The sequence below is a fragment of the Rhinolophus sinicus genome, chromosome 16 (assembly GCF_057876585.1).
Source record: "Rhinolophus sinicus isolate RSI-liver-muscle chromosome 16, RSI-T2T, whole genome shotgun sequence".
NCBI lineage: Eukaryota > Metazoa > Chordata > Mammalia > Chiroptera > Rhinolophidae > Rhinolophus > Rhinolophus sinicus.
In genome coordinates this window covers 24813684-25102041 of record NC_142516.1, presented here as the reverse complement: position 1 = coordinate 25102041, position 288358 = coordinate 24813684, and the positions used below count along the sequence as shown (strand labels likewise).

The 288358-nt window shown below is 39.3% G+C and overlaps 8 protein-coding genes, 1 long non-coding RNA gene, 1 other non-coding gene and 1 pseudogene across 13 annotated transcripts; 5 read left to right on the top strand and 6 right to left on the bottom strand.

Annotated features, from left to right (window-relative positions):
- Nucleotides 1–23692: 23692 nt before the first annotated feature.
- Nucleotides 23693–24727, bottom strand: LOC109448637 (olfactory receptor 13C3). The gene has a single exon (XM_019734165.3). The coding sequence runs from the start codon at nucleotides 24644–24646 to the stop codon at nucleotides 23693–23695; it is 954 nt and encodes a 317-aa protein (XP_019589724.3). The 5' UTR covers nucleotides 24647–24727.
- Nucleotides 24728–39011: 14284 nt separating this feature from the next.
- LOC109448635 (olfactory receptor 13C8) lies at nucleotides 39012–39974 on the top strand. The gene has a single exon (XM_019734161.3). It carries the CDS (start codon nucleotides 39012–39014, stop codon nucleotides 39972–39974), a length of 963 nt encoding a protein of 320 aa, XP_019589720.3.
- A 12809-nt stretch (nucleotides 39975–52783) lies between these two features.
- On the top strand, nucleotides 52784–53722 carry LOC109448624 (olfactory receptor 13C7-like). Its single transcript, XM_019734152.3, has one exon. It carries the CDS (start codon nucleotides 52784–52786, stop codon nucleotides 53720–53722), a length of 939 nt encoding a protein of 312 aa, XP_019589711.3.
- A 5464-nt stretch (nucleotides 53723–59186) lies between these two features.
- LOC109448625 (olfactory receptor 13F1-like) lies at nucleotides 59187–60145 on the bottom strand. Its single transcript, XM_019734153.3, is given in 2 exon segments — nucleotides 59187–60079; nucleotides 60082–60145. Coding segments are annotated over 2 exon segments (957 nt in total).
- Nucleotides 60146–73118: 12973 nt separating this feature from the next.
- On the bottom strand, nucleotides 73119–74322 carry LOC109448636 (olfactory receptor 13C2). Its single transcript, XM_019734164.3, has one exon. It carries the CDS (start codon nucleotides 74092–74094, stop codon nucleotides 73138–73140), a length of 957 nt encoding a protein of 318 aa, XP_019589723.2. The 5' UTR covers nucleotides 74095–74322; the 3' UTR covers nucleotides 73119–73137.
- Nucleotides 74323–83152: 8830 nt separating this feature from the next.
- On the top strand, nucleotides 83153–120734 carry OR13D1 (olfactory receptor family 13 subfamily D member 1). The gene is given in 5 exon segments (XM_019734154.3): nucleotides 83153–83221; nucleotides 83224–83329; nucleotides 119967–120089; nucleotides 120092–120499; nucleotides 120502–120734. Coding segments are annotated over 5 exon segments (939 nt in total).
- On the bottom strand, nucleotides 88858–92188 carry LOC141571237 (olfactory receptor 13C7-like; annotated as a pseudogene).
- Nucleotides 120735–131803: 11069 nt separating the features above from the next.
- On the top strand, nucleotides 131804–141810 carry NIPSNAP3A (nipsnap homolog 3A). Its single transcript, XM_074330785.2, has 6 exons — nucleotides 131804–131998; nucleotides 134236–134446; nucleotides 136193–136351; nucleotides 137863–138012; nucleotides 140781–140867; nucleotides 140962–141810. Exons 1-6 carry the CDS (start codon nucleotides 131939–131941, stop codon nucleotides 141036–141038), a joined length of 744 nt encoding a protein of 247 aa, XP_074186886.2. The 5' UTR covers nucleotides 131804–131938; the 3' UTR covers nucleotides 141039–141810.
- Nucleotides 141811–145049: 3239 nt separating this feature from the next.
- Nucleotides 145050–267308, bottom strand: ABCA1 (ATP binding cassette subfamily A member 1). Of its 4 annotated transcripts, none has more exons than XM_074330781.2 (50): nucleotides 267186–267308; nucleotides 247615–247755; nucleotides 236840–236933; nucleotides 232970–233111; nucleotides 231588–231703; nucleotides 214688–214809; nucleotides 212435–212611; nucleotides 203794–203886; nucleotides 199202–199442; nucleotides 197340–197479; nucleotides 196893–197009; nucleotides 192530–192727; nucleotides 191612–191817; nucleotides 190883–191059; nucleotides 188952–189174; nucleotides 187028–187249; nucleotides 185080–185284; nucleotides 184533–184646; nucleotides 182520–182691; nucleotides 181359–181490; nucleotides 180386–180528; nucleotides 180026–180163; nucleotides 178899–179119; nucleotides 177576–177648; nucleotides 176428–176630; nucleotides 176136–176184; nucleotides 175829–175942; nucleotides 174630–174778; nucleotides 172825–172949; nucleotides 171468–171566; nucleotides 168739–168928; nucleotides 167671–167765; nucleotides 166376–166408; nucleotides 165243–165348; nucleotides 164481–164555; nucleotides 163810–163979; nucleotides 162335–162512; nucleotides 160287–160402; nucleotides 160035–160179; nucleotides 158064–158187; nucleotides 156895–157024; nucleotides 156513–156633; nucleotides 155641–155703; nucleotides 154905–155011; nucleotides 152346–152487; nucleotides 151845–151979; nucleotides 150755–150858; nucleotides 150010–150102; nucleotides 149111–149354; nucleotides 145050–148477 (listed from the first exon to the last, which is right to left on the bottom strand). In XM_074330781.2, exons 2-50 carry the CDS (start codon nucleotides 247678–247680, stop codon nucleotides 148337–148339), a joined length of 6783 nt encoding a protein of 2260 aa, XP_074186882.1. In that variant the 5' UTR covers nucleotides 247681–247755; nucleotides 267186–267308; the 3' UTR covers nucleotides 145050–148336. The 4 variants fall into 4 exon arrangements, with proteins under 4 accessions (XP_074186882.1, XP_019589718.1, XP_019589719.1 ...); XM_019734159.3 differs by lacking the exon at nucleotides 177576–177648 and adding an exon at nucleotides 177470–177548; XM_019734160.3 differs by having other exon boundaries at nucleotides 267007–267296.
- On the top strand, nucleotides 149331–151373 carry LOC141571161 (uncharacterized). Its single transcript, XR_012495870.1, has 3 exons — nucleotides 149331–149471; nucleotides 150684–150763; nucleotides 151237–151373. It is a non-coding gene; the product is annotated as an uncharacterized LOC141571161 (long non-coding RNA).
- LOC141571431 (small nucleolar RNA SNORD67) lies at nucleotides 233749–233850 on the bottom strand. The gene has a single exon (XR_012496174.1). It is a non-coding gene; the product is annotated as a small nucleolar RNA SNORD67 (small nucleolar RNA).
- Nucleotides 267309–288358: the final 21050 nt, after the last annotated feature.

The following is a 288358-nucleotide window of genomic DNA, read 5'->3' as shown; positions in this document are numbered from 1 at the left end:
TAAGGCAATACGTACTTCACCTCGAGTGAGTGGCCCGGCTATTTGCGTATTTTACCGCATATGGCCCTTGGTAAAAAACGTTGAAAACAGTTTGGACACCCCTGAATTCTAAGCTAGAGTCTAGCCAATGCATCCAGAGTTACAAAAACAAATAAATAAAAACCTACCACATCGCATTTCTTATCATTCTGTGGCCTTACAGAACTTTTTCACATGCAAATGCCTTTGTAAAACCTAAGTCCCCTGCCGGCAAATCCCTTTCCCCTATTCAATTCCTCACCTCACAAACACCCATCTATCTCTTAGACTTGGCCCAAATGCTACCTCCTGAGTGGTAAAGCTCTCCCACAAGACCAGGTGATTCATTGCTCTTACCTCTAGTTCCCACAGCAGTTGTTCACATGCAAAACAATATATTTGATCGCAATTATATTTATTTCACTATCTTTTTTATTAGACCTTGAGCTATTTGGAAAATTCAGCCTAAACAGGAAATTTACTAGCCTTTCACAGATACCAGGTAATGGACCCAACTTTTAATTGTATTTGTGAAAAGACTGCCAATGCAGAGGCCGCTGGAACAATTAAGCCACAATCAATCCAGCGAACGATGGCTGAGTTAATTAATAGTTTAAAATTTTTTAGTTAAATGGAGGTCTACTAAGAAATTCTAAATCAATTCAATTACTAGATATCACATTTTATATTCCATTGCCCTAATTGGTGAGATCTATTTCGCTGTAACATCTAGGTTGTTTGTGATGTTGTTTTCTTTACCAGAAATTATTGTACTAGTAAAGGGCAGGATCTTTATTAAAACTCATTTACTAAATCAGAGAAAGAGAGCAGGTAATATCATAAAAAGCACGGATCTTGGAATCAGATAAGCCTAGGTTCAAACCATAAATATAAGTTACTTTATTATTCTGAGCCTCTATTACTTCACCTGTAAAATGGAAATTGTTTCACAGGGCAAAGAGCTATTTAGATAATTAAACAGATGAGAAAGTACCCAGCATATTGGCTAACTATAATAATCACTCACAACTTTGTTACTGCTGTTGTTATAACAAACAGTTGCACCAGTGACAAGTCCTTTCTGTTACAAAACCTAGAAGAGCTGAGGCAGTGAAGACAGGCTGTTAGTTGATTGAGCCCAGCTTTATACAAAGAACCTTAGCAGAAGAATTAACTGGCATGCTAGGGTGTGTATTATGAACACGTTTCTTGAATACTAGAAGAATTTATAAGAAGAGTTTACCTCGTCCAAGCATTTTAAAATTGGTACGTCTGCTTTACAGATAAAAAATCTTCTGAGAAAATTTTGGGTGTTTAAAGGCACACACTAATCAATGGATAGTCATGATTAGAACATGCTGACTTTGAAAGAGCACAGACATCAAAGAAGAGGACAAGCAGTGGCCCTCGCAGGGACTCAGAGCCTGTGGAGCTTCCTGGCCCTGGATTTTTTTTCTTTTTCCTTTTTTTAAACAGTTTTATTGAGGTACAATTGACATACAAGAAACTGCACATACTTAAAATAGACAACTTGATGAGTTCTGACATATAGCCACACCCTTGAAATCATTACCAGAATTAAGGTAATAACTATATCCATCACCTCCAAAAGTTTCCTCCTTTTCAGTCCCAAAATTTGAATTTGTCAGTGTGCCAAGCGTTAACTGGTCTCTTCGGGACAAGTTCATAACAACAAAATTCTCAAGAGATAGATGGTAAGGTAGACACTAACAGACTTGTTAATTTACCATGGAAGAATAAACACTTCCAAAAAACTCAGGGCACTCTTTCCCTGGTATTAGATAGAAGCTACTTCAGTAGTTTGGAAATAGATATGTCATCAGAAGTTTGCTCAGCAAGGAAGAATCAGAGTAAAGGAATCCCTTGTTCTTGAGGAAATTTCAACAAGGACAGAGAAAATCCAAACGTCTCTTCTTGTCCCCCAATCCTGTTCACTTTTCTAGTGGTCAACTCTGTGTCTTTTGGACAAAGTCTATCTTGGGCAAAATTCCTCCTTTTCTAGACTCAAGTAGATAAGATGCCTCTTTTCTTCACAGAAACGTGCACGCTGCAAAAGTTTCAGTGACAATTTTCTCTTGTTATAGCCTGGTCATTTTAGTAAGGCTTGGACATTGTCCATAACGTACATGACACTGTCAGTCATTTATCTTTGACCATACAGTTATGTCAGCAGATGATTAAACTCTTGGATATTGTATGCTGAATCCTATGAGATACCATCCCAGAGGATGACTTTATCTAGCTACAGGCATTGAAGTCACCTTGCCATGGCTCCTATAGAAATGGCAGCACCAATACTCACCAGTCCTACTAAGACACATAAAATGTTTTCATTTTATACTGCAAAAGGACTAGCAACTTTGACCGTGTGATGGGACTTTATAATGAATTCCTCGGTCCTTTCTCAAGGATATTTGGTGCTACCGGCAGTCCTCTCTTCACCTTTGGCACATGATTTATGGAAATATTTAAATGTTTCAGTAAGTTAAACATGTCAGCACATGTCAAAACACTTAAATTATAATGAGTCTATGACCTTAGGACAAACATGTCAATATCAGAAGCACTCCTGCCATAATTAATGTCCTCTATGAATTGAGTCTCTTTGAAATGACTTTTTGCCAAGCACTTAAACAAGTTAACCACTGCACATATTTCCCAATTGAAATATTCCTAGCATTAATTCTCATGGAATTAAAGAATTTTAAGGGCTAGAAATTATTTGATCTTTCTTACAGTGGGAAGAATTGCTTTCCAGTAAGAGCCCACTAAAAGAATCGTTGTCTCTACTAATAGAAAATGATATACAATTAAATTTTGTATCAATGTGGTAAGAAAAATTGTTATTTTTGAATAATAAAGTTCAGAAAGGAAGTTGCATCATAATTCTGGATATCTGGTACACAGTAGAAACTCAAGTAATGCTGAATGAAAACTTTAAACCTGTTATTATGCTGTAAAGTTTGGATTACAAAAGAATTCTTATTGCTTTTGATTTGAGGTTACTTTTTGGACATTTCTCCTTCAATTTCAAATTAATAAATGGTTATTGAACACTGGCTAAGGGAGGAAATACCATGCACTAGTCAGGAGCACTATGTTAGGAAGGCATTATGGTGAACTAATAAGAAGTTAGCATTACAGAGAATTTAAACTTATTCCATGATATACAACTTTTCTGGCTTATTGATTTATAAATGTGTAAATTTTATTTGTTTTGATTTGACAAGTCATACTTCAATTATGTTTGTCAATTTCTAAATTATTCTTAAAAATAAGAAAATCAACAATAAAAACATCTGGACTTGCAGTCTCCTGTGACTTGTGTGAAAATCGTTTGTCAAAAAAATTGTTGGTCCTTCAAAGGGTTGTTAATAGGGCCTCCTATGAAAAACTGTTTTCAATCTGTTCAGTGAACATGTACTTATGTTGTGCTTAATGTTGGGAACACAGTGTGAGGAAAAACAAATGAGTTGCCATCTTCAGTCTGTATGACTCTTTGAAGACTGGGATTATAGCTTATATTAGTATGCAGATCTCCACTTTTGGCTAGATCCTACTACAAAGGTTCCTATTGCTGTTTTTAGGAATATATGTTTTGTCTGACAGTTCTCCACCCAGCTCCTCAGTTGTGATCTCTTACAACAGTGGGTCTCACACTTACTCCATTGACAGAGCACCTGTAAAACATGGTGTTCTCTGAAGACGTATACTTGATCTGGCATAGAAACTAGGAAGAATTTTTATGCAGAAAAATGGCTCCATTGCATGACTCAATTATATAATCAGGAATACATTTGTTTCACAAGCTGTTAAACGAAGAAAATTTGAGAGTTTTGAAAATAAATTTAAGCCAGTAGAGGAAGAGTTAAGTCTTTAAACAGTATTACTTGAGAATGCTGGTGAACTGAAGAATTAATGAGCACATTAGGGTTACTAGAGGACATTCAAGAGTTGCCCTTGGTTGGGGAAGACGACACTGAACATCACAACAAACATACTCAGTAAATATGTTCAAAGATCTATCCAGGAAGTGTTCCCAAATGTTCTGACCACCCTTGTGGGCCTGACCTATAAATACGGCCAGCAGAGGGTCAAAGAGGTTTGAGGATGGAGGCAATGGAGAGAGCGCAAGAACTACCCCCAAGCTGGCATGGTATCTCCATCAACCATTTGCAGAGTTTCCGGCACTTGTCCTGGGTTTTGGCATTGGTCACAGTGGATATTCAGGTCATTCTTCATGCTGCTGTCATGCACATGTTTGTGTCTAGGTTGTTGAAGGAATAATCTTAACTGCATGGGGGCTATTCTCCTGAAGACAGAAACTGAGCCTTATCCAGCTCAGAGTTCTCTGTGCTGAAAACAGACTCTTCACGTGAAAAGTACTCTTTGACTATGGCTGACTTATGACTTGCTAAAGTAGATAGCCTTTTTCCTCAGGGCCAGTTTGGCTGCTATAGGCCACATCATTCCCTAGTGGGCTTCATCTTGGCTAGCAAACGGAGCACAGAATGGTGTTACAAGGAACATCTTGCCTTGCCTATGACATAAGAAGCTAGTGTCCTTCAATACTCATAAAAAAAAGTCTATTTTGCCAAGAGACCTTGGAATAGCTGTTATAGGAAACTTAGTTATAAATAACTTATTGAGGATCTATGTTGTCATGTTTTGCTTAAAACATGAAGTAGGAGTACAAATATTTTGATAATTATAAACTTCCTCCATCCTTTCCTACTTTTATGCCGCTTCTATTTTCTAGTGATTCAGTATTTCTCAGTCATGTACCAGATGTAATCTCAACATCATTGTGTGAAAAAATAATAATGAGGAAGGAAGCAAGGAAGGAAAGAAGGGAGGAAAGAAGGAAGGGAGGGAGGGAGGAAGGAAGGAAAAGAACGAAAGAAAAGACAGTGGGAGGGTAAAAGAAATACAATTATTTTTGCTTTTTAATATAAAGATTTCATAATACATTTTATACATTTCTACACAAGGGCATTTCTACACAAAGGCCATCTCATGAAATTTAGCACACATGCACCCCCAAAAGGAAATCAATCAGAGGATACTTATAATACTCTCTTTGGAAATAGTTTTAAAGCCTTCTGTCAAGAGGTGAATTGTGTTGCCCAAAGAGGATACGTTAAAGTCCTAACACCCTGTACTTCAGAATGTGACCTTATTTGGAAATAGGGCAATTGGAGATGTAATTAGTTAAAATGAGGTCCTACTGGAATAGGGTGGGCCCCTAATCCAGTATGACTGGTGTCTATATAAAAAGGGAAAATTTGGACACAAGAAGAACACCACACAAAAATGTCATCAGAGATTGGGGTGATGCCAAAGAATGCCAAGCCAAGGAAAGCCGAAGATTGCCAGCAAAGCATCGGAAGGAGACAAGAGACCCAGAGCAGATTCTCCCTCGCAGCCCTCAGAAGGAACCCACCCTGCCAACACCTTGATCTTGGATTCATCGTCTCCAGAACTGGGAGGCAATACATTTCTGCTGTATAAGCCTCCCTCTGTGATACTTCATAACAGCAGCCCTGGCAAATTAAAACACCTTTTTGGAAGTCATTGATTGGAAACAGTAGTGTCAGTCTTGTCAAGACAGTCCACTCCCACACTTTCACCCCCACTGAAACCATGCTATGGGATAACCTTGAGTTCTGCCTTGGCTAAAGCTTCAAGAATCACTTAAACACTGAAACCAATGGCGTTTCTTATCTCAGTCTCTTGTGATCACACAAAGGAGAGGCAGCAGTAGCCCTAGAGCCAGAGGTGCTCCGTGTAGAGCTTCCTTATTGTTTATCCTAAGCACTGGCGAGGCAAAAGAGCTATTGACTGATACATGCATGTAAGAAATATTAATGCGTTCAAGGACATGGACAAAGCCTCCTTATTTCTATTCTTCATAGCCTCCAGCTCAGTACTGAGCACATAACTATTACTTAGTGTTTAATCTTTGATAGAAGACACTATCAACTCTCTCCAAGTTTGTGTTTTAAAATATTTTGAATAAAAATATAAGTAAAACATCTTTTTTTCACTACTTTTAAATATCAATAACAAAGGTAGAAAAAAAACAAACCAGTGAATTTCTGTTTTCTTTCTGAGAAAACTTTTCAGTAGGGCTACCTTAAAGACAAGATAGTCTCTGTCGCCACCTATTGAAAGTAGAGGGTTATAACAGTCTACAGCTTAAATGTAAACAATCCTTTTGAAGGAAAAAAAAAAAACTATACTCAGAAAAATACAGAAGTATATAGCGTTCACACATAGAACTGCTTTCTATTTCTACAGAGGGTAGGCCAGTGTAGCCTTTCTTGCTTGTTATTTTGTGCCAGTTTGCAGGACCATGACCTTTGAGATGAACTACTTATTCATTCTGTTCAGCCACTGATAAATTCCAGGCACTGTAATGGTAATCCAAAGTAGTATAAGACACCTTATCCAGAAAATAAGCAATCATGTGATGTAAGGGGCCAGAGGTAAATGCCTGTTTAAATTGATTTATTCTGCTCTTGCTGTGCTACCAGAAATTTTCAAAATCCCACTCACTTGTGGCTATTCTGCTCACTAATAATAGCTTGCCTCTGTCTGTTTGGATACATTAGTGCATCCTTCCATCTTCCTGGACTTTCTAACCCTTTGCCCCTAATGTTCCTGATTCAGGCTGAAAACCATCTTTTGTTTTGATGATTTTTTTGAGGGGGGGCAAACTTCTTTGAATTTTCTCCTCATAAATTTTTCTTAAAAATGATTTTTTTTTAAAAGCAGCTTCTATGCCAGACTTAGAGGACCTCAACAAACCATAAAGTACACTGGGAAGCTGAAGTGACACTATATCGAAATCCTCAGGCCTGAGGTCTCTGTCCACTGGGGATGAGACGATGCCTTCTTTACTCTCTGTTTAGGAAATGCTGTGCACACAGCTGTCAACAACAACCACTACACCTGCCTAAAGCATCTGCTTGGCTGGTGTCCCAATTCAAGGAAGTTGCCAGAAAATTTATCAGGTGGGCATGCTCCCTGTCACCAAGAAACAAAACTCACTGCTACTTGAAAATCAGATCAGTATGGATTTTGGAGAACAGATTACTTCACAGGACACCCACACACACACACACTTTTCCCCACCTCCAGGTACTAGCCTTAATAATACGCCCTGAGTTTGTTCCTGAAGAAGTATAAAAGAGCCAGGGGCCAAGTGACCACATCCTCTGTTACAGTCAGAACTGTGTCTCCCAAAATTCATATGTTGAAGTCCTAACCTCCAGTACTTCAGAATGTGACCATATTTAGGGAGAAGGTTTTTGAAGAGATAATCAAGCTAAAATGAATTTATTCAGGTGGGCCCTAAACCAATGTGACTGGTGTCTTTGTGAGAAGAGGAAACAGACAGAGAGAGAAACGAGACACCAGATAGGTGCATTCAGAGACAGGGCCATGTGAACACACACATAGAAGGCAATCATCTGCAAACCAAGGAGAGAGGCCTCAGGGCAGGTCTCCTCAGGAGAGAAACCAACCCTGCCAACAACTTGCTCTTGGGCGTACAGTCTCCAGCACTGGGAGAAAATTCATCTCTGTTATTTAAACCTCGCAGTCTGGGGTATTTTGTTATGGCAGCCTACCAAACGAATACGTTCTCCTATCTTGGTTCAATACTTTATCTTGGTTCAATACTCTTTCCCCTCTAGGAAATTTGGCTTCACCGAGTCTTCAACTTGAGTAACAGCCCTAGTTCTTAGAAAATGAGGTTGTTTTTCCCTTGATCTTGACTCTTCCTTGGGGAGGTGTAATGATTTTCAGCCAGACTTGTGTTCAGTCAGGAATGAATGATTGTCTTCTTTAGGGCAGATCAGTAAAACATAGAAGAAATTCCCTCAGCCCCACATATTCATCAGATCACTTCCCTCATAACATGCCTAGGCACATAGATCATCCTGAGATTACTGAAAAGGGCCATCCAGGCCCCCCAGTGCCCTTTATCAGTACATCTTTCTTGTTACTGTAAGGAACTTTTAGAACGTGCCAAAATAAGACATTAATCAACTTCAAGGGCATATTATGATCCCAGCTGAGAGCTCATTTTCCTCTTTTACAAGTTTTTTTTCCACATTATGTTCAACATGATGTTCTTGCTAACTCCCTGAATCAAGTTATACTATACAGTGAACACCAGATGACGTTATAGCCCAAGTAATACATAGCTCGGTCTACCTTAAGATCTCATGATTCAAACTCCTCCTATCAATATTCATTGTTAGAGCTTCAATTTCCATCTTATTCTGGATCCCTTCTCCCCAATTTCACCAACGTGATTTTTTTAAACTTCAAGCCATATTCATATTATGTTTCTTCTGGCGAAAAACACCTGCTATATGTAAGCTATAAAGCTTCTAAATTGGCATATTTTATCTCGTGTAACTATCCAGGTTTATCACCTGCTACTCCCTCTTTTAGATTTAATGACCAGATCACACTGATCTACTTATCTTTTCCTGTAAAATGACATTTTACAACTCCAAGTTTAAATACGTGTTATTCTCCTTGCCTGGAAGGTGTTTCTTTCACATAATTATTTGGTTTCCCTTACTAACCTTCCAAATTCAACTCTGGTATCAACTCTTCCAGGAAGTCCTTTGTAACCCATTTCTAGACCACAGCAAATGTTACTTGCTCACTCTCATGTCTCACAAATAATTCTATCCTTATACCAAAGTTTCCTAATTAAACTCAGAAATGCTAAGGGAAAGGTTTATCCATTTATCATCTGATCACCAGCACCTAACACAATAATTGAAAATTGGTGGGTGCTGATTAAATGGATCAAGATCAGAATAGAGCAGAAAAAAGATGGAGTTTCTTTACTTGCTTGCTTGCATATTTTGGGTGGGAGGGAATAGGAGTATTAAAAATGTTTATTTTGCAATACCTGGGTCATCCAAGTAAAAGGAGCCCCTTGATCTAATAGTGTCTATGCCCAAGTGTTAGTGAGGATGCAGAGAAGTTGGAACCCTGTGCACTGTTGGTGAGAATGCAATGGTGCAGCCATTATGGAAAACATTATGGAGAACCCTCCAAAAATTGGAAAAATGGAACTTACCACCATATGATCCAGCTATCCTACTTCTGGGTATATATCTGAAAGCATTCAAAGGAAGATCTCAAAGAGTTATCTTTGCACTCAGGTTTAATAGAGCATTATGCACAACAGCCAAGAGGAGAAAGCAACCCAAATGCCCACCAACAACTGAAAGGATAAAGGAAATGTTGTATATACATATAATGAAATATTGTGCAGCATTAAAAGAGAAGAAAATCCCATCACATGCTACAATATGAACAAACCTCAAGTACATTATGCTATGTGAAATAAGCCAGTCACAAAAGAGGACATATTGTATGATGGCCACTTGTATGAAGTAGTCAAAATCATAGAAACAGATAACAGAAAGTTGGTTGCTAAGGGATAAGGGGAATTACTAGCATATAGTGGGTTTAGAGTTTCAGTTTTATAAGACGAAAAGTTCTAGAGATCTGTTGCACAAGAATATAAATATACATAACACAAATGAACTGTACAGTTAAAAGCAGTTAAGATGGTAAATTTAACCAATTTTGCCACAATTGAAAAATCAAGACTATTTCATTTGCTTCCATTTAGAGACAAGAAAAATAGAGGCTGAATGTGAGAATATGTCCAAGGTGAAACAGCAGGATAGTCAATTAAAAGTGTGAATATTCTTCTGCTAAGATCAGGAGCAAGACAAGAATGTCCACTATTACCCCTTTGGTATAACATTTTATTGAGTGTCTTAGGCAGTGCAATGAGGAAAGAGAAATAACAAGAAGGCATTACAACTGGACAGAAATAAAAATAAGGAAACTGTAGTCACAAACAGATAGTATACGTAAACAACTACAAAAAATCCCAAGGAATCCACAAAATAACTAATAAAATTAATAAGAGAATTTAGCAAGCTATTAGAATGTGTCAGATCACACAAATCAATTACATTTCTATTATGTTCCATTGGTCTATAGGTCTGTTTTTATGCTCTTTTAATCGCTACAGTTTTATAGGGTTTTCTTGTGTTTTGTTTTGTTTGAATTCAGGAAGTGTGATACTTCCAGTTTTGTTCTTTCTCAAGATTGCTTTGGCTATTTGGGGTCTTTTGTGGTTCCATACAACTTTTAGGATTGTTTTTCTATTTCTGCGAAAAATGCCGTTGAAATTTTAATAGGGATTATATTGAATCTGTAGACTGCTTTGGGTGATATGGACAATTTAACACTATTAATTCTTTAAATCCATGAGCATGGAATATCTACTTATTTGTGTCTTTTTCAATTCCTTACATCAATGTCTTGTAATTTTTGTGTATATATCTTTCTCCTCAGTTAAATTTATTCCTAAATATTTTATTATTTTTAATGCTATTGTAAATGGAATTGTTTTAATAATCTCTTTCTAATAGTTTGTTGCTTGTTTATAGAAATGCAACTGGTTTTTTATGTTTATTTTTGTATCCTGTAACTACTGAATTTATTCATTCTAAGAGTTTTCTTTTGGTGGAGTCTTGGGGGTTTTCTATATATAAGAAAATGTTATCTGCAAACTCAGGCAATTTTACTTCTTCCGTTCCAATTTTGATGCCTTTTATTTCTTCTTATCTAATTGCTCTGTCTACAACTACGCAATATCATATTGAATAGAAGTGACAGGAGTTGGCACTCTTGTCATGTTCCTGAGCTTGGAGGAAAAGCTTTCAGCTTTTCACTGCTGCGTATGAAGTTAGCTATGGGCTTGTATACATGGCCTTTATTATACTGAGGTATATTCCTTATAATTTATTGAGAGTTTTTATTATAAAAGGGTGTTGAATTTTGTCAAAACTTTTTTCTGCATCTACTGAGATGACCAGCAGGTGCTGGCCTAGCTCCTGGGGCTGCAGGAGCCAGCCTGACACTGGGGCAGGCCTGGAAGCTGGGCCCACAGGGCCAGGCATCAAGCTTGGGTCCATGGGGGCTGGACTGGCACTGTGGCAGCCAGGAGCTTTGTCCAGGGAGGGGCGAGGAGGCTAAGCCTAGAGATTGGGACCACAAGTGCCAGCATGGTATCTGAAGTCACTAGGGTGGGCCTGGTAGGGTGGGTCTGAGGTGAAGTTGGGTGTTCACCTAATTCTTCTACCCCCATGAGGTTGGTGTCTCTCTATGCACTACACTCACTCTACACTAATGTCAGGATAAATCAAAGTTCTCCCCAAGTCAGATATAGAAATTGGTCGAGGGAGGCCTTAGATAAGGGGCATGGGCACTCTGGTCAGCCCAGGCCTGAATGCAGAAGGAGACAGCAGATGTGGACTTACCAGGAATCATGGTGATGGTGCAGATCCAGCCCCTTTGGGGTCCAGGCCAAGAGAACCTATTGGCTTACACTTCCAGAAAACTGTAATGACCATGTATCATAGGCCACTTAAACTACTTCTCCTGCCACCTGCTCCAAGCTTTCTCCTCATAGACAGAAATTCCCTCACCAATTCAAACCCACCTTGAGTCAATTTTGTCTTGTTGCCTTTGTTCTTCTCCTGGAGGTTTGAACTGGTTATTTTGTACAGTGTAAGATAACAAGAGACATGAAGAAAGGAGCTTGTCTGTCTTGCTCATCCCTCTACACCGAGGGCCTAACAAAGTGGCTGCACATCTTGGGTATTGACTGAATAGGTGAAGGTTTACTTTCTAGGCTCTTAAGCAGTTTCCCTGTGCAGTATTTGTGGATTCATATTCAAGAAAATTTAATATGGCTGAATTATTCATTTGCAGCAGACTCTGAGATTTTAAAAAAAGCATCTTTCAGTCAGTACTAAGAAGATGCCATCCTATATATAGCATTGCAAATTTACGCAATGCAAGTACAGAAGGATCACCTCGTACTCACTTGAATGGACATAGCATGGGGTTAGTCTGGTGAAAAATTTCTTGGGACTTAGAAGCAAAAGTTCTAGGTTAAAGTTCTTTTCTTCTAATATATAGTCTCAGTTTTCTTATCTGTGAAATCGTGATAAAAATACCTGCTTTACTTTATCCCAGGTTTGTTTTGAGAAAAATTCAATAACATATGGAAGCTGCATTATGAATTAAAGGGCATTATACAGATAATACCAATGATAGTAAATCATAGCTATTTTGTAATAATAATAATAATAAATTAGTAGCTGTATTGCCTCATGCTGTTCACATTTTAAATCCATATTTAATAATATTTTGAATTATGGAACAAAAAGTACAGTTTCATAGTATTTAAAACTTAACATTTTTCCTGGTATATTATTTCCACTTCCTAGAAAAACCAGTTACTTTTTTCTTAGTATTTATGTCAACATTTTGAATTAAGGTCAGCCTCAATAAACAATGCCATATTCCACAGATGTGGGAGAATAAATATTTGTTATGCAATAATTGTTATAATTGTTCCCCCAATTCCCAAAGCAATTTAAAGTTGGAATGAGAGATCTGTGAAATGGAGAAACTTCTTGGTGTGTGAGGGACAGTGTCCCACAGACCCAATTAAGAGTGGTATTGGAAATGAACAGCAGTGAACTAAAGCTCAAAAATGAAATGACATTCTCCTACACATGTAACTTTTGGAAACAAGGGCAAATGTTCACCAAACAAACTTTGTGAAATGTGAGCGTTTTTTAGTTTAAAATATATTTACCAAAATAAAATGCTAGAATCTCAAAATGATCTGGATATTATGAATGAAATAAAACAAGCATTTGCTATGAATTAAATGCAGCCTTCTTTTTTCTTATGTCATCTTCATTCTTTTAGAAAGATTAATGTCATGCAGGATGCTATTGCCAAACTTCTTTGAAATGAAAAGAAATGTAAATAAGCAATATAATAAATAAACTTACAGGACAAAAGTAAATTCATATGTTTAAGGCTGAAAAAGTTTAAAAAGTCCAGAATGGATAGTTTGGGGCACGAATTCAGAGAGAGAGAGAGAGAGAGAGAGAGAGAGAGAGAGAGAGAGAGCACATTAGCGAATTAAAGTGTTTCAGAAAGTCTTTTAAACTATATTATAGATATATTATAGATATTAACACAGACTCTGACTGTAATTTTCCAGTAGATGCTACATTCTATAGAGCCATGTTGAAAAGGCAGGCCCATGCCCAAGTAGGAGACTCACTAACCATGGGCTATGGTTACAGCTACTGACCTTGTGTCCCTGTGGACTTGGCTACAGGCCTAATTGGCCTTGATCCCACCACCAACACTACTTGCCAAGGGACCCTTTGGGAGTCATACCTCCCCATTCCCGAGGTGACAGGCTCACTGACCTCAATCCCAGCTGTGGTCTGTGAAGTGCAGTGACCCAGCTCCAGCCGCTCCTAGCCAACAGTCTTGTCTGTCCAGCAGCCAGGCAGGAGATATACTCCTCTGTGCCACAAGGCAAGCCTTCCAACATCTGTCTTATTGAAGATCCTAAATTTACCTTATAATCCGTTCCAGTCTCTTGCACCTTCAGTCTGGGACACACCCTGCCCACCCAGGGGCCCACCCAGAGACATGACAGCCTGAGCCCCTGGATGTAGACCTGCCACCTCAGTTTGACTATGGATCTTTAAGCAACACTGTAGCCCAGTTCCAATTCTTCACAGCCACAGAGAGAAGTACTAATAACCCAGAAACTTAACAAGAGACACACAGGTCTGTGTCTCTGGAGGTAGGTAAGCACTTGACCTTGGTCCAACGACAGATCTTGAAAGGGTACCATAAACTAGCTCCAGCTCCTTATAGCCATGGTCTAAAAATGGTCCTGCCCACCCAGAAACTTGTTCAGAAGTCCCTTCTCCCCACTCCCCCGTGACCTTAGAGAGCTATAGGCATCTATGCTCCTGATTAGGCCCACCATCTGTGGACCCTGAAGCAGATCCTTGTCCTAGTACCAGAAATATCGACCACGGTCCTGGAGGCAGTCTCATTCACCCAGGGACATGAAAGTATATGAAATGTAACTCTCAGTGTTAAAGATAAATCTAAACACAGACGATTGCATAGTGTAATGGTGTCATGGAAATCACTTTTATTACTAGTATATAAAAGACAAAAGTAGTACAAATAACTAATACCACAGAAATTTGTTAATAGAAATGCAACATAGAAGGAAGCAAAACCTGACATCAATTATATGAAGGGGGGAGAAGAGTGTAAAATTATTGTATTTGATTGTGTCATGTTCATCTGAACAGACTAATAACAAGCAAGGAAAGTAAATCAATAATCAAAAACTTCCCCCCAAAAAAGAGTCCAGGACCAGATAGCATCAATGATGAATTCTACCAAACATTTAAAAAAGAAGTAATGCCAGTCCTTCTCAAACTCTTCCAAGAATTGAAGAAGAGGGAACACTTCTAAATTCATTTTAAAATAACAGCATTACCTTGATACCAAAACCAGATAAGGACACTACAAGAAAGGAAAACTGTAGACCAATATTCCTGATGAATATAGATGTAAAAATCCTCAACAAACTACAAAGAAACAAAATTCAACAACATATTAAAAGCATCATACACCGTGATCAAGTAGTATTTATCCCTGAATTGTAAGGATGGTTCAACATGCAAATTAATAAACATGAAATGCCACAGTAACAGAATGAAAATTAAAAACCATACAATCAAATCAAAATGCAGAAAAAGCATTTGACAAAATTCAATATCCTTTCATGATAAAAACTCTTAACAAATTCAGTATAGAATGAATGTGCCTCAACATAACAAAGGCTATATATGACAAGCCCATAGCTAACATTATACTCAACAGTGACAAAGTTGTCCTCTAAGAACAGGAACTAAACAAGGATGGCCACTCACCATTTTTATTCAACATAGTACTATTAATAGAAGTCCTAATAAGAGCAATTAGGCAAGTAAAAAAATAAAAGGTATCCACTGGAAAATAAGTTAAATTATTCTTGTTTGCAGATGACATAGCAAACCCTAAAGACTGCACACACACACACACAAACACACACACACACACATTCACACACACACACACAACGTGTTAGAACTAATAAAATAATTCAGGAAAGTTTCAGGACACCAAATCACTACACAAAAATCAGTTGCATATCTATATACCTAAAACAATCTGAAAGAGAAATTAAGAAAGCAACTTCATTTACAATAGCATTAAAAAAATAGGCTACCGTTGACAGAAGAAACTATTTTTAATAAAAATAAACATCTATTCATAGCAGCACTATTCACAATAGCCAAAAAGTGGAAACAACGTACGTTGTTTGATTAATAAATAAATTGTGATACATACATATAATAGAATATTAGTCAGCCACCAAAAAAAAAAAAAAAATGAAGCACTGATACATGCTACAACATGGACAAACCTCCAAAACATCATGCTAAGTCAAAGAAGCCAAAAGATAACATTATACGAAATCTCCAGAATAAATAAATCCATAGATACAGAATACAGATTGGTGGTTACCAGAGGCTGCAGGTAGGGTGGGAAATGGACAGAAACTGATTAATGAGTTACTTTGTAATTACAGAAATGTTTTGTAATTAGATCGAGATGGTGGTTGTACAACATTGTAAATATACTAAATTCCATTGAACTGTTAACTTTAAAGTAGTTAGTTTTATGTTATGTAAATTTCACCTCAAAAATTATTTTAAAAAATAGTAAAGACAAAACAGCATTAAAAACAATAAAATACTTACAAATAAATTTAACCAAGGAGTTTAAAAATCTGTACACTGGAAATTATAAGACATGGGTGTAAGAAATTTTAAAAGACACAAATAAATGAAAAAATATTCCATGTTCATGGATTGGAAGGATTAATATTGTTAAAATTTCCATACTACCCAAAGAGATCTACAGAGTCAATGTAATCTCTAAAAATGTCAATGGTTTTTCACAGTAATAGGAAAAACAATCCCAAACTGACAGGAACCACAATAGACCCCAAATAGTCAAAGCAATCTTGAGAAAGAAGAGCAAAGGCTGAAGGTAACATTTCCAAACTGTTTTACAAAGCTTTAGTAATCAAAACAGTATTGCACTTGCATTCTGTAAAAAGAGACACATAGACAATGGAACAGAATAAGTAGCCCAGAAATAAACCCAGATGTATATAGTCAACTAATCTTTGACAAGGGCAACAAGAATATTCAATGGGGAAAGTGTAGTCCCTTCAAAAAATGGTGTTGAGAAAACTGGATATTCACATGAAAAATATTAAATTGGATCTTTATCTTACACCACTCACAAAATTTAACTTGAAACGTGTTAAAGATTTATATGTAAGATCTAAAACCACAAAACTCCTAAAAGAAAACTTAGGGACAAATTTCTTTACATTGGTCTTTGCAATGAGTTTTCTTAAAAGACACCAAAAGAGCAAACAACAAAAACAAAAAATAAATAAGTGGAACTACAGCAAGCTAAAAAGCTTCTGAACAGCAAAGGAAACCATAGCAAAATGAAAAGGCAACATGAAAGGGCAAAAGTATTTGCAAACCATATGTCTGATAAAAGGTTAATATCTAAAATATATTTTTTAAAAACCATACAAGTAAGTAAGTAAATAAGTAAATAAGTAAGTAAATAAATAAACAGACAAATAAATAAATGAAATAGGCAAAGGAAAGTAATAGACATTATTCCAAAGAAGACACATAAATGGCCAACAAGTGTATAAAAAGGTACTCAACGTCACTAATCACGAGGGAAATACAAATCAAAACCACAATGAGATGGTTCCTCATACCTGTTGGAATGGCAGTTATCAACAAGACAAATGTTGGCAAGGATGTGGAGTAAAGGGAACCCTTGTACACTGTTGGTAGGAATATAAATTGGTACAACCATTATGATAAACAATAATTATGTTCCTAAAATATTAAAAACAGAATTACCTCATGACACAGCAATCCCACTTCTGGGTATATATAATTAGAAGAAATGAAATCAATATCTCAAAGAGATAGCTTCCCTCTCATGTTCACTGCAGCATTATTCACAATAGGAAAGATATGCAAACAATCTAAATGACTGCTGATGGATGAACGGATTAAAAACTGTAGTATATATCAACACACACACACATACACACTCAATGGAATATTATGCAGCCATAAAAAAGGAAACTAGTGTGAGGGATATAAATGATAAACGTCTAAGTATTACTTTGTCTTGTGCACCTGAAACTAATTAAAAAAAAATTTCTTTTAAAAGGCAAAAAAAAAAAAAAAAGGATACTGTGACACCATGGATGAACCTGGAGGAGATTATGCTAAATGAAATAAGTCAGATATAGAAACACAATGCTGTATGATCTCACTTATATGTAGAATCTTAAAAAAAAATTGAACTGGTAGGACTGGGGAGTAGAATGGCAGCTGGCATAGTTTGGGCAGTGAGGGAAATGGGGACATGTTTGTCATAAGGGTACAAACTTTCAGTTACAAAACGAATTAAGTTCTGAGGATCTAATGGACAGCATGGTGATTATAATTACTAATACTCTATTATATACTCGAAATTTGCTAAGAGGGTAGATCTTAAGTGTCCTCCTCACACACACAGAAAGGTAACAACGTGAGGTGATAGATGCGTAAAATAACTTGACTGCGATAATCACTCCACAGTGTATACATACATTAAATCGTCATGTTGTAGACCACTAAAAAATCACAGTGTACAACCTAAATATACACAATTTTTATCACCATACTTCAATACAGTTGAAAAAATAAAATATTTAAATTCTGAGCAATAAAAATTTACTTAAGAAACAGCAGTATTTCTGCATGCACATAGACACAAACACATACAAACCCACATACACACACACTCACACTACAGACCATATTGTGTGTCATTAAATTTCAAAGGAAAATATGTCAGGGTTGTTTTTATATTATAAGATCCTAGAATTTTAAAACTGGAAAACTCTGTAAACATTTAGTAAGACTTCCCTTCTATAGACGAGTAAACTGGAGTAAAAGGGACGAAATTATATTCCAACGTCACAAAGTCACTGTTAGTATTTAACAGTCTTCCTCACTCACCAGAGGAAGCAGATAATAACAATAATGCTATGGTATGAACTTTTACCCGTTCTCAGACAGTATCTAACGGACTAGGAATACGGCCTTATATGACTAAAAGATAAAGGACTCCCATATGTGGTGGCATGGAACACTTTATGGACTTGAAGAGGGATAATCAAAATAGGGAATATCTATGTCTATCATAAATTTTTCCTCATGAATTCATAAATGGACTAGAAACAACCAATGGGAGGCTTTATTCTCTTTTTTTGGAAGTGGCCTCTTGGGGACATGAGATGAGAGGGCATGGAGGCATTCAAGTAGTAGAACAATGCGTGCAAAAAAATATACATCCCACTGTCTCCCTCGGGAGCTGGAAATGTACCTAACAATTGTTATGCTTGTCAGCAGAAAAGTATGAGACTGAAAGTAGCTGAAGTTACCTACTGCAAGGATCCAGGAGGAGTCATAGCAGGTCAATGGATCACATTAGCCCATTACCTGTTTCTGCGTAAATAACAACGGGTCTTAACTAAGAGAGACACTCATTCTGGATTTGGAGTTGCAAACCTGGCAAATGAAGCAAGTATCTCTACACAATTTAAGGCCTAGAGCAAGAGTATTGTTTTAATTTGGAGTTGGTCATCTAATTAATGAACTCTAAGGAGTTTAGTGAAATTCAATGAGTTACAAAGCATTAGAGATGATATACACATACATTCCCATTCACAAAATGTGGACTAAAAAAAATTGGAATGGACGATTGAAATCCCTACTTACAAAATTGGAGGGTGATAAGAGCTAAAAGGATGGTTTTCAGGACTGAATCAATGTGTGTTAAAACTTAATATGCATGGATTAAAAGAAGATCGCTGCTTGATACACTGTTGAGATATTTGGGAGAAGATACAAAGAAAATGGTGGGAATGATACAGGCACTCATAGAAACTTCTGTATTTCTAAACTTTTTTTCTTTTTTTTTTTTGACTCATCCTGTATTGGTGGGACATGGATTGCAATTATGAGTTCTGGAGAAAGGATCAATTGCTAAAGATGACACCGTGACAATATATCTAAATATTACTATATTACTGCCCACATTTCTAAAAGAAGGATATTACAGATTATTCTTTTTAAAAAAAATGGGATTGATGGTTTCTGCCTCTCTGATCTTGTTAATGAGGCAAGCCTGTATGCTTGTACTTATCCAACCCTACTCTATAAAACAGACTAGATAAAGGGAGAATCATTGACCATATTTAAATTGCTGCTAGCTTTATGAGTCAGTCCTCTCGCTGAACCTAATAGTCCTACCCCAAGAAAGATAATCTAGATAAAAATTAATGAAAAATGGAAAGAAAGGAAAGTGGTTGCTAATATGAAGGGAGTCTATGGGAAGCTCTTTGGCATACTCTGAAGCACATTTGGAGGTTACTACTATCTGTACAATATCATGGGGAAATCAAAATTTCGGATCCAAAATGTGGACTCAAACAGCAGTTAATGGCCACATGTTGAGTATATAAACCAACATTGACTGAAATGTTCCTAGAGACAGTTGCTGAAAATTGGCCTGGGAGGTACAACTGATGTTTTAGAACTCTCTTTTTTGGCCTGAAATTCCTTTCTTCTGTAGGATCATACCCTACACCTTCATAGGAAGGCATTAGCCATACATGATTATAGACTCTGAAGCTTTATATGTTCTTGAAAATATCCAACCCTGGGTACGTGCCGCAATATTAAAGTTTAAAATCTGGCCTCTCTTGAAATTTAGAAAATCATTTAGATTATACACAACCTCCATTATCTCACGGCAGTAGTCTACTGGAATGAGAAATAATGTCTTTCACATGGCTCATGTGTACTTTTTGTGGCTTATAGTCCTCACCAGCAGGGGCCTATTGTGCTGAGTTGGAGAAGGCATCATTCATATCACAGTTTACCTGCCCTGGGGGGCACATCCTCATGGACTACAATGTGAATGTTGGCATTGGGATTTTGGCAACTTATACATAAATAACATATAAATATTAGCTATATATATATATATAGAGAGAGAGAGATAGACAGACAGACAGACAGACAGATAGATAAAATGATGTGATTATGTCCAGGATATACTTCAAAATAATCTGGAGGAAGAAGATATATAATGATGAAAGAAGGTTGACCACGTGTTGATAATTATTTAAGCCGTGTGATTGGCACACGGTGTTTTCATTAAATTACTCTCACTCTTTAGTTAAATATTTGAAAATGAAAGTTTCCAAAAATACGTTTTAAAGTAAAAAATACATGTAATGTGTGTATGGATAGATAAATAGAAATATAAATGTGTGTGTATGTATATATACAAATAAAGCTGTCAATATATTTGGCGAAAATCTTATAGTGGTAATTAGAGTGGGGAATATGACCTTTCTGGGGATAACTTAGCTAGAAATTGAAAATCTTCATATCCCCTGCCCTATTCACTTTACTTTTAAAATTTATCTTGTGAAACTATAGGTGTTATACACAAAAAAAACCCCACAACTTTTAACCTCAAATGTTCATATTATATTAACTAACAAATCAAAATAAAGGCATAATGAATGCATGGCTCCTGGTTCTTAGAAGAAATTAAAATGATATCTTTGGGAGGTGACCAAGTGACAATTTTTTTACACTTTTTGATATTTTTCTAATTAAAGAATATTTATTTATCAATCAGAAAATAATACACCTAACAATCTTTTGGAGAATTTCTGATTTCTAGGGAAGGCAATTTATAATAGAATCTGTTACTTTTCTGATCATTGATTAAGATGAACACAATTGTTTTTATCAAAGCCCTATTTCACGACTTTTACATACCTATGGAGTATTTTAGCAGGTGTAGAGTTCCATTTGATATAAACCTGCATATAGATGCTAACATTCTTGGTAATGTGGGGAGAAAAGAAAAGCTAAGGGGCTAAGGAGTTGGTTAAAACAATATAAATAATATTGTTTACATGCCTAAAACCTTGTTGTCATAGATAAAAAATTAAAGAGAATTAAACAAGGATCAGATACAAATGTCGGACCTCCAGTGAGGAGGGAGGAGAAGCCATCAACATTCAAAAGTGATCACCCACAGGGTCTGGTACACGCCTTTCTGAAGAAAACCAAAAGCAATGTTAATGTGATTGACCCAGAGAGAAGAGAACAGCAGCTGGAGATTTCTGCAGTGAAAACACTCCAATCCTGGTGGGACAGTGGCAGAACACAGCAGAATTTAGTGACGAGATCATTTACATGGACACCTGGGTCAACCCAAAGGAAGTGGATGGGCAAAGAATGAAGTTCTGAGTAAGAGATATGGGGTCATGTTGTGGCTCTAAAATAGATAGGAAAGAGGAAAATTAAATAAGAAAATAAAGTCAAAGCTCAACTATCATAATGGATTAAAAGATTAAGGGAAAGCTGGATGATATGGCCCAAAAATACCCTGTACTCAGCACTTTCTAGACAAAATAAGGGGGGGAAACCTATAATAGATTGTTTTTAATTAAAATTTATTGGGGTGACAATGATTAGTAAAATTACATAGGTTTCAATTGTACAATTCTGTAATACGTCATCTATATATCACATTGTGTGTTCACTACCCAGAGTCAGTTCTCCTTCCATCACCATATATTTGACCCTCTTTCTCCTCTTCTACCATCCCCTCTTCCCTCCTTACCCTCTGGAAACCACTTAGCTATTGTCTGTGTCTGTGAGTTTTCATTTCTTTGTCATGTTCATTTGTTGCTTTCAGGTTCATATCCAACATATCAGTGAAATCATATGGTTCTCAACTTTATCTGTCTGACTTATTTCGCTTAGCATAGTAATCTCAAGATCCATGCATGTTGTCTCAAATGGCACTATTTCTTCTTTTCTTATGGCAGAGTAGTAGTCCATTGTGTATATACACCATATCTCCTTTATCCATTCATCTGTCGAAAGACAATTTTGTTGTTTCCATGCCTTGGCCACCGTAAATAAAGCTGCAATGAACATCGGAGCACATATATCTTTACAGATAAAAGTTTTCAGATTTTTTGGGTAGATACCCAGGAGAGGGATTGCTGGGTCATATGGTAATTCTATTCTTAATTTTTTGAGGAACCTCCACACTGCCTTCCATAGCAGCTGCACCAGTCTGCGTTCCTACCAACAGTGTATGAGGGTTCCTTTTTCTCCACGGCCTCTCCAACACTTATTATTTGTCATGTTGATGATAGCCATTCTGACTGGGGTGAGGTGATATCTCATTGTGGTTTTTATTTGCACTTCTCTCATGATTAGTGATGTTGAGGATCTTTTCATATGTCTATTGGCTATTTGTATGACCTCTTTGAAGAAATGTCTATTCAGGTCAGTTCTTTCATTCTCTAATGAGTTGAAACTCTGCAATAAATCTATTATAGAACAAAATATAATATAATAGACTTATTGAAGAGTTTCAACTCATTAGAGAATAAAAGAACTTATTTCCCCACTCACTCTTTCTGAGCCTATAAGGACATTTCAGGCAGACTTGAAATGTTTCTGAGTTTTTTTGTTTGTTTTTGTTTTTTTGTTTGTTTGGTTTTTGTTTTTCCATAAAATACTTTCCTCCCTCCCACCCTCTTCTAGACTAGCTCCTCTGCTAGTCTGCAGCCTGGAGAGCCCAGCAGGCCTCCACTCATCAAAAGAGTAGCCAGACTTTCTTTGCAGGTACTGCAAACATTAAGAAGCTCCTTTGCAGCACCCCCCTCCCTTGGCTTGGATTGAGAAAAACAACTTTCCCATTCTTCCACAAAGACTGCAGTGAAACACCTCCTACCATTCATTAAGCACTCTCTTGATTATTTCTTCTTCTGGCCTGAACTTCTCTTTATATAGACATGGGCAAGGAGGGTGAGATTTATATTAACATAGTGATTTTTAGGGGAAGATATCTATATCTCAGAATTATTTGCTTAGCGTGAAAGAGGTGCTCAGTGATAACTTTTAGTCCTCAAGTAGGAGTCTTAGCTTTAATTCTGAAATTCTAGGTCACTATGAAGCTGATTCTATGCTCAATGCATTCTGCAAATTATTGACATTTTAACTGACACTAGGACCTGGTTTTATCTATCTCTTTATTATAAGCTAAGGTAACTAAGGCCTACAAAGAAAGTCTATCCAATATCATTAAGGCAGTTGTGGAATTGCAGATTTTGTACTTTTGCCTCTTTCTTCCAAAGCTATGTGTGACTGTTTTATACTACATTTCTGCACAGTACACCAGAAACACTCATTTTAGATATCACCAGGGATGAGATTCTATATAGAATTCATTGTGCTTATGAGATCTGGATCAGGACACATTGGAAGCAGAGTGTATAACAAACTATATTTGTCAGTAATTCTCACTGAGCAGAATTAGGGAAGGGGAAGAATAAAAATATCTCCCCTACCAATGGTGTCCCCAAAAGGTTCCCACTAATTTACCTGTGAGTCCATCTTTGTGTCTGTTTCACAAAGACCTATATTTTCTGAATAGGAAGTATTTACTGAATAGGTTTTCGGTTCAGCAGATACTTCACAGCAGCTTTTACATCCTTATTTCTCAAGCTATAGATTATAGGATTTAGCATGGGGGTCACTACCCCATAAAACAGGGAAATGAGCTTGTCTAAAGTTTGCCACTTGTCTTCCCCAGGCAGTTCTTGAGACTTGGGTTTGGCATACACAAAGAAGATGGTACCATAAAATATGGTCACCACGGTCAGATGTGCTGAGCAAGTGGAAAAGGCCTTGCGTCTCCCTGTGGCTGAGTTCATTCTTAAGATGGTGTAGAGGATGAACATGTAGGAGAAAAAAATGACCAGGATTGGGAGAACCAGGAACGCCATATTTGATATCCCCATAGTGATAATATTGAGGGATATATCAGCACAAGCTAGCTTAAGGACAGCTAATATTTCACATGTGAAGTTATTGATAATATTATTACCACAGAAAGGCAATTGCATGGCAAGAGATGTTTGCACAATCGAGTTGATACCACCAGAGAGCCATGACACACAAGCCATCAGTTCATACACCATCTTGTTCATGATGATGGGGTATCTCAGAGGGTTACAGATAGCCAAATAGCGATCAAAAGCCATCATGCCAAGGAGCAAACACTCTGTTGACCCCATTGCAAACCCAAAGAGCATCTGCACTGCACATCCAGAGAAGGAAATGTTCCTTTTCTTTGAAATTAAGCTTACCATTGTTGAGGGAACAGAGGAGGATGTATAGCAGATATCCAGAAAAGACAGGTTGCCCAGGAAGAAGTACATGGGGGTGTGAAGATGGGAATCAAAGATGCTTGCTATGATCAGAACACCATTGCCAATCAGAATCACTAGATACATAACTAGAATTAGAACAAAGTAAATGATCTCAATCTTTGGGTATCCAGAGAGACCCAGAAGAAGAAATTCTGACACAAGTGTCTGGTTAATTTTATCCATGTCATCTGCTTTCAGGATGTCAAAGGAAGATCTAACATAAAATACATTCACTTCTAAAAATCAAATGTTAAAAATTACCTGAACAATGCATTTTTTATAATATAAAGACTATTTGCTTGAAGCTCTGACATTCAGTTATCTTCAAGAATGTGTATAACTAGAATACAATGAAATTGGGAAAGATGGAAGTACCAATGACCATTGCTAATATGTGAAGATCTACCTATGATCAGACATACAGAAATAACCTTTCCTGAGTTTAGGTTTCTAAACTCCTGATTAATTACCAACTATAAGACTGATTTCTTCCTCTGCCCCAGAGAACAAGCAGCACAGGACAAAATACTAATCAACAATGACTGGAAATTTGATTTGGCAATTAATGATGGTCAAAATTTCACAGCAACTTTGATTTTTTTGGTGCATATTTCTTTCTATGCCTGCATACTTTATATTTGTCAGTTTACTTGTGTATTTTATACACATTTAATGATAATAAATTGAATGACATAAACTGAAATTTAACACCTGCTTAGACACGGTTAGCTGTTGACTCATATTCCATCCCTCTTAGTATCTTTTGTGACTGTTTCTATGATAGACCGTTGCAGATATCAGCTCCATATGAATGTTACAGATCGTCTTCAGAGAACATTAAGTAGTCTCTTCACTTATTTTATTCTGTAGCTTCAGCAGATATCTGGATAATTTACTCATGTAAGTCAACTTAAGAAAATAAGGTTTAAATATTTTATATAAATTGTATATTTGTGTGTATATGCACCACTTTAAGCTTTACAAAACAATCTTTCTTTAGTCCCCATTTTTTTTAAAAAAAGTGAAACTTGCAAATATTAAAGCAGAGCTCGAAGCTCAGATCAGATCCAAATCACAGTTTCATTAATTTTCATATACATATGAATCATCTGGGTATCCTGAAAAAGTTCAGATTCTATTTTCATGTTCAGGGCTGCTCCTGAGATTCTGCATTTCTCATAAGTGCCAGGTGATACTTATGCAACAGGTCTTGAAAGCACTTGCGTAACAAGGCTTTCAACTACACTGAATTGGCAGATTATCCAGATTCTTCTGATCCAAATAGATTTTCTTTTGCCTTATTATGGATTGACACGCCAGGCTAGAAGATGACAAGAACATAATTTTTGTGTTTCACCAAAAGTTCCACAGTCACATCATGTTGTCAAATCTTCTTAATAAAAAAAAAATTACTAAAAGACATTTTTTAAAAGTAGGCTAAACTTGTGCCAGACTATTACAATAGTTTCAGAATGTTACTGACAGCCTACCTTGAATCCAGTAACGTTCTACGCTTAATAAGGATAAATAAAAGAATAATATAAAGTGCCTACCATTGCAAAGCTCAGAATTCAGTTAGGATATAGGAAAAATACACGGGAAAATGTACTATAAATATAACTATAGCATGTAACTAAAACCATTGAAAGTGAAACCTCAGATTGAAGGGTCGGGGGGATTACTGTACTCATCGGAATACATATGACATGGGTTTAGCGTGGTAGAAAACTACCTCAGACTAAAATGAGTCTTTGGTTTGAGATTCTGTGCTTCTAAGTGGAGGTGCAGTCTTCTCATTTTTAAAATAGTGATAAAAATACCTGCTTTACTTTTCTTGCTGGGATATTATATGGAAATAATGACGTACCATAGGAAATTGCTTCAAGGATTAACATACATTATATAAGTAAAATGAAATAATAACAGTTCAGAGCTATATGTTGGTGATAATAAATTAGTACCTGGATTGTATCAGGTTATTCACATTACAAATTCATATTAAATAATAGCTTTAACTATATATTGAAAAGATACACTTTGATGGTATTGAAGATTTACCTTTCTACTGATAAGTTATTTCGACTTCCTAGAAGAACCAGTTACTTTTTTCTCAGTATTTATGTCAACATTCTGAATGAAGGTCAGGTTCAGCAAACAATGCCATATTCCACAGATGTGGAAGAGTAAATATTTGTTATGCAGCAGTTGTTGTAATTGTTCCCCAATTCCCATAGCAATTTAAAGTTGGAATGAGAGATCTGTGCAATGGAGAAACTTCTTGGTATATTAGGGACAGTGTCCCATAGACCCAATTAAGAGTGGTGTTGGAAATAAACTGAAGCTGAACTAAAGCTCAAAAATGAAATGACATTCTCCTACATGTGTAACTTTTGGAGACAGAAACAAACGCTTACAAAATTAATGTTATAAAATGTGAGAGCTTTTTAGTTCAAAATATGTTTATCAAAGTAAATTCAAAGAAAGAAATTGTGAATTCAAATGATACCAAAATGAAATGTGAGAACTAAAAAATGATCTAGATATTATAAATTACACAAACAGATATTTGCTATGAATTAAATGCATTGTATTTAACTTTTTTGCTTACTTTATATTCATTCTTTTAAGTTAATTCATTAAGTAAGTTAATTTTGTGCAGAAAGTCATCACCAACCTTTTTTTGTAATGAAAAATACAGATGACAATAAAATAGATAAATTTATGGAACAAAAGTAAATCTATAAGTTTAAGGTCACAAAAGATTTTTTGTTTTTTTTAACTCCAGAATGGATAGTTTGGGGCATGATTTTAGGTAGATAACATGCTAATGAATTAAAATGTTTTAGGAAAATCTATTAAGCTACATTGTTGATATTAACACTAAGGCTTGGTAAAGTTATCCTTCAGAAATGAAGAAATAAAGGTTTTCCCAAAAAAACAAAAGCTAAGGGAGTTCATCACTAATTGACCTGCCTTACAAGAAATTCTGAAGGGAGTTATTTAAGCTGAAATGAAAGGAGGCTGGTTGATAACATGAAAACATAAAAAAATATACAACACACCGGTAAAAGTAAATATTTGGTCATTCATAAAACTCTAATTGTGTAATACTATGGTGTGTTAACTGTTTAACTATAGTATAAAGATTAAAGGAAAAGAGTATTAAAAATAACTATAGCTACTATAATTTGTTAACAAATACAGAATATAAATAGAGGTAAACTGGTACATTAAAAACATAAAAGGGAAGGAGTAAAAGGGTAGAGATTTTGTATACTATCAAAGTTCAATTGATATCAGCATAAAACTGATATAAATATATATATATTTTATGTAAGCCATATGGTACCATAAAGCAAAAGCCTATAGGAGATTCACAAAAAATAAAGAGAATGAAATCAGAGCATACCATCATGTAAAATCACCAATACACACAGGTAGGCAGCAAAGGAAAAAAAAAAGGAACAGTGGAATTCTAAAACAGTTATGATGCAATTAATAAGATTAGTAAGTCTTTACATATCAATAATTACTCTAAATGTGAATGGATTGAATTCTCCAATTAGAAGGCACATAATGCCTAGATGGATTTTTAAAAAATTATATGCTGCCTACAAGAGACTCACTTTAGCTTTAAAAACACATATACGATGAAAGTTAAGGGATGGAGAAATATGTTCCATGAAAATGTAAGGTAGCTATACTTACATCAGACAAAATAGACCTTAATGCAAAAAGTGTCATGGGAGACAAAGAAGATCATTATATAATCATAAAGTAGTTAACTTATCAAAAAATATAACAATTGTATGCATCCAACATCAGACCACCTAATAATATATTGTGTAAACACTAACAGATCTGAAGGGAGAAATAGATAATAAAACAATAATAGTACAAGACCTCAATACCCCACTTTCACCAATAGATAAATCACCCAGACAAAAAATCAACAAGAAAACATTTTACTTGAATCATACTTTCAATCAAATGGATTGACATATTAGAACATTACACGTTCTTCTCAAGTGCATACGGAACATTCTCCTGGTTAGAGCATACAACAGAGCACTTCAGAGAACTGAAGTCATACCAAGTATCTTTTCTGACCACAGTTGTATAAAACTACAAACCAGCAACAAGAGGAAAATTGGATGATTTACAAAGATGAGGAAACTAAACAACACACTCATGAATAACCAGAGTCAATGAAAAAAAATCAAAAGAGAAATAAAAAATATATCTTGAAACAAATAAAAATGGAAACACAGTGTAACCAAATCTATGTGATGCTGAAAAAAAAGAAACAGTTTTTATAGGTAAGTTTACAGTAATAAATGCATATATTAAGAAAAAAAAAAGAAAGATCTCCAATAACCTAACTTTATATCTCAAGGATCTAAAAAGAACAAACTAAGCCCAAAGTTAGCAGTTGGAAAGAAATAACAAAAATCAAAGTGGAAATCAATACAATAGAGACCAGAATAACAATAGAAAAGATAAACAAAATTATAAAACTCCTATAAGAAAACACAGGAAAAACGTCCCTTGACATGGACTTAGCAACAATTTTTTAGATATAACACCAAAAGCACAAGCAATAGAAGCAAAATGAACAGGTGGTATTACATCAAGCTAAAAAGCTTCTGCATAGCAGAAGAAATACTGAAACATTATTCAGCCATAAGAAAGAAGAAAATCCTGCCATTTGGGACAACATGGATAGACGCCTTGAGGGCATTGTGGTAAGTGAGATATGTCAGAGAGAGAAGAACAAATGCTGTGTATCACTTACATGTGGACAATCTAAAAGGTCCAAACTCATAGAAACAGAGTAGAATGGTGACTACCAGGAGCTGTGGGGTGGGGGAACTGGGGAGTTGTTGATCAAAGGGTACACACTTGCAGTTAGAAGGTGAGTCAGTTCTGGGGATCTAATGCACAGCATTGGCATCATAGTTAACAACACTATATAATATATTTGAAGGTTTTTATGAGACCTGATCTTAAATATTCTCACCACAAAAATACATGATAATTATGTGATGTGATGGAGGCATTAGCTAATGCTAGGATGGTACGTATTCATCTTGTAATATACAATTTGATCAAGTTAATATAATGTTATATGTCAATTATATGTCAGTAAAAAACATTCAGAATAGCACATAAAACACACAGATTCCAAATTTTTTTAGTTGAAGGAACAGAGAAAGAGGTTAGGGAAAGAGGGCTCCAGTTCCACCTCCTTTCAGGAACCTTTATTTGTTCTGTGGTCCTTCAGTGAATAGTACCACTGGAGGCAAAAACTACAAATATTAAAGCAATATATAATTTCATAGTATACAAAATACAGAGAACATTTGAGAAACTAAATGTATACGATAAAATTGTCCATGTGCTCACAAGTACATATTCTGAGTGCCCACCACACTCAAGGCATAGCTTGAGATGATATTGTGATACACAAAAGTAAAATAGAAAGTTTTCTGACGTTAATTTTCAGGCCCTTTAGGGAAACTGGTTGCATATACACAGTATCACAGCCAATGAGTAATATCTTTTTGTTCCTCAACAAAAAGGTTGAGGTTACTCAATCTTTAAAATGAAGATAATAATAGTATATATCTCATATGATTATAGTAAGTTTAAATCAAATACATGTAAAGTACATGAAGAAATGCCTCGTTTTCCCTAATTAATTGGTATTGTCTATTGTTATCTAGCATTAAATGTCAGATACCTGAACAGCATCATTTACAGTGAACTAAAGAAGAAATACGCAGAAGGTGAATGAGAAATTACTAATTTGAAAAAGTGAGCTTGTTTAAAAAATCTTTAACAAAAAAACATTGAGAAAGGAGGATTCCTTTCTGGGATAAAAGATGAGTTTGAATGCAGACCTTTGTTACTAACGTCACAGAAATTGTGTTTGATATAAGGTTCCATTCTGTTCCACATGCTTCAACCTTCATTTGGATGTAGAGGGGAAATGATGCTCAGCTTTAATTTTTTGTTGACATTTAATTGTCAGTTTACGTTGTTTACATTCATCTAACGTAACTTCCCTGCACTCATTGCTGAGTAGGAATGCAGTAACCCTGAAAGCTCATTTCAAGTTCCTACTGGTGAGTGATGGGGCAGTGCTGCAAATAGACTGCAGTAGCTGGAATCATAAAGCTGGATTTGAGATCTTTGTCACCCTCTCCTATACTGGCGGGACAACCTTCAGCAAAACATGTCACCTTTCAGAGTCTCAGGCTCTACATCCGTAGAATAGGAAATTAGTACTAACTCCTAGTAGTAACTGGAGAACATTAGATATTTGAAAATCCTATGCAAATGAGGGCAATTTATGCTATTTGCCATGGGAAGTTTTCACATAATTTCAGAAAAGAAAAAACAATACTTATTAAAGACTTTTTCTGTTTATTTGAGTCTTAAAATCCTCAGATATTGTGGTAATGTAAATGGTGATATACGTTTCTTATCTGAGTTACATTATAACAAGAATATACCAATTATATGATATAATTGGATCTAACTACATTCTCCCTGGAGTTTTGGGAAAATTTTAATCCCCCATGTTTACAGTCCTAACTTTAGTTTGTTGCAAATATTGGACCCCTCCCTGGCTTGCCCCAGAAAGAATTTAAATTGTCTTGTTATGCTAATGGCTGGTCTTCTGGAGAATGTTTCTCAAGCTCAAAATGTAGAGAAATACTTATAACCACAAAGGCCCCAAGAATCTATGGGTCTTCCTACTTTTTGTTTTCTTGAGACTGAACTAGAAACTCTGGGCCTGAGAGCCAGAATATTTACAGAATCATCTATCAGTTTTACCTGAGGAATGAAGTACTGGTAAGTCAAAATTTGAAGAAAAAAATTACAGCACCCCGCTTGTTATCTAAATCTCACTAATATTCCCTCACTTTATACTGCAAATTATTACGTAAAATAGAGAGCATTTCTTGAAGCTGCAGAGCAAAGCAGCTGTTGAGGAAGAAGACTGGTCTCAAATCAGGGACAGGAAACCATTCCTCAGGCTCAGAGGCACATAAATGACATCATATTCTGTCTTCCTCTCTTGTAAATATTGTTTTCTCACATTATGGGTAAGATATCAATTTTATATGCTCTGGGTATATCTAATTTTCTACCCGGTCAAGTTTTCTTCATTTAGTGTCACAAAACTTTGCATTATATTTGACAATATTGCTGGATGATTTTCACAACAAAGCTCTTAGGTAGGAATTGGTGTCATTTAAAGAAGAGAAAAAAAAGGGTTCCAAATCTTTGAGTTTCAAAGCTAGGTACTCTAAAATAAAATTTAGTGCTCGTTTGCCACACCTGCTTCTTCAAAAACATTTACAGTTGACTCTTTCTTCACCATTGTACAAAATTTATTTTAAAGTCTTATATCCATGTAAATAAGGTTTACATACACATCTATATATTTATAATATAAATTACCCATTCATGGAATACAAGAACAAGAAATAAATCAACATTCTCAAATTAGCTAATCATCTGTCAAAATACAAAGTTATTACAATATTATTGACTACATTTCCTATGCTGTATATTACTTGACATATGATAACTAGACTTACCACACTGATCACTTCATAAGTGCATACAAATATTGAATCACGATGATGTACACCTGAAATAGGTTATTCTAATCAACCATACATCAATTTTTAAAAGTTTAAAATAAATAAACAAATAAATAAATTAGCTAATCTCATTAGGGAACTAGAAAAAAGAATGGACAGAATCCTAACTGAGAGCTGCTCCATCATTAGAGAAATGTAATTCGAGTGGTCATAGCTATCTTTGTTTTTCATTTCATGATGTAAAAGATATGGATTGCATTCCTCCAACATATCATTTGGTATTTCATTAAGGACAGGCTATTGAAAAAGACAGTAATCATGTCCTTGTAAAGAAAAAGCAGAGAACTTGCTCTTTGTAAGGTACAAGACAGTTGACTCCTGTGCAGCTCTTAGTTTGTATTTTTCTCTCTTCCTTTTACCCCCAGCAGACAGAAAAAGAACATTAGGTTCCTCAATTTGGTGCTCTTAGAGACATCATTGCAAAACAGATGTGTTATCTCATATCTTCAGTAGCCAAGCAATTTGAATACTATTATTGGACCTATAATCTGCTGAAAAAATAATTTTCTGTCCCAAATGTGTGGAACTGCAATGTAATTATTTGACCATCTTCAGCAGTTGCTATGACCACCGTATTTTTAAAAAGATTTTAAAGATCTTAAAAATACAAAAGAGAAACCCTATCTCCTTTACGGTTATATTCAAAATAATTGTTGAGTTCAAAATAATTAAGACAAAACATACGATTCCTATTTCTAGCTCTGCAAATATGAACCAACATAAACCACCTCTTCCATTCACTCTTTCTCGAAGCTACTTGCACCAGGTTTGCTGTAATCAGTACTTCTTTATCCTACTGATCCTGAGTTCCAGAGTGAGCTTTCACTCTGGAGAGTAAATTGTCTGGAATTTATCTCAGCCCCCTTATTTCTGTCTTGTTTTGATTGCTTCTGACCTGGATTAAACTTGGCTAACAGAAATGTTCCAGAAAAAAAATCTGTACATCTATTCCATCGATTCCGACATTGTGCTACACTCTTTAACTGGTAGCAGAAATTCAGCTCAGTGGATCAAATCTGTGATTGTCATATTCTCGATGTGTCTGTCATTCTGCTTGCATCCCAAGTTTACTTAATTTAGCCTCTCTCCAACTGCCACTAAAACCAACAAGATTAATACAGCACACATTTCCCTGTCTCAGATAACAGTGTTTTGGAAAGAGTGACAGCTTTAAAGCCAGTCAACCCTTGCTTCCTACACACAATTCATCAGGCACAGTGCAGGAGTGGTTCATTTACCTTCTCTCAGCATTGCTTTCCTTGTCTCTAAAATGAAAAGCAGTAGCTTAGGGCAACTTTTAAGCTTCACAATTATAAAATCATATGAAAGGAAAACATTAAGTTGTTTAACAAATACTGAAACGTGTATAAAAAATTACCCTTCGCTCTTGAGAAAAAGAGATTTTATGATGATTTCATTTGCTCACCACCCTCCCCTCACAACCAAGCCTAGTAATATTGCCTACCACACACTAGGCTGTTGCTACATATGTGTTGAATGAACTGATGAACAAGCATTTAGAGGTTACATTTTGCTTGCAAGTGCTTTTACTGTGTTATATCATGGGATTCTCTCGTTAAACCTATGAAATTATAGGTAACTTTGCAGGCAAGGAAATATGGACTCTGAAAAGTAGTGCAGCCCTCATTTGCCTAGCATGTGAAAGATCCAGCACTTGGAGTTGGGTTTCCTAAGAATGTGATGTCAGGCCTCATACACTTTTAATTGCAACTAGTTATGACACAATTAAGAATTAAATGTGTTTTAAGTTCCTGCTCTATACCATAAACCTAGCGTATGTGGTAAAAGTTAAAACCAGACCAATATATAGGTGAGCACACAGTTGCTGAAAGAAGCTAGAAAACTAACATACTGTCACAGAGCTTACGGAGATGTGGCCAAGATTTTTTTCAGGTTATCTACATTAGATTACTATTGTTTATGATGTTCATCCAACATACCCTGGGGCATCGAGAGGAAAACTAAAGACAAAACGAATGTATCGTTTTTCACCCACTGAGCAATACTTTAATAAACTCACTACTTCTAGAAGAGCAGTTTTCTAGCGGGTGGGGGTGGTGAAAGCTCTTCCCAAAAAAGCATAAATAGCAGAAGGGTTAGGCAAGTATGACCCTCAGGGCATCAATCCTTTCACTTATTAACTGGGATGTTTTTCTTTTTCTCTGGGTATCTGTTGAAGTGCCCTTGATACTCAAATGAAAAAGAAAACCTGGAAAACCCAGGCAGCATGAGGTAGCTGTTATTACTTTGGTTAGTTTAATAACTAAAGCAATCAGTTAAGACCTGGCTATGAAGGACCCAACAGAGCTTTGGTCTCACTTCAACTGAAGCTAGATACACTTTAGTTTGCAGACTCTTACAGGACTGAGCTGGGGACCCTGACGAAAAGGGAGAACTGTGTTTTTGCCAGGGGAAATAAAACTTTTTGACACCAATTTGACCTAAAATGAACTATTATGTGTCTAATTCCCAAAGAAGATGAATTTTGAATCAGGTTCTCTACAAGGTACAGGAGGAACAATGTTGCGCTGAAAAACAATGAATGTATACCTATCAAGCACAGGTCAGGGTTCAATGTTGGCGAAGAAAAGTACATGATCTGAACAATGCCTCTACATTAAACTTTTTTCTGTGTTTTGCTCTGGCCAAAATTCCAAATGTTCTTTGTTGCCTGAAGAATATATTCCAATCCTTAATGTTATATTTAATATACCTCACAAACTGGCAAATCTTCTCGTTTTTGGTTCTTTTTGTGACTATTACACACCTCTATATTGTTTTCTTGCCTTTCAGAAGTGTCACTGATGCATTTTGGCCTCATCCTAGTACCTAAGACTATTCTCCCTCGCTCATCAAGGCCAAATTCAATTGACAAGATATGAAATCTTGTCCTAACCTTCTCTCAGATGATCTCCCCTTCCTTGAAGTTTGTCCGTACTTACTCTCCGGGTTGGAATAAAACACTTGTAGTAATTCAGAGGCTTCTCCCAAGGGAAGCTGGCTGGCTTCCTACCAACAGATCTCACCACACAGTGATACCATGTTTGGGTTATTTTCATTCATTCATTCATGCATGCATTCATTCATTCATTCATTCAATTTTACCCTTGGTCTACATTCTGTTCCTTAGCCCCACAACTCAGACTGATTTATTAAAACAATAAGAGTCTCGATCTTGTTCACAGGGGTCCATTGACACTAGCTCACAAATGCTACTGAGAAGCAGTGCCATGCTTTACAATGAGAAACAGAGAGGCCAAAGGAGGAACAGCCGCTTAATTCCTCTGCTCGGTCCATTCTGTGCAAGCGACCTGGATGCCGGCTTCTCATCAGAAAGGGAAAACTGGGTCAAATCAAGGGGGTTACCTAAATGAGTAGGGTATTAGCGGAGTCAGGCGAATAAGAATGCCACATCCATCCATCTCTACATTACGCATAACCTTTCCAATGGAACCACAGAACTTGAAATCTGTTGGATGAGCATGCCTCTCGTTAACCTGGGAGCTTCCTTCTGTTCTCCATTACTGACCAACCACTTTAGGGCTAATTCTTTTTTTCTTTAACTAGATTTAAATCCGTATTTTAAAAATCATCTGGTCTAAATAAGTTCTAGCCCATTTTTTAAGTGTCTTAATTTTTTTCTCCTTCAATGCATTATGTATTATTTTTATGGTGTTAGAAGTCAATTTTCCTTTTTTTCTCACATTTATGGTAGTTCCTTCTATTACACTACATTTCTGATCAGAGCTCCTTCATTTGCATATGTCTTAAGTTACTCTCTCTGATTTTTATGTCCTTGTTTTCATTTAAACTTGGTCTTTAGTTAATCATACTCTCCTATGTTTAATTTACATCCCTTTACACATTTACACTTTATTTTCTACAATCCTTAAAAAGTTTCCTATTATTCTCTCACATTCACTGATTCCACTAACATAATTATGTTGTTATTCCAACTCATAATTATGTGTTTTATTTGTCCCTAAAAATGCACATTCCCTTGTAAAATACATATTTTAACTTTACATATAAATCTTATTGTGCTATAAATCACAACCTTGTTTACTTTTTTCAACACTTTTCCAGGATGTATTTATGTTACCGTATGAACATCTAGTTCATTGGAGTTTCCTCATTGCTGTTATTTCCTCATTGCTTTGGGTTGAGAGTTTTGTTACGGGATAAGAATTTTATAATATGTCAAATTCCCATGTAAACATATGTCTATATCTGAGATCTCTCTTATTTTCCACCAGACTATTTAAATGTCCCTGAAATATTATCATAATGTTTTTATTATTGTGGATTCATAGTGTGTTTCAAATATGGATACTACCCTTACTTTTCTTCATAAATCTAAGTATGCAAGTTGTGTACTTTTACTTTTCCACATAAATTTTAGCTTGAGTACTCATATTCCTCAAAATAGCCAGCTAAAATTTTGAATGTATTTAATTGAATGTATAGACAATTTTGGGGGAGGAGGGAATGGCTGCCTTATATTTTTATCCATTTATTAACATGTTGTACTTCAATTACTCATAGTCTATTATGTCATTTATTATAATTTTGAAATTATTTCTGTAAAGGTCTTATGCATGCTTTGTTAAAACACAAACGGTTCATATTTTTCATTTTTGTTATATTTATTTCTATTACGTTCACTAATCATTTATTGCTAATTAAAGAGGACTACTGAGTTTTCCATTCATCTTAACATCCAGAAGTCTTACTAATTTTTCTTATCAGATCTTATAAATTTTTCAGTCTCTTTTTATTGCTACTTCTGCCATATTCTTGTTTCATTTTTGAACAGGACTACCAAGACTATGTTAAGTAGTAGCTGTAAGAGTGGGCATCCTTATCTTTTTCAAGATGATAATGAGAATGAAAATACTGGCTCTATTAATTATTAGTGAATAGTAACTTCCTATAGGTTTTTGATGCATAGTTTCCTTTCAAAATTAGGAAGTTACCTTTTGTGAACTTCAAATACTTTATATGAAAATTATGAATTGACTTCAACCAAATTTATTTCCTACATCTCTTGAAATAATTATTTTTTATTTTCTTTAATCACATCATGATTAACTTGTGATGTTTACCAAATATTTAAGGAAGGATAATAAAAATAATCCATATGCATACAATAACAGTTCTTACTTCTTTGGATTGTTATGAATAAAAGCATTTACAAATGTATCGGGCATAATCTATCTCTATAGCTATATCTATATCATCTATCTATCTACATATATACATACATATATATACTAATGTTTCATTTGATAAGAAAATTATTTCAAATGCAGATTATTGATATTACTTCCTACTTACTGCATTAGTGGTTTTCAAACTATGCCCCTTGGAATCCTCAAACCAAATTGAAGGAGGAAGAGTGAGTAAGGTATTAAAGGATAATGCTTTTCCTTCCGTGCAGACCTGTTTAACTTCAACCAGAGAAACTCTCTTTTTTGTTTGTTTCATATATTACACTTCTGTGTAAATTTAATTTGCTAAAAAAAATAATGGTTGCATGTCACTGGTTTAATTAAATGTACACATTTTAATAAAAGCACTGTTATTTACAGTTGATCCCTAAGTGATTGTTCTTGCATGCTGTGAAAATAAACAGGTAGATAGAGCCCATAATACACATTACATGTCTCTATTCATAGTAAAATTGACTTTATAAATACGTTTAATTTATCTCTATTAAACAACAAATTTACTTGAACACATGCTTCCTCATCAAATTGCGGCACACGCTGGACTCATATAAATATGTCCCTTCAATGAGGCGACTGTCCTCAATGAGGCTATATGCATATATGGAATGACTACTTATACCATCAGCACACCTTACTAAACTCTAAAAAGAATTTGTCCTGGTGAGACTTTCTGCCTACCCAAAGCTTAACCACACAGGACTGCGTCAGTGTTTTGAGGGGCCCTAGACACTCTTTATGGGCCCTTCCATGAAATGATACTAAAAATTGTATTTTATATCTGCATTGGTAGAAAGGTAAATTTACTATGTATTGAAACTTAAAAATTCATTGTTCTATGCAGATTTTAAAAGCAATCAAGACATTTTCCTAGTTTCCTAACAGTGTGGCAGGCCTACTGTGCTTAGTGGAGGAGGCAGCCTTGCAGGTATGGGTCAAGAATTCAAATACATGTACGATTCTGTCAGGTAATAAAAATGATTGAGATCAACTGAGAATAACATATTATTTGGCAACTAATATTCATCTCCAGTGACAAGCAGATGAGAGAGAAAGGAAAGGGTACTCCAGTAGAATGGCGAACATGCTTCGAATCCAATGGTTCATTTGTAACTGAGCTCAATGATGGAAATGGGCCCAATGTTTTCAAATATTATAATTTATTTGAAGATGAGCTAAAAGTACAGTTGACCTCTCATTTAAATTTTATGTCATATACCTTGCCTTTACAATGTGGACCTTAAATTTAAAACATAGTGCAGGAATCACTGCCAAAACAAGACATCTGTCTGCTGCATCCAGGAGATAGGCCAGGGATTTTGTAGTCAATGAATTAAGAGGCAGAAGTAGTAGAAATGACAATAAGCTGGTCTGGGATCCAACCATGCTATAATCAAATGTGTTTTCTCTTAACCCTGAGAAAAATCAGATTGGGAGTCCTGCTCTAGTGGCCTGGGTTTACAGTAAGAAATTTGACCCAGAGTTATATTGTTGCATTCAAATCCATAACTACAGTCACACTGAATATGATTCTTAAAAGAGGAGCTCTTACAGACATGGTATTAACAAATTTCTGTTCTGTCTTCCACAGAGTGCTGTTGGAGAAAAGGTATATGGAACATGGAAAGGACCAATGGATCCATAGTGACAGAATTTGTCCTAGCTGGGCTTTCTGCCCACCCAAAGCTCCAGATAGTTTTCTTTGCGCTAATTTTATGGGTGTACTTGATGATCCTGCTGGAAAACGGAGTCCTCATCTCAGTAATCATCTATGATTCTCACTTGCACACCCCCATGTATTTCTTCCTCTGTAACCTTTCCTTCCTGGACATTTGCTACACCAGCTCCTCTGTCCCACTAATTCTTGGCGGCTTTCTGACAGTAAGAAAAAGGGTTTCCTTTTCTGGGTGCATGGTGCAAATGTTTCTCTCCTTTGCCATGGGGGTCACAGAATGTGTGCTCCTGGGCATGATGGCACTTGACCGCTACGTGGCCATCTGCTACCCACTGAGATACCCTGCCATCATGAGCAAAGGCGCCTATGTGCCCATGGCCGCTGCATGCTGGGTCTCTGGGCTTGTGGACTCAACAGTACAGACATCTCTGGCAATGCAATTACCATTCTGTGCTAACAACGTCATTAACCATATTGCCTGTGAAATCCTGGCCATCTTAAAACTGGCTTGTGCTGATATCTCAGTCAATGTGATCAGCATGGCAGGTTCAAATCTGATTGTTCTGGTTATTCCATTGCTGGTCATTTCCATTTCTTACATTTTTATCGTAGCCACTATTCTGAGGATCCCTTCCACTGAAGGAAAACATAAGGCCTTCTCCACCTGCTCAGCCCACCTGACAGTGGTGATTCTATTCTATGGAACCATTTTCTTCATGTATGCAAAGCCCAAGTCCAAAAGCTCTGTTGGTGCAGATAAACAAAACATCTTTGAGGTCCTCATCTCCCTCTTCTATGGAGTGGTGACCCCCATGATCAACCCTCTCATTTATAGTCTGCGCAACAAGGATGTAAAGGCTGCTGTGAAGAACATGCTGGGTAGGAAAACCTTCTCTGATGGACTATAAATACTGAGTTACACCTTGTGACTCAATATTCAAAGCTGCTGCAGACACAAAATTCAAATATAGAAAATTACCGTGTGAAAACAAATTCACCATATCATTCAAAACCATATGGTAGAAATATTTTGGTTGCTAATGCGAATATTATTAGTTTTTGTTCTAATGGCAGAAATAAAACATTCTTGTGGTTTTAAAAAATAATATGATGGAAATGCAAAATGTTGACAGTCATTCTTAAACCTTTAGAAAATTATAAATGCGAAAGGTGTACTAATAAGTACTTTATAATCTCTAATAAGTACATATTAGTTAATTATTCAAAGTGATTATTAATCAGCACATAATATATTATATATTCATTTTCAATTTGTTCATTTATTGGCTATTTGTGTCTACCACTCATATTATAAGCTCTCTGAGATTAGGAACTTATCTATTCCCTATAACATCCCACAGACCTAGAATAAAATGTGACATATAATAGATGTTCAATAAACATTTTTTTTAATAAATGAATGAACCACAACACGTATAAAGCTAGAAATGTTTACCTGTCATATTTGAGGTAACAAAGGTTATTCAAAAACAACTTGATCCAATGTAATATGATCTAAATAAACTATATTGGCATTTTGTCCCATAACTCCCTTTATAGTTAAAGTACTACACTTTGTTTTTAATGTGATATGTATTATAATGTAGAAGAACAGGTTTTGTTTACAAGCAACCATAACTTCTCTGGATTTGGGATGTAATGAGACTGAGAGCTAAAAGCGTCCCTTAGTAATGCACCTTATGTGTTAACTTAATAAAATAGAGGTGACATGGTAGCAGAGAATTCCCCTTGGACTTTGAGATTGTAATGAAGACTTCTTTCCTACTCTGCATTGAATCACGCAGCTCCTAAAAAGTAGAACTAGACAGAACTGATAATGGACAAAAAACAGCAATAAGAGGTATAGAAGGCAAAAGAGAAAAAGTAAAGTTGTTCAATGAACTAAAGAGCTACAGGGTATCAGGCATTGGGGGACAGGAAAAAGGATGCCTCAAAACTGACATGGTCCCTATTGTCTGAAGAGGGCAGCCCTGTGAGAAAGCCAGCATAAGGAATGGAAACCGCATTGCCATCAAAGGAACTGAGTCCCATCTAGCCCTTTGAGGAGTCTATGAGAGTGGAAACACAGAACACAAATGTAAAGTAAAAGACTGTAACTATTTATAAATTGTAAAAGTAAGTCGATAATATTTTCTTTTCTTGTTTACATGTAATTATTATTTCTTCATAAAACTAAATAAGACAATTCATGCATAGAACTGAACAGTGCCTAAAACATTCTAAACGTCCAATAAACATTGACTGTTTTATCATTATTAGTGTAGGATGTACTTTAATAGGCCATAAAGCTTAGAGTAGGCAAGATGTTCATCCTTAATTTTATGGAGTAATTTAGATGCTATTGAAATATTGGCTCTCAGTTTCAAACCCAATTTTCTATGCTCTGCTTTGTGAGTTAGGATTCGTACACTGGAAACCACGTTTCTTCTCTGTCAGCTAGCGTCTGTTAAATTCTTCCAAAAGAGTTGTTAGAGAGAGAATGGAAGGCTGGATGAACATAAGGGAGCTCCCTGTTTCCTCTTGTTCCGGTCAACACTATGGTTCTTCGCCATGATAATGGCATCTCCTTAGCTCCTTCCAGTACTGGTTTCAAGTTTTGTTTTGGTTTGTTTGTTTGTTTTTCTCATGTTCTTCATTTCTTCTTCTCTATATCCCAGAACCACCAGAAGCTACCAGTGCTAACTCCTCTGAGGTTTGAATCTGTCTCTCAGGTTTTACTTCTGATAAATGAATAGCCCTGTCAAGTATTTGTCTTGAGGATCTTTTAAAGCAATAAAATATGCAATTCTCTGTCTGAGAAATGCAGTGAATCAGATAGAGGATAAGCAATAGATTTGGTTAGACTCATATTCCTACACAACTGAGTAAGAGAAGTTCGTGGGTAAGACATTTCTTTCTTCTAAAGTTGCTTTCTTGTGTCTAAAATGTAGTTTATGGACGTCTATTTAGTACACGCTAAAATAGTATAATAATACTAATCATATAATCGTATGAAAGGAAAACACTGAGTAGTTAAACTAGCCCCTGAAATATGCATATGTGGGAGGAGAGAAGACTTAGACCTTGAGAGAAAGAAATATAATTCTTTTCTTTCACCAATGCATAGCTAGCACCTACCTAAGTCTGTGCCTGGCACACAGTATGCTCTTTCTATAAATTTTGAATTAATGTATAAATAAATAAATGAATGAAAAACAAAATTCAGAAGAGTACATATAGTTTCCAAAATACCTTATCAAGATCATATTTTTGGATCCTCATGATTACTCTTCAAAGATCTAATATTTCCCTTCCTTAGAGAAGAGAAAACCTAGTTCCAGAAATACAGAAATATCTGAAGTCATAGGCAGGATCTGGGAAGTCTCTGATTTGAACAAAACAATTGACAATCTTAACAACCCAACTATCATGGAACACACTTTCTTCTAAAGTACATAGGGAATATGTACAAAAATAGATATTTTATTAGGTTGAAAGTAAGAATCAACAAATTTCCAAGAAATTACATGAAATAGTCCATATTCTTTGAGTAAATTAAAAGTAATTAATTAAATACTCCATAACCTGAAATAATTAAAACAAACTTCTAAATGACTAATGAGCAGCCAGGATATTCAAAATAGTTAACAACTTCTATGGCAAGTGCTCTAATAAATCACAGTGAATGCCGGCCATAAACAACCAGTGTGTCGATAGTAACGTATGTGGCTAAACTCCAGCTTTGCTTTATAGCTCAGAGAAAAAACTGCAAACAAAAAATTAAAACCTCATAAGGCCAGGCGTGAGCTGGCACCCACTGGTACGGCTATACCGGTTGCTTATAGTCAGTATTCATTGGTTGATAGCTGTGACATCGTCTTTGCAAAGCATATTTTCAAGATCAATCCTGCTAAGAAATGAAACATAATTGAATACTATATATTAAAATTTACTGGATATTGGAAAAGTTTGCATTTAGTTTCTTATAGGAAATTTGGCTTCACAAAGAGGGAAGGAAACAAAAGGCAAAGGAAGTCAAGGATAAGGAACAATAGAATTTGAAGGCAGAGCCAACACTCAGGCATTGGGCTGTATATTCAAGGTTATTTCTTATTAAATCTTCACAATAATCTTGAGAAGTATTATCTCCTTGTTCTCCATTTATAGATAAAGAGACTGACACTCATAGAAGTTAAGATCATGCAGCTTATAAATGGTAAAGCTAGTTTTCAAACCATAGTCTTGACTCTAAAGACATGATTTTCTCTACTGCCCTCTAGTCGGAAGGGAAATATCCTGAGGTCCAGTTGCATCTGAATCAGGAAAAATAATTCAAAGATATTAGAGGGCAAGAAAGTTAAGCTATCCTCAGTGAATTTAACCTCAGAATTTCTCCAAAGCTGTTAACTGGATATATAGGTGTATTCATGAAACTAGGATGACCAACTCCTCAAAAATTATGTCAAAAGCCATGGAGAAGAGCCATGGAGAATGCTTAGACTTTGTCTTGAACCCAGTGTTGTATCATCCTCCTGAGAAACTCATTGATAGCTATGTACTTACAGGTAACAGACGATAATCACCCAAAACCAAGTGTTTTAACCAACCAGAAAACTGCTAACTAAACTTAGGGTCATAGGTTTTCAGTGTGATACACTTTAGGGATAATGAATTTTTAGGTTCATGAATTTTCAGTGTATAAGAGAGGCAGAAAACATGACTAGTTAGAAGATGGATGTAGAGTCACGCTGTTTGGACCGGAGCTCATATCTCCCTTACTAATCTATAGCCTATGAAATAATTCAACTTCTCTGAACCTCAGTTTTCTTATTTATTGAGAGGGTTAAATGTAGCAGCTCATTCACCCACACTTTACAGCACTCCTCTCACTCTACAGAAAGGATCTTAGTTTTGAAAAACTAAGGAGCTAGAGGAATAGGTAGAATTCCACTATAACCAGGTTTGCTTGTGGTGAGAGCACATCAGCAGGTAGATGGCATCTAGCCATTATGTGATGATCCAAAATTTAAACACTAATGATGGATATTAAATTTGATACTGTGGATGGTATGATTTTTTGATGCAGATATTATAGGTATTATCTCTGCAGTAGATGAAGAAGCAGAGCAACCATTACTAATTGCCCTTCACATTTTAGGGAAGAAAAAAGTAGAAACCATTAAAAAGAGAAGCAAGTTGCAAGACATAGAGAGGCATGGCGAGGTATAGTCACCAAGATCACAAAAGGCCTACAAGGGAATATCCTAACTCAAAGAAAGGAAATCCGCGATAAGGACATTGGCGATTATCAGAGATACTAATGTGGAGAAGAGGGACTAGGACCCAGTTGGTGCAGAAATGGCTCCTGTGGGGCAGGAAGGAGAGTCAACAGCGGTGCCCAAAGTTGTCGTAAGCTCAGTAGGGCCCTAAACCGAGATAGAAGAGCAATGATTTTACTGCGCCCAGATAGGAAATTCTTATGACTATCTCTGGACAACATCCATGAGGTTCCCAGAGAAATGGGAAAAGAAAAGCCCTCTTCCCTGATTCAGATGAATTAAAATGAAGCAACCACTTCAGTGACTAATGTTTTCTGTAGCTCAGGCAAGGGAACACAGTAAACATCACTTGTGTTGCAGATACTTTCCATCCTCATAAAACCCTGAATATATACGTGTTTATACAATAAGGAATGTGAAGTCCAAAAAAGTTGTACAAACGGCCCCGGATCACACAGCTAGGAAGTGGCACAACAAAGATTAGACCACAATTAAACAGACCCCGAAATTCATACACTTTCAATCACCCGATCATATATGTCAATTTTTTGACTGGTAAAAGATCTTCCTGTCCATCTCCTTAGCAAATAGACAAAGAACAATTTTCAGCTGTATTTGGCCCCTGATCATATAAAACACAATGGTTCAAAAGAGGCCAATCGGCCGAGGAAGACATTTCTTTTCTACTTGTTGTCTCATAGCCTCATAATCTCCTCTCACGGGAATATAAAACACTGTCTGATATTTACACCAAAGCAGAGAACTACATCTCAGAGGACGTCATTAAAAGTTGACTGACCTACTTCTCTCAGATACCAAGGTACAAATAGGTTACATAGGGATGGGATCCCATGTGCTTGCAACCGTCTAAAGCTTGTTAAAGTAAGCTTGTAACTTTTTAACAACACTCTTCCCTCTACAAGTTTTCTAGAGGGAACCTTGGGTTGTTCCTAGGAGACAGGTGTACAACACAGAGATTAGACATTTATATAACTTATGAAGTATTCACCCCAATAAGTCTAGTACCCATGCAACCATACATAGTTACTACAATATTATTGACTATATTCCCTATGCTGTACTTTACATCCTGGGACTATTTTTATAGCTGTGGATTTTATCACTGTAATCCCTGAGACTATTTTTATAACTGTGAATTTTTATAACTGTGAATTTTTTACCCATAGACCTAAACCCCCTCCATCTGGAAACCATCAAAATGTGCTCTGTATCTATGAATCTGTTTCTATTATGCTTTTTATTTATTTTCTTTTTAGATTCCACATGTACGTGAAATCATATGGTATTTGTCTTTCTCTATCTGACTTTTTTCACTTAGCTTAATACCCTCTAGGTCCATCCCTGTTATCACAAATGACAAGATTTGATTCTTTTTAGGGCTGAAAAATAGTCCATTGTATATAGGTACTACCTCTTTTTTATCCAATTGTTTATCGATGGACACTTAGGTTGCTTCCATATTTTGGCTATTGTAAATAATGCTGCAATGACCATAGAGGGCATTAAGTATAGAACTATCATCTGACCCAGAATTCCCTCTTCTGGGTATCTACTCAAATAATCTGAAAACATCTATCCGTAAAGATATATTTACCCCCATGTTCATTGCAGTATTATTCACAATGGTCAAGACATGGAAACAACCAAAGTGTCCTTCGATAGATGATTGGATAAAGAAGATGTGGTATATATACAATGGAATACTATGCTGCCATGAGAAAAGATGAAATAATGCCTATGTGGTACATATATACAATGGAATATTACTCAGCCATAAGAAAAAATGAAATACACCACATGTGACAACATGAATGGGTCTTGAGATTATCATGCTAAGTGAAATAAGTCAGACAGAAAAAGTCAAAAACCATATTATTTCAGTCATAAGTGGGATATAAAACTGAAAGCAACAAAGGAATAAGACAAACAAATAAAGAAACAAAAACTCATAGACAAAGACAACAGTTTAGTGGTGACCAGAGGGTATGGGGGCATAGGGGATGGGAGAAGAGGGTAAAGGAGTCAAATATATGGTGACAGGAGAACTGACTCTGGGCGGTGAGCACTCAATGTGATATATAGATGATGTATTATAGAATTGTATACTTGAACCTATGTAGTTTTGTTGACCATCATCACCCCAATAAATTCGAATTTAAAAAATTGAAAATCTAAAACAAAGCAATGTTTTATACCAATAGAATAAAATAAACACCTTCTCTGTTTCTAAAAAAAAATACAAAAAATATGCAAATGCTTCAGTAGCAGTGTAAAGTGTTATTTTTGGAAAAATCACTTAACATGGAAAAATGAAATCTCTAAGTTCACGTTCTTTCATCTTACATTCCTAACTCTAGAGATTTCCTTAAGTTATTTCTAGTAAAAGGAAAGAAATTTCACCTGATACATAGATATTGATGGTCATTTTATCAAAATCTCAAAATATTAGAAACAAACTAAAATACCCAATAATATTAAAAGTGTATGCTAGAATTATAGCAGTTCCACTTAATGAATGAAGTATTCTCCAAATATTGAAAAAGAATATTACAAATACTATAAAAATCACACAAAATTGATGTAAAGTGGCAAATACTAATTAAAATTCATCTATACAACAATTATACTGGTATAAATAAAAATGTGTGTGTTTTAAAATTAACAAAACTATGAACATGAAAGATAAAAAGAGTTTAAAGAATTGGAATTACTTATTTAGGATTCAGGGGTATTGATGTAGTATTATTTGTAGAAAAAAAGAAAAACAAGCTTTGTGAAAGACAAATATTGCATGATCTAGATCACTTATATGTGGAATCTACAAAGATTGAATTCCTAGAAACAGAGATTAGATTGGTGGTTGCCAGGGCTGCAGGAAGCAGAAATGGGTGATGGTGGTCAGAGGGTACAAATTTACAGTTATAAAATTAATAAGTCTGGGGACCTAATGTAATCATGGTGACTATAGTTAACAATATGTACTGCATACTAGAAAATTGTTAACATAGATTTTAAATTTCTCAACACACACACACACACACACACATACACACACACACACACAAAAGCAACTATGTGAGATGATGTATGTGTTAACTAACCTTATTTTGGTAATCATTTTGCAATAGGTATATACATCAAATTGTCATATCGTATACCTTAAACTTATAAAATGTTATGTCAATTATACATCAAGAAAGCTGGGGAAGGAAGAAAAATTCTTGGGGAAAGTTTAATATTTCTTAAAACTTTTGGACATATTCTAATTCCAGTCGCAACTTATGTTGAAGCCACCAAATACAGACACATTCAGTGAATACTCCAAGAAACATATGGAAGGTTTCTTAAGATAATTGGCTCTTTGGAATGTTCAGAAGTTAGAGATTTTATCTCTAGGGAATCGTACTTTCTGACTCACAAGCTTAGGGCCTGAAGAAGCTTGTAAAAATAAATTAAATTGACTTCCAAAAGAAGCTGAGTCTCTCTGGAGTAAGTGTCAACCTTAGGACAAATCATGTAAAACTAAAGTTGCATCATTGATTTTATTTTTAATATGTTTTACTTCCTTGACACCCTCTTATGAAGATTCGTGTACAGCCAAATTGCCTGAGTGTGGCTATTCTTTCCCACATTTTTTAAGAAAAGAGGAGCAAACATCTTTAAAACTGGGAATCTTCAGGTGTCATCTGAAAAACGCAAATGGAATTCAAATTCTGGAGAATGTTTTCTATTACTTAATAGAATGGTACAATGTGGATGACTTCAAAATCCAGTCAGGAGGTAAGATAAAAAGACAGGTTTTTATTAAAATTATTTCAAAAGAAAAATAACCTATGAATAAATATAAAAATTTTTGAGTTGAGGTGATCCTTGCTGGTGGGATTTTGAATATATACATATATATGTAAAGGAACAAAATACAAAAGCCCAGACATTATCTCTAAGACCAGAATATTTTTAAATATTTTTAATCCCAAAATAGTCCATAGAAGAGACTAGAGAGGAAGAGAAGCTTGCTTGCAATGTAACAGACCCTTATAAATAATAAGTTAATGATTACTGTATTCAAGTATCCAGTTCACTAAAATCTTAAGTAAAACTTATTTGCAGAAAGAATCCATGGTGATTTATATATTAGTCACACAAAACCTATGCTTCATAAGGGCTTGAGGAAACGGAATTAAAGGTGTTTATGGTGAAAATAGGATTAGAAACAACAAATATGTAATAGAGGGCAGAAGTAACTATAATTGTTAGCCTGAACCCCAGGTGACCAAGGGAAAAGAAGCAATATAAAAACCTTTGAGTTCTCATTTATATAACAAATTAAATTCTACTATCCTAGCTCTGAAAGGGATTTGGGGCATATTTTTCACTTGAATTCATTATTGTGAATAATGTCTTCGTAAGTGGAAGATAATGAGTGTCTTCAATGTTTTCAAAAGAGGCAAATATATTTTATTTGTATATTTATCATATGGATCCTCGAGGATAGTTAATTGCATCATAGTAAATTGTGGTTTTATAAAAATTGTATAAATTAGTAAACATTGTGGTATAGTATAAAAATGGGAACTTGGGGATCAAAAGTAGGGATGTACATCATAGTTCTAGTATTTACCAACTATTAGATGTTGAAATTTGTACTTAACTTTTGAAATTTCATACTAATTTCCTTATGAGTGAAAATTTCATAATAATATTTGGGTTATTTTTGAAGATTAAATGATAAAAATTACATAAAGTGCCTCATACTAGGCCCTCACACGTTGTCAATGACTTCTCTTTGTGAGCTAAGACAATACTTCTTTCCCTGTGGCATATTAATTGAAGATTAGAGTTTATGAAATCTATAAATTGAGAGTTGGCAAATCCATTAATCTCTGCACAGTACCAATGGTCTTAATTGATCTTTTCAGAAGAGCTGAAGAGGATAACAGGATTATTTCCTATAGTAAGAATTTAGAGTACAGATGGCGTGTGTCTTTTATCCAAAAATCTTAGTACTTTGAACATTAGATCTTTAAGTAGCTAAGTCAATAAAACAAATCACAAGGAAAAACTTAGAGAAAATTAGAGGTCCTCCTAGAAAGTTAAAGGGTTTGATTTCTGGTTTGGATAAAAAAGTCACAAACTTTCCTACATCTATTATAACACTAAAACAGGACACAGATGAAGTCCCAGAGCATTGAAGGACAGAGTGGTCATTCATTAGAACAGACCAGGGTTTGGGAGAGAGGAGTTAGAGAGATGGCTTAGGATCCAGGCCAGTTCAGCTTTTTCATCTTCTAGTGGACAATTCTGTTCTAGGAATCAATAGTGTGCAATCTCTTCTGATAAATATGATTAAGTCAAGAACACAAGTTCTTTATCTTGGTGTATCTCCTAAAAGCAATAAACACTGTTACCTGGAGGATTTTGTGTGTAGGGATTATAAACACTCTAGGTTCACCGGAAACCATGGATTGCAGTCATTAACTGGTCAGGTCACAACAGTACAACTCAGGTTCATTGTGTAGTCTCTACACACCTAAAACTGTTTCACCTTTTTTTGTGAGTTAATTTTTCTCACATAATTGGACACCTACTTTACTGTATCTCTCTTTTTTAAATTATATTTTTATGCGTATCTATTTTAGAAATTTGGGTAATTCAGAAATGTAGGGAAAAGTTCTCTCAGAAAGCCATTAGTGCTTTGAATATTTCTTTCCAGTCTTTCTGTTCTTTCTAGGTTATCCTGGTTTAGATTTTGGTTTTGCAAACAATGCTATAACTGTTGTTTTGCTCCTGTTTTCACTAAATTGTTTTAACATAATTTAAACATCATTTTTGTGTTTATACAAATTCATCACAAATGTTGTATTAGTAGGTGCATAATGACCCATCAAATGGGTGTACCATGATTACTTAGCAATTTCCCTAGCATTAGCCAAGAATGAAAAACTGTTTTAAAAATTAATATCCAATAATGACAAAGAACTAGAAAAACTTGAACTATCTAATACACAGCTCTCACGGAAAGTAATTTATTAGAAACTATCAAGAATCTTAAAATTCTTCATCCCCTTGCTCCTGAAATGCATTTTAGGGAAGTAAACTTAAATGGAGGGAAAAAAATCAAGCCCAATGCTATTCAACAGTGTTTGTCAATTGCTTCTTAAAAGCTACACTAGCACAAGAGTAATGAAAATAATTTCCTTTATACTGTCCATTATCCCTTTATTTCCCACTTGAAAAAGCATTAAAGCAGACTGGTGGTTTCTCTTATAAAGGTTTGCAAGTGAATTTTCTTTTTCAGTAACTACCTTGGAGATGTTAGGATACCAAATGCACACCATAATTATTTTCTGCAAGTAATTTCTAAATAGAAATCAATTTTTAGGATACGTTCCTAGAAAAGAAAAGAGGGGACATTTGATGTGATTCACATCTTGCCTGCACAAACTTCAGTACAGGCCCCAAATGACTGATGCTCGTTTAAAGGATCTGTAAGGTAAGGGGGGCGGGGGATGGGAGATGAGGGTAAGGGGGTTCAAATATATGGTGATGGATGGAGAACTGACTCTGGGTGGTGAACACACAATGGGATTTATAGATGATGTAATACAGAATTGTACACCTGAAATCTATGTAATTTTACTAACAATTGTCACCCCAATAAATTTAAAAAATAAATTAAAAAAAAAAAGAATCTATTCCCAGATTCACAGTAGCTTGATATATGCACCTTCAGGCAATAAAATTTCAACATTAATACCAAATACAAGTATATCCTGGTCTGCCCAACTTTTCTATCCTCTTTGTAATGTGTGCCTACAAAGTACGGTGCAGCTTGAATTGGGTAAGAGTCTTCCTTTCCATAGCCAGTAGATGTATAAACATTCTATTATGCTTATTAACATGTCTCACCATTATAAACTGGAATTTTCATAGAAAGTAGCATAACCGGTTGGTAAACTATCCCAGGGAGAAATGGCAAATCCTCTATCAAAAACACAGCCACTGCTTGAAAACACTAAGTAGGAACTCACCCATTGGATCAATTTTTTTTTTTCCCTCGAGGAACATTTTTAAAGCTAGGTGGAATACCTTGAAGATGAAGAGGTGTTTTGAAAATTATATTCTTTGATTTATTCACTATAAAGAATAATGTCATCTACTAATATCTACTCTAAATTTTTTCAGATTAAAGTCACTTTTTCAGATTAAAGTCTGCTGATTTCAAATTCCTGTTTGGGAAAATATTGTCCCTAATTGCAAGGTCAACAAATGGAAGAGGAATGACTTTTATATAGGCAGAAATAAAAGGGAGGCTCTTCTGTACACAATTTGGTTGCTTGTATATCTAAAATCTAAAGAACACAAAATTTATTGCAACACACTTACACAGAAATCTCACTTACAGCTCTCACAAAAGGTTCAGTTTTGCATCGTCTACTATTCAGCTACAATCCTACATTCAATTAAAGCATCGATGGCACCTCCAAAGGTATAAATGGTACAGATGGTCTAAAGGGCCTTACTATTCATGTGAGTTCAGCAGAGCAGCAGCATGTGGGAACATGTTGATACGTGCAGACTTTAGAATCCACTTCAGACACTCTAGTTCAGAATCTTTTACAAAGATTCTCTATGTGATTCATCAGGATACTAAAATTTGAAAGCACTCTACTAGGTAGGTGGTTCTCTTCCTCTGTTGCACATTAAAATCATACGGAGAGCATAATTTAAAGACATGCCTGATTCTCATTCCTTCGACAACTTACATAATTTTGGGAGGGAAATAAGCATGTAGTTAAAAATGGGGAGGGGGAATGTAAACTAAGACAATACAGATTTGAAAAATATGTTTTGAAGTGCATTTCAGTTACTGTGTTTTTACATACATTTTACCTCTATGAACCTCATTTTCCTCAGAGAATGATAGTGATGATAAAATAAGTAATATGAGTGGACATACTTGTAGACCAATAGTATTGTTATTGATTGGCATGGTATAAAATCAAATAAATAGATATTTTAACGGACTAAGTATGCTCTTTCCAAAATAATAATATTCAAAGTGGTGTCTGTGGTTCCACTGAATTGGAAATAACAAATGTTTGTTAAAAATGCAAATAGTTCTTCCCTACCTCAGAACTTGTGCATCACAATCTCAGGGATGGAATACAGAAGTCCATGTTTTTAATTAGCTACCAGTGTAATTCCTACGTGCCTTCAAGCCCCTGCCTTATGAGCTGGAAGAGGAATTCGAAAAGCTAAACTCACGGCTGTTCCCAGCACTCCAACTAAAGCTGACACTCTTGCTGCCCCTCCTGCAATGATCTCTTACTTTATATGTTAATATTGTACAGACTCATTAAATTAACATGCAGGTTTTTTTCTTTTCTGGATTACTCCAGGTATAAAATAATAAAATGGAAAGGACCAATTGGACAGAGATCGAGTTCATTCTGCAGGGACTTTCTGAGTACCCAAGAGCTGAAAAACTCCTTTTTGCGACGTGCTTGTTGATGTACCTGGTGATCCTCGTGGGGAACAGCACCCTGGTGCTCCTAACTCTCGTGGATTCCCGCCTCCAAACACCCATGTACTTCTTCCTGGGTAACCTTGCCTTCCTAGATATTTGGTTCACATCCTCCTTTGTCCCTTCAATGCTGATACACTTCCTATCCAAGAAAAAAACCATCTCCTTCACTAGATGTGTTATTCAGATGTCGGTGTCCTACACAATGGGGTCCACAGAGTGCGTGCTTCTGGCAGTGATGGCCTATGACCGCTATGTGGCTATTTGCAACCCTCTGAGATACCCCATCATCATGAGCAAGGCGCTTTGTATTCAGATGGCTGCTCTCTCCTGGGGATTGGGCGTTCTCAACTCATTGACAGAAACTCTTCTTGCCATCCGGTTGCCCTTCTGTGGAAAAAATGTCATTAATCACTTTGTGTGTGAAATACTGGCCTTTGTCAAGCTGGCTTGCACAGATATTTCCTTGAACGAGGTTGCTATCATGTTAGGTAACGTAATATTTTTGTTTTCTCCATTACTGTTGATTTGTATTTCCTACATCTTCATCCTTTATACTGTACTAAGAATCAGTTCAGCAGAAGGAAGGAAAAAGGCCTTTTCCATCTGCTCAGGTCACATAGCAGTGGTGACTGTGTTTTATGGGACGATCCTTTTCATGTATATGAAGTCAAAGTCCAAAGATAATGTTTCTGACAAACTGATTGCCCTGTTCTATGGAATAGTCACACCCATGCTCAATCCTATCATCTATAGCCTGAGGAATACGGAGGTTCATGGAGCTATGAGAAAACTGGTGACCAGACACTGTTTCTGGAGGAAAGGATGAGTTCATTCATAAAGTCAGCTCGTATAGTGAGGACAAAGGTTTTTTAATACAAATCCAACAAAAGAAAGGTTAGATGTAGAATCACAGAATTTAGGAGTCGGAAAGAAATTTCAAGATGATAACCTAGCTTTATATTTTTATGAAAATGGCATAAAAGTATAGAGTCAACTGGTCTAAGAAATGAGAATAAACTTTTAAAAATAAGAAAAAACTGAAATTAAACTTTTCTAAGAAAATCTAGTACAGGGGTCTATTTGACGATAAAACACGTACTTTTCATTCCCCTTTTTGAGAGAACTAGTTGAGTTGATGTTTTTCTGATTTTTTGTTTATTATTGGGTTTTGTTTTACCCAGGGACTTAATCTGGCCCAGACCTAACTTTTCAGGTACATATCTCCCCTTCTTCTTTCCCTCCCCATCTTTCTCCCACCTCCTTTGCACATGCTGTGCTCCATTCACTACGTAATTATCCAACTATATCATGGTCTTTCATACCTAAGGACAACAGCATGTGCCACTTCACTCCCATCATCACATTTCTCTTTGTATGGTGACATCCTAGCAATCTTATTAAAGACAATACAAGTGTTATATTTTCTGCAAATCCTTTAAAAATTTACCCAAGGTTAGCTTTCCCCTCCTCCATGCTGCTTTGAACTTTATCTCTGTTCTAACAATTTTCCTTTTATACTACAATCATTTGTTAGCTTCTGAAATCTCCCCAATGGCAAAATTCACTGTTCTCTTTATGAAGTCTAATGTCAAATTCATTAAAAACAGTAGGCAGTAATTAACTGTTGAACTGATCAATTAATTAAACATTTAAAAGGAAAGCAAAATATAGTTCAAGGACTTAATATAATGCAGGAGATAAGAAAACTTGAATATATGTATTATTTCATTTACTAAATGAGAAATCCAAAAGCTAATTTTAAATGTATAGAAAAATAGAGCAGATAAAAGATTGAATAAAATATTAAAAGAGGTCATTTGGGCTGGATAAGACAAAAATCAGATTAGTGTATATTATTCTCTAATAAGCAATTGCTGAGAAAAATATATCAATTGTATAAATCCTTCTTAAAGAACACTGACAATTTTACTCTTTTAGAAGCAATAGATATTCGTTTTAAATATATTCCTTTCAAAAAATAATCCCCTTGAAATTGCTAGGGAGTAATAACATGTTGTTGTATTTTTGTATAAAATAGCATATCTCATATTTATATAATATGTAGTTGAGCTTCCTGGTACAGGGTCATAGCCTGAGCTGGAGGAGGACAACATCTATGCTGAAGGGCCACATGGAAAGGTTCTAGTAACCCAACAGTGTTCAGGAGAGCATCTTTGCTTGTTCTGCCCAGCATGATGTTTTGGAGCCTGACGGAGTAAGTGAAATATCAATGTGAAAGGGAGGTCCAGTTCTGGTTGTCAGAACTGAAGCAGAAAGAAGAGGATGCCCACATAGGAGATGTCCCAGCTCTGGTGGCCAGAGCCCAAGCAGGATGAAAGGGGTATACACACAAGATGTGGGGTACGGATCCTAGTACCTGGTTAAGGATCACATCTGCAAAGTAGAGTTACCTAGCAGAAGTTATTAGAAGATAAGTGGGGTTAGGAAAATGTTGACCTGCCAGGGGAAAGAGTAGGGCAGGTGGCCCAGCATGAGTTGTCAGAGCCTGAATGTGTGAGGAAGGCATCCACAAGCTGACTCAGATAATGGGTATCCAAGACGAAGAGAGGCATAGAGGGAATCCCTGAATAAAGACTTAAATGGTGTGAGTAGGGCACACCCAAGGAAGAGAAAATAGTCAAGTGTGTCAGAATCCATCAGTCTGAAGCAGGCATCTTTGAAGAGGGACAGCCTTGCCTAAAGTGTTAGATCTCAATCAACCTAAAAAGAACGTTAGTGTGGGAACACTGGGGTGCTAGAGAATAATGTGAAGCAAAAGAAATGGGAGACCAGTTACACACAGGAGATAAAACAAGTAACAACCAAACATATTAGGTACAATGGAATCCAGGTTTCTCACGGTAGAGAAGGAGTTACAAATGGAAAAAACTAGAATAAACCTTGTGGTGTTGGTTTGGAATTAGAGATAGTCTGACCACCAAATGCATAGTCAACCAGCTTACATCCATATCTTTATAAAGTCATCACCCTTAAGCTTCTCCCCTCATCCAATTAATGGCTGCATTAGAGTTATTTACTTAGACCAATGAAATCATCTTTGATGACTGCTTGTCCATATATGACAGATCCTCAAATCCAACCCTACAACCCTGTAATTCCCATAGTCATCCTGTCTTCATCCCATTGCTTTCTGTCTAAGTATTCATTGCCTCTTCGGGCACTATTGTAATGGTCCTCAAATTCATCTCTCCCATTCTTAATCAATTCTCCATACTGTCACAAAATTGGTCTTTCTAACCTAAGAGTTTAACCTGATTACATCACAAGAGTGCAACAAAAACTTCACTGACTTTCCATTTTCTACAGAATAAAAACCAATGTACAAGGTTCTTGACAATCTGGCCTCATCAAACCATTTCACCTTTTTATCTCTTAAATGAATGCTAATCAATAGCCCTGGAAGGATCTCTCCCTTCCTTTGACTTGAATAACAAAAATTAGCAGCAATTGGTTGCTTGTTTTGAATTTATTTTCCTCATTTGATTGTCACAACAAACTCATGATATAAGTGTTGCTGTATTCATCTTCCAAATGAAGTAAAGCACAGAGAGGTCAAATTCAGTTTTCCAAGGTCACACGGCTAAGAAGTAGAAGAGTGGGAATTCAATCCTGAGTTGTTGGGTTGTAAAGCCCATGATTTTCCGTACCACTACATCACTACTCCTGTTGCAGCAGCTACTAAATTGACAAGTATTGACATTGTAAATTAAAAAGATGATTTTTCCAAAATTTGTATTTCTTTAACAGCAGTATGTAGACCATTACATAGAATAATATACTGTGTGATTTTAATAGAGAATCACGTTTTCATATCTCTTATTGTATTGTGCTAATGAGGGTTCAGTGGAAAGGATAAGGAAGAGGATTTTTTGAATTAATATCCATTCTCATTTGAACATTGCTCTTAACTTTATTCAAAACCTTTTTGTTATGATATACCCCTACTGCTTCTTCAATAAAGAAGTAGTCTGTGTGCTAACATTAACGGTTATTGATTATTTCTTATATGGAATATACCATTAACCTTGACTCGAAATCTCTCCTTTGCATTGTATTTAAAAAGTGATGACTAATGCTAACCCCATCCTGCTACTAGATGTATTAAAATAGCCAATTATGTAACATAAAAAAGACTAGTCACAGGCAATAAAAGACTGAGGAAGCCACGGTGATCTAGTGTGTGTGCAACTGCAGTTGACTCACATAGGGCAGAGCAACCCACAGTCCTCATGCCCATGATCCTATCGAAAGCCCTGAAAGGTTTTCACAAAGCCAAGCTAATAGGTATTTGATGAAGACAGTTTCGGAAAACTACCCACTTAGAGGTAATAAACCCAAGGCCAGATAATAGAAAATGTTAAAAGGGATACACACTTTACTTAGGAAGCCTCCACATAGAAACAGAGGTTTGTAAAGTTTGGATACTTTTTACCTCCTCCTCCATAGATTATACTCACCTTGCCCTTATGTAGGCAGTGAAGGTGCATCTCTGAATGAGGGAAGAATGAGTGAATATGACCAGTTGGATTAAAAGTTTTAAGTCTAATCACTGTGATAGCTGTTACATACATATACGGGTACTCGCCTTTCTATTATCTCCACTCTCTCACGCTTCTATTACTCTTCCAAAGACCATAGATCATTGCCTTCAAGGATTATCATTGGATAATGATTGGTCAATCCATTGATCCCAATCTATCTACTTGTCTTAAAGGTGTCACCCTTTAGACAGACTAGTCAAATCTTTGATATGATTTTCTCCCATGACTAAAGTTAATCCCAGCACATCTGTCTCTTTCTTCTACACCAGTGGGCATGCCTCAACCTGAGTCTAAACCATCACAACAATTCTATTGACTCTGGTGACAACTCCATGATAAAAGCAAATAAGTTTTGTACATTAACTTCACATTTAGTCATCTGGTCTAGAGGGGATCTACAAATACTACAAAAGCTGCTGAGTATACATTTTTTTAATCTCTGGCATATTATGGTTTATATAAGATGTATTCACATATTTCAGTATTTAATACCAATTTAATGAGTGTTGGATATTATAAATTCTATAGTATACATTACATGCCTTTTCATTCTAAGTGCTAATGGGCTCATTTATACCTAAGGATTTAAGAAACCAGGTGTCAGGGAAAATCACAGTAAAAAAGGATACTAATAGTTTCACTGAAATACCCTAAAGCTTTTTTGAATGTACAAAATAATGGCAGCACCCTCAGACCAACAGCATACCCTAAACTCTCTACTTATTTTTTTCCTGACTGGCACTCCTCTATCCCACTTCTATTCAGAATATGTTTGTGCAGACCATTTACATTTGTACATAGACATTTCCATCATGCACATCTAGCTTCATGTACAAACATATCTACACATATAAAACATGGCCACTCATTTACATATGAAATTATTTCCATAAAATGTAGCTATACTGTAAAAGAAGTTGTATGACTTTGCTAATTGTCATAACAAAATACCACAGATTGTGTGGCTTAAACAACAGAAATCTATTTGCTCATTGTTCTAGAGACTAGACGTCCAAGATTAAGGTGTTGGCAGATTTGGTTTCTTCTGAGGTCTCTCTCGTCAGCTTGCAGACGACCACTTTCTCACTATGTCCTTTTCTCTGTGTGTGAGCATCCCTGGTGTACCTACGTGTGTCCAAATTTCCTTCTCTTAAAACAACACAAGTCAGATTATATGAGAGCCCACACTAAATGGTCTCATTTTAACTTACTCACCTCTTCCAAGACCAAAGCTCCCGATATAGACACATTCAGAGGTACTGGGGGTGTGACAGCTTCAACATAAGAGAGAAACAATTCAGCCTAAAACAGAGGTTAATCATAAGTTAGCTTAAAAAAATCTACCGGAGTTATTATATTTGTATATTACATGTATACAATTTTGAATACTCAATACACTAACTTAATGTTTAAAGTTATATTTATACTCTATAACCCAAAACAAAAATTGAAATTCATCATCATGAGATCTATTTGTATAACATTTCAGATATACTTATGTAAAACATATACATATATAATATATATACATGTATTACGTGTGTGTGTGTGTGTATATATATATATATATATATATATATATATATATATATATAATTGTAGAGTTTCAGTGGTGGGTCAAGGAAGACTTAGGAAATCACACATCTCATTTGAAATGTGTATCTTCCCCCATTATCCCAATGTTCTGGTGTATATTGACCACTAAATATCTCTTAATGTTTACCAATATTATTTGCTACTATGGATTGAAAGAGCACAAAGAGCATTCCTACTCAGCAATTTTTTCACAGCTGCTTTCACCTCTTTGTTTCATAAACTACGAATGATAGGATTTAAAATGGGGGTTAATCCAGCATATACCAAAGCTATAAATTTGTCTATTTCCTGTGAACCTGCAGCTGAGGGCTTCAGGTACGTGGAGAGACCTGTGCCAGAGGACAAACCCACCACAGTTAGGTGAGCTGCACACGTTGAAATGGCTTTGCTTCGACCATCCACTGAAGTGATTCTTAGGATGTTGCAGAGAAGGAACACATGAGAGATACAAATGAGAAGCATCAACACCGGAAAAAGAAATATCCTGATTACCAGCATGATTAATTGTACCTTGGAAATGTCTACACAAACCAGTTTCAAGACAGCCAGAATTTCACAAGTGAAATGATCAATGATGCTATTTCCACAGAGAGGCTGATGCAGCACAGACATTGTTTCCACCAGGGTGGTGAGGGAGCCTGTCACCCAGGAGCCTGCTGCAACTTACACACAAACCCTCTTGTTCATGATAATGGGGTACTTCCAGGGATTGCTGATGGCTACATATCGGTCATATGCCATCATTGACAGGAGCACACACTCAGTGGAGCCCATGGCAAGGGAGAAGTGCATTTGAGAGGCACATCCTGGGAATGAGATGGTGTTTTTCCCTGAAACGAAGTTTGCCAGCATTGGAGTGAGAGCAGCAGAAGTGTACCAGATGTCCAGAAAGGAGAGGTTGCTGAGAAAGAAGTACATGGGTGTGTGCAGGCGGGAATCCAGGATGGTGATGGAGATCAGAATAATATTACCCAGCAAGGCGACCAGGTACATCAGCCAGTGCAGCTCAAATATGGGGCTTTCAGCTTTGGGTAGTGAATAAATCCCAGAAAAATAAAATTTGAAATGACTGTCAATTTTGTCTTGACCATTTTATTCCTTATTGTTCATTTCATATAACGAATAAAAGTATACATTGTATATACTGAAAATTTAAACTCTACCAACTTTCAAGGTGTCTTTATTAGTAGTACTTTAAAAGAATCATTATCCTGACAATATCATTAATTATTCATTCATTCATTCATTCAAAATTTAGTGAATACGCTATAAGTCACTGAAGATCTAGAGCTGAATTACATAAAAGTTGCTCTCAGGCAACTCACAATAAAATATAAGACACTTTCAAGTGAGTGAACAATTACAATCAAATGATATAAGTATGCCCCAGGGTACTAGGCAAACATGAAATAATCCTAACTGTATGCTGGGGGTATTGCTCAGTGAGACATTTTGAGAATTAGTTTAATCAAAAAATGCATTGGACCTATTCAAGTTAAGGACTGAGGAGGTTTTCTGGCAAAGAGATATTTTTTATAAAAGCTAAAATGAGAAGAGATATGGTAGTACTTCATAAAGCTGCAAATTATGTACTATAACAGATGGATATGCTTCACACTAAGGAACATAAATAGAAGATAGACAAGAGTCCAATCACTATCACACTACCTGATTTCTGTCCAGTATTTTTGAATATGGAATGATCTTGAACCTGTACTTCCTTAGAAAAAAATCATTTTCAAAGACATGTATTTTATAATGCAAATCAAACTACTTGCAATATATCTCACAATTGATCACCTATGGCAACATGTTTAAAAACCAGTGGCCTACAAGACAGAGTTCAAATGAAATCAATCACAAACACACAAGCCTCACGTTTTCATCATTGCCTGCTTCTCCAATCTCACCTCCCAACACTCCACCTCCACACCTTGGTCTAAAACAACAACCGACTTGTGGTTGCTCATACTTACCATGCCATTTTGTATTTTTCTGGCTTTAATCTACAGTTTATTTACCTGGAGTGTCCTTCCTTCCCACCGGTCTTGTCTTCCTTGAATTTTTTTATCCAGTCATTAAAACTGTATGCTGCTGTTTCAAGTACGTGTCATCCTTTGTACATACTTATGTTACTCAAATGTATCACACTGAACTATCGTTACAGGTGCACAACCACTGGGCAATGAGCTTCTCAAGAGCTTGTTCCTCACAATACTAGCAAAGGAATAACTCCCCTTAAAGATTTTTTAATAACACATTGCTGCCTTGATACATGTTAAAATAAGTACATTTTCACTATAGTTCTCTGTGTCAACATAAAAGTCTGAAGAGTTCTCAGTTTGTCATTTACAGTTGCAATCTTATCTGCAACATTAAAGAACTAGTTGAATTAAGAAACAAAGATGATGAGCTCTTATCTTTACATATCTGATGTTCAGAGAGAGGGGGAAAGACAACGACCACTTGTACTCTTAGAAGAGGTAGAAATGCTTCCCAAACAATCATTCTCTGTACGGAATTAGAACACTGTCCCCAGAATGTGAGATTTGGGCTCTAAATCCAACCATACTACTTACTGGTTGGCAAAATCAGTCAAATCACTTGACCTCTTTGAAAGTGTTTTTTCTAATCCATTCCAGAAGGATGATTATTCCTATCTTGTGCAGGTATCAGAGACCTAGATTAATTTATTTTAAATTCTCCCTCCACCACTCCAGTTACATGGCTTCTCTAATTTCTGACAATCACAAAAGGTTTAAGATTTCACAGTCTCCCTGCTTTCCAGAACCATAATTGCCTGTGTGCTGCTCCAGTGCTGGCCCACATTGACCCAGATTTGAAGAAACAAAAAACGGTACATTTCACAATCTATTAAAACTCAACCCCAATCCATGGTTGAATATAAAACGCTTACTGGTTATTTCCAGAAAAGTGAAAGACATGTCTGGTCTCTAAAGTCCATTTTGGTCAATATACACCACCACTTCCACTGAGGGTTTCTCTATTGATCTTTCCTCAGCCAACACCCAGTCTTCTTGCTCTAGCTCTGGGTCCTGTCTTGCTCTCCCCTTTTTCCTCTCTTCATCACCCTCGTCCTTCCTTTCAGAAACAAACAATGAAATCTTCTTTTCTTGTGCATATTGAGTCCCCACTCATTCCCTGACCATTATCTTCAATCTTTGCCAGTCTCATCTACCCTAAGTCATTTTATTTAGATACTTTCTCTTTCTCTAAAAGGATATCTGATTACCGTGCTAAAATAATCAAATGTTTTTCTACAAGCTCCCTTCTTTATTTCTAAATGTCAGGGCCAGAATAGATTCAGAGAACTTCTAACCCAACCCTCTCCTTTTAAAGTTGACGGATGCTTGGAGGAGTTGAATGAATTGTCTGAGGTAAATGACAAAATGTAGAGTGTAATAACACTAAAAGTTCTATACTATATTCAGGACTCATTTCTTCACTGCAAAATTTGCCTGCCAATTTGTACTTCTTTTTAAAGTAAATATCTCTATTCTGGCTTTTTTGACCTAGCTGAAACCCATTAATCAATTTTGTAAGTCTGAGCATATAGAAAGAGATGCTCCCATTTCCCTCAGCACTTGTGATGAACATCTTTCTTTTTGGTTAATGAGTGTGTCAATGTTTAGAGTTAAAGTTATCTTCAGCACAATCTTTCTTACGAATCTGGTACAGTGCTCTAAAGAGTAAAACATTCTGAATTTTATAATTATAATAATGAAAACTATATATGAAAACTATATTAGAGTCAGTTGTGCAGACGTATTTTATTCAGAAGATTGCAGTGAAAAAGCAGATGGATGTTCTTGATTTGCAAAAAAATCAACCCAAATCTTGCTTAATTCACAAAGTCTCCTATTAAATAAAAATTTCAAAATAATTTCTTGAGAGAAGTCATGACGGGGAGATTTGTTCTGCCAAAATCTCCACCTGTAATCTGTTCCCAAAAAAACTTCCAAAGGGTTATCCCTGGAACCAAGACTACGAAAGTCTCTTGTTGCTATTAGGGACCTTCCAACTCCCTTAACAATTTAATGTTGTGATTCTCAAACATAAAGAAGTGAAGACACTTTCCAGTTCTCAAGGGTGTGAGTCTCCAAGTTACATCAACTAATTGAGGACCAAAAAAAAATTAAGCAAATATTTAAAAAATTATTTTAAGTCATTGGCCTAGTAAAAGACCTACTTTGGGGGCAGCATTTGTGCAAGGAGAACTAGAGGAGACTACTTGCCATTCCATATTCCATCTGTAGATTGCCCCATATTATACAGCAAACATTCCAATTAATAGAACTATAGAAATCCTTTCCACATGGCTTCTGAATTTGTAAAATGACCCATTTATGTTCAGAAATTTCTCCAAATATCATAGTTATCTGAGTAATAAAAAATAAGATATCCTTACTGAGTTTTCAAATGGCCGCAAAGTGAAGAGAGCTCATTGATCAATCAGGTAATTTATTACTATCAAATGCCTCTGAAATAGACTAAGTTCCTAGTACAATGTGTGTGATTTGGTAAAGATTACATAATAACCCTGATGGTTTGGAACATCAGAATGAGTACTGGACTTAAAGTAAAAGAGTTATGGACTGAACCTCAGCTCAACTACTGATTAGCTAACTGATCTTATACAGCTGTGGTATGTTAATTGCATTAATGACCTCAGTTCTTCACTCCTTCCTAGGCCCGCCTCATCTGATTTAAGCCTTAGGCATGTAACTTGACTTGGTCACCATAGCATGAGCAAATATAATGCAAGCAGATATGTAAATCACTTGCACAATTAGGTTAGCCCTCTCTCTTCCATCTCTGCTATTGTCATGAGACTATGTCCAAGTTAGCCAACTGGAGGACGAAATGCACATTAAGCAGAACTGAGTTGCTGCAGTTGCCACAGCTGAGGCCATCCCAGGTGAGCCAACTGTCAGTCAATCTTCAACAAATGAGTGAGTCCAAAAACAAGCCAACTCACAGCTGATATGACATGCAAAAATAATCTAGTTACGATCACCTGGCTTCAACCCAGATAAACTGCATCTCATAGACTTTAATAAATGTTTATTTTGGTATGCCACTGAGGTTTTATAATTGTTCATTATGCTGCAGCACTGTAGTAATATAAGACAAATGTAACAATAGATGTTTTCATTACCAATCCAAGATTGACTCACCTGGGCCTTAATCCTTCTTAAAAGAATCACAATTTTATTCATTTTTCTATCCCATTTTTATCCATAGAATACACTGATTAGTTCAAATCTCCTGTCTTACTTTCTAGAAGCCTTATATTTTTACTTTTTATATTGAAATATACAGTCCATCTGGACTTAATGTTGGTGTATGGTATGAGACAAAGGTCAAGCTTTATTTTTTACTATGCAGATACTATTTGACTCAGCATGATTTATTGATTTATGATTTCCCACTGCTTTGCAGTATCACTTTTGACATAAACTAATTGACCATATTTCTATGGATCTGTTTTGGTCCTCTTGTTCTTTTCTGCTGGTCTATTTTTCTCTTTGTATCAATATTACATTGTATTATTAACTGTAACTCTATAATAAGTCTTGATTTCTGGTTCTTTAAATTTTTTCTTCTTTATAGATGGTTTGGCTGGTATTGGTATTCATATATTTTAGCATAAATTTATCAGTTCTCACAATATACCGGCTGGAATTTTTATTGTGATTGCCTTGAACTAATATGTCAATTTAGAGAGAATTAACGTCTTTAAATGACTGCATTTTTGAATCCATTAGAAAGATATATCTTTCCATTTATTTAAATCTTCTTTAATTCCTCTCAATAATCGTGTATTGGTTTTTCTTATATGAATGTCTTGCACATATTACATTAGATTAATTCACATATATTTTATGTTTTTGATGCTATTGTAAGTTGTGCTTTAAATTCCATTATCTACTTTTTGTTGTTGGTATGTAATGATTTTTCTATATTAAACTTGTTATTGATCAATTTTGCTGAATTCACTTATTAATTCCAATAGTTTGTAGACCATTTGGGTATTCCATGTGCCTATAGTATCATTTGTAAATAATGACATTTTTTTCTTTCTCTCACTTATGTATTTGGCATTAGCTATGGTACTAATTATGAATCCAGTACAATATTGAATATGAGTGATGATAGCACACATTTTTGTCATCTTTTACTTCATTTATTATAGGTAATGAAATATATGAGTTTTTGTCTAACACATTACTCTTTGTTTTCTATTAGTCCCACATATTCTATTTTATCCTTTGTCTCTCTTGCTTTCTTTGGAGCAATTTGCCATTTTCCCTTCATTTAAAAAAATTTTTTTTGCAAGGATGCTAACTTTAGAGATAAAAACCTATATCCCTGACTTATAAGGTTCTAAGACATGTGATATCACATATCGCTTACATATAATATCAATTATCACTTCCTAGAAAATGCTAAACTTTAAATTCCCCTTAACCACTCCTAGTTATTACTAAGTTGTGATTCTACATATAACTTAGAAGCTAAAAACACTACGATTGTTGTTTGTTACACTTGATATTAATTTAAATTGACCGATATGCTCATCCATTATTATTCTTTACTATTTGTTTCTGAAATGATTTTCTTTCCACCTGAATTTCTTTCAAGGCAAGATGGCTAGCGATGAGAGACAGAGAGAAACAGACAGAGAGAGAGAAAAAGGGTGGGGGGGATTTGGGAAGAGGGGTCTGGAAATGTTTTCATTTTGTTTCTACTTTTGAAAGATATTTTCACTGAGGATATAATTATTGGTTGGCAATTATTTTCTTTCAACACTTAAAATACTGTGTATTACATTCTAGTATCCTTTGTTTCTGTTGAGATGTCACATCTAAGATTTGTTGCTGCTTTTTTGAGGAAAAGACTTTGATTTTTCTTTTGATTGGCTGCTTTTTAAATTTATATTTTGTTTGTTTCTGAAATTTTACAATGAGGTTCTTAAATGTGGCTTTCTCTTTAGACATTGTTGATTTCCTTGCTTTTGTAACTTGATGTTTTTCATAAATTTGAAAAAATCATTTATTATTAGCCATTTTTTCTTTTTCCTCATTTCCTCTTTTTCCTCTCCTTGTGGGTGTTCAGTTATATACATGTTAGACTTTTCCAACATGTCCCATATATCTCTCACAGTCCTTTCTGTATTTTCCTTCATTTTTCTTCTCAATGCACTAGTATGGATATTTTGTTCTGACGTATGTTCCAGTTTGCTAAGCCTTTCTTCAACCTTGTTTAATCTGTTGTTAAATCCATTAAAATCTCGTCAGTTCTTAATTCAAGCTGTATTTTTAAGCTTCATAATTTCTACTAGATTTTTTAATGTAATTTCTAATTCTCCAGTAAACTCATCTTGTTATCTATGGTGAGCAACATGTTAACATCAGATATTTTGAAATCTGTGTCTGATAACTTCTATATTTGGATTAACTGAAGGTCTTCAATTTGTCTGTTTTTGTCTCTTGATCCTGTATCTTACAACACCTGGTAATTTTTAAGTTAAATGCCAGATTTTGTTTATGAAAAAAGTGCAAAATCCCTGGTTGATGTTTTATTTATACAAAGAGAATTCACTTTATCCTCATATCGAAACCTAGAATAGGGGTGATTGCCTTATATCAAAGAGAGATTGAGATAATTTAGGGATGAATTTCAGAGCTTGTAAGACTTAGCAAAATCTGGTTCATCTCCTTTTTAAGATTTATCCCTCTAGAGTCTGAACTGAGACCCTGGAGTTTACATAAGGGAATTTTATCTTTCACGAGTCCGAGACCTCAATGCTTAGCTCATAAGTACTTTGGGAGTGCTGAAATTTCATCTAATGTGTTCAGTCCATTTTTGCTCAATTTCCAGTCCTGTTACCCTGAGCAGCCTAAGAATAAGCAAATGCCTCATGTAGAAAAACAATGACAATTGTTGAGATCATGGATCTGTACCCCCCTCGGTTCAGAACTTTGGCCTCCCTTCAATTCGGAATGGATGACTTGGTCCAAAATCCAAGTCTTGTCTTCCCAGACCCATGAGATTGCCAAAATCTATTCTCACTCTCTTTTAGCAGCATCCCTCTGCCCAGTATCTAGCCTGCCAACAGGCAATGAAGAATCAGCAAATGCCCTAAGAGAAAAAAAGAGGAGCACAGAATGTTTGATTCACTTAAATGAGCTTCCCTTCTCTTCAGAATCTTAGCTCCTCATATCCTGACTTATTCGGAAGCAATTTAATTCATTTAAAAAAAATTTATACTATGCAGCTTATCTAGTTTTCTTAGTGATACTATTAGCTACTCTACTCAAATGTCCAATATTGTTAATTTTCTTTTTCAATTTTAAAAAGTATGTCTCTCTGACTAGAGTGTAAGCCCTATTAGGGCAAAAATGTTTGTCTATTATGTTCACCAACATATCATGTGTATCTAGAAGACTGGTAAGGAAATATTAGGCACCAAGAAATATATCTGACTTGAATTGAATATCTTTGGGAACCCAATACATGATCTATTGTATTACATCACTTCCAGCTGTCTGCTCTGCAAGTGTCTAATACTTTAAAGTATATTAGTGTTTGCTCTCTGTGCTGCCCTATTCTGCTTACAATAGACATTCTGGATTAGGAAGAAATTCTTAGTTGTTGCAGGGCTCATCAATATTTACTACTATAGTGAGTATTCTGGAGTTGAGAAAAACAAGCTAAAACAAGAGAATTTTATTTGAAAAATGTACTGTTTTCCAACAGTGGCTACGGACTATTTAAAACTAAGATTTGGATTTCTTAAAAATTAAGATTCCCCCATACCACAAACAAGCAGATTGGAGAAAACATGCAATATTTCTAGATACAAAATATTATAGCAAATGTAAAGTCCATTTTCTTAGTACCTGGTATAAGCAAGCTCCCAGGAATCCTATAACACATATTTTAAATTATTTTAGTGAGACAGAAGAGAAGAAAATGAAAATAAGTAAAAAAAACACCTGGTCACTATCTGATGTCTAATAAATGTAAAGCAAATTATAAATTTCAAAGTAAATTGGGAAAAACATCACTTTAAAAGAGTGTCTTGGTGGATTTGATCTGGCAAAGAGATCTTCTATGGGAGTAGATTCTGAGACAGAATGACTTGTGCCAAGGTGGTTAAGATCCAAGACCTTGCAGAAAAGCTTCACATTTTTAGCACAGATGATGGTCCATCGTCTGGAAGATTTAACGTCCTAAGTGACTATCTTCCTGGGGTCCAGTTAATGAACTCTCACATATCATAGAGCTTGTTTAAAAACTTAAGGTGAAAAAAATGTACCAGAGGATAACGTGCTTTATTTTTAGAGAGGATGAGAAACTGTTCTGATCTACACTAATTGACTCCGTGTTATTAATGATAGGCTGACATCCCTTCTAACTGGATCCAAACATTCAAAACTAAGCACACCTATACTCCTCAATTAGTATGAATCTATTAAATTATTAAACATTCTAACAAAATTCAACATCAGCTAAATGGTTAACAAATTTTATGTTTCAGACCAATAATTTCCATGGATATCAGGCAGGCTACAAGCACAAATCTTTATCTGTCCAGAGTAATGTTCTTTATGACTCATGAGGAAATTGGGCAGAAAAATATTAGCTTACTCGTAGCCTTAGTTGATTTTTCCTCAACATCAATTCTGTATGGAGGGCATGGTTTTCCCAGAGCCTCAGGGTAGCCTTAAAAAGGCAGTTAATAGCCCATTCTTAGAAACTAGAGAAAGTTGTTATCCTTCAGAAGTCAAGATATTTCATGGATGTGATAACTCAAGATCATAGTAAATAAGTACTCATACATTTTGTCCCAGGTTTATACAGATCCCGGAAACTCATTTCCCCAATTTGGTGGAAAGTGGGAAGTGTAGCTTTTAATGCCAGTCTTTTCAGAGTCATGGCAAATACATCTTGACATTTTCAAGCTACCTCAGAATTTATGGAATCATGAATGACACCTCATTTTTGACAATTCCAAGTTATTTAGCTTTTGAAATAATATGAAAGTCTATCATGGCCTTAAAAGGCCATTAGCAAGAAGAATATCAAGGACGTCTTGTAAAGTAATGTCTTTAAGTAATGATATATACAAACAGATAGAACAAAAGAAAATCTAAGTGCAAATGTATGAGCATCAGGCAATTTTACCTTAAGATAACTGTTCAATCCTTATCAATGATATTTATTAGGAAAGTATTTGAAATTGTTCCTATTTGCCTACAGATACTGTTCCATTATATTTTAGTATTTAATGTTAAAGATGATTAATAGGCCAAGGATTACAAGCTCAAAATAGATTTCCCATTATATACTCCTCATCTCATAAGATGCAAAGCCAATAAGAGTAATCTTCTTATGGGAAAGCTAACATGTTCCAGTGGAAAAACACAGAGTTGCTTTATTTTGGACTCTCATTCTTTCACTTGTTATTTAATTATCTCAAATCATTTTAAATGAGTTGGTGGTCATTCCCTCCATAACAAAGAAAAAAAGAACAAATTGTTTATAAACAGATGATGCAGTTTTATTCTAACAAGGAACTAACAGAAATAACCATTTTAGTGAATTATTGCCTGAAAGAAAATCCACAGATTCATATTATGGGTGGTCATTACACAATTTTTCAGTGACAATTTAATATCTAATTTGTAGCATAGTTTCCAAATGTAAAGGATCTCCTAACTTTCCATCTAGTATCTCCAAACTGGATCAAAGACCTACCCACTTAATTTGAAGAGCCCTGGAAGTATCTCATATGTGTTGAATAGTATGTGTGCACTCTGTCCCCCTCAAGACACTGTTGTCACAATGTTATGATCTGCTATTCCTATCACTGCCCTGGAATCTGATGCTCCTGTTGCCTTTAATAGGCCCTACTGTTTAAGGTTATCATAAATTAATCATTCAAACTAGGACACTTGACAATGAAAGGGAGAACTATTACTAATTACACTAGGGCAACTAGTGTTAACTAGACTAGTTCTGAGCAAATAGAGACATATAGTCACCATATCAAGGTGGTTTCCATTAGGGCCATCATGTTTCAAAGCTACACGATCTTCCACATAAAAAAGTAGGCATCACACTCTGTTACCAGCATCCCAAAAGAGTACTGTTTGTGCCCTGGTTGGCACAAACTACTTAAGCTTTGGCCTGTACCTGATCACTTCTACGGAACAGACCTAAGTTCATGGAGTCAGGCTGGGGAAATAAAATCTGGACAGATATCATGCTTCCCAGGGACTCAGGGTAGTAATATATTTAAGATATAATTCTAATCTGAGGCAGAGGCATCTCATTAACATAACAGGAGACCAGAGCTAAGGAGAGAGTTAGATAATAAGGGATCTTCATGAAAGTTTTTGGTGGATGTTAGGAACAGTGAGATCTGATATCTAAGGTTTTCTTTTTTCCTTTCCTTTACTGTCATTCCCTTATATCTTCTTCAAATCTTTAGTTAGTAAATAGAAGTCCAGATCTAGCTATCCTTCAGGGAATGAAGGTAAATCCATGCATGGGATAGAACAAACTGGACAAAGAACTGCATCAACATTGATGACATTGAAGAACAGGCAGAAATGACTAGCAGTGACACCTAAGTAGTGGTCTGAAACCAGAGACGATCAGCTACAACCAGTAATCTCTACAGACTCCCATTCAGTCACCATTCAGGTCTTTTTCTATTTCACTCTGAATGGCACATTGTTCTCTCCTAAGAAAGTCAACTAAAGTTCAAAAATTGCTAGTCTCTCTGTTCCCTAAATATTTTCCAAAGAAGGGCCAATCTGAAATATGGTGGTTCCACTTTCTGGACAGATGTAGAATGACCAGTACTGAACACAACAAGGTCAGAAAACCATGAATCAGTGAAACAGCTCCATTTCCTTTCTTTTTTTTTTTTTTTAATCTAATTTTGAACAAACTAGTTTCTAGCTAGCTTCATTGACCATCATAATGAAATAAAGCAATGCAGAGGAATAACAAAAATAATTTCCAGAAAATAAATTCCCACGAGCTCCATCTTGGGAATAAATATATTTGATGTAAAAGCAGGCTGTGAACCTGGATATAAAACCTCCACTGTTTTGTTAATCAAATCTTTCATGACTTCCTTGGGTACGGTGACAACTTCTGGCACGAGAGAAATTTTGACTCAGTTTATCCAAATCTAACAGCTTTATGTATTGGAGAAACTACATCTTAAAATATTTTATTTGTCATATAGTTTCAAAAAGGATACCATTGCATGAAGTTAGTTAGGACCTTGTTGTTGTTGTTGTTATTAGATATAGGCTCTAGAAAGGATTAAATTGTGGTTCACTCAAATTTCTTGGAGGACAGTCTCAGAAAATAATTATTAACAGAGCTAAAAGACTGATTCAAGGAGACAGAGATAGAAGTAAAATTACAACGAAATAAAGGAGCCATTCAATTACCCTCTTTGTGGTGTGGTATTCTGTATAACGCTCCCTGCTGCCTCATTTCTGAACTGTAAGGGGGAAAATAGATGTCTATTTTAAGTTAAAAATACAAGTTTTAATTTAAAAAGTGTTTCAAAGGATAAAATAAAACCAGGAATATTTAAAAATGTAAATACAAAGTTAACAATTAAATAATGTGGGATTTTAATTAGCACTTAAAAACTAAAGCAACTAAACAGAGATATATAAAACCGAGTAACTTAATACCTCATAGTTTTCTAAATTTCTAAAAGAAGCATAAGATAAACTACATAAAATTTAAAATATATATGGTGATAGAAGGAGAACTGACTCTGGGTGGTGAACACACAATGGGATTTATAGATGATGTATTATAGAATTGTACACTTGAAACCTGTATAATTTTATTAACCAATATCACCCCAACAAATTTAATAAAAATTTTAAAAAGTTAAATAAAATAAAAAATACACTGATTTATATAAAAAATATTTGAGGCTAATATGGTAGCAGGTGAAGAAAAAAGAGGTGTAACATTAAAATAAACATTAAAATCTAACATGAAAATTTGAAATGTGACATTTAGTCAAGAAGAAATAAAATGATAAAGGTATAAACTTTTTAAAAATCTTATGGTTATCACAGCAAAGGAAAGAAATATAAATCCCAGATAAAAATCAAGTGTGAAAAAACATCTAAAAGGCAGATCTAATGACAAGGTAGGTCTAATAAAAAGGTAGGTTAAAAACAAAATTCCTCTTGGATCAACAACATACTTCATGGAAGGAGAGTCAACAAGACAGAAGCAAAGCTCTGCTTTTATCAGTGGATATTTGACACAGAAGTTATTTACATTTAATTTTCAAGCAGCTGTAAAAATCAGTTATTTGATTCAAAGTTCAAAGCAGTTAGATCCCACATATCAGAAGTTCTTTGGAAAGAAGACTACAATAGGTATGTTGAAAGCAGAAAAGAAAAATAATTTAATGCCTCATAGTTAGAGATGAACAAAAAGTTATAAAAATAATAGTATTCTAGAACCAAAAAGTTTAATAGTGTACAGCTACCTAGACAGAGCATTACATATCATGCTTACATATTTGAATAGACTCCAAACATATTAAATTATTTTAGTACTTACAGTATTGAAAATTAACAATTTTAACTGAGTTTTAAAAATCTGAAACTAGGCTTCATTCTGTCTTGTAACAAAAATTAAAAAGTGTGAAATTCGTTTTGGAAATAATTTCATCAAAAAAATTTTAAGGTTTTTGATACAAGTGTACCTTTTTCCTGTCTGGAAATTTCTCTCTCTATTACACTATCCCTTCACTTGCCCTTACAATCAAGCTTGTCAATAACAACAACAACAAACTACAATCATTGACTCTTAAAAAACTGAAGTTTATTTACTTACTTTCATTATACAGTGCACCAAAAAAAGAACATTTTAGAGCTTAAAAGATTTCAGAGATAAATTTAACACAGCAGCAAGTACCTATCTATTTGACTCTTTGGTTTACCTGGCTGATCTCCTCATTATGATTATAAAAAATTACCTGTCCCTTTCCCATTTACTTGTTAAAAACTTTTCTTATAAGTAGGTGTTTTACTGCCTCCTTCACATCCTTGTTTCTGAGACTGTAAATTAATGGATTCACCATGGGAGTCACCACCCCATAAAACATGGATATAAGTTTGTCAGTAGCATCCAAATCATCTGAATGAAATGTCTCTCTAGACTTCGGCTTCATGTACATGAAGAGAATGGTCCCATAGAAGATGATCACCACAGTCAGGTGGGCTGAGCAGGTGGAGAAGGCTTTGCTTCTCCCCTCAGATGTATGGATCTTAAGGATGTTGACAACAATTAACGAGTAAGAGATGACAATCAAGAGCAGGGGCATCAATGTGAACAAAGTCGTGGCCACAAGCATGATGAACTCGTTGCCTGAGATGTCTGCACAGGCCAATTTCATGACAGCCAGAATTTCACAGGAGAAATGATTGATGACATTATTCCTACAGAAAGGCAATTGTACTACAAACACAGTTTGTACGGCAGAGTTGACAACTCCTATGACCCACGACCCAGCTGCCATGGGCACATAGGAATCCTTGCTCATGATGACAGGGTATCTCAGAGGGTAGCAGATGGCCACATAGCGGTCAAAGGCCATCATGCCCAGGAGCACGCACTCTGTTGTCCCCATGGCCAAGCCAAGGAACATCTGTACTGCACAGCCAGAGAAGGAGATGGTCTTTCTTTCTGAGAGGAAGCTCACCAGTGTGGGGGGAATGGAGGTAGTGGTGTAGCAGATATCCAGGAAGGAGAGGTTCCCCAGGAAGAAGTACATGGGCGTGTGCAGGTGGGGGTCCAAGATGCTGATGGAAATAAGGGTGCCATTGCCCAAAAGGATGACCACATACATTATTAAGATTAGCGCAAAAAAGAGTAGCTCAAGCCTTGGGTAACCAGAAAGCCCCTTTAAAACGAATTCCACCAGAATGGTTTGGTTTTCCCAGTCCATACTTTCTCTCTTTTACCTGTAAATATTCAAATAATTTACAAATAATAATTTCTTTACTGTGGTAAGTCCAAGTTCACTGATACGTAAATATTAAAGTTTGCTGTGAACCCAATGAGAAGAAGGAAGAAAGAAAATAGAGAAGAGAGAAAAGGTAAGGTAGTGAAGAAATAAAAAATAACAGGAGAAGTATGAGGGAGAAGCTCTTTCTAGATCAGCAACTTTGTGAGGTTTTATTCATACATTACCTCATTTAAACCATACAGTTATTATCATTTTAAAGATAAGGTCAAATGGAGAAAGAAAAACACCATATGCTCTCTTATACATGGACTCTAAAAACAAAAACAAAAAAACCACTAAACAGGCTCGTAGATACAGAGAACAGATTGGTGGTCATAAAAGGTGGGGGACAAGGGAGGAAGGAGAAATGCGTGAACTATTTTGTTTTGTTAATAAATTGAATAAAAAATTTTTTAAATAAAGATAAGGAATTTTTCTAAGCTAAACTAAGAGAGTTTAACCTAAAGTCATATAATTAATATGTAGCAAAGCCTAAGGTCAAACTCAAGCCTGATTGTCTTCCATAATTATCTGTTGTTGTTGTTGTTTTAATAAAGTGTGAAAAGAATATGGAATTCATCATATCAGAGATTGGGTTAGTTAACTTGTTAAGGCAACCTACCTCCCAGGTCAGGGAAATTCAACAGTAACCCACCGTATACTATTACAATACTGAAAGAAGTGTGTCAACACAATGGGAGAATGGTCAACAATAAATCCACCCAGTGTTTATTGAATGCCTGGTTGCCTAAAAAACGGGTGTAATTCATGTGAAGTCCAATAATCAGAGTATTTTTGTTACAATGTAATGTCCTTTTTTTGGTGACTTATAGAGTAATTTTAAATGTTTTATTTTTTAAGTTATCGTATAGTCAAATTGATTTTGTCTCTTTTAATGTACAGTTCTATGAATTTTAAGGCATGTATAGATTCATGTACACGTAACTATCACCATAATCAGGACACAGAAGTCTTTCTTCACCCTGAAAACTCCCTTATGCTGTCCCTTTATAACCACTTGTTTCATCCTCTCATAAATCCTGGCAAAGACAAATATTTTTTAACCTTCCAGTTTTACATTTTCCAGAATGTCATATACATGGAAATATGTGAGCCATTGTTGTCTGGCTTCTTTCACAAAGCCTCTGAGATTCACCAGGTTGTTATTTCTGAGTAGTATTTCATTGTATGACTGTACTACAGTTTATCTATTCACCTGTTGAAAAACATTTGGGTTGTTTCCAGTTTGGGGCAATTATGAATAGAGCTGCTATAAATATTTATGCACAGATTTTTGTGTGAACATTGTTTACACTTTTCTAGGGTAAATATCCAGGAGTGGCATACTGGATAGTATGAGACATACATATTTAAGTTTATAAGAAACTGCCAAACAGTTTTCCAGTGTGGCTCTGTCACTTTTGCATTCCAACTAGAAATGTATGTGAGTTCTAGGTATTTCCCATCCTCATTGACACTTGGCATTGTCAGCATATATATTTTTTACACATTCTAATAGGTATGCAGCAATAGTTCATCATAATTTTAATTTGCATTTCCCTAATGACTATTGTTTGGTTGGGCTTTTGTTGTTGTTATGGTTGGTGTTGGTTTTTGCCAGTCTTATGTTCTCTTTAATAAAGTGCCATTCATGTCTTTTGCTCATTTCTAATTGGGTTGTTTGTTTTCTTATTGTTGACCTTTGAGAGTTCTTTATATACTCTGGCTATGAATCATTTATAGGATATGTGACACGTATACTGTCTACAACGCTGTGACTTGTCTTTTCATTCTCCCAATGCAAACATCTTTAGTTACCATTTTAATTGGTTTCTGCTTAAGTCCAATTAAAAAAAAGACTACCACCTCGGGTGATTCCCCAGAGAAATATCTACTGCCATCACCCAGAAATCAGAAAGGGTAAGTTTTGCATTCAAAGACCTCAGAAATTGTGCCTCTCCACCTGACCCTCCCCCCACACACACAAATTTCCAGCAAATATCCTTGTTCATGGACACAGAATTCATTTAAAGTGCTCTAATTCATTCACAAAACAAGTAGACACTTAACATGTAGACTATTTCTCCTTATTCAGAAAACTTGGCAAAAATTTTAGGTCCAAACTGAATAACTTAAATGTATTTCAACTAGCTTCTAATTACCTATATATGCCTTTGGCCATTATTAGAGTACTTTTCCTTTCATCCCATTTTGTCCTTATTTCAACCAATTATACCTTTGATACTTTAGGATTCTTTTATACCCTAAAGATACATGCTTCTTTTACTTAGAGTCCTAGAGATTCACCTTCTTGATGCTAGCCACCCAAATTCCAATTCCCTGGTAAATGATAACTGAGAAGCAGTTTCACTCTGTGAGCTCACTTTATCTACTGAAAAAAACATGCAATTTTAATGAAATTGAGATTTTTACTGACATGCAAATGTGCTTTGGAGCTCATATTTATACAGAAAGGTCCCATAAACAATACAAAACCTCTATCGTGAAGTCACAGGATGTTAAAAATATTACAATACAGTAAATACAACTACACTCTCCATAGCCCCAACCACAGAGAGCAGTCGGCAGCTATCAAATTTGGAGGGAAACATGCATTACGATGGTTTTCAGAGTGGACAGGAAGAAGCTCAAAGAACCACCCAACAAGAGGGCGTGGGGCAGATCTGTGCTGCAGAAACAGCTACAAGGGACTCCACTTCCATTGCCCCAGCTTTGCTTCTTCCCAACCCTACCCTGCCTGGGGCCCTGCGCCCCCTAAAAGCCGGAGCTTCAGTCCACACTACTACACTCAGTTCTCACTAAAAGCCTTTTATCAGTGGGTTGGATCAATGACAGGCCTCTCTGGCTTTGGGCAGAACAGATGGACCCACACTCTATGTGGTTTCTATATGGAGTATGCCTGTGTATGGCCAGCAGTGACCTCAGGGCTGGGGTGCCTCATCCATGTCCCCTCTGCTTCCAGGCCATTAACTAGCTATGTGACCTTGGGCAATTTACATAACTTCTCAATATCCTTACCTACAACAGGGGATTTGAAATAGCCTCATTGTTGCGTTCTTGGGAGAATAAATAAAACAATGCTTGTATAGCATCTAGCATACGGTAAGCACTATTTTGGTTTCCTACATGTTTCACTGACTCGTTTGTTTTTCAAGTTCTTTTACATTTCTGCCCCCAGTTTCATGTTCCTACAAGAGTACCTTTAAATTTTTACTATCAGACCTGTATCTGGACTCTTCTTACCCAACCAACGCACTAATTTTCATCACATCCGTGGTATGACATGGATGCATGTTATACTAAACTCTAGTCACTTTGTAATGAAGAGTATTATGCCACTGTTGCAAAGCCCAATGGCATTTAAAACAAGGAACTCAAAGGTTGACATTGTTTTCAAGAAAGGCTAGTTGAATTCATTCATCTAAAAGTTGTGCATGTGTGTGCGTGCGTTGTAAAATATCATGTCTCAAGTTACCATACGAATACATTACTAACAACAACAAACTTAAGTGTTCAAAAAAATCCCCAAAGTACTCTTGCAAACATAACTGTGAAAGTCAGAATTCTTTCTTGTTAGCTAAGAACTCGTGTTTTCCCTTCATTTCCTTTTTTACACAGATCAAAAGAAGTATTCAAGAACAAGTAATAAAGTTTTCCAAACAGCACCCCCAGTGAAAGGCTCCACCAAGGGCTGTCTGCTCATGATTAGCGTTGGACAAACATGTGCTAAACTGAACCACAGAGAAACGAATTAGTGCCGTGAGGTAAATTGTTACAGAATCAAAACTTTGGTGACACCAGCCTACTTAACATTCTGGATCAAGAGTGCAAATCTGCAGCCAATTATACAGCAGCAACCTCATTGGACCAGTGAGAAATGACACCATTAGACGTGTGTAGACACTTGCACTGAACCAAGGGCCAGGAAATTATATTCTAAATGATTCTTTATTCCCAGTAAAATAAATTCTAGACTTAAATATCCATTTTGGGGATATTCAAATTACTCCAGATTTCAAGTTACTCTTTTGGTCATATTTTTCATTTTCTCACTATATCCAAGAAATTCCTCTTAGATGTTTTTATTCCTATTCTCTGTAGACTCTCTATGGTAAGAAATATCCTATCTCTAAAACACATGGCCTATGTTAACTCAGTTCACTGGATTGACATCCCCTTGGATTTGTGTTATTAGTATGTTTTCAGCAATTACCTCTAAGTAGAAGGTCGACTTGCCTCCTAGGTTGCAACACATAGCAGATTGTTTTGCCTTGATCTTCTATTTGCAGCCTTTCGTACAAAATTTTCCATGAGGTTGAATTTCTCAAGGTGTTACTAGAGAGGAGCCATCATGTCACAGGATTTCTTATCTGGAAAACATTGATGGCAAAGGTACTATTTCAAAATTGTTTTAAAACCTTCTATACATTATAACCAAATGTGATTGATTACAAAGGGAGTACATTTTGGTTTTGCTAGTTTAAAAGTAAGAGGAAAATGAATATTTGAGAATATGGTAGATTTCATTTGTCCTTCAAGTCCAGGCAGAAGCACCACCCCATTGTGAAGATCCAGGAAATTCTCCAAAGAATGTTCTCCTGACTCAGGAAGGCCATTTAAGTATTTCTTGCTCTCGGAGACTTATGCAATGTTGTAAGCCATAACTTTAAATTGCTTCAGGGACAAGATGTTTAAAACTTTGGAAAACTTCAAGAATAATCCCCGAAAGACTTAATTATATTAGATGCATTACTGTATTTCAAATTCCCAATCAGAAGTTTTGAGGATGTATCTTATCCCATTCTCAATATATTATTTTACACTGCAGAAATCTTCAATCCAAACATATTCTAATGGCTTTGTCCAGACCTTTGCTCATTCTTCCATGTCTTATTTTTTATTAAATTTATTAGGGTGACAATGGTTAGTAAAATTATATAGGTTTCAAGTGTATAATTCTGGAATACATCATCTATATATCTATCACATTGTGTGTTCACCATCCACAGTCATTTTTCCTTCCATCACCATATATTTGACCCCCTTGACCCTCATCTACCACCCCTCTCCCCCATTTCCCTCTGGTAACCACTAAACTATTGTCTGTGTCTAAGAGTTTTTGTTTCTTTGTTTGTCTAATTCCTTTGTTGCTTTCTTAGATAATATAGTAGAAAGAACTTATTTAGCTACACTAATTATTGGCTATTAAGAATAAGAAAAAAACTTATAAAGTTCTAGACATGGTTATAAGAAATATATATAGTTATAGTTTTTTAATTGATGTTTATTAAATTAATGACTGAAGAGAAAGTGTTCTATTGTATAAAATAATCTAAAAATCATTGCCTTTGACTCTGAAATTCAGAACTACTATGGGGTTATGTGACTATGAATGGCATTTTGAAATTCACAACAAATTTAGAAACTTTGAAACCACAATGAAAACATAGAAGCCATCAAGCTATTTGATTTTCTTATAACTCTACAACCTAATATGTAACTCAACCCCACTCCATACTGTGTGCATCTCCAAAGCATTCACCTAAAAGACACAGACCTATCACCCAAATTAATCGGCATAAAATTATTATCTATATAATGTAAACAACTAGGAGGTAATGATGAATATATATATTCCAGGTCCTCTCAGCCATATTCTGCTTCTATAGACAGTGCTCTCCTTTTCTTGAACTGTTTCAACCAAGTAACAAATGCAATTTGTTCACCACAAAACCACTAACCCTGGTAAAACAGACTTTGACTAAAGGTCTAAAGATAATGGGGGTGGGGGGGACTCATAGCACTGAACAGGAAACAAGGTAAAACTGGGTATTCGACATCACTATTTCTGCAGTTCAGTGACATGATCACAAGGAATTGCTTCCTGGACATCTTAGGTCCTGCCTGGTCTGCCACCATGCAGCTAAGCTTCTTGCCCAAGAACAGAGCTCTTTACCCGTTTCTTCCTTTCTTCTTCCCAAGTCCTCAAAATCCTATGTCCAACATTACTTAAGTGAAACACCTAAATAAATCACTTCAGAACAATGTTTCAAGGAAATGAAATTATTCTTTTACTTTTCTTGACAGAGAAGTTTTAGTTACTATTAATTTGTTTTTTCAATCTATGTCATTAATGCCAGGACATGGGGCATAATTTTGTAAAGCCAAATAAAGCCCTCCACCAAAAATTTGTTTAGAAAGCTATAGTTATTTGTTCTGTTATCACCTAGGATGTAGAAAATATCTTAATGGAGGGTAACTCACTCTCAATGTGTATTCTCCAGACCTAAAGAAATTGCTTAAATTATTTAAATTGAAAATTTCCTTTTTTTTTACTATGAGTTAAACTTTCCAACATAATGAGGTGTCTGTTTCAATTTCTTTCTTTTTTTTAATTATATTTTTTTGTTATTCACATGTATCCATACTTATTTTAGAAACTTGGCTATTTCAGAAAAAAATACCATAGTTAACTTTTGGACATATCTTCCCAACCTCTATTATGCATATGTTTTATTGCTTTAGGTTTTGATTTTGCAAACAATGTTGGACACTAGTTTTTGTTTTTCTTTTACTTAACCATGTTAATGTAAGTATTTTTGCATTAATACAAAATCTTCAAAGATATTCTTTGAGAGTTGTAAAACAGTCTATCAAACAATGCACTGTGATGATTTCATAATTCCCCATCATCAAAATAGACAAGTATGAATAACTGCTTCAGAAGGTAGCATGCAAAGATAGCAAAATTATCGAAAACTCCAAGTCCTATGGGAAATAAATAGCAATTTGTCAAATACTATCCATAATCTTAATTTTTTTCATTTCCTTTACCTAAACAGATTATGAGACTCCATCTTATACAAGTAAACAAAAATGCAGGAAACATTTTAAACACAAAGTGCATTCAACACAGTACTCTCTTGAAGGATGAACGACCTAGAATCTTTCAATTGCTTCTTAAAGGAGTCACTCTAGCATTACAAGAGAGATATAAATAATGGCCTCTACTCAATAAGTGAGATTTTTTAAAGCATTAAAAGTGATGAGTGGCTTCCTAGAGGAATGTTTGCAAGTAAAATCTTTTGGCAGCAATCATTTTGGAGCTGTCAGAGTACCAAATATACTACCCTCGTCTTGGTATAAAGTAACTATTTTCCTAAAATAACTTCCAAACATGAATAAATATTTTGGAAAAGTTAAAAAAGGAGAAATGGTATTTGACCTGATTCATATGGTCCCTAAAACAGCTTCAGTAGAGACTCCAGAATACTGATGGTTGTTCAAAACCTCTATCATGGTTTTATTAGCAAACTAAGAATAGGTTGATTTTGCCCCTGGAGTAAATCAAATTCCAATCTTCAACAATACTGAATAGGAGAGTATCTTGGCCTATATACCTTTTCATGCTCTCTCTGTAAGCTCGCATGGTTTGGCACAGCATGGGTTGAATAAGAGTCCTGTTTTCCATAGCCAATAGGATTATAAATTTGCTTCTCTGCTGACTAAATGGTCTGACCATTGTTTCCTTAGGGAGCAGCATAACTTGTTGGCAAATGACTATCACAAGGCAAATCTGATATCATCTCCACAGCCATTGTTTGAAAATATTGAGTAGTAACTCATCCATTAGATAAACTAATTTATTTATCTAGGGATATATTTTGCAGCTGTGGTGGAACATCATGCGGATGCAGAGCTGTTTTTAGAAGGATTCTGTGATTCATTTACTATAAACAGGAGGGTCACTTGCTAATATGCACTCTTTAATTTTTTTTTTCAAATTAAAGACATAAGCTCCACACTCTTTGGTACACAACTCAGATGCTTTAGCCGACCCAAAATGTCTTCTAAAAACATATTGGCCCTAATTGCAAATCAACAAGTTGAATGACTTTCATATGCACAGCCTATGTGCAATTTGGTTGCTTTTATATCTAAAATCTAAAGAACAAGAAACTGTTTGCAATAAACTACACAGAAGTTTCACCTTCAAGTCTCACCTGGATGTTTAGTTTCACATTGTGTAGTCTCCCAGTACTATTCTACACACAGCTGAAGCACCAATGGTGCTCTCCGAGGTATTGGAAAGAAATGATCTAAGAGGACTGGCCACTCTTGTGTGCTCTGTAGAAAAGCGGAATCATCATCACCCAGTGACAGGTTCATAAATGCAGATCTCAAAACCCACTTCAGCCCCACTCAATCAGAATCTGTATTTTTCAAAGATTCCCCCAAGTGGTTTATATATACACTAAAGTTTGAGAGACATCCCATGAGATCAGTGGGTCTCATCCTTGGTTGTACATTAAAATCATCTGGAGAGCATGATTTTTTTTAAAAAAAAGATGCCTGATTCCCACCATTTAGCCAACTTATATAATGTTTGGATGATAATAAAGTGTAGTTTAAAAATACATGATATTTAAAATCAGGAAAAAACAGATTTTGAATAACAGCTTGCTCACTTACTATGATTTTATATAAATTTCTTTCTGGTTTTCATTTTCCTCAGAGAATTATAGTGATAATAAAATAAGTAATGCGTGTAAACACATTGGTAAACTATAAAACTCTAAACAAATGATATTGTTAGCGACTGTCATAAGTGTAAAACCAAATATATAAATCTTCATTGAAAAAAGTAAAGCACAGTTTGTCTACCAATTTTTAAAGTGGAGTTTGTGGACCAACTGCATCATAAATAACATGCTTGTTAAAAATGCAAGTCACTCTTCTCTGCCTCAGACCTTGTGCATCACAATCTCAGGAAACAGAATACAGAAGCCTGCATTTTTAATAAGTTGCCAGTGTCGCTCAGCTGCTCTATGAGTATGAGCTAGAAAAGGAATTCCACAAGCTAATCCACTAGTTGTTTGACCTCCTACCCCAATTACCCCCTCACTTTATATAATACCACTCATTTAACTTATATGTTGTTTCTTTTTCTGGATTATTCCAGGTATGAGAAAGGAAAATGGAAAGGACCAATGGGACAACTAAGATTGAGTTCATTCTGAGTGATCTTTCTGAGTTCCAAGGAATTAACAACATTTCCTTGTTGTCATGTGCTTAGTGATGTACCTGATAATCCTCCTGGGGAATAATAGCCCCTTGATCATCTTAACCTTCCTAGAATCCCATCTCCACATGCCCTTGAACTCCTTCTTTGGTAGCCTCTCTTTCTTGGATATGTAATACACATCTCTTTTGTCCCCTCTGTGCTGACAAATTTCCTATCAGAAAATAATTCTCATTCACAGGTTGTTCTATATAAATGTTTATCTCTTTATGTAACGGGGTCCATCCACTAAGTATGTGTTCCTGTCAGTGGTAGATGGCTTCTTGACAGCCATCAGCAAATCTCTGAAACCGCCCCTCATAAGACACAATCACCACTGTTATGGGGAACAGGTGGAAAAGTCTTTTTCTTCCTTCAGCTGAATTGCTTTTCAGTACAGCATAGATGATGCAAATCTGGGAAACAGAAATTAGCAGTAATGGACCAAATGAAAATATTACACTGCCTAACATTGTTACACTCTCATTCAAGACAATATCTGTGCAGGCCAGCTTTACTAAGGTAACTATTTCACAAAAACTATTAATGATATTTCTTCAATAAAAGAACACTGGTAATGTGAGTATATTTTGTGACAGTACATTGAAAAAGCTTAACTTCTGTGCGATAGATGCCCATCTAAAGGGGAAAGCCACAGCACGGTGGCTCTCTTCTAAGAATAAGTGCTAGAGCCAAGCAGGACTTGAGGGACAGAACTATGTGGGTGTAGAAGGAAGCCTTAATTCTGAATTCACAGAATCTTTCCATTGGGTCCATCTTATTAGTCCTTCTATGTACATTTATGCGTGGTTAAAATACATCCCCACTGCCCGTGTTAAATAAACACCTAAGCCTTGTTCTGACTCCTGTCATCCTTCCCACATGCCTCACAAAGCAAGTCCATGTCCTCCTTTGAAAATGTTCTGTTGCGGTCTTCCCCAGGGACATCTGTCCCCACTTTCCACTTGGAGAAATATTACGTACCCTTCAAACCCAAGTAGAAATGTTTATGATCTACTCCTGAAAGATGATTTTCTATGATTTTACTGCTTTTAGTTTTATAATAGGTTTTATCACAATGTATAATTGTTTTATTCCAGTTTACCCCATTTCTGCCAGTGGATGGGATAGTACTCAAGAGCAAGACGCAAAGCCTATTCGTCTTTACTGCTCCATTTTAGCAAAACACATTGATTTTTCCATACCTGGGGGTTTGGGTCTTGGAGTGAAAAAATACGTCGGGAACATCACTTTTAAATGTTTTTCTTCTTCTGAAAAATATCATAAGTTCTTCCAAGGGGCACATAAAATCATATTATACCTGGCAGCACAAAGTAACTTTTTCTATTTAGTAGGAGCGAGTCTCACTTTCTCAGCAGAAGCATTTGTGTCTGTGACTTTATTTTCAGGTATTTTGTCTTTTCATTCACCTGAGCATGATAAATGCATCGCTTCACTGGTATATTCTATATTCAGTTCAATCAGACAATTTCCAATAAATCAATCTACTAACCAATAAGCATTTTATTTATTGGACTCCTACAATGGACCTAAAAGCACTTACACAAACTATGGAATAACACTAGGCTATAGAAGGACACAGAAGAAATAAAGGATCTAGTCCTTGCTATCAAGAAACTAATGAATAATTATAAGTTAATATGGCCCATGTTTCTAGTACTCTAATGTTTTCAAACATTTTCACATGAAGGATTTCACTGGCTAGGCACCTCACGTTGACCAAGTTGGGTTTTAATAATTATGAAACTGAATTTCAGAGAATGAGTCAGATTTTAATAATTATGAAACTGAATGTCAGAGGATAGGTGAATTCAGTGATTGTCTAAGGCCATACCATTGGACTCCAAGTCTCTTTACAATGTTCTTTACATTGTCATACATGAATATATTTGTAAGCACAAATGAATACATGTAAAGCAATGTGAATACTGAACAGTTGAGGAGAAAATACTGTAGAGTGCAGGGATTAGTCAGTGACATGAAAACATACATGAAGCACCTTGTAAAGTTTAAACCCAACTTTAGAAAGAAGGAACAGAAACATGAGGAAAGAATAAAGGCAGAAGCTTGCATCCAGAAGTCAAATCGGCTTCTGCACCACATGAAATATTTAAACAATACTATCCTCCAACAACATAGAAGAAAATAGACGATTAGAGGCATTTTTTCTCTCTGACATAAGTGCTGGAAAGATCTTCCACTCATGAAAAAGGACTAGAAGCCCTAGGAAAGATGCAGAGGTGAATATATATAGTCAGTATCCATATATCGGAGCCAATTCTGGTAAAGCCTAGATTTCCTATACCTGTGGAATGTCCCCATTGATGTTACTTTCTGTTTCTTCTCTGTTGCTTCTATTAGTTAACATAAAATTTTAAACCAAAGGATCATGAATGTTATTTGAGAAACTTTATTCCACAACCAGTCAGGAAGGGAATAGAAACTCCAAGGAACTGGGTAGGTCTCGGTACTCTGAAGCCTACAGGAAGGAAGAGAAGATAGGGCTAGTGTCTGGCCAAGGAAGGTAAAACAGTCCTGGGAATTTTATCAACAGGAAATACACCACTTTATCCTCCCTAGTGCCAAAGTGATCTTTCTAAAACGAATCCAAAAGCATCAGTCTCTTTCTTGTAACTCTTACTGGTAGGATTCTATTGCCTACCTTAGTGTTTTAAAATTCTTCCTAGCATCAGACTATTTTTTTCCAAATAAAATATTATGTGGAACCCTGCAGCACATAAAACAGGCAGAAGCAGAGCCAGATAGAGGGTTAGGGGTATCAAAGATCTGACTTCTTAGAATGTGCTCATTTGTGTGGTAGCCCTGATGTACCCCCCTGAGAATAGAGGGTGACGACCTCAAACCTATAGAGATTGGCTGCTTATCTTAGCATCTGAAACCCTCACAATTGGCTCCAAGCTGCCTTCCCAATCTTCTCCCTTGTCACTACATCAACAACACGACCCAAATTCAACCAACTAAACGGGTAGTGCATTCATAGTCATCGTGCAACACACATGCTGTATTCTCTGTCTGAAAATTTCTTCTGCACAAGAATTTTTTCTGCACCACTGGGAGAGTTGTTTTTCCCAGTTCTGCAAAGCAGAAATGGCCCTTTCCATTCCTAGGATTCCCTCTTCCAGGAGAAACGTACATATTCCCCTGTAACAGCACTTAACACACTGTATTGTCTTGTGACCCACTAAGTTAATCATTGTTTTGCCCAGTCTCAGCGTGGTGAGGCTGCAAAGCAAATGGAATCCATCACCAAATGTCTGAAAGAATACTGTACACCTTTACTGAAATTTCCAAAAGACAACGAGGAAGGATCCAGAACACCAGCATCAAATCTTCCCAGTTAGCCAGTTTTTTCCTTTCCTCTATATTTGCAGTATCTATTTCGGTATCTCCCAAATCTATCTTCAAAATCTCTAGAATACACTGCTTTCTTCTTCATTGCATTATCCCCTCTTTCTCACTGTCTTTTTTTATTTCTTTCTTAGAGATGGTCCAAGCCCTTTCACATGATGCTTAGCTTATCCCATTAGTTTGTCCCATTTAAATGAGCCCAATAAAGACCCAACACACTATGAATGCAAACCAAAGATCCAGCTTAGAAGGTAGGGAGAGGAAAAAGCTGTAAGTATTCTTTAATATTTTTGCCCCCAATTTATGTGTCGGTCTGTATTCCACAAGACTGTGTGCTCCTTGATCATGTTTTGGTTTTTGCTTCCATGTTGTTTAGTTTTTTGATGTATCACCAACAGTTATCACAATGCCTGAGATAAAATAGGTTGTCAGTAAAGACTGCTTGATTGCATAATTGAAATAAGGAAAAATGATTGAATGCATGGAAAGCTCATATTCTAAGGAAATTCATGCAACTGCAAAAATACCTAATTTGTGACACTCTAGACCCATTATCCTCATGTTCTCAGAAAACTGTGCAAGCAAGTTCTTTAAAAACTAAGTCTTTTTTCTTTTTGAGTCATTTAAGAGTAAAAAAATGGTTTTCACTCAAAAATACCAGTGCTTTTCCATTGAAACCCAAGATAGATCAAATTTCCCCATCAGATTTTTTTGGTAGATACCTAGGAGAGGGATTGCTGGGTCATATGGCAATTCTATTCGTAATTTTTTGAGGAACCTCCACACTGCCTTCCATAACGGCTGCACCAGTCTGCATTCCCACCAACAGTGTATGAGGGTTCCTTTTTCTCCACAGCCTCTCCAACACTTGTTACTATTTGTCTTGTTGATGATAGCCATTCTGACTGGGGTGAGGTGATATCTCATTGTGGTTTTTATTTGCATTTCTCTGATGATTAGTGATGTTGAGCATTTTTTCATATGTTTATTTGCCGTTTGTATGTCCTCTTTGGAGAAATCTGAAAACATTTATACATAAAGACACATGTGCTCCAATGTTCATTGCAGCTTTGTTTACGGTGGCCAAGACATGGAAACAACCAAAGCATCCTTTGATAGATGAATGGATAAAGAAGCTGTGGTATATATACACAATGGAATACTATTCGGCGGTAAGAAAAGATGATACAGGAACATTTGTGACAACATGGATGGATCTTGAGAGTGTAATGCTAAGCGAAATAAGTAAGACAGAAAAAGCAGAGACCCCTAAGATTTCACTGATATGTGGTATATAAACCAAAAACAACAACAGAACAAGACAAACAAATGAGAAACAGAAACTCATAGACACAGACAATAGTTTAGTGTTACCAGAGGGTAAGGGGGGTGGGGGGTGGGAGATGAGGGTAAGGGGGATCAAATATATGGTGATGGAAGGAGTCCTGACTCTGGGTGGTGAACACACAATGGGATTTATAGATGATGTAATACAGAATTGTACACCTGAAATCTATGTAATTTTACTAACAATTGTCACCCCAATAAATTTAAAAAATAAATTAAAAAAAAAATTCCCCATCAGCTGGAGTGTCTGCACAAATTCTTACATTGCCTCAGATACCTCTGCACAGAAGCCTGCTTGCAGTTTGCAGCCAAAAGGAAATCAGCCCTAGGAAAAATAGCTTCATTTTTCTACTCTTGTCTCTCTATGAAATATACACAGGCCAGGTACCTAACCCCCTAAATTGCTCACCCGTTCCTTCTAAAGGATCAAAGACTAATCTATTATGAATTATTTAATATTGAGTTCATACAGCACTCTGACCTTAGCAAGGCAATTTCTATTGTATCTTCCTAAAAAAAGATATGAGACTATAAAACTGATGCACACAGAGGATAAAAGGTTAAGCTAGTAAAATGGTAGTTCCTTTTACATAAGATTATAGAACTCATCATTCCTGAGTTAAACTAAATTCTGCTATCCATGAGAAGGTGGGTGGTTTGGATGAGAATCCTTTTACCCATAAATTTCTATCCCTTTTCTCCTTAATCCAGTCATGAAGGGAAAAGGTAGGTACTCGATTTATCTCACACTTAAGTACCAGGAACAGAAAAATGGCTTTCAGGAATTAATGGTACCACCAATGCTCATATTTATTTTGGAACCTCCAAGTAAGAACTAGTCCTGTGTTCAGAGTAAATGAATTTAAAAAAAAAAAAAATAGCATTCACATTCCCTCTGAGGAGCATTTCCGACACAGTATAATCTTCACAACTGCCTTCACATCTTTGTTCCTCAAACTATAGATGAGATGATTAAACATAGGGGTCATGGCCTCATAGAAGAGAGAGATGATTTTGTCTGTGACTTGTACTTTGTCTGCACCAGAAGAGTCTTCAGCCTTGGGTTTTACATATATGAACAGGATGGTTCCACAGAATATATACACTGTTAGGTGAGTGGAGCAGGTGGAAAAGACTTGGCACCTTCCCTCTGCCGAAGGAATTCTCAAGATGGTGGAGATAATGAAAACAGAGGAAACAAGAATGCAAAGAAAAATCATACTAGCAAAAACCATGCTAATAACATTTATGGAGATATCAGCAAGGCTAATGTTAAGGCAGCCAAGATTTCACAAGTAAAATGTCTACTGACATTATGCCCACAGAAAGGAAGCTGCACTGCAAGAGAGGTTTGTGACAAGAATTGACACCCCCTGCAATCCAGGAGCCATGGGCACATATGAAGCCTTGCCCAGAATGATGGGGAATCTCGAGGTTACAAGTGGCCATACAGCGGTCTAATGCCAACATGCTTAGGACACACTCTGTGGCTCCCATAGCAAAGGAGAGAGATGTTTGCACTCCACGTCCAGAGAAGAAAATGGTTTCCTTTGAAGTTAAGAGCTGCTGAGAAATAGGGGACTAGAAGAACTGGTGCAGCAAATGCCCAAGAATGATAAGTTACTGAGGAGAAAGTACATGGGGGAGCACTGATGGGAGTCACAGACGCTTACAATAATGATGACTCCATTCCCCAGCAGGATCACCAAGCACATACATAGGACCAGCACACAGTAAATGGCCTCAAGCTCTGGGTAGCCAGAAAGGCCCAGTAGGACAAATTTTGTCACAGAAGACTGATTGCTATTCCCATGTTAATGTTTTCTTTCACCACAAGGAATTCTGCAGCAGCTAGAGTGTATGTGGATCTGTTGAAGCAGTGTTTGCAAGAGTTATTGCATCCTGTGACTAATAGCCAGGGGATGTAAAGTACAGCATAGGGACTATAGCCAATGGTACAGTAATAGCTATGTATGGTGTCAGATGGGTAGTAGACTTGGTGGGATCATCACTTTGTGAGGGGTGCAAATGTCTAATCATGATATTGTTTTACACATGAAATTAATAAGAAAGAAAGAGAGAGAGAGAGAGAGAAAGAGGGAGGGAGGGAGGGAGGGGGGAGGGAGGGAGGGAGGGAGGGAAAGAAGGAAGGAAGGAAGGAAGGAAGGAAGGAAGGAAGGAAGGAAGAAAGAAAGAAAGAAAGAAAGAAAGAAAGAAAGAAAGAAAGAAAGAAAGAAAGAAAGAAAGAAAGAAAGAGAAAGAATGAAAGAAAACTATGAAAAGGGAAAAAAAGAGTTATCTGCTTCCTTAAGTGGCTTCCCTTACGAGGAAAATAGACCTGTAACTGGATACACAGATAGCCTAAGAACATGTTACAACTCTCTAAGCTAAGATCAGTTAGACTTTTAGATACCATGAAGGAGGCTTTAGTTCAAAAAACAAGTCCTTATTTAAAAAAAAAGATTTAGAACACATACAACTGGGTTAGAATTGTGTATCTCACGTTATGAATTTGAAATTATTTTGAAGGCAATGTCACCATAACACTTTAACCAAACAAATCCAAAATTTGTAAAATATTATTGGCCACCAGGGGTTTGATTACATATACCAATTTTTTTCTCCACAATATGTTAGCCTTAACAATAATCATTGTTCTCAATAACTAAAATAAAATGATAGATGTAAATCCTGCTTCAATGATAATTTAACCTCAGTTTTTGAAGACTTTTGTGGCTAGAAGAACAAACTGAAAAGACACATTTTTACAAAAAAGGACTTTTGGTTACTCCTAATTTGCGGAACAATGTATACCTACAATACCCTGAGAATATTAACTATAGGCATTAACAATGCTTGTGAAAGAAAAAAGAAAACGTTTTTAGATAAAATTTTTACTCTTTGTCTTTTTTAGTACAAACTGGGACATCTAGGTAACTATCCTGTCTGATACACATAATGAAAGACAAGTTGATCTCAGAAAAACTCTGGTGTTCATGTCTCGATCTAGTATCAAACCATAAATAAATGTATAAACTAAGAAATTTACATGACAGGGGATTTACTTTTACTTCCAAGTGTGAGAAAATACATACTGTCTTCTCCTTGCACAGAAATCAGCTTCTGCTCTAACAGCTCTTCTGCTGCTCTTCCTCTGACTGCATATTCAAAATACCCATAACAAAGAAGGGTAAGTCGCTCCAAATATTCTTAAGCATTAGCAGTATGTTATAATTATTTGTATCCCCACTTCACTGGAATATAGAGTATTTCTATGTTAAAATGCCAGAAACAGAAGAAGTCTTACTTTTTTTTATGAGTTTGCTTATCTCATAAATTCCATCTCAATAAATTCAATAAGACAACTAAAAGAAGAACAATTTGCTTCTCAGTTGTCATTAATATCAAATAGTTGTCATTGCTATTGTTAAAACAAATTAACCATTGGCAAAATAGAACTGACTTCCAGTAAAGATGAAAGTAGGGACCCTTTACAGTCATTTCACTATGAGAGTTTCCTTTAAAGAACCAGCCAGTGGGGTACCAAAGCAACTTCAAGTCTTTGCTGCTTCGAGAATGCTTCCAATCCCAAAAGCAATTCAAAGTTCGCAATGTGGACTGGATAGAATTTAGAAATGTTCTAGTATTTTTGGGATGACCGTCCCTTAGCAGCATTTAAAACAAAGTTGCTAATATAATTTAACTGAAGTGTAACTCACAAAACAGAAACAATCCTTCTGACTTTACACCCTCTGGGAAGAGAATATTTAAAACTGCTATCAGGTAAAATGGCCAAGAGTTGGAAATGAGAATTGACTATACCTGATAGAGAAGCACGATATTAATAGTAACCGGTGATACTTAGGTCAAAACGATACTTTGTTCTTAATAAATTATCTGCTAATCACCTTTATTTTGATCTCTAAATCCTGGAGTCTCAGAGTGAATAAGCTTCACACTGGTATCCCTGGCCTCTCTAAAAATCCAGAATCATATGCACAGTCACTATGAGTTTGCTCACTCATGCCCTCCGTTCAAATACGTACACAATACCTCAAACTCATCCTGCCTGTCCTTCAGTCACACCCACATTGGCGTGACAGAATACAGGGCGACCGCATCAAAAATGTCCTTGATGTGAGCAACCCACACTTTATTTACAAACAAGAAAGGAAGTTCCGACTTGAAGTGGATAATTATTATGACACTTGTCATGACTATCTTCTGAATCCATATCAAAACTTGAAGAAGTCAATCATTTTACATGGATGTTCCAGCATGCAAACAGTGCCATCATCATGTGTAGTGTTAAAAAGAATGGAAGCAGATTTGATAACAGCATTCTTTTTTGTCAGTGCACATCTTTAAAAAGTTGTTGAGCAAAAGATGCAACATAGTCTTGAACAATGGGGAAGCAACATACGCCATGAAAGATGGTACTATTAGGTTGGTGCACAAGTAATTGCGGTTTAAAAGGTTAAAAGTAATTGCAAAAACCGCAATTACTTGTGCACCAACCTAATACGTGCTTCAACAAATAAAATTTGAAGAGCAGTTCTCCGAGGTGTTGACTGTGTGCAGGTACTTTTTCAGCATACTAGCTCGTAATGGAGATGTTGAGCATGCATTCTCATTAATGAACGTTCTGTGGACAAATGAATTAAATAGTTTTGATGTGACCACAGTAAAAGTTATATTGCAATGCAAAATGGAAGATAGACTGTAACTGCAAGGAGTTTCATAAGCAAATTATGTAAAACAAGATCAGTTATGTAAAGCTTAAATCAGTTCAAAGATAGGTCTCGGTAAGAGGGCTATTTCTTTCTTCCGAACTTTTAAATCCAATTAGTCATTCAAGAAACAACTTCTTATGAAAGTAGTATATAAGTAATATAGTCCTAATTCTGGAGAGAGCACAGGAGCAAAATCTTCTGACTTCTTCCCCAAACATGAAAATGCCATAGAAATAGGACTTGAAATATAACAATCTGAAGAATAGAATCAAACCGGAAGAAATTCAAGGAAACAGAATGCAGCCACTGAGAAGAAATGGATTGAGGGAGTAGTTTTGAGTGTAATTCTTTCTTCTCTACTGCATTGCCATGGGGAAATTACATGTGACCTCATCTAACGCTTACAAACTGAGGTAGATGAGATAATATGAGAGTGGTCCAGAGCTAAGAAGAGGTTAAGCATGAACATCTCACTACAAGGGCACAACTCTCTACAAAACAGCCAACCACGAGAGTGTCCACCTTCTGCCTTCTCTCACTACAAAAGCTGGGATATTTTTATCAATGAAGAAAAGGACTTAGAAAAGAATGGTATCTGAAAAGAGGTGAAGGAAAGTACCCTTACAGTCAAAGTTTCCAGGTGAGGAAACACATTTACTCATACCCACAGTGTAGTACAATGGGTTCTCTGCCTTGGGGAGCCCCAAACCTTGAACTTACCAGAAGTAGCACAAGTCAGGGCCTGGACTTTTGCCTCTCCTTCATAACGTACACACTACTGACCAAAGTACCTCAGGGGAAAATAAATTCCAAAGAGAAGAATAATGTGACAACCATTATAAAAGAAACACAATAAAATGAACAACATGAGATCATCTGAGGCAGAATTCACTGGATAAAGAGAGCAAACATTTTGAACGAGCAAAAAAATCTTTACTGAGATATGAAACAATATCAGTGGCATAAAGCAAAAATAAGCAATTACCAAAAAAAAAAAAAAAAAAAAAAAAAAAAAAGAATGACATGGCAAACTGGGTATGAACATAGAATAGCTGAAATAAGGAACTCAGTAAATGGAATACACGAGGTCAGACAATTAAGTTTGCGAACTCATCCTAGAAAAAGTGCTACATACCTCATTGCTGAATATCACTATGGTCACCTTAGAAGTACTCCCCTTGGGAAGCTCTACACTGACACCAGAACCTAGTCCACCCTTCAAAGCAATTTTAAAACTCTTTTAGTGGAATGGCCATCAGAGCTGTTGTCATATTACCTTTGGTGTCCTGAATGTCATCAAAATGTCTTCCTTTCATATTTCGTTTATCTTTGTGTAAAGAAAGAAGTCACTGGGGGCCAGACCAGGTGAGAAGGGAGGGTGTTCCAATGCAGTTATTTGTTTACTGGCTAAAAACTCCCTCACAGGCAGTGCCCTGTGAGCTGGTGCATTGTCGTGACACAAGAGCCATGTTGACAAAAGTTCAGGTCATCTAACTTTTTCACACAACCTTTTCAGCACTTCCAAATAGTAAACTTGGTTAACTGTTTGTCCAGTTGGTACAAATTCCTAATGAATGATCCCTTTGATATCAAAAAAGGTTAGCAACATTGCTGCAACAAGTTTGCAAACTTAATTGTCACAACTTCGTATATGGCAATGGAAGGAGATGTGACTTTGGGTGGTAAACACACAATACATATACAGATAATATAGAATTGTACGCTTGAAATCCACATCATTTTACTAACCAATGTCACCCCAATAAATTTAATTTAAAAAGTCAACATGGAAAAAATGTCATGGAAAACAATGACAAATTCAGTCTCCTTAAAATTAAAACTTCTATATGACAAAAAAAAAAAAAAATAACAAAGTTTAAGTATTAGACATAAATGGGAGAATTTATCTGTAGTACACAAAAACAAAAAAGGATTAGAGTCCAGAATATTTCTAAAAAATGCACACAATGTGATAAAAAATGGTAAGTTCTACAACATAAAGGAAACTCAATACCAATAAAAATACTAAAAGACAATCAAATCACAAGTAATCAAAAAGTAAATAAATAAATAAATAAATAACATAAATAGACATTGCATACCTCCCAAAAAGTCAAATACCAAATTGTGACAGGAGAAACATAAAATCTAATTAATTGTCACTGGGAGTATGAATTAACGTTTTAAAGAGCAAATTAACAAGATCAGGCGAAGTTGAACCCGGAATTCCATGTACAGGTATGTACTCAAGAAAGGATGAAGAAAAAGCTAGTCTATGCCACCATCTAGTGGTCTCAGAATACAATAGAAAATATGGTTCCTGAAAGTACCTACACAGGGATGTACCAACCACTTATAAACATGTAGAGTTTATATGTGCAGTAACTGCCCTCACTATCCTACTGTACCAGCATTTGGCTTCTCCTATGCTGCTTCCTTCTGCAAATTTGCATGAACCTAACCTTGTGACAAAACCAACTGCAAACATCTTTAGGCCGAGTATGTTCTATGTCTACTCCATATAATTTTCAACACCCTTAAAATATGTGTTGTCACGTGAGACTTAAAGAATGCTTCTCCAAACTAACCAGACAAGATTGGTAATAATTTAAAAATTGATCAATACTAAGTATTGAGAAGAATGTGGTGCAAAAGGAGCCTCATACACTTCTATTAGGGTACAAAGTTGGAACATTAGTAAAATTGAATATATACCCCAAAATCAAACAAAAGAAACCAATGTTTTTTTTAAAAACTGTTAAACTGAAAATAAACATTACAAAACAAATATGAATATTTGTACAGACCATGATACAGAAATTCCTTTCCTACGTATATTCTCTAGCAGTGGTTCTTAATTCCAAAGGACATCTATGTATAAAATTCAAGGGGACTAGTAACTTAGATGGGAAAAAGTACATCTGTATTTTCACTAACCTCCAACTGAACTTTAGTAGTTCCTGGGGTCACACAGTTTTATATATGATTTTACCAAGCTATCAAAGAACAGATAGTCCTCATCTTATGAGTGCTATTTAGCAAAAAACCTGCCCAATCCTTTTATTTTTATTTCATAACCAGATAAAGACAAGAAAAAGAGCTTTTTGGTTTATTTCATTTACAACATATCGTGTTTCCCCGAAAATAAGACCGGGTCTCATATTAATTTTTGCTCCAAAAGACGCATTAGGGCTTATGTTCAGGGGATGTCATCCTGAAAAAATCATGCTAGGGCTTATTATCTGGTTAGGTCTTATTTTTGGGAAAACACGGTAGATGTGGGAATAAATAAAATTTGAAAGAGAATGTTCATATTCTATAAAATACAATGTTCCAATAATGGCAACATTTGGATCAACTCTCCTGTAGATAACAACCATAAACTCTAGGCAAAATAAAATTTTTAAACCGCCTGAAATCAGAATCTCAAAGAGATACCTGAACTCCCAAGTTCACTGCAGCATTTTTCACAACAGCTAAGATGAAGGAACAGCCCTAATACCCATCGATGGATGAATGAATAAAGAAAACAAGGCATATACATACAACAGGATGTTATTCAGCCTTAAAAAGGACAGAAATCCTGCCACTTGCGACAACATGGATAAACCTTGAGGACCACATGCTACGTGAAATAAGCAAGGCACAGGACAAACACTCCACAATTCCACCTACATGGTGAATCTGAAATAGTCAAACTCATGGAAGCGAGAGTAGAATGGTGGTTGCCAGGGTCTGGGGAGAGGAGTAAATAGGGAGTTGTTATTCAATAGGTATAAAGTTTCAGATATTTGATATGAGTAAGTTCTAGAGATCTGGTGTACAACATTGTGCCTACTAAAAAAATTTGTTAACAGGGGTTAGATCTCATGATAAATGCTATTACCACAATAAAACAAAACAGAACAAAAACAAAACCTTTCCTGAAGTGGCCAAATATACAGAAAATGAATGAGGGCAGCCAACATTTGTAAGAAGGAATGGAACTGGGTTTGTCCCCCATTTAGTTTTTAAGATAAGAGAAGGACAAAGTCACCACCACGACAGGGTGACTAAAATTCAGATGGAAAATGTCAATCTTACTGCCTTGTAGTATAGAAACAGAGAACAGAGTTCAGGAAGATCACAGCCGAGTCAGTAGGACTAGATCCATGGCTTCATTCTAATAAAGTCTGACATTGAGGAAAGACACAAACGTGTGTGAGACTGCTGCTTTGATAGTCGTATCCCGCTCACGACAAGACCTGACCAGAGATTTCAATTGCTGCCCACCTCAGAGAAGACAAGTTTAAAATCTGGGTCCTGTCAGATTAGTGCCTGCTAAAACAAAACATCAATACTTGTGACAAATCCCATTTCCCCAAATGGTCACATGTACATATTTACTCCAAAGGCTCTTCCAAAACCTGTTATTGCCCTGATCCAGAGATAGAGTCTTTCACAGCTTTGTAAATCCTCACAACACTGAGTGAACGTACTTGGCATCAAAACGTGGGAAAGGGCCATGCACTTAAAATGTAAATAGAACTGTGTTCTTCCAGCTAAGGTCTTCACAATGCTGGAGAGATGGAAGAACTTAAGTGTGAACGGAGTTAAAACGCTAAGACCTGGAAGTGCACAGCAGGGCCAGGGGCTCAAAAGTTGATTGAAGGTAAGTGGAGTTAGAGGGGACAGTTCGGAAGCAATGGAAGGAGTGTGTTGGACATTTCTTGGAGCTGTGCATCCACACACAGCTTTGGCTATTACTTCCTTATGTCTGCTTCACCCCAAAAGAAAAAATGTACATTACACTCACATTTCATTCTATAAAGTGGGCATTGGGATACCTTCTGACAATGGAAATTGGCTTCTAAACACAGGGAATGTTTGATATAGTCACATTCATTTATTTTAGCTCTTACTTCCCTTGCCTTTGGAGTCAAATTCATAAAGTGCTCTTTGAACCTAAGGTCCATAAGTTTAGTAACTATGTTTTCTTCTATGCAGTTTACTGTGTCAGGTCTTATGCTTAAGTCTTTGATCCATTTTGAATTAATTTTGGTACATGGTGACAGATAGCAGTCCAGTTTCATTCTTTTGCACGTGGCCTTCCAATTCTGTCAGCACCATTTATTGAAGAGGCTGTCTTTTCTCCATTGTATGTTTTTTGCTTCTTTGTCAAAAATTATCTGTCCATATTTATGTGGTTTTATTTCTGGGTTTTCATTTCTATTCCATTGGTCTATGTGTCTGTTTTTCTGCCAATACCATGCTGTTTTGATTATTGTTGCCCTGGTATAAGCTAAAGTGGGGGAGTGTGATACCTCCAGCATTGTTCTTTTTTCTTAGAATTGCTTTGGATAATTGGGGTCTTTTGTGGTTCCAAACAAATCTGATGATTTTTAGTTCTATTTCTTTAAAAAATGCTGTTGGGATTTTGATGGGGATTGCATTAAATTGTATATTGCATTGGGTAATATGGCCATTTTAACTATGTTGATTCTTCTAATCCATGAGCATGGGAAAGTCTTTACCATATGATTTCACTGACATGTGGTATATAAACCAAAAACAACAAAAGAACAAGATAAACAAATGAGAAACAAAAACTCATAGACATGGACAATAGTTCAGTGGTTACCGGAGGGTAAGGGGGAAAAGGGGTGGTAGATGAGGGTAAGGGGGTTCAAATATATAGTGATGGAAGAACTGACTCTGGGTGGTGAACACACAGTGGGATTTATAGATGATGTAATACAGAATTGTGCACCTGTAATCTATGTAACTTTACTAACAATTGTCACCCCAATAAACTTTAATTTAAAAAAATTTTAAAAATAAACAATGAACACAGGGAATGTCTGATCCTGGTCCTCCAAACTAGTCATTACCTCCAAAAAGCAAAAAAAGTGAAAATCTGCTGAGAACCCAGCAAAAAACTGTTATACTTCCATTTCCCATTTTCTATGATGTTTCTTATTTACCATTTATAGATATTCTGAAATACATCACAATTGCCTACTAAAACAATAGGGGAAAATACATACACTATACTGTTAATTATAAAAGCACATAATAAATCAAGAAATGCAGTGTGCTCTCAGGCATGTAAATATAGAATATGAACAGGTATATACAAAAAGTAATATTTATTCTATAATTATGAATAACTTTCATTTCTTCCTTTGGATTTTCTTAAACTTCTCATATTTCCTATAACTGAGTATTATTTGTATAATCAGGCAACTAATACTTCAGAGGAAAACAAAAGATACTGGTTAACAAGTCAGGTAAGATCAGGTCTTTGAGACAGCATGTCTAACATATCAAAAAGTTACTACCTTCTGTATAATTTAAAGATTCAACTTTAAATCACTCCTGGGATTATAGTGTCTTAGGAGAAAACAGAGGCGTGTTTAAAATTGGCCGCCAGATCCACTGTTGGGACCTCTGGAAATATTTAGAGCTCAGAGGTAGGAAAGTACTTATATGACACATTAATTGACTATTGCATAAAACCTTATCAGATGATGTTCTGTTGGGTAGAAAGCTTTATCTTTCCTCTCCCACACGACTACTGATAGTTAGTTGTCTCTGATCATGGGATACTAGACTGTGGGTTCTAGAGCACGGCGATAGCCCTAGGAAGAAAACTAAGAAGTCAACTCATTGAGGAGGAGCAGCAAACTGTCACAAGAAGTTAATGAAACATTAATGAAAAGGAGAATGTTTTCCTTGTTTTGAAAACAATATCCCAATTAGCCATGCTCTCTTTTGTACATAGAGAAGATGGAGATCCTACACTGAATGTAATAGGGAACATTAGGACAAAGTTGAGAAGAGGTATTTGCAGAAAGGAAACAGTGACTTGGAACTGAGAGTTATGAATATTTTATTTTAAAAATGTTGAAAAAGACGATGAAAAGTTAAGGAATTACTGGATGAAGAAAATGCCGTGCATATATATGAATATCATTTTAAATAAGTCACTTTCCCTTATCATAGAAAAGAAAAGAATATCAGCCTAGGGATTCTGATTAAACTAACATGTACTGTACACTCAAACTTTCAGTTATGTTATATTAATCCTCACAAAATGAAGTGTGGGGGGTACTACCGTACTCATTGGAATACATATGACATGGGTTTGCATGGTAGAAAACTACCTCGAACTAAAATGAGTCTCTGGTTTGAGAATCTGTGCTTCTAAACGGAGGTGCAATCTTCTCATTTTTAAAATAGTGATAAAAATACCTGCTTTACTTTACTTGTGGGATAGTGTATCGAAATAATGAGATAGCATATGGAAATTGCTTCAAGGATTAACAGACATTATATAAGTAAATGAAATAATAACAATTCAGAGCTATATGTTGGTGATAATAAATTAGTACCTGGATTGTATCAGATTATTCACATTACAAATTCATATTAAATAATAGCTTTAACTATATATTGAAAAGATACACTTTGATGGTATTGAAGATTTACCTTTCTACTAATAAGTTATTTTGACTTCCTAGAAGAACCACTTACTTTCTTCTTAGTATTTATGTCAGCATTTTGAATGAAGGTCAGGTTCAACAAACAATGCCATATTCCACAGATGTGGAAGAGTAAATATTTGTTATGCAGCAGTTGTAATTGTTCCCCAATTCCCATAGCAATTTAAAGTTGGAATGGAGAGATCCATGCAATGGAGAAACTTCTTGGTATATTAGAGACAGTGTCCCATAGACCCAATTAAGAGTGGTGTTGGAAATAAACCGAAGCTGAACTAAAGCTCAAAAATGAAATGACATTCTCCTACATGTGTAACTTTTGGAGACAGGAGCAAATGTTTACAAAATTAATGTTATAAATGTGAGAGCTTTTTAGTTCAAAATATGTTTATCAAAGTAAATTCAAAGAAAGAAATTATAAATTCAAAAGATACCAAAATAAAATGTGAGAATTGAAAAATGATCTAGATATTATAAGTTACACAAACAGATATTTGTTATGAATTAAATGCATTGTCATTTAACTTTTTTGCTTACTTTATATTCATTCTTTTAGGTAAGTTAAGTTTGTGCAGAATGTCATCACCAATCCTTTTTGTAATGAAAAATACAGATGGCAATAAAGTAAATAAATTTATGGGACAAAGGTAAAACCATAAGTTTAAGGCCACAAAAGGTTTTTGTTTTTTTCTTAAGTCCAGAATGGATAGTTTGGGGCATGATTTCAGATAGGTAGATAACATGCTAATGAATTAAAATGTTTTAGGAAAATCTATTAAGCTACTTTGTTGATATTAACACTAAGGTTTGGTAAAGTTATCCTTCAGAAATGAAGAAATAAAGATTTTCCCAAACAAACAAAAGCTAAGGGAGTTCATCACTACTAGACCTGCCTTACAAGAAATTCTGAAAGGAGTTATTTAAGCTGAAATGAAAGGAGGCTGATTGATAACATGAAAACATAAAAAAATATACAACACACCGGTAAAAGTAAATATTTAGTCATTCATAAAACTCTAATTGTGTAATACTGTGGTGTGTTAACCGTTTAACTATAGTATAAAGGTTAAAGGAAAAGAGTATTAAAAATAACTATAGCTACTATAATTTGTTAACAAATACAAAATATAAATAGAGGTAAACTGGTACATTAAAAACATAAAAGGGAAGGAGTAAAAGGCTAGAGTTTTTGTATACAAAGTTCAATTGATATCAGCATAAAACAGACTGATATATATATATATTTTTTTTTATGTAAGCCATATGGTATCATAAAGGAAAAGCCTATAGTAGATTCACAAAAAATAAAGAGAATGAAATCAGAGCATACCATCATGGAAAATGACCAATATACACAGGTAGGCTGCAAAGGAGAAAAAAGGAACAGTGGAATTCCAAAACAGCTATGACACAATTAATTAGATTAGTAAGTCTTTACATATCAATAATTACTCTAAATATGAATGGATTAAATTCTCCAATTAAAAGGCACAGAATGCCTGGATGGATTTAAAAAAAAATTATATGCTGCCTAAAAGAGACTCACTTTAGCTTTAAAAACACACATACGATGAAAGTGAAGAGATGGAAAAAGATATTCCATGAAAATGTAAGGTAGCTATAGTTACATCAGATAAAATAAACCTTAAAGCAAAAAGTGTCGTGGGAGACAAAAGAAGATCATTATATAATGATAAAGAAGTTAACTTATCAAAAAATATAACAATTGTATGCATCCAACATCAGACCACCTAATAATATATTGTATAAATACTAACAGATCTGAAGGGAGAAATAGATAATAAAACAATAACAGTATGAGACTTCAATACGCCACTTTCACCAATAGACAAATCACCCAGACAGAAAATCAACAAGGAAATATTGCACTTGAATCATACTTTCAACCAAATGGATTGACATATTAAAATATTACATCTAAGAACAGCAGGATACACGTTTTTCTCAAGTGCATACAGAACATTCTCCTGGTTAGAGCATACAACAGAGCACTTCAGAGAACTGAGGTCATACCAAGTATCTTTTCTGACCATAGTTGTATAAAACTACAAACCAGCAACAAGAGGAAAACTGGATAATTTACAAAGATGAGGAATCTAAACAACACACTCACAAACAACCAAAGGGTCAAAGAAAAAAATAAATCAAACAAGAAATAAAAAATATATCTTGAAACAAATGAAAATGGAAACACAATGTAACCAAATCTATGGGATGCTAAAAAACAAAACAGTTTTTAGAGGTAAGTCAACAGTATTAAATACATATATTAAGAAAAAAGAAAGATCTCCAATAACCTAACTTTACATCTCAAGGATCTAGAAAAGAACAAACTAAGCCCAAAGTTAGCAGTTGGAAGGAAATAACAAAAATCAAAGTGGAAATCAATACAATAGAGACCAGAATAACAATAGAAAAGATAAACAAAATTATAAAACTACTATAAGAAAACACAGGAAAAACATTCCTTGACATTGGACTTAGCAACTATTTTTTAGACATAACATCAACAGCACAAGCAATAAAAGCAAAAATGAACAGGTGGGAATACATCAAACTAAAAAGCTTCTGCATTGGGCCAGCCCATTGGTTCAGGCGGTTAGAGCTCCATGCTCCTACTTCCTAAGGCTGCCGGTTCGATTCCCACATGGGCCAGTGGGCTCTCAACCCTCAATTCAACAACTCAATTTCTCGAGTCCCGCAAGGGATGGTGGGCTCTGCCCCCTGCAACTAAGATTGAACACAGCACCTTGAGCTGAGCTGCCACTGAGCTCCGGAATGGCTCAGTTGGTTGGAGCACATCCTCTCAACCACAACGTTGCCAGTTAGATTCCTCGACTCCCGCAAGGGATGGTGGGCTGTGCCCCTGCAACTAGCAACGGCAACTGGACCTGGAGCTGAGCTGCACCCTCCACAACTAAGACTGAAAGGTCAACAACTTGAAGCTGAATGGCACCCTCCACAACTGACATTGAAAGGACAACAACTTGACTTGGAAAAAAGTCCTGGAAGTACACTCTGTTCCCCAATAAAGTCCTGTTCCCCTTCCCCAATAAAACCTTACAGAGAAAAAAAAAAAGCATGTATATAGCAAAAGAAATAATCAACAAAATGTAAAAGTAACCTATGGAGTGGGAAAAAACATATGTAAATTATGTATCAGAGAAGAGGTTAATACTTAAAATATATAAAGAAGTCATACAATTCCACTCCCCCCAAAAAAACATCTAATTTAAAAATGGGAAGAGTGAAATCATATGGTTCTAGATTTTTTTCTGTGTGACTTATTTTGCTTAGCATAATAATCTCAAGATTACTATGTTGTTGCAAAAGGCACTATTTCATCTTTTTTCATGGCAGAGTAGTATTCCATTGTATATATACGACATCTTCTTTGTCCAATCATCTATTGAAGGACACTTTGGTTGTTTCCATGTCATGGCCACTGTAAATAAAGCTGCAATGAACATCAGAGCTCATGTATCTTTATGGATAAATGTTTTCAGATTTTGGGGGTATATACCCAGGAGAGGGATATGAAACAAAAAGCAAAAAACGAACAAGACAAACAAATGAAGAGATAAAAACTGATAGATACAGACAATAGTTTAGTGATTACCAGAGGATAAGGGGGAGGGGGTGGTAGATGAGGGTAAACGGGGTCAAATATATGGTGATGGAAAGAGAACTGATTCTGGGTGGTGAACACATAACGTGATATATAGATGATGTGTTACAGAATTGTACCCTTGAAACCTATGTAATTTTACTAACCATTCTCACCCCAATAAATTTTAATTTAAAAAAAATGGGAAGAGAAACTGAATAGATATTTTCCTAAAGAAGTCATACAAATGGCCAATAGGTACATGAAAAGATGTTCAACATCAATAATCATCAGAAGATGTAAATCAAAACCACAATGACATAGCACCTCACAACTGTTGAATGGCTATCAATAAAAAGAGAGCTACATGTTAGTGAGGATGTGGAGAAAATGGAACTCTTGCATACTGTTAGTAGGAATGCAAATTGCTTCAGCCACCAGGAAAACACTACGGACATTCCTCAAAAAGTTAAGAATAGAATTACCATATGACCCAGCAATCCCTCTTCTGGGTATCTACCCCAAAATTTTGAAACATTTATCCATAAAGATGTATGTACCTCTATGTTCATTGCAGTATTATTCATGGTGGTTAAGACATGGAAACAACCAAAGTGTCCTGCCATAGATGACTGGATAAAGAAGATGTGGTATATATGCATAATGGAATACTACTCAGCCATAAGAAAAGATGAAATTGTGCCATTTGCGAGAACATGGATAGGTCTTGAGATTATCATGCTAAGTAAAATAAGCCAGACAGATAAAGTCATAAACTAAGTGAATCTCTTGGTATCTACCCCAAAATTCTGAAAACTTTTATCTGTAAAGATATACGTGCTCCGGTGTTCATTGCAGCTTTATTTATGGTGGCCAAAACTTGGAAACAAAGTGTCCTGCCATAGATGATTGGATAAAGAAGTTGGGGTATATATACACAATGGAATACTATTCACCCATAAGAAAAGACGAAATAGTGTCATTTGTGACAACATGGATAGATCTTGAGATTATAATATCAATGAAATAAGTCACACAGAAAAAGCTGAGAACCATTTGATTTCACTGATGTGTGGTATATAAAACTGAAAACAGCAAAAGAAGAAAAACAATAATACATGCTCAATAAACATTTTTTGAATAAATGAATGAACCACATCACGTATAAAGCTAGAGATGTAGATCTATCATATTGAGGTAACAAAGGTTATTCAAAAATAAACTTGATCCAATGTAATATCATATAAATAAACTATATTGGCATTTTGTCCCATAACTCCCTTGATAGTTAAAGTACTACACTTTATTTTTAATGTGATATGTATTCTAATGTAGAAGAACAGGTTTTGTTTACAACCTACCATAACTTTTCTGGATTTGGTATGTAATGAGACTGAGAGCTAAAAGCGTCCCTTAGTAATGCACCTTATGTGTTAACTTAATAAAATAGAGGTGACATGGTAGCAGAGAATTCCCCTTGGACTTTGAGATTGTAATGAAGACTTCTTTCCTACTCTGCATTGAATCACGCAGCTCCTAAAAAGTAGAACTAGACAGAACTGATAATTGACAAAAAACAGCAATAAGAGGTATAGAAGGCAAAAGAGAAAAAGTAAAGTTGTTCAATGAACTAAAGAGCTACAGGGTATCAGGCATTGGGGGACAGGAAAAAGGATGCCTCAAAACTGACATGGTCCCTATTGTTTGAAGAGGGCAGCCCTGTGAGAAAGCCAGCATAAGGAATGGAAACCCCATTGCCATCAAAGGAATTGAGTCCCATCTAGCCCTTTGAGGAGTCTATGAGAGTGGAAACACAGAACACAAATGTAAAGTAAAAGACTAACTATTTATAAATTGTAAAAGTAAGCCCATAATATTTTATTTTCTTGTTTACATGTAATTATTATTTCTTCATAAAACTAAATAAGATAATTCATGCATAGAACTGAACAGTGCCTAAAACATTCTAAACGTCCAATAAACATTGACTGTTTTATCATTATTAGTGTAGGGTGTACTTTAATAGGCCATAAAGCTTAGAGTAGGCAAGATGTTCATCCTTAATTTTATGGAGTAATTTAGATGCTATTAAAGTATTGTCTCTCAGTTTCAAACCCAATTTTCTATGCTCTGCTTTGTGAGTTAGGATTCGTACACTGGAAACCACGTTTCTTCTCTGTCAGCTAGCGTCTGTTAAATTCTTCCAAAAGAGTTGTTAGAGAGAGAATGGAAGGCTGGATGAACATAAGGGAGCTCCCTGTTTCCTCTTGTTCCGGTCAACACCATGGTTCTTCACCATGATAATGGCATCTCCTTTGCTCCTTCCAGTACTGGTTTCAAGTTTTGTTTTGATTTGTTTGTTTGTTTTTCTCATGTTCTTCATTTTTTCTTTTCTATAACCCGTAACCACCAGAAGCTACCAGTGCTAACTCCTCTGAGGTTTGAATCTGTCTCTCAGGTTTTACTTCTGATAAATGAATAGCCCTGTCAAGTATTTGTCTTGAGGATCTTTTAAAGCAATAAAATATGCAATTCTCTGCTTGAGAAATGCAGTGAATCAGATAGAGGATAAGCAATAGATTTGGTTAGACTCATATTCCTACACAACTGAGTAAGAGAAGTTCGTGGGTAAGACATTTGTCTTTCTTCTAAAGTTGCTTTCTTGTGTCTAAAATGTAGTTTATGGACGTCTATTTAGTGCACGCTAAAATGGTATAACAATACTAATCATATAATCGTATGAAAGGAAAACACTGAGTAGTTAAACTAGCGCCGGAAATATGCATATGTGGGAGGAGGCAAGACTTAGACCTTGAGAAAAAGAAATATAATTCTTTTCTTTCACCAATGCATAGCTAGCACCTACCTAAGTCTGTGCCTGGCACAGTATGCTCTTTCTATAAATTTTGAATTAATGTATAAGTAAATAAATGAATGAAAAACAAAATTCAGAAGAGTACATGTAGTTTCCAAAATAATTTATCAAGATCATATCTTTGGATCCTCATGATAACTCTTCAAGGATCTAATATTTCCCTACCTTTAGAGAAGAGAAAACCTAGTTCCAGAAATATAGAAATATCTGAAGTCACAGGCAAGATCTGGGAAGTCTCTGATTTGAACAAAACAGTTGACAAGCTTAACAACCCAACTATCATGGAACACACATTCTTCAAAAGTTCATATAGAATATGTACAAAAATAGATATTTTATGAGGCTGAAAGCAAGAATCAACAAATTTCCAAGATATTATATGAAATAGTCCATATTCTTTCAAGTAAATTAAAAGTAATTAATTAAATACTCCATAACCTGAAATAATTAAAACACACTTCTAAATGACTAATGAGCAGCCAGGATATTCAAAATATTTAACAACTTCTATGGCAAGTGCTCTAATAAATCACAGTGAATGCCTGCCATAAACAAACAGTGTGCCCATAGTAACGTATGCGGCTAAACTTCAGCTTTGCTTTATAGCTCAGAGAAAAAACTGCAAACAAAAAATTAAAACCTCATAAGGCCAGGCGTGAGCTGGCACCCACTGGTACAGCTATACCGGTTGCTTATAGTAAGTATTCATTGGTTGATAGCTGTGACATCGTCTTTGCAAAGCATACTTTCAAGATCAACCCTGCTAAGAAATGAAACATAATTGAATACTATATATTAAAATTTATTGGATATTGGAAAAGTTTGCATTTAGTTTCTTATAGGAAATTTTCTTCACAAAGAGAGAAGGAAACAAAAGGCAAAGGAAGTCAAGGATAAGGAACAATAGAATTTGAAGGCAGAGCCAACACTCAGGCTTGGGCTGTATATTCACAGGTTATTTCTTATTAAATCTTCACAATAATCTTGAAAAGTATTATCTCCTTGCTCTCCATTTATAGATGAAGAGACTGACACTCACAGAAATGAAAATCATGCAGGTTCTAAGTGATAAAGCTAGTTTTCAAACCATAGTCTTGACTCTAAAGACATGATTTTCTCTACTGCCCTCTAGTCAGAAGGGAAATATCCTGAGGTCCAGTTGCATCTGAATCAGGAAAATTAATTCAAAGATATTAGAGGGCAAGAAAGTTAAGCTATCCTCAGAATTTAACCTCAGAATTTCTCCAAAGCTGTTAACTGGATATATAGGTGTATTCATGGAACTAGGATGACTAACATCTCAAAAATTATGGCAAAAGCCATGGAGAAGAGTGAATAATGCTTAGACTTTGTCTTGAACCCAGTGTTGTATCATCCTCCTGAGAAACTCATTGATATCCACGTACTTACAGTTAGCAGACGATAATCACCCAAAACCAAGTGTTTTAACCAACCAGAAAACTGCTAACTAAACTTAGGGTCACAGGTTTTCAGTGTGATACAATTTAGAGATAACGAATTTTTAGGTTCATGAATTTTCAGTGTATGAGAGAGGCAGAAAACATGACTAGTTAGGAGACTGGATGTAGAGTCATGCTGTTTGGACCGGAGCTCACATCTACCTTACTAATCTATAGCCTATGAAATAATTCAACTTCTCTGAACCTCAGTTTTCCTATTTATTGAGAGGGTTAAATGTAGCAGCTCATTCACCCACACTTTATAGCACTGCTCTCACTCTACAAAAAGGATCTTAGTTTTGAAAAACTAACGAGCTGGAGGAATAGGTAGCGTTCCACTATAACCAGGTTTGCTTGTGGTGATAGCGCATCAGCAGGTAGATGGCATCTAGCCATTATGTGATGATCCAAAATTTAAACACTAATGATGGATATTAAATTTGATACTATGGATGGTATGATTTTTGATGCAGATATTATAGGTAATATCTCTGCAGTAGATGAAGAAGCAGAGCAACCATTACTAATTGTCCTTCACATTTTAGGGAAGAAAAAAGTAGAAACCACTAAAAAGAGAAGCAAGTTGCAAGACATAGAGAGGCATGGCGAGGCATAGTCACCAAGATCACAAAAGGCCTACAAGGGAATATCTTAACTCAAAGAAAGGAAATCGGCGATAAGGACATTGGCGATTATCAGAGATACTAATGTGGAGAAGAGGGACTAGGACCCAGTTGGTGCAGAAACGGTTCCTGTGGGGCAGGAAGGAGAGTCAACAGTGGTGCCCAAAGTTGTCGTAAGCTCAGTAGGGCTCTAAACCGAGATAGAAGAGCAATGATTTTACTGCGCCCAGATAGGAAATTCTTATGACTATCTCTGGACAACATCCATGAGGTTCCCAGAGAAATGGGAAAAGAAAAGCCCTCTTCCCCGATACGGATGAATTAAAATGAAGCAACCACTTCAGTGACTAATGTTTTCTGTAGCTCAGGCAAAGGAACACAGTAAACATCACTTGTGTTGCAGATACTTTCCATCCTCATAAAACCCTGAACATATACGTGTTTATATAATAAAAGGAATGTGAAGTCCAAAAAAGTTGTACAAACGGCCCTGGATCACACAGCTAGGAAGTGGCACAACGAAGATTAGACCACAATTAAACAGACCCCGAAATTCATACACTTTCAATCACCCAATCATATATGTCAATTTTTTGATTGGTAAAAGATCTTCCTGTCCATCTCCTTAGCAAATAGACAAAGAACAATTTTCGGCTGTATTTGGCCCCTGATCATATAAAACACAATGGTTCAAAAGAGGCCAATCAGCCAAGGAAGACATTTCTTTTCTACTTGTTGTCTCATAGTCTCATAATCTTCTCTCACGGGAATATAAAACACAGTCTGATATTTACACCAAAGCAGAGAACTACATCTCAGAGGACATCATTAAAAGTTGACTGACCTACTTCTCTCGGATACCAAGGTACAAATAGGTTACATAGGGATGGGATCCCATGTGCTTGCAACTGTCTAACGTCAAGCTTGTTAAAGTAAACTTGTAACTTTTTAACAACACTCTTCCCTCTACAAGTTTTCTAGAGGGAACCTTGGATTGTTCCTAGGAGACACAATTCTCCTTAGTTACAACTTAACACGAAAAAAGAGTGTAAGAGATCATCATGTGGAAAATTCTAAAAGTGGAATCATTTTTTCTAGAAAGAGAAAGCAGCCTCTATGCACTTGTCATCACCAAGTCATTCATAAAATATAATTAGAGAGGGTAAAGAAGACGTATTCTAATGGAAATATTAAGTAGAGAGAGAGAGAGGTGATAAACTGATGGGGAAGGGAATAATATAGCATACGCATTTTGTTTAGTCACATAGAATTAAAGAGATTAACCACAGTCCCCACCCCTCCACATTGCTTTAGACCCAGCTTGTTTTACTCAATACATTCATTGTATAGCAGTGAAGATAATTTGAGTTCATGACTCCCAGAAGACATGAATTCACACAGATAGTCCATTTTCATCTTGGGAAATCAATTGAGGGCCCATATAATTAATGTTGTGGTTTTTAAAAAAATCATTACAGTTGTTTGGAAATAGACTGATCTAAATTGAAAGTGGAGAGTTCTTTTTTTCTTCACTGTTCACATAAATCCAGGACAACCATGGGTCAGGACACTATAAAGGAGAATCCCGAGTAGGATTCCTCCCACCTGGACTAAGTTTCAATAAGTTAAGATTTTTTTTCTAACTCTGAATTTACATAATCTATAATGACATTTAAATATGGTACAAGTTAAGTGTTCAGCTCAGGATCAGTAAGATGATAAATGGTAAGTAAAAAAAGAATGATAAATAAATAATCATACTAATTAGCACCCCTTTATAACCGGACAGTTCATCACATCAATTCAGAATCACTGTGGAATAATCATGACCTTCCAAAAGAACCTATTGATTAGGGTTCCTTTGGAGGATACAGACGAACAAATTATGTGTTCACCTGCATGTAGATATGTCAAAATCCATTACAGAAAATTTAATATGTGGATGACCAAGGTTTCTAACAGTAGCTATATGATTACATATCCATGAATGATTCATTGACAGTATGAATATTTGTACCGATTGTAACACAAATGTGAGTAAGTGAACTAGGGTTGATCAAACTACTTTATCTTTTGTTGGGAATTTTATATAATTACTCAAATTTGCAAAATAATTTTAGAGAACTCAAAATTGAAAGTTTCAAATAAATGTGTCATTTTTAACATTACCTACTATTCATCATAACTGAAAATGTATCAGTATCTGTGCCTTCGACATCTGGTAGCATTGGGTACAGGCATCTGTGGTAATCCGGCCGTGCCAACCTACCCAGTCCTGTGTCTCTGTCATACCTTGCTCTTCACCCACACCCAAGACACACAAAGCCCCAGGAAAGTAGGATGCAGTACCTTAGCCCTGGATACAAATGAAACACCCAAAGATGAGCATAGAAAGACAGCCCTGACCCTTGAAAGTATGAGCTCTGCTTCCAAATATTTTCTGCTTTGTTTTATAGGAAACTGTGCTGCATATGAAAGTCAGAATGCAGCATCTTCTCTCGTCTTAAGACAAAGTTTACTGTCCAGAAGATAGACCTTTCAAGATATTAAGTTGTGGCCATTTCTCAGTTTAGTATGAATGAGAAACTGGGCCCTAACAAGAGATCATATTCAAAAATATATTTAACAAGTAAGGCATAGGCAACAACGAATCAGAATAGAAAGCCAGCTGGAATGACATGTTAGACTGTAAGCAGAGTTGTGGTTTGATCTGTATCACATTTTAAAAAGATCCATCATACTGCTGTATGGAGAATATACTGAAGGAAGGCAAGAATGAAAGGTGAGACCAGTAGGAAGTTGTTGCAGAAATGTTATTTTAAGCAGGAGCTCATGTCTTGTCAGACTGTACACTACACATCTTTGAGTGTCCCACAGCTTTTGGGTCTGCCAACATGACTGCTGAGCTAAATTGACTTGAATACATTTACCAAGAAAAACGAGCCTCTTCTAATTTAGATGGAATTATCTTAAATGACTTGCAAGGCTTTGTGTAATCACATTCAATAAGTTATACAATTTTGTCTCATACAAGAATTCAGTATTTTCCCCTACTCATTAAAGAATAGATTCCATTCTTTGGTGGCAGCAATTCATTTTGATACCCCTTCTATTGATTTTTATAACTTCACATTGAAGCAGAATGATTACGTCTGTGTTATTTACCAAAACCAACTAAAAGTGATTATTTATAGCATCAACAGTAGGCAAACTGTACTCAGACTCACTGATTCATAATCAAATATAATAATGTTAACTGTTTTTTATGAAGTGCCATAAGTACTCTTTATGACATAACAACCTTGTCAGTCATCTGTAAACTTGAAAAGCTGTCACATAAAAAGGAGTATATACTTATTTTTGTTGTTCAATAGGAAATGCTGAATAGCATATAGAGAGTGATATATGCAGTTAAATATAAAGAATGTTCTAATGATAAGAACTATCTAAAAATAACCTGTATAGCCTCATGAAATGCTCTAACAATTACTGGGTTTGGGGGCAGAAGTAAGATGAACATCAGCCATACTTAGATGTGTTTCTGTCATCTCATAAGGGTTACAACTAGATTAATTTTATGATTTTCAGCTCTAAGATTCAATAATTTAGAATTTTACCATTTTACTGGTGTGATTATATGAGTATGCACTTAATTATCTTTACCTCCATTATGAAAGTGATTGAAATTATTCCAAAAATAAATAAAATGTAAGCAGTCCCCTGAAAGAATAAGTTTTAATTATTATTGCAGGATTATTTCTGATAGTGAAAAAAATGAAAACAAGGTAAATGCCCATTACTTGAGAATAGGTTAAACGAATCATGAGACATACGCGTAAATATGGTAGACTACTATGTACCACTAAAAACAAGTTTTCCCTGAGTATTTGATGATAAGTGAAAATCTGCTTATGACATAATTTTAAGCATAAGAAAATGTAAATTACAGATAAAGGTAGAAATTTTATGGCTTGTAATATAACGTTTCTCATGTTTTTCTCTAAGTTTGAGTCTATATTTCTGAGCCTGTATATTTTTATCAACTGTGTCCAAGTTTACTCAATGTTGTCAAAGGGCTTGGCCCATATCAGGTGCTCAATAAATACCTGATAAATGAACAGGAGGGGAAACGTGTGACATATTTTTTAAATAATTTTTTACTTGTTAACTACAGCTGCATTTCAATATTATATTAGTTTCAGGTGTACAACACAGAGATTAGACATTTATATAACTTATGAAGTGTTCACCCCAATAAGTCTAGTACCCAACTGCAACCATACATAGTTACTACAATATTATTGACTATATTCCCTATGCTGTACTTTACATCCTGAGACTATTTTTATAACTGTGAATTTTATAACTGCAATCCCTGAGACTATTTTTATAACTGTGAATTTTTATAACTGTGAATTTTTCACCCATTGACCTAAACCCCTTCCATCTGGAAACCATCAAAATGTGCTCTGTATCTATGAATCTGTTTCTATTTTGCTTTTTATTTATTTTCTTTTTTAGATTCCACATGTACGTGAAATCATATGGTATTTGTCTTTCTCTATCTGACTTTTTTCACTTAGCTTAATACCCTCTAGGTCCATCCCTGTTATCACAAATGACAAGATTTGATTCTTTTCATGGCTGAGAAATAGTCCATTGTGCATATGTACTACCTCTTCTTTATCCAATTGTTTATCGATGGACACTTAGGTTGCTTCCATATCTTGGCTATTGTAAATAATGCTGCAGTGACCATAGAGGGCATTAAGTATAGAACTATCATCTGACCCAGAATTTCCTCCTCTGGGTATCTACTCAAAAAATCTGAAAACATTTATCCGCAAAGATATATTTACCCCCATGTTCATTGCAGTATTATTCACGATGGTCAAAACATGGAAACAACCAAAGTGTCCTTCGATAGATGATTGGATAAAGAAGATGTGATACATATATACAATGGAATACTATGCTGCCATGAGAAAAGATGAAATAATGCCTATGTGGTACATATATACAATGGAATATTGTATATATTGAATATTGTATATATTGAATAAACATAAGAAAAGATGAAATATACCATTTGTGACAACATGAATGGATCTTGAGATTATCATGCTAAGTGAAATAAGTCAGAGAGAAAAAGTCTAAAACCATATAATTTCAGTCATAAGTGGGATATAAAACTGAAAGCAACAAAGGAATAAGACAAACAAATAAAGAAACAAAAACTCATAGACAAAGACAACAGTTTAGTGGTGACCAGGGGGTACGGGGGCATAGGGGATGGGAGAAGAGAGTAAAGGAGTCAAATATATGGTGATAAAAGGAGAACTGATACTGGGTGGTGAACACATAATGTGATTTATAGATGGTGTAATACAGATTTGTGCACCTGTAATCTATGTAACTTTACTAACAATTGTCACCCCAATAAACTTTAATTAAAAAATAAAAAAATAAAAAATGAACTCAGGGAATGAAATGAAGGGAATCTCTGATCCTGGTCCTCCAAACTAGTCATTACCTTCAAAAAGCAAAAAAAACTGAAAAGCTGCTGAGACTCCAGCAAAAAACTGTTACACTTCCACTTCCCATTTTCTATGATTTTTCTTATTTACCATTTATAGATATTATGAAAATCATCAAAATTGCCTAATAAAATAATAGGGGAAAATACATACACTATACTGTTAATTATAAAAGCACATAATAAATCAAGAAATGCAGTGTGCTCTCAGGCATGTAAATATAGAATATGAACAGGTATATATAAAAATTAATATTTATTCTATAATTATGAATGACTTTCATTTCTTCCTTTACATTTTCCTAAACTTCTCATATTTCCTATAACTGAGTATTATTTGTATAATCAGGCAACTAATACTTCAGAGGAAAACAAAAGTTACTGTTTAATAAGTCAGGTAAAATCAGGTCTTTGAGACAGCATGTCTAACATATCAAAAAGTTACTACCTTCTGTATAATTTAAAGATTCAACTTTAAATCACTCCTGGATTACAGTGTCTTAGGAAAAAACAGAGGAGTGTTTAAATTGGCCGCCAGATCCACTGTTGGGACCTCTGGAAATATTTAGAGCTCAGAGGTAGGAAAGTACTTACATGGCACATTGATTTACTACTGCATAAAACCTTATCAGATGATGTTCTGTTGGGTAGAAAGCTTTATCTTTCCTCTCCCACACGACTACTGATAGTTGTCTCTGATCATGGGATACTAGACTGTGGGTTCTAGAGCACAGCGAAAGCCCTAGGAAGAAAACTAAGAAGTCAACTCATTGAGGAGGAGCAGCAAAGTGTCACAAGAAGTTAATGAAACACTCATGAAAAGGAGAATGTTTTCCTTATTTTAGAAAACCGATATCCCAATTAGCCATGCTGTCTATTGTACATAGAGAAGATGGAGATCCTACACTGAATGTAATAGGGAACATTAGGACAAAGTTGAGAAGAGGTATTTGCAGAAAGGAAACGGTGACTGGGAACTGGGAGTTATGAATATTTTATTTTAAATGTGTTGAATAAGACAATGAAAAATTAAAGAATTATTGGATGAAGAAAATTCTGTGAATATACATGAATATCATTTTTAAAAAGTCACTTTCCTTTACCATAGAAAAGAAAAGAATATCAGCCTGGGGTTCTGATTAAACTAACATGTATTGTACACCCAAACTTTCAGTTATGTAATATTAATCCTCACAAAAACCCTAGAAACAGGTGTCATTGCCCTGTTTTAAATGACACATCATGCTGAGAGATAGTGTTTTGCTAAGGTTTCTACAGCCAATATGCCAAAACGCCCAGAGTGAAGTTTAGGTACTCCAAGCCAAATGTGTTCCGATAAGATGTAGCACTTCTCTGTCTCAGCAGTTAAGGGGACAAAGGAGTAAGAGAGGACAGGGCCACAGTCTTTCAGAGACACAGAGTTATTGGACTCTAGCAAAGCCCTTAGAGATGGTCAAAGCAAGATGATGACACACTGGGTGAAGCCACTCAGCAGTGAACCTAGCTCATTGAAGCTCCCAGCAACAAAGCATCCTTGGTTTCCACACAGAAATGTGAATGAGAAAACCCGGGGTAATTCTCAAAACCGTGTAAGAAAATGAGAAGAGGCCTTGGTCTAACTAGAGCACCACTGCTCATTATTAGCAACTTTGGGATTCAGAAGGGGTCATTTATTTGGTGAGCATGGGAGAACTAGCACCAGGGATGTCTGATGTCATGAATACATTGTTTCATAAATGGGAGGGGAAGCTAGCTGAAGTAGGAGATAGGATGCAATATTTAGTGCATTTGATTTCCTTCTGAGGGGAGAGAGACACCGCCTATTTCAAGAGGTTCCATAGGTTAAAATCAGGGAGTTGGGTGAGTACATGTGCTTTACAAACTACTACTCTCTACTATTTTTTTTAATTAAAGTTTACTGGGGTGACAATTGTTAGTAAAGTTACATAGATTTCAGGTGTACAATTCTGTATTACATCATCTATAAATCCCATTGTGTGTTCACCACCCAGAGTCAGCTCTCCTTCCATCACCATGTATTTGATTACTCTGTTCTATTAGTAAACATAGGAGAAGGGTGAATGCATCATGATCCAAGTCCTCAAGCACAGTTTGCTTTCTTTCTAGAGGTGATGTCCAAAGATGAGCATCAGTCTAAGGACTGACCTTTTGGAGACAGACAGACCAAAAACAGAGAACCAACAAACTGAAATGTTACCTATTTTTTGTCAGAAATAAAGAAGCTGAGGTAACATTAATCACTAATACCCCCCACACTCCTCACCACAGGTATCGCTTCCACCTTATCTTTTTACTGTGTGATATAGTTGAGTGCCTGATAAAATGCATCCCTTAAATACTGCCCACCTGGGCCATTCTAAATGGTGAACTCTAGAATCCTATTCTAAGAACTGGGAATGTATCAGTGTATCTGCTCAGGATGGATACATTTGTGAAGTGATTGCCTGAAATCAAAATATCAAATGGCATTAAGTCAGTCTATGTAATAAAGCAACAAAATATCTCTAGCCAATATCCTTTCCATTAACTGTTCTTACCCTTTCTTGAGTTTTAGTGAAAACTGGAGACAAAAGTTTGCAAATCCTTGTCACTGTATCCTTAAAAGAAAAATTTTAAAATAGTTCTGATTTTCAGTCATGAAATATACATTGTTAAAAGAAAATTTGGAGATTGAAGGAAAATTAAGAATATTAATAATGTCCCATTCTTATATTCCAGAGAAAACTAATTTTGCTGTGGCTTTTCTCAGTCACATATATACAAATTGCAATCATTTACATTGTTACGCAACTTCCCATATTAATGTAATATACCATGGATGTACATTTTCCTTGCCTTTAACTCTTCTCCAAGACTACAACTTTCATTGGTTGTATAATATATGAGGGTATGGCTTATCATGTGTATAGCATGACCCCCAACAAGCACAAACCAGAATTCCAAAGGAAAAAATTGCTGTAACTGTTTAAATTATGATTGAACTTGAAACATCAAAAGATATGCAATGTCATTTATTTGTTTTATTCTATGCTATTGGGTGGATCATTCAGGGGAAAAATATTAAACAATAATATTTGACTACTTTAAGAGATACACTCCAGAGTTTCACCATTTTTAGTTACGTGGTCTGGCGATTTCAGAGATAACCACGTATTCTCTTACATCTATATTCCTAAGAGATTTTACCAATAATGAGTATTGTATTTTATCAAATGCTTTTTGACATCTTGTTAGATGACCATGTGCTTAGTTTTGGGTTTTTTGCCCAGTTGTTTAGATTATATTGATAGATTTTTAAATATTAATTTGGAATTTTGTGAATTCACAAAATAAATTAAATCACTTTAGTATACAGTTTGAATATATTTTATGATTTTTGCATATATATGCATAAGTAATGTTGATTCAGTTTTATTCTATGCTTGATAATTTGGGACAACAATCTATTTTAGTTTGATAAAATGTTTTTGTAAAATGTTCCATAATGTTCCATATTGAAACATGTTTTATGGCACAGAAATTATTTCTTGAAAGTATAAAGTAACTCTCTTAAGCATTCTGCATCGTGTCCATTTTGATAAATAAGTTCTCAAAAATGGGATCCCTATTACTTACCACAGTATATATGGCCTAGTGTGAATTGCATAAATAAGTAAATAAAGAATCACATGAGAGATATAAGTACAGAGTGCTGTGCAGTGCACAGAAAGGTCATCCTCCTCACAGCAGGAGATGAGAATGTTATCCCAGAAAAGGTAATATCTAAGTTAGGAGGGGACCCTCTGGGTTAAGAAAACACCGGATACAAATACATAAAGAAGAAAGAGTGTAGTATTATGGGGAGGCTGAAAGAAACTCAGCATTGTCATTGCAGAGCATCTGGGGTGTCAGTAGAACCTCCAGAATTTCCACATTAGGGGGATCTAGAACAATGTGATTGGAGGAGGTGCTAGAAGACTTGTCCTGAAGTTGTATTGCAGAGCACGTACATTTTTTTTTTACACAGATTATATTTATGTATTAGAATGTTTTTGTGAGGTTGCTGATGAAGATCATGGTGAAACAAAACCTACTTTGACACTGTCATGGGCACAGAAATGGTGTAAGTGAAAGAAAGGTAACGGAAGAGGTTCAGATAGACCTACATGATGGGTTGTTTCAGTGTTTTTGGTAAAGTTACTGTTTCTGTTTTCTCTTTTTTTAACCTAAATTCTTAAAAATGGCCTCCCTCACTTGGTACCTTTCTTGAACAGAAAGAAAGAGAGCTGTTCTTCCTTCATCTTTATCTGTATATGTAAATCTTTACTATTACTATATTACATAAACTAAATATCACTTTTTATACAAGATCTGCCAATTAAGTTTGTGAACTCATCCTAGAAAAAATGCTACATACCTCATTGCTGAATATCACTACAGTCACCTTCAAAGTACTCCCCTTGGGAAGCTATGCACAGATAACAGAGCCTAGTCTACCCTTCAAAGCAATTTTGGAACTCTTTTTCTGGAATGCCCATCAGAGCTGTCATCGTATTATTCTTGACATCCTGAATGTCATCAAAATGTCTTCCTTTCATATTTCCTTTATTTTCAGATAAAGAAAGAAACATTGGGGGCCAAATCAGGTGACTAGGGAAGGTATTCCAATACAGTTGTTTGTTTACTGGCTAAAAACTCCCTCACAGACAGTGTGGTATGAGCTAGTGCATTGTCGTGATGCAAAAGCCATGAATTGTTGGTGAAAAGTTCAGGTTGTTTTCCTCTTAACTTTTTTATGCAGCCTTTTCAGCTCTTTCAAATAGTAAACTTGGTGAACTGTTTATCCAGTTGGTACAAATTTATAATGAATAATCCCTGTGATATCAAAAAAAGGTTACCAACATCGTTTTGACTCTTGATTTGGACTGACGGAAGTTTTTCGGTCATGGAGAATTGGTCGACTTCCATTGTGCACTTTGATGCTTTGTTTCAGGGTCATATTGGTACACCCATGTTTCATCACCAGTGATAACATGGCCCAAAACATCGTCTTACCTCTTTAAAAGGTCTTGGCAAACTTCGCCTCTCCTTTGCTTTTGTTCATCGGTGAGCTCCTTCAGGACCATTTTTGCACACACCTTTCTCATGTCAAGATTCACAGTTAAGATTTTCCTGTTTCTCTATCGATGTTTCCTTGGTCTGCTATGCTTCTCACAGTCAGTCGACAATTTTGATTCACAATTCAATGAATTTTTGCAATGTTTTTGTCAGTACTGCTCATTACTGGCCACCCTGACCTCTCTTCATCAGTGATGCATTCTCTCTCCTCAGAAAAACGTTTAATCCATTTTTACACTGCCATTTGCTTCATGGCTTTATCCCCATAAACTTGGACTAAGACGTCCCTGATTTCACTTCCTCTCTTGTCAAGTTTCACAAGAAATTTAAAATTTGTTCATTGCTCTAATTCAAGTTCAGACATTCTCAAGACAGTACACAAAGACACACAACAATAATGAATACCACTCAGCAAGACACCACCACATATCAACACGAACACAGCTGTGAGACACTGATATACCAAGGTTATTAAACCTTACTGAGCTGTTTGTACAGGGCTGCCAATGTAAGTGCATGGTGCAAATGTAATTGTCAGACCTTGTATTTCTTCCTTGGGAAGCTCTCCTTTTTGGACATCTGTTATACAACATCATCCATTCCTCCTACGCTTATTATGTTTGTGTCTGAGAGAAAAGCTGTATCCTTCACTGGCTGTGCTGTGCAATGGCTGTTTCTCTTGGTTTGGGCTCCACTGAGGGTGCATCCCTGGCTGTGAGGGCCTATGACTGGTATGTAGCCATAGGCATCCCACTGAGGTACCCCATCATCATGAACAGGGTGCTACCTATGCACATGGCTGCATGGTCTTGGATCCTAGTCTCTCTAAACACCTTAGTGCAAACTGTCCTGACAATGTTGTCATCTTTCTGTGGGAATAACATCATTTATTCTCTTACCTGTGAGACTCTGGCTCTTCTGAAACTCAAATGTTCAGATATCTCCACAAATATTGCTATCATGACAGTGGCAAATACTGTTTCATTGGTCATTCCTCTACTGTTAATTTTCATCTCCTATACTTTCATCCTCTCTTCCATCCTGAGAATTAACTCTGCTGAAGGGAGAAAAAAGACTTGTCTATCTATACAGCCCACCTGACTGCAGCCATCTTATTCTTTGGTTCAGACATTTTTATATACATGAAGCCCAAGTCAAAGGACTCAAACACAACCGATGAAATTATTGGACTGTCTTACGGAGTGGTAACCCTGATGTTGAACCCCACTATCTACAGCCTGAGGAATAAAGAGGTAAAAGTTCTGAAGAAAGTCCTGAGCAGACACCTGCATTTAATGAAAATGTGAAAGAACTGAGGCATGTGATCTCCTCGGCGTGGGACCAAATCAGGTATTTTTTGTTTACAGATGAAGTCATGAACCCAGTGTCAAGAGAACTCGTCTGCTTCTAAGACCAAATATGGAACTCTTATCCTTTTCAACACAGAATGCTTATGTAAAACATTCTGAATAGAGTCTTGTCTGCAATTTCTAACTGCATGCAATTCTGCCAGTTTGTCCCATATAGGGCACATGGCTTTTCCTCTAGATGAATCTCTCTCCTCTTTGTTCTCTGCTATCTCCTTTCTCTTCTCCTTGTTCTTTGTTTTTCTCTGTCTTCTCTTTCCCATTTCTTCCTTCTTTTTCTCCTTGCCCCTTCCTTCTCTCTCTATTCCTTCAGTCTTCCTGGTATCCTTTCTCAGTCCCTTTGAATTGAACATTTATTGTTTTGTAGTCCAGCATCCATTCTTCCGATAAAATAATGCAAATATTTTTATTTTACTTTATTGACAATTAAAACAGTCCCTCCCTTTAAGTCCATGTGGTGCTAGATGGGGCTGACTCTACCCTCCGAAAATTCTGGTAAGCAGGGAACAAAAGCTTAGGCAATTAAAGAAGCAAATTCCGCTAGTCACAGTGATTCATTTAGCTAGCACGTGACTCCCACCAGGCTAATCAAACTCAACCCCAGAATGCTGTCTCACTGTGAGAAAAGAGGCATTCTTTCTGCTAGGGTTGCAAAACTGGTCAAACCTATGCCTGGAGCCAATCTTTGCCAATATGTGGAGAGAGCGTGAGAGGCAAAGGGCTCTTGAGAGAAGGAGGGAGAGTCTTTCTGATCCTGTTATTTTAACTCCTTGATCCAGCTGTGTCTAAAGTCAGTTCACAATTATTCTTATTAGTTATATGAGTCAATAAATTACCTTTTCATAAAAACTAATTTTGAGTTGAACTTTTGTCACTTATAATCAATTAATCATATAGTCCTAACTAGAGTATTCCTTTGCATCTCCTCTCTCCTATTTTTGAGACAAAAAAACAAAAACATGAGGCTATATTACGTAAGTGATCTCAAGTTCTCCATTCTTCAGGGGCTCCCCTTTCCTTTAATAACTAAATAATCTAATTTCTATTCTACATGCCCACAGGCACTCCAATTATCTCCCTAATAATTTCTGTGGAGTGCTCACATTTTCCTAATTTCTGGTTTTCTTTTTTTACACCGCACTACTGTTCTAAACTTTTCCATCAACCCTCGCTGGTAATCTTATACGCCTCTGTGTTAAGCTTTCAACAGTACATTTTATCCATAAGTCTCCTAAATATCCACATTCAAAGGGCCACTACATGCACACAACCATCCAAACGAAAACCCAACGACAAACACTTAAAAAAAAAAAAAAAAAAGGCCACTATATTTAACACCTTTACTTTGGCTTGAAAATAAGATTATTTTAAAATGGAGAATGAGACATTACTCAATATAATGAATATTATTGGTATTAGTGATAAAAGGACTATTGAAAATAAATTTTATGCTTCCAGTCAAAAGGTTTAAATTTCAAAGCATTTTGAAAGATAGCATAAGTGCACAACTCAGTGACTGGGGAACAAATGAAAGAGAGAGAGCGAGGAAGTAGAAGAAGAGGGGCCAGGAAGTGGAGAGGTAGAGGTAAAGGGAGATTGACAAAAGAAGGGAAGGAAAGAGGTAAGGAGAAAGGAAAGAAGAAAAGAGAGAAAAATAGGAAGGAGAGAAAGAAGTTAAGGAGGGAGGGAGAGCAGGAGGAAGGGAAGGAGAGATGTAAAGATTGGAAAGGGAGAAACAAATTTGTCATTTTTGCCTGAAAATAAAGTTGTCTACATAGAAACAGAAAAACAATCTATAGAAAGAAAGTCTTAAAATTTAAATTAATAAGAGGCTCTAGCAAGGCTGATAAGTCAATACACAAAATTCAATAGTATTTTCTGAAGCAGTTATAACTGGTTAGAAATGTAGATTAAAAAGCATCTCACACCACCAGGAAAAGTATGAAGCGCCCACAAAAAAATCCATAAAAGCTGCACAAAGAATTTTTGAAGAAACATATAAATCTTCATTAACATGCATAAAAGAAAACCTCCCACAAATTGAGGAGCTAGATTTTGTTCCTATTAGGAAAATAAAAATAAATATGTGAATTCATCTCAAATATTTCAATAAATTTAATGTAATTTCAATAAAAATGAAATTGGATTTTTTTTAATTTAAGAAGTTTACCCCAAAATTCAAATTGAACAGTAAAAGACCAAGAATAGCCAAGACACTGTGAGAATATGAACTGCATTATTTACTGTACCAAATGTCAAGATGAATGAGAAAGCTACTGTAATTCAGATAGCATAGTATCGGTGCAGGTAAAGATAAATACTATATCAATGAAATAGAGTAGAGAAGTCAGAAATAGCCTGGGCATATGGGAATGTTTACAACCTAAATAAATGTTATTTGACATAAGATGGCAATGCAAATCACTTGAAGTACTTAATAAATTGTGCTTTGAAATAGGACTACTAATATTGAAAAAAAAAGATCAAATTAAACCTCCACCTCACTCTGTCATCAAAATAAGTAACTGTAAAACATCTAGAGGAAAATATAGGAGAATGTCTTCCTAGGCAGTGATAGGAAGAGTATATCTTAAATGAGTCAAGAAAAAAAACCCACAAAATTTGAAGGATTCATAATTCAAATTTAGAAAGATGTATACGGCAAAATTGCATTATTAAGACATTTAAAGAATTGCACAAATGGAAAACTGTATCAGTAACAAATACAGCCAAAAAAGGATTAGCACCCAGAATATTAAAAAAAAAGCTACCGAATCAATAAGAAAAAGATGAACAACAAAACAGAAAAGTGAGCAAAGTATATACACAGGGACCTCAAAAGGAAAATAGAATGGCCTATAAAATTATTTTTAAAAGTTCAATTCACATAAAATCAGATGAATGTAAATTAAATCAATCAGACATTTCTCAGCCAAAAGATACACAAATATTAAATTTGTCAAGAATATGGAGAAAGAAGAAATCCTATTCACTGCCAGTGGGAGTATTAAGCCAATACCATAAAAAGTGTGAAGTAGACTCATTAGTTCCATACAGGTGTATATTCAAGGAGGTACTTTAAAAATTACTCATTGAAGCATTATTTATAAAGTAAACATATGGAAACACTTAAATATCAATAGGAAAGAATAACTAAGTTATGGTATACTCAAACACTGGGTTACAGGAGAGCAATTAAAATAAATGAACCAGCTTCAACTACTCGTTTTGTTACGCTTTGATACTTAGCTTAGCTTCTCTGAACTTCTTATTCACTGTTTTTGTTTTAATCTGTATAGTGGAAATATCAGTTTTACAAAGTGAAATGATACATACTAAGAAAGGATTAAGTAAAAGACATAACATCCATGAGTGCTCCTTCATTCTATCAGGCACATTAGAATCTGATGTTCTCTTGTCTGTGAAATAGGTATCACTGACATTCTCTGAGAGAAAGAACAATAGGAGTGGAATATATGACTTGAAATTCTTAAGTAAATATTAAAACCTCTTTAAAAAAAGACGGCAGCTAAATAGAAATGAAGAAAATATTAACATATGAAATAAGGGCCTGGCTCTCATTAAAGAAGTAATCATAAATGAGACGCTAGTAACATGGACCTATGAATATGTCTCCCCAAAATATTTACAGGCTCAGGACCAATTAATATTCAATGAAAAACACTATGAAATAGGAATTATACTGAGGCAGCCTATAAAGTTACGACTTTTCACTATTTTCAGTTTTTCTTTTGCGCTGAGTGGGAACTCCAAATAACTCCAAGGGAGTAGGAATATTGGGAACTATATTTTTTAATATTCAATGTCTTTATATAAGAAGAAAATCATCTGGAATATGAAGCCTACTTCTCAGAGTACTGTTAAGCTATCTTGAGATATCAACTTGGAATGTTTTTCAGAAGAAATTTTAATCTGAGTAGTGCTGATTGCCCACAAACTATGTGTCAACCATCATAAGAGAGAGAGGGACATTTGAATTTACATCATAAAATGTGTTTGGGAAAATCCTAGGTGACATCCTGATGGACCTAATCAGGGGCAAAAGAGACAATAGACCCCCACCCCCACCCCACCCCCATTGGAGAGCACTGGATAATGGGTGTTCATCTGAAAGAGGAAATTTTTTAAAAGTATGTCACAAACTAAGTGCATGAGTGCCCAAAGCTAGATGTGTCAACTTATACATAGGAAAGAAACCAGCCATATTTAGTAATAAAAATATAAGACAAATAGCACGGTCCAGAAATACTTCTCCCATAACATTTCTCTCTAACTCCAGTTACAAGGTACAAGAATTTTTCAAAACAACAGACTTGCATAATGCTGCAATGAACATAGGGTTACATATGTCCTTATGGATAAATGTTTTCAGATTTTTTTGTAGATACCCAGAAGAGGAATTGCTGGGTCATATGGTAATTACATGGAAACAACCAAAGTGTCCTTCGATAGATGACTGTATAAAGAAAATGCGGTACATACATACAATAGAATATTACTCGGCCATAAGATGAAATACTGCCATTTGCAACAACATGGATGGATTTTGAGATTATCATGCTAAGTGAAATAAGTCAGACAGAAAAAGTTGAGAACCATATGATTTCACTCATATGTGGGATATAAAACTGAAAGCAACAAATGAACAAGACAAAGAAACAAAAACTCATAGGCAGTTTAATGGTTACCAGAGGGTAAGGTGGGGGTGGGTGGGGGTGGAATAGGGTAAAGGGGGTCAAATATACCATGATCGAAGGAGAACTGACTCTGGGTGGTGAGTACACAATGCATGATGTATTATAGAATTGTACACTTGAAACCTATATAATTTTACTAACCAGTGTCACCCCAATAAATTTAATAAAAAAAAATTTTAAAAGCACAATAGATTTGCAAAGCCTATTTAGGGAAATAATCACATTTATTAATGAGAAATTTTAAAATGTCATTGGCACTAGAGTTAACTTTCAAATGCAAAATATAAAGAAAGTCAGTTAATATAGGACATCTAAAAAGGGATATAATGGATATATATTAAACTCATATGTTTATGTATTTTAGCAACACAAAACAATTTGTTTTATTAATAGAAGCATGAAATAAATTTATGCTATATTTAATATTGAATTGCTCACAAATCTTTCTGGCTGCTTATTCTAATTAAGACTCAAAGCAGAGACTGATACAGAAATATCAAACATGTTGACAAACTCAAGGGGTATCCAGTCTTTTTTCCTTCTCCACAGCATTTAATTCAATGCTCAATGCACAACAGTTGCTTAATAAATATTCACTGATATGAGTAAGATACTTTTTAAGGAACAATGTATGGAAATCGTTATTTTATTACCATTTATTTATATTGATAAAGCAATTCATAAAATTTATGATATTAATTCATCTTTACTGAAGCTTTTCTCCCCAATATGTAATCTCATATGACAAAAGAAGAACTGTAAGCTACCTCCACTCTAAAGAATAGTTTAAGTTACAGGAACTGAGAAATAACGATAAAAGACATGCACACACTGTTCCAGACCTAATGTAAGAAAACTAGTCTATACCACCACCTAGTGGCCTCCCAATACAACATTAACAAAGTACTTCCCCAGGGATGAATCACCAAAACACAAGCATCTGAAGTTTACATGCAGAGCAACTGCCCTCCTACTCAGTGGGGCCAGCACTGGATCTACCTCTCCTGCTTCCTTTTGCAGATTAGCACAAGCCTGACTTTTGGATAAAACCAAGCAGGGACCCCATTAAGTGGATTGTTGCTTTTGCCCACATCATATAATTTTCCCCACCCTTTAACTGATACCTATTTGTACCCTCACACTCAGCAAACCAAATGAGCAATAATAAAAAAATTAGTCAAAAGAACCTCATATACTGTTGTGAAGGGAAATTTATAGGACAGTTTGGCGTTACTGAGTACATATCTTCTGACCCAGCAATTCCACTCTTAGGTATATACTCTAGTGAACTGGTTTGTAGCCTCCAGTAAACGGATCCCCAAGGAGTCTACGGATAGAATTCAGAGGGTCTGGTAACTTGGATCTTTAGTATCACTAACTTCTAACTAAAAATAAGCATTTCCTTTGAATACAAATGTAGGCAACAAATCACAGTATTATTAACAGGACATGTAACTCTGTGACCAACAAATAATACCGATATTGTCCAATTTCATTTAAAGTTGCTGCAAATACATAAAAATTTCTTTTGTTCTCATGACTACTTCAAAATTATGATAGCTGTTAAATCCAAAGATAGGTCTTGTTATTTAGTACCTTAATAAAAAAGCATGTCTATTTCTTTGTCAAGAATTTACTTTTACATTTTGATGAAATTAGCTCAATATAATCTGTTTTCTTTGTAACCCTACATATGTATTTGCTAAGCACATAAAAATAGGTCTTATTATTTAGTACCTTAATAAAAAAGCATATCTATTTCTTTGTCAAGAATTTACTTTTACATTTTGATGAAATTAGCTCAATATAATCCGTTTTCTTTGTAACCCTACATATGCATTTGCTAAGCATATAAAAATATTAGGGTTCCATAGGCTCACGAGATTTCCAAAGGGTTTTATGGCACAAAAAAAGGTTAAGAATCTCTGCCCTAGAGAATTTCTTCATATGGAAATAGGAAATATCTATTTAAGAATTCAAAACATCTTTGTCCATAATAGTCAAATGGACAAACAAAGATATATCTGTACAATGGAACTGCATACAGCAGACAAATGTATTAATTAAAATCACGATTTTAAAATACGTGATTTTCAAAAACCTTATATCAAAGGTTTCCTCTTACATGTTTCTTATTTCCTTAGATAGACAACCTCAGTCTACCCAGTCTAAAATAACTACCATTGCTCTATATCACATTAGCCTAAACCCACATTTATCTAGCTTTGCACTACTTGTCCTTTGGATCAGTTGTCAGAAATTTAGGATATACAACAATAATTTTCAAAATACTTACTCTATGCATCTTCCAGGCAGTTTAAGAATTTGTGTTTTTTTTAAAAGGCACAGAAAAGCATTTCTTTTTAAATGCTGTTTAGAGGCAATTTTCCACTACACATCTAAAATTACATGAAAGATCACACATCTTTTAAAAACAAATGTTCAACAGAACTGGTTTTATAATCTGAATTCAAACCTTACATGTACCACTTAGCAGCAGTGAACCTGAGAAAATTATTCTCTCTCAGAACCTCACCTTTCTCACTTGGAGATAAAGCTTAACTCACAGAGTTTTGAGGATAATTAAAACCTGTGAAGAAGTGAATACGAGATTGTCTTAGACACGTAGCAGCACTTACCAACATTTTCCCTCTCTAAGTTGCAGTCGTGAATTTTACTCTTAACTATCTGTTAAATATTTTCATCTTAGAAATCCTCTCTACCTGCTAGCTAGATGCTGTTGGTGATAGGGCTCTACGGATGGCAAAGCCACTGGGTTCTTAATCCACCACATATAAAAGAGCTGCCTGCTAACTAGGAAAACCTATTTTAGATTCCTAAGGAACAGGAAGAAAATCCTAATGTTTTTGAAACATTATGCATTTTGGTATCTATTAGTTACAGCAGTTTAGCCTAGCCTATTTAATATATTCTTAAAAAGCTAAACCACGTTCCTGAATACCAGATACAGCTGAAGGAGTAAGAACCACTCATAAACATAAAAATAAAGTGAATAGCTACCTACCAAATACTGAGAGATCCAGCCTCCTTCCCTCCTCGGTCACAGGAAACTGTGACTCTGGAAGTTTCCTACAGGGGTAACTGATTAGACTAAGAGACATGACTTACAGATTGATAACAGCCGGGGCTACTTCCCCTCAGTGAAATAGCCAGACAACTCTACAGTGAAGCCCACTATTTGACAGACTGCACCCATACTCACAGAGCTTTCAGATTTTTCTCATTTCAAAACATGAGATGATGGCCAAGCATCACAACAAAAATATTGTAGGAAAAACACTAGGACCTGGGCAGAAAACAGATCAAATGATATAAAACACAAAACATAAAAAAACAAAAAAGACAGAAACAATGCCGGAAGACCTAAAACAGTAACTACAAAATAAACACCTGTAATTAATATCCTCAGAGATAAACATATTGAATCTAAGGAGCAAAAAGAGGATAGTATTTCCAAAAAGAAAGAGTGAGAAATGAAGAAATATTCTGGGGAAGGGATTAAAAAAAAAAAGAAAAAAAAAAAAGGAGCTCCTGGAAACAACTACTGTGAAAGTAGAAGTTTAAAATTCAATAGATGAGTTAGAAGATAAAATTGTGGGGTTTTTACCCCCAAAAAACTAGGCCAAAAACAGTAGACATGTAAAATAGTAAAGAAAATAATAAGAGCAACTGGTGGCACAATATTTGAATGACAGAAGTTCCAGAGATCAACAAGAGAAGAAAAAAATTCAAGAAATATAATAAAACTTTCAGGATTGAAAAGTGGCCAAATTAAGAGGGTGCACTGAGTGAGGAACAATGTATGGGGGGGAAAAATACCTACTCCAAGTAATATTATTGTGAAATTCCAGAACACCAGGGACAAAGAGAGAAACATAAAAAGTTCCAAGTGAGAGAAGCAAGCCACATACAAAGGATTCAGAATGTCTTCTGAAAAAGTATAATAAAACGAAGAATGGCCTTTAAAAATATGAGAAAAAATTATTTCCAATGTAGAATTTTATACCCACCCAAAATAGGAATCAAGAGTTGGTAGAATAAAACATTTTTAGAGATGCAAGTCTCAAAAGTCAAATTTCCATGTACCCTCTCCTAAAATTAAGAATAAAAAATATACAAAATCTTGGAAATAGGTCCAATACAAAGTAAATGAGATTCCCCAGGATGTCAGTAAAAGATCCCAGAATTACTATTATGCCATCTTAGAGAACTATCTGACACTGGAGGGAGAGAACAAAGGACACCCAAAAGATAACTCGAGGAGATGAAACTGATAAGCTGATGAACGGGTTTAATCATATTGAGAGGAAATTTGTTCTTTTGGTAAAGAATTTGATGATTAATAAATGACAGGTACAAGAAAAGAGAGAGAGAGAGAGAGAGAGAGAGAGAGAGAGAGAGACTGTCGTATTAAGATTATAGGTCTAGGCCATACAGCAGTGACAAACTAGATGATTTCTCACGTAGAAGACACCTAGAGATGGGCAGCCCAGGGCTCCTAGTATGGTGTTCCATGGTGTCAGAACCTAGCCTTTTTCTCTCTTGTTCTTCCACCATCTTCAGCACGTGGCTCCTACCTCATAATTCAAGAACTCTAGCCATTATATCCACATTACAGCAAGCAGAAATAATAAGGAACAAAAAGGGAAACAAACCTTCCAACACTACTTTAAGATCATTTACAGCAGGTCATAAGTACACTAACACATCTCACTGGCAGGAGTTAGTCACATGGATGCACCTAACTACATGAGTCCTACTATGAATTTTAAAAATACATTGGGAAACAGCATTCTCTACTACCTCCCTCCAGCACTTTCTGTTCTCCATATCCTCCTTTGTTTTTCCCCCATAGTGTTTATTAATCCCTAATATATTTTTCTCTTCACATGTTAAAAAGTTTCCTCCAACCTGTAAGTACCCAGAGGACAGGGACTTTGTCTTTTGTTCACCCCTGTACCACAGTTTCTCGGAAAGTGCCTCAAGCATAGAAAGAATTTAATAAATATCGGTTGAATGAGTGAATGAATTGTGAATTCCAGTGCAGAAAATTCTAAGAAAATAATTTGAAGCATAAAGATCCAGTCTGGGCACAGATGATGCTTTGTTTTGTCTTGCCTTGTTAGAAATGGATGCTCGTCAACTGGAAAAACTGAATCACCCCCTCTGGACTCAGTAATTTTAAAAAGCCTCCCTTCCTCTGAGCAGATGATGCAAAAGTCTTTGCACAAGGCACAACCAATACAACCACAGGTGACAGCCCTGTAATTATTTCCTAGTTTTAATAATGTAAGTAACATTACTTCAGTGTGTGCAATAATATAACTATCGTGTATAATTTTGTGTTTAATTATGTATCAGGTGTGTAATAATGTAATTTAATTAGTAAGAAAAATGTGAACATTTAATATAAAGTAAATTAATAATGTAACAATAAACTATTATTAATGTAAGCATTATCTGATGTGGAAGTGTATGTTGGGGGAGTGGCATATAAGAGCTAAATCCTCATTTTCCAAGCAATACATATACCTATACCTGAAAATATCAAGAAACATCAGAAAATGTCTATAATTTGGAAAAAAGGAAACAAGCATTAGAAGAAACAGAAAAATATTGAAAGTAGTTATGCTGGGACCAATGATCACAGAGATAGGGAGGACAATATCAGAGGTCAGCTGTTTTGCTTTTAAGGCTTAAAAACCTATTTTATTTCAAACTATGTATGTTTAAATTTAACTTTTATATCTAGTTTGGCGCCTCCATTCCTCTGAGCTCCTGAGAAACACAATCTAAATCATTATTAGAAGCCACCCAAGGTAATGGTGGGAGTGGCGATAGGGAGAGAGTGCATTTAATCGAGAAAATGAAGTCCCCGTGGTCTTCAGCTGTATGTACATATCGAATAAAACTTAACCTGGCAATAACCCACGATTTTAAATGCAAAGCATTACACATGCACGCATCCATACTCCCTTCTCAGTGGACAAACCCACTCGCACGCTACACACCACCTTTTACGAATTGCACATGGGAGTTGAGGTAATGGGCTCAGAAAGTTGGTACAGGAATGACCTCAGCATTCAGCTAACTCCAACGTCACTTCTGACTTTTGGGGTTAGAATGTTGGAGGAAACAAAGGGGAACGCAGGTGTCCAAGCTAACACCAAAAGCGCCGGGGTGTGGGACCGCAGCGGACACGGAGAGGATTGGGCGGCCCGGCCACGCCCCCGGGGCACCGGAGGCGGAGCTATATCCGCCGAGCCCCGCCCCGAGCCTGCAGACGCAGTTGTCCAGTCACTTCTCCCTCCCAGTAGCTTTTCCTTCCCAGTCGCGAAGTCAAAAGAAGAGGAATCTACTAAAAAATACCGGCTGGCTGCCCTTCTCAGCACTCCACGCCTCATCATGCTTGTTGCCCGAAGCAGCCTAACTAAGGCTCTGGCCGCACGGACGCTTGTGCCTCAGGTACCCGCTGTGGGGACGCGCCCGGCCATTTCCTGAGCCAGGGAGGGTCGTTTGCTGGAAGCGCGCGGGCCCGCGCATGCGCCCACCGCGATCTCGCGCCCAGCGGGCTCGCGCGCCCCCACTTGATTCCCCGCGCTTACGCCCACCCGGCTCGTGCGCCCAGACCTGCCGCTCGCTGTGTCCGTCCGTGGGTGCCCAAGCCAGGCAGGGTCAGGAACCTCGTAGCAAATATGATGGTAACAAACTCATTTAGCCTTAGATGGAAAATGTACAGGACGAATTTTTGTAATTCAGCCTTAACTGTTGGGAATTTGCTTAATCTGTAAATCTAACCACCAGAGATATTTTTCCTTTCGATGTTTAGACTTTCCTCCTTTCTCTGTGGACAGGATAGTAAGAGGTTTAACCTAGAGACGGGTAAAGACTGAAGAAAAGCCTTTAATGGCCCTTTCACCCAAGATTAGCAGTACAGTCTTTATCATTCTGATTCTCTCTCTAATGGGGCAGGGCCAAGGATTATTCCTCACAACTTCATTCTGAACTTTGACTTTATAAATGTCGACCTAAAGTTCTCATAAATGAAAGTTATTGGTGCCAAAAATGAGCCCGAACTTGAGCAGCAGGAAGCCTGAATCACTCATGATTCCTTCAGCATAAGTTTGCTTTCTGGCATGAAACAAAAAATCACCTCCCCCCAAGCAAACACACATCTCACTGCTGTTTAATCTTTCACTGGGCTTCCCCTGTTACTGTTTCTCCTGTGAAAGATAAAAATATGTGCCTTTGACCACATACTTGTTTCCAAATACAGATTCCCTGGAACTCAACTTGCAAAAAGCAGTTGTTAACAAATACCCTCATTGTCCCATTTTCTGATATGTTTTATTTATGGTACTTTTTAAACTATACTGCTAAGCAGTTGTTTATTTGCATAACATTCTCCTATTAGAATTTAGTTAAAATGACACAAAAAGCATGTCAAGCAAAAGTAGTAGTAGCTGCAATTGTTTTCGGTGGGAATACCTGCTCTTCAGGGAAGCTTAGACACTTGGGCAATAGGAACATAACTTTAGTAGTCATGAGTAGAATGGACTCAAGTAGATAATTAGAATTATGATATTTTACACAATTAAATAAAATACATAGACTGTATAAAAATATGTCAGAGGAAGTAGTCTCCTAGTTTCATTTGACATACCATATAGTCAGTATAAGCCCCAAATTTGTTCATACTGTGTTTGTACCAAACTTTTAATAGGTAATTCTGATTAATTAGCTTCAGAAAATTGGCAGGTAATAACCAAACCTACAATAAGAAGGATTTGTAAACCCAAATACCATATGAGTGTGTATGTGTACACACACACACATATAAATACACGGAGGATAATTTCTAGCAGGACATTCCTACCTAAAATTTTAACTTCACTCAGACTTGGAACAAATTAGAACAAAAATTTATATAGTGAATAACTGACTAATACAAAAAGAACTAATGGTTCTTAAGGATATTTCCATCAATCTGTTAAAATTGGATAAATTAAACACCTTTCTTCACATTGCATCTGTAATTAAACCTAATAATGATTCAGACGATTCTGGCCTGTTGATTTTTCTCTGATAGCATTCATACAGTCTACTACCATGTTATAATGCAGTTGGATAGATGATAGCTTCCTTTCACATTAGTTACATTCAGTCCTTTTTTCTTTTTTTTTAACAGTGATCCACTTCCTTGGATTTAGGAAGTACTTCAACCTGAACAGTGATGTCCATTTTTACAAAAACTCAAGAGTTTTCCGCTAGTAAACACATTTTTATCATGCCTGCATATTTTATAAAGTTCACTTAAATGCATAACTGTAACACATGTAGTATTGACTAAAAACAGAATATTGACTAAATAAGGTAAAACATTTGTAAATATATTAGAATCCTAATTGTAGTTCTTGGGTAAGGGACTAATTAAGACCCCAGTGCCTTCGATTAACTTTTCATGAAGAGGTGGCTCTGGTGGACCCCAGCTAGGAGACAGTAGCTATATATTCAGCATACTTAAGAGTAGTTATCTTTATTGACATCACTTTAAACAAATGTCTATGGGCAGAGGACATCAGAGGTACAAACATGGATTATAAGTCTAATGAGTGTCCCTTGTTTCCAAATTCAGATTTGGTTGTAACATAATATTATAAACTCTACCTTCCCAAAATTTAAATTTCTTTATCTTTCTTCAGGTGTGCTCATCTTTTGCTACAGGCCCCAGACAATACGATGGAACGTTCTATGACTTCCGTACTTACTCCCTTAAGCCTTCAAAGATGAATGAGTTTCTGGAAAATTTTAAGAAAAACATACATCTTCGGACAGCTCACTCTGAAATGGTTGGATGCTGGAGTGTAGAATTTGGAGGCAGAATGAATAAAGTGTTTCATATTTGGAAGTATGGTATGAATCATCAACTTAAATATTCAGTACAGATTTTCATTCTGTTAAATGTTACAGGTGACTTGGTTCTTGGATCTGTTACTATAAATACACACAGGTATTAAACTTAAAAAGCAGAACAACAACAAAAACAAAAAAAACAAGAAGGAAAATCCATTGGTTATTCTTCCCAATGGTATACTTCTAACAATTACTTGCTCAAATCCTTATCATGAATGGCATCTCTTATTTCAAATAATAAAATTGTGAACTAGATTTTAATTCTCAGAAAATTTAGAGAATGGTTCATTATAAAGATAATTTATGAAAAATTTAAAGCATTGATCATAAGAGCCCCAGCGGGTTAAGATCATAAAAGGAGGAGAGAATTATTTTTACTTACTGTTGAAGCTACAGCTGGATATCAGGATTTTTGTGGAAACAATACATGTAGGGGCCTGAGGGCAGTATAGGTTGATGAGGATGATGGTTAACTTCTAGGCATCACCCAATTCTGAGATTTAATAATTTGTTATGTTTAGGGAACCACATTTGTTTCATCTGTGCACCCCAGGGTTTTAGAGCATTCACTATCATTATGCTGCTCTCCGGAAAGGCAAAGGAATCAGAGTTGTCCCTATACTGAAGCTGAACTACCCCTATTTTAGTAGAGGAAGGAGAATAGGTAACAGGAATCCCCAGAGTAGTGTCAAATCTTTGTGAAGTCTACATCAGGATTTGATGATATCCAGAGAACTTTTAATAATTTCATTTAGTGTTTGGTCATATAAAGTACTTTATTTAATATGAAAAGTACTCATTCTATACTTAACATGGCCATAGTTTAGGGGTTTTCCTTGTTGGAATAAAACAAACCTAATTTAAACACAATTTATGCTTTAATGTGCAACAGGTAGAATCATGTCCCATTAAAAAATTACTAGTAAGGTCCTAGTATAACTTATTTAAGCAATAAAATAGGTGTTATTCTTTATCTACAGCATAAACTATAGAAAATTCTTTTACTGTCAGTTCTTATGAGACCCTACTAGTAATATAGTACTAAGCCCATTTGTTAGTAAATGTATATACCTGTTTGTGTAACAAACAGAAGAAAAATAGTACTGGGTAAAAAGAATGAGTGATAATAAGTAAGAGAATCAGCACTATTTCTTTGGAAGCTGTTTGTTCAAAGAAGAGGATGCTGTAAACATGCATCTTAATTTATGTTGAATTTATTAATAATTCAAGGTGAACTTGGACCTGACCACCATCACCACCAAAGAAAAATAATCATTTTCAAAACTGGCACTATAATTTAAATTTCTCAAATTAGTAGGAATAGTTAACATATATTGAGTACTAACTAGGTGCCAAACACTTCTAAATTCCTTTCATGTACTAATTCGTTTAATCTTTACAACAACCCTGGAGGTATAGATACTATATCATTGTCTTCATTTCACAGAGTAAGAAACAGACACAGATTCAGTAACTTACCTAAGTCATACAACTACCTACTAAGTAGTACAGCCTATAAAGCTCACCATATGACATCATTAGTTATATACATCTCTACTCCCCTTTTAGACCATGAGGAATGTAGGGAAAGATGTCACTTTTTTTTTCCCCCCGTATCTCCAGTGATATAACACAGTGTTCTTAGGTGGCCTCAGTGAACATCTGAATTGAATGAAATCCCATAAAAGGTCTAGGTGATTTTAAATAAAAAACTTTTATTTTTCTTACTCCTTTTTTTCCCCACAGATAATTTTACTCATCGAACTGAAGTTCGGAAAGCCTTGGCCAAAGATAAGGAATGGCAAGAACAATTTCTCATTCCAAATTTGGCTCTTATTGATAAGCAAGAGAGTGAGATTACTTATCTGGTGCCATGGTGCAAATTAGAAAAGCCTGCAAAAGAAGGTAAGTCCTTCCCTCTTAGTCACTTTGAATTTTGATGAAGAAAATACTAAGCATTTGAAGCTACAAAAACTAAGGTTCCAAAGAAAAAGAAGAAAATTATCCTTTGTTTCAGGTAGGAATGTGTTGTGATTATAGAGATGAAAATGAATTTGAGCTTCTGCTTATTAAAACAATGAACATTAAATAATGTTTTTTCAACTTGGAAAAGCTCTTAAAGTTAGGTGTGAATACAAAAAGTTGACCTGGGAGTAAAAGTTGAAAAGTTGGGGATTTGGAGTAGAGAAAACATTTATAGGTAGGTGAAGGATAGTGTATGAAATTTTGTCATAGTATTTTTTTCACAAATTACAACTAATCTTAATATATTAAGTATATCTTTGCTTATAAGACTGACTGACTGAAGGGAATGAATTAACTTGAACTGTTAAGCTCTATTACTATAGTTTAACTTTTTTGTATTCCTCTTATTTCTCAGTTTGAAGAGAATTACTAAAGATTTGTCTTCTCTTGCTGATTTCACTTTCTCGCTGACCTAAAGAAATATTTATCTCAACCTAGTTTTAAACAAAAGTCAGATTTTTAAAAAGCATAAACTAATTTCAATTTTTATTTATTTATTTGTATTTGAAATTTATTTTCCCCATAATCTAAATTCTGTAATGTATCTTATATTACAAGAGATTTGAAAAGTCTTATTTGGATCATTGTTCACCTAGACCTCCCCTCAGCTTTCAGCTTTATCGAAATGAACTAAGTGGCTTCTAGAACAGTGTCAAATCTTGGTTCTTTTCCTCTGTTCTTCGTAATTCTCTAGTAACTTTATACTTTTTTCATTTTACTTCTCAAATCTTCTCGTCCCCTAGTTTCTTTCTTTCTATCGGCACCATACTTTTTACCAGAAGGTAAAATGCTTTTCAACTGTTGACCTGGATATTTAGGAATAATAAAACCATCTCCTTCAGTTTTTTAGGGTTTTTTTTGTTTGTTTGTTTGTTTGTTTGTTTTTTCCCCTCAAAATTTCAGATATTACATTGTTTACTTGCTGTTACTGTTAGAAATGGAATCCTATAGGGAGAAATTATACAAAAAAAAAAAAATATTTCCTCTCAGAACTGGAAAGAAGGAAAAATAGATCAGAAAATACATTTCTTACTCATTTCTTATCTAAAAGTGTAGACTCGGGAAGCTCAAAAATCCTAATCCTATTATGAATTCTCAATATTTGTTTTATTGACAAATTTTATAGATCAAAAATATTTCAGATAATAGCTAGATACAGCTTCCTTTTTGTTTTGTATGATAAGCTTAAAAACTGACCCTTAAACATGGACAAGGACTTTATAAACATAAAAGCACGGAAAAATAATACAAAGAATTCATAAATATGTCCATATAAATGTGTACGTGTATGATGCTCCATATTTGTGTATGTACATTAGCCTTCCACTGGAACCATAGTAACCTGATTAGAAATTTATTTTGTAAAATAATTATTTTTCTCCCTACTCTAGGAGTCTATGAGCTGGTTACTTTTCAGATGAAACCAGGTGGACCAGCTCTGTGGGGTGACGCATTTAAAAGGGCAATCAATGCCCATGTCAATCTAGGCTACTCGAAACTAGTTGGCGTTTTCCACACAGAATTTGGAGCCCTCAACAGAGGTACGGTTGTCCATTCCGTCTATGAAATTACAAAAGATATTGGTGAACTACTAAGTTCCTGGGGTTAGTTTGTCTCTCTTTTTCATTATGGCACGTATTTTCATTTTTATTGCCAAATTTTAGGGTTTTGGTCTTTTTTTTGTAATTTTAAGGGTTGTAAACACCTGTTTTCTTCTTATTTATTTAGAATGTTAACACCTTTTGAAGCCTTTTTCAAATGCTGAACGGCTGTTTTCCATAATACATCAAAATGATAAAATCTGCAGAGCCTCTAGAAAATATCTGTTCTTTTTATCTTTTTTTCCCTCTTAATTATACTTTTTATTGGTTTTTTAAAAAATAACGTTACTTTGGGTTAAAAGTTTGTCTCTGAATGAAAAAGTATTGCATATGTTTACAAATACTGAAAACATGGACATGCCCAAAGGGGGAAATAGACATTTCCCACTACCTAATGATAATAGTCAACATTTTGGTCTTTGTATTCCTATGTCATTCATGTATATATTCATGTACATATATATGAATGACATAGGAACAAGATCAAAACATTATTTTATTTATACACATATGCCAGAAATATGCATATGCGTGGTTAATAATGACTTTTTAATACTCTAGTGCAAGTATATACATCAAAATAGACAGATAAGTATACATACTTTATTTAATAAACATCTATTGGGGCATTTAACTCTTAAAAGCTATTTCAGTCAGAATTTCAGAGAGTTTTTTTGTGGCAGACTCTAAAAAGAAGTGTATAAAATTTCTCTGGAAGGGTAAGTGACTAAGAATAGCTAATAAAATATTTGAAAGACTGATTATATCCATTTGCCTCCTTAACTTCCCTCCTTGAACGTCCCGGAGACATCTCAAACGTAACATATTCAAAGCTGAGTTTCTGATCTTTACCTAGAAATTTAACTTCTACTAATGGATCCTAACAAAATATTCAGTGTATAGAAAAATATATTTACAAGCTGGAAAATACATGAAGGGAAAAATTATGAAAATTATTATGTATCTATCTCACACCATATGCTAAAATAAAATTCAAATGGTTATAGATTTTAATGCAGAACAAAGAAGGAATACAATTACTAAAATAAAATATAGATGAATTTATTTAATAACCTGGATGAGAACTATATTTGTAAGCCAAAAGGCAAATGAAGAAACGATGAAGAAAACAAATTCACTGACAATTTTATTATAAAAAGGCTCCATCTTTCTGCATGCCCCAAAACACCATAAATGAAATTCAAAAGCAAAATGAAAAATAAAAACTTATGCAACGGTAAACATACAGATGATTGCTAAATATATATTAAAGAAGACAGATTAAATTAATAGTGAGATGCCTTTTTTCAGCTAGTGAAGACATTATATAGCTATAGTATGAGATAGGATGGGAAACAGTAAGTCCTCATACTGTGTGGTGTTCACTTTGGCTTACTATTCCCCAAAATAAGTTTGGCAATATAAATAAACACCCTTAATTTTTAGATTGTTTTTGCCAGTATTCTAGGAAATATGCATAGGTGTGTCGGTGTGTTCAATTATATAGGAAGGAAATTTCAAAGCATGTAAAATATATAGTGGTCATTTGAGTGCTGAGATTCGTTTATTAAGTTTCTATTTTAATTTTCTATAATGGACATGTAAAACTTTTATAAGATAAAACTGAAAGTGTGTGCACACTTTTTAATCTTAAATTCATTCTCAGCATTGGAGGAGAATATGCTCAGTATAAATCAGTACTTCATTTCTAAAGGACAGTGTATAATATGTATACTGTACATACATAAGCATATATAAGATATACTCCTTGATCCTCTTAGTTTGAATTTTAGGTGTTTATTTTGAGGAAATAATCAGATCCAGACTGTTTAGGTTTGAATCACAACTATGCCACTTACAACTTTGTGATGTTGAGTGAGTTACTCTAACCTTCCTGTGCTTACAATGCTCATCGATAAAATGATAATAATAACCTATCAACTAAGATTATTACGTATGAAGACTGAGATAAATGCTTTGACGCAAAGGAAATGCTTTGACGTAGGCCTGGCACGTAGTAAGCAAAATGCTTTGACGTAGGCCTGGCACGTAGTAAGCTTCCAAAAAATGTTAGTAGTAGTTGTTGTCAATATTATTATTATGGATACACGTGTCGGGCTGCTCTAGGGAAGTTTATGTCAGCATTGTTTACAATAAGCAAACCATTTGGTATGACACAAGGTATGCACATAACACACATTCATGTACATCATATACAACATGTATCAGTAAGACCCTAATTATATTTTACTTGTATTATTTTTAAGGAAAATACACTAAATATTAATAGAGGCTTTCTCTGGGAAGCTAAGATTATGCTACTTTTTATTTTTTTCTGTGTATCATCCAAACTTTTAGTAGTAAGCGCAATTTTTTTTATAATCTTCCTTTTTTTCTAAATAAGTAAAATGTAGTAGAAAGTAACTAAACCTGGGTCTAGTTTTGATAGTGTCTTTAGCTGCATTACTTTACTTCCCCTCTCCAGTTTCCTGTTTCTTCATCTATAAAGCCAGTTGGATTATTTATAAACACCTCTTCCAATCTCTGACCCCTCTGAAATCTTACCACAAACATACTTTGTTTTACCTTTTCATACTCATTATTTCAATTTAAAGAATAAGCCTTAATGTTTCTGGTTAATTTTTCTGTATTTCTTACTTGTAGTAACACCGTGGTCTTTCAAGTCTATTTTTGGTTTATTTCTGCAGTTCATGTTCTTTGGTGGAATGAGAGTGCAGACAGTCGTGCAGCTGGGAGACATCAGTCCCATGAGGACCCCAGAGTCGTGGCAGCTGGTAAGCTACTTCACGAGGCATGGATCACTCCTAGGACATATTTGATATAGTCAATAACTTTAGATGCCTTCTTATACAATCTTTTTTTTTCCAGTGCGGGAAAGTGTCAATTACCTAGTGTCTCAGCAGAATATGTTCCTGATTCCTACGTCATTTTCACCACTGAAATAGTTTTCCACTGAAACAGGGAGCATTTCATGAATGGCCATAAGATGTATCTGCTAATGTTGTTTAAATTCTCCCAAGAGGTTCTCACTTTTATTTGAAGAAGGTGGTAAGTTAATTCGCGATGTGTCTGCATTTTCAAAGCCACTTGTGCTCTCTTTACCACCTCAGGAAATAGCTCTGTTCATTTTCCCCATGGCATTTCTGTAGCTATGACACATTAAAGATAGCTGCCGCTATTTCATGATGTTGTTTTCATTTCTTGCAGAAGATCTCTTATTCTCTATTTTGACAACCCTTCGCTTTATAGCTTTTTCTTATGTTTCAATAATGTTTCGACACTTCTGTGCCTGACAATATTTTACAATTATTTCCACGCAATGTCTGTATTTCCAGTATGTCTGCTTTTTGAGATTTAAAAGAAATTTTGCAGTAAAATTTATTTTGTGATATCAATTGGATTCATAAGAATATTAGATCAAATATATTTTTCTACCTTGGGAAAGTACAGTATCACCTATGTCATCTGTATTAATTACGGTTTTCACATTATTAGTCACTATAATTTGGAAAATAATGTAATTAGGTCTCAGTGTTAAAAAAACTTCAGAAGACCTGTTTTATATGCTGAAATGTGTTCATTTGTAGTTGATTTTATTAACTTTGTTCATTTTGGATCACTGTTTAACAAAGATACTTGGACATCTATTTGTTTTAAAGAGATTTTATGGTTATAGAAACGCTTGCCCTAATAAAAGCCTATATATCCATTCTGAAATTTTTTTTTTTTTTGCATTTTATATTTATATTATCTTCTCTGGAATCTTTACTGTGTTGCCACAAGGTAGTGATGCATTAATAATTTAGCAACTTTGTTGTAAATGTTAAGTTACATTAAGAAAACAGCATGATAGTAATCCCAAAAAGAGAGTTTCTTTAGTACCACCACAGACATGCCAAGGTTTTCCTTTAAACATCTTTAAATTCCATTTTAGTTGAGTGTCTCTACCTTCTAAAACTAGGTTTGGTACTTCCAATCTCTCTTGACAGTCTGTATTTGCAGCTATAGTATTTTCCATTCTAAAACAAATTGTAAATGTAAAAGAGTAAATAATGAATTAACTAAGGGGAATTTGGACAACAACGTACTGTATGTAAGGCTCCTGATAGAAGAAATGTTTAAAGGATTAAAAAACAAAATGAAAAAATCAGAGAGGAAAGGTAAGATGGTGTTCAGGTGTAGCCTATACTATTAACAGACAAGAATCCAAATAAAAGTTTTATAATCCAGCTATTGTCATGTTTTCTACTTCCCCTGGAAGCACAACTATCTGTAGTTGTGTATATTCACCATTTTCCCTTCCTTACCTCTTAAACTTCCTTGAGCCCAATCCCCACAGGCCTACATCCTCGTCAATCTGCTCAAGTGACTCGTCTGAGCGTCACTAAGGACCTTTATCTTACCAAATTCAATGGTCCCTCGCCACCTTTACCCTCCTCATCTACTCAACAGTATTGGCTACAGTTGACCACCTCCGCCTTCGTGAAACACTCGATTCTGAGTGGCAGGGGTGTCAATCTATGGCAGGGGTGTCCAAACTTTTTTCAATGTTTTTCACCAAGGGCCATATGCGGTAAAATACACAAACAGCCGGGCCACTTACTTGAGGTGAAGTACATATTGCCTCACTTGGTTTATTTAACTAAATATATTTTTGGAATTTGCTGCGGGCCAATAAAAAATGGATTATGGGCCGCAGTTTTTACACCCCTGATCTATGGCATCATACTCAGGTTTTCCTGCTCCTCACTGGCTAGTGCCTCTTTTTGCTTTGCTGGCTTCTCTTCTGAATGTGGTAGGGTCTCAGGGCTCAAGGGTATTCTTCGCTCTCTAGTTAAGCTAATTCAGTCCCAAGGCTTAAGTGCCATATGTGTGCTAGTGATTCACACATTTTTATCTTCTTTCCCATCCTTGCCTCAGAGCTCCAGTCTGAAACACAATGGCCTGTTTAACACAACCACCTACCTAGTTTGGGTCAACAACTTGAAGTCACCTTGATAGCTCTTTCCCTCATCCCCGACATGCAGCGCACAGCAGGTCCTGTTGGTTCTACCCCTAAAATAGAGCCTGAATGTTATATTCTTCCCTCTGTCTGTCACTACCACCCTTGCCGAATCCACGATCATCTCTTACTTAGCCTCCCTGCCGTTCTTCCTTCCCACTCAGCCACCATTCTTTCTGAAACAGAGATTAGGCCAAACCAGTACCTTGTTTAAAACTTTCCAGTGGCTCCTAATATTTGCACTAATAATAAAATCCAGCTACTTTCAAATGGCCTGCAAGGCTCTCCAAGCTCTGGTTCCAGCATCTCTGCATCCATCCCCTCCCACTCCAGAGACAGTGGAATTCTCTCGCCCACTCCCCAACCTGCCTAGCTTTTTCCCACTTGGGGCTTTTGTACCAGGAACCCTTTCTTCCAGGAATGTTTTTCCTGCCAACCGTCATCGGCTCCTGCTCATTTTATCCAGATCTGAGCTTAGTCACTCCTCAGACGGGCTGTCTCTGACTCTTCCCGATTGTTAACCCATTACCATGTTTCATCTTCTTGGCATCTACTACTGCTGTTTACATTAATTACATTTGTCCACACAGCCATTGTGAATGTGAATATAATTTTTCCACTGAAATTTAAGTTCATTAGACCAGAAATTGTTCTTCTTCCACACTGCATCCCCAGAACCTCAAAAAGCATCTGGCACACGACAGAGTTCAATGAATATTTGTTAAATTATTGTATAATGATGCCGAACTGATCAGGACAATTTTAAGTGATACCCAACTTCACCTAAAAGACCCCTTTGCCAGTGACAAGCCATGTAATGGGACCAGTCCCGTATCCTCAGAGCCACAATTTACTCATGTCAAATGGTACACCTTAACCTTCTAGGAGAGGTACTAATTGAGGATTAAATGAAGTGCCTGACAACACAGTAAATACTTGGAAAAGGTATTTTTGTTGTTGTTGTTTTTAATCTAAATGTTTAAATAGGCTTTTCTCTAGACAGAAGAATGCTTTGGTCAAGACTCATGGGTAACATATTTTCATCTAAATTAACTCCTCATTTTTCAATAATTTTTTTCTCTCCCTCAGTGGTGAATTTTCACAAACAGTTTTCTACCCTTTTCATTGAAGTCACTGTAACGTGAACTTCAAGGGGGAAGGACTAAGGTGTGATGCTGAGGACAAGTGGTCAGCCAGGTGCACACAAAGCTAAGATGCATACCTTAGGCAAAGGACTGCTCGCTAGGCGTCATCACAGCCGTTCAGAAGAGGTCACCAATAGAGCCACAACTCCAGTGTGCTGCCTAATAGGGGCTGTTTGACTGATGCTCTTCAAGTACTGAAATAAACAGGCATCGTTTCTAAGACTGATTGTTAATTAGCTATGAAAAATACATCCACGTTTCCATCAGAGCACTACATAATCTCCGGCATAGATTGCACAGCACTTTCTACAGGATTAAGGGAAGGCACCTCTGATATTAGTCTCAGTATCATCTCTCTGCTCACACTTTTCTATCTTCCCTGCATGCTCACCCTTGCCACCATGTCCAGTACCTGGCCAATACACTTGCCAGACTGTGTACTTGTATTTTTGGTTGAATAAGCAAAAGAGCACTGAAGGCTGCCTTTGTAGCTTCCCAATACCAAATGAAGAAATGAGGTTTGTATTAAATAGGCTTAGAGACAGAGTATTTTCAGAGATCTCCCAGCTCATAATCATTAAGCAGAGTAAATTTATCTAAAAACCTTCCAAACTGAAAATCAGTTACTTTCTTAGCTGAATCAGGAAAGTGCAAAACACCCTTTTTAAAATTTCCAGGTGGTCCCCTTAGTTTTCTTTTGAGATTAACAGTACATTTACCCTTTTCAAAAATTTCTACTTTAGAGCCAAATAGCTTTAACAGTAGGTGGTGCTACGAATGCATGAAAATAAATTTGTCTAGACCAAAAGAACCGTCACAGCTTTATTTCATGACTCATTACAACATAGAAATATGCCTTTAATACTTCATATAAAGTTATAGACAATACAAAATTTTTTTCTCTTTTTGCCTTTTAATGAAAATGATTTAACTTAGAAATCTATTGTGAAACTTTTGTCTAGTTTTGCAGTTCTCAGATATTCCAGTGCAAAAATATATCCCATTACAGACAACATAAAGTGCTTGGGATGAAGGGCCAATGATAAAGAAAAAGCCAAAAACATAGTTTCATCCGAGGGTATAAGAAGGGAGAATAGAATACTTAATCCTTATGGAAATATAAACATTCTGTAAAAGGGATGCAACAACTTTAAACAGAATTAGAGCAGTATTACTATAGTACTATATTATTACTAGTAAATTGTAACAAGGGTACAAATTAATATCTCAATGTCAAAGTGGTTCAATATTATATGACACATGGCTCTTTGGGAAAAAAAAAATTCCTAATATATACAACCACGAGAAGAAAACAAACAAATCCCTTTAGTCAATGTTTACTATACAGTGAATGAATGATGTGCAACATTTAATAGTCACAATGCATTGCTTTCAGTACAGATATTGAAATACAGTAGTTTGAGGTTTGGTTGTTTTTTAAACAATGAACTGTGCTGGGTGTTTATGTATAGAGGGCTTTGTTATAGTTTTCCATCATGTTTTTTGTATTCACAGTTGTTAATAAGGTTTCCAAGGTGTCCAAAAGAAGCAAAAGCAGAACTCTTTGAACACTTGACAGTTTTTGAAACTCACATAGTTACATTTCCACAGGGAATATATAGAAATTTTACTTGAATATAGAGTTGGTAAAAAATTTCTACTATAATTAGGTTTACACAGGAAAACTTAAAAGATTACTATTTGGATTGTCTAAAAGGTAACAATATTAATGATATCGATGTGTAAGTGTAGATTGTTTCTAGCTTCAGAAAAGATCCTTTTAAATCTATATTGAAACATTGCATTTCCCTCCCCCTCCCCCCCAAATAACTCACAGAGACTTTTGATTTTTTTTAAATATGGCCTTGAAGTCAGAGTAATTAAAGGAGCATGGATTTAATATAATAGAGAATTTGAACATGATTCTAATGAAATGGGAAAACAAGTTTGATTTTTAAAAATATTAAACAAGGAGAAACTAAATTATTGTATGAGTTTTATAGCATTAAAGATACCATAAAATACAATGATCTCATATAGAGATCAATATAATGATCTCTAGTTATTGGAAGTATACCTTCATTACGTACCTATCATTCTGGAAAACAATACTGCATTAATTTCTAAAAGTCTTTTTCTTTCCCAATCAACAAGTTATGTGATAATGTTGTGTAGATTTAAAAAAAAAACAGATTAATTTGAAATAGATCTGAAATCTTATACCCTTAGAGTTATATTTAAATTTTAGAAAACGGTAATTGATAGTGAAAGATGACTTAAACTTCACCAGACATTCCCTCATATTTTTGTTAAGACAGATGACATTAAAAAATAGTATTTTACGAATGCTTAAAGTGTTTACTGACTAAAAATGTAAGACAGGGTTGGAAAAGTCTGAAATATACTTCATGCCAGGGCATTTGCTGTTCTTATTTTTTTCACGGGAGGTTAGTGATTGAAGAGATGAAAAGGATGAGATTGTTAGAATGAGGTGTCTGAGATCTTCAAAGCCAAGTATTTGAATATACCAAATGCCGTGATCACAAGTTGTCATGTTCAACGAGTTTTCAAACTAGCCGTCTTCTCTTTAAAAGTATTCAACTGTTTAGTCTTGTGACCCTTACCACATTTAAATTTTCTTGACTTTTGCATTGTTGCTATTTTGAAAAAGTGAGCTGCCCAATATGCTTTCATTGAGCTCCCACAACCACCACAACAAAACAACCTCTATTTGTAAACCAGTTAGCTGAATATCATGGCACAGGAAATCTGAGACTTAATTTCTCCTCACCCCCTCCATCCATACATACTCATTCAGCTATAACACAGACTCAAAAAATACTTGGTTAATGAACTGAGATTAAGAGTATTTTAAAGGATCTTAAAGAAGCTTAAATATAGTATCACGAGATCTTGACCATCACATTTGTTTTCTATTCACTAGGTACTAGTCAGATGATCCATCTGCAAACTCACATGAGAAAAGCAAGTGTGGCCACACTCCTCTATGCCGTGGACTTCTGCAATTAGGCCATTCTAAGGTTTCAGAAATCACTGACAGAACTTAGAATTCCAAATAAACATTTCAGCAAAATACAACTCCATCTTTTCATCTTCTAGATTAAGTTTGAAAGCCAGAAGTAATACTATACTTGTGTCAAACAAGATCTTGAGATGCAGTGTACCATGTTGGCAGACGGGATAAGTGGACACAGGTAACCCCAGGTTTGAACGCAACATCTCTTGCATCCCCTGCCCTGGCCTCAGTAGCTTACAGCTTCAACAACGTGGCTGCTCATTCTTCGCTTCTTACCGGGGTCCCAGAAAGATGACCCTGCTGACCCATGGCTCCAAGCGAGGGACAATGTAACAATGAAACCAAGTTTAACGAGTCTAGAGCCATCCACAGTTTGCATATTACCACCACCAGAGCAGCTCAACAACAGGGGAACCAAAGCAGGACTTTTCCTTCCACACGTGGCACCATTTTGTGACCTGATATTTGATGATGTCTGATAGACTCTGAGCACAGCAGCTTTCACAGGAGTGTGCATGACACACCATGGTGCTCCGAGCTTTCTGAGCAACTTGGCACTGATAATTCTGGCACACTCATTGCCATCAATGGATGTGTCACCGGGAAACCAGTCTCCTGGCATGGCACGGCTTCATGAGTGAGGATGTGCATGCATACCTTTTGATTTTGGTAAGTAATCACTGGCCATGGTTACTTGATGAATTACTGTTGCAACCCACAGTGAGAATACAAAGGAACCAAAAAAAAGTATGATTTCAAACCCATATGTCCACTGGGTTCCATACTTGAGTTTCACATAGGTATAAGGTTATAAACTAAATTCAAGTCTTTTGTTCACTGGAGAGCCATACAAGACATCGGCTACAAAGGCACTGCCCCTGTAATGGAATTCTGTTTTCATTGCATTGAATTGCATTGCATTGAATAGTATCAGTACAGTATCCAGTTTACTTCTTCCCGCAGAAACGTCCCGCTTTTTCCTCTGGAACTCTTCGCACAGTGCAAAGGAAAGGCAAGTTCCTCCTTTTTTTTTCTGTCACCCTGTGTGAACAGGATTCTTCACACATAACTTTCTTTCACTTTCTCATCCTGCAGAAAAGACGTGAGGACTGCAACATCCACTACGGTCTGGTTTTTGTGTAATGACAGGTCCTTTAAGTGGTCATCATCGCTTTGGTCCTTCGCGAAGTTTACAAATACCTGTCAAGAGAAAGACAGGCCTGTATCAATACCTGTCGACTTGTTCTGTCTTTATTCTAGTTGTGTTTTTCCCTAGGTGGACATGAGGTCAGGTGGGAAAATACAAGATTGCAAAACTAGATTAACTAGAAAACTGGGAGAGGGGGGAATACTTGAAAAAGCATGTCACCATTTAAAAATTGAAAAACCATACATATTGACCCCCAAATCACCAACTGTTCAATCATCTATTTACTTTGGCTGATACAGTAAGGGATTAAAGGGAAGTGGGAGGAAAACTAACGTTGACTGAATACCTACTAAGTGCCAAGATATGTTTGATGTTATCTAATGTAAATAGATAGGCACCTGGCAAAATGCCTGGCCCATGGCAGGTACTCAGTAAACGGTAGTTAATGATGATTATTAATATAATCGATTCTCACAATAACTCTAAAGTAGAGAGTTATCTCCCTTTTCAGATTCACAGAGGTTTAATAAAAAACACAGCTAGTAGAAGATCAGAAATTCAAACTCTGATCATCTACACTGCTCGAGGGCCCATAATGGGATGGAAAAGGGAGCAGGACTCCTCACCTTAAAAAATAAATCGAAAAAAGAAAAAGAAATATATTTTTGATATTCAAAGCTTACTTGGTCAAGTGTTGTCTGAGAAACAGAGTAGTCTTCTATGTGGAGTCGCTTTTTGTTCTGGGAAAGGATGCTGAATATCCTGGCCAGGGAAGATAATGAAGATGGAAGCTGGTATTGTAGCATGTTCCGGTGCTTCTCTTTTAGGACACTTCCTGGAAAGGCGAGTCCAAAGAACTCCTGGACAGGCTTCAGATCAGGGTTGGACCCTGCTATTCGTACAACTATTGTATAACCATCTCCAAACCTGAAAGCAGAAAAAAGAAGTCCAAATGGAAGATTCTCAGGACACCTCTCAAAAGAGTAATTAACCCCAAAAACCCAACTTGAGCCATGAAAAAGAGAGGTCCCTGAGAGACCCAGAGTAAGTATCTGAGAGGAGGAGCTAGTTATCATTTACTGAACACCTATTCTATGTGAGGTGTGTGCTGAGTGCCTTGGGTACGTGATTTAATTTAATCCTCAGCTAGACTTACGAAGCCTGATGGACGTTCCAGAGAAACAAGCCTGGGGACTTAGTCACTAGCCCATAGTAGAGCTCCTAAGTGGTAGGGCCAGATGTAGACCCATTTGTGTTTGATTCCAACGCCCATGCTCTAACCATACTGGCATGCGTAAAATTTTCAATTTCATCTATATAACAAAGCTAGAAGGTAAACATTCCTAGGAAATTGACTCTCAGAAAGGTTAAGTAATTTGTCCGAGAGCACACAATCAATAAAAGGTAAGGAGAATTTGAACACAACTCTGTTTGACTTCAAAGCCCTCATTCTTTCCACTATACCATTTTGTTCAGTTTATTTCCCCTTATTCTAGAGCCACCATTTATACACACCAAAAAAAAAAAAAAAAAAAAAAAAAAGCTTTCTCAGGCACTATTCCAAAGAAATTATCTTCGTTACCTATTTTTCAGATGTTGGACACTGCCAAGACACCTGAACTTCCCATTGACCATAATTGCCATCCTCGTGCAAAGCGCTTCGCATTCTTCCATACTGTGGGAAAACAATGAGGTTTTAGCTTGAGAGAGATGCTCCTGTAACCATTAGAATATCACTGTGACATCTGGCATTTCAAAGAAATATTCCCAGTATCCCAGGGCATAATTGAATCCTGTTACAAATACATAAAGATGTAAGAATAACACTGTTCACTGCAGTGCTCTTAATAATTGTGAAAAAAGCTGGAAACAATCCAAAAGTCTACAAAGAGGGGAACAGTTAAATAAATTAGGGTATATCCTAATGGAATACTATGGCTGTAAGAAATGATTGACTTGGAATAATGTTCACAATATATTGTGAAGTGAAAAAGAGCAGTATATATACGAAGTTTGCATTTTTGTTCATAAATCACACACAGACACACACATAGATTTTCATTAAGAAAACTGCAAAGATATTATTGCCCAATGACAGTAATATTAGGTTGGTGCAAAAGTAATTGCGGCTTTTGCAATTATTTTTAACCTTTTAAACCGCAATTATTTTTGCACGAATGTAATGGTTACCTCCAAGTGATGCAATTTCGGCAATTGTTTTTCTCATTGCTTTTCTGTATTTTCTGATTTTTACAGTGATCATATATACCAGTGGGAAATTTAAAAATTACACAACATAGAAGCCAAGCCAAGTCTTCACTACAGACCTGTGAGATGTAAGCACTACTGATCTCCCTTCCTTGACGATGCTTAGAGCACAATTCCACAAGAACCGCCGAGCTTTAGGATCCATGCCTGTGGTCGGTTCATCCTGTAATTACAATAAAATAAGTCCTATTATTTGATGAAAAAAACATTAAAACTAGATTTCTTTTTAGATGCAGAAGCATCTTCGAACTAGCTAGAATTTTAACTTAACATTCTATTTATTAATGATGGACCAAAGAACCAGACCTTACATATAAGAAAAACAGTTTACTTTTAAAAATGTCCCACTGAGCAGGAAACTCAATTTTTTATGAAATTAAATGTTTCCAAAATAACAGAAAGCAAAGGGGAAAAGCCATTTAGTTTTTATCATCTTTTCATGACTGAAAAGTATATGCTAAAAATTCTCTTTGTCTGAAATCTCTACTGAAGTCAGTATAAGGTGTGGGTAAAATCCCTTCTCTTCTTTTTTTTTTTCTAGCTCACTCCAGCTTTGCCTGTTTTATTGGACTTGCTAGTCTTAGAGAAACAAATTCCAGATCTAAATGGCCTGAATGACATTAAAGCCTCAACCCAAGGCTTTTTCCTGTAATAATTTCCATGCTCTTCTCCGCCACAGAAGATGAAGGGTCAAGGGCCACTGTCCAGTCTAATCTGTTTCCATCTCTCTGTATAGAAGGATTATGACCCAGGTGCTACCTTGGGGATCTTGAAGCTGTATCCACACCCTCCATCTTCAGGGGATGAACACAGATGGTCAGAACGAATGTTCCAGAGAAAGGTCAAATCACACACCCAGCCTCAGCCACGCTTGTCAGGGTTCTCCACGCCAGAGAAACAAGGTCCCTATAGTATCTCTCTTTTGGAGTAGCTGAGGGCACGGCAGAGCCACCCAAGCAAGTGTCAAGGAGAGGGATAAGACAAGGGAGCTTCCCTCTAAGGTTCTCTAAGGCAGCTGTGCTGTTTCTGGTCGGGAGAGGGGAGCTTGCCATGGGCAAGCCAGGCACGCAGCATCCCTACACATACAGAGCTTTGGAAAAGTGTTTTCCATTTAGGCCAGAATAGTTTTCCATTTACAGTCACACTCACCAGAAACACCACAGGAGGCCCGCCAATCAAAGCCATGGCTGTTGAAAGTTTGCGCTTGTTGCCTCCACTGTAGTTACCAGCATATTTTTCTCCATACTTCACAAGGCCCAGCTTCCGAATTGCCCATTCACCAACCTAGAGTAATAAAAAAGCTCCTTTATTTTTATCTGGTTTGGTAATGTTATCATGCTTTCTTACCCTTACCTACAAAAATTCTTTTACTGAGTAAAACCACATTCTATAATCGTGATCTGGCAAGTGCTGAGGAGCCAAAAGCAGGGGGAATGGCACTTCCTGCCTCCAGCATGTGCCTGGACACCACTCCCACCCCACCGCCACCACAGATTCCCACCCTGAAAGTCGGTGCAAAGAGCCAGATTTCATCCTGCTGCATCCATGAAGAACAGCCTGAAGCCGGTGGTCATGTGTGCAAGTCAGAGACATAAGGTATATTGTCAGGATGCCAAAGGAGGAAGGCTGGCTTGCAGGTGCCCATGGTACCTTGCCAACTTCTTTCTCTGGGACTCCTCTCAGGAGAGCGAAGAACTCCACGTGTTCTCTCCCAGTCAGCAGCTCTGTGATGGCATCGAACTGAGGGCAATAGCCCATGTTCTGATGTACTTCATGGATGCTTGATAAGATACTGCGAAGATACACAAAACGTGTTAGGGTTTAGACATTTACAGGTACTCTGAGCAGACAATTTTGCCAAGTGTTCCTATAAAGTGTGCTCGGACGTGACAAAAATACCAGTGAGCACTCTTGCTGTAGCTTGAGGGAACAGCCTTTCTGCCCCCAGGATGCGAGCCCCTTCCTGTCACTGTCCTGCCCAGTCCTTGCACTTGGCTCCCCAACACCTCAATATGCAGGCTCAGTCCCATTTTAGCATGCCCGAGTCCATCCCAGTAGGAGCAACCATCTTTACCAATGATCTCAGTCACACAGTCCTGGAGCCGTAACACTAACTTCCATCCTAGACTTGATTCTGTGGTCCTGTCATATGTATCAAGTACCTTGTTGCCCCAAAGTCTCCTTCATGGCCACCCAGATCAGGGCCCAGCAACTCTGGGTGTGATCTCCCTCTGTTCTCTGCTGCCCATATGTTGTCTTGACCACAGCATGTTCCAAACTCCTTGGTCCTGCTAAATATCCAACCAAGTCACCCTCCTGGTTTTTAAGGGATTTTGTTGTAGTTGGTTTTTAAATCACAGACCCTCTGAGAATCTGGTAACAGGAAAAGCTATATCCATAGGCACAAGTTTACATGTATTGGTGGGGTGGCGTTTAAGCACTATGAAGCCAATCTCAGGTTAAGAATCCCTGATGTGGGAGAAGCTCAGTGTCCACATCCAGTCTGATGGCTGTACCTCAGCCACCTCTGGACAGCCCTGAGTTTGGCCTTTCAGCGGTATTCATTCCTCTCTGCATATCTAATCAGTACTCCCAGATCCAGCCTTTTCCGGAATTATAATCGAGATGCCCATGGGCACTGCTTGGCTCTCAAGCTCTACTGTGCGAGCCAGCTCTTACAGCCAGTCACTGTCACAAACCCTGGTTTGAGGCACTTACTGCCTTCATTATTGTATGATGATGCCCCAGAAGCCTGGTGCTAGAAACAAGCCTGGGGAAGCAGGGGTGCAGCCTCAGGCCTGCTATTCTAGAATTTCTGTTCTCTTTAACCTCCTTTACATGCTACTGAAAAAACTAGTAAGAGACAGACGAGGAGACCCAAAAGTACAATAAGTCCCTCGCTCTTTTCAGTTTTATGGGCTTCTAGCCCCCCATCCAGTGTTTTCCAGTTGTGAGTCATCATCCATTAGTGGCTTGTGAAATAAATTTATTTGGTCACAACCAGTATTTTTTTTTAATGACATGGTATAGAGTAGAATAAGAAATATCAGAGTGCCCGCACGACAAGTAGTAAGAGTCGGTATTGTTTTACGGAACTTTCAAGTTATATGCATGCCTATGTCTTACGTAGTTACTGGGTTTAGAAGTAAAATGTATTTGCTACTATGGGTCATGGTCAGAAAAGTTCAAAAGGCACTGCCTTGTACCATCTCCAAGTCAAAAGCCTAGAGAAGCCCCACATATTTCAAGTACTCAAGGGTAACATGACCTAACAAGTCTCCAAAGCAGAGCTGTACTCCTAATGGTCAGATTGCTTAGTGACCTATGCATTCTCAGGTGACAGCCTGATGGTGGCCTCATCGATTGGTACAGCCTTTAGAAAGGGCAATTTGGCAAGTGCATCCCCTTTTACCTTGGAGGAATTTTCCCTGAGGAAATCATCAAAGATGAGTATAAGGACATATTTACATAATGAAAAACAAACTAATAAATGTCCAACAATAAGAAATTATTTAAACTATTGGTATTCGTACATAGGGGAATTTTATGCAGCAGTGTAAAATTCTATATCTTAGAATGTATAACCCATTGAGAAATAATCATAATATACTGATTAACAATAAAAACTAATTTTAAAAATCCCAATACAGTAGGGTTCAATTTTATAATGCATTTATATGTGTATATAAAATAGATCTGGGGTGACGAGAATGTTCCAGAAACTGGATTGTGATGATGGGCTGTACGGCTCTGTAAATTTACTAAAAATCATGAATAGTACTTTTTTTTTTTTCTTTCCCCTTTCTCCCCCGCCGCCACTCTGGTTCAAGCCATTGTTTCTCAGTCTAGTAGTCCGCTCGGCTGAGGCAGTCGGTCACCCGCAGCAGCACGCGGTGACTTCAGTGTTAGGAGCATGGCGCTCCAACCACCTGAGCCACCAGGCTGGCCCCTGTACTCTTAATAGAAGTAATTGTACGGTATTTAAATTATACTTGAATAAAACTTGAAAAAACCAGAATGAAACTGAAAGGAAATGTAAATAGTGGCTATCTCTAGGTAGTGGGATTAGAGGTGATTTTGAATTTCTTTACACTTTATTTCAACAATTTGATAAACTCTATATAGCATATTATGTTATGATCATAAGCATAATATATTTAAGTAAAATTTAAAAACTCTTTGGGGCAAAATACAGACCACTTTTCTCACCTGTTTTTGTTCAGGAAAGCATCTCCTCTGGTAACAGTGGTATCTCCAGTTAACATCTTGAAAGTGGATGATTTTCCAGCCCCATTAACTCCCAGGAGACCAAAGCACTGAAAAGATTGGGTAAATTTGTATAAGCAAATTAGGAAGAATCTGAATATAAATGGCCATTATTAAGTAGTCACCTCAGCTTAGTTTTGAATATAGATAGCATAATTTTCAAATATCAGTGAAGAGTCAAAAATTTTCTTGGTATTAAAGGAATCATGTGCACGTTTAAACAGATATTTTATAACGGGACCATTTTAAATGTGGGCATATTTTGTCATACTATCTGAGTTGTCAGGTTGAGGCCAAAGTTAATGAGTGAAAAACAGTAATGAAAGCCAACTAGTCAAATTTCACCATCTAATCTGGCTAAAGGGTATGAAAGAACACAAACACGAATGAGAAAAGAGAAAATCAATTTTTTAAAGTCTATTTGAATTTCATCATCTTGAACACATCTCAAAAATCACATGTTGGATGTGCATGTTTTTCTTAAACTGCCCAAGCTTACCCAAACCGTTCTCTTTTGACTTACGGGGTCCCCATCCTCTTAACAACTGATTGCTCCACATAGACACAATCAGAGAAGCCTTTAAAAGCCACTTCTACCCCTTCCTGACATTGTTCTTGAATAGGGGAGAGACAGTCTGAATTAATAGGGACAAATACAATGGCGACCCAGTGCCTTTACCTCGCCAGGAGGAATGCCCACACAGATCCTGTCAACAGCTGGCTTCCTCTTCCTTCTATAGATCTGCAATGAACAAAATGCAAAAATGCATGAGCCGCAGTGACTCACAGTTATCCCAGGCAGCTGTGGAAGAAGAAATTATAGCCCAAACACACCATGAAATTGGACTCATCGATAAGATTAAGTCACATATTAGATGTGCTAAGAGCCTTGGTATATCTCTGTGGCAACCAGCTTCTGAATGACTCTGAAGCTCAAAATACAAGTGAATTTCTTTTTCATTTTCAATCTAATATCAACATTTTAAAAACCCCAGTGGTCATTTATGTGGCTACATAATTTTTCATTTACTTAATATAGAAAGATACTATAGATATTTTACAAATTAAATTCTACAGGGTAAAAATTTGTAATCAAAACATTGCAAATATTGTACATATTATAAAAAAAAAAGTGAACTGCTGGGATTCTGGCACCTAGAGTGGGCTGAAACAACCCTGCTCCTGAGTAATGGAGATTTACCAGCTTTTCAACTATGAAACTCAAATCAACCAGTTAGTCTCCTTACAATAGCTTTGAATAGTTAGACAATATTAGTATGTTTTAATAAATAATACACAAATGTGAGTGTGAAAAACAAATATACTCAAGAATGAGAAATCACATTTCCAAAGTTTTCTCAGTAGGATTTCTTTCATTAGGAAGTCCCCACAGTGTATTTTAAATAAAATTAAATTGACAGAAATTTGGTAGATTCACATTTTGGGATACATACTCTTTTTTATTAAGCAAGTCAGCAAAATGCTAGTTTCCAACATATAAAGCTGAAAAAATTGAAGACAAGTTGTTATGGCCTAGATTCACTGCCTCACCTTAGTCAGGTCCTTGATTTCCAAGATGTCATTCTGTCCTCCACCATCAAGAATTCTCTGTCTTTCCCGCCTCACATCTTCATCCTCATCATTCAGGGGAGGAAGCTTTGCATTTACAGGTCTTGGGGGAAAAATTTAAGAAAAATCAACCTTCCAAGCTGTTTTTCAAGAGAAAAATCCAGTTCCTTAAACAATCCTATAAAACCTATTCTCCACAGTTTCCAGAACCAGCAGTGTTAGGTCCTGGGGATACCCACACTAGGAAAGAGTTTGATTATCCGCTTTGACTTCAGTTCAAACCAAACACCACTGAAGACTGTTTCCATGCTTCTCCTCTGTGACCCTCAACCAGGTGCTCCATCAGTTCTGAGAAAAAGCTCACCTGGGCCTGATGAAGAATCTGTACTGGATCAGAACAGTGATGAGGAAGAACAGCACCCCTTCCACGGCCATGGCGAAGAGGTTTCGTCCCACCAAGTCCCAAGAGAGTGGCGAGACGAAGCGATTCTCCCCTAGCAGACACAAAGCAGAGATCCAGTCAGAATGGAGGCACCAAAGATCATAGCCCTTCCTCAAATTCAAGCTCAAATTCACCTCTCTTCCTGGAAATACCAACGGTTATTGCCCATGACAAGAAAAAAGTGTACGGGAGCGACCACTTTCCAAGTCTGATTTAATGGAAGGTTTTGGGGAAACATACTGTGACCCAGTACTAACTAGAATTTCAGAGCCAACATGTATAAGATCTGTAATGTCATCTAAGAGATATAATATTTCCTTTTCAATGAGATGTTAAAAATCCTTTGTCAAAAGGCAAGCAATCCCAGATACTTTTTAGGGCCACTATTTTAATAAATTATACACTTCACTAAGATTAAAGAGTACTTTAAAAAGACGTCCCTTTCAACAGCACGTAATATAAACTAGAGACCCAATTAAATCACCTGGTTTTATGTAAATATTCCTTAAATCCTTATGTGTCTCCTTTGTACCTTCAAGTTGAACAAAAAAGTTTCTGTCCTATGTCCCTTAAATAACATGGCCCATCTAACTTATATGAGCCAGTGGATAAAGAACATAGTAATGTTGCCACAGAAGAAATACTTCTGAAGACTATAAAGGTAGAAAGAACTGCAATAAATTACCTTTTTATCAATGATATGAAAGATAATTTACGGTCACATCTGCAGACCCGTGATTTTCCTAAGAGAGCCAAAGTTTAAATCTTTCCTTCTGATAATGTGGCCTGTATCTAATTCTCAAAGCTGCGGTTTGACTTTTCCAATTACTCTGACAAACCCAACCGGTGGCATTAGGCACTGGGTTCAAGCTAAAGCCAGTATTTTCCTTATCTCCAAAACTGCCCTCTCACTTTTCTCAGTGCTGTCACAAGACTCAAGCCACAACCAGCTGTGTTGTCATCAGCCCTATCAATATAGGGAAGTCCTGTGCCCAGTCACCGGTCTCTTTCCAAAACAAAGTCCAGGGTACTAAGGCCTGTGCAAACCTCCATCTCTATTAAAACATCCTGCAACCACTGCTGTCACTCACCAAACCTTTCCAAGGCATCAGCCATTGCCTGGTTTTTCACCATGTCAATGAGCCCCCGTCCAAGGCAAAAATGTGGGAAGATCAGGAACACAGACTTCAGGATATCATTGATGTTATTCAGCTTCTAAAGAAAAAAAGACAGAGGGAGACTGAATGTCTTTGCAGTTTAAGCTAAAAATTTATCTAAGTCTGAAGTATGGTAGAGAAGAAAAAATTTGATTCCCTGAGGTCAAACTGAACCTTTGAATTCTGATACCAAAAATAGCAGCAGCTATAGCTGATGACATATAACATAATAAAATTTTGCTCTTTAGAAAATTTAGAGTATGCTATGAGTATGGAGAAATACAATCAAAGTTTAGAAACATGGTTATGTTTAATCAGAAGCAAATCCATCAAAAAATATTTGCTTAGCATATTAAAAGCAAATTGCTCATGTCTGAGTCAATATTTCAGTTTTAGGATTTTGTGGAAACTTAAATAATTCTTGAATATATCAAGTCAGCCAGTGGCTAAATATCCAACAACTGAGTAAGTTTCTGGATGCACTGTGCTACAGCACAAGTAAGGCAAAGGTTAATAAGAAATAAGTCTCTATTCTGGGGAAGAAAGACATGGAGACGGGAAATTACTACATAATTGGATACGTGTTCCACGGGCAGCACGAACTGAGGGATCTGGGGGCACAGAGAAAAGAGAGAGCACCTCCCACAGGGCAAGAAAGGAAAGCTTCACATTCAAGTTCAATCTTGAAGGGTAACTGTGACAGAAGGAAGGCATTTTTTTTTTCTTCTTTTATTTTTTTAATTTAAATTATATTAGGGAACAGTTTGCCTCTCCAGGGCCCATCAGCTCCAAGTCACTGCTGTGGAGGGTGCAGCCCAGCTCCAAGTCCAGTCACCACCCTCAACCCTAGTTGCAGGGAGCGCAGCCCACCATCCCATGCAGGAATTGAACCGGCAACCTCGTTAAGAGCTCACGCTCTAACCAACTGAGCCATCCGGCCACCCTTCTGGCAGCTCAGTGGCAGCTCGTTGTCTTCAATCTAGTTGTGGAAGGCGCAGCTCACTGGCCCATGTGAGAATCAAACCAGCAACCCTATTGTTCAGAGATCACACTCTAACCAACTGAGCCATCCGGCCACCCAGGAAGGGCATTTTAAGCCAGGAATACAGGAGTATGGCAGATTTAAGGGACAACTCAGCTGAAGCTTATGGCGCCTTGGGGAAAGGTGTGGTGGGAACTGGCCAGAAAGGGTTGTACACCTCTGAAAGGCCTTACGTGCTAAGTTAAGGTGTCTGGACAAAGGCAATCACAACAAGAAAGGACAGGGACCCTTGTTTAAGAGATCTGTAATTGGAAGAACTGACAAGGTAACCAGTTCAATGTGGGAAATAAACAAAAGCACAGCACATAAGGTGACTCAAACGTTGCCAGCTTGGGTGACCAGGCAGATGGTAATGCCATCCAGTTCTGAGGGGAAAGATGTTTAGGACATGTTGAGTCTGGGGCATCTGTAAATTACCTAAACAGAGCTATCCATTAGGCAAGTGAGAATGTGAGACTAGAGTTCCAGGGAACAATCGGGGCCAAAGGCACAGAATTGAAAGAGACCGACCTAAGACACTGAGAGGCGTGGTGGCAAAAGCCTCTGGAATGAATGGTGTCATCCAGAGATGGCATCTAAAGTGGAAAGCAAAGATAGCAGAGGGCCATATATTTGGGTAAGCAGCATTCAAACACAAAGGAGTATAAAAGAACTTGTCAAAGGAAACTGAAAGGCTTGATTGGAGAAATCTGAGGAAAAGGAGGGGAGAAAGGTGCCATGCAAACCCAGGGGAGAGAGGAAAAGGACAGAGTGGTCATCGGTGGCAATAACCCAGACAAGTGGAGTAAGATGGTGATTAAACACTGTCCTCCGGCTCCCAGAGATGCTCCTCCCAGCAGGAGGTGGTTTTTCACAGAACTCACATTGTTGGTGAAGAGCTCCAGCACAAAAGTGGCCACGCTGCCATTAATCCCGATGAAGAGGTTCACGCTGGTGAGGACCACGTAGGCTGTGCTGGGGATCTTGAACACGAAGGAGGCTGGGTACATGAGAGGTGTGATCGACCACCTGGTGGGGCACAGACACAAATGTCCACTGGATGTCCCCTGCCTTCCCTCTGACATGGGGCACCATATGCCTTACCCACCTATATCCCCCACCCAGAGGAGCCTTACCCATACAGCAAAAGCAGGAGGGCTAGCACAGGCAGGTTGGTGGAGGACACATAGGACTTCTGCTGGAAGCAGATGAAGATGATAACGACCAGCGTGGCAGGGACCACATAGTTGCACTAAAAGTGAAACAAGGAAATAAAGTTCACCCCTACCGTCAATGATAGAACACATCTCAAGGCTTCACCATCATCAGACAAGAAAGGGCAGATAAACATATTGGAGAATGACTGAATTAATGAAGCCACATAAACTATTAATCAGAATACTGGACAATACATTTTGACAAGCATTTTACCCTTGGCTGATTTTATAAACTGCATGCCCTTTCTGTCTTTCCAACAGTGAAGTAAACTTAATGAACGATGGATTCCCAATCAGAATAATTTCAATTTCACAGGCAACAAAGAAGCTTCCATTATTCTTCCTGAAGATGATTGTGTCTGTTTCATCATTAATGCTATATTACAGTCTGCCCAAATTCAATCTCACATGCAATCTACTTATAATGTAAGTGCTTATAACATGAACGTCAGAATTGTTTCATCACACTGAGAATAATTTCAAAGTCTATCCTGACAGTGTTATCAAGAATTAAAATGCACAAATAAAGACTTGACCTCCAGATAGTTATGAGAATTCACAGCTAGCAGAACAAAGCACAGGCAGGGGTGTGGGTCTGTCAGCTGTTAGAAGAATTTGCAACTTCAGGCTGCAGGGCTCTGCTTCAGTCCCACCCAACTCAAGGTGTTTATCAACAACTTAGATGAAGACGTGATTATAGCAAATGTCAGAGGCTCTAAAGCATAGGAAGGGCAGATAATACACAGGAAGATAAGTGACATTCCTGAGTTAGGGACCTGCTATTTCATCTCTGAATCTCCTCTGCTTGGCAGAGTCAGACACATAGTGAGCACTCAGTATGGGTTTACTGAATAAAACAAATACTGGATCAAGATAAAAAGCAAATGGACACTAAACAGAATGCAGTTTAACAAAGATAAATATAAAGTTTAGGTTCAAAAAAGTCACCTGCATTAGTATAGAATGAAAAAGACCCCATTTAGCAATACCTGTCAAACAGAGATTTCAGTTCACCACCAAGTTGCCAACAAGACAGGGCTACTTCCAAAATGCAATGCCCTTGGGCTGAGTAATAGAAGTAGGGGATAAAAATCAACTCTCTCTAGACTTGTCACCATTCAGACCACAGCCTGAACAGAAGGTTCATGCTGGGTTTTGCCTTTTCCAAAGTGACACTGACAATATGGAACCTGGCCACAGCAAGGCAATCAGATCAGAAGAGTGACAAGTCAGAGAGGCTTGCTTTAATCAGCACAGACACCATCATCACTCACACGTGGACAGTGCTTTAGAGATTACAAAGTGTGTTATATAGCATCTCATCTGGGGGAGGCTTAGGTTAAATGAAAGCTATCTTCAAATATCTGAGGGGCTGTCCAGTGGGAGAAGCATTCAATTTGTTCTGTGTGGCTTACAATTAATGGAATCCATAGGGAGATATAGTTCAACTTCACTTTACAAAAAATGGAACTTCGGAATTCTTTGAAGTCCTGTATTTGGTCTAAACAGAAGTAATATACTATAGGTGACAAGAAGACGTATTTGCAATAGATCGATAAAATGTGCAGAGTTTTCAAATGACAAATGCATTCGTAGTACCACAAAGAATACCAACTCTGGAGGTTAAAATCTATCAGACAAGTTAGAGGCACTAGAGTTTTGACTAACAGTCTTCCACCTCATTGTTTCTTTGAAAAGTTTGCACTTAGGAAATCAAGTGGTGGTGGTGGTGGTGGTGGTGGTATTAACTGCAGTCACTGTGGACAGATTTTTTCTCTTGGTGTTAGATCAGCTCTGTACTTACTATTATATTTGGCGACATGAAAGCGTGCGTACAACTGCCTCTGCCCTTTCCTTTTCCATTCCTCTACAGACTCGGTAGAACACCTCCTGGTGATGGGGGCTCTTTCACCCAACCCATCACTCTGATGGAGACGCACACAGCAGCAGCAGACCGGGGTCCTTACCATATCCCACACAAAGTTGGAGAGCCAGTAGATGACGGGCTTCACTCCACTGATGAATTGGAGGTGCTTCGCTTTGCTGACCCGCTCCTGGATCAGGAACACGACAAAGCTGGCTGGGACGAAGGACATCGCAAAGATGACACAGATGGACACAAGGACATCCACTGATGTTGTCATCCTGAAAAAAAAAAAGGCAGTGAGGATACGAGGGGCCACTGATGCAATTGAAGGCTCAATCAGGAGGACACACACAAATATCTGAAGCACAACACAGGGAAAAATAACCTGTTCACTAAATATGTTTTTTTCAGGGTTAAAGGTGATTTTTTCAAGTCAATACAAAACAAAACAACCCCCAAAACCTGACGATTCAACTGCAAAACTGATTCCCTGCAGATTAAAAAAAGTTCACTGTCAAAATGAAACTATTAAAGAAAGTCTGAGAGTGGCCTATGGCATTCACTTTGTTTCACTGTTTTTGACCTTGTAAGAGCAATAAATTGTAAATTTTCACACACAAAGGACTAGAGTAGCTTGAAAATTGAATTATGCAGAAATATTAGTGTGAAAGCATTCAAATAAGTTCATTTCTGGCTGTTAATAAATTTGAAAACAACAGCACGTGGCATATCAATCTAACACATACAAAAATTCTATCAGATTCTTGTAAGAACAGACTTATGAGCCCATTAAACAGGGTATAATATAAATTAGATATATTTTATATATATTGCATATTATATATTATATACTTACAATATATATTTATATATATTACATATATTATATAAGCTCGGTATAGACATATACCAGTGACATATATTGGTATTTTATACAAGATACGCACAAATAATAACTATGCCATGCCCCATATACAGAAATGGGACCCAACATGTGTTGAGTATCAACTACATGCCCAGTGCTGGACATGGCAATTTACATGAATTGCCTCATTTAACACCATACATCTAGAAAGTTTAGAAACCAGATTCAAATCCAGATGTCCATGATGACAAACGATACATGCTTTACCTATTTCATACCGGCTTTAACTTCACACACATTGTCAGAGAGACACTCACACACAGTTCAGGAATTAAGACACACAAGCTGATAGCATATTTCACCAAATTAACAAACAGTGGTATTAAACTGATTTTTTTTTATTAAACATTGTGTTGATGATGGTGACTTAAAATATTTTTAGGATTTTATTAACAATTTAACTTACTTTCTATTAGAGTTCACTAAGTGTAATGATTTTTACATGTAAGAGTCATTTATCTTCTGCACTTTAATCCCTGCCATCCAATCATAAACTGATCATTTTCTGCCCAGAGACTGGACCCACACAGACATACCATAATGTAGCTGCTGCTCTTTAACCAGCTTCATAGCTCCTTTCCCTGCTCCACCATTATCCCAAACACCCTCCCCTCCCACCACCTGATCCATTCAGACACAGCTACACTTACAGAGCCACTTCCGAGAGCTGCTGCTTGGTGAGATTCAGGGGGTGATTGAAAGCAGTAATCCCATACTGGCTGGGGTTCGCTCCCTTCTGCAGGTTGGCCCGGAGAATGGCATTGTTGATGACATTCAAGAAAGAGCTGATGGCATGCCACCCCTTGTTGTTGAACCACACCTGAAATAAAACATACCAGATATAAGGTAATGCTCCCAAACCCTGCTCCAGGAGGTGGGTGCACATACACAGAACATGCATGTAAACTTCAGAAATTCCAGTCACGTGCCAAGACAAAACACAATGGTCGCACAACATGGCAAAGTGATAACAGCAGCCAGGGTATACTGCACCCTGGCCGTATAACCAGGCACTGTGTTGACTACCTTCTATCTTTAACTCGTTTATTCCTCACCACAGCTTTGAGCCAGGATTACTGTCTCCATTTTACAGATTAGGAAACTGAGGCTAAGTAATTTGGTCAAGGTCACAGTGGTTCACCTGGTGTGTCCAGAGGCAAAGCAAATTCTCATTGCATATTGTATGGCCTCGCTGGTAAAATTACTAGACTGTTCTTTTCTATCATGACTACCCCTGTCAATGTTGTCACGAGCTGAAAAGTACTTTAGAGAACATAAGGATTATTGTTCATCAAGAAGCTACTGGAACAAAGGACTTTACCTTGACGTTATTTTTCGTGTCCAGTCCTGTCATGAACCTTCCCAAGCTGCTGAGAAATCGGTCTGCGGAACTGTCCTGTGAACAACAGAAATCTGCCTCAGTTGGGATGGTTCATTTGCAAAACGTACCATGACTACCCTGCTCATGACAATGAAATTTCAAGCCACTGAATAACTCGCTCCTGAGACACAAATGACCAGGAATCTAAAGCATCAATGTTGCTATGAGCCACAAGTCTTGAAGGAATCATGGGGAAACCCTGTGACTCAAAGTCCTAAGACACTGATGTCTCGCTGTAACTGGGTGGGGTGGTGAGTATTCTTCAAAATATTCCCCTGGTGTCATCCTAAGACACAAGACTACACCCATCGTGCTGATACGTCAGACTTACGGGGTCTGTGCCACAAAAGCAGAGCTGCAGACTCCAGGAGGGAGTATCACTGCCATCTGTGACCCTAGAGTCTCTATCATATCTGATCCCCTCAATTCTCACTAGAAAATGGGAAAGTTCAAGCACAGAGAAATGAAATGAATGCTCATTGGGTCCTAAAGCCTGCTGTCAACTTCAAGAAAATGACTTATTTCCTGTTTAACCAGTGGCTGTTTTAGAAAAGTATATTTGATCACTAAATGCCAGTGATGACTTTGTACTCAAAAGTCTTCAACGATAAGCTGCTAGATGATCGGATTTACCTGCCAACTCTCCCATGTACCAATAACTCAGGGCCCATTTTCTCATACGTCTTGGAATAGATACTATACCTTGGCCACATTCAAGTGTTTCTTCATTTGCTTGATGGCATCATTAACTTCTTGACTTGGAGGAAGTGCTTGAGAATTACTGGCCCCCAGGGAAAACCCTCCATACCTAAAAGAACAGCCTAACATTAAAACACAGACAGTGTAGTGTACAATGTCACTCAGTGGCAGACACTACTTGAGGGTGTACACGCCTCATGTGGATGAATTGCTTAGTCAAATTAGGACCAAAGTTAGACTCAGAGAAAGTTACAACTTGGCTTCTCTAATGGAATCTGGCAATCTCTCCACTCTTATGGTTCCTGCCAAATAGGAAGGACTTGGGCCTGAGTATGAACAGTTAGACATCTGAGATATTGAGGAAACAATGGTCAGTCAGCTCACAGGTGCTCCTCAGACTTTGGTGGCTGAGGCTTGAACTTGGGTCTCAAAGGCAAGCAGACGGGAGTCAGGATGAGTGGTGAGGCACACTGACCAGAGAGGCGAGGGCGGGCTTAGAGACAGGCCCTTAGCATGAGGACAACTATAGGGGTCCCTTTCCGCTCTGTTTAGACTTCTGTGGGTCCTGGCCCTCAGGAAAAAGGCAAAGAAGAAAAGTGGGAAGCAGTGCCAAAGAGCCAAGTTTTCAGGCAGCCATAGAAGGTATCTCATTTTTCATAAAATATGAATTGGCTCCAAGTAGTCTTCCTTCTTTTTTTCCCTGGTCCCACCTGTTCCTCCAAAGCACAGAGGGATAAATGGGTTACAATACGGTGAAAATAGATGGTTTTGATGCCTCTTATTTCATCCAAGACCCTCTTGGTCCTAATCCAAAGGCCTGAAAAATTTTCCTGGAGTCCCTAGGACTCCTGGGGATCTGATTCAAGACAACATGTGACTAGCACAGGTGTTCTCCTAACAACACAGTGCGTCCTCTTATGCATCTCACTGGAGACCCACAGGGAACTTCTGAGTCTCCTCAAGGAAATCAGGATGCCACATTTTCAAAGGCCTCTGAAGTGGCAGCTGGTCACTGAGCAGAAATACTAAGGGCAAAACAATCGCTAAACTATTTCCTGGGATCCAGGACACCTGCATCAAAATCATCCTGATATGGGAGTCAAGAAAAAGTAAAACACAGAAAGAGGTCCACTTACCTAAACTCATTCACCCAGATCTTGTTCTTTAAGCTGCAGAAGCCAAAGACAAACCAAAAATCAGTTCAAAGACACAGTGATCCTATTCCTAATGATTCAAAAGGAGTAAATATCTAGCAGAGGACACAACAAAGGAACAGAAATAATCCTATGACTAGGCTGGTGTTGTAGGGTTGTGCCCATGGAAAGCAGCCCTCATCAGCACGTCATTTCTTTTCCCCTCCTTAAAATCTTATTTATATGAAACTCATGCCTTGCATTAAACTAATTCAAAAACCACCTTATAGACAAAGATGGGACCAAACTGAAACTTTTTAAATTCAAAGTAATACATCAGTTTAGGGACAACATATGGAGAGGTTATGCCTCTTTCTTGGAAACTCACAGTAACTGTCATTCAAACATACCCTTGTCATTTAAAGTCACAGAGACCTCTGGAGAGGCCCAACTAGCCAAGTTCATGGGAAGGAAACCAGAAGAAACATTTCCTGAGTATTAGCGAAGTATTCAACATTCTACTGTGATGCCCCAGGAAGACCCCACAGCCAAGGCAGGCTCCTGAGTTGGCTCAGGGCTCTCTTCATAACACCATGTATTGTCACGCATCACATCCACGAGAGGTACCATATACCAGGGGTACCAAAAGAACGTATACAAGTGGACACTCGGTCAGTGTTGCTCAAGCAGTAGTTCGCCATAATCAGAAGTATCTGGATGCTGATGGTAACCACTTTGAGCACCTCTTGTAATTGCAGAAGTCAGACGTGACTTGTACACATCTTTTGTTATTGGTATATGGTGAGTATCACAATTTTAATAGTTTTTTCCTTTCTTAAAATGTGTATACATTTTTCTGGCACCGTGAGTGTGTGTGTGTGTGTGTGTGTGTGTGTGTGTGTGTGTGTGTAATATACATATATAATTTCATACATACATATATGTATCATTTCATTTAATCCTCAAAACAAACTCATAAGAGCAACATTATCATCCCATTTTATACGAACTAAAGATAACTGAATACTGCTGGTCAAATAGTTAGCAAGCGGAAGAATCAGAATTTGAATCCAAATATATTTTCATTTTGGAACCAGGCAGAGTCAATCTTGAAGCTGACAACTGAATGTTCATAATATTTCTCATTTTGTCTACTTTGAAAGAATATCCTAAACTTCCAATAGACAACAGCAGGCCAACATTTAATGTTTCCCCCACTACTCAGCCTACTCTTTTTAGATCTCTAATTCCTCTGGTCAGTAATGATAAAGCAAGGCCCAAATTCAGTAAATAATGACCTTTTGGCTATGATCTGCACATAGGTCTTCACCAGATAATCCGAAATATTTCTTCCCGTCAGGTTCTGAAGGATGTCCGCAGTGTTCTGTTTTCTCTATTATCACAGAAAAACCAAGCACATGTGTCTTTATGAACCAGAATGGGACACAAAGTAAATGAAGGACTACACTGACACATGTCCCTCAAACATGTACCACAGCGTGACGAGACCCTGCCCAAGGGTCCAGGCACTGCCATCAGCCAACCACCGAAGCTGGGTCTATCCCACCCTTGGCTCTGGCCATACACTTATGCCAAGCCACAATGTTCCCCAGGAAATTATTTTAAACAAGAGACTATTAAATGGGATTCTTCATGGTCGCAAAAGATTTCTAGGCAGCAGCATCATTCACTATGCCTAGTGAATTCTTTCGTTCGTTGGTGTTATAAGGAAGAATACATTGGCTATTATTTTAAAGAGCGGTAACCAGAACTTCTTTAAGTTCTCACATCCATTTAACGTTGCTTGTTCTCACCCTGCAACCAGGATGCTGATAAAGCCGCCGAGGGCTATCACAAGCAAGCCTCTTCCTGAAATTGTTTTCAGAAAAAATGGCTCAGAACCGCTTTCCATACTCAGTCTCAGAGAATGTCAGCCTTGTTAAGGCCCACAGAAGTTTTATGGACCAGCCTCCCTAACGCAAAGATGAGGAAACAGGCCCAGGGACTCAGACTGGCCTGTCCAAGGTCACCAGCCAAGGGTAAAGCTGGGCCAGTCACAGCCTGTCCTGTGACACCACCACTCTGGGAGAGGCCACTGTGTGTCTTCCATATCCTATTGTCCCAGAGATTTGTGTTCTGGTTTTAACTCAACTTAGGCTGACTTTTCAAAATAGAGAAACAGACTAAGCTCCCTCAGACATAGGAACGACGTGGTTCAAGCATCCCCACCCACCCAAAACACATGCTTTTTCCTACGACAAGAATTAAAATCAAGATGGAAAGAGACCCCCGACATGACGTCATCCATTCCTTCTTCCCTAGCCCACCCTGCACCCCATCTGCTGCTACACCTGAGAGGCACTCACCTGTGGAGGAGGCAGCCCGCCTGCCCCCGCGGGACACACGGGTAGCATCTTCTTGATTTTATCGCTGCTACACTGGCAGGAGGGTGAGGGGTTCTCCATCGTCCAGTTCCCCTTCTGGAAGAGGTCCGTGATGATCTGGGGAACTGGGGCGGTGGTCCAGTCCTTCTCCCCCACTGAGCAAGGCATGTCTCTGCAACGGGAGGACATCAAAGTTGGATCACCTGACAGGGCCTGGCCCTTCCTGCTGCCTCAGGAGTCCAGGATCAATAACAACTGCAAACATGCATTATACCTCCCTCTCCACTTGATTATTTGATCCTCCCAGAGACTTGAAGCTGCAAACTCATTTTGCAGATAAGGACAATGGAACTCAAAAGGCCCCAAGTGCTTATGCTGAACTCCAGTCAATCCAATCCACCAGCACTCAATCATTCACCCATGTGGCCACTCAAAAAAAACATTCATTGAGCATCTACTATGTGCCAGACACTGTTCTGCATATTGGACAGTCTTGGGTGAACAAAACAAAGTCCCTGCCTTCATGGAGTTTGTGTTCCCATGAAAGAGTTAGATATCAATTCAACCACAGAAGCTTAATGGCCAAAAATGAAGCAAAGTAAAAAGAAAGATGCTACCTAAAGAAGTGATATACTTTAGCCAAAACAAAAACAGTAAGAGAGACAAGCCAGACAGAGATTTGGGGGGTGAAAGAACATTACAGGCAGAAGCCAAGAGAAAGCACAGGTGCAACGGCCCTGTGTTTTCTGGTTCAGAACAACGGGAGGCAGGGTGGCTGGAACGTGGTGAGCCAGGAGGAAGAGCAGCAGGGAGGAAGATGACACAGGCCTGGGAAGGAGTCTCAACTTTATGCTCAAGTGTTGCTGATCTGGTGCAGAATTCGAGGATTCACTTTATGTTTTAAAACCACAGAAGTTTGGGAGTGAGTGGGGGGTGAGAGTGATTGGTCCATAAAGAGCTGGGTTGTTTGCAAGCATTGAGGTGACAGAAGACAGGCCTTTAGGGCTGATGTGAGCTCTGAATTATTGTGGGATCATCAAGCCACTTGCCCTCTCAGGGCTTATGTTGTCCACGAGAAAAACAAAAGTATGGAATTGCTTGTTTCCATACGTCACGTTTCAACAAGTCATTTCCACCATCCTTTCCAGCTCCAAACATTCTACAATTTAAAGCAGAGTCATCGTCTTTATAACATGCTTGCAGCAAAGTGTCCCAACGAAATGGAAACTTCAAATTAAGACACGGTGCCCTCCTGAAGCTCACATTCTAAAACGGTCACAAAATGACTGGCTGAGACAAAGTGTTAAATGCTGCAGGAAAGTGTCCCCGTCACACTTCCCACAGTTCCTCAGTTATTATTACTTTTTTTTTTTGAGGGGGGGGGAAACACCTGAAAGTTCCCAGAGTGGGATCCCTCCATCGGGCTGCCCCCCACACACACATTCAGTGGTACTCGGCCTCCAGGTGGGGAGCCCTCTGCTGTCGGGGGCCCTGCCTCTTCTGTCTCTGTAGGCAAGCTCCCAATCCAGACCTGGCTCCTACAGATCCTTCCTAGGGTGGCATCAAGCTATGAAAGCACAGTGTTCAGCTGGCTTGTGATGAGTCCATCTAACTCTACTATCATCCCATCTCGTTCTTCTATCTCGCCCACCAAACTTTCAAGTGGAATCTCGTCAAAAGTCTGGTGGAATCTCGTCAAGTCTTGTGAAATCCAGATAGGATGTGTCTTTGCCTTCTCCACCTCAGTCATCACGTTCCTAGGAGCTGACATTGGCTTCTAGGATTTACCTCCCATTCTAAGTATTAAGTACTAACAAATGGTCAGTAAGTACGGAATTAATGAGAGATAACAAGTACATAATAGCTACCCATTTATTTAGAAATCTGCTCTAAAACCTTGCATACACAGGTTAGGAGGCTCACTACTCTGTGATTCTGGCAGGGTCGGTATCATCCCTTTAAAGCCTGGAATGTAAGTTAGCCCTGCTCCAATCTTTCTACACCTTCCCACACTCTCCACTAACTCCTCAGTTTGAGGTTAACAAGCTCAACGGCCAATTCTACCTGAGCCGGGAAACTTGCCCATCACTGGGCTCTCTCAGAAGCGCCTCACCTCTCTTTATTGCCTTTACTCACAGAGATCTCAGGATATACATTCCCCGCATACCCACTCAGTCTACGGGTATTTAACTGAATGTATTATACACCGCCTACTTTTTCAAAAAAGGATTTTGAAGGAGAATACCATAAAAACATGCAACTCTAAAAGAAGAAACCGCCTATTTTTACAAAAATGACATCATCTATTCAGGTTGTTACAGTGAAGAAGCTAAGAAGCAAAGCTGCAAATTACATATACTGGCAGCCTAGCTCCGCACTTCGGCACGGGAGTTGAGGGGAAGGGAAAGAAAGATCAGTAAGTAAAAAGTGCCATTTAAATTAAATATTAATTCCTAAAGAGTAAACAAACGTCTGTAGTCATTCGCTTTGCAGGATGTCAGACAGCTCTCCTCGTCTGGTATGTTTCTTCCTAGATGGCCTAATTAGATTACTACATTAGCTTTTTAAATATAAAACAAAAAATGGCTCAAAGGGCAAATAAATGGTGGTAGTCACAGCATGGCACACAACTACTAAATACAGCGCATGAGAGGCCAAAGCAGGCGACAAGCACAAGAGGCCGGTGTGGAGGGTGTCATAGTGGCACTCACGGGATGGGGTTTCCTTCCATACATCGGGTCCCGAAGCCAGGGTCTTTGGTGAGGGCATTCAGGAGCTCCTGGGTGCTCATGTCCTCGGGAGCGTCATTGCTGTGGGTACAGCAGAGGCAGCCAGCTCAGCAATTCATTCAAAGCATACATTTCATGGAGGAAAAGTTTTGTGTGTTTTTTTTCAAATAAACACTCTATTAAGTCCTTCCTGTGTCCCAAGCTCTTGAAACAGAAATGAATAAAACAGAACCCACCCCCAAAGATCTCAGACTCTGGCCATATGTTTTGCCAGTAGAGTCACATGTAGCACTCCAAAGTGGAGCTGGTATAGAAACAAGTTATATGTACGGAGGTGTGCGTTATGTGTGGGCACGTGTATCCGTACACACATTTAAACACACTGACATATATATTTTAACGTGAGGTAAATGAATTCATTAAGAATCAGTAGTTCAAAGACCCTTTCGTGATCATCCATTAGGCAGACAACCAGGATATCCTAGGAGAGGGCAGGCAGATTTTATTGGCTGAGTGTTTGCATGGACGACTAGAAAACACAAACAAAAATGGGCTCAGCTTATAAACACAAAATAAGCCCACGTCCCACAGCCCTGGGCAATATGGTGTCAGCAGCTGGGAAAGGAAGGAATAACGTAAACCTACACTAAAAAGGAAGGAAAGGTGGGGGTTAGAGAAAAAGAGATCGATTCATTTGTTTTTTTAAGCTTTGCTTTTACATCACTGAAACACTTCCCTGCTCTAAAGGTCTGCAAACACTACAGCACTGAAGAAAACTCTTGTGTAATGAGACAGAGAAATTCCTTTGTCCTTTTGTTTGAAGCGCTGGATTATTATAACGTAGCTGGCATTTTTGTCTGAAGAACAAACAGCAGCTAACATCTACAACTTAAAAGACTAGATAATAAATACACGAATCGTACTCTGCAGAAAACAAGAAGCTGGAGGTGAAATGCGTTGACAGTGTCTGGAGGCTCCCTGCTGAACTACAAAATTACAACATAGCTATGAAAATCTACATATGTTATAGCTCGGTCACAGGTTTGTTTGCAAGGGCAGAGTGTGTATGTGAGGCACATACGCCTGTTTCTGACAACAGCAGTATGAAGAGGAAAGGAGTTCAAATGAGGCAACAGAAGACTGGCCTATTCCTTCAGGTTCTGTTCACAGCTGCTCTCTGCATATATTAGTGGTTTGTGTCAGGGCTTCAGCCACAGCTGGGAAAATCCATTCCACTGTGTGATTCTTAAGTCTACCTCCCGCTGGCCCTTGGCACAGCAAACACCCTTGGTTTGCCCGAGCTCTCCTCTCTCCTTGGGTGTCGAGAGCAAACACATACCTGACAAATGTGTACTGTTCGTTGTACATCCAGGGCTGCAGTTCCAGGCTGGGGTACTTGCCAAAAGGGGGCACGATCAAGCTGAACACCAAGGCGATGCAGACGAACACAGCTGGCAGGACAATCTATAACCAGGGGGTTGAAGGGGGGAGGACATGTGTTAGAAAGGTGACCACAGGACAAGCCCCGGTGAGTCCAGCCTGCCTCCCGGCCCAGCCAGCGGGCAAGGGAGGAGTACAGGGCCCATAGCTGAACACAGCCAAGGCACCATGGGCAGGTTCAAAGCAGCAGCCTGAAAACTAAACCTCTTCCCTCCAGGGCATTTCTGGAAGCTGGCAGCCCAAGGCCAGAGGGCACGACCACCTGGCAGAGGTATCAAACTGAGAACTTCGCGGAATAAACCATGATCACATGCAGGATGACTCAGAACATTGGTTCCTGCCCTGTTCCCCCGGAAACCTGAGGAAGACCACACTGGGACATGAGCCCAGCTCAGCTCAGAGGAAGGCTGAGAACAAGCCCTGAACCAGGAGCGAGGAGACCTGAAGTTGGTTCTCTCTCTACAAGTATATCCATGTGAAGTCACTTCCCCACTGGCCTCAGTTTTCTCATTTGTAATCTGCAGGCTGAGACTAGATGAGCCATTCAGATCCCATACTATGATTTAAAAAAACACTCTATAGCAATGTCTCCATTGAAAGGGAACAGCAGCCATTGTCTTCCTCATGACCTCAAAAAGCGTAATTATCTAAGTCCTTATTAAGTAAGCCACCTCAAACTTGACACTCGTACCTTCTCTGACGTGCACATACTTCATAAGTAAACTCTAAGCTCCTTCCATTTATTCCTGAGAAATAGGTCCTTAAAAAAATATGTAAAGATTCAAATGCTACCGCTGGCTCTAATGTTCTGCGGTTTCAATGCGGAAAATTATCACTGAGTGATTAATTCAATGGAAAAGTACTGTAGTGAGAATTATTTAATGATCATTACAACACTATGTAGTAGTATCATTATCACCAATCAACCAACAAGGTAACTGAGGCTCAGAGAGATTGATTAAGTTGCCCAAGTTCACACAGCCATAAGTAGCAGAACGAGGATTCAAATCCAGGGCTGTATGCTCCGAACTGATACTCTTTGCATTACCCACAGTCTGTAGGGAAGAAGCTCTGCAGGCTGTTTCTCTATACTTCCCAATTTTATAGAGAGGAATAATTTCACCCCTCCTAACCAAGCAAGTTAGCATGCCAACGCTGACATGCAGGCAACAGTGTAACGAGTCTTCTCCGTCTGCGATATTTTTCTGATCTCTCTGGTTATCTTTTCGATCAGTTTGTAATTAAACATCAATTTAGAAAAAAAACAAATTTCCAGTAAGTTCATATGTCAAGTCCATCTGGGCATATCACCTCTTAAGTTATGATAGTTTAATTTGCCCAGCCAGTTTTTCTAAATTTTATCTTTGTTACATTCCCCTCTACAATAAATTAACACACACACACACACACACAGTAATTTCTAATGTGAGGCCCATTCTAAGCACTTAGTCTAATCTTCATAACAACCACATGTCACAGGTACTATGATTATCCCCATTTTACAGATGAGGAGATCGAGGCACAGAAAAGTAACTTGCCAGCAGATACACAAGTGCCAAGAAGCAGAACTGGGACTGAAATACAGATACTCCGGCTCAGGCATCCATCTGATAACCACAACGCTATCCTGCCTTCACTGGATGGGGATCCTGCGTCCCCCCGCCCATGAAGCCTGAGTCCTTCACCCGGAACAGCGTATCTCACCTGAGCAAAGAATCCCTTCCGACTCCGTCTGGCAATCAGCAACCTCTTCCACAAAAGGGCCACAAACTGCTGCTGTGTGAGTTTCCAGCCCTTCACCTGGTAGGAGCCTTTGCCGTCCATCCCACTGAGCAGGTCTGTTTCTCTGGATTCTGCAAGAAGCCAACACTTAAGGTCACCTATTATCTTAGTCACTTTTGACATCACCATGCTTCTCCCTCCCGCATCTTCAGCAACCATCCTGGAGGCTGAGTTTGAAGGTAAAAGTATCTCAGGAGTAAAGGGCTTTCCTGACGAATCCATGTTCAAGAAAGTCATGACTCCAAACGTGCAATCGCGGCAGTCTCTGCCTCTTGGTTCTTGTCTGACAAGTGCAGAAAATGGAGGTGCCTGGAGACAACTGCAGAGATGTATCCCCACATGACTGGGTGTCACATCCAGTCCTTCAGATGACTCAAGTCAGCCTCAGGCTCTATGAAACAGGCCATGGACACGGGCGGACAGACGAGAACACACAGTGGTGATCTGTCTCCCGTCTGTTATACTTTTGGTAAAAGGCAGACACATCCAAGCACGCTAAGTCCTGACAGCACATGACGTCAGGGAGAACAGGAGAGCCACACACTCACACAAGCAGAGACTGGGGCAGTCAGAAAGGTTCCTGTTCCTACAAATGTTACAGAAATCCTCATCTTCAATGAACGATTCCTTGCTGCAATGCTTTGACCTCTTATGACTTCGCTTGATTTCTTACCTCCACTTCTCCACTCCAGCCAAACACGCAGGGATAAGCTCATCCAAAATATCGAAATCTAAGGGGACAGTTAAGTCTAAAAGCACATTCACCTCTCTGACTCTTTCAAAATCCTCCATCCATCCAAAGAAGATTTATTCAACAATTAAAAACTGGGACACTACAGAAAAGATAATGGATTCAGAAGACTGAGGGACCATCCTTTGATGTGTATCTTGAGAGAAAAGATCTCAGCTCAATGAAGAAAGTGATGAGAACAGGCTCTTTCAGGGTTGACCACAGGCACAACATTGGAAAAGGGAAAATAGCTTTTCTCATTTTCTCTCTTCCCTTTGGACCCTGTAGGCATCTATCATCCTGGTTCAAGGCCGTCGAAAGAACACCAGAGACGAACATAAGAGAGCAATTCACTTTCAAGCAACAGAACACAGATCTTGCCTAAACGGACCTGGGTCTATGTCGGAATCATTTGGGTCAACAGCATCGTCTTCGGTGAATGGGCGAAGACAGCTCTGCCTGTCCCCGAAGACCCGTCTGTTTCGTCTTGCGGGTAAGGTGCCATCTGAAGGCAAAGGGGAAGAATTCCACATTTTACTTGATTTGTAACAAAACAAACTCTCGGCATCTGTATCAAACCTATACACTAAAAGAAAGAAAGGAATAAAACAATTCAAAGGGAAAGGCACAGCCCAGGTGAGCTAAGACAGCCTGCAGGAGGCACAGCCCAGAGCCTGTGGAGCCCCCTGGGGGGTTACCTGACGGCTCAGCATCCACGCCACTCTCTTCAGCCACTTTGAGAAATATCTGAAAGATAAGAGTCATTGAGAATATTATAAGCACCATGTTAGGAAAGCAACCTCCACAGCCATGATTATTACATGACTGAATGGTAGGCTAGTCCCTAAAGACAAAAAGTAGAAGCTTCATTTATCAATAATACTTTGTCAGAGTCACTTGGGAGACAAACCATTTTTCTTCGGTGGTGAGGCTATCAATCCAGACAATCATTTACGGATTAAAGCTATGGCATTAGGACAATTCACTTACTTCTTCCAGGGTAGTCTCTGAGATGCCATAACTAGAGATGCCCAGGTCTGAAAGCCGGTCATCAATCTCATGGAAGAGTTCCACGAAGGCTCCTTCTTTGGCAGCTTCATAGGGTAGCACGTAGGTCAACTCATGCCCAATGTCTTCTACCAGCCGGGCCTCGGACACATGCTTCCTGATGAGGTTGGAGATGGCGGAGACATCTGTAGGCACCAAAGCACAAAGATGGCTCAGCCAGCTCAGAGGCCCCACATGAAGGGCCAGCCATTCCCTGCCTTCTCCCTTTGCCTACTCCTCAGAATCCCACAGCCCATGTGCTACACCTGTCGCAGATACTAAAGTCATTCCACATGTTCATCTGTGGCATGCGAGTTCCTGGGGACGAGGACTAAGTCTCATTCACCTTTCTATCACCAAAGCCAGGGACACTGGGTTGTCAGTGCATGGGCCGGTACACGGGCAGACGGAGGACTCTGAGGTTGAAAGGCTGGTTCTATTGCCTAAACTCTAGGATTCTTCAACGAAAAACTTGATTCAACAAACCTTAAAAGATTCTTCACTCTCCCCTAACCTTTATAGAAGGCTCCTTCTAGTTACCTCAATAGAAGGTTAACCAAACAGTTCATGGAAGGAGAAATCTTCCTGGAAAATGTTGGCTGTTAGGACTGGGCAAACACGACCTTGGTAAAGGCTTCTGTTCCATACGTGCTAGTGGTGACACCGGCCTCCTCTACACTCGTCCAGCTGGCTATTCCTGACCTACTAGGCTCTCACCGTCCTTAGGTCCTGAGCTCCAGTCCCTTCCCATTGGCGTGGATCTCAGCTCCTCAATCCCTTGATCTCAAGTGTCCAGCCTCATCTGCCACCCCCCTTAGGGATCTCCTCACCCACAATCATCGCAGCCATCTGGCACACTGCCCTGTCAGGCGCCCATTTATTTGGGACCAAGCCCCAAGCTTCCCAACAAGTGTTAGGCCAGTCCGCCACCAAGCTGTGCCCTCTCCCACAGCCGCCCAGCCCCAGCCCCAGCCCAGCAGCAAACCTTGAGTCAGCGCCACCAGCCTCTGCACTTCTCCTCCTCTGCCTCCACTCCGCCCAGCTGGGGGAAGCTCAGGCACCACCTGAATAAGAGACCCCAGAGTCCTTACCGATAGTCAGCGTGTCACTTTCATGGTCGCTGCCCAGGCCAGCATCAGAACTGCTCTGAGAAACACTGTCCTCCTGATGGCAAAGAAGGAGGTGAGAATGGGTCAGGGACTGAGCAAGGCAGAGCTGCCACCACCTTCACCAGGGACGGCTTCCAAGAGGCTCTGCTGTGGGAGGACCGGAGCAAGAAGCCTCCCATGACAGGCGTGCAACTGGGCGGCCATGGTTTCTGAGGCAACTGTATGACGTGTGTGTGCTGTGGGGATAGCCTCACCTCCTGGAGGTGGGAGGTCGGGAAGCAGAGCTTTCCAAAGCACTGTGGCCTGCCGATGAACGACGTCACCAGGCACTTGCCGGCCGTCTGAGGCATGGGATTTACCTGGCTAGTGGTCTACTTCAGTGCTTCTCAAGCTTTCCCGTGTGTTTAATCACCAGGGCACCTTGTTAAAATGCAGATTCTGATTTAGTACCTCTGAGGTAGGCCCAAGTTTCTGCATTTCTAACAAGCTCCCTAGTGACCCCAATGCTGCTGGTCCTCAGACCACACTCGGAGCCACCAGGTACCCGTGCAAAGGGAAGTAAGTTCAAGGTTGGGATGTCAATGTTTTTGTTTTCAGCCACTGGTTTCAATACACAAAGAAATTTCAGGCATGTACTGTGGTACAGAAGAAAACGTACCTGGTTATTGGGTTCTGGTCCCACCTCCATTATCTGCCTGCTGGGTGAACTTGAATAAACTACCAAATCACTACAAGTCTCACTTCCCTCATCTGGGATAGTAATTACAATATCCTCTTCCCAGGGTTACTCTGCACTTTGAGATGATGTTAAATTAAAAAAAAAAAAGTTTGTAAATGGCAATAATGCTACAAAGAATTAATTATTAGCATTGTTTTCTTTTATGCCCAGAGTCTGCTAGAGTAAGTGTCTGGCAGGAAATCAATTCTCGATACACGTTTGCTGCTTTGCAGGTTAGACGTTAAGGTCAATGCGATTCAGAGGTAATGAGCAGGAACTGCAGGGCATTCTGCAGCCAAGGCTCTTAACTCTTGGCAAGTCTCTTTCCTTCAACAGAAGGACCTTCTCTGTCACTCACTGTGCCCCATAGGAAGAACGAAATGGGATTCCACAGAGCTAGCATAATGGGAATGGAAGCCTCCTGACCTTTCCACGTATGAGGTACGACGGGATTCCCAAGGGACCACAGAGCAAAGAGATGGGGGCCTCAACGTGGCAGAATGGGGTGGAGACAGACAAGCCATTCACAGCCAACAAGTCCTGACTCCTGGACCCCGCACCAGCCCAGCCCTGAGACTGCAACTCACCTTTTTCAGGCACGACACAGTGCTACTGCTATTTCGGCAGGAACTGAGGGAGGATTCCACGTCCTTCTTGACGAGGGTGAGGTAGTAGCCTGTTCCCAGCTGGTTCTTCAGAAACAGGGAGGAGCCCACACAGCAGAGCTTCCCATGGGAAATGATGGCAATCCTGTCCCCCAGGATGTCCGCTTCATCCATGTGGTGTGTGGAGAGAATGATGGTGCGGCCTGCCGGGCACAAACACAATGTCAGGACTCGCGGGACAGGTGAGACCTATCGATTCTCATTGACTGCAATGGCCAGAACTAAAGAAATACGAGCAGGGGCAAGCATGGAAGAAAGATCTGGAAGCCTGTGTGGCCATGGCCTCAAGGATGGCAAAGCTTTGGGGATAGCTACTGCCTCTTCATAAAGGTAAGAATGGGATCATTTATTTGGGAACTCATTACCTGCCAGGCAGCGTACTAGGTGGCCTACGTGCATTCTCATTTAAGGTAATCCTCTATGAGGTAGGCACTACTATTAATACAGGTAAAGAGACCAAGGCAAGTTAAATGACTTTGCCAAGGTCTCAGGGCCAGGCAGAGCTGGTTCCAAAGCCTGTACTCCTCATGCTGTTACCATGAGGTGGGAACATAATATACCTTCCATATCTCTAAGCAGACTGCCAATCATGCCCCTGCACCTCCCCTATCCACTCATTTATTCATCCACTCTTCCAACAGCCATAAATTTAGTGCACCACATTGGGGACAGAGATGAACAGCGGTACAGTGTCTGCTCTCAGAACTTCAGTCTATAGGGGACATGGTTATAACACACAGTTAAGTTCTTTCCTACAGGTGGAGCTAGTGCTGTGGGGGCCCAAAAGAGATGCCCCTTTTCCCCACTTCCCTTCTTCCTACATGCAGGCCCCTAGGTAACAAAGCATAAACGAGTGCCTTGTAAACCAGGCCTCCCCCCTCCATACATAGGTGAGCACAGAGCTTTAAGAAAACAGGTTGTACATTTTCCTTGAGAAGCAACTCTGTTACTCTAGCAAGAACAGCCACTAGCTGTGGCCTTACTTCTCGAGCCTCTCCCACGGCCCCTCCCTCCCAGCCCCGGACACAGAATAAATGCACCTCAGTGACCTTGTCGATATTTCAGCAGGAGCTCCCATATTCCCCTGCGGGAGTAAGGGTCCACACCAGCTGTCGGCTCATCCAGAATGACAACCTTGGATCCCCCAACAAAGGCCAAGGCCACAGACAGCTTTCTCTGCATTCCACCTATAAGAAAAAGGGAGGATAAAGGTCCAGCCACAGACAGTGAGTGAAGACAGAAATGGCGAGAGAAGAATGGAGGCACCCCTCTGGGGACAGGCCAGAGACATGTTTCTGACCCCCCTCCCTCGAGAGGGGATCCTGGGGCAGCGTGTGTGTGTGTGTGTGTGTGTGTGTGTGTGTGAGGAGGAGGGGAAAGGGGAGCAGGGAGGCAGCTCTGGGCCTCACCTGACAGCTGATTTGTTTTGCTTTTCAGTTTGCTGGGTGGCAAACCGACATCCAGGGCCATCTGCTCCATCTCTGCTTTCACATGCTTCTCTGAGAGCCCTTTCAGGCGGGCGTAGAACCAGATGTGTTCTTCAACAGTCAACCTGGGTACAGAGAGGTAGGTCAGCTCTGGGCCCTGCAGGATGCACCAGAATATAGTGCCTCTTGACACAGAACACAAGAGAATGGGTGCATTTTTCTTTCTCCCTCCCTTTTTTTTTCTGAACTTTATCAACTTCTGAAAAATAATCTTCAGGAAGGATTCAAGGGAGAACAGCAGTAAGCAACCAGATGAGTGCTTAAGCTGAAGCTGAGATGTGACAAGTCACTTCCAGCTTATTCCCAGCAGGCCCAGCCACCATGCATCACACAGCTGCAGGTTCCCAAAGGGCCCTCTCCAAAATGCCATCCACCAAGAAGCTGGCTCAGCATTAACCCAGGAGCAGCCCTCCTGCACTTCAAAGGACCTCAGGTCCTGAGAGAATAAGGCTCCTGTGGAAGACATGAGCCCGAGCTGCTCACTTTAGATAAAAGGAAATTGGGGCCCAGCAGGGAAAGTCCTTGGCCAAGGTTACAGAACTCAGCTCTTTCTCTACTCCCCATGGGGGCTCCCTGGGGACCCTTACTTGCTGATGGGACAACCCAGCATCAGGGAGGGATGGGGCAGGAGGAAGGATGGGCCAAGTGGCCCTCCAGAATGACAATAATGTCAAACACCATTTCCCAAGCCCCCACCCACCAAATGGACTGATGAAACACCTCCCCATCCAACAATTCACCTCCTACTTTTCCTAAAACTGAGGGGCAACAGGTCTCCACGTGTCCACAGAGGTGAGGCCTGCCACCCCCACAGAAGGTAAACTGTTTAAGTCCTACCCCCCATGACTCACACATACAGAGAGGGTCTGCTCCTCAGCACCCCACTACTACTCACATGTCAAACAGTACATTGTGCTGGGGACAGACCCCCAGGTTCTGCCGGATGGTGCTCAACTCAGAGCGAATGTCTTTCCCCAGGATGTAGGCGGTGCCCGAGGTGGGTGGAAACAGACCAGTTAGGATCGACCTGAGGACAAAAATGTTAAAGTACTGGGGTCAGTGTTAACCCCCGTCTGCCCAGAATGCTCCATTCCAGTCTGCAAAACCCAGCACAGACAGAGCCGAGGCATCAACCCTCCCACCCATCCCCATTCCTCCCTAATGGTCTCTAACACCCCCACAAAGCAAAGAAGTCTTTGCTTTAGTGAATAACTTGGGAGTGGGCCCATGTGTTGGAAGTGACAATTTCAGTATGAGCATTTTTTTAAATGAAGAGTCCAATTTGCAATGGAAAGTACACTTGAAGACATACATTTTGTGTACCTAAGGCTATGTCCATGTAAAATGGACAAACAAGGAGAAATTATTCAGAGATAAAAACAAGGAGAAATTATTCACAGATAAAAATAAGTGGTAGGATTTTTGTACTTTTTTAAGATTTTCTGCAATGTTCATAATATATTGATTGCACATTTAAAAAAAAAGATAAAATAGGAAAAGAAGGTCACCCCCAAAGAGATACTCTTTGCAATGGTTGGGGACCATGCTGAAAGCCACTGAGGCTAACTCTGGTGTTTCTATGGCCCATGTGCCCTTTTGAAGCTGCCCACTCTACGGCCCTTGTAGGTCCCATGGAAGAGAAGCATAGCCAGCTGCTGTTTCTCATATCTGCTGAGAGACAGAGTGCCTGGAGATTACTACCTCCCTCCAAGACATCTAAGCTCTCTTCCCAAATTCTTGCCTCATACTTCTGAGCAAACCTGATCTTCAAAGGAGACCCTTTCTCAGAGCTGTCACAGCCTCAGGTTCCAAGAAGGCTGCCTAATTCTGGGAATGGTCATCAAAAGGCCCCCAGCCTGTTTTAGCTGAAGAAATCATATCTAGCAAAAACTAGTCCTCAGAAAGCACTCTCGTGATTAGATAGTATTTACACACTTATCAACTTCTCATATGACCTCGCCCCAGTGACCAATGCAATGTTCTTAGGTATGAAATTCTAACTGCACTACAGAATCTTCCTGCTGCTGACTGTGAGAAAGCCACACCCTCTTCTTACATGGTGGTGGTCTTCCCCGCTCCATTGTGACCCAGGAAGGAAGTGATCTGGCCCTCATAGAAATTCAGGGTCAGGCCATCGACAGCCACCTTCATGCCATCTCGGTAAACCTTCATGAGGTTCTGAATGGACACACCCAGTTTCAGGTGAGTGGGTTCCTCCTCCATGCAGACTGTGAGGAGAGAGAAGATAGGAATGACCACACGGAAAATAATGATGAGGGAGTGTAAAGATACAGGGGTTGTGCTTCTACTTTTGGAACTGTCCTCTCTGCATGGCTTCTTCTGGTCTCTCAGGAAGGTAGGCAGGCTACAAATATTTATTTAGGGCCTGTCTGGGGCACTGAGGTTGGTGATGTGAATACAATCACAAAGCAGGATTCACAGTCTATGGGGTGGTGGGAAAAGACTTGACAATTAAAATATAGGAAGCTAAGAGCTGTTTAAAGAAACACATCCAAAATGCCGTGGAACTATAGTAGAACCACTTTGTGGAATACTACTCAGCAATGAAAAAGAATGAACTGTTAGGACACACCACAATTTGGATGGATTGCAAGGGAATTATGCCAAGTGGAAAAAAAAAAAGCTAATCTCAAAAGATTATATACTATGTGGTTCCATTTATATAACATTATGGGAATAATAAAATTGTAGAAGGGGAGAACAGACTATCACAGTTGACAGGTGTCAGGGATTGGGGAGGAGTGGAGGGGGCTGTGACTATTATGAGGTAGCATGAGGGAGTTTGTGGTGATGGAACAGTTCTGCATCTTCACTGAGCCAGTGATTATGGATCTACACCTGTGATAAAACTGCACAGAACTAAATACACACACACACACACACACACACACACACACACACACACACAAATGCTTGTAATACTGGTCAAATCTGAAGATGGTCTATGAAATGTACCAATTGGTTTTGATATTGTACTATACTTCTGTTACGTGTAACTATTGGAGGAAACTGGGTAAAAGGTACAAAGGAATCCCCCATACAATATTTTGCAACTTCCTGTGAGTCTACAATTACATTAAAATAAAAAGGATTTGGGTTTTTTTTTCAGTGCTATGGCATCTCAAAAGGAGGGCGTGGCTGACCACCTGGGAAGTTGAAGGGCTTCTCAGGGGAAGGGCTTCTGAACTAGATACTGAAGAGCAAGTAGGAACTTCAGGCAGGCTAGTTGGAGAGAGGAATCTCCTGTGAGGAAAGTACACACAAGGCGTGGAGATGTGGGAGAACACGACACGCTCTGGCAGCTGTGAGCAGTTCTAGGTGACTGACACACAAGCTAAGCACAGAGAGGACGTTGGGCAGGAAGAGTGGGCACAGCAGGAGAAGCAGTGGTTGGAAGGAGTCTGGTGTACCATGCTAAGAGACATCAGCTTGTACCACTGGTGACTAGGGGAAGGGCGCACAATAGATCAGCAGAAGAGAGGCTTAGTGACTACTTAGGAAGCCACACTCACTGAACACAGAGAGAGAGTCTCCCTCCAAGAACCTGAGCAAAGAGCCTGGAAGGCAGAGCCCCTGCTGACCTGTAGGCCTCTCTCTACCTGTAGGTCAGGAGCCAGGAGAGGATGAGGGCTGGGGAATGAAAGGTGAGAACATTAAGAAGCACAGGCTGAGCTCTTAACAGGCAGCAGCCACTGGGTGTCAGCCTACCTCGGTTCATACATCTATCACCATAACAAGGCAGGCAGCAAGGTTACGGTTCCATAATCACGGTTTTCTTTCTCTCTTCCTTCTAGCTATTAGAACAGCACGAAAAGTGTGTGGTGGGGAGATGAAGGGGGAGGTGGAAGTACAGACACGTAGTCACTTTCCAAGAAGCCAAGAAAGCAAAACGTCTCTGGGACTCAGATGGTGACCTCCTGCTGAGGCAACAGCACTGGACACAATCAGCATGGGAGGATTTGGAAAGGGGCCTCGCGTGTGATTTCTCTGCCCCTGGAGTGGTTTCAGACTCTTGTTCCCAACAGTCAGCGGGGGCAACAGCACTTACTTTCTGATACTCCCTTCTGGCTGGAACCAGGATGGCTCTTCTCATCACATTCCTCACCTAGCCAGTAGGACTTGGTGCAAGGAAAATACCAGGGCCTGGGAATTCCGTACTGGCCTGAAAGCAAAGCACAGGTGTGAGTCCAACTCGGCTACACCCCAGCATTCTGAAGGTATCCCAGCTAAACCCACTCGCTCCTTGACACAGCCTTCAGAGATGGGATAGTTCTCTCATTTGCAAAAACTGGTTATAACAGTAACTCCTTCAGAGTAGCCTCATGAGGATTAAATGAACAAAACTATATGAAACACTTTGCACAGCACCTGGCCTACTATGCTCAGGAAACAAGGTATTATCAGCAGCCAGAGTTGTCCTTTTGGCATCAGCTGCCTCTCCTTGGTCTATATATTTGCCGTAAGTCTAAAGCCCTAGCCACTTTGCGGGGAGCCCCAGGCCCTGCAGAACCTCCAGCAGAAAGAAAGGCAAGCTCTGCAGCTACACACCGTATTTCCCTAGCAGATGGCTAAAGTCATGTGGGAGCCCCGTGTACCTGGGAAGACAGCCTCGATGTACCACGTCATCACCCCATAGAGGAAGGTGTCAAACAGCATCATGGAGACCGAGGTGGTAAGGTTGAAGCCGTCTTCCTCCAAGGGGCTCTCAAAGAGGTTGTCCCACTGCACCCCAATGCCCTGCTCCTCGAAAAGGGCAAAGTACTCACAGCCAAACCCAAAGGCCACAGGAGACAGCAGGCTCTGTGAGAAGGAGGCAAAAGTCACTTATCCATCTCCTTGTCTCTCTCATTTTTCTGACACTTCTAATGTAAATTTCACCTGGAGAAATTTGAATTTGCAAAATGGATCAATTACAAGACATGGAAGCATTCACCTACAGAGTCCCTTTAGGGGAGTGGGCTCCTTGGCAACATATAAAAGGATTCTATTTATAACCACTCATTATGCACACACATTTCAGAAATGCATGTATGATGAAGTATAAAACTTTTGGAATTTTATGATTCCAAAGATGCCCCAAGGGCTCAACAATCCTGTGCCCGACACACACGTACTCTGACATTCGTCAAGGTCTTCTCAAGGCCCCTGCTCAGCCAGTGATGGCTCGTGTCAGAGGAGCCTGTCTGGGCCTGCTAATGTCTGAGGGGTCCACACTGAGACACCTGGAGCACCCTGTGCATAACTCTTCCTTATAAGTGACCCAGGAGATAGCTGGCAACTTGCTTTTACACAGGTTTGCACACCCTCGAAGGCCCCTCCTCCTATGTACAAGGGGAGGAAATGCTGGAGTCAGGGATCTGTGGGGAGATGGGGCACCTCCTCCAAAGTCTTTTTCAGTTTAGAGAACATTACTCCAGCGAAATCCTATACTGGACACAAAAGAAGAAAAGAGTCAAGAAGGAGCCATCTCTAAAAGGAACCCTCATACACTGTTGGTGGGAATGTAAACTAGTGCAGCCATTATGGAAAACAGTATGGCAGTTCCTCAAAAAATTAAGAATAGAATTACCATATGACCCAACAATCCCTCTCTGGGTTATCTACGCAAAAAAATCTGAAAACATTTATCCATAAAGATTTATGTCACTGTAGCATTATTTACAGTGGCCAAGACATGGAAACAACCAAAGTGTCCTTTGATAGATGATTGGATAAAGAAGATATGGTATATATACACAATAGAATGCTATTATGCCTAAGAAAAGATGACATAGTGCCATTTGCGACAACATGGATGGATCTTGAGATTATTATGCTAAGCAAAATAAAACAGACAGAAAAAGTCAAGAACCATATGATTTAACTCATATATGGGATATAAAACTGAAAACAACAAAGGAACACGACAAACAAAGAAACAAAAACTCAAAGACACAGACAATAGTTTTGTGGTTACCAGGGGGTAAGGAGGGAGAGAGGGTATTAGAAGAGGGAAAAGAGGGTCAAATATACAGTGATGGAAGGAAAACTGACTCGGTGGTGAACATACAATGTGATATATACATGATGTATTATAAAAATGTACACTTGAAACCTATATAATTTTACTAACCATTGTCACAATGAATACATAAATACATAAACAAACAAGCAAACAAACAAACAAGGAGCCATGTCTGACCTCAAGAGCTAGCTCTGGCTTTGACTTCATGGTGAGCTTAACGTGGTCAGTGGAGGTGGAGATGGCATCTATTGTCTAAAGGTGTTCCCCAGTGCCATTTATCCCCAGCGGAGTTTATGTTACAGTCTGGCTCCCTAAACAATTCCATTTGATTCAATTCAACCAGCACTCACTAAGAGGACTAAAGATAATTTAATAAGACACAACCCCTGCCTTCCAGAAGCTTAGAATCTAGAACTGAAGCTCAAGGCCCATTGGAAAGAGACTATCTCATCTTCTGTTCTCAGCTTGGACTGCCACAGGGAGGTGAAGCACCAGACGTGGCTGTGACAGCAGCTACTCCACAAGGGCCAGCCACTCACCGCCAAGATCTTGAGCGAGAAGCCCACGTAGTCTTGCCATGCCACACACAGGACGTAGGGCAGGTACAGCGTGAAGTAGACGATGCCCCCACAGGCTGCTGCCAGGTTGGCTCTGGAGAAGAGTGTGCTGATCAGGAAGCACTGCAGGATGGTCACCACGGCGAACACGGACAGAAAGACAAACACCACGCTGGGGTCGCTGTAGGGCAGCAGGTTTCCTAACTGGGAAGGAAGAGATCCAATAAATGTGCTGCTTCAGCCAGCAAGCATGTCTCTGCACGATCTATGCGAAGAAGCCAGAGCTTATTTCTGTTCACCTTAGAGATAATATAGGAGAACAGTGATGTTCATGTTTTCTGATGAGGACACTGAAGCATAAGGCAGAGAAATGACTAGCCCAAGACCACACAACACAAGAGTGGCAGAGTCAGGAATAGAAGAGCCCAGGGGTAACAGTCATCAAGGTTCATCTCAATGGACAATTTTGTTGTTTCTCCAAGAAATACTATTACCTCGTTTCTCCTTTTATAAGGACTATGACTCTTGGCACAAAGGAAACGTCGTGAGAGATGGCAACCTACACGACTTCTCCTTCCAAAAGCCAAGGAAAATGGCCAGGCAATCTTAATAACCCCCTGGATAACCTGTGGAATCCGCATTCCCATAATCATCTAAACTCCTGTGGACTTTCAAGTTTATCTCTAGTCGCTGCGCATACTTGAGCAGGACTTGCCAGTGTGTAGTTGTCCCACAGCCGCTCTCAGGCACCTGCCACAGGGCCACCCCTCCCCACCCGTCACAGAGCTCAGGCTGGCCCTGCAGTCAGACAGCAAAGCAGGAGAGGGGCTTTGAGTTGAGCAAGAACTACTCTGCCAAACTGTCGGATGACCTCAGCGAAGTCCTTAGCCTTCCTCGGCCTCATGTCCTCGTATGTTAAATGGGTTAGTAAGGATAGAAGACAGCACATGTGATGTGCTTTAAACAGTGCTTGGCAATCAGTCAGTGCTCATTTGTAATGAACAGTAACTAGTATAAAAGTAAATGTTAGTTCCTATCCCATTGCACTCCCCCCTTTTTAGAAACACTTATTTTCATATGGTGCATCCTGAAATGAAATGCTTGTGCAGAAAGAAAATTGGCATATGAACTTATGAATGTATGTGGTGAAGGTAGAACATCACCGCCCAGAGCCCCCTTCAGCAGACAGCCTCCAGGTATCAACTCTTCTGGGTTTATCACTGCTGCAGAAGGCCACCTGGCCCAGGGGAACACACACTTTCGATGACTGACAGAGGGGCCCGGGGCATGGATGTCAGGGAGCGAGGCCTTGGGGGAACCTAAAGGGCTGGCCATTTCAGTCAGTGAGAGATGACTGACAAGCCGTATACACTCCAGAGTACCCATGGGGTTGGCCCTGCATCGCAGTTCAACTCCTCCCTCTGCTCAATCCTGCATCCTCCCCATCCCTTCCACAGACGCTGATCCCTAATAAATACTCGGATGCCAAACTCTGTTTCAGCCTCTGCTTCCAGAAAGCCTACCCTGCAGCAATATGCATCCTCCTGATTCGTTTTCAGCTATTTCAGAACAATCACCGCCCCATATGTGTACGGTAACGAATAGTTCTCAAATGCTCCCATACACTCTGCCAAGGAGACAGAATGGCATCATCACGTGTGTGTGTTTACCTGGGCAGTGAGCCCCTTGGGTTTTAGTCCTGCTTAACTGCTAACCAGCCGGGCTGTTGGGGAAGTCACCGCCCCTCTCTGGGCCTCACTTTCCCCAACTATAAAGTGAGGGCATTGCAGGAGAAGACATGTAAGACACCCTCGCTCCCAAAGAATCTGCTTTTCTTCTCCTCACACAGCCCGACTCGGGCTGTTCGGGAGTCCCCAAGAGGGAGGAGCCGGGGAGGCAGCCTTACTTTCAGGATGACCACCAGCAGGCCGGCGCTCACGAGCAGAGGGATGAGGCTGCTGATGAACCAGCTGAACCACAGGATGCCGTTGTCCAGGCCCATGATGCGCATGGTCTCCTTCAGCCGCGCCTCCTTCTCGTACACGATGCCCTTGATGATCACAGCCACAGAGTAAATCCATGCCAGAGTCATGAAGAGGGGCATTGACCGGCTCATCACCCGCAGGAAGCTGGAGGCCCAGGGAAGGGGTCGGGGGAGAATTAAAGACAAGTGTGAGCCAGACTCATGGGCCAATGCCTCCGGGCCTGCACGCAAGAGAAAGCACCACGACTGAGCCAAAGACATAGGTGCCTGGACTCTGAAACATACAGGTTATCTGTCAAATGCTTCATGAGCAGTAAAGAAAATCAGACTAACAAAGTCTAATTAGTGATAGAAATTAGACTAACAAAGTATTGCCGAAATAAACTTCTTTGGGGGCTTGCTTTAGCAACTCAGTAACTTTGGGTGATTCTAAAATGCTAATACAGGAAAACCAACTCATTCTTTCATGAGAGGTCAACATCTCCAAGGTCATCTCATCTCACTACGGACCTGCCTTGCACAACCATTATGACAGACAGTACAGAAATACACAGCAGGCAGCTCTTGTCAGTAATATTTCAGATTCCAAACTAGAATAGGAAATGCAGTGAAGTAAAAGGGACAGAGAATCTGGACCCTGAAACTCAAAGTTCCGGCTTTAGCACTTACGCACTTACTGCTAAGTGACAGTAGGCAAAGCTCTTAATGCGTCTGAAATCCCATCTTGTACTCATCTTAAGACATCCTTTCTAAAGTAAATCTTGGCTTTGGGGGGTCTTTGGGAAAGTCTTGCTTTGGAAAATTCTGGCTAATCTTTCTGAAGGTGAAAAACAAAGTAATTGCAGGTGACATGGAAAAGCTAGTGAGCCATGCAAAGAAATAGATTTTTCAATGCAAAGCAGAGAGCAAATGTGAGGGGAGGAACCCTGCTCCTTCCTCAGTCTTATGTCTTCTCTCTCTCGTTCTCTCTCTCTCTCTCTCTCTCTCTCTCTCTCTCTCACACACACACACACACACTCTCTCTCTCTCTCTCTTTCTCTCTCTCTCTCTCTCTCTCTCTCTGTCTCTCTCTGTCTCTCTCTCACACACACACACACACACACACAGTCTCTCTCTCTCACACACACACACACACACACAACAACAATAACAAAGAATAAGAGAATTTCCAGAATTTGGAAGACACATCACATATTTCAGATGCCTGCAAGAACTATACCTCTGCCCAATCTCTCTTACAAGAAATCATTAGATCTGAAGGCACAGTTCCCACAATGACAACTTGGCAGCAGAGTAACTAAACACTGAGCTATTATCTTAAATGTCTAAGATAAAAAGGCCTTGTTCAGTTTTATTTGGATTGTTTCAAAATGTGGTTGACCATTTATAGAAAGGAAATAGACAAATTTACACGAAGTCAGCCTTTATAGGTCTAGAACGTCGTTTCTGCGTTTGGGGAACGTGTGCATGTGTGCATGTGCTTGCATATGTTTGTCATGACATATTTTAAACTTGTACATTGGGCAAATTTTGACCAAAAAGAGTGTAAAAAATAAAAGTTCTGGTACCCACAGACAAGAAAGGAAGGAGGATTACCAGTGTGCGTGCCTGTGCACGTCTCTGATGTGGCTCAAACTGTCAACGACTAACATCTGGCATCTTATTTCCTGAAATCTTCACAGAATGGCAAAAAGAATTTTTGTCCATTATCAACACACATGTAAAATAATTAAATCAAAGCATTCCGTCTCCTCCCTTGGTGTGAGTGTGTGCTCATGTGTGCGTGTGTCTACACTCCACCTGGGAACAGTGTTAACTGGTTAACTAAAGATGGTGGCTTACAGGTAACTTACATGTCATCGACGTAACAGGGGTAGGGCATCTGCTGCACATAGACACCAGTTTTCTTCTCAGTGCCCGTCAGCACCCTGATGATTGCCTGCTCCACCACATCTTGTAAGTAGGCGAAGCCCCCCCAGACGTACCGCATGTCCTCAAAGGGGTCAGCCCGAGGACCAGGGTCCCAGTACCTAAAACCAAACCACAGGTGCTCATACATTCCTTAGAACCCATCCCATACAATAAAAAAAAGTCTAATCACTCACAATCCTATCACCATTGTAGAGCCACTGTTTTTATTTTTGTATCCTACCTCTGGTCTCAGTTGACATGTACACATCATTTTGAACAGATATAATCGGAATGAGCATACCACTCCTGAGTTTGGTTTTTTTCCCCCCTCTATTGGATATCTAACCTTGCATCAGCTAGACCTACCAAAATGGACCTAACCACTTCCTTTTACATTGATTGCTCCTTTATATAAAGGATAATGTTAGCACAAGGAAACTAAAAACTTTTTTTTTTCTTTCTGTTAATTCCCTTGAGTGGGATTGCTAAATCAAAAGACATTTTATGACCTTTTAAAAAATTGTCTCCGTCAAGGAATGTGCCAATTTCACCAAAATCATGCCACCAATGTGAGTTTCTACCAAACTATTCCATAAAATTAAGTACCTCTAGGTCATCGTAACTGCTCTTAACTTCCCCAAGGCTGGCTGGTGTGATGGGATTCAACTTACCCATCCTTGATCTTATTCGTCCTCTCCACATTGTCAATGTCCATTCGGATCTTGTACTTGACATGATGGGGCAGCTCGGCACTGCCGGCAGTAACTCCCGTGAACACGATTCCAGCCCAGAACTTCCTGTCATCCAGCAGCTCCATGGATTTGTTGATGAGCCGAACTTCTGTTGCTATTGGTTCCAGCTTATTCAGGTTGACACACTGAAGGAAGAACAGCCATCATGAGAACTCTGGTGTCCAGAAAAACAAGCAGCGGCCCAGGCAGACCCCATCCTATGAGGGAAGTGCTGTGGGGCTTGTTTATCCTCACTATGAATCTTCTCTAAAGTTGTTTCCCAGTAGTGAACTGAAAATGATATTTTTAAACTGAAATTTAGAGATAAGTTACTAATACTGATTCTTATGGCAGGAAAAGAGGTTGAAACAATGATCGTGCCTCCTTTTCCTCTGTTTTCTTACCAATTTTTGAGTCATTAAGAACTAATCAAATAAATAGACTCAAAAAACCTTTTATTTGCCCCTATTAAGTGACACAATTTTTAAGACTAAATTTTTAAACTGTAATCTGTCCAATTAGATTTTAGCTAAATTTCATAAACAATGCCTTAAAGGGCTGCTTTGTTGCCATTAGGTATCGGGATATCAAAACAGTGGGAAACCTAGAAGACAATGGATAGAAACACTCCTGAGTCAGACAGAATAAAGCTAGAGATAGGTTTGTTTATTTACTCATTCAGTCATTCAACTAACATTGAGGGCCTTTTGTACACCAAGCTCTGTGTTAGGTTTGAGGAATACTATTGCAAATCAGACGATACATGATTTCTAAACATTCCTCCAATCTGATTTACTGCACCATCTCTGAGAAAAAAGCCCCAGTGTTTTCTAAATGGTCCACAGAACAGATCCTCACCTCCATGAAGCGAGATATGGTCTGGATTGCCTGGTTGGTCTCATTGAAAGCCTCTCTCCAGGTGTACACAGAGCCATTAGCTGACGGGACATCGTCTGGGTGTTTGGCCAGAAATGCCAAGATGTCTTTGGCTGTCCAGTCTAAGCCGGCCAATCGCTGTTCCCAAAAGTGGTCATTGCCTCTGCTGTTCAAGAGCGTCTGCCATTCCGACGAGAAAACATAGCAGTAAACACCAATAATGTCTTGATGAGCACATGTGATTTACAAAACCCTGCACATACTTGTACATTGTCTCTCTTTTTTTTTTTTTACCTCACAGAAAACTGTGAGGTAAATAACAGTGTCCCCACTTTACAGATGAAAATATTGGGGCTGAAAAATTAAAGAACATGATTTTAACCAAGGCTATGTCATAATGCTAATAGGCATGGAGCTTAGACTCAAAGTCACACCAGTCTAAAACCAGAGTCCATGTTTTCCACTGTACCAAACAGGCTAGCGTAACAGTATTAACTACAGTAATAATAATATAGTAATTCGATTATTATATTGAATTATTTATATGCTTTACCTCATAGAAAGAAGGTATCTTCAATAGCTCCCATCTTACAAAAGGGAAAAATGACATTCACAGAGGTCAAGTGCCTAATATAAGGTTACGCAGCTAGTAAGTAGCAAAGCCAGGATATGAAACATGGGCTCTGATTCTACTGCACCTTCCCACTGCATTATATTGCCTTCCTCGTTTGAGACCCAGTCTGATGACTCCTCATAAAGACCCCAGCTCTAGACTGAATGAAGACAAACCCACTTTTGCTGTTTAGTTTGGGAAAACAATGCTGCTAATAAACCAAGTAAAATATGATCTTTCTCAGTTGCAGGATACATGCGTCATGATGCAAAGGCCTGTCTTCCATTTCTTGTTCCCTAGCTGGTTGGTTCCCCCTGTGGATCAACATGGAAGAGAACAACCCAATCTGGTGTTCTACCAGTAAGTCCAGAGGGCTGGGGCAGAGGCCTGCACAGATGTGTGCCCCCCCACCCAAAAAAAATGGGTCAGCTTCAAACTCAGCTCATGGAACAGGAGAAGCCACTGCAAAGAGAGGAAAGGTGAAACTCTGGCTCAATGGAAATGGAATCTCTGAGGGACCAAACACTGTGACTTTTTAAATCAGCCTTATTTCCAATAACATTGCAAGCCTTTTTTTCTCCCCATGTGGTTTCATATTTATGATTTTAATGGAAGCATAATGATTTTATAGAGTACATATAATTTCATAACTATTCTCATACTGCTGAGCATTTAGATATCCTATTCCTAATTTCTCACAATAACAATTACTATAGCAATAATATTTTCTCTCCTACAGCGACTTCTTTCTTTGAAATTGTTTCTGTAGGATACATCCCGGAGGGTGTGTGGAATGGAGGTATACAGAATAGCACCTTTTCTATGGTTCTTGCAATTGTCATCCCAAATTGCTTTCCAATAGGAAATAACAATTTATACTGTCATCAGTAAGATATATACTTTTGTTAACAAAAACAGATACAAAAGTGTACCTCACAAAAGTTCACAGGGTATGGGTTAGCGATCTTCAACTGACTTTATTTGGAGACTTGAACTGAACGAATAAGAGCTGAGTGAAGGCATTTGGGGGGAGACCTGTCCTGCCCAGTGTGGCTTCTGAGCAATATGGCCAAGGAAGCAAGATCAGAGCAAGGTGCCCAGTGAGATCCCTGATCACACAGCCATTCTAGGCTCCTTGAGGGGACCAGGAGACCTAAAGTCACCCTCAGGAGTGGTAGCCAGGGAGAAAGCAGGGCCTTGATGAAGGCGGCAAAGAGCAGCTAGAGAAGAGAAGAGTTTAGTATCAGTGGGTTCCACCCGGATCTGTGGGGTGATACAGTGGGTCACAGAGCCACAGACGGCAGAAAGAGAAGAGGTAACACAGGGTAGAACGGTGGCTGCCAGAGGCTGGGGGTGGGGGAAATGGGGAGGTCAAAGCTTACAAAGTTTAAGTTAGGCAATCTTAAATAAGTTCAAATGTATAGCATGGTGACTATAGCTAACAATACTGTACTCCATGTTTGAAATTTGCTGAGCAGTAAAGATGTGAGATGATACATATGTTAACTAGCTTGACTGTGGTGATCATTTCACAATGTAAATGTATATCAAAACATCAAGTTGTACACTGTAAATATATACAATTTTTATTTGTCAATTATACACCAATAAAGCTGAAAAAAAGGGAGGGAGGGAAGGAGGGAGGGAGGGAGGGAGGGAGGGACGGACAGAGAGAGAGAGAGAGAGAGAGAGAGAGAGAGAGAGAGAGAGAGAGCGCGCGAAAGGATGGAAGGAAACAGAAGTATCCCACCAGAAGTAGAAGCCTAGGCACCAGACGTGAGGCTGCAGGGGGTGCAGAAGACTAAGAAGCCCAAGCTTGTGGTGTTAAATAAACACTCCTTCATAGGGAAAGAAAAGTTAAAGGAGAATCCTTCAACTTCCAACCACCGGCTGATGAGTCCCTAGTCAGTGTCTCCCGCCTAAACACCCTCTGCTCTCCAGGATCCAATACCCATCGGCCTATCAGAAATCCCTATCATCTCCCAGGTCAAAATCAAAACCCATCCTGATGCCTCCCCGTCTTCCACCCCTCCACAGACAAGCAGTCATCAGGCTTCACCTCCTGCCAGTACCTTGGCCACCCAGTTGGATAACTTCCACCTGGTCTCTGCCCTCTATCTTCCCTCTCTTCAATCCACTTGTCATATCAGAGTAACATGTCTACATCTCCCCTTGCTTAAAACCTTTCATGGTCCCACAGAGCTTAAAGTAAAGGCCCTTGGCCTGACACACAAGGCCCTCCAAACCACATACCATGCCTTTCTCCCTAACTATGGCTGCTACATTTCCTACTGCACATCCTGTGTTCTCCCAGCAGGATTCCTAATGAATGCTATGGCCATGTCTACAAGGCCGTGTCCCAAAGAACAGGCCACACTCTCCATTTAAACACCTACTTGCCTACAGACCAAAACTCATGGAATCCCTTCAAGAGGGCCCCTCGCCATCCTGCGAGACTCAGAAGGCGAGAAGTCCAACAGGGAGAAATGTGGATTCCAAGGAGAGGACCAGAAAGAAGAGGCTTGAGACCATACTTCCATCTATGTTGCTGCCCATGGCTAGAACATGTGAATCCCTTTAGGAGAGACGGGAGCCCAACAGAAAGAAACCCATACTTGAAGGGCATGCGTTGTTGTTGGTATTATTAGTCAAGAATTACTCAGTAAGTCCATAAACATTATTGTTCATGTTTTTCTCACTGAAGTTCCTTGGTTTTTAAAGGCCTCAATTTAAGAATTCTGTATTTCTAATCAGCCTAGTACAACAAAGATGACTCTAGCTTTCCCATCATTGGAAGGTCCCCTGGGTATTGCCCCTCCTAGACAGAGTTCCTTCCAGGTAGGTACCACCTTTAAAACCCAGCTGCCCCTCTGATCAAGGGGGTATCAAGACAAGAAACCTGGCAAAATCCATTTTTGCTTCTTAATAGCAGTGGAAACAAAAGGAAAAGTCCTCCCTCACCATGGAGATAGGAAATAGTGTAATGATTCTCTGACTCATCCCGAGGCAGGGATGATGTGATTAAATGGCACTCAGGCTTAAGCAAAGGAGACACTCTGTTCTTGCTCAGACTCCTGCACTTTTGAATCCAGTTGTCTCTAGAGCACTAATCCCTTTCAAGTACATACTTCTAAAGCACTAAGTGCAATTGCTCTCCATGTGAAAAGGGCAGCTCCTTGCTCACGCAGTGCTTTGGGAGCGAGGATCTCAGAGAGGTCTAGGGATCAGACCAGCCCTTTGCTCCACACCTCTGTGGAACAAGACACAGGTAGGTGAAACAAGATGTTGTGGTTGGCTCTAGAGCCAGAAATGAAACATTTCTGGGTCCTGCCATCACCAAACTCTTGCTCCAAATACCAGCCTTCACTCAGTGTCTTAGAAAACTGGTTTTTGACCACCAGACGCGCTGATGCTGACACGCATGAAAGAGTGTTATCCATGCACAACCACCTATAGCTCTATGGTGGCCAGTTAGCTCAGTTGGTTAGAGCATGGTGCTGATAATACCAAGGTTGCCAGTTCAATCCCCACATAGGCCACTGTGATCTGTGCCCTACTTAAAAAAAAAGAAAAGAAAAAGAAAAAAAGTGACAGCCCTGTGGCTTGAGCTCTACTCAATATACCTATACTGATTGAACATGAAGAATTCTCCTCTCAGTCACTTCCGAGAAAGCGACCAGAAACTCACTTCTGTAACATCAAGCGGGCTCATAGTGACCGGAGGGCACTCACCCGGACCAGGTCCATTTCTTCGCTGCTCTCCATGAAGGTCCAGATCTTGGGGCTGAGCTCTTCCCACATGCCTTCCAAATCATGAAACACTGCCAGTTCCTGGAAGGTCTTATTCACCTGGAGTGAGGCGGGGAGCCAGGGATAGCAAAAAAAGAGGAGACGCAGAGACATGAACAATGTAGCTGCTTCCTAAAAAGCTGCTGCATCACAGCAGCCCTTCCCCTCCCCAAGAAGTGCCTGTCTGCAGCTGTGATTCAAATACCCAAGGCTGCAGAGATAGCCCTCAACAGTCAGCTCTTGGTGGGTCACACTCAAGGTTCTCGCTCTTTGGAAATCCCAAAAGAGGCAGGACTGTACTCAGCATATTCCATCTGAAACTGCCTTTGCCTGTTGGCCAGTAATTCTGGGAGGATTCTGGAGAGGGACATTTGGGCCTGGGCAGCTTACCTCAGCCATAACCTGCCTTGTGGCTGGAGTGTCAGGTGTATACAGGATCTTCCCAACAAGCAGAGGCTTCAGAGCTTTCCATATGATGCGGGAAAGGGGACTGGACTCCAAATTCTTCATCAGATCATTGCAATAAGGAGCTATGAAGAAGAGAAGAGGCAAATATTCATATGCATGGTCATATACTTATGGGAACTAACAAGGGCTTTGGAGCCAGCCAGACAGTCCTGGGGTCAAATTCCAGCTCTACCACTTAATAGCTACAAGCTATTATGTAATAAATAATTTCACTGTTTGTTCCCCTGTAAAAATAAAAGTTAATAACATCTACTTGGCAGAGATGTGGAGAGGATTCACTGAAATATTACTCATAGAGTCCTTAGAACAATGCTTAATAATCAGAGCTTATTACAGCACTGATGATGGAGAACTCACAACTGAAATGATCTAGAAAGTGTCTGTCCTATGTACAGCCTGCATAACTCTAGATTCATACTTTCATGGCTGGCCCTCACCAGTTTGTTTTCCTCGAAAACTGCGTGCTGAATTCAGACTTCAGTTTTCAAGGAAAAATTTAAAAATTCCTTTTAATTAGGTCTCAGCAGAAGTATATGTAATAAATGTAATAAAAATCCGAAGTTATAACAGGCAATAGGGTTTGATTATCCACAAGGATTCCTGATTTTTTTAAAAAAAATTTCATTCTGGAGTTTTTTAGATACCAAGTGTCCTCTATGCTGCAAAGACAATATAATTATTATTAGTTTTTTTTAAAAAGAGTGTTTGTTCACAATTATCTGTTGTACAAACGAAATGTCCCTTGGGTTGACTTGCGAAGCAGAGGGGATGGCATTTCAGAAAACTGCCTATAATGCCATCCCCTTCGGGCTGGCAAAGCAACCTGCAATGTCTTGAGTGCTTTACTCCAGAGAAAAAGAAAAGCTTCTTGGGTTACAGTAATGCACAAAAAGCTGCCTCACTCAGTGTCTGAAAGACACACCTGCGGTTGAAAATGGAGAAAGGCTCACTTGCATCAAGTTTTCAAGGAAAAGGACGCCATTGTCTAAAACTGTAACACTGGCTCCTTGCTGTCACCAGGCACAGGACACATTTCACCACCAAACTGCCCAAGTGTGGGGAGCAGATATGGAATTACAAGGTTCTTTAACGCAATCTGGCAGCTGAGAACCAAAAACAAACAGCAGATCAAATGACCAAGTCTGGTGGTAGACACACGCCAGCATTAACAGGTATTTCAGAAGCCATGTGCTTTACCGGAAAAAAGCATGGCGCCAGCACGTCCTGGGCTTAATGCCGGCTCTTATGGATTAGCTCATGGGTGGCTTTGACCAAGTCATGTATTTAACCTCTCTGAGCCTATAATAAAATGTGGGGTTATAAAACCCTGCCTTACAGGGTTATTGTAAGGGTTAAATGAGATAACTAATAGGATGCATGGTGGATAGACGTGTTCCCTAAATGTTGGTTTTTATTGTTGTTATTACTGCTATTAAGTTTTTATTATAAATCTTCCCTCAAGAGGGGAGGATGAAAAAAGAAGATCCTTGATTACTCTGGGAACCACCTTCCTGCATCCCACAGAAAACTTGGGAGATTGGCTTTCAATCATTCCTTCATTTGATAAACACACTGTGGACCTGAGATGTGCCAGGCCCCATTCAAAGTGGGGACACTTAGTTAATTAGGAAAAGACACTCTCTCCTCTAGGCACTCGGACAGACACGTGAACACCCAGTGCTGCTACAGAGGATGCGGGTAAGCACGAGCCAGGCGGTAACACAGGGCTGAGTCTACGACTAAGGTGGGCTGGGACCAGAGCTTTGGTCTGCACAGACACTCACTCGTAGAATTGTCATAGAAGGTTCCAGCATCCTCCTCGGTGCCATTGCCTCCAAAGAGGGCTTTGTAGTTGTTGTCCTCGTACCAGTTGAGGGACTTGATCTTCAGGCCCCCACCCTCGGGATGGCCACAGACGATGCGGGACACTGCCTGGTAAATCTGGGTAGAGGAGCTGGAGCTGTTCACATTGGTCAGAAACATCACCTCCTGCCGCATGTCACTCCAGCTCCTCATGCTGAACAGCTGGTGTCAGGGACGGGGAGGAAAAGGAGAGGGGAGAGGAGAAAAGGGTGGAGCAAGGGTGGGGGACAGAGGAGACAAAAAAGAGACATCTTATTTTCTGGACCTCTCCAAAGCCACATCCCAGAACACATCTTGTCTGACATCATCGAAGCCTTGTGACCGGATTGCCAGAACCACGCTACCCCGGCTGTGGTCCGGAGACCAGCAGCATCCGTGTAACATGAGAGGTTGTCTGAAATGCAGAGATTCTGGCCTGTTGACCTACAATGCAAATCTGTACTTTCACAGGATGCCAGGTGACTGCCCTGTACATTAAAGACTGAGAAGCACAGCTTAGACACTAGGGGAGCCCCGGGTGATGGGCTTTATTGCATTGATTAGCTTCTGGCTTACGGGAGAGCATGCTTTCTCTGCACAGCTACGTATGCATATACGTACTTCAGGAACTGCTCACACTCTGGATCACAGACTCATTTCTAAAACATCTCAAACTTCAATGTGGAAACTGAGGAGAAAAGGTACTGTGTGTGCAGTCCCCATCCTCGTTAAGTGTAGGGCAACAGAAAAAGCATCAGGTAGGAGATCGCAGCTTGATTCCCAGCTATGTCCCTCATTAGCTTACAGTCTTAGAAAAGTCACTTCTCTAAGGCCCAACTTATCATCAAGATGATGACAGAGTATGGTGAGGAATAAATCACATGACATGTGCGAGGGGGGCCCCTGCCCAGAACAGCCCCTGCAGGCGATGAGTCAGACGCCCCAGGTAGCCAGGGGCTGTCTGTGACTTATACTCTGACAGGCGCTTTGTCTCACACACAAATGTACTCCAGCACCTTGTGAAGTTCTTGGCCCAATTGCTCTTATAATTAAATATTTATAGAGCACTTTGTATTTCCACGCATTGGACAATAAATCATTGACATATCCCTACATTCCTTGAGAAGTCAGCGGTGTTTTCATCACCCGGAAGACGGAGCCGTGGGGAGTAGAGGGGGGGAGGCTGTGGGATCCTGCACACGCCCTGGAGAAGGCCAAGAATCGGACTCCACGTGCCGGGTTTTCTGTCTCTCAGAGCCTGCTGGCTCCTATGAACAACATGGCCCTGGATGCTACAGATCTGATCTGACTTTCAGGCACTTCGGGGGTGGGTCAGAGGTCACAGACATGTCTCCCTCCAGAGAGGGAGCATCTAACACACACCATGAGAACACAATTAGGTGGCCAGCTTTTCCGTACTTTATCTTTTCAAAACCTGTATCAGGTATATGGGAAAGGAGGGCAGAGATGGTCAGACCACCTTTCCTTTTGTTGGTGGGTGGAAGAGCCCTGGAAAGTTTTAGTCACTCACTTAACCTCCCTTTTCACAGACTGCCTCAGCACCACCATCTCAACAAGCCCCAATCAAAAGAACACATTTCTTCCTGCATAAAATCAGCATACCTTTGGACAGAGGCACCATAGATGACGCAGTTATTCCAAACTGTTGGCTCTTCCCAGCACCTGTCTTCGGGGCAAACCCCTACTCATTGTTTTCTACCTCAGCTCACGCTGCACACTTCCTCAGTGAGGCACTCCTCCTCCCAGGAGGGGTGGCCATTCGTCCAGCAGCCCACGACAGGTGGCTGGAGAACCATCCGTGGAGAGAGCGAATGGCTGACTAATTGACTGCTTCCTCAACCCACTGCAATGGCCTCCTCTGCCCTTGCCCCCACCGCCATGTCTTCTCAATTTAACAGCCAGAACGTAAACGGTCTCATACTCTAGGTCACATTCCATGCCCCTCTGCTCCAAACCCTCTGGGCATCCCATCTCACTCAGCAGAAATCCAGCCTGACCAGTCTCCACGGCACTCACCTCCTTCTCCGACCTCTCACCTCCAACCACCTTCTCATTTTGTTCTGGCCACACCAGTCTCCTTCCTGGTCTTTAAACGCATTCTTTAATTGCGCCCTACATTAGTGTCTGTATCCGTGGTTCCTCCTGGTTGGAGTGTCCTCCCTTCTCCATTGACACACTGTCATTTCCTCCAGGTTCAACTGTCACCTTATCAGAGAGGACTTCCCTACCTACCTCACTAGCTCCTTTACCCTGCGTTATTTACTTCATGGCACGTATCCCTGCTGTCACATTATCCAATGCCCTGTCTCCCACCCCACACGAGCCCCACGAGAACAGGGCAGTTCGTGTGTTCACTGCTGAGTCCCCAGCCTCAAAATGGCAGGTTGGTGCTGGGTGGGGAACAGATGCTGCTCCCTGTCCTGTGTTCCCAATCTTATCACCTTCCCTGTCACCCAGACAGGAAGCTCAGGTCAGCCCTGACTCATCTAGATGCATGCAGCTGCCAAGTCCAGTTCCTCTGTATTTTCTTTCTTTGAAGAGCCGCCTATCTATCCTGTTCCAGTTTCCATCAGAGGTCATCAGACAGAAAGTGGGCTAGAGTGGCAAGAACATGGGCTCTGGAGTCTAACAGTCCTGGGTTCAAATCCCAGTTTTGTGAATTAACTACCTAGGTGACTGTGGGCGAGCTGTCTACCTTTTCTGAGCCTCCATGTCATCTGTAAAATGAGCACAGTCAGATCCACTCATATTTGTCACATGGATTGTACAGGGAAATTGGGTGAAACTGCACGAACCAGGGGAGTTCATCAGAAAATGTTAGGTCCTTTTGCCTTCAAGGGTTATGCTTTGGTCAAAACAACCAACTTTCTTTCTAAACACTGAACAGATAAACAAGTGCATTCATTCATTCATTCATTCATTCATTCATTCATTCATTCATCTCCCATTTGTCCCAGAGAAATAGCACATTAGACAATGAGTAACCTATGGTCAAAGTAACTTAAAGGTTTTCCACTGAGAGGAGTGGGTGGCCCTTGCTTGCCCAGACCAGGGAGCAAACAATCCACACAGAAGCAGCTGCCAACAAAAATGTATATTGCTCAGTGGGAGAGTTTCTGCCTCATCAGAGATGGGAACATCACAGGCTTTCGATTATTTTTTCACTTCAGACAAAAGGCAGGCCAGTGACATAAGAGGCAACAGCTGTACCCAGACCCTGAGTTTAAAGGGAGTCTCCCATGTTACAGTCCCTGCTTGGCTTTCTCTAAGGCAGGGAACCCGCAAGAGTACTACAGGGCATGTCAATGCCAGCTCACAGCGCCCTAGAGAAATGGCTATGGACTTGCAGGGCAGTTTCTGTTTCTCTTTCTGCCTCCTGGAAGAACCCCAGGTGACCCAGCGTCTCCACCTACAGAAAGGCTACCAGCATTCATAACTGAAGTAACAAATGTCAAGCTGGAAGAGGCTTCTCCTCCTGAAAGGGACACAAAAGCCCTTTTTGTGTCAGACACATGTGAGCAGAATTAAAAGAAAAAAGAGCATCGAAAACAACACTCTGAAGTGTCGACGGTTTCATCTCGTTGTTTTCTGTCTTTTCCAAACATTCTGCATTTTCCACAGTGAACATCCTCCAAAACAAAGTAAATGATCCTCCAAAAACAAAGTAAATTTTGATATTTGAGAAAACAATGATACAAACACCAAAACTTGAGCTCGAGATGCAACTCAAAATAAGGCTGGACCAAGTCTGAGAAAATATCCCCACAAATTCTTCCTACCCAGTGTCCTACACATGAAGGCCTGTACTGGTCTGATCACTGCCCCTGGCTCAGCTCCTTACACACTGGGCTCCAGACAGTTCCTCCTTTCCCAGTCTAATCTGAAACAGGGCAGGGTGTCAGAAGGTAAAGCACACACTGGCTGGGAGGCCAAGGAAAGGTTAACTGCTTTTGTAACCACCTATAGGCCCTCTGATCCTGTGACAAAGGTTATTCTGATACATCTGTCAATATGTGGACCTGAAAGGCAAACTCAACTTAATGTTCATCAAGAAACTATATTCCTAAAGTTGAACCCCAGAGGTTTGATGTTTATAATGGGAAGATCTAAATTAGTGGTACCCATGCTATTCCCTTTAGTGAGCAAATAAATGTTTTGGTAAAAAGATTCTCTGGCCTTGCTACTGAAAAAGAAAAATGGAGAAATTGCTGATAAGACAAATGCAGCAGCACCTGAGGGATAAGCGGGAATTATCCTCTGTACATGAGTCATTAGGGGCAGGAGTAACGATGGAAGACATTTCTAGGCTAAATATTGGGTCTTTAGCCACTAATTAGCTCTGCGACATCTATGAGTCTCGATTTCATCTCTAAAGATCAAACAAGATCATTTTCAAGATCACTGAAGCTTCTAAAATTGATTGTACATATCAAAAGGACCCTGTTAGCCAAATTCAGAGCCAAGAAAAGTAATAGTGGATGGTTTGACTTCTGGTGCTAGAAAGACAACTTACCTCTACGGCCAGAGCCCCGAGACTATCCAGCAAAGCTTCTGTGGCTTCAGCCAGCTCCTTGCTCGGGAAGAAAGATGTAGAGTTTAGTTGCACCTGGAATGAGAAAAAGAAAAATACTTTGTTTTTAAGCTCCAATGTAAACTTGAACTCTCTATTGAAAATAACCATTCATCATTTGAGTTTAAAACACAAAAACCCATTCCTAACCAAAATAAGACACTAAAATTATTCTAATTATATGTTTACAGGTTGTTTATTTCAGATAAGAATTACTAATTCTTTGATGAATGCTTTCAAGGGGTGTAAGGATAAAGATTTAAAACTAGCTGATATGTAATACATAAAACCATCTCATATGTCAAGTGTGTGTGTGTCCAATGCAATTCTGACCACCAATTCCCAACTCTGTCTATGGTTCTGTAAGACAGGGACATGGGAATGGCCTGGAGAAACAAGTTTGGGATGGCTCAACAAGAAAGGGAAAAAATGTAAAGTTTATAGCTACCAAAGGCGTGGGAAGAAGGCATTCTCTTTCATTCTGCTCAAGTCTGCACTGGTTCTAACACTGGAAATGTGATACAGAACACTTATTTTTATGACTAATTTTAGTCAAATCTTTATATTTACTCATTTATATATTTAATTGCTGTTACAGACCACCTACTTACACAGCAAACGTAAGAAAATAATTAATTAGGCCCAAGGAAAAGATACATTAGAGCAGAAAGCCTAAGCTAGAGAAGAAAAGGAACGCTGATGGACAGACTCTGAGGCCAGAATTGTGATGGCTGAGGAGTCTCAAATTTGGTTCCAAGTTTTCAGACTGTCAAAGAGAAAAAGATATAGGAACAGTTTCATTCTTATCTGTCAAATGGGGGGAATAAAGTTCTTCAGGGAACACCCATGTTTCCTTCGTGCTTCTATGGGCATCGCTTTATTCAATATCAGACAGCTCTGAAATCGAAACGGCTAGGCTATTTGGGATATTTGTCTTATGTCAGAGATTGTTGTGAAATTACAATTCAGACTGCATGGGAAATGGCTGAAAGTGAATGGATCTCATTAACTCTGAGGAATAGCATTCTGGGATGTTTTCCTTTAGAAAGGACTCCAAATGCAGAAGATGAAGTTAGTATCATCATGATTATAACATCCAAGCATAATCCTGAACGTCCACGTCAGAGAGAATCTGTTCACAGGTTCTATGAAAGAATCTGTCCAGCCTAATCCACGAGCTCTTCTAGAATGGCTTATCCATTAGCATTCAGCATTCCCACACTCAGTCCTCTGCTGGATCTGTGGTTCCCCTTAAACACTATACTCAGGCAGGTCTCTATGATACCACTCATAGGCTGTATTAATGACTGTTCCTCCCATGAAGTACTTCATGAGCAAAAACAGGTGGGGTGTTTTTGATTTTTAATTTCTCTCTTCAGGTTGACATTAAAACTAAAGGTTACCACACTAGAGGTTAACCTTACACAGAACTTGCAGGAAGGAAAACGTTTATAAACTGGGAGATCTTAACTGGAAGACATAAGAGGTAAAGTGTTTTAGTGCTTACCACAAGACCCACAAGATGATATATGCTCAGGATTGTATAGCAAAACAAAAAAATGCCAAATTATTGTAAATTTTTAAAACTTAAAATCTAATAGTTAATCCATTTCTTCAATAAAGTATGAATGTAGATAAGTCTTACAATTCTTGTCACTGTGCCCCCTCTTCTTTGGGGACCTGAGGTAGCTACAGAACCCTAGGCAAATGATTTCAATTCCCCTGGCCTCTATTTTCTCAACTATACAGCAGTTAATAATGCTGTGCACATATCCTAGCATTTTCATGAACATTAGAGGCCATGTGCAGACTACCTTGCACTGTATCTGCCACATAGTAGGGCCTCACAATCATACACAATTCCATCCCTGCCTTTCTTTTCCCTTCCTCAAAAATTTACTACCAAAATTAAAGTGCTCTTGTCTGCTACCAGGATTTTCTAGTTCTTGAAAAGATACACATCCTTGTTGCAAAAATTTCCCAGGGCCAAGAGACCAAAGAAAGAGGCTGGCAACTCCAGAATTACACCTAGAGTTTATTATGGGAACTTACAAACAAAAGCAGGATCTAAGGCAGCAAGACAGTAGGTCTCCACACCGGAAGGAGACGTGATATATATAGCCAAGCTGCGTGTGTTAACACAGGGGCTTGTAGCCACATGGCGTGGGCTTAAGAGCTGTACAATTCAAAGCAGTAAACAACTTAATGGGCCCACTTTTCTGGGTAAGAATGGTCCCTTCAGGTGATCTGGGCCCGCCTCCCCACCTCCGGGGGCAGTCAGGTCAGCTTGCTTCTTAAGATGGCAGAGGTCACATGAAGTACCAGGAATCATTTCACCTAACAACCCTCCGTTTCTTGGCTAGCTCTCCAGCATTGTCTCCTGTAGCCTCTCTCTGCGGGGCAGACCTAGAGCTATCATCTGAAAGCACATCAGCCACACTTCAATGTGCTATTTCTACAATTATAAATACTTCCCAGTGCAAGGATAAGTATATTTATCACACACACACACACACACACACACACAAATTTGCCCCAAAGTTGACATTTAAGTGAAAAAAACCTGAAACAACACTATCTATGATTATGTATATATATCTACACCTACATATATAGATTTACACACACACATCTGTATCTTAATGTATACTTATGTGTATCTTCTATATACAATAATATTGATTTCACTTTTACAGCAGTGATATAAATTTATACAAAAGGAATCTATTAAAAGGAAATATTAAATTAAAATGGTACCAGTTGCACTTGAGTACAACCAGAATCATGACAGACGATTGTGAATGATGATTTTGCTAATACAGTGTGGTCTTGGGAGCTCCTGCAGGGGAACTACTTGTGGTGCTTGTGAAGTGTGCAGACTCCAGGTATCTACTGAATTAGAAGCTAGGAGGGCTACCCAGGAATCCCTGAGGCCTTCTTCTGCTGACTGAAGTGTGAGAACCACTCAGACACAGCACTTGGGCAATGTACACACCAATTTTTAAAATATTCTCTGCACGAAGGTGGTTGTTTGTACATTCCACATCTGACCCATACAATACTGAATGCTTCGGAGTGTGAAGTAGGGGAGAGAGACAAATCAGTTCACCTGGCCCTGAGTGGGATGCAAGACATTCCAAACACCTATGAGGCCAGGTATGTCACACCAACTGTACACACGAGTTACCAAGTGCAATAGACCAGGTTTCTAAAACTCCAGACCCAACACTGGCCCATTGTCACCATTAGCAGTCAGCTTTCCCCTGAAGGGTACATTTCAGTGAGCAGTTCACGGTGTTCTTAGAATAGGCCTTCGCCATCTGAATGAATTTAAGTCTTCATAAGTAATGATTTTTTTCCTTCAGGTTTTCCAATTTAAATGTCTTAACTTTGTGACAAGCTTATCCTTCTTATTTTAAAAGCTACGCAATTCAGCAAAATTCCATGCACAGAGCAGAGCCTACTGCATGACTATTTAACCTATGCATGTAGTTAACCATGAACACACATATAAGGACCTTGTTACATTTACTGTGCATATCAGGCATCAATGCAATACCGTATCTTACTATACGACTTTTTGTCAGTGGTCGAGCTTTGGTTTGTTTAACTTACTGATTTAGGTTTTGTTCTCAGAAAAACATTGGCTAAACCCATCCATAAGTAATAGGTAGAACAGTCAATGCCATTATTAGGATTTTTTTACACTAATTGTTTGAGATTAAATGCTCAGTATTCATTAACAGTATTGACAACCTATTGTTAATACAAACAAATTTCCATTTTCAAAGGAGTACTGACTGGAGTTACTCATAGAGGTGTAGGATGATGTCACAGGGTTAAAAAAACACACACAATTCAAATTCAGCATCAAGCTTAAAGCTTAGATCATCTATTTTCCATCTCACACCACTATACAAAATTAAATTGAGGTAGATTAAATAAAGAGCTAAAATTAAAACTGAAAGTTTCAAAAATACGGGAGAAAATATACTTATGAACTTGAGGTAGGAAAAGCCCTCTTAAACAAAATACAAAAAAGTCCAAATGAAAATGGAAAAAAAATGACACCAATTTTCAAAAGCAAAAACTGTACACCAAGAGACACCATAAACAATGTGCAAAAACAAGGCAAAGACTGGGAGCGTGGATTTTTTTAAATTTTACTATAAAAATGGAATACCATGTAGCAGTCAAAATTAACCAGATGTCACATGGCGACATTGGCAAATCTCAAAAATCCTCTGTACCTTTTTGTATATTTGACCTATTTCATAATTTTCTTTTTAATTCAATGAACGATGATAAGCGAGGAGGGAGGAGGACAGGAGAGAGGTGGGCAGGAACGAAGCAAGGATGAAGAACCGAAGCTGGCTTGAGTACCTATCAGATAGACCTGAAAGACGTAACTTCCTTAAATAAAATTAACCCTAGGAAATAGGCTTTGAAACAAGGCCACAAAACGAAGTCGGAGAACCATGTGCCTATACTCCATTAAGTGTGGTGTCCTGCTCATACTTACTTGACAAAGGCAGGCAACGCTTGCCAAATCATTTTTCCAAAGAGCTCCAGTAAACAATTCAGTTTGGAATTCCTGCTATTATTTTTCCTAACCAAAAACATTTCTTTGGCTATGAACTCATATAGGTCCCTACTGACCACAGGACACAAGTGGTTTTGTTGTATGAAGAAAGGAAAGAGGGAAAACAAAACCTTTAGTGATGGACTGTACATTCTGTGTTGAGCGGACAAGAATTCATGTATTATTCAATATTTTTAGAACATTTTAAATACTGTAATATCATTAGAGGAAGAGTGCACAAATGCTTATTGTATTATTCAAAAGCTCCTACCCACTTCTGCAAAACGTGTTAATCACAACATAGCAACATTTCCTGAAAGCATGACATTCTGGGGTGCTGGTCCCAGCATGACAAAGGCCATTGTGCCCCATCCTTTCTGGGTCTAACAGACAACTTCATTATATTCCTTTTTTCCTCACTAGTTTAATAGCTAAATCGTAAAAGACTGAAAAGTAACAAAGCAGTAACCCACCAAAGTCATTTTATACCAACTCAGTGTCCAGCGCAGTTACTGGCACATAATAACTAAGTGCCCAGTAAATGTTAGTGAAAGAAAAATCCAAAGAAAGGGAGAAGCACATTAGAAGAGCTAGAGATGGACTGATGTGAGTCCTGCATCAAAGGTCATTCAAATGCACAGAGTTACTCTGTTTAGTATTCACCTCAGCAAGTCACCCTCTGGAGCCTCTGGTGGCTCCCCTTGCTCTAAAGATGAAGCCCAATAGTCCAATACAACTCAAGAGAGTTTGCCCCAGCTAACCCTGGCCATCTCCACAGCATCACATCATACCATTCCCTCTCCCATCAAATGCCCCATAGCTACGGCCACTCCACTCTGAGCTAGTCAATCATGTGCAGTTCCCTTAAATACCACCTTCTCTTCACTCCCTTCCAGACGCATGCACATGCCATGTCCTCTGCCTGGAACATTTGTCTCCTGTTCTTTACCTGGGTAACCTCCATTCTTTAGGTTCCAACTTAGAGAATGCTTCTTTCCTGACCCTCAAAGATTGGGTTAAGAGACTCCATTCAGGGCCTGCCCAGCATCCAGCAGAGGGTCTGTCACTCTGCATAACATCTGTTCCTTGCTTGGTCTGTCCCATCTACTACCCCACCAGCAGGGAAACTCAGAGAAAGTGGTACCTTGCTCACCACTGCCTCTCTGGCCCAGTGCATGGTGCAGATCAGGGTTCAATAAATAAATGCTGAATAAATGTGTTTGTTTATAGACAATCACAATATACAGAAAAAAGTCGAGGCAGGATTACTACGAATGCATTAGAAGTTACAGCCAAATGGAAATAGAAGACAGAACATCTGTGAAATGAAAAGGTAATTGAAAATTCCTTTCAATTTACAAAAATCTTATCTACACACAAAAATTTCAGGGACTCTACTACTAAATAAAGGACCTGGGGATGTATTTTCAATATAACGCACAATTTGTTTTCCTCCTACGAATGCATGTTAGAATGTGTTCATTGGGACATTCCAAACTTCCCTTAAACACTCACATAAAGTAGACTAAAATCTTGACTTCACTTTCCTCATATTCAGAAAATCCAACTCAGGACTAGGATTTATATGTTTTAGTTCAAACTGAAAATAAGCCAAATATCAGCTACAAAGACTATCAGACTATCACCACACAGAAGCAATCACTGTCTCTTTCCAATGATTTACATAACAATAAAGTTTTACTTTGAGGAACACTTTAATATTTTTAAATCAACGTAAGGAAATGTAAAATTCATGTCGGGAAGAAGGTACTACTCTTTTAAATACAATTCAACCATTTAAGTATTAACTTTTGAATTCGATATGTTCAATGCATTAAAATACTTCATTTTTTGCTATTTCTAAACACAGTTAAATATACCTATTACCACATAGCTCAGGACCAAATATCAAACTTCTACCTTAGAAATCGCCGCACTTTTCAAGGAAGGAATAACTGAGGCAAAAAATTTCAGTAGAGATGGGGTTGAGCAGTCATATTAATACAATGCTAAATTCACCAAAAATGTACCCCCATTTCTGTGCTCCCCTTTTCCTACGGAAATTAGGTGAATACAGAGTCTGAAGAGTAAATCCATGAGGCATGTCATTCTACCATTTACCAAATGATGAGGACTGCAATTGCTTGCTGGAGCAAAAGCAACTGTTGGAAACAGGTGGCCAGTAAAATTAACGAAAGCCAAACAAAATCTGATGCTTCACTCAAATGTCTGAATTTCAGGAAGGAGGAAAGAAAAAGCAACTATTTTCTCCTGCAAAAACAACCCCATGCAAATGTTTGATGGACTAAATGTGACAAACTGAAGTATCTAGCCCCAAAAGTCACAAGCCAAACCCCACCTGTATTCCGAGCCATTGTCTAAAAGTCAAGAAGACACCAAACAAAGACCCTTCAAGACAAGGATGACTTTATTGACCCCTCCTCCACCTGTTTCTTCCAACTACACACAGCCCAGCTGTCACGTCACTGGCCTTCTGGGAACCTTAGAGCACCACTTACTTCACCTCCTTTCTCCCACCTTTGGGAACTTACCCCACTGAGTTCCACCTTTGCAAGAATGTGCTGCATGAATCAGAAGCCATGTGAACAGAACTCTCTGTCCCACAGAAACTGATCTTTCCCTTTTAGGTCAAGACAATGGAATCACATGGATGTACAATCCAAGCTGTTACTGAAATGGATGTAAATCTGTATGCCCATCTTTCCTAATTCAAGAACCAGACACTATCTTCACATCACTGAGACAAGGGGAGCCAGGACTAAAGCCCAAGCCTAGCTAATCCCGCATTCGTTCTGCTGTGACTCACGATGTCCCATGTTGGCAAAGACTCTTATTAGGGAGGTCATCAGTGAAAATGGACGGGAGGGCCACCCTCAATCTACAGACCCAGGACCTGTGAGGTTTCCAATCTCAGCCTTAAAATTGGAATTATCCTGGATTATCTGGGTGGCTCCAATCGAATCACATAAACCCTTAAAAGCAGTGAACTTTCCCTGGCTGGAGGCAGAGAGATGTGGCAGGAGAAGTCAGAGAGATTTAGTACCTCTGGGAGGACCCATCTCTCTGCAAAGAAATTATGTGGCACAAAGTCCCAGAGGACTCCAATTTCTTTTTATCATAACGAGGAAACAGCTCTTTCCAGGCACATCTTTCTTCCAGGGCTCTTTCCATGGTTTTAAGAGAATGCACTAATAAATCAGAGTGCTATACAGGTGAGTAGGAAACCAGAACACTGGATGCTAACTGATGCTGTTGGAGGGGCATTTCACCAGAGCTCTCAGAAAACTCTCCCAAAATACACCTGTGCTGGAACTATAGACACCACTCCAAAGACCAAAATGTTCAGGTTCATCCCCTTCTTTGAATAAGAATGAACATGTATTCTCATGGACTGCTTCTCTGAACTATTGATTCCTATCAGACTTTGTTGGCAAACTTTTTCTCTGCAAATGCAATTTTGTCATTGATTTAGCTAATTATTGAATGTACTTCCATCCAGTTCCAAGGTTTTCCCACTCTGACAGCTCACAGTGTTTCCTTTCTGATGAGCTTTTTAAAAAATGAATAGATATCTATCTCTCCATCAATGGTTTGGAGACTTCTTTCTAATCTGCAGAACCCTTTCTTCAAATAAACTCTCAAAATCTCAACTTACTATATATATATATATATATATATATATATATATATATATATATATATATATATAACTAAAACAAGTCTTCTCTCTGATTGAAACAGACACAAGCAAATTCAGGCTTACACTCAGAGCCACACCCAACTCATGCTTCCTCCATTCCTCCTTTGGGAGATAGCCCAAAAATTTGTAAGAACAGTAAAATATCACTGAACTAAATTATATCGCAAACTCCCAGCCAGCGCTATGTTTCTACAAAAACAAAGTCAGTGTTGTCCAAGCAGAAATTTCACATTCCAAAAGCATTAGTGCTTGAAGCCTCTGCCCACAGTACATGTACTCACTAGGATGGGCTTCAGGACATCCAAGTTGGAAAGAAGGACTTGCTCTGCTGCATCCAGTTTCTCCCGTGGCAGGCTGCACAGCTTTGCAACTTCTTGGTCGCCTAGTTGAATCACCTCTGCTAATTGTGCTCCGCTGCACAGATGAGTCAAATGTAACTGGTAGCCTTGCAAAAATACCTGGAAGCATTTTGTGCAAAGAGAGACAAGCAAAACTGGATTACAGAGATGGGAAGCTGGATCCCTGAAGCCCTTGCAGGGGGACTTTGCATCACACAGCTTTAAAGAATGGACACCAGTGCAATAGTGCGATGCAGCGGGTCTCTTTAATGAACTTGGGAATGCATCAAGGCACGATCTGACAGGACATTTAAAACCTGAATGTTGTGTCTGACTCATCATCTCCCACACTCGTCCTTGCAAAGGAAAATCCTGAGTCCAACTCTTTTTCTCAAAAGCGGGACATATGATTCAGTGACTAAGAATCCAGAGTCTGAACTCCTGAAACCACTTTTATTAGAGAAAAACATTCTCATTATTTTGGAACTTATAATATCTTAAACTGGGGTTGGGCTAACTTATGGGGGGGGGGGAGAATTTATACTATTTATTTGTAGGTACATACATTTAACTGATGCGAAGAACTATGTTCAAGCAATTTCAGAATTAGGAAGTCCTCATTTTACTTGCCCCAGAGCAGAGTACCAGAAAGCCAAGCTTCTCATCTCATTGATAGGCCAATTCTAAGTCATTCTTATCTGTTCATTATAGAAGACCCTCTAGAGAGCCTCTCCTTGGTCATATTTTGTTTCATTAGCTTCCCTGGGCCAAAATGAACCGAGCTTCTTCATGTGTGGTCCTCACTGTCCGTTAGACAGCAAGTTCAATCAGATGGGGAGCCTTGCTTTTCCTGTTCATTTTGTGTCCATAGTGCTGGAACATTACAGACAGTAAATATTTGTGGCATGAATGAATGGGTGATGCAAACGCTTTATTACTCCATTACTACCTCCCCTGTTAGTTTAAATTAGTGCTGCTTGACCTGCTTGTAGGACAACCTATTGTGAGTGATGGGCCAAAAGCCTCACAGGACCCATTCAGCTTTCTAACACTGCAGAGCATTTGGCCTGCCATGGTTTGCACTAAGTTTTCACCTACTGCCAGGTACTCAGGCATACTTCAGTTTCATTCCTTTCTCTAACTAGTCCTGCTGCCAGCCTGTCAGCTTACCTTTAGTATCTGTGTTTAAGAGCACTGACTATGCAGACTCTAATTACCATTCAAGGACCACCTCCGCACTAAGGATGCCCCTTATTTTAAACTGATTGGATGTGACAGATATGAATTGGCAAAGGGCGGCGGAAATCATGCTAAATGTAACTATTTTCAGACGCCTGCTGCCTTTGGCCCATCTCCCAACCACACAATTGGTAAACACAAAGCATATTTTCCTGGTTTCATAAGGGCCAGCAGTAAGCACATTTTTCTAATTTTAAAAGTTCTAGATCATGTATAGCAAAGATCTTATTTTTCAGGCATAAACACTTCTACTACTTCTGCTTATTGTAAAGACAAGCTAGTATGTAGACATGAGACAGGATAAGGAAGCAATTTCCCCTTTCTGCCAGAGAATAAACTTGAGAAGCTTCTCTGAAAATCAATAACCATGCAAGCTGGGTGTGCTACCCACTGCATAGGAGCTGTATGCTGTCTATTGATGCCAGGGGATGTTTTCTAAGAATATAACGCTAAAATTCTACATAAACACTAATACTACTTCCTGGTTTTATAAATTAAGAGGAGAAAGAAAAACCATTTTCCCCTTATATACCTTTCTTGTCTATCTTTAAAGGCAGCACTGAGTATTCTAAATCTTATAATAGAGCTGCTGCAGACCAACAATCCTCAACCCTGGTTACTGTCTCAGAACCATGAAACTTTAAAGAAAATGTTTGTTTCATCTTAACTTAAACTCATCCCCCTCTTAGGAGGAAGTTAATAAAAGTCAGCTGATAGGCAGGAAATCAGTTTTATTTCAACCAGCTGGCCCATGACGCCAGAATGCACATTCCACTCTCTGAACAATTTGGCAGTGCCAGCCTGAGCAGGGAAGTGAAAATAGGTGAAGCTGACTTTGAGCTAACACCCTCTTTCCGCGCCATTACAAAGACAGGGGTTTATTCACTGCTTTCCAGGCATTCCCTAACAATGTAATTGCCATCAGTCCCACAGAGGAAGCTGAGGGCCGCAGCTTACCTTGCGGAGATTGACATTGGCCTCCAGTATTTTGTCCACAGTAGGCCTTGGCAGAGACAGGTTGTGATTCAGGAATCCAGAGAAGGTTTCATTGTCCACCAGGAAATCCTGAAGCATCAAGCCTGCCGAGAAATAGTGTTTTATTTTCATTTATTAAGTAACTCAAAAAAAAAAAAAAAAATCAGCACAATGTGGCAAGTGGAGAAAAATAAAATATCGATTGCCTCATTTTTAAAACGATGGCCAACCACAGGGTTCTGTCTGTGGTATGCACACAGAGAAACAAGGTTCGAGGAGCTTGGCCTTATCAGGGGAGACATGCAAAGATTGCTTTCTGAAGACATGGAGAGCCACACTCCGCATGGGCTCCTAGACTCAGGGTGACAGTGCTGTACACACACACACACACACAGCCTTCCCTCGCTTTTCAAGGCAAAAGCCAAACCCATCCCACCTGAGATCTGTGACACCCACTCCACTGCTCCTGTCTCCCCACGGCCATCTCAGATAGCTAAACCCTCAGCTACTTTAAAGTCCTATTCCCACAGGCCCCAGGGCTGATATCCTCTTGATGAAGAAGAGTGGGTCTCAAAGGTGAGTGAGCATCACAGCCACCTGTGGGGCCTCTTCAGAAAGACTGCTGTTCCCCAACCCCAGAGTTTCTGATTCAGGGGGCCTGGGATGAGGCCAGAGAATCTGCCTGTCTAACAAGCTTCCAGGAGATGCTGCCGCTGCTGGTCTGGGAGAGCCACTGGGGTGGAGTGTAACGCATGTCAAAGCACCTCCACAGACATGGCCTTGTTTTAATGCCAAACGTGGAACACGTGATGCAGAGCTCCGCCACCCAGGGCCGCCACGCTTGAAGAAAACACACAAGTATATATTTTTTTTAAAAAATCAACCCTACTAATGATTGCAGGATTTCATACAAAATCCCTTTACATGGTAAGCCCGCCAAGTACACGTAGAGAAGGCTCCCAGCACTGGCCAGAATTTCAGTTCCCAGAGTCGGAGTCTGGGCCTGTGGCGTCACTTGGTATTTCATATCATCCTTTGGAACCCCCGTTTCTTCATGGCTAAAATGAGAGGTTTCTGACCTGATGCGTGATAGGGGGCCCCCAGTTCTTAAATACCATCATTTTCCCTGCCCTATTTCGTGTGACTATCCACATCTCCCTCTTAATAACCCAACTTCTTCTTGGCAATAAAGAAAAAACCGCCCATCGTAACCACATGGCTGGGCAGGCTTCATCTGCAGACTGCAGCCCACAGACCCAGGCACTAACCGACCTCTAGGGGGCAAACTTCCAAACCCAAATCATTTAACTGAAGAGAGATAGAGGTTAGATCTCAAACTGGGGCTATGGTAGGAGGCTTGAAAAGGACAGACGTTAAACCTGGGCGCTAAGGGGATTGTGTGTAGAGATGTCATAGGAGGGCCCAACAGCCCAACCAGACTCTCATCAGTGCTGCCTGATCCAAGTATGTTCTGCCTAAGCAAACATGAGTGATACGCAGTTATAGAAAGGATCAATTACACGTAGTTCACAATTAGTTACTCCTCATGATGCCTTTGAGAAGCTGTTCCTTGCCCAAGAGTGTTCCTCCTCAGAACAGGAGCTGCCTGGGGCTCCCCATCACACGTGGCACTGTCCTGGGGCTCCCCATCACATGTGGCACTGTCCTGGGGCTCCCCATCACATGTGGCACTGTCCTGGGGCTCCCCATCACATGTGGCACTATCCTGGGGCTCCCCATCACATGTGGCACTGTCCTGGGGCTCCCCATCACACGTGGCACTATCCTGTAACCGTGAGGCTCACTGCCAGAGTTGTCAAACCTCAGAACACCTAAGACACACTCAGGAAGTGTGCTAAAATGCAGTGGGTTGAGCCGAATCCCCAGAGATCCTGAAATAATGATCTAGAATGGAGCCTAGGGATCTATATTTTAATAAGGAAGTACCCCTTGTATTTCCAATGCAGGCGGACTGGGGACCATATTTTTAGGAATGTTTTATTTGCATACTATCTCCCCTAGCTTATGCCTCCAGGACACAGAATATGTGTTTTATCTCACAGTGCGCAGATCAGGGGCTGGCAAAGAATTACTGGTCAGTGGGTGATGGCTGGATAATAAATATTAGGAGACAGAATTGCACACCTGAAATCTATGTAACTTTACTAACAATTGTCACCCCAATAAACTGTAATTTAAACAAACAAACAAACAAATAAATAAATAAATATTAGGAGATAGGATTAGGACTGTGATGATTCCAGAACTATCTGAGCAGCATCACAGGAGACTTTCTTTCAGCTGAGCAAGCCCAAGAAGGGCCCAGAAGTGTCAGGACGACCCCGCCACCACCACCACCAGCCACAGCCCCTGAGTAAACAGGATCCCTAGAGACTGGTACCACACTGCCAGGTACACAAAGTGACATCTGGGTATCCCAGCATCCCTATGGTAGGGGCAAACAGGAAGGAATGTAGGAAAGCCAGGGGCTTACACTGAGGCCTGGCATGAAAAGCCCGACACTGGGTATTGTGGAACAAAGGAAGAAGCACCATACTGGGGGTCAGACCTCTCTGAGCTCTGGACAGAACAGAGTACACACGGAGCTGACTCTCACTGCACAGGTGGGCCACACATCCCTGCTGAGTGTAAGAAGCCAGAGCAGCATGCAGCTATTGTACTGGGCTACTTCAGCACTGCCTCCTCCCTCCCGAGCAGGGCTGCCCAAGTGTGGGATGCGGCCCCGACTGGACTTGCACAGGTCTCGGTGGTGAGCAACACTCTCCAGACTGGTGAGTACACTCAGAGTATTTATAAGACTCTTCTGTTATGTCAACAGGCTCTGACGATGAGAACAACTGGAAGTGACCAAACTCCAACCATCTATCAGTGAATCCCCTGGATGAGACCTAAGAACCAAGAGGCTGATTAAACAGTAAATAACCCTTGGCAGGGGTGGTGAGGTCACTGGGTGGGGAAGCAGCAAGGAGGCCAAAGATCCCTGGCAACAAAGAACTTACATTCTGGTCACATGGATACCACACATGTGGGCTCTTAGATTCACACACCACTGACACAGCTACAGTCAGTGTGGACCCAGAGAAGCAACGTGTGTGGTGCACGGGTTCTCCACCTCGCTCCCATTACACTCACACAGGAAGGTTTACGAAACTCCCAGTGCCCAGGCCACTCCCCTCAACAACTGATCAGAACTGGGACTAAGACCCAGGCATCAAAATTTTATAAAAGTCCCCAGGTGATTCCAGACAAGTTTGAGAAACAATGGTATAGTAGAAAGATCAGGGGTGTGAGACCAGAAAAGCCTAAATTTGATGCCAGACTCTGCTATTTATTAACTGTGTGGCTTTGAGAAATTCATTTTGCTTTCCTGAGCCCAAGTTTTCTTACCTAGGAGGTAAAGATAGTGTCCACCTTTCAAAGATGTGAGAATTAGAGATATTCACATATAAAGCATGAAGAGTGAGCAACTGGCTTGTGGGAGGTACTCAATAAATGTTAATACTTTTGTGATTTTGAAAAGGATTCTCTTCACTCAACTAAACCAGTGTACCACAATGAAGTATAGAGAACAGGTAAGGACACAGACCCTGCCATCAGGGAACTTCCAAGGCTGATGAAGAGGCAAATCAATAAAACAGAAGGAGGGATGAGGAAGACAGTTCATGGAAGCGTTTGATTAAGACAAGGTGTATCTGCAAGTGTGGGACCATGGTGGGGAGTCAGGTTGAAGCCAAATTCTGGAAAAGGACAGAGAGCCAAAATTCTCTAGAGGCTGTGGCTGGTGAGGAAGGGTACCGTCTCTCATGATGGCTGGAACTAGGACAGCCTGCAGTGCTATGCACATAGTAGGTTCTCAAAAAAAGTATTTGAATGAATAACTAATGGACAAGCAGATAAACATAGAAAGAGGAGATTCCTTAAAACCTAAGAGTTGGAAAGGAAGATGAGAGAAGAAAGAGAGAGGAAGGTAGTGTGCGGCCAGAGTGCCGTGGCTTTGTATCTCTGGTCTCAGTTTTCTCCTTATGTGGCTGGCAGAAAACTGAGTGGAGAAGCCAAGAATATTGAGAAAGCCAGATGTCTGAAACAGACCTTCTCCTCGTAGCCTGGTTAACACCTACCCCTTCTTTATGACTCGGACCATGAGTCATCTCCTCCAGGAAGACTGCCCTGATTTTCCCACCCGCAAGCTGGGTTAGGTGACCTACTTCTGTGCCCTAACAGCAGCCTGTGTTTCCCTCGGGCACCGCACAAATGAAGCTGCAGTTGTCTCAGCAAACATCTTTCTACCCCGGAAGAACAGAAGTGCCTTGAGGGCCAGGACTTTGTAACTCCAAAGTGCAGCAGTATCTGGCCCAGAGGAGGCACTCAGTAATTGGTGGATGCATGAAGAAATAAATAAACACAAGTAGTGAATAAACTAATGAACTGACATGATCTGGAAAACAGCCAATTATGGAGCAGTAAATTCACTTTGCAGTGGTTAGGCAAGAGTGGAACAGGACATGAATATGAAACAAACCAGGTCAAGATAACACTAAAGTTTCTCATATCCCATTCAGCTGCATCAGCCCAGGTCAAGAAGACACTCAGGCGAGTGGAAGCTGGAAGCAGGGAGTGGGGAAATGTCAACAGAACAAACAGGGGTGACAATGGCATCTACCTCAATGGGCTGAGCTGAGAATTAAATGAGAAAATGTACCTAAAGTCCCAGTATAATGCCAGGCACTGAGAAAGGTGCTCAATAAAGGATGGCTAACATCATCATGACTTTCAGGAAAGACTGGTCTCATTAGCTTCATTGCTAATTTGACCCTAAAGCATAGGCTTTTAGAACAGATAAGAACACAGAAGCGATTTTGCCAACTAAGTGGAGAAGTTGAATTTATGATTTAAGGCGTGTGTGTGTGTGTGTGTGTGTGTGTGTTATATTTGCCTGGCTGAGTTCCTGAGTCAGACAGAATTCTTAAATTCTTTCTGCTGATACACTCTATAAGATGAACAAAAGGCCAAAACTGACTGATTTGTCTATTCAGAACTTTATAGAGGAATAAATAAATCTGGTATTCTACAGAGAATCAGTGGGAATAATCACACCTATGAGGTCACCACAAGGATGATGAACATTGATGGAAGATGACCAGTCAGAAAAACCAGTCTTTAGAAGCAAGACAGGGGACGACGCTTAGTAGAAAAGACAGTCACATAACCATTTAACTTGGCCCAAGTGAGTTGACATGACTTCAATTTTCTTATCTATAAAACACGGGGTGAGAAGATGATCCTGTGGGTCTTCTTATCCATAGGACACTCGGGGTAAAATGAAATCTGCATGGATATAACATCAGAAGATTGAAATTCAAGTTCCAGCTCGGCTGTGCCTTAACTGTATCATCATGAATCTCTCTTTTCCTTTTTTCTTACTCTCCCTGGGCCTCAGTTTCCTTAAACATACAATGGGGCTAATAACATTCACAGGCTGTCGTGAACACCAAGATCAGGGATGTGAAAGGACTTGTTTATAGGGAAAGAGCTGATGAGCCTCAAGAGTTTCCACGGGTAACTGAGAGGGTACGAATGCTGTCCCAGAACAGGGCCATCAGGGAGCTAGGCTGGTCACTAAATCCTGAGTTTCTGCTGCCTACAAAGACTGAAAGTCACTATCCAGCCAAAGGCCAAGAGGGCTTTCCTGCTGCAATTTCTCCAGTATGGACCAAAACACTTGATTCTCTGACCTCGGCTTCCTTGCTTTTGCCTGGAGGAGCCTACCCAATTCCCAAGAGCTTTGCTTTGGGAGCAGTGAGGTGGGACAATGAAGAGGAGAAAAAAAAAATGCAGGAGCTTGGAATCTAAAGAACAAAACAAGCAAAGTGTATATTTTGTGGGCTGAGGAAGAACAGTACAGCATCTTGTTTCGTGCCAATCATCTGGGCCAGGCCTCTGGAACCAAGCTAAGGAGATGCTTCCACAGCGGGTATTGGAGTGTGGTGGGGAGAGGCCCTGCCCCCGAGGATGCTTCCACAGCCACTTAGTGCCCAGCTGCTTCTGTCCAGCCAGCCTGACAGAGAAGGAGAGGGGAGAAACGGAGGAGACGGAGGAGGAGGGGAGGAGGGCAGCAGCAGAAAGGCGGAGGAGGGAAGTCCTCAGCCAGAGAACTGGGGTTACTCTCGGTCAGTGCCCTCCAGTCCCCAGCTCAGGGTTTCGGGTTTCAAGATTGCTGTAGTCTCTTTTGTTCAACATGAAAAGGAACCACAGCAATCAGCTGCTTGAGAAGTGAGTGGGTGGAGGAGGCAGATGAAAAAAGGAGAAGTGGAGAAAGAGATCAGGTCAGCCTCCAAGGCCCAGAAACTCTTCTTAAAAGGACCCCAGGAGGGTCTTCCAGCCTTCACCACGTCAAACGGGTAATGGCCTTGAGGGCCCTGGGCCAAATTCTAACTTGTGGCTTTACTCAGCCTAAGCTTGTCTGGCTTTATAAACGAGACCTTGAAACAGTTCTCTGCTACAAAAGGGCGGGTAACAAACATACTCAGGTGTCTTCTGTTGTTTTGGTTTGTGTTCCTGATGCGAGGGCTGTACTTTCTCCTCTAAGCATAGCTACTGCCTGCTTCACTGAGGTGGCTGGACCTTCTCTGGGAAGACCAGGGCTCCTCTGGGAAGGCCAGGGTTCTGGAGAAGCAGGTAACGCAGGGTGACCTGGTTGTTCCCTGAGGTGACTCCTTACGCAGGTGAGAGTGGGCCAGGAGCCTCAGGACCCTCCTGCTGTGCATCTGGGCCTGGGGTTCCCACCCCAGGAGGAGTTTCCTTCTCTACAGTGAGGGCTTGCTGAGGGATACTAAGACATACGCGAAAGATCTCAGGTTCTGGAGTCTGGCTAAACTGGATCAAATCTCAGTTCCAGAATTTTCCAGTTATGTGGCCTTGGAGAGGTCACTTAAGCTCTTGGAGCCTGCATTTCTCTATAAATGCAGGTCTACCTCACCAGGGGTGTGGCTTAGGTAAGCACTAATGACACTAAGTGTGTAAAGTACTCTGAATTCATTATGAGTGAGCACATACACGCTGAAAATTAAACAAGTTCAAAATAAATGGTGATCAAGTCATGATGGCAATTATGTGATGGGGGTTCCCACAGAAACCAGAACATTTCGGGTCATGCTCCATGAAGTCTTTGAGACAAGTACTAGGGAAGCCAGCGTCCCTTCTTGAGACCAATGGGAATATTATAACTTTAGGAGCCACATAGTTCTTCAAGCACTTTACATGTAATATGAACTTGCATTGGTTCGACAAGCTTTTAAATGGATACTGAACCACAAACACTAGTGCTATGGTTCAAAGTAGCAGAATTTCTCGGGGCTCCTTGAAAGCCTGTAGCAAAAGATGCTGTATAAAGACATGATCCTTTCCCTTGCCTTCCAAGAGGAGATGGCCAGAGGGTCAGATGAGCAGAGCTGTGAGCCTCCAGCCCTCTCTGCCACTCCAGAACCAGTCATCATTGAAACCGGGGGACGGAAAGAGACATCACATGACACATCTTCCCCCGATCCATCTACTAAGGCAATAGCAAACTTGTGTCTTACTGAGAAGTGGCCAACGGGGTAGAAGTTGTTGTAACCAGGCCCTCAAAGAGCCTGTGGAGACTGTGGCCCCAAAGAAACAGGGTGACCTATTCACACTGGCCAGGAGCATCCTGACGCAATGGGGGTGGCAGACACAGTTGAGCTGGCTCTGGAAGCCCGGAAAGAAATGGAAGGTAACACTGAGGAGGTTGCATTGGCCCAGATGAATTCTGGACCTAAAAGGAAGATGAGTTTATGAGTTAGGGGCTGAGAAGGGATTCTTTCCAGGGCTGGAGTAAGGAAGGACTGTTACTATACATAATGTATAAATAGCTTAGTTTTTCTTCTTTTAAAATTAATAAAATGTATTACGGGACAAGGTAGTGGTTTGTGGGCAGAAGAAGGTGATTAGCGTTTACTGAGCATCAGACACGTTATGTGTATTATTTTCTAGAATCCCTCAAACAGACTTACAAGAAATGTATTATTCCCATTTTTCAAATGTGGAAACAGACCCAGAGAGGTTAATATCCTGCTCAAGGTCACAGAGCAAGCAAGTGGTGAATTTGAACCCAATCGGCTGTAGCTACAAAGCTTTTGGCTCTTTCTACTATACCGGGAATTAAATAAGTCACTTTACTCTTTAAAAATGCTTCATCACACTTGTGGCATCAAAGGCAGCATCACGTGTTTGGCATCAAAAGCAGATGCTGCCACCCCTGCTTCCTGGTGTTGGAATTAGACAACATGGCAGCATGGCGTGGGGGGAAGTTGCTGAGCTTTGGGGTCCGACAGACATGGATTCAGTCCACAACTTTATTACATGATCACGGGCAAAGGCATAACACTTTCCAGCTTCTGTTTCCTCATCAATAAAACGGGGATGATAATATCAAGCTGCTAGTGCCCATGTAAGCCTTAAATGTAACAACACATTGAAATGTAAAATGGCATCGTTACCTGGTGCAACATAGTCTTTTGACAAAGTGTCACTCTAACATTGCCCTTTTGTGCCTCGGGACAACAGTGATGAGAGGGCCAGAAATGGGAAGCTCTCAACAAGAAACTCACTGAACTGCCAAATTGCTCTTTGCCACACACAAGGGAAATAAATCTTATGCTGGAAAAGCAAGAGACATAAAACACTGTTCTTGATGTTAACAATCCAAACTTTTTAAAGTCAGTCCGATATTGTGGGGTACGTGCTGGCCTGCAATTGAGTACAATTGTGTTTTCTATTCTTGTTTGGGTAAAGTTTACCTTTGATTTGATTTAATTGAAGCAATATTTCAACACAGCACCTGGATGCAGCCTGGCTGTGACAGGTCTAGGAAACCTTTTTCATGTTAGCTGGAAAGGTTTCAAAATAGGAAACCCTAAGATCCTAAATCAGAACTTTCGACAAGTACCCTGTTTCCTCGAAACAGTATTGTATTATATTATATTATATTATATTATATTGTATTGTATAAGACCCGGTCTTATATTATAGTAAAATAAGACCGTGTCTTATATTAATTTTTGCTCCATAAGATGCATTAGAGCTGATTGTCCGGCTAGGTCTTATTTTTGAGGAAACACAGTACATGTAGAACATGAATTGCAATCATCCAAAGATTGAAAGAAATTTCCAGTCTGATGACATAATATTGATACATATGTCATCTGATCTCTCAACAAGATGACACTCAGGGGGACCCACAAGAACAACAAAGTTTGGGGCTGCAACGTCAACTTCAGCAGTTGCTCAAGGGAATAAAGGGGTTCAGGCAGGAAAGGAGAAGTGGCTGTCTGAATCACAGGATGTTCTTTCTAGACAGGCCCTGGGGGACATTCCATCTATGCCTGTTACCCATGAAGCCAGGAAATGGAGGAAGTCTGGCATTTCTCTCAGAAGCCCTAGTCTCCTTTTTGATCCCAGCCCATGAATGCCTAGTATCCTGTGACCTTGGAGAAGTGTCTGGTTACCCTGGGCTGCTCCGTTTAGCATGTAATAGCAGAGTATGAAAGACTGAAGTTGTAGCTCTTTTCCTGCCTCTTGCCAGCTGTGCTTCCTTAGGCAAGTTACTTAGCCTCTCTGAACTTCAACTCCTTCGTGTGCATAAAAAGGAACAAAATTTCCTACCTCACATGATGGTTGTAAAAATGTAGTGAAATTAAAGTACAAGCCTGGTACTTCTTATGTGCTAGAAACTGTACCAAATGTTTTACCCTTATTGGCTTATTTATTCCCCCACAATATCTCTAAGAAAGATTCTAGTAATATCTCCATTTTGAGGAAACTGAGGGACAGAGATGTTATGGAATGATCCAAGATCACAGCTGGTAAGCAGGAGAGCCAAGATTTGAACCAAGGCAGCCTGACTGCCAAGTCTGTCCTCTTAACACTAAATTGTACTGCCCAGTGGATGTTTACAAGATGAAAATTTTACATCTCCTTCCCTCAACTCCCTGCCACAGCCAACTACATTGCCATGTCACCAAAGCCTCCCCTGCCCTCTGGGGATCATGCCTTTTGACTTTCAAAGATCAAAGCAGAATCAAAGGGCCATACAGTGAGTTCCCAGTATTGCTAGGAAATCCAAAAGCCAGAAAGTTATGACCCTTTTCGCTAAGTAAAGCTCACCATAACCCTCTGGACTTATTTCATAAAAGTCTTACAGAACACATCAGAAAGGCCAAACAAATCAGATCAGCATCATGAATATACCGAAAATGGCAGTCCTGCCACTGACATTCAAAAATCTAGCCAAAGGGATGGAAAAGCTCAAGACCCAAGTCAGGATGTCAGGATGCACACAGCGCTGCCCTGGGTCTCTCCTCCAGTCCTGCCCCTTTCCAGCCCTTGACCCCAATGATGTGGGATGTCCTCCAAAGGGACATCTCCAGCCCAGTGACAAAATGCTCAGAGTTCTTCCTTGTTCTTTCCCTGCGAAGTGCTCCTAAGCTTCAGAGAACTCTACGTCCTGGACAGAAGGAATTTCAGAAGCCCCTGATTCAGGGGCTGTGGGAGACCTGTTGTAACCCTAGTCCTCAGTATGGGAAGTAGAGATAAGGTACTTAGGCCACAGCAAAGTGCCATGTAGGTTGTACACTACCCAGCGTCTGGGAGCACAGTTCTCCTGGGGAGTGCCGTTCATGGAAACCATGGCATCCACACAAATGTGTCATCTGGCAGCTCTACGTACAGCTTGATAGCCATCCCTCAACTGTTCCACCTACCTGACCTGGCCTAGTTCAGCAGGTCTGGAAAATCATGCTCTGAAGTCCCATCTACTGGGCTTCTGTTAAAAGGTGTTGGTGCAGCTGTAATTTGGGACGGGGTCTGACACCTGGAGAGCTAAGATCTTGGCTGCGGATGGAAGCGGCTGAGTCCCCTGCACAGGGCAGATTGGGGATCTGGCATCCAGCCCCACCACAGAACCCACAATCCTGTCCACTGGGCCAGGCCACAGCTGATAGGGAACTCTCACAGTGCCCTCACAAGCCTAGGAATTGTCCCTGGCCAGCATAAGCAATGGGGAGGCTGGGGGAGCAGACATGGGAAGCAGCAGCAGACAAGAGCCCCATCAACTGTGGACACGGGGGAAAGTAGAGGAGTTGGAGAAGTTCTTATAGGGGGTGTAAGGATGGACCACCCCAGGAAGCCAAGAAGCCTCAGCCCCAGGATATGCATTTCACAAATCCCAACCAAGTAGGAAGCCCGACCATTATATACAGTGCAAACTCAAGAGGGACTTCGGCCCGTGGTGCCCGAGAGATGAAAGTGTCTGAGATCAAGATGCCAGGATTGGGGAAAGGAGCAAGGCACTGGAGCAAAGTGGATGCCTGAGCAGAAACGTTCAGCAGGAAGCAGGCTGATGAGCCTGGTCGGTACCCCTGAGTGACGATGCCTGTAAGTGGCTGGAAAGGAAACAAGCAGTAAAGACAAAAAGAAAGCAAAGGGACATCTCCTTGTCCAGACCAGCCCTGATCCAGGCAGCACCAGCCCCATCTGGGAGGCCTGAGCTCTGGCCTGTCTGCCAGATTCACCAAAGGGGTGGGAGGCAGCGGGGCTGGTTGGTGAGTGAGGCTGATGGACGGAATGAAGGAGGAGGGTGAGGAAGGAGACAGTTCCTTCTATCACCCCAGTGCTTCTGGCAGACACAGATGCAGGTTGTGAGTCCTGAAGCTGACACAATTTGGGGGGCTCTCTTTAAGAAACAGTGTATTTTTTTAAAACACTACTTTGGCAATTTTTAATTGCTAAGATCCCTACCAGGGCCTTGGAAGGGGGCTATGAAAATGAAACCTTTCACGCTTCTCAGTAAATCCATGTCAGGCCTCTGTGTTCATGGCAGCTCTTCAGTCAAGTTCAGGAAAATAAACCTTATGGAAGAGAGCAAGCCAAAGCTGTTTTAAGAACTTTCGTCATTATTATTAATTTAGAGCCCTGCTGACGTGGGTTTACACAAGGGAATCAACTTGAAATTTACATGTGCTGGGATTCCATACTTTTCAAAGCACTTTCACTTGACCCTAAAAATACTCTGAAGGGCGGGTATTTTCTCTCACCCTCATTCATTTCTCTCACAGATTCATGGGTTGCTTACTACATGCCTGCTACTGTGCTGATGCTTGGGACAGAACCATGAGTAAGGGTCAGTCCTGCCTTCAAGGGCTACAATGTAGGGGACAGCCCATATCACTGGTCCCAGGTGATCCCCACCCAAATACCCACCAAGTTTCCGAGGTAAAACATTTTCAGGTTGGGTTGTCAAAGTCCCAATTTCGAGGCAAGGAAAGTTGAGGCCCAGAGAGGTTGGACAAACTGGTGAAGCCGAGTCAGCCAGGAAGAGAAGGGGAGGTAAATCAACTCAGATTTATTGTGCGTCAACTATGTGCTATGCCCTGCCATCAGTCAGCCACAGATTACATCTGATTTAATGCTAAATGACCCTGGGGGCAGCTAATCTCACGTTTCAGGTAAACTGAGGGTCAGAAAGAATCAAAACATGCCCAACGTGGACACATAATGAGGGACAGAGCCTGAATTTGTTTTGTTCCCAAAACAAATCTTAATACAAAGCCCCAAACTCTTTCTCTTATACAGGTGTTTTCCAACCTTCAATCATCTACAAACTACTCTCACAATTTTTACCATATCCACATAAAATAATGTTTCCTTTAAATTAACTTTAATTTTTTTCCTATTGAAAATCTTCCTAAGCAATAACACGCATGAAACTGTAATTTGATGTGGGTTAAAATTGAAAGTTGCCATCCATGTGCCACCTGAAATCATCTCAGATGTCACACAAAACTCACTCAGAGAAAACGCCCCTCGACATTCTGCATTTCACAGAAACAGAATCTTGCTAGATCCGTCACTTTTTCTAGAGATTCTGAAAACTTATGCAATGTTGATATTTCCATTGGGTTGCAGTCATGATAGGGACTTACGAAGAATGAATGCTCCTCACACTGATTCCCAAACATCAAGTTAGCCACCATTCAACCTGCACGTCTGTAGGTTTAGGAAGAAAATAATAAAATCCCAAAAAGTTCCAGGGATCAGAAAACCAGGTAAGGTCCCTCTGTAAGGCTTTCTACATGCATGGTTTGCAAGGATACTTAGACTTGTCTATGATTTAATCCTTAAAACTAGAGGACTTTACAGTTGGAAGATTATTAGAGCAGCACACGATAACACTGTAGAAAGAGAGCTGCATGAAATAGCAGAGGCTTAACTGTGTTCTATTCCCAGATTATCCCTCCTGGGTCTGTGATAACGTGGGAAAGTCACTTCCCCCTTCTGTATCAGAGTCTTGTCTAGAGGCAGAAGTTCCATGTGGACAGAGGCCATATTTGTTTTGTACACCTCTGTGTCCCAGCACCTGGAACAGTGGTTGGCACATATTAGATGTTCAATAAATACTGGTTGAACGACTGAATCAATCAACCCATTTGTCTATAAATGAACTAACTGCTTCTTAGGTCTCATCCAATAAGTGGAAATAAAGCAATGCTCTAGCCCAGGAAACCATGGGACTAGAAGAGAGTATTTGAGTAGAGACCTCCATATGCGCAAAGTATCGGTGGATAGTCCAATGGATTTAGCACATGAAAACTGAAGGAAAAAACAAGATAAGTCCTCCAACTAGACCACTAAAGCAGGAGCTCAGTGGCCCAGCACTCACAACAACAGAGGTTGGTAGAACTTTAAGAGCCACAGTGGTAGCGTACAAAGGGGTTGTTAGTTTCCGGTGGACTGATGCAAACCTCAAGCCTTCATCCCACAGTCATCAATGACTTGGATGAGAACAAAGCGAGATATTTATCAATTTCCTAGATGATAGGAAACAACAAGAAGCAGCAAATGTAGTACATGGCAAAATCGGAATCTAAAATGGTTTTGGTAGGACGAGGTGACATAGGAAATCTAGAAATGTAAAACAGACAAGAGACAGACAGTATTTTCCTTAGATTCAAAATGCCAACAGCACAATAGGAAATGGAGAACAAGAAACTTGCAATGCCGTATATTTAAAAGACTCCGTAATTTTGGTTGACTGCACATGGAAGATGAGTCAGCCAAAGTGACGTGGGCGCCCAAAAGCCTAACGCAATCTCAGATTGCGTTCACAGAAATGCAGTGCTCAGAACAAGAGAAGAAAAAGTCCCCTTTTTACCGCATGCTAGAACACTGTTGTCATTTTTGATAAACTTCAAGAAAGACAGAGAGGCACCGAAACACAACCAGATATAGGAGGGAAAAAAATCATTCCAGAAGTCTAGAAAAATCAAACTTTGGGAAGAGAGGGCAAAAAGTAAATAAATAAATAAATAAATAAATAAATAATGAGACCTGTCTTTACGTAGCTCAAGGGAAAAAGAATTAGCCTCATTTTCAAAAAGGTATAGCAGCGTAGTGGATATTTTCTGATACCGAAAGCTGTCAACACCCAAAATGAGCTGCCGTGTGAGAGGCAGGGGCCCATCGCAGGAAGTGGGTGTCTGAGAGAGAAGGCTGATGAGGGCTGGGCTTTGCACCAAGGATCCCTGCAGTCCTGAGGGTGACACTGCAAGAGAGCTAACTCAGCACAGGTGTCTAAGTCAGGTCCTACTCTGACACACCCCAGCCTCTGATCCTCTCCCCAATCTAGAGTGCTAGTCAAATTCAGCAAAAAGTGACTGACTGGCTTCATCTGGGAAGAAGCAGCGTTTCCTGTATTCCCTCTAGACTGAGGCCTGGCTCTCTGCTGCAAGGCAGGCAAAGAAAGGAGAAAGCAATTTAAGAAGTAGCCGCAGGGCAGAAAAGGGAACCGATTGGGTGAACGGACAGATAATCACGGATATAATACAATCAAATTTGGAGGAGACCTTCTCTCTTCAGAGCTGTGCAGAGGAAGTTTTTTGAATGCAGTTTTGGTTTCTCTTCTCCACCCGAACTCCACCCGCCATTTGCTCAAAGAAGAAAAATTGCTGCGTGTCTAACGAAGCCCCTACTAAGGTCTGAAACTGTGTTTAACACCTCATCCCCAACGGCCAGTCTACTTCTCCAGCCATGAAGTTGAGAGCAGAAGAGCAAGGCCAGGTGCTCAGAAATGCATCACTGACACATAAGGAAAATATTGGCTCCCATTTGTTGAACACATACTATGTGCCAGGCACTGTTAGATTTTATATTTTACATTTAGGTAAAATGTAATTACCTATTATAATATAGCTGAGGAAATTAAGGCTCAGAAAGGTTAAATGGCTTGGCCAAAATGTCATCACTCCAAAATGATCACAGCTCATGTTCACTAAATGCTTCCTATGTGCCAGATGCTGTTTTTAAGCAATTAAATGTTTTATCTCATTTATTCTTCACAGCAGCCCTATGAGATAGGTTCTCCTATTGTCCCCATTTTATAGATGAGAAGAGTGGCCCAAAAGGGCCTACATGACTTATTCCCAAAGTCACAAAACTACAAGGTAATGTATCCTAACACTCTTTCCTCTTTCCTCTGGGCCACGCTGACATTGTAGAAGAAATCACCCTAGCTCTGCCTCTGGTCTACCAGGCAGGGGCCCTCCAGTAGATCAGGAAGGACTAATACGCTTTGAGCAGTGTCCTCTCTGTGTCCTGCACTGGGACAGACACATGTGTGCAGGGGCTTACAGAGAGCAAGGAAACAGTATCCGGATGGCCTGGCCATGCAGCCAGGAGTGGTCCAGCTGGGGGGCCCCTCAAAGCTGAGCCAGAAGCCAAAGCACAGTCACACCTCTCTCTGATGTGAAGTGACACTTCCTCTGTGTCCACACCTCCACACACCGCTTTGCTTCCTTTTGTCATCAGGTCCCCCACTGCCCACTGCCTCTTTTCCTGACCCAAGAAAAACCTCCAAACCAAGTCTGGTTTAAACTCGAACACTTTACACCATTTCTCCTTTTGCCAAGCGGATCAGAATCTGGGAGGTCTTTCAAGCTAAGGCCAGCCCATTCCATCCCTCCCGGAATACCAGACTAAGTAAAAAGTATATTCCTGGAGTAGTGGCAGCAGCTGGCCCATGATGGGGAGTAATTTACCACTGATGTTATTTAGAACTGGTGCACGGTGATGATGAAAAGTAGACCAACTTTCAGTATGCATCGTTATTGCTTTTAAATTCTCTATAGACCGTGCACACCATCATTGCATGCACGCAGGGACTGCTCCCACACGCCCTGTCCCCTTGGTAGGCCACTGCCTGGGCGGCTGCTCCAGAAGTTCTGCAGCCAGTGCCTCAGTCAGCAAACTATCTGCTCCTCAGACACTTCCTTAGTGTCATGCAATAAACTGCCTGGGCACTTATCAAATTAAAGATAAAGATTTCGCTTTTTAAAGATCAGAGTTCAAATGTCGATCAGACTAAATCAAATGACTAGGGGAAAGATGAGTTACAGTCTCCTTTCAGGAATAAATGCTTACTTTCACTTATCCATATCAAGGTGCAATTTTAATTGCTCTTATATGACAGAAGTATCCCTTGTCTATAAATTTGCCCATTCATGGCAACCACATGGCCAACTCCAAAGAAATGAAGTTGGAAAGCACCCTGCACCCCCAGACTGTCTTAACACCGGGCCTGTGCCAGTCTCTCGCTAAAGGAGGCCAGCACACTCACTCACGGTCTCCCAACACCTCCTGCAGAGAGGCCTTACATACAGCCTAGCCACTGAGGAGAAAACCCAGTAGGAAGAGCTAACAGGGACAAGCACCAGGTGGCCTGGGATCCTGTCTTTCCCTGGTGCAGGTCAATTGCCAATGACAAACCGATACACAGAAGGCTGCTGCTTACGTGAGCGGTACTGCATCTTCTGTAACGTTCTCAGAACTTTGTGGATGTTTTTCATGCTGCTGTCTTTCTGGCTATACAAGAGAAGCCGCTGAGCATCTGAGAACAGGCGAGACACACTGCAGGGGGTAGAAGAAGAGCGGAAAAGCTCTGGTCAGTCCAGCTGCCTCTCTCACTTGAACCAAGTGCCTGCCCCAGCCTGGCTGCCAGGTCCTCCACTCCTTCTGCTCCCCACACCCAGCCTCACTGATTCCCCAGATTTCCAACCTCCCACCCACCACCCCTGCCCCAACTGCTCTTCCCCAGGTGTCCGCACAAGCAAATCACACCCCCCGCTTCAAGGCCCATCCCATGTGCCTCCTCTCCAGGAAGCCCACACACACACACACATACACACACACACACACACACACACGCACTCCCCTCCCCGCCCCGCCCCCCCAGGGCCGACTTTTCCATGAGACACAGTAGGCACAGTGCCTAGGGTTCAGGATACTCTTAAAATCAGAAAGAATATGTATAATGATGAATCCAGCCTGGGTTATATTCATCTTTAGACCAACACACTCATAAAATTTTCAATATTTTTGCATGGAAGAGAGGGCCCACGAAAGCAACAAAGCCTAAAGTCCATGAACATTTTAATGTGGCCCTGCCTCCCCAGCTGCAGCTTCCTCAGAACTGTCTTGATAAATCTTCTACAGTCCTTCGTCCATCCTAAATCATGCCATGGTTCTGTGCGTTCCAAGAAATCTTCAATGGCTCATTCGGCAAACACTTATTAAGCCCATATGTCTCTGGCGTTGAAGTCAGGAGCCAGGAATACAAACGGTAAGAAAGTGGCATCCTGGCCCTCCGGGAGCTCACACCCAGGGAAGAGAAAGACCAGACAGTGGGACAGTGCAGTGTGAAAGATGCCGGCTGAGTAAGAGAGGTGATCTGTGAACAGAAAGGACCAAATTCCCCCGGCCTTGGCTGTGAGCTCCTTGAGGGCAGGCCCCTTCCTACTCACATCTCTCTACCTACCCCTCCCCCAGCTCCCAGGCCAGCTGGTTCAGATGCACAGTGAATGTCTTTTACACGAGTGGGCTAAGTGACAGATGAAGAAGGTGTGCTGTGTCTCCCTCCTCAACTTACCATCCAGTCTTTGCCCCCCGCCTCCCCAGCCACACGACTTTTAGCTACACATCGTTACTCCTAAAATACACCAGGTCTTAAATCCTGGCAGCAATTCTCCCTGCCTGCATTTTGCACACTTTATCACACAAATCTTTACAAAAGCAACTCCACTCAAATCCAACCATTCAAAATTCTCCAGAGGTTGAGAAGGGAAGGAAAAGTATTAACCAGCAAGTTTGGGAAAGAAAACATGATCTGGTACTTACATGGATTTGTTAAAGTTTCCGACAACCCCAGGAGCCTCACCAGGAGTCGGATAACGGAAACACGGGTTATTGGCATTACAGATAATCCCCTGAATCCACGGAAGAGTTCCTGCAGAGGGCATGGCTTTGTTTGGAAAGTGGCCTGTTGACATCCAGGAGAAGAAAAATGCAGGAGAAACATTAATTCTCTGAAGCAATGTTGGGACCTGATCTTTATCTCTATTGGTTCCACCCATTCATTCTCCATCCCAAAGCTGTCTGTCCCATCCCCCATATCCCAGAGACCAGCCACTTCTGACTAATCTGACCATGAGTTGGAAAATTGGCATCAGATAGCTATTCTTAATCTACCTGACAGCATCTGTAGAATGGGATTCATGACCCAAACCTTGGAGCAGTGGTGAGAGGGGGAGGTCAGACCATATACAGAGAGGGCCTGGCCTGTAGCTAGTACTTAACCATCTTCCGTTCATCACCACCCACCTCACCTTTCAGAGACACAGAGGGGCCCTGGGGATAATCCAACTCCTTCACACTCTAAAGCGGAAACCATGGCAAGAGAAGGTGGTAGGTGGAGAACACAGGGAATCAGTGGGCAGGGCTGGGAGTAGACGCACATTTCCATGATCTCAATCCATGTCCCTTCCCTTTGGCCCCCTGTATACCTGGAGCCCTGTCCGATCCCCTTTGTGCTGTCCTCTGTTGGCCAAACCTGTTAGTTCAACCTCCTATGCCAGCTCACAAGCTCCTCAAAGGCATCGAATCAGCTTGCTGCTAACTTGGAGTCAGATGTCACCTGTGAAGCTACATTTGTCCTCGTTGCTATTATCACGCATCGAAACAATGAGCCCCATTCAACAGTGCATCTCCTCACCCTCCTTTTCCTTCACTATGGAGGAGCTTCTGACAAACAGCATGATGGGGTGTATTTGGCGGGTCTTAGGCGTCACAGGCACAGTACGGTTTGTGGCAGTCTGTCATGGATGCTGCTTATGCGGAACAAGAAAATGTGCCCTGGAACAAGAGCTCTTAATTGGAGGACCAAGCATGTGTGAATTCCTTAGGACAGAAAGGCCACGGCTCCAGCTTTCATCATATTCTCAGGGTTATCTGTGACCCCAAAGAGGTAACAACCATTGAGAACCCCAGCTCTAGGTGGCAAAGAGCCGTGTAGCTTCACAGGCTTTGGGGTGAGACCAACTGCAATTCATATCCAGTCCCTGCAACACGCTGAACAGTGACTTTGGCCAAGTCCCTGAACCTCTAACCCTCAGTTTCCTCATCTGCAAAATGAGGATAAACATACAACCTCCTTCACAGAGCTGCGGGAAGTATTCCATGAGTTCTTACAGGCAAAGCACGTAGCAGAGTGCCTGGCACGATGTCAATGCTGAGTGAATGGGCCTGGTAGGATTATTGAGGCACTGGGGTCGGAGCCTACAACAGTATTTACTCCACAACAGTCCCGTGGAAACACTCCTTCCATCGCACAACTACCACCTTCCTTCATTTTACCATTTTCACGCAAATGTACTCACAGAGTGTCCCCAGAAGCTAACCCATAGCTAGGACCTGCTACACTGCATTTCCATTTTGGGGCCCTTCTAGCTGTCTTTTTCCTTCCATCCGTATTCCAACCAGAGAGGCAACATCCAAAGCAAGGATGTAACAAGATCTGATCACTGTGGCCACGCTGAAGGGACTCTGGCCTTTTGAACATTTACTTAGTTAACCTCCTTATCTCCCTGTTAATAGTTCAAGGAAAACCAAACAAGGTCCCTTGCCTAAGTCAGCTGCTCCTCAGGCAGGGGAGATTTATGTAACCCAACCAAGTACTCGAAGGATCAAGGGAGTCTCCCCTTTGACCTCCCAGAGATAGTGGTACCAAGGACAGGGTGGTGTTGGTACAGGCAATACAGGGCAATCAATGGAAGGGGAAGGTATTCAAGGCTATACCTTGGTGTGTGAAGCAAAGACCCTTCCCTGTATGTTGAGTCCCATCTTATTTGCAAACAAAAGCAGCAAGAGGACTTAGCACTGAGTGCACAGGATGACAATCAAGTAGCATAATGGACTCCCCGGACCCAGGGAAGTAATTAGGACCTTGATGGTTCTGGGTCAAACTGCAAAAGATTTACTGGGAAGAATTCCAGAGCAATCCTTTGCTTCCAGAGATGAGCTACCTCTGCAAGATTCACCTTAGCCCTCTCCCTTCTGGCTAGGTCCCTAGAAGGTGGTGAGAACAGAAGGTAAGGTTGCAAGAAGTGCATAGATGGAAGGCACAAGTCGTATCTTCCTTCTATATGCATAGGAATTCCATAACATTTCTGAGACACTATGGCCTAGATTTAGTGGGCTCTGGGTTCAAATTAATAACTTGACAAAGATCACAACCTCAGCAAATGCCAGAGCCCAGATTCAAACAAACTCCAATTTGTCTGATCCAAAGTCTGCCAATTTCTACTGCACCATCTTGCCTGCTTGTGACCATTCTAGAGAGAAAATAGCTGAGCAGATGAAAAGGCCTAGTTTTCCCTAAAATGTGCATTTCAGTGGGACTTAAGGTAATGCTTAAATAAAATCAAATATGCATTTGCTCATCAATCTGTGGGATTCCAAAAGAGAAAGCAGAATTACCTCCCAGGCTCACAAATTGGGTGTATATTTCATTTTATGTTCTTTTCTTTTTTAAGGAAATCTGAAAATCTGGTAGAATACTCTTTAGGTTTTGTGGGGGTTTTAAAAACTTGAATATATGTATATATATGTATATAATGTGTACTAGCAAATTAGCAGTTATGTGCCATGAGAGAGACAGGACCAGACCAAGAACACAACTAAAGGTGACCCTAGTCCCATTCCTTTCCTATCCTGCAAGCCTATGGGGCTGGCAGGGTGTGGGTAGAACTAGTTAATGGTCGGATAAGGTACAAGGGCAACAGAACAAAGGTTCCACCTAAACCCCCTACATAAATGCTGATCATTTAGACTGGGACCCATTTCTGCAGTGTCAATCCATCCCGCAAGCCCGGCCAAGAGAGAAAGACGTGATTGTAGGATAACACTCATGATAAACATATAGTGTAGGTATATTGCTCCTTTTCATAATGATGATAAAACGCAGGTACCAAGAACCAAGTCACTTACCCAAGGTGATATATATACTTAGTAAGTTTTGAAGGCAGGATTCAAACGCAAGTAACCTGACATCTAGAGCTTGTGTTCTTGGCCACTACTGTATTTTCTACACTCACTGTAAAGACCATCATCAAAACACAGGATTGGAAATCAGATAACTTGAGCTTTATTTCATCTCTGTCACTTATTAAATGTGTGACCTTGGGCAAGTCCCTGAACTTCTCTGAGCCCCAATTTATCTATCAAGCAAATGATAACAATAATAAAGTCCATTTTACAAGGTTGTTATGAGACTCAAATGACCATTAGTCCATCTGAGAAGTTCTACACAAATGCTACTTAAAATTATGTGTTCGATGATTTGCAACTGTGTAGTAAAGCATATGCAGAAGATGGACAGGGACCAGATGACAATGGTGTTGAGACACTACCTTCAGGGGCTTTTTTAATCACCACTTTCTAAACTATCAGTAAGGTTATTTGACTTTCGTGATTTAGAATGTGTGACAGATGTTGGCTATTATAATTATTATTATCGCCATTCACTAAGACGGAAAATAGTTTCCTGAATTCATGCCTTATCAAAAAATCGGAAGTCTAGCTTTTCTGTTCCAAACCATTCACAATGTTTCCTAAAGATCGCATCTAGGGAAAGGTCAAATTTAGCCCATGCCCATTGTCTGGATTTCACTTGCCAGGGGGGAGTCTCAAGCAGGATGCTCAGATACTCACATTCATGTTGTTCATAGGGTGGGTAGCTCAGCCGAACGGAGATGAGGATCAGGAAGATAAATAGAGGCCAGGCCACTTCCAGCAACAGCTGACACTGAGTGGGAAATAAGACAGAACACTGTGAATTTAAATAATAACTTGGATGCTCAATGCTACTAGGCTTTGGGAAATCTACAGGAAAGTTAACTAAGCAATTGGTGAACTTCTCCAGTCTCTCCCACCACTCTCTAAGTTTTCATAACACTGAATTGTTTGCAGTTTTCACAGTGTAACACACTATTCTGTACCTCTGTATTTTCCTTAAGAAAGGGAAGATGCTTCCCATCCTGCTTCATCTGTCTTCTGCTCCTTCTTCAAGACTCAACCGGGTATAATTTCCTTTACTAAAATCTCAGGCTAAGCTAGAAGCCCTTCTCCTAGGCTCCCACCTGAAATCGTCTGTGTCTATCCCTGGCTTCTTTACTGCAATATGAGCACCCTGAAGGCAAGCGCTGGGTCCAGTCATCTTTGCTTCCCTGGCCTCATTGGAGTTCCAGGGACATAATGACCATTTGTTGAAAGGGGAAGGCCAGGGCAACCTGCTGTGCTTAATACACACCACCTCTGCTCCTTTAAATGCACACAAAGTTGCACCCCATGGGGCTGAGAAGAGGGTTCCAAAGACCAACAGAAATTCACACACAGTTCCATCTTGACCTCCATGCACCCCAGACTGAAAAGAGCTGGGAAGAATGCAAAGTTCTTCCCCATCCATTAAGGTCTGGTCAACATCTTCTCCAGTGGGTTAAAAGATCATTAAATTTAGAAGTAAGCATGATCCAATGGTTAAACCAATTCTCTAAAGGAAAACCCTGCTTCAATAAGTTACCAAGGGAAAAATAAGCACAAGGTCAGGATGGAAATCATTAGACATAATTTAATTGAAACAGTGGTGTTCAAACAATTACAGATGCTCATTGGCTTATGACACGGTTATGTCCCAATAAATCCACCATAAGTTGAAAATACTGCAAGTCGAAAATACATTTACTACACCTAACCTACTGATCATCATAGCTTAGCCTAGCCTGTCTTAAACAAACATGCTCAGAACACTTACATTACCCTACAGCAAAATCATCTCACACAGTGACTACCCTATAGATTATCGGTTGTTTAACCTCCTGATCGTGTGCCTGACTGGGAGCTGCAGCTCACTGCTGTAGCACAGAATCACAAAAGAGTATCATACCCGTATGCGAGCCCAGGAAAAGATCAAAATTCAAAGCACAGTGTTTACTGAATTGGTAATCACTTTTGCACCACAAAAAAGTGTAAGTTGAATCATCGTAAATCGAGGACCATCTGTAAGGACACTGCCTGATCTCTCACCTCTTTCTTCTTTTTATTTCTAGACTTTGAAGTTCTAATTAGGCTAAACACCAAAGAGCCCAAAAGAGTCATGGGGCGTTGTGGTTAAGAATAATTAGAACTGTGGCTTCAGAGCCATAAAGCCAAGAGAACACTGGTATGAAATTCCCCCTTTTAACAGAAGTTTTTTTCTTGATCCTCAAGTCCATATATTTTTATTGTAGAATATGTGAAATTTAAAAAATACAGCAAAGTAGAAAAAAATGAAATATAAATCACCCTTATTCCTACTTCCCAGGGAGAATGACTAGTAAATCGAGCTAACAATGGTTCTCTGTTAATACTTTGTGTCTTTTTTTTTCTATGCATACAGAAATAATATTTCTTCTCTACAAAATTGAGATTATACAGCATACGTAGTTTTGTATTTTCCTTTTTCATTTAACATCTCACTGGGAGTGTTTTCCAATGATATAAAATATTCTCTTAAAGTATGTATTTTAATGGCCACTTAATATTCCACACTATGAATGGATCATAATTAATTAAACTTTTCTGATATTGCTGGTGCTTCAGATTGCTTTCGGGTTTATGTTTATTATTTGTTATTGGATTTTTGGTATTTTAAACAACCCATTTTTAATTTCCAAAGACCTCTGATATGGTTCCACATTAACCTTTTTTTTTAAATCTTCTTTTTGGAAGGAAATACAAAGATGATAACAGTGGATGTCCAGGGGTGATAAGAAAATGGGTGATTTTTAAAAATACTTTCCTGTGTTTCCTAAATTTTCCATAAATGAAACAAACAAACAAAACAACCCACCATTACCATATAACTATGAAGAAGCACACCAGGGGGGAAAAAGACAAACGGGTCCCTCTTTGGAAGAAGGCATGCTGTCAATGGGATCTCCAAGACCAAAGATGGGGCTCATCTTGTGTCTATAAATATTCCCAAAGAGGCAACACACACTGACATCGCCAAGCTTTCAAAGGACATTGGGCCTCTTCTGCCAGCTGAGTGGGAAGTCCCTCCTCAGGATTCTCCAAGCATCTTGTGCCTTTATCAGCACTTGGCACAGCAAGGGTCCTATTTATGTGGGAGCGTCTCCCTTTGTGTCACTTTCTTCTCACTAAGGCTACCACATGATAAGGGCTTAAAAAAATGTTTGTTGAGTAAGAGAATGAACTAAAGTTTATAAAATAATGAAGATGGAAATATAAATCTGTTGAGCCCTTTGGGAAAGCAATTTTGCCATATGTATTCCAAAGACATGTTTATCCCTTTTGACCAAGTAATATTCCCGGGAATACATCCTATGGATGTAAATTTAAAATATCAAAAAGCTAAATATATGAAATTATTCGTTCATTGAAACACTATCGTTGGAAAATACTGGAAACAACTTAATTAAACAGCAGTAGGGAAATGATTAAATGATGGTATATCTACTCAACAATATAGTATGCAGTCATTACAACAACGTTGATGAAACACAGACACTATCAACAATATAATATTAAGTACAAAAAGCAGAACACAAAATTGTACCCATTTCAAGCTTATAGCTAAATAAAATCACAAATATTGACAGACAGGAATAAAACTTGTTAAAAATGACATAACTGTATGACTTCAGAGAAAAATAATAAACTCAGAAAAAAAATTAAATGAAGAGCATGAGTAAGATAAATAGTCATCAACCTCGAAGCTCTGAAGCTACCATTTATAATTTTAGGATAAATAGTAGCTACCATTTATTTAAAGTCCAATATGTAGCAGGCATGTTATATATGGATTATTTCATTTAATCCTTAGAAAAACCTGTGATGTAGGAACCATTGTTGTCTCCATTTTATATGTGACAAGGCTAAAGGTCAAGGAAGGGTAACCCTAGAGCTAGTCAGCAGCATAGGTGAGATTAGCAGCCAGTTCTGTCCAACCCCAGAGGCCACATGAAATTCTATTTGACACAGCAAGTGGCACAGGTGGGAAATGATTCCACTAGAATGGCATGGTCAGACACCAGCAACAGGTTCCATACAGGTAAAGTGAATTCATGGCCTATAGATTTATTATAGTTACAGCTAATACGGAGCCCCTACTATGTACCAGAGCTTTTTACACTTCTCATCTCTAATATTCAATTCTCACAATAACCATGTGAGGTAGGTTGTACCATTACCATTTTAGAAGAAACTAAGGTTCAAACAGGTTATGAGCCATGGCCTGGTAAGGGAGCCCATCAGCATTGGAACCCAGATCTACTGACCCCTAACTCTGCACTTTTGCATCCATCATGCTGCCTCTCACAGAGCCATGTTTGGCACATAAATCTTTTAAGATGACCAATTCTATCACTCACCCGCCCTGCTGAGCGCTGATCTGACCCAATGAATCAAACCTATGTCCCTGGACATCTCTGCAGCCCCCACATTTAGGACCCTTTAGGGCAGCAGATGCTCAAAATATGTTCGTTGATTGAAAAAAAAAAATGAATGCGTCTTGCCCATGGCACTGATATTAAAGGGCACAAAGAAAATCTTACTAGTCTTTTACGACTTCTGAAACCAGTGAGCGTAAAGCAGATCAGGGAAAGAGCTAAGAAAAACGCTAACAATAATGGGGTTAACACTTCAATAGGTTTTACTACGTACCAATGTTCCAAGCGCTTTACATGTATTAACTCATTTAATCTCCAAACACCATTAGTGCTATCATTATACTCATTTAACGGACGAGAAAACCAAGCCTCAAAGAGTTAATAAATCGCTCAAGGTTATACAGTTGGTAAATGGCAGAGCCAAGATTCAAAGCCAGTCCCATTCAAGGGTCCCTGCTCTTAGCCACTAAGCACAGCAACCTCCTTATGCCCCGTGCCCTGTCCCTAGAGTATCTAGATTCTGAATAATATACCCTAATGCATCTTTTGGAGGAAAACTTGATATGAGACCCGGTCTTATTTTCGGGGAAACATGGTACCCTGAAAATAAGCCCTAGCTGGACAGTCAGCGCTAATGAGTCTTCTGGAGCAAGAATTAACATAAGACCAGGTATTATATTATATTGTATTGCATTATATTATATTAAAGACCCGGTCTTATAGTAAAATAAGACTGGGTCTTATATTAATTTTTGCTCTTAATATAGAGAAACACTGTTTTCAAAAGGTGTTTCACCAAAATCAGGTGCCTTCTTTCAGCATTGGGTATTAAAATAATAAATCTGATGTTTAACTGAATTGCTACAATGAGCTGCTGTGGAGAGCAGCAAAGCATCCCTTTGTACCTTCCTTCTCATTATTCCTCAGCTATAATGTGCAGATAATCTAAGTATTAGGTTGGTGCAAAAGTAATCGCGGTTGTCGCAATTATTTTTAACCTTTCAATACCTCTAGAGGTAGGTTTTTCAATAGTAGCACTATTGACATTCTGGGCAGATAACGGTTGTGGGGGACCCCTCCTACAGACTGTAGAATGTTTACCACATTCCTGGCCTCTACCCACTAGATACCAGCAGCACCAACTAACCCCCACCCCCAGGACAGTGACAACAAAAAACGTCTCCATTCCTTACCAAATGTTCCTGGGGCGTTAAAATAGAGCTAGGATACTTTGTAGAACTTGATAAGCTAATAAGATTCAATGGGTAAAAGAAATAGATGAAATTATCAAAGAATATTCTGAGAGGCAAAAAAAGAACAAAAAAGTGGGGACAGTGAGTTCCCCCACATCTCAGAATGTTCAAAGGGAACAGCACGCTCTGGACTATAGCAGCAAGAAAATAAAAAATACTTATCAAATGGCCAAATCAATAATCCCAAAATAGCTCCCTACACAGATAAGATTTTGTTAAATGCTCCAGAAATAACTAGAAAACGAACAACTGTTTAATAAAAGCCGCTGGGATGACATGATATCAATGCAAAGAAAAATTAATTTGAGACCCATTCCTGATACCATATACTTCAGTTAGGTCTGCGCAAATTAAAGTAAAATCTTCAGAATCAAATCAGAGAAATGCTAGAAGAAAACACAACTTTTAAAACCAGGCCTGCCCTCCCAGAACTATACAGCCTCATGCACTGATGGTAGTTTTGTTAATTGGTTTGATCCTTTGGAAGGACATCTGGCCATAGACTTCAAGGGCTATTTCCCTTTGACCTAATAATCCTACTCCCGAGATTTTGGCTTAAGGAAGTAATAACAAAAATAAGAAAAGGCTAGATATATAAAATCTTTATAATTATTTATAACACAAACACTGGAAACAATCTAAATGCTGGCAGTAGAATATAAACTTGTAAAATAAAAACTGAGTTGATGGATTACTATAAAGCTACCAGGAATGTCAATGGAATCATCCCGGGGGAGATTTGGAGCCAAAAGATCCAGCCCTTCCTCTCACTACCTTACTAACCTACAATTCTTTCTTCACCTGTGAAGCAGGAACTGTAATGCATACCTCTCAGAACTGCTATGAAAATCAAGATAATGGATAAAAAACTACTTTCAAAACTACGAAACACAGCCTACACACCAAGGATCACTACTATAAATATGAAGATTATTTGGAAATAAGGGAACATACACACCAAATAACATGAAAGGAAAGAAGGAAACAGAGCATCAAATGGTATATATGTTTATATAAAATAACTACAATTGTCTCCTTGGGCTACTGTCACTCAAGTCCCCTCAGTGACAAGGACCACACACAAGCTGACCCTGGTGATCATGGCCCGTCTACCCTTCCCCAGCTGCAAAGCCCTGTGTGATCTGGCCCTGCCGATTCCCAGCTCATTCTCAGCCAGGCTTCATTTGCTCCACCAGTGCCACTGGCTTTTCGGTTCTTTGATTCAGGAACATGCATTAGGCCCCATGGCCTTCACATCCTGTATCTATGCCTGGAATACCGTGCCCCTGACCCCTGGGCTTCTGACATTCCCCTGGCTAACGGCTGCTGGAACTTCAGGGCTCTCCCTTCATGACCTTCCAGTCTAAACTAAGTCCCTGTCCACAGCCTGGTAGTATCTAACACAGTACCATTATTTGCTTTTTTTCATAATTTATCACAGTTTGCTGTTATATTTTTACCTGTGTGGTAATATCTGCTTCATATCTGCTCCCCTCACTACACTGTAAGTTCTATAAGGGCAGGGGTCATGTCTGCCTGGTTCACTACTATATACCCAGCTCACTGTCCCATATGTGGTAGATGCTCAATAAATATCTGCCCAAAGAAACAAAAACTGGCTATGAGTGCTAATATTCTTCATTCCATAGAAGGAGAAACTAAACGCTGGGAGAAATGAGTTTCCCTAAATCCAGTGGCATATAGTGGCCAAGCTGGAATTAGAATTGAATTAGAATTAGATAACAACTAGAATTATTAACTGGATTTGAACCATCATTGCCAGGACAGTGAAGAAATGTGTCAGGTGAAACTGGAAGTGGGGAGAGGATACGGAAGTTTTTCCATCACTCTGTAAAATTCTCTAATGGCTCTTAAACACTTTTATTTTTTATTTATTTGATAAATAAATATTTATTTATATATTCCTTGTCATTGAACAATCCCTAAATACTGACACGCTAATTTATGCAAAAAATAAAATTATCTATTTTCTTAGCCACATGGCTAGTCAGATCTGAGAAAATATTTTAACAGGAAAGGCAAAAAAGAGGCCATATGGCCGCACTCTGTCCCATCTGTTCCATGGGGACCTTGGCCTCCGGCGCAGCCTAAAACCAGACGAAGATCCTGAAAACGCTGAACCTCCTCGCACTTCCTGTCCCAAGCCCTGTTTGTGCTGAATGACTGCCACCCACACAAGTTGACTGTTACTTTGGACCCAAACTGAGCTTTGCACCCAACTTTCGCAACTCAATTTCAATGTATTCTTTGCCCAACAAGAACCGGAAAGCTAATCCTGGCAGATGGTCCCCATCAGTCTGCACCGGGGGGCACCAGACAGGCCCCCAGGAATCATCAGCAAACAAGGACACAGAGAAAAGGCAAACAGCCGCCTTTCAACAGGGTTGCCCTGCGCGCACGCACCGTTCAGCTCCCAGCCTTTACTTATTCTTGCTAATCTTCCTGGCAGCAGCACAGAAGGCCCTAGAGTGGGGAGCCTCCTTGAGACCTGAACTCAGATGTCCCACTTAACACATTTACCTCTCACTCGGCAAATACTGATCCCAGGTGCGAGGCCCTGGGGCCAAGCATGTACATTCCAGGATCTCAGAAGGGAAACGAGCGATGATTCTCCATATATTGTGGGCAAGAACGATCATGGAGCTGCTAACTTCTTCCCTGCCTAATGGCCAGGACTAGTTCTGACTATGTGAGCTAACAAAGTGGAATCAAACCCCTTAACAGGTTCCAATGTTAAATAATATAATCTAGAAATCCAAGCCACGTAGATTGGGAAATAACTACCAGTCAGAACCTAAGATCCAGGGACATTACACCTTTAGGGCAGATAAAGCAAAGCCTGCTAAAAAGGGTCTGTGCCTGCAGGGCCACCAGGAAATTGGTTCTGGTGCCACTTCCATGACCGACCCACTCTGCACCCCTACCCCTTGCCCCAAACCTCAGTCTGTCAACTGTATAAGAGGCAGGCTAGATCTTACCAGCTTTGATACTCTTAAGCATCTGCGACCTGAAATAAACCACCTTTCTTTCTGGCTCAGCAAAATACATTTCCTTTAGACATTAGAAGGGGAGGTAACAGGGACAAGCTAGCAGGCAGTGGTATATCATCTAAAAAAGCCCTTTGTGTCAGGATGCTGTAGCCCTACTTCCTCCTTCAACAGGAACTCGGCCACAAGACTACAAATTGCCTTTGAGTAAACCTGCCTATCTCGCTAATCTTAACTCTTTTAAAACCCATAAGCTAAACTGAGCAAGAAGCAACAAGCTCAAGACCAGTCTGGATGGCCCAACTCCACATCCTGGTTTAGGGCCCTATGCTCCCAATTCCATGGGGTCCTTGGGGAAAACCTTTCCCTGCTTTGTACTCAGTATTCTTATCTGTAACATGAAAGGCTTGGACTGAACTACCCTTGAGACCTCCTAAAATGATATGATTCTTTCCCCTCCTCACTGGCTAATGGACACACCACAGCAGAGACGCTGTCCCATCATGTGGGCTGCTGTCATCAGGAAAAGACAAGGCAGGAGACCTGGACCACACAGTAGCTAAGAAATGAGGAAGAGAGATGAACATAGAGGACCTGAGAACACCAGAATCTGGTAAGAGCCATAGAAGGCAGGAAGAAACGCGAAGAAGACAGCTAAGAAATGAGGATGAGAGATGAACATAGAGGACCTGAGAACACCAGAATCTGGTAAGAGCCGTAGAAGGCAGGAAGAAACGCGAAGAAGTCAGCTAAGAAATGAGGATGAGAGATGAACATAGAGGACCTGAGAACACCAGAATCTGGTAAGAGACGTAGAAGGCAGAGAGAAACGCGAAGAAGTCAGAAACTTTAAGATCTTGAGACTGATGATAGAAAAATGATAACACTGAAAAGTAATGTGACATAGCAGTTTAGAGTAGTTTAGATGATCTGGATTTGAATACTACATGTGCTTCTGTGGACCTCAGATAAATTACTTAACCTCTCTCTGCGCTTCCCCAGGTATAGCAAGGAAATCACAGTACTTTGTAGGGTCATAAAAAGATTAATCGCGTTAATAGCGCTCTATTTAGCACCTAGCACATGGAAGCTCATTCTAAGTGTTTGCTTTTCTTATATATTAGGTTTTATATTTTACCATTGTTGTTATTATTGTTAATAAACAGATAGGATACGTAGAGTCTAGTCCCTACTCTCTCAGTAGTACCCTTGGGATTCAGGTCCCCTCTTCTAACATGAAGGACTAAACAAAATCTGTGTTTCTCAAACTAGAATCCGTGTGTGTGCGTGTGTTCTTGATGGATTATATATGAGGTCCCTGTGATAATTTTAAACATTTTGTGTTTTCATTTCAATGTTTATCTAAACGAACTTGAATAAACATACCTGGATTTTCTGAATGTCTACTTTATAACCAAGTTCTGGCAGAAGATTTCAAAGCCTAAGTTTATATTTGTGTTTGTGATTATGTTGGCACCAATATAATTGGTGACTAATGAGAAAGGAACAGATGCAGACACCATTTATGAATGATGAGACTGGACCAAATGAAAGCCAAATGACATCAAATGAAGGTCATTAGAAACATGGTTGGAGAATTGAATCCTTAGAACATAGTAACACAGAGTGTTTAAACTCAAAAGGATTGGCACCACACCATTCACTACCATATGACGTTACTACTTCTAATTTGGTTTCAGCTAAACAATGTCAGCTGTCTTACTAATTAAGGATGCTAATTTACATTGTATTGGTTTTGCAATTTTGTTTGCATTTAATTTGTAAGTATGTATGTGTCATATGATTGTATAATAGCACATACAATAAGAGGTTTGTATCTAGTTTCACATATGTACATATTTAAGCAACATTATAATAAAAAGAAATTTAGTGAACACAAAGGGACCTTGACATTTTTATTCTTTTAAAGAAGGTCCTAGCATTATTCTAGTTTAAGAAACACTAAATTATCTCCAAGGTCCCACACAGTTCTTTGAGTCTAAGAATGATGATAATTTTGGTTATAGGAATGTTAGGCATCATTAAGATAGCCAAGTGGGGGTGTAGGCTTGGACTTCAGGAAAAAAGGCAGGGCAAGAAACAGGGACTTAGAAGCCAACTACAGAGAGGGGCAGCTAAACCCAGAAGACTAGATGGGGTCCCTAGGGGAGTTCAGATATAGAAAAGCAAGTTGACCATGCCTTATAGCCCTCCCCTTCCTCTGTGGAAAAATACCATTCACCTGCACGCTAAAGACAATCTTCTCAGGATTACTCGAAAAATTACTGCCCCATTGGGGAAGTGAATGAACCAGGTCTTTGTTTTATATTCCTCCAGACTTGCAGTCAAAGCTGAGAGTTCACAATGACACTAAAAGATTCAGTCTCTGATCTCTAAAAGCTGGGCCATTATCTCGCTTCATTCCCACCCCCCAGGAATACAGGGGTCCATGAGGTGCTCTTGGAGAGCCCCCGAGCTGCAGGAAAGGGAAAGGGTGGAATGGTCAGAGGCAATTCTGTGCCAGATTCCAGAGCTCAGAACTCATGCCTCGGCACTAGCACAAACCAAAGCTAACATTTTTGCCTGGTTGTAAATCTGCGCTCTAGGAGAAGTGATAGAGCCACATCAGGACCATGTAGTCCTGTGTCCCCCGGGGCCACATTCACTCAATCACTTTGAGAGAAACCAAGAAGACTCCCTTTCCTCCCTCCTCCAATCCCCAACTCAAACCCATGAAGCAAAGCATGGGAGAATCACCCGGAGAAGCCCAAGCTTACTGTTTGTCTTCTTCTGAAAGTGAGGTTCTTCCACAGCAGCAATCTCAGCTGGGGCCAACAAGCCATGTTACCTCAGCTGGCTCGGAGCCTGTGGAGACAGTGGCCGGAGTGCACAGCAGGAATGCTGTGGCTGGTCATTAACTGCAAGATCAAACAGGAAGGAAGAGCGCTGTCAGTTACTGCTGCAAAACCACAGGACAGTGAGGGCTGTTACTCCAGCCCCCTCACCTGAGACCTCAAACATCCAAGTCTGCGTCATGACTGCTTCTCAACAGGTCATGAGTCCCCGACTTCCAGCCCCAGGGTTCTCCAGTAAACAGGGACGCTGGGGATTTTTTGGCAGCAACCTGGGAGCTAATTGTTATAATTCTAATCATTTTAGCTCCGTTTGGTGTCATCATTTGGGAATGAAACATACACCTGTGAAAACAGATTTACGTGAACAACCTTAGGTGGTCAAAACTCTGAGGTTGGAAATGGCATACCGGAAGCCCAGAGACCTGCCTCCCTCACATAAGATGTCAGCCATATTTATAAATTTTCCCTCGAAACTGAAGTAATTTATGCTATTCCTTGAAATTCTCTGCAGACTACATTTTCATCTGGCCAACAGTTGAATCAGTCAAATGACAAATGGCACCACGGAGAAAGCAGTTTCCCAATCTGGAAAGCCACAGTGTGTCTTTGATGATGACTAAACACCAAGGAAGTACTACCGACACCTGGCTCCCAGGTGACGAGGACAACCCCAGTGCTGTGTGTCTGTGGAAAGAAAACAACATCCCGTGGAGAAACAAGTCGGCTAAGGCCAGCGGAGAGCACCACCTGTAAAACTGACAAGCTCCCACTGTCTAGACATCTGCACACTCTGGCCTTGCTCCACCTGCACCTGCACGCGGGGCCGGCTGCTCCTTGTCAGGTGTCACAGGTGCCTCCTTGGAGGGTTGTTTTGCCATGCTCGGAGAAGGGGAGGTTCTTGTAAACAGGGGACACAACATTTTTGTGTGTCCCAACTGTCCACTCAACAGCTGTATTTATTTAGTGCTGGAATATTCCCAAGTAGTCGTACTAAAGTTAAAGTTGGGCAAAAGGCAGAAAAATGAGAAGTGGAAGAGACAGGGAGAGATACACAGGTTAATTCTAGGCCCTGCTGAAACCAGCTTTCCATCCAAAATGGCTCAGTTAATCATCGTGGCCTCTAGTGGAGTAGAGGTGGAAGCGGGAGATTAGGCGTGCGGAACAGACAGTGGACGGCGCTCAGTATGTAGTGACCACTGGTGGATACAAAACCAAGTAGCAGACTAAAAATCCCTGGGTCCAAACCGGATCTCAATGCAAAGGTCAACCTCTGGTAGGATTTTACTCTTTTGTTCCCCACCCCACAGTGACCTGGATTAAAAACGTCTAAAGAAAAGAGAGCGGAGAGAATTTGCTGTATCTGAGAAGGAGGAATACCCCATTCAGTATGTATTAAAATTAATTCATTGACAATCCAACAAATCAGGAATTCCTCTGACATATTCAAGCCTTAGGATATATTATATACACACACACACACACACACACACACACACACACACACACACAGAGGGTGCCAAACAAATATATACACATTTTAAGAAAGGAAGGAAACTGTATTAAAGTTGTAAGACTCTATATATACCGATAACAAAAGATGAATACAAGTCATGTGTATACATTTTTTTGGTCACCCCCAGTACAGATATCATTTGCTCAGCAAATCTCTAGAAAGAGGTTTGCTGACTCTAAATCTGCCTGGTTGCAAATCTGCGCTCTATGGTAAGTGGTAGAGCCGTATCAGAACCACGTAGTCCTGTGTCCACCACATTCATTCAGTCACTTTGAGAAAAACCAAGACGACTCCCTTTCCTGACACAGACCCCCTCAAAGGTTCTCACTCGAAAAAGAGGAAGAGTTAAACCCACACTGAGTCAGTTTGCAATTCACTGTCTCACGATAACTGGCCTCTGAACACTGACAGCCAGAATGTCATTAATGTTTGGAAACCCAAATTGTGGAGGCCAGGACTTGCGTTCCAGAAGCAGTGACATAAATAATTAGCTAGGTTTTTCTCAGGCAACAGCTGCTCTCCACAACTCACTTAGTTGATTTAGAAGTTACATGAATCTTTTCAGATTCCCAAGGTAACAATGAGGAGGTTGGAACACAGTTTGTTGATTTAAAAAGGAAAATGAACAGAAAGAGCCCAGACGTGAATCAACACCAGCTTCCCACCTAAGTGCCCTTGGCCACGGCTTTATGCTCCCTGTCCATCGATTTCCTCACTAGAAAATGGGGACAATATCTACCTTGCATAATGTTCTAAAGATTAAATGAGATAATATACATAAGTTCTCAACACAGTATATGGCACATTATAGGTGCCAAAGAAATTAGTTCCTTTCTCCTACCTTATCTTTCTCTGTTCTATCGGCACAGAAATGGTTATATGCTGTGCAAACATTCTTTTCTATTCCATTATTTCTAGTAAATCCATTGTAGGTGTCTGGAAAGGGAGGAAAGGCAAAGTAGAAAGGACAAAATCTGAACAGACTACTGTTGGAGTCCCCAGGGCCAAACCAGAACATAGAACCAGAACCTCCCCTAAACCTGAGTGGAGACTCTCAGAGGAAGGGAAGACACACCTGTACAGAAGATTCGTGAAAAGAGAAAGGCCAGGAGGAGTTTTGAGGGAGAGTATTTTCCTAACATTAGAGTTTCTGGGTCTCCCAATACAGGTTCTGACCCCAGGGAGCCTCCAGGAGACAGGCAGACAAGGCGATCAAGAAGTAGCCCAGCGCAGCAGTAAAAGGTTGTGCTCTGGCTTTGCTGGGTGCAAACACAAAGGCTTCTTGCCCCATTCCCCCACTCACCTTGGCATGGCCCTGGCTGCCTACAGAATTCCTTCCACCCACCTCAAAACACAATGGTCATTGGGAGGAGCAATTCCGTCCAGAGAGGAGGGTTTGGCAAAGACCAAACCCCTCTGCACAGGTAACTGAAGCCAAAGGGACATTTCTACATCATTTTCCAAGGAAGTGAACAAACCAACCCAAACAAAAACGAAGGCAGTGCTACGTACTAGATTTCTCAATGTTGCAAAGCTGGTAGCACTCTCACTTTTGCCCTTCTGCACATTTCCAGTTACTAGCTGGAAAGGGTCCCACTCCACGGTCATTGCCAATCAACAGGCCATACTCATCTCACAGCAATCACTTCACTGGTCTCCCTGCCTCCAGCCTTGCCCCCCCTCATCCATTTATCACAGAGCAACCAAAGTTATTTGACTAAAACCAAATATCTAAATATGCCACTCCCCCACTTAAAACCCTCTGCCAGCTCCCCATCACCGTGAGGATGAAGTCTAATCTTCACTGCAGTTTACCTGGTGTCCCTGAGGCCTGCAGCTTCCTCTCTCACTGCTCCCCACCTCCCGATGCCCCAGACAACTACTTACGGGCTCTGAATGGGCCACACTCTCTCCTGTCACTGGAACTTCCCAGTGTGTCCCCTGTGCTGAAACACTGTCAGCCTGGCTAACTCTTCCTCAACCTTTAGTCTCCATTTAGCTGTCACTTGCTCAGGGTCCTTTCTGGATCACCTCCCCTGCACTGACCCCTCAGTTAGAGCCCCTCCCAGGTGCTCCCAGGGCAGCCTGTTTTCCCCTGCAGCATTTCTCCCACTTTCTGAGGCCGACCAGGGACCATTCCTGTTCCTTCCTAGCTGTTTTCCCCAGGATGAAAAATAGTACCTGGCATATAGTAAATGCTCAGGGAATGTTTGCTTAATTAATTAACTAAGAGGTGAACATGAGAAATAAGGTTTTAGAATATAAGGGTGGTGGCATTCCTGGGTCTGTGATAACCGATTTCTCAAGCTTGATTAACTAATTCAGGCAAATTGATTAACTAATTCAGTCCCCAGAGAGGGAACTGTATGTTCAGCAGACTTCCGTCATACACTTCTGAGGGCCACAAAGGACTGTGAGCTTCCCCGGGTGACTCCCGGGCATCCGGGAAAATGTAATTGAATCTACACCTCCTTCCCACAAACACCAGGTTTAGCTAAGCACGGAGCACGCCCTCCCAAGGCCAGTGGAGCCATGAAATCGACTTTTTACCAAGCTTCATGCTCATTTTTGGCCCATTGTTTAAAGAAATCTTCACTTCAAATGCCACTGATATTAAAAGTTACTCATATCTAGAGAATACAACAGACTGCTAAAACGTGACCTTCTAAAATACACAAAGTTGCCCAACATTATTAGTTGCAGAGAAATGCAAATTAAAACCACAATGAGATACCACTACACACCCACTACAACTACTAAATTTTTTTAAATTTTAAAGTGTTCGTGAGTATGTGAAGCAAGTGGCACTCTCATACACTAGTCGTGGAAATGTAAAATGGAACAGTAACTTTGCTAAACGGTTTGGCAGCTTCTTGTAAAGTTACACACAGACTGGTAACACAGCCCAACCATCCCATCCTAGGTACAACAGTCCCCTTATCCACAGGGGATATGTTCTAAAACCTCCAGTGGATGCCTGAAACCACAGCTAGCACTGAAGTTTTTTTCCTATATACACATAACTAATACAAAGCTTAATTTATAAATCAGTCACAGTAAGAGTTTAACAACAGTAACTAATAGTAAAGTAGAACAATTATAACAATATATTGTAGTAAAAGTTGTGTGAATGTGGTGCCATTAAGTAAAATAGGGGTTACTTGAATGTAAGCACTACAAAATGGTAACAATCAATCTGATATGAGAAGGCTACTGAGTGATTAACAGGTGGGGAACATATAAAGTATGGATACACTTGACAAAGGGATGATTCACGTCCTGGGCTCGACTGAGTGGGATGGTGTGAGATTTCATCATGCTACTCAGAATGCCATACAATTTAAAACTGATGAATTGTTGAGTTCTGGAAATTTCCATTTAATATTTTTGGACTGAGGGTTGACTACAGGTAACTGAAATCACAGAAAATGAAACCACAGATGGGTGGGGGGGGACTGCTGTATGCCAAAAGAAATGAGAGCATATGTTCCCACAACTGTACATTAATGTTTGTAGAAGTCTATACAGAATAGCCCAAACTGGAAACAACACAAATGTCCATCAACTAGCAAATAAATGAAAATGGAATACTAGTCCACAATAAAAAAAGGAACGAACTACTGATATATGCAACAGAACGGATGAATCTTAAAAGCCTTAAGCTAAGAGAAATAAGCAAGACACAGACAGACACACACACACACACACACACACACACACACTACATACTATATGACACCATTTATATTTCATTCTGCAAAGGTGAAAGAATGAGGACAGAAATCAGAGCAGCGGTGGCCCGTGGTTATGGCTGGGGGAGAGGACAGCCTGTGAAGGAGTACTGAGTGATGGAAATATTCTCTATTGTGATTTTGGCAGTGGTTCTACAACTATATACATTTATCAAAACTCATCACTTAAAAAGGATAAATTTAACTGTACATAAATTATACCTCAATAACCTGACTCCCCCCAAAAAAACACTTGCCTTCTATTATAATAACATTCTCTACAAGTCAAGTCATACTTTGAAAAACTAAGAACTGCATAATGTAAAAAGCTTGATTATTGTGTGATTCCCTAGGAAGGTGAATAGTGAATAAAATCTGTACCACCTATTCATTCAACAAACAACTGCAGCCTTAACTCTACAAGGCTCCCATTAGCCACAATATTTATTGAGTGCCTATTATATGCCAGGCACGGCTGTAGACACTGGAGATTCAGCAGTGAACAAAAGAAGCCACGTTTCTTTTCTCACGGAACTCCTATTCTAACAAGGGGGTGGACAAATAAGAGTGAGTTGTTAAGGTGGTGAGTGGTAGGAATCGCAAAGAAAAATAAAGCAGAGTACAGGGACAGAAAGTAATGAAGGGTGCGTAACTCCTTTCTGATGAAGCACCTTTGGGACAGTGAAATGAGAGGGTGAGCCATATGCTACTTGTAAAAAAGTCACTGAGTGACAGCTGAAATTGTGAATTCTGTTAACATTTCCCTAAACCAAAACCTGAAATGCCAGACAGAGATGCTGGTAAAAGACGAACAGATAGGTTCCCAGGAAGCTTGGTGTGAAGGCGGAAATGAGGACCCCAAGTCAGCACCTACCACACTGCCCCCCCTCCGCTTCCTCTGCCTCACCAAAACATTTGGCTTGTTTGAACTTCACATGTAAGTTTCCAAGAGAGACAATATATATACAGAAGAAAGGGGGAGAGAAAAAGAGGAAGACATGCTAAAAAGACAAGGTAGGAGGATTCCCCCCCGCCCCCCCCACCCCCCCATTTGGCAGAGCCAAAAGAAAAACAGGAACTACTACCCGTGACTGCCCTGTCTTTCCAGCATGTCTTCCTTAGATAAACGCTCAGCTCTAAAGCTAGAGGGTAGGGCCTCACGTGCTCCCAGTGTTGTTGCAAGAAGGAAAAAAAGCCAACTGACCCTTTTGTTACTGTACAAACTAACAGTTTCTAGGAACAGTGCAAACATATGCATTTTTTTCTTATTATATTTCCTTAGACATTAAATCTTGTTATATTAGAAGACAAGAAGAATTCTGTGGAATTTTGAAGACCCACTTTCTTCCTACACCTGCTCCAACCTTCTGGAGAAGCTGAAGCCTCTAAAAAGCAAGTGACTTGCCCAGAATCACACCCTAGCATTCGAGCTGGCCCCTGGGTTTCTCGGGAAATAATTTTTTCAACAATTTAGTTATATGCCTTTTCCCACTATGATATTTCTCCTACAATTCTGTTCTTCTGAACACATTTTTCTCATGAGTTCTATCTGAATAGGTTATACACTCAGCATGTGCAGCCAGCAACTAATTTTCATCCTTCAAAAAACAGTGATTTTATGACAGCTATTTCTCTCAACTTTAATAAGTGTGTGTGTGCGCACGCGCATCCTGCTTTGTTAGACAAATTTCCACATAGTTACCAGAAGTGAGATAGAAGCTCAAATGTCTGACAACGCCTATCAGTATCTCTCTTGATGAAACTGTTTCTACATGTCTTACATCAATAAACACCTAGCCAGTAACCTACAAGGCAGGAGGTAGAGTTAAAGCAGAATTTAACTATATCACATCATAAATTCAAAATGTGTTGGTACTAAAGCTCAACTGATTGCCTATTCATGAGATGTTGACACAAAAGCAAGAATGACAGATGTTTATGCATCTCATCTCCAGGGAGATGTGGATGGTCCGGTGGAATTAGGATGAAACCTGTAAGCCCAACAGAGCATGCTTGCTTTGGAAAAGGTTTGTTCTTTAATTGCTTCTTTGAGCTTATGTCTCTGGATCAGTCGCCACATTCCGGGAAAAGGCTAATGAGGTTACTGAAAGTCAGAAGACCAGGCTGGAACAGGCTCACTGCACCCATGACTGAAGACAGGACATGGTTGCTGGAGTGGTGGGAGGGGATTCTGAGTCATCTTGTGATTTCGCCCAGGCTGACTTATTAGCTTTATTAAACTTGAAGCTACTTTGACTGCCTCAGTTTAACTTTTCTAGTCTGCAGTTGCTATTGTACTCTCTACCCCTAAGACCATCCTTGCTAACCCTTAAATTCCACCCCCTCAGACTCTCCAACCATCCTGTAGACCAACAGGATCTATTTCAGTGAAACTGCCCTTAGTTGCCATTCGGCCCTTATAGGCCTGTAGAAAGACTCTGAGCTGGTACTGGTACTGTCACCCCTGAAATTTTGTTCTGCTCACACCGTAACATTTAAACACTCAAGTTTGAGGAGGCATAAGAAATCCTACAAGGATAAAATGAAGCCATTCTATCATTCTAGAAGAAAAAGAGGTTCTACTATCACACTACCCACTTAAATAATAACATAGATCCCGTGAATTTTATCAACGCCAACAATCTGTAACTTAGAGGGACTTTTTTGAAATTACCAAATGCATCATATTTACATAGTTATTAGTAGCAATAAGTCTATAAATAACTGCATACTCTTCTTTTACCCTGGAATTTTAATTCCCTGGACAAAACTATTTGCTAATAGCTAATTTTCAAATTGAGGGCCATGAGATGAATACATAAAATCTGAAAGCTAGAAGAGATCCATAAATACTGTACAAATCTATACACTTTGAGAAGCATAATTTCTCATGCTGTCAACAATTCTATTTTAAAGGAGACTCAAAAGATTTAAATCTGTCTCTATTATGTCACTTATGTGTGGATGACCAAAGAAGGATCCTATTTACCACTCCCAACATTGCAGTTTCCACCAGCTAAAAGAGTCTCAAGACTTCTACAACTATCAAGGACCAGGGTTCCTGAAAGCAAGTCTGTCCTGTAACCAAGTTCTTACTTAATCATTGTAGAATTATGGAGAAATTCTAACAAAATGTTAGAGAGCACCCTTCTTCCCCTGCTGATTTCCCCGCTAAACAAACACAGAGCAACCTTCAAAGAAAGACTTCATCAAACAATACAACTATTTGCTTTTGCCCTGGTTGGGAGTATATAGAACTTAGGAAAACAAACCTTTCCCCTAGAAATCAACCTGTCACAGAAAAAGAAAAAAAATTCAACCACAATCATAATGCCAACATCAGAGGGACCTGCAGGGCAGGAACTGTGGAAATCACAAACACCCTGAGCTACAGAAACACAAGCATGCCTCTCAGAACAGTCCTTTATTCGCAGAAAAACTTGATGGGATCATGTTCCCTGTTGTTGTAGGAGGGTTTTCCAAGAAGATTTGGGGATATAGACTTAGTGACTATATTAGCAAAAATCATTTTGTTTGGCATGCATCTCTGAAGGGTCAGCATCTTCAGACATTAACCTTCTCCCAGCCTACGGAGTTTATTTTTATAAAAGTGCTCAAAGGATTTGGGGGACAGACAACCCACATCCCTTCACTGCCTTGCCCTTCCTCTGGGCCTGTGCTACTATGCAGCCAACACCTCCAAACATCCTTAACTCTTTATTTGCTTGAATTAACTGGACCAATAGAAAGAAGGGAGGTGTTTGGAATCAGAAAACTAGGTTTGACTCCCGGTGGCTACTCAGCAGCTCTGGGACCCTAGGGACTCTGAGCACTGTATCCTCTCCATAGCATCGAGCTAGTAACATATATGAAACATTTTGCCAGTCCCTGGAACAAAGTTAGGAATCCAGTAAATGGTAGCTATTAAGATTAGTGCTACTGCATTCACAGGGTAAAGCATTCATCAAGGGTGGGGTGCAGAGTGAGCAATTTATTTAAGGAATCTCTCCTCTATCTCCTTTGTCCCCAGAAGGTACTGTTTCCCCCAAAAGCCTTTCCAGGACAAAGTGATGCTCCCTCCAGTGCCCAGCTTTCAATGGGAGACGTGAAAGGGTGACTCTGGTATTCTGGTGCGACTTCTGCCATTGTTTTACCATAAAGCCCCTTTTTGGGGGGTCCCACTCCTCACTTTTACTATTCTCTCCACACTCAGGGCAGTCGCTCCCATTTTCCATACAGGCACGGTGCTACCTTCCTTCAAATCTTCAACACCTGGCTCAGTTTTCCTCTCCACGCCACTTCCTCCAACCTCTATGTCAATTATCATTTGCAATCCAGGCCTTATAATTCCTCCATCTTTTCAGCTCTCCCTACACTCTCCTCCAGTGTACCAATTTATCAGTTGGTCCCTGCTAAACTGTAAGTCATGTACAGCAAGCTAATGTGTCTCCATATCTTGTTCTCAATCACACTGAGCCAGTGCCCAGGGTGACTCAGCGCTCCGTAAACATTTGTGGGATGCAGCCCTCTGAAGTCAGACCTCAGGGATGGGAAAAAATAGTTACAATAGGTTCACTACAGTAACAAATCAAAAAATTCATTAAAAAGAAAGGTTCAAGTAGCCTAAAACCATGACAAAATCTCCAGCTGTGTTCAAAGAAATAACAAGTTCAAGCAGGAGGGCATTTAATTTGGTTTTCCTCAAAGCCACTCTCATTTGTTGGGAAGAACATTCATTTTCACTGACCTCATGTGAGCAAAGGGAAAAACCTGTCATTTGCTAGACTGAGGCTCTAGAACCCCTGTGAACATGCCAGCTGACAAGCACACCTCCCCTAGGGGTTCCACCCCAAATACCAGAAATGTCAGCTCTGGTCAGGAGTACTGAACGCTAAAGGCACAGGCTCAAGTCAAGCCCTCACTTAACGAAACACATCAATTATTGCCTTTACTTTTGCCAAAACCAGTCATCTAATTGCCAGGACCTTGCCCAGTTGTAGCTCGTAGAACACGTGACAAATGCTGCAACCTTCTTCAGAATGTCCTGTCTCACTGACCAGCTCTGGAAACAGTGCAGGTATATGTCGTGGGTCCCAGACACCTCCATTTCTGCAGCCCGGTGAGGACCCACTAACTAGGTAGGTGAGAATTTAGTCGGGGTTCTGGGGCAGGCACAGAGGCATGGGATCTAAGCCCTGCTTCCCCAACTTGATAACTGAACTCCTTGTCTATGATAACCAAAACAAACCACTTTGCTGGCTGCCTTGCTAAACTAAAGCAGAAAGAGAAATAAAATCACAAGTTTAAATCCACATACTTGTGATGCTGAAAAACAAAAACTGAAGGATGTTAGCCTTTTTTTTTTTTTTAAATACTGGCAACATGAACTCCATTATTTGAGATCTGGGAGGATTCTCCCAGGGAAAATAGATCTGTATTATTCCAACATTATCATGATTCTGAGTATTCCTTCTAGAAAGTAATGCCATCATTAAGATTTTCACAAATCAAACATTTTCTGTGACAGATTAGAAAGTACTCAGGAAAGATGAAAGTAAACTATTGGGTGGAACTCCTAACTGCCTCCATTTTTCAACTGTGGCTTTTTAGGGGCATTTAACAATTCAGTCTCAAAAGTGGACCCCGTGCTAAGTGTCTACATCAGGTGAGCACCAGGGAATCCCCAAATGGAGCTCCACCTAAAGAGAGAGTGTCTTGCTGGTCTCTGCAGCCTCCAGGGGCACATCCAGTCCCCTTATGGAGGCATTTGAACCAAATGTCAGACAATCCTCCATTTGCTCAGCAGAGGAGAAAGCCACACTGTGATCATGTGACATGGGACTAGAGTGGGAAACTGGAAAATGGCATGAATTCCCCTAAATTTGCAAATCCTGCAACAGGACTAACAACTGAATAAATAAACACTACTTAACCAAAGGCTTTCTTTATCTTGAACTCAAGGTTCTTACCACAATTAACACAATCATTAAAGTTTAAAAAAAAAGAAGAAGAAGAAGAGGAATAAAACCCAAAGAACTGCCTTAAATCACAATTAATTTTAACTGGCCAAAATTAGCACAGGGTTTTGTACTTTCGCACGATGGAAACCGTTCCTAGGAAAGATTCAACCTTCAGGATTTCTGTGTGGAGATTTCCTTCTAACTAGAACCTATAACCAAAGAGCAATTTATTATTTGAGGGGAAAAGAAATGCAGTTGAAAAACTCGTTAAGATTCAAACTGAATCAACAGACAGAATAAATAAATGAGGCCAGTCCAATATTCAAGGATTCAGTGTCCATTTTAAGGTGATGAGGATAGACTTTTAGAGACACACTTTCTTTTTTCTCTCCTAAAAGGACACTGTAGATATTACCCAAAATTCTAGCATAACAGTGAGAAACCTGGATTAAAGAGGCAAGGGACCAAGATTTTAATTTCCAGGCCGTGGCGGCTGGGGAGTGAATTCAGAGGCCATCCTACCACTTTGAGCCACAGAACAGAAAACAAGTCTTTATGATGAAGAGGACGCAGTAGATGACGAGTCTAAGAAAACTGCCTGAAGCTTGGGTATCAGACTTGAGTGCGACCGCCTGCCTGTGCTGTGAAGGAAATTTGTATTAACACTGACTCACATAATAAGAAAATGTTGTTCTTTTCACCATTTCTTTACCCTTTATAAAAATTTCATTACATTCAAGAGGACGTTTTTGTTTGGTCTTCTACACCTCTTTAACACAGGCTAAATTTCCCTTTTTTAACAAAGTGAGACAAGTGTCAGAGTCAGGTCGTGAGTTTGGAAAGCAATTTTATAGACAGACTGTGTAAAAACAATCATGTATTTTTATTTTAGTTATGTTTTTAATTACCTTCTATTTGAGACAACTGATCTCAGTTTTCAATTTAGAAGACCAATATAAAGTTAACTTTTAAAAAAATATTGATGATTACAAAAATGTGAGTCAATTTAAGTAATTTGAGTGGCTTATATGCGGCCGACCTCAGGGTCACAGTGAAGATTAAATGAGGTGGTAGAGGGAAGGCTTCGCCCGCCCTGTGCTCTCATCTACCCAGGGTCCATGGGTACAATTTCAGTCAGCGAGGAAGAGGAATAGAGGGTACAGTGCAAACAAGAGCAACCACAGAAAATGGATATGAGTTTCCAGAACAACAAGGAGCCAAAAAGTAGCAAGAAGGGGTTCTAAAAGTGGAAGTCCAGAGAAAAGAGGAAAACCTGCAGAGGGAGAGTCAGTTAACAAATAGTTATTGAGCCACACGATGTGCTAATAACTAGTGAGAAAACCAGTGTAGTTCCTTCACGTCTGCCTCTTATAATCTAGGACAAAGCTGTCACAAAAGGTCATTCTCGTTTCAGAGAGCCTTCAGTGGCAAGCTAAACGTCATGATGGTGGCAGATCCTTAAAGTCTTTTCATATTTGTTCAGCTCCTAGTAATGTACATAATGTCTGAAAAATATCTGCTGAACAGATGAATTGCCGTTTAATGGTATTTATTACCATTAACACATTTAATTTTTATATATATATATATATATATATATATATATATATACGTAATTTTTATATATGTATATATGTTTAATGTTCTAGCTTCTTCTTCTCTCCCTCTACCAGTACCAGAGATCACACCTCACCACCCCAGTGTAGATTAACTGCCACCTCCATCCCAGGGCCCTGCCCCTGGGAGTGGAGAAGGGTCTACATTTACAGGTCAATCTAAACTCTGAGTCTGAGTCTTCACTTTCTCTCGGCTTTTCCAAGGAAAGCTGCTCCTTCCATCAGTGTTCCCTTTATGACAAACTTGGATCATCTAAATTCCAGCTCGAATCCATTTCAAACTGCCATACCCTTAGGGACTTGCTTCTTAAAGAAAACAAGCTTGGTTTGATTCTTGGCAAAAACAATGATTCCCAACCTGGCATCCTACAGGAATTTTGCAAGGCAAGTATAAATAAGGATATGAAACCCAAACAACTTCTTAGCAGCTCCTTTCCTCCTCCCATGCTGCCCCCGTCCTAAAACCTCTTGCTCCTTTTCCTCCCTTCTTCTTCCTTCTAGTCTGAATCTATTATTATATCTGAAACAGCAAATTCACAACAAAGCTTTAGAAACCTTTGTGTCTTTCCCACTTACCCTTAATGAGAGTCTTTCAAGATATTTAGAAATACGCTCATAAGATTAGTCCAATTCTCTAGGATGGGCATTGGCATTCCTTTCTTGGAGGATGAATGAGTCTTAGGCGTCAGTTAGCTTTTTTTCGATCACATATTGGCTTAACAGGGCTGCAATATAAGAAGCACACCGTATACCCAAAATGGAAATGTGCAAGATGAACATCCAAATGAATGTTTTATTTCAGAGCTATTCTCCAAATGGTGAGTCGGAGATGAGAACAGTGTCTCCCTGTCTTTCACTGCATCATGTTTGCTCTATTGAAATGTATTGCAATGAACTAACTCCTCCTTCCTTTGCATTTCAGATGAGAACTTCCTTCTGGTTCTGTGACTTAAGTCTTTGTCCACCTAATGCACATACTTAGGCAATTTCAACAACTTTCTTTTCTTCTTCCTCTCCTCCCATCATCTTCCTTTCCATCATTTCTCGCATCAGGAACGCTCTTGTGCATCCCCTGGGTGTTTCCCCTTTACCTCTCAAAATCCACAAGATCTGTTACACTAATGTCCCTCAAGACATACCTCCTGGAAGCTCCAATCAAAGGATCATCCTTTTCCCTAAACACAAACCTAGAGTTAGAGGACTTTAAAAGTCAAGTACTTCAGCCTCTTTCATTTTATAAACCAAGAACCTAAATCTCAGGAAAATAGAATGACTTGCCCAAGGTCACATGGCTCCTTGGTGGGTTTCTGGAATTATATGCAAAATATAATTATGTGTAAACTTGTAATTATATGTAATTATATGTAAATTCTGGAGCGTACATGTCTATGTATATTTTTTCTGAAGGGATAATCCACAGCTTTCATCATATTCTCAAGGTAGTAAAAAATTCTCTTCTAAATAACCAGATTGGTTTTATGTACATAAAATTCTTCCTAGGAAATGCCCCACACTATATTCCAGTTATCATAAAACATCTTGACTTCAAGAGTAGCCAGAAAAAATGCTTTGACTTCCAAATACTTCTTGGAAGTCGGATTTAGCATAAAAAATGTTGCATAAAAAAATGTTTAAACAAACACATACACACACACATAGACACACACACACAGAGAATGAATAAAAGAATAGATCCTATGCATAAAAGGATTTTGGTTTTTAAAAACTATTTAAATTATAAATTACTGAATTATCTCATTCTTATTTAAAAAATAAATTAATGTGCAAATCAAAGTACTCTGAACGTGAAATGTCACCTACTATAGCATTTTTTCAAATCGCAGCTGCTTCAAAAAGAGAAATGAAACTGAATAGACTCAGAATTGTTTGTTCTCCAGAAAGTTAGCTGGTCAAGATAATTTAAGTACAGGCTAAAATTTCTCAATCATAAACCTAAACTTAAGTACAGTTATTTCTCATATAATTCTATTTCTAACGCTTTTCTATGATTACTCCATCATTTTAATTCATCTTTTAGAATAGAGGAAACAAACATTAGTTTCCCATTGTCTTTGACTTGTTCAAGCCAGCATTTATTGAACTCCTTGCAGACCCCATATCAAGGGAGTTGAATTAAGGACTGGGGAGAATGAATGGAAGTTCTCCTCCTGGAAGAGAGGGTCTTTCCTTCCACTCAAAAGGAAGACAAATAAATGTTAACTATATAAAAAAACAACAACAACACACAATTAAATACATGGCATGAATACTGTTGCAATCCAATCTTATGGGAGTAAAAAAGAAGGGGCTAATTAATTTTAACCCTGTGTTGGCAAGGAAGAGTGAATCCACACGTTTAGAAGGATGGCATTTCAATCAGGTCTTAAAATAGGTGTTCAAAATGTAAAAAGACAGAATTTCAAAGTTAATTTTTTTTTAGGATCCAAGTCTTCGTTCTTTGTTAAACGCTCTTTGCTTTAATATAGTTTATCATCTCAACAAAATGCAGAGTAACCAAAGATTCTATCTGAAAGCAGTTTTATACATGAGATTTTCATTCTCTGGCTTCAAATATTTTTTATACGTACCTCTCTAACAATATCTATGCTAGTTACTTATCCAGGAAACTATTTTTAGGTGAAAATAGCCAAATGAAAAGGAAGAATAACTCCTTGCCTCATGCTAGTATCTCAATTAGAAACCAAACTTGCGTGGATACAAGCTCAGCTCCACTCCTTACAAACTCTATCATCACACTCCTCACAAACTCTATACCTCAGTTTCCCTGTCTATACAAAGAAGATAATAACAGTATGTACCTCATGTGGTTCTTGTGAAAATGAACTGAATTATTACATGTAAAATGTTTAAAACAACATCCAGCGTACAGTAAATCCATAATAAATGTAACTGTTTTACCAAGAAGAAATGTTTTCTAAGAGTTTATTTTTAATTTTCTACACTAATTTAATTTAGAAAAAGTTTTCCATCCTATTCCACTTTTATAAAGCAGACTTTGAAATTACTACTTATTTTCAGAGAAAAATGCCTAAGAAAAGGCTAAATTTGCCTCACAGACAGTAATGGCAATAACAGGGAAATAGCTCAAAAGGTCCAAAACATAGTTAGAGATAGAACAGGCAGGAATCGTATTGAATTATAGTCATTTTTTTAAAAATTCACCAAAGTTAGGACTGACAGACAGTTAAATAGCTCTGTTTCCTTTTTCTTTTGTTCCTTATATTTTTACTGCCAAATACTGTTATTCCATGTGCTGTGTGTCACACAGGAAAACATTTTGAGATCATAGACCTACTCACAAATATTTGACTGAAGCAATAGTACATTTTTCATTATAAATCAAGTAAAGAATTAGAGTTGAGTAAATCTTATTGTCTGTTCTTTCCATGGTGTTGCAATCCCTATGCAACCAATGTCCCAACAAGCAGAAGAGAATTTGGCTGGCCCACTCACAGCAATAAGGGAAATATGATACAGGCTGTTGATTCTGATAAGAACTTAGCAGATGAGTGCACCAAAACACAGTGTGAGCATCCTTGGAAAGTCCTCTGCTCCCAGCAGCTGTAATGGTACCACCTCATGACTCAATGTGGGAGTTCAAGAACTCTGGAGCTCACTGGCTAGGTTCAAATCTTAGCTCTGCCACTTGCAAGATGTATGGCCAGGGAGAAGTTAGTTAACCTCTCAGTTTCTTAATCTACAAAATAGGAATAATAAATGGGTTTGTTGCAAAGATTAAATTAGTATTTGAAAAACATTTGGAATAGTACTTGGCACATACTGCTCTTTAATAGTCGTTATATAAACACTGTAATAACTTTGGCATTTATGATTATTCCCACATGCAGATATGAAGACAATCTCCGTTTTTAGTCTATATCCTCTGCCAGGAGAGTTAAATAAAACAAATTTTCAGAAAGATCTTTTAAAATTCGATGCTGGAGTAACCGACCACTAAGGAACATTATACTTGCATTATTTCTTTACTACCCAGATAGTAAATAAAAATGTATTTGGATTTGAGAGTATTTTAGAAATGCAAAAACCACATCTATTGGTATTTTCTAGATATCCAAAAGGTTCCTAATTAAAGAGTAAAGCAATGCCCATTTAATTATTTTAAGTGCTAAAAATTTAAATTGCAAACATATTAACAATTGTGGTCACTACGAATATAGTATAAGCAACTTGTATTATGGAGGGGAAGCTCCCTAAAACAAAAAAATTTAACTCAAAAATTATTCCAACTTCTCTATATATAAGGTAAATACTACAGAAGATAAAAGCTGTGTTGCTGAGTTTCATTTGGTTTCACTAATTTTTAATAATGTAAGTATTGAGACGTTCTAGAGCATTGGTTTAAACCAAGTCCCAATTACCCTTTTCCAGTCCTAGACTAATCATTGTCTCACATGAACTATCAATATGCCCAAGCCAAAATGTGTCCAGCATCCGTCATAGGCCTCTATTTAGATATGAATCAAAAAACTTGTAAGGGTTGAGATTTCAAATGCTCATCTGGACAGGAGATGCACGTATCATAGGTATCTCCTTCACAATCATATGTGATTCTGGAACACCAGGCTTGTCCTTGCAAAGGGGTTCGTCAATTACTCTGACTACAGTAGCAATTAATTCTTACCCTTACGTGGACCTTGGTCATCACTAAGTCTGGTCACTGTGATCCCACTGCATTTTCTCAAGTAGATACGAATTTGCTTTATGTATCCAACGTATTCCGAACTCTATCATGAATTATTTTAATACTTTATAGAAGCATTTGGGAAACAGGCTGACAATGGGAACTTTGCACTTGAAAATTATTATACTATCTTAAGAGATTCTATTCTAGAACATTCTCCATGCTTTCCCACTTTCTTTGATTTGGGAGAAGTATCTCAAAAGAATGATATGAACAACAGAAAGCCTCCATTATTGTTGTGGTAGGTATGAGGAAAATGGGCTGAAATAAAAGGGGAGATGAGAAATTAAGTACTTGCTGATTTTTTGTCACCAAGGAAGTTTTTTTAAATGTCAAAGTTGTCCTCTATTATATGAATGTATATACCACCCACTCACTTTGTGAGGTGTCACTGAAAAGCCTTGGGTTTTAAAAGCTGATGGTATCAATGATGCCAAAGGGTCAATTACTTTAAGCGCCAGAAGCTCCTTTCTCTTTCTCTTCTAGTCTCTCCCCCTCCCTCCATTTTTAAATTTTGTTTATTTCCTTTCTTCTAATAAGTGCTGAAAAAGAGGCACCTACAACACAAGTCTGGCACTGGCCCACGCCCCAAGAACCTTCGGATTTAGCAACGGTCTGGGAGTCAGGAAACATTCTAACAAAAAAAAACAGACCAGCTTTCGCCTAATTCCCCAGGTTTCCTTCTTCAAGCGATCTTGGTCTGAACTCACGAGCAACAACGCCTTACAGAGCCCGGCCCCACGCCAGCCACAGGGCCGATTCCCAGGCCACCCGCCCAGGAGGCGCTGCGGGCCAGTCCCCCGGGGCCACTGGCAGCCGGCGCCCAGCCCCTCCCCACCCCCACTGTGGAGGCCAGCCCAGCCGCGAAGCTGAGTTCTGCACCGCCCGCCGGGGTTACTCTCGGTCATTCCGCTGCACCATCTCGCCCCAGCTTCTTTCTTCATCCGTGCCCTCCCTGAGGCTGCTCCAAGAGACAAGCAGCAAAGGGCAGGAAGATGGGGGACGGGGGAATAGGCACCTCGCCTCTAGGTGTCCGCAGGCTCTCCTTCTAAGTGTTGTGCTTTTCAAAGGAACAAAACTCGTCCCCCCGCCCCCACCCCGCTGAGCCAGGTACACCAGCTCGGGTGAGCGCACGGAGACCATCCGCAGGACTTCGAAGTCAAACAAAGCCCCTGAGGCCTCAAGTGAGCAATAGCTACGGACCCCGTTTGGGACACCTCCCAGTCGAGTTCTTGGGGAACAAGAACGCCTACTCCAGTCCGGGGACGCACAGGGCCGATCACCAGGTCAGAGCCCAACTTAGACCAGCTTCCTAAGAACGGAATAGGGACTAAGTGCTGGCATTCATCCCTATGGGCGCCGGCAGACCTGCAGCCAGAGGGGGTTCTAGCCAGCTCAGAAGCTTCCAAACAAAGAGAAGCACTCTGTGTGGGACCTGCCACGCTGTCCACTCCGGCAGCAGTGCCCCCAGCACGACCAGGAGCCCCCCCATCCCACTGCGCCTGAGGTATTGCGCCCGAGTCTCCACGCCCAGAGATGCTCCCTGGGCTCCACTGCAGGGCGAGTCCGGAGCGCAGCAGCGCCGGGCCTTTCGGTGGCCGAAGCTCGTCGTAGGACGTTTTCCCTGCATTTACAGCACCCCGCACCATTTGCGTTGCAAGAGATGGGGATGTGGGGGTTCGGACTAAACTCCCCGCAACCCAGCGCTTCCCAAAGACTCCTCGGCCCCAAAACAAAACAATAACGCCTAAGTCACTGGAGAGCCTCTTACCTGTTTTCCACTTTTGTGTTTGCGTCTCTTTTCCCCACCCCTTGAAAAACCCTTCCAGAGAAGGGGGGAAAAACCCAAAATAAAACCGGAAAAAAAGAAAGGGAAAAAAAAAGAAGCAAAACGCCCGGAGAAATTGGCTCTAGTGGCGCTGGTCCTGCGGCGCCTCCTGCCCTGCCCACCTGCGCCCGGGGAGAGAAGTGTCGACTCGGCTGGTCCCGGCCCCAGTCACTCTCCCTCGGAATTACCGGGCTTTTGCCGCGACTAGTTCCTTTTATAGATTCGGCTGTGCTGAGCGCAGGGGTTACTATCGGTCAAAGCCTGTTCGCTTTGACTCCTTCCCCGCCCCCTTTCCCGGCCTCTGTTTTTGTAGTTCAGTCACTCAGCAGAAAGCACGTGGAGCCGCGCCCCGCCCCTTAAATGGGCGACGTCCCGCCGCTCCCCGCAGGACTGCGGGCGATGGGTGGAAAGCCGGGGGTGTTGCCGGCATCGCCACGTCCAGGGTCTGCGCCTCCTGTCCCCGCCCAGCCCTGGCCTCCTAGGATAAGAAGGCAACGCGGGGCTTGGGGCTGCGCGGGACACTGTCTCTCTCATCAACGTTCCGGGCAGCCAACAGCATTAGAGGAAATCGCTTCCTCTCAACCCGTGCTTTTCAGCAATGTTTTTTCTTTGTTAGTTTACTCAGTCATTGGGATTGGACGGAGAGAGAAAGTGAGGCTGAAAACCTGCCTGACGCCAACCATTTAGTCTTTCTTTCCTTTCAAAAGCCTAAAGTATGGGAGAAGGCGGACAGTCCTCTGGATAATTGACTGTTTTTGTTTTCCTCCACAAACCCTGACTTTGGTATTCAATAGGCAAGCTATTGCCTTTGGGATTCCCAGCCTGGGAGGACCAATGAAAAGCGTCTTGCTCCTGTTCTTAAACTGGGGTGAGGGGGAAGGGAGGACAAATAATGGAACCATGTGGACTAGCCCCCTTTTTATTTTCATTGTATTGGTCAGCATCCCAGTGATATATACACAGGGCTTGTATTTTGGCTTCTATAGATTAGCAAAGTGCAGCTAGAGAATCACAATCACGTAAAATTATGTAACCATCCAGATAGATCTCCAACTTCTTCCTCTAACTTTGGCTTTGACAATCAGAAGCAAGGCTGCTCATAACATTCAAGGGACAGAGGCAAGATTTCAAATGGGGGCCCACATACTTAAGTCTAAATATTGAAGTCATAAATCAAGCCAACAGACTGTAAAATAAATATCTCCTACTTTCACAAAGATACCTTGGAAGCAACCCAGAAGGGCAAGTTCATGTTCAGACTCCTCATAGTTTGACCTTAGTTTTGGTGGAACAGGACAGCCTGCCCCCAGACCCTTTCTCTTCCCATTTTCAGCGCCATTATATTCCAAAAGAACCTCCACTGTGTGCACGTGGACCCCCAGCTGCACAAGCTCCCTTCATGGGAACCGTCAAGGCCACAACTGGAACCCAGGTGCAAAAGCCACTGGTTGTGTCAACACTCAGGATAGACTCAGTGAGGAAGCTCATGCAGAGCCTGCAAAGTACACTTAGGAGCCTTAGGACAAGGAACTCTGGGATCCCAGCACTCTGGTGTCCTGGCCCTGTGGACTACTCATCCTTAGGAAGAGATGCAGTTGGAGGAGAGCCAGAGGCAAGCCTTCTGAAGCTCAAGAGCCAGGAGAGAGGTCCCTCTTGCCTGCCTGGGTCAAAGAACAACCCTAGCCAAGAGACGGGGGTCAAATTTGAGTGAACCACATGATCTATAACTTTCTGTCTTCATGTTTTCATCTGGAAAATGGAGAAAATATATATTCTCTCCTTGCCTCACAGGAGTTTTCTGAAAGTGAATTTTGTTTATTTTAAACTCCTTGAAAAAATGGCACTATAAACAAAGAGGGTGTTACTTGCTGACTATTAATGTCATTTTCAGATATCAGCCGTGGCCTAGAAAGATTTTCCCATGGCAAACTTTTAAAACTTCAGGTCTAGCAAAGAGTTAAAAGTAATATCTCTGGACCTCTAGAGATAAAGGAAAGCTCCTGGAGGAGGTGTTGCCATTCCAAGTGTGATTTGGGAGAGTGATTAGGTCTCCCTGACTCTCTATTCCCTGCACCCCCACCCACCCACCTATCACAGTGCTTAAAATCCCACCACCAAAATTACTGTTTTTGGAATTTTAAAGGCTATGGTTCCCAAGAGCACCCCTACTAAACTAATCCCTTAGATTATTTTATTGGGACATGAGCAACAAGAAGTCTTCACAAATAACAAAAAGATAGGATGCTGGAGAAAGGAGGTGAGCCCAAGAAGATGAAGGCCCCAGCGAGAGGATAGCCATTGATTCTAAACACATAAATCAGTGGCCCCAAAGCCAAGCTTGATCATTTTTAGCTAAGAAAAACCGGTGGTGTCAAGAACCTGCTCATCCCTACAATGAATACAGGTATACACTACAATGTTTGAAACCTGTTTATTAGTCTCATTGATTTCTACCAATAAAAGAGCCCAAGAGGCTATGTGATTTGGCCAGATGATGTAGGATCGGAACACAAGTCTGCTGACACCAAGCCCATACTTTGCCAGGGTGACAAAAATACTGAATTGCAAAAGTTAGAGCCTAAGAGAACGTGTCCCTTGAGGAAGTTTACAAGTGTGAATTATCTCCCTTGAATGTCATAGGTTGATTTTTTTTACTGAGTATGCTTTAGTGAGCTTTTCCCCAAGTTTTGCAATTCCTGCTAGTAACACCAACATCAAACGTCCAAATCTCCACCCTATGTGCCCCTCTCCAAATAAGTCGTAGGAAGGCCCTTCTTTGTTACTGTTGCTCTGGAGAATCTGATTCTGTAAATGTAGCCTGGGGGGCCTAAAGTTCTAGTCTGAAAGGACCCTGGCATCTTCTAATCAGGGAATCACCCTTCAGGCAGCTGTGACCTTGGAGACCCTGCTAGAGATCATGGAGCTACAGAGAAGCTCAATTTTATCATTCCATTCTGACTTTCAAATTATGGATTATCTAAAAGGCTTTCTTGGCGGTTGCTTTGATATATAGTATCTGTTAACTGGTCTACATAAATGTACATATACACATTGTTTAAAATATAAATGATTCCCACCACATACGTATTTTTGGTTGGTATGTATTCTGTTTTGTTCCTGAAAACTCTTGAAAAATAGAGTATTATAGGAAGTCAATGAAGAATAAAAAGAAAATATTGTAAGAATAACTTTTCAAGCTGAATTTGTTATAATTAAAAAAGACCTAAGAGCTGGATTTTTTATTTTTTTATTTTTGAGAATTCCAGGAAAATGAGAGGTGCCTCAAAAAAGAAAAAGAAAAGGTAATCCTTTCATATACGGAGGGAAAAAAAGGACCTACAGTTCATATCTGAGTCAGTTTAATTCCAATACATGGTTAGACACATAAACAAATCTTCAAGTAATTGATGTTTGTTTAAATTTTTTTTTAAATGAGGAATCGCCATTATTTGTGGAGTAAACTATGTATTGCGCAGGCTCTCTGTACCTACGAATTCAGTTTAATTAGACCAATGCAATTCCCTTCTGTATTAATGCGACTGCTATTGACATTTAAGCAAGATTCAAAACCATTACTGTTCTTGGATTTGAGTAAGATTTGTTCTTTGTCACTGGGATCAACAAGTTAGCCTGGCTTATAGACAGATATGTGCCCCTGAATCACTAGTTGATCAATGAGTTATAATTCTTTCTTAAAAGCCATCCTTCCCACCTGCCTCCCTTCACACTCTCCTTCCCGTAAGTGCCAAACTGCTGGAAAGATTTCATCCCTCCTCCCTCCCTTGCATTCCCTCACCAGCCCATTACAGGCAAACTCTTGCCCCCTCCACTCTGTCTGTTCTGTCCCAATTCATTAGCAACCTCCTTAAAAAGAGATAGGCATGTGAGCTTTCTTTTTTATCAATATAGAAAACAAGACCACTTAATTGGTACCGCTGATGACCTCCTTTCAGTCCTTAGGCTACCTGATCTCTGGTATCTGACACTATTGACCACACCTTCCTTCCTGAAACCAGTTCTTCTCTTGTATTGCGTGAATCCAGTTCTCTTATGCCTCTTCTGCCTCTTTCACGGCTCTTTTTCTGACTCCTCTTTCCTTATGGATATTTCCCTTTATACTAGTTTTTCTCTGTCTGTTTCTACACGCTCCACCACTCCCGTGGCTTCACTTAAACCCTGTGTCGCCAGCTCTTATCTCCTCCCTGCGCTCCTGGACTGTGTTCCCTAATTACATAGAATACCCAGCAGGACCAGTGGGGGGCTGGAGTCAGCTCACTCCAGCTCAGAAGAGCTGACTGTGTATATCTCTTCCCACCTCTGCAGTAAGTGACTTCCATGGGGCTAGTTTAAAATCAGCCAGTGGTAGGAATATTTACACCATTGGAAATCTGATACAAGTGGGGCTTTCTTTTATTTTTTTGGCAAGCCAGTTAACATTTACCAGCACAACACTGAACGAGACGTTCTGCCGATAAACCCCAAACCAATTTTTAATCTTCCCTTTACGTCTCTCTCCTCCAGCTGCATTTCATTTATCATTTCACTTAATGACATCATCATCCACACATTGACTATGGGAAATCATAGTCACCCTTGCTTAACTTTTCATCTCTGTGTCCCTATCGTTTCCTTCTCATTCTAAAAAGCACCAATGTGGGGTCAGTCAAACATATCTCTTAAAGCTGCCCCTTCATCTCCGCCCCCACTGCTTAAGCCCAAGCCAAAGGTCTGTGCTTCTGTATTGCAGTAACCTCCAAACTGCTGTTCCTGCCTTCAGTTTCTTCCCCTTCCTATTTATCTGCCCTAACACCATGGAGTAATTTTTGCTTTTGAGGGAGAAACCCTAAGCAAACCAACACAAAACCAAAAAATAATCATATAGTTTCCCCCCTCTCAAAACTGCCTATGGTTCTCCACTGCTTACAAAGAAAAAATACCCTCAAAATTCCTTAAGAATACCTACAAACACCTTTGCAAACTTGACATTTGCAGGCCTTTGGAGCCTAATTGTAGGCCCTGCTTCCTCCTTCATTCCCCCACTCCCATCTTACCTTTACCCATTCCCCTGTCCACAAACGTTCCATGGCTCTGCACATGCAGTTCCCATTGCTTGGAAATCGCCATCTCCACCCCTCTCCTCCTGTGTAAGAATACACACTGAAAGAGATGGATGGGATTAAATAATGAATCCGTGTGCTACTACTCTAGAAGCAGGAGGCAAAAGGGACAGAGAAGAAAAGGAAGAAAAAGGATATAGAAACCACGTCCCTCATTAAATAGAAAGTATGGGATATAGGGCAGGGGAGAGAGACAGAGAGAGAGGGAGGAAGGGAGGGTGGGGAGGAAAAGGGGGGGGGGAGAGAGAGAGAGAGAGAGAATTATTACAGATAGATATTTTTTAAGTACTGAAATTAACAGGCAAATAATACCCTCAGCTCAGATCCATTAGTAAGTGTAGCAATAGATTCAGAGGGGAAACAGTGCCCTTAAGTTTGAAAAGAAAATAATTAGACTCTGTGGATTAAAAGAAATCAAGCATTTATTATAACAGAAATGATGTGTCTACATTCTTCTCTCCTTATTCAAAGTGCTTTTTTGATACTTATTAAGAATCCATATTCCTGGCCATGATTTCTGGGATGAGGGACTGTTTTATTTCTTAGCCAGGAGGTTTCTTTCTCTCTGACATATTAATAAGAGAATAAGTCATTAAAAAAAAAAAAAAGAAAGAAAGAAATCCTAAAAAATGTTCCAGATTTCCCTTTTCTCTTAGGCCCCTAGAAAGGCAAGCCTCTCTTTTTCTCTTTCAGTATTTTGGGAAGGATCCCTTCAGAAGTACATGGTCTTCCCTTTATTATCCTCTCCCTCTCCAGTGGCCTTGTGGTGGTTTGAGCTGGCCTTGTATAGTACCCTTCATGGCTTCTGCAATTGTCTAGACAGAATGAATGTTTTTACCTCCTCAAAGACTCACTGCCCAGATGTGCTGTGACCATGTCATAGGAGCAGGCCTTTATTTCCCTTCCTTGTTGCGATGCTTCTGGTAACTGATGCTGTCCAGTGAAATCTGAGTTATTTCTTAGCTGGTTACATGTCCCAGACAATCACATGCGCAGAATCACCCACAAGGATGTAAATTTGTGGAGAATGGGCTCCATGCCTAGAGGGCTGGGGTTTCCCACGGACTCCAGTTGACAGCAGAGTTTGGTAGGAAGTCCACACATCTGTCTGCTTATGGCTGGGGGTGGGCAGCCCTGGACACACTACGAGAATGAGGAAAGAAAGCTAAACTGAGGGTCTAGTCCTAAGACATCTAAGGAAATAAAACCAAAGAGAAGGAAATGAAGATCATAAACACAAAGGGTGTTGGTAGCACGTGAATTGGCCCGACATTCTGACGGACAACTCAGCAACATGTATTAAGAGCCTTTGACCCACTAATTTTACATGAAGGAATTTATCCTAAGGAAATATCCAAATACATGGTCAAAGACTTATGTTCAAAATGTGTGTCACTATGTTATCTGCACAAGTGAACACTTTATAAATACTTCATCACCTAGCAGCATGAAAATTTTAAAATAAACTCTGGTAAACTCATATGACAAAGCTCTATGTAGTCATTAAAAATAAAAATAATGTTTTCAAAGGTAGTGATATGGGGAACTGCTTATGATAAATGTTAATTGAAAACAAAAGCAGAGCTATGGTTACATGTACATATGATTTATATTTGGTAAAAATAATTGCTAGTATATTTATAATCTTTTTCATTGAATATATGTGCATAGGAAAGAATCCCACCTAAGGTTAATAGCTATTTTCTGTGGCTGGTAAGATTAGAAGTGAATTTTTTATACATGTCTGTATTTTACAAAATTTCTAGGATAAACATATGCTATTTTTTAGCTAAGAAAAATGGCATTAAGAACAGCGTTTGTAGATAAGTAGAAGGAGGAGATAGTTTACAACTGCCGAAAGGCAAACCATAAATTACCACATGGAAACAGTAAACCCTGACATATTTTAGAAGAGTATATACATAGTAATGAAAAACAGAAGAGAATGTGGAGAGATGAAAATGATTAAGACAGCTAGAACTTTTTGGTGAGTAGGTTTATAAATTGTAATGAATAAAATAAAATGAGAGGATTTTAAACTTATTCTAGCGGTCCACTGCTAAGTGAAAATTCCTTATTTGTATGACATATCTGTGTGTCTTTCTGTATATTACTTCATCTCTCTGTGCCTCAGTTTACTCCTCTTTCAAATGAAGGTAATAGTAGAATCTACCTGACGGGTATTAAATGAGTTAGTACATGTGAAGCACGTGTACTGGGCCTGGCATATGGTAGGTGCTCCATAAATGACAACTGTTGTTATTATTATTACCATTTATTACCGTTACTATTATTACTATTACCCCAAACAACAAAAATCTGTTCCTCAATGCCCAACAACAACTTAACAAATGTGGCTCTTTTGCAAAATTCCAATTTGTAAATTTTTAAATTGATGTTTTCAATTAAATTAACCAGTAAAACCACTTTATCAGCTTGGAGTCAAATACAAATACGATCGTATCTCTTTTTAATATTTTACTTAATTACTCAAATCCCTACTTGCCTCTTAGCAGGAAGTCCGATATGTCTTTCTTAAGATTCCCCTCACTATCTCTCTCCCCCAGAATTGCCCAAGAGCCTTGGGGGCTTCCACAGAGATCTAGAAAGGCCAATCAGCCTCAACCAATTGCTCTGTCACTAGCACACGACAATCCCACTGAAGATTGGTGCCTCAAAGTCCCAAAGTCACAGCTGGAATTACGTCCTCACCTCAGAGCAGCCTTCATCATACCTTGCTTTTGGACTCCCAAAGTTTATGCATTTCAGTTTTTAATCAGAAGTTGCACACTGGCAGCCCACAGATACATCCAGCTCTCTGACACGTGGTTTGGGCTAAAGTGTATTGACATTTTATTTGAAACAGTTGACAGGATTGGAAATATCAGACAAAAAATCTTTATTTCTTGCTTCTATTGAAAAGGTGGAGGACCTGACCACACGAGGCCTATTCCCACATAGGAACAATTGTCTGATGCTGAAAAGAGGTTCTTCTCGATGGAACATGCCCTTGCAGCTTTGCCCAAGTCCCCCACTAACCCCTCTTTTGCTTAAACAGCCTGACTTACTTGTCTGCACTACCTGCCGGGCCCTGATAGGCTTCTGAGTTTGTGGCCCTTTGGCCTAGAAGTTCTTGGGGCGGGAAGGCGAGCAGGAGACACTAGTGTGTCGTACACCCTGAGAACGTGTTGGGAGAAGTGGCTGAGCATGTGAGTGTAGTAGGCAGTGAATTACCCACATCTTGGTGAAACTTAAACCTAGCTGAGGGACCTTTTAAGATATAGCTAAACTCTCATCTCTGCATTGATGAGTCATATCGCTCCTGAAAGATCGTAACCTTGAGTTTCTACTTTGGCTAGTTTAAATTTGAATTTTAAGGGCACACCACAGTGACTGTAACCAAACACAACTTGAGTCACAGCACAATGAAAGGCATGAGGACCTCAAACAACAACACCACTTTCTCAAGAATCTTACCCTTCGTTTGTATCAAAGGCCTTGTAAAATCAGCAGGGAAGAGTCAAAGACGGCAGAAGCAACACTCTTTTGGTAACTAAAAATGAAACCAGAGAATACATTCAAATCCATAAGAACCCAAAGTTTGATCCAAGACTCTCTGTTTATTGAATTAAACCCTGGAGATAAACAAAAAAAGCAAGATTTGAAAAAAAAAAAAAAACAGGCAGCACTCCACTGGGGGGTGGGCAGTCAGGCAAAGTTGGAGAAGAGATGGATCAGAAAAACATGTGAGCAGCTGGGGAGAAAAAAGCATTCCCAAAGAAATCTCCAGTGCGTGGAAGAGAGTTCTGAATGACCTAAGGTTTAATGAGATAATAACAATTATTTCTTCTGCAGACAATTTGTTTGTCAGCTTATATTTCCACAAAATGACCAGTGTGTCATATACAGTATGATACAATGAAAACTAAATTTGCAGTTTCACACTCTTCCTTTTCTTAAAACCATGCAAAGGCAAACAGAAATATGAGACTTTGAGACTTCAAGGAAACTGTAGAGTCATAGTAATTTGATTCTAAAAACAGATGCTTGACAAGAAGTTATATTTAAATCAACCATCAAATCTATCAGTACATAATTTCTAAATTTAGTAATAGATAACCTTTCCATTTTATCCTCCCAATCATAATATGCATAAGACCATACTTTATACTAAGCAAAGTGCATTATTTGATTTTTTAACCCTATAAACACCATGAGGTTATGTTCCTTCAGCCCAAGAATTACATTTTAAATATCAAAGATTACTTCTCAACAGTGAGGAAGAGTGGTAATAACCCACACATATTGGAAGGTGGGAAGTTAAACAGTGAAAATAATACTGCTGGTCCCAGCAGTCCTAGAAATATGCAGCTAAATGCTCTCTTTTATAATATATTTTTGTGCAAGATACTTTGGGGAGTGAGGGGTGCATGACATTTGAATAAACCTGTTCTGACTTGAGAAAATTTTACCATGGTCTAAAATTCAAAACTTCAAACTTTGCATGGGTTTTTGTAAAAATCAAAATAAAGTTTTAAAATATATAATACATGCTCATAGTCAAATGTTCAGATTATAACAAAGGTATAAAGATAAAAAGACTATGAAAAAAGTATACGAAGATGAAAAGTGGCAATCACTATATGCCCACTCCACAGAGATGACTTGTCAATGTGTCTGGTGTACATTCTTCTGGAATTTTTTTCTATAAATAAATATATGTTTAGACACATACTTCTCATTTTAAAAAGAAGTTTCATGCCATGTATACTATTTGTAAGCTATTATTTCACTACATAGTATGGACAATTTTCCATGTAAACAAGTATAGGTTTATATCATTTTAAATGGATGTATAATATTCCATTTTGCATATGTATCGACTTGAAACCCAATCCCCACAAATAGACATATAGTTTGTATCTCTTCTTACAACCATAAAATATGTAGCCATGAACATCCTAGTGTTATCTTTGTACGCATGCCCAAAGATTCCTTAGACTGTACATTTTTGATACATACAGGTAAATAACCTTCCATAAAGGTGGCACCAGTGTGAACAGGGTATGAGAATACCTAGGGTTTTCTTTTTCTTAATTATCATAGAGTAAAATTTACTTTTTTTTCTTTCAGTATACAGTTCTATGACTCTTAACACATATACAGATTTGTTACTACCACCATAATCACAATACAGAACAGTCTCATCTCCCCTTTTCCACACCTAAACCCTTGGCAACCACTAATCTTGTCTCTTTCCTTGTAATTACTTGCCTTGTCAACAATGTCATATCGATGGAATCATATAATATGAAATCTTTTGGGATTGACTTCTTTCTCTCAGCATAATGCTGAGATTCATCCAAGTCATTGTATGTATCAATAGTTCTGACAGTGGGTTTTTTTTTTCATTGCTAAGTAGTGTTTCATTATTTGGATATACTACAATTTGTTTAACCATTCATCCACTGAAGAGCATTTTTTCTCCCAGTTTTTGTCAGTTATGAATAAAGCCACAGTAAACATTCGCATACAGTTTTTTGCATGTGTCTGCATATAAGTTTTCATTTCTCTAGCATAAATGTCCAGGAAAAGATCACTAGGTCATATGGTAGGTATATGTTTAACTTTATAAGAAACTACTAACTTGTTTTCTCGGTGATTGTTCCATTTTGCATTCTCACCAGCTATGATAGCTCCAATTGTTCTATATCTTTGTCAACACTTGATATTGTCAGTATTTTTTCTTTTAGCTATTTTAATAGATGTATATTCTAATAGGTGTGTATATTGGTTTGAATATGCCTAGTTTTTCATCCTCCTATCAACATTTTATCAGTCTTTAAATTATGTCCAATCTAGCTTATTTTTGTTCTGATTTATATATTATTTGATTACCAGTAAGAATGAACACCTTTTCACATGTATATCCACGAATTTATCTTGTTCTGATTTATCTAACACTTATTAAACCAAGCATTTTAACTCCTTGACTGTTACATGTGTTGGAATATTTTCCCCAGATTGTCATCTTTCTTTTTTATTGTTTAACTTTGTTAAGTCTATAAATCTTTTCCTCTAGGGTTTCCAGCTTTAATAAAATGGAGCCTCCTCCATTTCAGGATTATAGAAATACTCAATCAGATGTTTTCAAGTGCTTGCATAAATTAGTAAACATTTAATTTTTTTACTAGTCGCCTTCACCCCAGCCCAATGAGGGGAGGCTCTGAAATGAGATAAGGGTCAGGACAGTCAGTTTATTCTCATTGTTTGAAAACTGAAACTTCTTTCCAAAACTGTTTCTCTATCAGCAGGGATCAGTTTTACACAACTACAGCAAAACATTATGTAAAATGTTCTGCTGAGCTTTAAAGTGAAAAGGCCAAGCTATTTCATGGGTAGGGAGATTGTCCTGAGGAAGGACAGAAGTGAGGGTGGAAAGAGATTATCCCAGCGCGCAACTTCGCTAAGAATTCCGTCTCCCTCAGAGATCAAGAAAATGACCTTCCTGAAAATCAAGAGTTAATTACTGCAAGTCCTGATTTAAACTTCACACACCCCAAAGTACAGTTTTAGTGAGTAAATAGGATTAACACTGAGCGAAGCAGAGACCACCCTAAAGGTGATGAGAAGGGTAAAGGTAGAGGCAGAAGGCTCCAAGAGTGGGGGTTCAGTGCTGGGAAATTCCAAGGAAACAAACCAGAAAGGAGAAAAAAATAATATACAAGAGAGTAAACTGCACAAGGGAAAAGAACATAGTAAAGAAAAAACTAAGAGTGAGAGAGGAGTCTGTCAGGATCTGCAACAAAGCAAATGATTGGCTATTAATGCACTGAGATGGTACGCTCCATGACAAAGGCAGAGAAGATAAAAGAAGTTGAGGTGACTGAGCCAGGTATCCTTGCTGAGCTCAGAGGTCAGCAACGGCTTAGGGAAAGAGTTTTGGTTGGAGCAAAGGCAGAATTTGAAATCAGTTTCAATTTTCACTCTCTAGTAAAATCAACTAATGGTTTGTCTCTATTTTATAAATAAGTTATTTTCAAATGAATCCCATTTTTAAAGACTGTTTAAGAAGTTCCAATGCTCATGAATTATGTCAAAAATTCCAAACTCCTTTCATGTCCAGATAAGGACCAACATATCCTCCTACGATTTCTGCACACCTGCCTACCTGGAAGACTGAAAAGAGAGGGTTTCATGACTGGCCCTGAAAATAAGTGCCTCATTTGCATATATGTTTTATTGTCAACATCATCATCATTAGAGTGGTTGCTCAATTCACATGTTAGTGTCAGCTCATCATCAAATAGTCAAATGCTTATAAAGTGTCAACAATTTATGCAAACAAGCCAAAAAGAGTGAAAAGACTGAGAAGATTATTAGGATAATTAGAGCCAAAAATAAAGTTCTGGAAGACAGAATCTCTGAATGCCCATAATCATCTAATGATAGTAACATTTGCGTTAGGCCTTTCTTTTCTCAGTAAATATTTTTGGAGGGCCAGCTCTGTACCACACGCTGTGCTATATGTACCGTGCCTTGAAGGAGCTCACAGCTTCATGAGGCGAGATGGAAAGCAATTACAGTATTACCTGAAACAAGCTATTGAGAAGGGATAAGCCATGTGTTGAGGAAGCGCAAAGAAGAAACAACCCAGCCTGAAAACTCTGAGAAAGTTTCAGGAAGTTGACATTTGAGGTGAGTCTAAAAAAGCTGAGGGCTTCTCTAAACTTAGATGGAAGAAGAGCTTTCCAGGAAGGATATGTAGAAACATAAAAGCACAGGAGGTCAGCACATCAGGATGGGTGCCCAGCGAGTCACCTGTTGTGGCCGAAGTCCAGGGAAGTTGCTCAGTCGGAGGAGGCAGCCCAAAAGGTAGAAAGGCTGGCCAAGGCCTGCTGGGGAAGGACAGAGAAGCCATGCCGGAAGCTTAGATTCACTGTGGCCCCTCCACTTTTTTTTCCCCTTTCAGTTTTATTAAGATATAATTGACATACAGCACTGCGTAAGTTTAAAGGGGACAGCATAATGACTTGACTTACATACATTGTGAAATGATTCCCACAACATGTTTAGTCAATATCCATCATCTCACATAGATTTTTAAAAATGTTTTATTCCTTGTGTCCCCTGCTCTTCTAACTTGGCCTGAAATATGCTTACAGTTAACAATGCTCCTTTTTTTCATTTGCCACGTGGATGGAAACATCCTTGCTCAGAGTGATTAAGTGTGAACACTCTGAAACCAAATGGTCTGGTTTCAAATCCCAGCCTTGACCTTTCAGATGGTGAGTGACCTTGGCCTCGTTATTTCCTGCCTCTGTGCCTTGGTTTTCTCATTTATGAAGTGACGATAATAATAGTACCTGCCACGCAGATTTTGGGTAAGGATTAGTGAGTTAATACATGTAGAAGTACTTGGAACATAGCTGATAGTCAGTATTCAATACATATCAGATTAGATTGTAGTGGCATATTCAGAAATTAATAATATGCTTTCAAAAGTTTCTTTTCCATCATGTGCCTTCCCACTGAACCTCAGATTAGACCACATGTGATTTTTGTTTTCTTTCAACAGCCCTGCTGGGAGCCCCCTGCCCCCACTCCTAGGACAACATCCTTCTTTAAAAAACGACTTCTGAAGCAGAGCACCATGTTGCTATTGTCAGACTGGTCTTGTGTGATCACTGTCCCACTGTCAGCCTGGCTGCTAATCAGAAATAAATGGACAATTCACAGCCCATTGAGCTGTGCCACCCAGAGCACAGCCTGGACCAGGAGAGGCCACTAACTAGGAGAAATCTCAGCCTGGGGCTCCCAGATCATGTCACTGTAGAGAAGAACTTTCCACTCTCCAAAGCAGCGACCACCATGATATCACACCTCCATTGGAGGCGAGCCATTTAAATTTCTGAAACAGCAATCTGCCAAGTCTGCAGGGAGTGAAATAATAAAAAGGTGTCAGGAATAAAACACAAGAGAGAAATCCAAGGCCAGGCAGAGAATAAGCTGCAAGACCTACTTTCGGGTTCCTTCCAACCTAATTACAAATGGGTGTCATTAGTTGCCAGTTTGGCAAACTGTGTTTCATGCTGAAATTTACCATCTATGATGAACTCAAGAAAGGTGTGGGGACAGAGCCCCCGAAAGCAGTTTCCAGGCTCTCAGCCTCACATAGACAGGTGCTGGCTCAGGTAGTAAATGGCCATCAGCTGTGGCTAGTTGGCCGTCAGCTGTAACCAGTGAGCCATTGGCCACTAATATAACTGCTGTGGCTACGCTAGCAGAGAGAGGAAAAAAAGTGTGGGCTAGCAAGAAGATGGTGGCTGAGCTTGCAAGCAGTGCAATGAGGGTTGAGAATTGTGTGGCTCCTGTTTCTTGTTTCTCCAACCCAGCCACCAGCGAGAATATAGTGGTATGACTCCCCTACTCATGGTTCCGTGGGTGTTCCTTTTTGGCCTCACCATATCCTGCGTTCTTGTATGGGGAGCGGGAGCAGAGACCCCATGGGTCCCCCGCACGACAAAGGTATAGCAGATCAAGGACAATCAGACATCAATTTAAGAGCTGTCTCTCAAATATTTAAGATTAGTTCCAAAGTGGACATTCATGTAAACGCTGTGACTGACTCTCCTCTTCAATTCCAGTGTCTGGCCATAACCTGGCATTTTCTCCAAGAGCACTGTACGCAAACAAGGATCCCAGGCCCACGGCCACTTTCTGAACCCCAAGGCGGGAACCACATGATGGGACATGCTCTGGGCCTCCGTGTGTCCAACAGCACTTTCTGGAGAAAGAACTCTGGTTATCGTAATATTGAAAAGAACCTCGGCTTTCATCTTGCCCAATGAGGTCATTACAACATGAAAAAAACTGAGGCCCAGAAAAGTCAAGTGACTTGCCCAAGGTTATTGTTAGTGACAGAGCCAGAGCCAGGGATAATTGACTATCAGGCTTTCTGTTCGACAGGTTGTTTAAATCATGTGGATGCCCGCAAGCTTATAGCAAACATCGCACAGCTGAATAGCCTAGGTTTCACCTGCCTGTGATTACAAAGTAGGCTACACAAACAAAGTCTCCTAAACATTGTCAGCTCCGCACCTCTGCCTGCTCATTCAGGAATTTAGCCCTCTCCCAAAGGCTTCCCATCCCAGGGTCTTTTGCTTTTTCCTGCTCAGGGACAGTCTGCAACCCACCAGCCCTTACAAGAGATCCAGCTGTCCTGCCTTAGGTCTGCCCTTACGTTCCAAGGCGTTCCTTGCGTTTCTGTAGATCCATCTCTGAGCCAGAATGCGCACTGTGGTCTGGGGGCTGGGGCTGGAGACAAGGTGGGAAAGGAGGGCATAGGACATGTGTCACTCATTGTGTGCTGCCTTTGGTCCCAACACAGGGCTGTTTATACCTCAGGCCTTCTGTCTTTCATGAGCACTGGACTCCGGTTACTTGCCCTGGCACCATTCCCACAGGGGCTCACAGCCAGGCCGGCAGACATGAGGCAGAAGTGAAGGGAAATTTCGAGGTGGTTATCCACACAATTCTTGCCTTTCTGTCCTCCCCCTCCGCAAATGCCTCTCCACCAAAAGCAAAGACAACAAAAACAAAACAACGAAACGGGAGCAGCAACATCCAACCCTCCGCTCAATCACCCAAAAACCAAAAGGTGCCTATGTGTATGTGTTTGAATTTGTATGAAGAGTTCTTTGGAAGGAAGTAATTGCCTAACCCTAAGCATCTGAGTCCCAGCTCTGGCTCAGCTATTGGAATCATATGATAAACTGATCATGAACTTAAACCACCTGTGAGGTGAAGCAACATCATTCCTAAGCAACACCTGCCTTCGTTTAAGTTTCCTCAGAAGTAAGCTGAGAAGGAAATGGAGGTAAGTTCTGTATTTGAAAGACAATTCCAGGATGCACCAGTGAGAAAGTGGGGAGAGTGAGACAAGAAAAGGAGAAATATCAGTAAAGAATGTATTAACAAGTAGGTTATTAAGTATGAGCTAACAGGGCTCATAGTTAGGAACTTACCTCAGCATCAGAGCCAGGACCAGGGCGGCATGAATGAGGCACCTAGGGTGTACAATCTAAAAGGGCACTCACTCTCAAGATCAGCCAAGTTCAAATCCTGCAAAAGCAGTCAGCCCTGCTCAGAATCACACGCTTGGAGTATGGGAAGACTGGAGCATTTATCGGCTGACTTCCATCTCCCATTGGTTGAGAATGATCCCCTGTCCCGGGGGTGCTGATGCCTCTGCACTTCCAGGCTGAGCCTGTTTGAGACTCTGCAAGCTTCTCATGGTGCCAAGAAAGCCCCTAGGTAGAGGGAAAAAAAGGCAGGTGCTCAGAGTGGAAAGCTGTCCATGCTCGGGAAACTGTCTGCAGCAGCTGCCAGTGAGCATGAGTGGGCAGAGGGGACAAAAGCAGGGCCTGAGCTGCATCTGCTACGTGCCCTGCAAGTCCCAACAGTATCTGCATACACAGACACGTGCAGGAGCTCACAGGCTCATGCCGCTTCCCCTTAGTCAGGGCAAGAGAACAGCAGCTGTAGAATGTCCTACTTGACTCTTCCCTATTGTAAATTACTGGCATTCCAGGGCTACTTCATACACACTTCCTTATTGTTTCAACCCTTAGGAAGCTGGCCTATTCTTACTCCATCCTCCTTTCTACTTCCAGCCTTTTCTCCTCTTCTCTTATGTGCAGAGTAGACAGTCAGTATCAGTACATACTGGTGCTTTCTCTCATTCTTCACATATCATGGGACCTTCAGACCCTCATCAACTGGGAGTTAGTTATTGTTCCTTAAATCAGATACAGGGTTCCAGAAACAGTACTGCTGATGGGTGTGACCATTAGAAAGTACAGTGAAATGGGCATTTCCATCTGATATGGATGATCTTCTTGTATAGTTCAGCAACCATTTTATACAGTTGACTCACATTACATTTGAAATTGACAAAAATATCTATGTCTTCTTTTCATGAACCAACAAGATGTCATTTCTCCCCAATCCTATACTTGTTTAAGACACTGGTTTAGGACTTTCCATTTTTCTTCATTAAAAATCATTTATTAGTTTGGAGCATTATTCTAGTTCGCTTTCTTTTTCTTCTTGGAAAAAAAACACCTTAGTTTTGATATTCATTGTGATTCAATATCTCTCAAAATGTTGTGTAAAAGCATGTACAAATTTCATTCAAGTTATTGATAAAGCTGGAGAATAATTCAGCATCCCAACATGCCACTCTATGACTCCCTCAAGGTTGCCTCTAGCTCATTAGTCACTTGTTTAACTAGCAAAATAGCTACCACATTACTATTCCAGTGAGTTTTCTTCATCGTGCTCTCAATAACCTTACTGAAATCAAGATACACTGATTTGAAGGAATTTCTCTTTTCTATCAGTGTCAACCCTATCATAAATGAGAACAAGGTTAGTTTAGCATGGCTTGCTCTTAGTAAACTCATGCTGTTTCTTTTGCCATGTGCTTACAAACCATCTGTTTCACCATCTGATGCCAGGGATTGTACCTCCAAGCCACCAGTTTCATGAATAAAAGCTAGATGTATTGCATGCAGAACTAAATTTTGTTCTATTTTTGTAAATAAGGCATAATGGATTGGGGTAAGACTTGGTATATAAGGCATTCGCAAATAAAAATATATATTAAGGCCTTGCTCAGGCCCTGATTTTATCACAACTTGAGAGTTGAGAAAATAAAGGGATCTTATGCGTATGTGGCCCCCATGGGTCACCATACCATATTTTTGTGTTTATACAGTGTTTTCCTCGGCGGCCCTCATTGCTCCTACGATATGTCTAATACCAGTGGCACAATGTCTAAGCACAATGGCAGAACCCAAACTAGCCGGCGTACACAGTGATTTGACACAAATGATTTAATAATTGGTATGGAAAGCAAGGTGACATAATAGAAAAAAGGTAATTCCACTAAGACAGCACCAGCCAGACAGCAACTACCCTAGTCCAGTATGGATGCACAACGAACACTACCAGTAAAGATGGAGACAGCAGGAAGCAGCCCATATTTTACCCCACCCTTACCCCCAATAGGTAGTGTTATCAATACCATACTTTGTGGAATAGAACAAAACAAGCCCATATCCCCAAATCCATTTTTTAAAAACCAATAGTAGCCAAGGAAAGTTCAAGGTAAAATCCAGCTCTTGTAACAGCCATTCGTTTTTATATGTAATTTGTTTTGGATCATGAAGAGCAAGAATTGAAAGGGTGATGGAGAGGGTGAGGCAGCTAACTCATGTCTCCCGAGAGCTCGTTGGTCTGATGCATGGAGTTTGTGTGTGCTTCCAAATAAATCCACGAGGGTTGGTTTTCCTTTCATGCCTCACAATCTTATGCTTTAGGAATTTTATATTCCTTTATGTAGAAAGAGTATCATCATAAACGAAGGCCCTTAAAGTTTTTCTTATTTTTTTGTGCCAAACTGTGTTTCTCACGCCCTTCTTATCTGCTCTTTCAGGAAAATCCTAATTGAAATCCATGGAATGAGTTCTCTTCAGTTCAGACTTTATTTATAAAATTTCTAGAAAACCACAACACTGCCTCTCTCCCCAGACAGAATATTCCAGAGCAAGTCTCCTCTGTACAGTTAAACTCACTATCATCGCCACACAGGAAACAATTGGAAAGCTATCCCCGCCCCCGTCGCAATTCTTAAGCAACTGAGGGTGATGACCAAGGGAAAGAGAAATAAAAGTTGCTTCAATCAGGAAAAATATTTTGAGAAGCATTAGGAAGATGTGAAAAGACTGGCTCAGTAAATTTTACTTAACCAAGAAAATTCAGGGAAAGAGCTGTTTTCATTTGTTTGCTTGCTTTTGTTTAAATCCCCTAATTAAAAAGTTGCTCTGTTACCATATAATTCCATTTGCATATCGTTCTGGGAAAGGCAAGACTAAAGGGACAAAACCTAGATCACTGACTTCCAGGGATTAAAAGTAGAAAGGAGGTACAGCACAGGGTACTTTTGGGGGTGATAGAACTGTCCTGCATGGTAATTTTGATGATGGTTGCATGAGTGTATGCATTTTTTAAAACCTATAGAACTGTACACTAAAAGGAGTGAATTTTGCCTTATGTAAAAATAAATGAATGTAAAATTTTAAGTTGCTATGCAATGTAGGAGGAAGACCATTGGACTGGGATTCAGGTGACCTACGTCTACTTCTGCTAGCACTGTAGACAAAAGTTATTTTTGCTTGTATTCTTATCACTAGACAGCTTTCTAAAATGATTCTAGGAGATGTGCCTGCCTTAGAAAGCAGAATATACAGCGGGGAAATGTCAGCTTTCTTTGTCATGTTTCAATGTCTTCAGGACCTACACATTACAGGACACAAACAGGAGCAGCCAGCATAGCACCGCAGCTCTTCCCAGCTGAATACTCTCCCTTCCTTGTGCCCCTCTGGTGCTGTGCACCTCCACAAGCCATCGGATTTTAACAGATTTTACTGAAGTGTTAATGCACTTATTTATTCATACATTGCATTATAAGCAAAAGTCGCAATTATATTCTTAGATGCACTTAATGAGCTTCAATAAGCAGGCTCTTGCAACATATGTTGTTTGCAATTAGATTCAGCAACATGGAGATGTCTATACTGAGTGGTCCTCCCATACATTTTCTCTGTGGCTTTCGGCTCTGCCTCTGTCTCCTATACAAGCTCTTGCAATAGAGGAGGTATCTCAAACAGACGCTCCAAAGAAAACCTCCTACCATGACTGTCTTTAACTGCTGCATCGAGGTGCTCTTTGTAATAACAATTATTTCCTGTTATGCTTTTCCAGGTTTGTTAATGATTTGCCCTCAGCATTTCCATGTGCTTAGTCCCAGGGCATTTTTATCTGTTTCACGTCCAGTACCTTCTCTCTTTCATCAGTGCTCTCGGTCTTTAGGTTCTTGGACTACCTGATTGTGCTATATTTCATCAGTTTTCCTTATGTGATTTTGGGGATTCAAAAATGTATGAAAATGTATATAGCACAGCCATTTAAGCTTCTTATAATTTTTCATTATGTAAACTGATACACAATCACTAGATGGTAGCATATTGGTTGGCTATAGTTATCAAGTGAAACCTTCCCCAGCAGAACCTTGGGGCAGCATGCCTAAACATTGTAAATCTATATAGGAAGATTGCAGTACTTATCACATTTTCATTGATTCAGGTGGCACCCAAGTTCCAGACTTTCTGGCAGAGACTATAGGACCTCTGAAAAATGGCAGGGATAAAGGCTTGCAGTCAGGAGTTATCCTTCGCTCCGCCCTCTCATCATCCTTCACCTCCGACTGGTTGTCCTGTCTTGTCAGCTCCCTCACTTCTCTGCCCTACTCTTTATTCCCAATGTCTCTGCCCTCGAACAGGCCTCCCACAGCCACTGATCTAAGGAACTTGGTGCATAGAAAGTACTCAGTAAATATTGGATGGATGGATGGGTGGGAAGAAAGGCAGTAAGAAGGAGGGGAGAGGAAATGGAAAGAAGGAAAAGGAAGAATAGTTCTTTTTGATATCGTGTCGATGGAGTACTTGTAAATTAGAAATGACTATACCGTGACCCACATCTAATTTCCCAGCTCTGTAAGTGGGAGAATGAACCCAAAATATAAATTCTCCCCTCCCCTATTGACCAAGGATTCCACTGTCCATACCTTATAGTGTTCCACCAACAAAACTTAGAGGAACAAAGTATTCTCACATGGCCCCTGGAAAGGTGATGAGGTATCCAGTGCCTCTTGCTGACAGCCCCCTGCCACCCCCAGAACACATGACTCCACAAGTCACCATGACCCTCAACGGCAGTTGCCTGATTGCCTGTTTCACACTAGAAAGCCCCACTGCATCACTTCTCTAAGAGAGCTAAGTCTTCCTCATTTGCCTGGAAGTCCGAAACCCCTGCCCTGGAAAGCCATGATGGCCGAGAGAGGCAGCCTGGGCTATAAATTGATTAACTAAAGTAACAAGCTGGAAGACAGAAACCCACCCTTAAGACCATCACTCTCTTTTCTGATGGAAATTGACTCCTCACATTAAACTGTACTAATCATATCTTTGTTGACCGAGAAAGTTTTTTCCTAAACTGTTATTTATTTCAGTAGAATGATACTAGAACTTTACCATGTTTATGCAGGTGAATGC

Coding starts and splice junctions, on each gene's coding strand:
- LOC109448624 (XM_019734152.3), top strand. CDS start 52,784: ATGGAAAGGACCAATTGGACAGAGATCGAGTTCATTCTGCAGGGACTT.
- LOC109448635 (XM_019734161.3), top strand. CDS start 39,012: ATGGAAAGGACCAATGGATCCATAGTGACAGAATTTGTCCTAGCTGGG.
- LOC109448637 (XM_019734165.3), bottom strand. CDS start 24,646: ATGGATAAAATTAACCAGACACTTGTGTCAGAATTTCTTCTTCTGGGT.
- LOC109448636 (XM_019734164.3), bottom strand. CDS start 74,094: ATGGACTGGGAAAACCAAACCATTCTGGTGGAATTCGTTTTAAAGGGG.
- ABCA1 (XM_019734159.3), bottom strand. CDS start 247,680: ATGGCTTGTTGGCCCCAGCTGAGATTGCTGCTGTGGAAGAACCTCACT. Junction 189,175..190,882: donor CCCTGTTACGTCGATGACAT/GTAAGTTACCTG, acceptor CTGGGCCTCCAG/CTTCCTGCGGGTGATGAGCC. Junction 155,704..156,512: donor AAATCAAGGACCTGACTAAG/GTGAGGCAGTGA, acceptor TGTTCATTGCAG/ATCTATAGAAGGAAGAGGAA.
- NIPSNAP3A (XM_074330785.2), top strand. CDS start 131,939: ATGCTTGTTGCCCGAAGCAGCCTAACTAAGGCTCTGGCCGCACGGACG. Junction 136,352..137,862: donor AGAAAAGCCTGCAAAAGAAG/GTAAGTCCTTCC, acceptor TCCCTACTCTAG/GAGTCTATGAGCTGGTTACT. Junction 140,868..140,961: donor CCCCAGAGTCGTGGCAGCTG/GTAAGCTACTTC, acceptor TTTTTTTTCCAG/TGCGGGAAAGTGTCAATTAC.